Source organism: Ovis canadensis, chromosome 1, assembly GCF_042477335.2.
Source record: "Ovis canadensis isolate MfBH-ARS-UI-01 breed Bighorn chromosome 1, ARS-UI_OviCan_v2, whole genome shotgun sequence".
Classification (NCBI taxonomy): domain Eukaryota; kingdom Metazoa; phylum Chordata; class Mammalia; order Artiodactyla; family Bovidae; genus Ovis; species Ovis canadensis.
The window spans coordinates 61,966,655-62,255,012 of NC_091245.1; the positions used below are offsets into that span (position 1 = coordinate 61,966,655).

Here is a 288,358-nt window from a genome sequence, read left to right on the forward strand (position 1 = left end):
ACGCAAAGAGAGGCTCCGAACCACGATCGGAATTAGGGACGAGGCTGTTCCCGTGGCTTGATACTGATCAGTCCACAAAGCCCGGAGGCGAGAACCAAGGGGTTTCCCCTCCTGTGCCATCTCCTCCCAGACCATGCGATCCTCTCGGACCGGTGGGGCTGTGGGGCCACGGAAGCTTCTGAGCGAGGAGCCGCCGCGATGCGAGGCACAAAGAATGCAACCCAAACCGCGTTAAGGCCTCCTGCGGCCCCGCTCCAGGGCATGACCAACGCCACTCTTAAGAAACGACAGGTTCCTGAAAGCTAACGGTCCCTACGCTGCCTCCCATATCTCTGGGATGGGCATCCGAGAGTAAGCCCGGGCCACCACATCCCAGCCCCATGGGCCGCTGAGGTGCCAGCCCGGGTTACCCGGGGCCGAGGCTCCCCTCAGCCCGTCGCCCGCGTCCCAGGCCGGCACGTCACTTCCGGCGCGCGCGCCCGCTGGCGAAGAGGGACAGGGTCCCGGGCCCGGGTGCGCGACTGCCCGGGGGCGCGCAGGGGGGGCGGGGCGGGGGAAGGGGGAGTGTCTGCCCGCTGCCGCCGCCACCGCCGTTGCCGCCGGGGCTGAGTTCGCTGAAGCCTTGGCTTCAGAACCTGCCCAGTCTTCCCGCCCGCATTCTGGGCGCCAGTCCCGGGGGCACTGACTGTTGTGACCGGTGTAGAAGCGGGAGCTGCCGTTGCCTGTGGAGCAGCGGGGACGGTGCCAGCCCCGCTTCCCTTCCCTCAACCCTTCCTCCCATCGCCCCAGTCATGGGGAACGCGGCGACCGCCAAGAAAGGCAGCGAGGTGGAGAGCGGTGAGTCAAGGGCCGGGTCTGGGGGCCCGCTGGGCGGGCTGGCGCGGGGTCGGAGCCCGGAGGCCGCAGGCATGGTCCAGGCCTCAGCGGCCGCCGGGAACCACTCAAGGGGGCCCTGGGGACCAGCTGCCTTCCTCCTCCACTCCCTCCCCCCAGCTCCGGCGAGAGAGCTGAGCGTCGAGGGCCGGATGGAGAGGGCGAGGGAGGAGAGAGGTCCCCGTGACTCCCTTTTACACTAGAGTGGGGGGACTCCCAAGCTTAGACGCTTCCCCAAATATGGTCGGGATAAAGAAGTCTCTTGGACCATCCCAAGCTCTCTCCCTCCCCGCCCCCCGCCCCCGTCCCCCGCTTTGGGAGCCACAGGTAGTGTTGTCTCTTTTCTCTCCATCACTTGGGTCTAACCCAATTTTATCATCAGGTCAGGGACTGCTGCTCTGCTTCTCCGCAGGTGAGGTTAATCCTAAATGGGTAACTGTTTTAGAGATCCTCCATCTCTTCAGGTTAGGAGTTGAAAATATAGTTAGAGTGAGCAGCAACTTTTCCCATTAGAGAAAAAAAGCAGGACAGATTTGCCTTTTCTTAAGACATTCGAAAATTTGCTACAATGTCTGTAAAACATTTCAGACAACTCGGACTGTTACTCCGAGTTGAAGTGCTTCCAGAATACCGTGGATTTCTTCTGAGTGCTGCAAGTGCAGGCACTCTGCACTTTACTGTATGGCCATATGATTTTGTTTATTTATCTGTCAGTCCGTCTATTAGTCAATCAGTAAATCTGGATGGTTTTTGCCTTTGCCCGGTACAACTCAGATCTTATAATTCAGAATGAACAGATAACAAGTATTTGTTTTGTTACTAGGAGTAAATGACATGTAAGCACTTGAGGCAATGCCAGATGAATAGGGGATACCTGATGATTTATTCCAATTTGTGTAAACAGTATCTTTTAATGTTTCTGTGTTTGTAATGTGTTTTAAGTTAATTTCTAATTTAGTCTCCCTCCCACCCCAATATCAGGGCTTCCCTTATGGCTCAGCTGGTAAAGAATCCGCCTGCAATGCGGGAGACCTGGGTTCGATTCCTGGGTTAGGAAGATCCCCTGGAGAAGGGAAAGGCTACCCACTCCAGTATTCTGGCCTGGAGAATTCCATGGACCCTAAAGTCCATGGTGTTGCAGAGTCAGACACAACTGATAGACTTTCACTTCACTTCACTTCCCCCATGTCAGTAAAGCAGGATCAATTTGGAAAGATCTAGTCATTCATTTTGTTTAGTATGAATAGTTAGGTCAAATTATGTGGTTTGTGTTTCACCAATAAGGTTTTGGTGTTAATTTTCAGGAGCTCCAGAAAAGTTCAATGTCTTCAATATGTGAGATGGACATTTAAAAAAAAAACAATGTAGAGGTGGAACTTCAGTGGTCTTTTTTCTTATAATTGCACAAATGTAGTAACTGTATAGAAAGTATTAAAAATGAGGGAAGTGTAAAGAATTGTTTCTGCCTTTTGTCATTTTGCTAATTTGAAGTTCTGTTAACATAAAGATGGAGAAGGCAATGGCACCCCACTCCAGTACTCTTGCCTGGAAAATCCCGTGGATGGAGGAGTCTGGTAGGATCCAGTCCATGGGGTCGCTGGGAGTCGGGCACGACTGAGAGACTTCACTTTTACTTTTCACTTTCATGCATTGGGGAAGGAAATGGCAACCCACTCCAGTATTCTTGCCTGGAGAATCCCAGGGACAGAGGAGCCTAGTGGGCTGCCGTCTGTGGGGTCTCACAGAGTCAGACATGATTGAAGCGACTTAGCAGCAGCAGCAACATAAAGATAAAATATGTACTAATGTATTACAAAGTGTGCTTGGTAATTGAATCATATCAGTGATTTTTTTATTAACAAGTACTGGCCTGTACAGTGTTTATATTTTTAATAGTAATAGTAGACTCTTTTGTGATCTATATATTTCCATTATTAAGGTTATCAAACAAATTCTCCCCTAGACATTTGAAGCTTCTAGCTATGAGATAATCTTAGAATATTTACTGGAAACAGAATGGAAACTTTAAAAATGCTTGAGTAAATTATTTCATAAGCTTTAACTGTTAGTGACAGCCTAGTTCTTATGTTAGCCAGCTTTTTATAGAAGTTTATTTATGGAAACTGAAGGTCATTATAGTAGTTTGAATACATATTTTGAAGTGATAAGAGAAAATAACTGTCTCACTGGACAATCATTTGAAATGTCACATGTTGATTAGTTTGTAATTTCATTTGGAGCAATGTTATCATGTTGCTGCTGGTCTACCATGGTGAACAAAGACATTTTTATCTATATATCTTAATATTTAATGAAAGAATAACTTATACCATTATATAGCTAACTGATTTGTATAGTTTTTAAAAATTACTTTTGAAAATATATGGCTTTCAAAATTTGAATGTAGTTATTTAAACTTCAACATATGCCTTTCAGACTTTGAATGTAGTTATTTAAACCTGGCAGGCTGTCGTCCACAGGGCAGAGGGTAGGACACGACTGAGCTACTGAACTGAATTTAAACTTCAACCAATACATAAAAGTGTAAGCTTTTAGACATGTAAGTGGTCCTAGAGATCAGCCTATGTAATCATTCCTTTTCAAAGAGAACTTGACCTCTGAAGAAGCAGGAGCTGAGATCATACTGTTAGTTATATCAGAGTAAGGAATTGAATCTGGTCCCCTGACTCTATTCTGCATCACTAACTAATCAAGTAACACATATTTTCAAAGTGTCTACCAGGTGTATTAGTTTCATATGGAGACCCTGTAAGTAAAAGCTCAAGAAGTTTTACTATCTAATGTGAAAGAGAAAATGTACATATAAAAGTTAACTGAAAAGCAAAATGTGACAAATGCTAACATTATGGAATATGAGATTAAAACTCAGAAAACTACCAATAGGAAAATGTTTGATTTGAAATGATTTAAAAATATCAGGTCAGATAGGATTTGAGGTTTGGCTCATGCCTTATACAGGTGACTCTGGACCTTAGTTCTAAAAATATTCCAGAACAATGAAGTTGGGCATAAAAATCTTTGAGCAGGGTCTTAGTTAGCTTGGACCATCTGGTGCTTATGTTGTACTGTACTGAAGTCTGTACCCCAATGCTTGCTGTTCTGCACTCAGTCATGTCCAACTCTTTGTGACCCCATGGGCTGTAGGCCACCAGACTCCTCTGTCCATGGAATTTTCCAGGCAAGAATACTGGAGTGGGTTGCTGTTTCCTTCTCCAGGTGATCTTCTCGACCCGGGGATTGAATGCATGTCTCTTTTGTGTCTTCCCCATTAGCAGGCAGATTCTTTACCACCGTGCTAGCTGGGAAGCCCAACATTAAGTTGGGTACCTATTCTACTGTGATAAACTGGGAAATTGTATTGAGATGTCTTAAAACTTAATGAAAGAGCAACTCTTACATACCTGCTTGTTTTATATATTAAAAAAAAATTACTCATAAATATCAGTCAGCTCAGTCACTCAGTTGCATCCAGCTCTTTGTGACCCAATGGACTGTAGCACACCAGGCTTCCCTGTCCATCACCAACTCCTGGAGCTTGGTCAAACACATGTCCATCGAATCGGTGATGCCATCCAACTGTTTCATCCTGTCATCCCCTTCTCCTAAATATAGTAAATAAATATAGGAGTCTTCTCATAAATATAGGGGTCTCAAAATTTGAATGTAATTATTTAAACTTCAGCTAATAGGCAGAAGTATAAATTTTAGAAAAATAAGTGAACATATAATTCTCTGAGAAATTTTAAACTTGTCATTCAAAATTGTTTCACTTATCCTGTCTTTCACTTTATTCACAGTCCCCAACATAAAAATCATGTCACCTATTTTAACCTGAAAGTTTTTTTTTTTAATTTCATGAAAAAAAAAAACAAAAAACCACACACACACAGTGGATTTCCGTTCCCCTTGCATGTTCCCTGTGGGCTCTATGTGTAACATTGTCAGAACCATGGTGCTGAGGCCTGTGGTTACAGTGTTGGTAGAGGTTTGGATGCACATTCTTCTGTGACTGCAAGTGGTAGAGCCACCAGTGTTCATACAATGATTTTTATTTTTATGTTTTCCAGAATGTTTCTCTGTCTTAAGAACTTCTGAAGATGAATGGAAGCTAAAGAAAGTCACCCATTAGTAGACTAGGTTCAACCAAAATGCAGGTTTCATAAAAACTAGCATTTTTTAAGGGTTTACTATGTGCCAGATTCTCTTAAGTTTGCATGCATAATTTTCTTAATCTTTTCAGCTATGTAACATAGTTCAGTTATGCTCCATTTTATATTATAGATGAGAAAAAGGAGGCTCAGAGAGCCCAAATGACTTGCCTAAGGTTGCACAGCTAGTTCAGTGAAAGGGTAACATTTGAACTAGGCAGATTAACCTTAGAACCTGAAGTCCTAACCACTGTGCAAACACCCTCTGTATGCAACAGAAAAGCTTATTCTGAGACACACAGAATAGTTTAGACTTCACTTTAATCAGTATTATTATAGGAAATTTTGGTTGTTTTCAATAGTGACTATTTGGATATCTTAAATGAAAGTTGTTTTTTTTTTTTTTTTCTTGTGCTGTCTTCTAGATTCAATTTCTATAAAATGAGGATGAAGGATTAAATTACCTTGAAAGTCTTTTCAGATTTAATATGGTATAATTTCAGAGTCAGCCATAGAAAATTGATTTTATATATTTAAACCTTCATTAATATTTGTATTTAATTTTTTGTTCTCATTCATATATGTATAGTTTCCCTTTCTGTGAAATAGCCAATTGAAAAATTACTTTTTGAACTTGTACTGCCATTTTAAAAGTATTTGGAAATTTGCATTTTATACCATGGTTTGCATAGTTTGGCACTATCCGATCAGACTTTCTGCTGTGATAGAAATGTTCCTATCTACATTGTCTTCTGTGGTTGCCACTAGCTGCCTGCAGCTATTGAGCACTTGAAATGTAACCAGGGAAACTGAGAAACTGAATTTTTAACTTACATGCAGCAGTTAGTGTTTGATATATTGGACAGCACAGGTTTAGAGCATAGCATAGTTTAGAGCATGGTGGTGGTGGTGATTTAGTCACTAAGTTGTGTCCGACTCTTGCGACCCCATGGGCTATAGCCTGCCAGGCTCCTCTATCCATGGGATTCTCCAGGCAAGAATACTGGAGTAGATTGCATTTCCTTCTCCAAGTTTAGAGCATAGCATGTAATAAAAACACCAACCTATCTTTCCATCATCTTTGTAATTTGTAGATCCTCACAAGTGTTCATAGATGACAAAATGCTGTATTTATCTTTTCTTGTACTAGAAATTGACTTATTTTTTCAGTTTTTCATCTGAATAAGCATTTACAAACCTAGTGAACATATTATTATAGTTTAGTAATTTGTATATAATCTGTAGAGTTAGGTACAAAGTTAATTTCCTTATTGGACTCTACTAGAATTAGAATTGTTTTTAGTTTTTAATACTGGAACTCAGTGAATATATTTCAATGAAAATTTTTATAGCTTTGAATAAGAACAAATTTAGTGATCTCATATCTTATTCATGTCTTTAAACTTTCAGTTATTTTTTAAAGGAAAATTAGTAACATTCCATTTTGATATATTCGCAGAAGAATTTTGAAATAGTCTTCATTAGTTTAAAAAATAAAAAAATCAAAACAGCCACACTATTTGGATGATAAATACATTTTATTAATATCACATTCAGTTTCATGATTCTGTGATTCAATTTTGTGCAGGTTATTTACTGTATAAAATTACCTCCTGTTCAGGAGCCATTTTTCCCATTCTCCTGGTCAGCGTCCTGCACTTAGGATATTGTTGCTTTTCATTGCCAGCAACAGGATAATTAGAGCCATGAAAGCTAGTTTAGAAAAGTAAGCCGTGGCTGAGTGGCAGAAGCAGCACATGAAAAGATCCTAGGTAATTCAGCATATAGGTATTAAGATTCTTTCAGATAGTGTATGCTAAGTTACTTCAGTCCTGTCCCACTCTTTGTGACCCTGTGGACTGTAGCCTACCAGGCTCCTCTGACCAGGGGATTCTCTAGGCAAGAACACTGGAATGGGTTGCCGTGCCCTCCTCCGGGGGTTGGAAAGGGATTGAACCTGCGTCTTTTACCTCTCCTGCATTGGCAGATGGGTTCTTTCCCACTAGCCCCAGCTGGGAAGCCCAGATAGTCAGGAGTTGACCATAAATCATTCTGATATTCCATTAAATTAATAAAATAAGTAATTAGTATAGTTTATAAAATTGTCTGTATATTTATGTGATAATAAATGCTAGTACACATATATGTCCAAATTTCCTCAAAGGAATAAATCTTAGGTTTTTAATGGGGAAAGAAAAAAAAACACAACTACGTTAAATAGAAAAATGTGGTATTTATGGGAGGTAAATATACCTAGGTCAGTACCATATTATATTGAGTATTTTTCCTAATTTAAAAAATACTCCTTCAAGAGTATCTTCTATTGTTTTTTTCTTTGTTCATTCAGTCATGCTTTCATTTATTCATTCTAACATATTGAACGCCTAAAACGTGACAGATTTTATGCAAGTCTGTGGGAAAAAAGATTGAATAGGACCCAGTACCTGCTCCAGCATGCCCGTATTTTGGACGAGGGAGACAGACATGTCAACAACTTAATAGTAATATAAAAAACCTGTTAAAAATGGCTTCTTGAGTTCACTGAGGGAACCAGTAGAAAGTATAGTCATTTCCACTGATGTGGGCGGGGGATGAAGTCCAAAAAGGACTTCAAAGAAGAGGTGAGCCCTGGGTTGAGCATTGAAAACGGTAAATGTTCAACAGTAGAATTACATGAAGAAGTGTGTTCTGAGAAGACGGAACACACAGAGTGAGCAAAGATCCAGAGGGTTGAAACAGCATGACATATTCCAGGAGGAAAGTAAGTTGTTCATTGTGACTAAAAAGGAGGGGTTTGGTGGTAGGGAAGAGGGGAGATTGTACAATGAAAGATGAGACTCAAGAAATGGACAGAGTCTGAATTTCATCCTATGGGATAAAACTATCAAAGCTATTGTGGACTCTGAAATAAGAGAAAGATATGATAAAATTTGGATTTTAGAGAGATTACTTAGATGGTGATGTGAAGATGGCATATGGAACAAGTGAAGTGGAGGCAGGAAATCTATTAGAAGACTCTGTCTCTCAGGTGAGGGACTTTGAGGGTCTGGATCAAGATGGTAAAGGTAGGGATACAGGAAGGACCTAAAATGTAAGAAATTTGGAAACTAAAAATGAGCAGACTATGCTTTACTGATTGCATTTGGGAAATGAGGTAAAGGAGGGATTGGGAATAACTCCCAAGTTTTTAGCTTCTTTGCCTTGGTAGGTGGGTTGTGATGCCATTAATGGAGTCAGGAAATGAACATAAGGGAAGGAACAGATTTGGGGGGGGCATGTTGAACTTAGGGTACCTATGGAATTTCTGAGAAATGATATCTGATTGGTTATTTCATATGTGGATTGTCTATAATTCTCTCAGCTATGGGGGGAAAATGACCTTGGATGATCGGACGCTCTTTTCCACATTGCATCTCAGTTTGCTCCCCTTCTAAGGTTAGCTGTTTAGAATCTATAGAACTATGTATGACATCTGATGTAGCTTCTATAAATTAAGAACTGTAGCCACTAAAAGTTTAGCTTTTTTTGTTTGTTTTGAAAAAAGTAAAAGCCAGAGCACTGATGAGAACAGTGTAACTTTTAAAGAAACAAAATTAAAGTCAGATAAAATGTGTTACTTTCATTATTAAAGTATGCATCCTGTAAGCTGTTGAGCTTTGTAGAGTCATGTGGAGTAGCAGGAAAACATGTAAAATATTGTACCAACATATATTGTACTAAGTATCAATATTCTTCTCCTAGAGATCTTTAAAATAGATATTAAAAACTTAAAGTGTGATTTAATAGTAAGAGTGTGAACTCAGAATAAGAAAAATCTAAATTCTATTTTCTAATTCTTTCAATTAGTTCACTTTAGATAAGTGTTTTAATACCTCCAAGCTGTACTATAAAATTAAGAAGGACAAATTTGTTAGAAAGGTTATGGTCTTTTCTGGCCTTATAGTTCAGTGATTTCCATACATGTTTATTAAAAGAAAGAAGGTTTATTTTTAAAGTAGCAAGACTTGAGAATTAAAGACTATCACAAAATTATGTGGGTAAATTGGCAAATGAGCCTTAGTGTAAGCAAATATACAGTAATATATTTAGGAGAAATTTTTTGATCCATACTTAAAGAATTATAGTTTCTGAATTTGGCCTAAGAAACAAATTTTAAATCACTGTATGATCTTTGAAGATATTCTCATGTTCTACTGTAGGTAAAGAGACCATCTAAATATTGGTCATCAGGGGAGTAGATTCAAAACAAGACATAAGACATTCTATTCTTAGTGAAAAACCCTTAGCATGTTATGTGTAGTATTGATGTTTTGTGTATAGCAGAAGCTATACACAAAAGTTAAAATCAGGGACAGCTAATAGGAGCAAGAGAATTGAACGTCTATTGTTTGAGAATAAACTAAAAAACAAAACAAAACAAGCCTGGAACTCTTTATTCTGTAATAGGTCTACATGATTGAAGTATATAAACCAAAGGTATAGGTAGAGAAAATTGTTCACCTGAATTTAAAACACTAGAACTTACAAGCTATTCCTCAAAACTTACAAAAGCTAGTTGTACACCAATAAAAGAAGTATAGTGAAACCTTCATAAACTTGGCTTAGAGAATAAATATATTTAACTGATTATTTGTGTTTAAAGGTAAAAGCATTTGTTTTGATAAATTCAGCTAGTATCTTTAGTAACTTAAAAATTGCTGGAAAACATTGATGCTTTTTTAATTTTTTTCTTTTTTTGTAGATTCTGTAACCCTTTCAGTCCCTTACAGCTTCAAAAATGCTCATTAATAGTAGCAAATAGCCCTCTTTCTTGTTAATATTGCGGTTTGCAAATAATAAATTATTTCCCCTGATATGAAGATGTAACTTAAATTGCTTAAATAGAAATGAGATCTAGATTAAATTTTCATATTTTAATGTATTATAATTCATCTCTTCATTTATATATTTTTTTATTTTGGAGGAGGGTCATGAAGGAGATAAACAGTTGCCTTCTTGTTGCTCATAGTATAGTGAAAGCTTTAAATAAGTAAATGTACAAACACGAGAATTTTGTTGGAAGTACAGTATAGGGTATTTCCTGTGGTAATAATTTGGTTTTTCAGTTTTTGATTATAATATAAATAGATTCAGTAATGTTCTGTATCTGTGTGGATAGTTTTCTGAACTAAATTTGGGACTCCTTTAGAGAAATGAACTAATTGACAGTTCACAGTGAGGGCTGATTCTGTGGCACATTTGCCATTAGGACTGCCTCTCAAAATCCAGTGTAAATTCCCTATCTTTAGCTGACTTGCTATTAAAAGGTATAAAGTCCCAGGCTTTATGGCCATTGTTTTAAGGTTGTATTCCCTGTTGCCTACTGTTCGTATAATGTTAACTTTTCAATGACTTCAAACTTTTGTTTTCTAGTAAAACAACTGTTGAATCTAAACCTGTAAGTCCTTGCCAAATCTGTATTATCCATCTGGACCTTGACTCAAAAAATTAAAGATATTGTGTTGAGATCTCTTTATTTTGGGGTCCTACTTAATAAGTATTCAATTTCTGTACCACTTATTCAATTAGAAGACTATAGAGCATCAGCAGACCACTGTGGTATGTTAGCCACAAAATTGAGAGAACATGTTTGTACAGATGTTACTTAGCTTCTTTTGTAAGAGTCGGTTCTGTTTCTAATTTAGCTCCTCCTATCCTAGCTCAGCTTGCTAGATGTATCATGGATAGTAAGTAGTCAAGCTGGAATTTGAACCTAGGCAGTGTGGCTCTAGAATCTGTTTCTTAACCACCATGTCATATTAGGTACTTCATTAAAAATTTATAAATGCTTTAGTTATCTCTTTCATAATAATCTTACCAGTGCTAGAAAACTCAGTCCTATATCAGCAACGGTTCTGCCAGAGAAAAATTGTTAATAGGCTATATGCTAAGTCACTTCAGTCGTGTCCGAATCTGTGCGACACCATAGACAGCAGCCCACCAGGCTCCCCCGTCCCTGGGATTCTCCAAGCAAGAACACTGGAGTGGGCTGCCATTTCCTTCTCCAGTGTATGAAAGTGAAAAGTGAAAGTGAAGTTGCTCAGTCGTGTCCGACTCTTGGCGACCCCATGGACTGCAGCCTACCAGGCTCCTCTGTCCATGGGATTTTCCAGGCAAGAGTACTGGAGTGGGGTGCCATTGCCTTCTCCAGTGTATGAAAGTGAAAAGTGAAAGTGAAGTTGCTCAGTCGTGTCCGACTCTTGGCGACCCCATGGACTGCAGCCTACCAGGCTCCTCTGTCCATGGGATTTTCCAGGCAAGAGTACTGGAGTGGGCTGCCATTTCCTTCTCCAGTGTATGAAAGTGAAAAGTGAAAGTGAAGTTGCTCAGTCGTGTCTGACTCTTGGCGACCCCATGGACTGCAGCCTACCAGGCTCCTCTGTCCATGGGATTTTCCAGGCAAGAGTACTGGAGTGGGGTGCCATTGCCTTCTCCAATAGGCTATATATTAAGAGCTATATTGCAAGTTGGTGGCTGGCTGGGCAAGTCTGAAATCCATGGGGTAGATTGTCAGGAAGAGCATGCTGGAACTTTCAGATATAGGCTGAAGCTGCAGTCCACAGGCTGACTTCAGGGAGGCTTCAGTTCTGCTCTTCGAAGACCTTTCAGTTGATTGAATCAGACCCACTCAGTTTACGTATGATAATCTTTACTTCAAGTGACCTGATTATGGACTTCTCATCACATCTACAAAATACCTTCACAGCAACACATTGATTAGTGTTTGACTGAGTATCTGAAGACTGTACCCTAGCCAGATTTATCTCAGACATCTTTTTCTTTTTTAACCCTGAGCTAGAGGGTGGGGGAAGCTTTTCATTTTCCTAAGCCAGAAATGGAACTTTCCATTTTATTGTCAATCTTCATTTATTTATTAATCACTCTTGGACCTCCTCAACATCAGTGTCCCCAGTCCCCCTTAATTACCACAGCTAAAGATTTCAAGTGTTTTGCTAGAGAAGGCATTTATCTTTAAAGTAAAATTTAAAAAAATAAACAGGAGTCTCAAAATAAAAGGCAGAGAAAGATTGAACCAGAAAACTGATAGTGAGATTAGTTACTATATTTGAGCATAAAATTTAGCACTTTTTACATGGCAAGGGAGTTACACAGTATAGAACCTCTTTTGAAATCACTGAAATTCTAACAGGAACTCAGTGTTGAATTCTAACAGAAATTTAATCTATCAAAAAACAAGGAGCTTTGGTCTACATAATTCAAAAATTAACTATTGTTTAATAAAAGAAATCTCTCTAGAATCCTAGATGCAAGAAGGAGGGTTTCAGAAAGTTGCCTGCAGTTATTACTACTTTAGGGGGAGTAATTCTTTTTGGGGGATAATAATAATAGTGTAGTACTTTTATAATGTGCCAGACACTATCATAAGTGCTTTAATCCCATTTATTTTATTTGATCCACCTCACAGCCCAAGGTGGTCTGTAATTTCATTAACACCATTTGCAGGTGAAGAAACTGAAGCAGTTAAGTAATTTGCCCAATAGCATATAAACTGGGATTCAAATTCAAGTAGTCTTTGCCTGCTCAGTCACTTCAGTTGTGTCTGACTCTTAATAATCCTATGTAGCCTGCCAGGTTCCTCTGTCCATGGGATTCTCCAGGCAAGAATATTGAAGTGGGTTGCCGTGCCCTCCTCCAGGGGATCTTCCTGACTCAGGGACTGAACCCATATCTCTTATGTCTCCTGCATTGGCAGGTGGGTTCTTTACTATTAGTGCTACTTGGGAAGCCCAAGTAGTCTTTAGAACCTGCAATTTTAACCATTACCTAATCTGCCATCTGTAGTATACATTGCACTTTTTTCATTTTTATGTCATGAATTTTCCCATACAGTCAGATGTTATTCTGTAGGGAATTTTTAACATTCAGTGTGTTAAATTTATTAAAATAATAACATTTATAGAACTAATTTTTTAACTCTTCAATAGTAACCATTCTCCCTACTTCCAATGGCATTGATTAGTTTTGGTTACTTTATAAATGTGATCATACAGTGAGTGATCTTTTGTGTCTGATTCATCCCTACTGTTGAGTATAATTAGAAACTGTCCATTCTCTTGGCTGTATTGTATTCTATTGTTTGAGTCTATCACAATTTACTCATTCTGTTGTTGCTATATGTTAAGTTTCTATTTGAAGGCTATTGTAATGGTGCTCCTCTAAACATTCTGGTACATGTATACAGGTGAACATATGTATGAATTTCTATTGAGTATATACTTAGTGGTAGAATTCAGTTTTAATAAATATGGTTAATAGTTTTCTGAAGTTGTGGTGCCAGTTTGCATTTCTATCAGCATTGTATGAGCCTTCTCATGTTCTACAATCTCAACAGCTTTTGGGTTTTCTTTCCTTTTTTACTTTAGCAAAATACTTGTGTTCATTGTATGATTATGTACTATCTTTTTAAAAAGGCAACTCCTGTCGTTGGGCATTTAAGTTGTTTTCATCTTTTTTGAAAAGTGTTGAGACTAATATTATTGTAGATTTATTTTTTAAGACTTTTTATTTTTTTTGATACTTGTTTTCTATGCATATAAACGTACAAAACCATGAGAATTTGTTCCATTGAAATATAAGAATGTTACTATAACTTTTAGATTTTTAGTTACTCAGCATGAAATAGCATCTCATACTTTTAAGTTGATTTTATTGCTAACAAAAGTTGAACTTTATGTTTTTTTTAGTAATTTTTGTATTTTTAATGAGTAACCGACTCGATGGACGCACGTGAGTCTGAGTGAACTCCGGGAGATGGTGATGAACAGGGAGGCCTGGCGTGCTGCGATTCATGGGGTTGCAAAGAGTCGGACACGACTGAGTGACTGAACTGAACTGAACTGAACTGAATGAGTAACCTGTGGTTATATTTCAGTTGAAATATTTGAGTGTCTTTATTATTATTATTAACCTTTTTCTGGCTCTGTGTTATAAACTTTTCCTATTTATCTTTCAGCTTTACAAAAATTTAAATTTTTATGTAATCAAAAGTATGTTTTACAGTTTTTAACTTTGGTATCATGCTTTAAAAGACCTACTCATATTTTCGACTATTCCACTCTCTTCTTCCCCTTTATGTATGTATATGTGTACACATATACATGTATTTGTACTGTAAACATATATATGTATATTCAAGTTTTACCATTTGAAAAATAATATGAAAATGTAAACTTTCTTCCTCTATGCTGTGTTCTCTCGTTTTTATCAAATCTCCTTCAAAACCAAACTTTTTAGTAGGCTGATTTCACAGTTTCTACCTTCTTTCCTTTTATACTTCAAATCCTAAGGCTGCTCTCTATTCCTGCCTGCTTTGGCAAGTATCATCAGTAATCCTCTTTTTGACCTTTTTCCTTTAGTTTCTCTGTTCTGCAGTGTTTCCCCAGTGAGTCATCCACTCAAGTTACTTCAGGTACTGCCACTTCCTATTGCTGTCTTTGTGCTAATAGATATCTTTCTTCAGTTCTCCAGTCATGTTTAATTTTTACTTGGCTATGTTACCTGGAAAGTCAAGTTGAGGAAATTATCTTTTCCCTAAATCTGTATCCCCTATTTTGGTGAAAATGGAGAAATAAGTCATGTAAGCCAGAAATCTGGGAGTCATTTTAGATTGTTTCATTTTCCTTTTCCCCTACCTCTCATTGGTGACTGGGTCTTGTCAGTAATTTGTCCTCTTATTTCTCCTTACAGTGCTCCTATCTTAGTTCAGTTCTTTATCATCCCTTTCCAGGATATCTAAAAAAATATTTGCTTCATCAATCTCCTTACCTTTGGTTTTCTTATGTGTACGTGTGCATTTATGCTCAGTTGTGTCTGATTCTTTGTGACCCTATGTACTGAAGGCCGCCACACTTCTATGTCCGTGGAATTTTCCAGGCAAGAATACTGGAATGAGTCACCATTTCCTCCTCCAAGGGATCTTCCCGACCCAGGGATCGAGCCCTCATCTTTTGTTGCATCTCCTGCATTGACAGGTGGATTCTTTACCACTATGCCACCTGGGGAGCCCTCAGTTTTCTTAGCTATCTCCCAAATCTGTTCTGGTTGCTCCCTACTTAAATCATTTTTATTTTACTCCATTGAATGTACAATAGAATCTATTCTTAGCATGGCATATAATGCCTGTCATAATTTGACCCGTGTATCTTATTTGACTTCCTTCCTATCACTTCTTATAGCGCATTTTAAGATACAATAAGACATTGTTATTACTATGATTACCTTGGCATTGTCACTGACTTTAACACCCAGAGCTGTAGTATTTAGAAACATACCCCAAATGCAAAATGATTGTTTTGCTAGCTAATGTTTATTAATATATTACAAATAATTAGTTTGAGCAAATCAAATCAGTCTACTATGGGAAAAATGTATTGGGTTAATTCAAAACTAAATCAAAATAATTTTGTCTGCTATTTCTTGCTTAAGATTACCTATATTAATATCTCCCATTAGTATGGATTATGAAAATTTACTGTGCCAAATATCTTCTTCCATTTTCTGATTTTATATAAACCTCTCAAAAGAGAGTTGTGCATGTCTCAGATAGTAAAGAATCTGCCTGCAATGCAGGAGACCTGGGTTCGATCCCTGAGTTGGGAAGATCCCCCGGAGAAGGGAATGACAGCCCACTCCAGTATTCTTGCCTGGAGAATTCTGTGGAGAGAGGAGCCTCTCAAAGGAATTAACCAAAGATATAAATAGTACCTATCCATAGTTACTGATTTCCTGAAAATTAAAAATGCCATTTTTAAGTTATAATTTCTGAAATTCACCCTGATATTTTTCTTTTATAAGACCTTTACCCATACTGTTTCTTGTCTGAAAGTCTTTTTTTCTCTTTTCCTTTCACCTTATTAACCCTTTATCACATCCTTCATATTTTATTTCAATTATTATGCTTTCAGGGAGATGTTCTCTGATTTTCCCACACTAGATTAAGGTCTCCTGTTATATATTTTCATGGAATCATGCCCTTTTTTTTAATAGTACAATTTTCCCCACTAAATTATAATGTCAGTTTTTGCTGTTGACTGAAATCTATCACATGGTGGTATGCTCAGCACACAGTAGAGACTCAAGAAATACTTGGTGAATAGATGAATACAGTTTCTTGATAGACAGAAGATGATAAACTGACAGTGTTTTTTTCTGAGAGATGCTTATTTTAAATATAGTCATAACAATCGGTATATCTAGAAATTACTATAAAAATATATACTGATCGTATAGAATGATGTGCCAACTGATGCTTTTGGTTTTTATTTTATATTTATTTCCAATATAAGATTGGAGAGATAGCCATCAAAATACTTCTGCTGGGTGGTAGAGAAGACTAATTATGTTCCTTGAAATAATTATATCTTTGTAGTTGAATCTGCCTGCAATGCAGGAGACCCTGGTTTGGTTCCTGGGTTGGGAAGATCCCCTGCAGAAGGGAAAGGCCACTCACTCCAGTATTATGGCCTGGAGAATTCCATGGAGTGTATAATCCATGGCTGCAAAGAGTCAGACATGACTGAGCCACTTTCACTTTTACTTGAACTTCAGGCCTGGTTTACTTGTCATATTAGAAGCAATGTCTTAACAAGAAACTAATATTGCAAGTGAGTCTTGTGAGCTTGACTCAAAAACAGAAGATCAAATGGAGATTTATTTTGCAGAATTGAGAATATAGTGGTGTAGCAATGAATATCCATTGATGGCATTGCCATCAGATTGGAGGTTGAGTATCTGTTTCATAATAGACAGTATATTCAGTGCTTCTTGTTGTTCAGTCACAAAGTTGTGTCTGACTCTTTGCTACCTCAGGGACTGTAACACACCAGGCTCCTTTGTCTTCCGCTGTTACCTGGACTTTGCTCAGATTCATGTCCATTGAGTCTGTGATGCCATCTAACCATCTCATTCTCTGCTGTCCCCTTCTCCTTTGGCCTTCAGTCTTTTCTGCCATCAGGGTCTTTTCCAGTGAGTCAGCTCTTTGCATCAGGTGGCCAAAGTGTTGGAGCTTCAGCTTCAGCAACAGTCCTTCCAATGAATATTCAGGGTTGACTTCCTTTAGGATTGAGTGGTTTGATTTCCTTGCAGTCCAAGGGACTCTCAAGAGTACTCTCCAATACCAAAGTTTGAAAGCATCAGTTCTTTGGTGCTCAGCCTTCTTCTTCACATCTGTATATGACTACTGGAAAAACCATAGCTTTGAATATACAGACCTTTGTCAGCAAAGTGATGTCTCTGGTTTTTAATATGCTGTCTTAGGTTTGTCATAGCTTTCCTTCCAAGGAGCAAGAGTCTTTTAATTTCATCAGCCACCACCCACAAGGATTTTGGAGCCCAAGAAAATAAAATCTGTCACTGCTTCCACTTTTTCTCCTTTTATTTTCCATGAAGTGATGGGGCTAGATACCATAAGCATAGGTTTTTTTGGATGTTGAGTTTCAAGCCAGCATTTTCACTCTCCTCTTTCACCCTCGTCAAAAGGCTCTTTAGTTCCTCTGTATTTTCTGTCTTTAAAGTGGTATCTGCATATTTGTGGTTGTTAATATTTCTCCTGGCAATCTTGATTCTAACTTGTGTTTTATCCAGCCTGGCATTTTGTATCCATATACTCTGCTTGTATGTTAAATAAGTACGGTGACAATATACAGGCTTGCCAAACACCTTTCCCAGTTTTGAGCCTGTCAATTCTGTGTCCGATTCTAACCGTTGCTTCTTGACCTGCATGCAGGTTTCTCAGGAAACCAGTTAAAGTGGTCTGGTTTGCCCATCTCTTTAAGAATTTTCCATAGTTTGTTGTGATCCATACAGTCAAAGTCTCTAGCATAGTCCATGAAGTAGAAGTAGTTATTTTTCTGGAACTCCCTTGCTTTCTCCATAATCCAGCAAATGTTGGCAATTTGATCTTTGGTCCTTCTGCCTTTTCGAAACCCAGCTTGTACATCTGGAAGTTCTCACTTCATATACTGCTGAAGTCTAGCTTGAAGGATTTTAAATATAACCTTGCTAGCATGTGAAATGAGTGCAATTGTACAGTAGTTTGGCATTGTCCTTCTTTGGGATTGGAATGAAAACTGGACCTTTTCCAGTTCTGTGGCCACTGTTGAGTTTTCCAAATTTTCTGACATATTGAGTACAGCACATCTTTTAGGATTTTAAATAGCTCAGCTGGAATTCCATCATTTTTGCGATTGTACCTAAATATTGCATTTTGGACCCTTTTGTTGACTATGAGGGCTACTCTTCTTCTAAGGGATCCTTGCCCACAGTAGTAGATACAGTGGTCATCTGAATTAAATTCACCCATTCCTGTTTATTTTAGTTCACTGATTCCTAAGATGTTGATGTTCAATTGTGCACTCTCCTGCTTGACCACATCCAGTTTACCTTGATTCATGGACCTAACATTCCAGGTTCCTATGGAATGTTGTTCTTTATAGCATCAGACTTTGACCAGATGCATCCACTGTTGAGCATCATTTCTGCTTTGGCCCAGCCACTTCATTCTTTCTGGAGCTATTAGTAATTGCCCTCTGCTCTTCCCCAGTAGCATATTGGACACCTTCTGACCTGGGGTGGGGGGCAATCTTCCAGTGTCATATCTTTCTGCCTTTTCATACTGTCCATGGGGTTCTCCAGGCAAGAATATTGGAGTGGGTTGCCTTTTCCTCCTTCAGTGGACTGCATTTTGTCAGAACTCTTCACTAGGACGCATCTTAGGTGGCCTTGCGTGGTATGGCTCATAGCTTCATTGAGTTATGCAAGCCCCTTTGCCATGACGCAGCTGTGATCCATGAAGGGGGTCTTAAATGCATTGCTTCTCAATTGTGACTTACCTCCTTTGGTGCCTGCCTTAATCTGATGTTGTTTCCCTAACCATTCTATACTCTACCCATTTAATGAATTCCTTTTTTTTTTTTCTTAAAATACTAATATCAGTTTTTATGTTGTTGTTTGCTTTTGTTTTTTTTTAACAACCTGACTGGTACATGTCCAAAAGTAGCCTTATTCATTTGTCCTCCCAGGAAAGGAGTTAGAGGTCTTATTTGTATGCATATCTCATAGGACTCCCGGGGAAACAATGAAATGTACTCTTAGAATAGATAGTTAAGTTCTTAGTCACAGGAATCAAGGAGCATAAGACTGTAATTGATAGTAGTTGGGAGAAATGTTTTGCATAGAACTCTGAAAGATGTTACTCCAAATTTCTTAAGAAATTGAGAGGAAATATTTTTAATGCATAAAACTGACAGGATTAATATCCAGAATAAAAATCATTTTATAAGTCAACAAAAAGATATATAAATGAAAGAAAAATACAGTAAAGGATATGAATAGATACATTACTGAAGATGAAATCAGGTGATCAATTGACATATGAAAGGTTTTTGACTTCAGTAATAATCAGTGAAGTGTGATTTAAAATGAGATGTCTTTTTTTCATTCATCAGGTTAGCAGAGATGAACAGGTCACACAGTATTATGTACGGCAAGCATGTTGAGCGTAAACTGAGCTAGCCCCTCCTGAGATGATATGGTTCTAACTATTACAACTGAAAATGAGTATAAACAATAATCCAGGAATTCCTCTTTTCAGTATCTTCTTGATGGAAACACTTACACATGTACAAAAATAAATTTGTATTTTTAATAAAGACAAGTATTGGCAAAAGTGTGAAGAAATTGGATCCTCATCCACTTCCAGTGGAAATGTAAGATGGTGCAGCCACTTTGGAAACTGTTTATCAGTTTCTCAAAATGTTAAGCACCAAATTACCATACCTAGCAGTTTTTACTCTTAGAAATTTATCCAGGAGATTTAAAAACATATGTCTACCCAACAACTTGTACATGAATGCTCATAGCAGCGTTATTTATAATAGCCATGAAGTGGAAACAACTGGTGACGCAGAATGTGGTGTATCTGTACAATGGAATACTATTCAGCAAGAAAACTTAGCAAAGTATATCACATGCTACTACATGGATGAACCTCAAAAACATTATGCTAGGTGGAAGAAGTGAGACACAAAAGACTGTGTATTGTGTAATTTCGTTTATATGAAAGTGAAAAAAATCTATAGAGATAGAAAGTAGGATAGTGGTTGCTCAGGGCATGTGGTGGAAATGGAGAATGACTGCAAATGGGCATGAGGTTCCTTTTGGGGTGATGGATATCTAAAATTTAGTAGTGGAGTTGGTTATACAACTATAAATTTACTTTAAAAACCCCACTGAATGTACACTTCAGTTCAGTTCAGTCGCTCAGTTGTGTCTGACTCTTTGCGACCCTATGGATTGCAGCACGCCAGACCTCCCTGTCCATCACCAACTCCTGGAGTTCACTCAGACTCGCTTCCATCGAGTCAGTGATGCCATCCAGCCATCTCATCCTCTGTCATCCCCTTCCTCTCCTGCCCCCAATCCCTCCCAGCATCAAAGTCTTTTCCAGTGAGTCAACTCTTCGCATGAGGTGGCCAAAGTACTGGAGTTTCAGCTTTAGCATCATTCCTTCCAAAGAAATCCCAGGGTTGATCTCCTTCAGAATGGACTGGTTGGATCTCCTTGCAGTCCAAGGGACTCTCAAGAGTCTTCTCCAGCACCACAGTTCACTGGTTAATTTATGGTATGTAAATTATATCTCATTAAAACTGTTAAAAATTATTACTAGCTGAGGACTTTATAAACGTTATAACCTAAGATGATAGGCAAACACTTGCATGAAGGATTGTGGAAAAAATCAAGACCAGAGGTATAGCATGTCTTTTATTAGGAGAAATAAAATGAGAAACAGAGGGAAGAGATGAGGAGGAGAGGAAGATAGAGAGAGGAGAGGGAAGAGCAGAGGGAAGAGGGAAGAATACAAATGTTCCGCACACTTTGTTTGTAACAGTGGAAACTGAATAACCTGAAGGCATCAATAGAGAAACAGCTAAGTAAAATATGATGCATTTGAAATAAGTAACTTGCAAAAAGGTATGCAGATCATGATACCATTCAGGTGTATTAAAAATTAGTATATATGATATTTGTGGAAATTACATATGTAAAAATATAAAAAAAGAAACTTTAAGGCTACAAAAAAATTTAGAATAGCAGTTGCTTCTAAGGAGCAGAGCAGGAGAATTAGGATAGGGTGGAAATCAAGAGGGCCTTTAGTACTGTATATAATCTAATTTCTAAATAAATACTACAATCAAAATAGTATTTTTTACAGTATAAACAGAAAAAATTGACTTTAAGCGAATATTCTAAAATATAAATAGCAGTGTTTCTGGATAGTCAAAACTGTGGTTTTTGCAGTAGTCATGTAGAGATGTGAAAGTTGGACCATAACGAAGGCTGAGTACTGAAGAACTGATGCTTTGTAATTATGCTGGAGAAGACTCTTGAGAATTCCTTGGACTGCAGGGAGATCAAACCAGTCAACACTAAAGGAAATCAACCCTGAATATTCATTGGAAGAACTGATGCTGAAGCTCCAGTACTTTGGCCATTTGATGTGAAGAGCTGACTCATTGGAAAAGACCCTGATTCTCAGAAACATTGAGGAGAGGAGAAGAAGGTGGCAGAGGATGAGATGGTTGGATAGTATCATCAAGTCAAAGCACATGAATTTGAGCGAATTCCTGGAGATAGTGGAGGACAGAGGAGCCTGCTTTGCCACAGTCCATGAGATCACAAAGAGTTGGGCACAACAACTGAACAACAACATTTCTGGATGCTGGAAATAAGGATGAGGTGAGAACTAAATCTAAGAAACAAATATAAAAGAGCATCCTTCTTTTTAATTAGCTATTGTAGAGCTGTAGAAAAATACTGAAAATGTAAAAGTGGAAAAAAAGTCTGAGAAGTGGCACTCATAACCCCGCAAGCCCAAACACAGGCAACCTGAGGAGGAGGAGGAGGAGCAGAGCAACAGCTTACCGTCAAGGTCAATGAGTCTTGGGACAGAACATCATTTCAGTCAATCACTCAGTCGTGTCTGACTCTTTGTGACCTCATGAACCGCAGCACTCCAGGCCTCCCTGTCCATCACCAACTCCTGGAGTCTACCCAAACCCATTTCCGTTGAGTCACTGATGCCATCCAACCATCTCATCCTCTGTTGTCCCCTTCTCCTCCTGCCCTCAATCTTTCCCAGCATTAGGGTCTTTTCAAATGAGTCAGCTCTTCGCATCAGGTGGCCAAAGTATTGGAGTTTCAGCTTCAACATCAGTCCTTCCAGTGAACACCCAGGACTGATCTTTAGGATGAACTGGTTGGATCTCCTTGCAGTCCAAGGGACTCTCAAGAGTCTTCTCCAACACCACAGTTCCAAAGCATCAATTCTTCAGTGCTCAGCTTTCTTTATAGTCCAACTCTAACATCCATACATGACCACTGGAAAAACCATAACCTTGACTAGACGGACCTTTGTTGACAAAGTAATGTCTCTGCTTTTTAATATAATGTCTAGGTTGGTCATAACTTTCCTTACAAGGAGTAAGCATCTTTTAATTTCATGGCTGCAATCACCATCTGCAGTGATTTTGGAGCCCCCCAAAATAAAGTCTCTCACTGTTTCCCCATCTATTTGCCATGAAGAGATGGGACCAGATGCCATGATCTTAGATTTCTGAATGTTGAGCTTTAAGCCAACTTTTTCACCCTCCTCTTTCACTTTCATCAAGAGGCTCTTTAGTTCTTCTTCACTTTCTGCCATAAGGGTGGTGACATCTGCATATCTGAGGTTATTGATATTTCTCCCATCAATCTTGATTCCAACTTGTGCTTCCTTCAGCCCAGCGTTTTTCATGATGTACTCTGCATATAAGTTAAATAAGCAGGGTGGCAATATACAGCCTTGACGCACTCCTTTTCCTATTTGGAACCAGTCTGTTGTTTCATGTCCAGTTCTAACTGTTGCTTCTTGACTTGCATACAGGTTTCTCAAGAGGCAGGTCAGGTGGTCTGATATTCCCATCTCTTTCAGAATTTTCCACAGTATATTGTGATACACACAGTCAAAGGCTTTAGCATAGTCAATAAACCAGAAGTATATGTTTTTCTGGAAGTCTCTTCCTTTTTCCATGATCCAGCGGATGCTGGCAATTTGATCTCTGGTTCCTCTGCCTTTTCTAAAACCAGGTTGAACAGTTGGAAGTTCACGGTTCACGTATTGCTGAAGCCTGGCTTGGAGAATTTTAAGCATCACTTTATTAGCGTGTGAGATGAGTGCAATTGTGTGGTAGTTTAAGTATTCTTTGGTGTTTCCTTTCTTTGGGATTGGAATGAAAACTGACCCTTTCCATTTACCACAGCAGGAGAACCTAGGATTCTTTCTGGAAACAGGGAATTTAGGATCATGGTATTTTATTGGCAAGGGCCATTATAATCCATAGTATAATACTTTGAACATTTATAGCCACATGTGACACACTCGCCATTCTCCTGTATTTTTTATTCAGCAATAATCTTGCTTATAAAATTTGACAGTCTTTTTCAAATCACTGTAACATTATTCACTTTTTCAGTTCAGGAAGTTGGGAACTTGCTTCTCATTACCTAGCTGCTCTTAAAATGAGTTTATATATAGAAAATTGTTGATTTTTGTTAAGAAGTGGGATAATCAAAAAATTATACTTATTTTCATAATATGTATTAAATGAGTGTCTTTCAATTGCAAGAAGCAGAAACCAGTTCAAACTGATTGAAACAAAGAATATTCTAAAGTAATTTGAAAGTTCAGAAGATAATCTGGCTTTAGGTATTGCAGAATATAGGACCTCAAATGATTCTATTAGATTTATCTGTCTCCCTGACTTTTTATGTGTTATAATGTTGATAGAATTTTGTTCATGGGCAGAAGCTGGATGTCATGGAATCACTGCTTCTGGGAAACCTTATTTTCATGACCATGATTGCCATCAGAAAAATACAAAAAAGGGTTCCATTTCTACCTTCCAAATATCTTAGAAGGACATCTAGTGGGAAAAATATTATTTGCTTCCCAAACTTTAGGAATAGGAAGTCCAGGAGGTATATTTTATAGCCTTTCAACCTCTCCTACTACTATCAATGGAAGATAGAAAAAAGCTTATCCATTTTATAGCTTTTCAGCCTTGTCTGAATGGAAAGGATGTTACATGAGCCAGTTTGCGACATGTAATAAAGTCCACTTTGCTGTTTATCACCTTACATATGCCCTTCTACTGACATTCCCATGCATAGTGGCAATTGCAATATGCTACATCTAACTTAATGTTACTTTGCCAATGAAAGTCCATCTGGTCAAAGCTATGGTTTTTTTCTTAGGAGGGAGAGAGTTAAAATTCCATCAATCCTTGTGTCAATCTCTGGATGATACTCATCTCAGTTAGCCATGATATCACTGTAATTTTCTCCTGCCCTGTGCTACATTGTAAAGTCCACCACCTCTATCATAACTTACATAAAATTACTAAGGAAAGGGGAGAAGGATATTAATGTGTTAGATATATGCACATACACATATACATGCACATAGCAGAGCAAGGTGGTATTTATAAGTAGCTGTTACTGTCCTTGTTATTCTGTCTAGAAATTGGGATGGGTGTGTGTGTGTGTAAATATATATATATATATATATGTAACATCTTCACAGCACCTTCATTGTTATTCCCTCTGCCAGCATATAAAGTAGAAGGGGTTCTGTTTCAGGATAGTTGTTCAAAATTGTAGTTCAGACCATCATTCTTGAGTTATTGAGACCTTGATAGTATTTCCTATAGTGGATTGTGAAGTATCCTAGCCTTTTCGCCACTCAGTATAGAAATTATAAGAATGTACTCCCACAAGATCTCCTGGGTTCCAGTCTTGTTCTTCCCTGCATACCTTTTGTAGCAGGAATGTATATCTTACAGATAACCAAAATTAAACACCTAAACAAAAATAATAACTCCCTTTTTTTGTCTCTTCTCTTTAAGAAATACAAAAATTGTAACAAAGCATAATGTTATAATTTAATTGTTCCACTTTCTTTCTTGGTGGCGCATAAAATAATGGTGAGTCTTACAATGGTAGTCTTAGATTCAGTGAAATAAATGTGAGGTCTGCCGCTCTCAGCTCTATTCCAGTGGTTCCCACATCTGTGTCTTCTGGTTGAAGAAGCACCACCACCATATACTGGTGACTGACATTTCTTTTGTATATGAGTTGTAAGATTTCAGGAAACTTCAGGTTTTCTTGGCAGTAATTTTAAGTTTGAACTAACAGTGTTTATTTATCATTTTTTTCTTTGGTGTCCTTATGGTACTGGCTATTGGGGGTTTTTTGTATCTCCATCAGTGTTAGAATTCTGTGTCAAATCAGCAAGAAACTTAAAAATATTTCATTCTGTTTGTTAATTTGATTATGAAATAATCCAGGTGCCTAATCATTATTTTACTTAGAATTAAAAAAATAATTTAATTCTTTTGTTTGATCTAGAAAATTTTTATGATTTACTTTTCTAAATAAGAATAATTTTTATTTATTCAAAGGTCTTTTTCATCTTCTATTATGTGTGTATATTCCATTATGTTTTATCTAAGTTTTATCTTTTTTATGGAGAAGGCAGTGGCACCCCACTCCAGTAGCAGTATCTTTTTTAAAAAAATACATTAATTTAAGGATTAAAAAAGCCAAGGTACTTTTCAAATATGTTCAAATCATGAGTCTGTAATTTCTTTTTTTATTGAAAAATTCTCAAATTTCTTCCCAATTGCAGCTAGAATGACATATTCCTATCTCAGTTTTACTTTAGCAAAGTCTCTAAAATGCTTTCAGCCATTCCTGACATAATAGGAAGTATAAAAGAGGGATGGTTGGAATGAAAAGAACAGTTTGAACAGATTGTAGTTAAGATATCTTTGCAAATTTTACAAAATCATATATCTTTGTGAACACAATACTAGTCTCTCTCCTAGGGTGTTAGAATTTCCTCTGCACCTGAGGGTTTCTGAATTTTAAGCTTCTTTAGCTTCACAGTATACCTGCTGTGGATCTTAGGTTTTAGCTCTGTTGCAGGAAGGGGGACCCCTTCCAGGGCCAAGCAGTGGGCTCTTGTCTAACACTCAGAAATGAATTGTCCAAGGAGACACATGTACTGACTATGCAAAAGACTTTGTTGGGAAGGGGAGCCAGGCAGACAGCAGTAGGGTAAGGGAACCCAGGAGAACTGCAGAGACTGTCTCAGGTTCCATGGTGATGGGATTAGCTTCCGAGTTGTCTTTGGCCAATCATTCTGACTCAGAGTCCTTCCTGGTAGCACACACATTGCTCCACCAAGATAGATCCCAGCGAGAAGGATTCTGGGAGGTGGTTGGACATGTGGTGTCCCCTTTTGACCTTTCCTGAACCCTTCTGGTTGGTCGTGGCTTATTAGTTCCATGTTCCTTACCAGGACCTCGTGTCATGAAACAACTTATGCAAATGGTTACTATGATGTCTGGCCAGGGTGGGTGGTTTCAGTCAGTGTACTTCCCCTAACAGTTCCCTTTATGAGGGAATGCCTCTCCTCTGCTTGACCACTTATGACTGCCTTCCTCACCCTCCTTTTTCTGAGATCCAAAAGACAGAGATGCATTTTCCCTGCCATTGCAAAGGGAGTTCTGACAAGTCGTTAGTCGCCACTGGGCTTAGGTGGCTTCATCCACCATTAAGTATCTACATTTAATACATTTGGTGAGTCCCTGTAACAGCCCCTAACTACTGTCAACTCTTGAGAATGTCAAATCTTTGAGTGGTTCCCTCGAAGCACCTCATTTGATTTGAGGTGAAGGTGAAACACCTTTTCTCCTAAATGATGTTGCCTGTCTCACAACTTAATCAACTACAGTTGTCTCCCAGACTCTTCAGCATCTATCTCTGATGTAAATTGGCTAATGTTAACATATCTGGTTTTATGATCTGTTAGTTTGTAAGTAGCCTAGTCCTTAATTGAGAGGAATTAGTACCTATTGTTTTGTGTTCTGTTTGAGGGCTGGTCACCTGATGGAAAAATAAAGAAAACAGATTGATATCTCAGGTATCTGCTTCACTGCTTTTAGCCTTCTGTTTTCTCCTTGAGACCCTGCTTATGTGTTCTAGGTCCTACGATAAGTACCATGACAACGGTAAACAGTCTAGTGTGTGTGTGTTTAGTTGCTCAGTTGTATCCGACTCTCTGCAGCCCCATGAACTGTAGGCTGCCAGGCTCCTCTGTCCATGGGATTTCCAAGGCAAGAATACTGGAGCAAGTTTCCATTTCCTACTCCAGGGCTCTTCCCAACCCAGGGATTGAACCCATATCTTTTGTGTCTCCTGCAGTAGCAGGTGGATTGTTTACCACTGGCCCCACCTAGGAAACCCTTTGTGAACATTCAAATGCAATATAAAGAATAATGTGGTTAACCTGCCGTATGTTAAACCATAGTGCTTAAACCCCATTTAAAAAACCCAGTGTAAAAACTGTTTTATTTGAAGTTTTATGAGATTTTACAGAAGATTTCACTTTTCCACATTGACTTAAAAATAGTCATAACCTAAAAAGTTGAAAGTTACGTCTTATTTGGTGGGAATTTTTAGGACTTCAAGCCTGGGAGAAAGAATCTCAAGTAACCCTGAGAGAACTGCTCCCAGGAGGCAGGGGGAGGAGCCCGATTATATAAAAGTTTTACAACAAAGGGCAGGTAGTCTAAGCATCAAAAGATTATTGTTAATTAAAAACAACAGATATCCCTAAAAGGAATTTAGCGCTTTTCTATGTATGGGAAGATTCAAGAGTCTGGGCTCGCAGAAATCATTCCTTTTATATGTTTCTCAGTTATCCTGGGGCCAATGTCCTGTCTTTTTCACATCCTGAGCTTCCTTGGGGCTCACCATAGGGAGTGGCTGAAGTCTGAAGGCTGCAAGATCACAGGTATTATTCTCCTTCCTGAGTGCCCCAGGGCCCACCAGGCCACGCTGGAGGCCTGTAAGCATTGATAACTATGACACCCTTGCTTACTGATGCAGGAAATATTCCATTTCTTAGCAGGTATTAGTAACTATGATTGAACTTATGAAATTAAATATATTACATAATAAAACATTTAGTAGTTCTTCATCAGATTGTTAGTGAATTCAGATGTGATATTGAAATAATATGGGTGATTTTGAAAGTCAAAGTCCCTCAGTTGTGTCTGACTCTTTGCGACCCCATGGACTGTACAGTCCATGGAATTCTCCAGGTCAGAATGCTGGAGTGGGTAGCCTTTCCCTTCTCCAGGGGATCTTCCCAACCCAGGGACTGAACCCAGGTTTCCCACATTGCAGGCAGATTCTTTACCAGCTGAGCCACATGGAAAGCATGGGTTACTTCGGAGGGCTTCATTTTTCCATAGTGTGAAAATAAGGAAAACCTATCAAGGGGGGAGAATGAGGATTCATTTCTAATATGGTTGTCTAAGTGGGAGATTTATAGTTTGCTTTCTATACATGAAATAATGCTTTTGCATATATCTAGTACATAAAATTCTTACTTATATAAGGATCTAAAATTGTGATTTTTGTGTACTGTTAAAACCTAAGATAATGACAACAAAAGATTTTTCTGGATTTGTGTGTGAAGCGTAAGTGGCCTCATTCTGCCACCTTCTGGCTAACTCCATATCTTATAGTGCTATGAATTTAGTGTCATCTAACTAACTGTTTCTGTTATGGCTGGCATCAGATCATCTATTTGGGGACCCCGAGATTTCAATTATAGTCTAGTTAAGCTGTAACGTGGTTCTTGTGCTTTAGGCACATGTTTATTTCTTAATTCTAAAACATCAGAGATTATTGAAATAGGGTACCACATGATGTGTTGGGTTATTTCCTCTAACATTATATATTTACAACTACTATTGCTTTTCCATCGATATTAAAACTACATCAAGTTTGTTAGATGTTTCTCATGGTCAAAATAAGAAAAATATTTGGAGAATGAGAGAGAAATCAAAGTTGCTGAAATTGCTGCAAAGTTCTTATAGAGAAACTAATGTCACATTCAGTAATCACTTATCAAAGTTCTAAAAGGAAAAATGTGTGTGTTAATGAAATCTTGGTATTTTATACACTAGGTTTTATGACTCTAAAGTCTACTTTCATTTATTCCAAAAGATTTTGGTAAAGGCTTAAAACTTAAAAATGTAATTCATTTTTTTAAAGTATGATATTCTTCCTGGGGGAAGGTAGGAAGTAAGAATTAATATAGAAGATTGCAGTCTTGTCACTTTTTACAACATGCTTTACCTCTCTGTACCTCTGGGAAATTAAATAATAAGACTCAGTTAGAGGTGAGTTGTGAGGAATAAATGTTATTTCGTATAAAGTGCTTAAGAACAATACCTAACATACTAAAAGTTAACATAATCAACAATTTTACAACATTCAGAATATATTACATATTTTATATGATTTATAAGTAAATAGATTCCAAAATATCCTAGACAGTAAATTTTGTATATTCTTATAGTTTTATAGCCAATATTTTTTAAAAATAGAGAAATTGAAGATAGTGGAAATAGCGTAGAAATATATGTGATGTACTGTAGCCTAATGCAGGCCCTCTGTTTCCATGTACAGGGCTTCTCAAGGTAAAGAACCTTCCTGCCAATGCAGGAGACAAAAGCAACTCACATTTGATCCCTGGGTCAGAAAGATCCCCTGGAGGAGGGCATGGCAACCCACTCCAGTATTCTTGCCTGGAGAATCCCATAGGCAGAGGAGCCTGGTTGGCCACAGTCCATAGGGCTGCAAAGAGTCAGACATAACTGAAGCGAATTAGCACGCACACATGCATTTCCAAGTACAGCTCATCTTTGACTTGAGAAACCTAAAATTGTCCCCAAAAGAGCTATGGTGCTCTAAAATTTTAATCAATTCAAAAACATTTATTAAATGTTTTTTATGTGGTTACCATTGTATTCGATTCTAGAAGTAGAAAATTATGGAAGAAGCTCATAAAGGAGATGTATAAGCATATAATTATTGTACAATGTGTGAGTACAATAATGTGGGTGTTAATACATTTTAGGAGGAGCTAGAATAGAGGAAGTAACATTTAAATAGACTTTAAGTAACAGCTGAGAATTTGGTGGGAAAAAATCATCTTACATAAATAAAACTTTTAGGTTGATTTTTTTTGGACTACAGTTTTTTCTGTACATTCTAAAATTTCAAAATAGTGCTACTTTACTTGGGGCTTCCAGGTGGCTCACTGGTAAAGCATCTGCATGCTAATGCAGAAGACACAGGTTCGGTCCCAGGGTTGGGAAAATCCCCTGGAGAAGGAAATGACAATCCATTCCAGAACCTTGCCTTGGAAATCCTATGGACAGAAGAGCCTGGCAGGCTATAGTCCATGAGATCTCAAAAGAGTCAAGCAGATCCTAGTGACTTAAAAACTATACTAAAATGGCTTTTCATATCCACATTCCCTCAAGAGTGAGGTTTTCAAGTATTTGTATTTTAATAGGGAAGACTGGACTTCCATCATAGTAATTCTAGGTAAAGGTGAACTGTATTTTTCTGGGCGGACATTTGCGGTGTTGCTCTCTGAGCCAGTAGCTCCCTCCATTCACTCCCTGTTCTGTGGAGCCAGACCTACCATGCTGGCAGTCAGGTGCTTAAGGCCTAGAACTTGCCCTTGTCTACACTGATGAGGACACTCATGTGGGTGAAAAGAGTGACTCCATTTGAATAGTGGTGGTGGGAGTTGAAAGGATAATTTTCATCTTCTTTGTTTCTGTTCCAGGTATTTAGAAAGTCCTTAAGTGGAAATTTAGATATGGGGCTGCCTGTACATTATCTTGGGTAATGTGTCAGTAGTGGTCAATGGTAAAGTGCTAATCACCATGAAGAACTAAAGGGCTAGAGGGAGAGAGTACCTGTCAACCATGATTAGAAGTTTTATATTTTCATACTTCATATAGTTTGGTACTCTGGAAATAGAATCCCACTTTTGCCATCCTTGTCACCTCATTACATTTAGATCTGGTATTTTCTATTGCTGCCATAACAAATTACCATAAATTTAAAAGTTAAAAGCAATACCCATTTTATTATCTCACAAGTCTATAAGTCAGAATTCTGACAGGCTCTTATCTGGGGTTTCTGGGGAAGAATCCACTTCCAAGCTCATTCATATTTTGGCATAATTCAGTTTCTAGTGATTATAGGATCAAGGTCTCTGTTTCTTTGCTCTGTGTCACCTTGGGACTGCCCTTATCTCCTAGAGGCCTCTCTCTGGTCTTTACATATGGACCCTAATATTTTAGAACCAGGAGTGGTGCAGTGAATCATTTTCATCCATGGAATCTGGCAATTTCTTGCCTAGGCTCTTTTCTGCTTCAAGCTGGAGAAAGTTCTCCATTTTTAAGAGCATATGTGATTAGGTTGGGCCCACCTAGATAATCCACCAGGATCTATTTTAAAGTGATTCATTAGTAACCTTAACTGTACCTGCAGTATTTCTTAAGCCATGTATTGCAGCATATTTACAGGTTCCAGGCAATAGATAGGACAAGTTGGGGGAGAGGAGGGGATTTTTGCGTATCATAAGTCTGTTAGCTTTCAAGTATGGGTTTTGAACCAAATTGGAGATTGTTTATGTAAATGCACAGAGTTAAGGAAAGGGTAAGAAATGTTCTCAAGAAATGGATGTTAATTTGGTACTATTGTTGTTGAGATATAAACTGGTAAAATGGAGCTAAATGGAGATCTGTTGAAGATTCCCAAAGTTCCTGGATTAATATGCTAGGAGTTGGGATTTTTTAGGCCATGGGAAGTCAATTTGAGTTTGTTTTCCTTGGGAATGACATGGAATCATGTATGACAAATATGATGAGAATCAGATCTAAGATGTTGGGAGTTTGGAGAGAAGAGGAAGTACAGAGAGACTGACCTTTGGAATGCATATCAGACTCACAGTCACCTTGAAAGGAGGATCTATTTAGTAGTTAAAAGTAAAATTATTTCCCTGAATAACCAGAAATGTAGAGCGGTTGATAACAGATATGCTGTCAGTTCAGTTCAGTTCAGTTCAGTTCAGTCGCTCAGTCGTGTCTGACTCTTTGCGACCCCATGAATCGCAGCACGCCAGACCTCCCTGTCTATCACCAACTCCAAGAGTTCACTCAGACTCGCGTCCATCGAGTCAGTGATGCTGTAGGTATAATAAAACTTAGAAAACAATGATCTTTTTGGAATCTCCAATTTGATGTCTAATAAATGTGTTTAACAAAATCTTTCTTTATTAGAACATCCTTCCAACCTCTTCCTTCTTCACCCTTCCTCCTCTTAGTAATTGGCATCACTGTTTACCCAGACACTCAAGCCAAAAATATAGGTAATATTTTTGATAACGTCCTTTTATTCATTCCATCTATCAGCAAATCCCTCCATTACTCCAAAATATATATAAAATGTGTCCATTTTTCTCTCTCCCACCAGTATCTCAGTTCAAGTGGCTATCTCTTATTTGGACTGTTAACAGTACTCTCAGTGGTTTTCTCTGCATCTATTCTTCCTCTCAACTTAGACTGTTTCACAGTCCATTCTCAGCCCAGTAGCTATACTGTTTCTGCCTCATTTTTCTTTAAAAATATTTAATTCATTGTTCCTTCTGCCTGATGTACTCTTTTTCCATCTTCCCTCAACTTTCTCCTTTTAATAATACTTCAGATCTTACAATGCAAAAATGTCATGTTATTCTGACATTTCTTCTCTTATTTTCTTTTTTATGTTTCTTAATGTGAAAAAGAGTGAATGGGGAGAATATAGTGTATCATTCTTGCCTTTATTCATATATTTTTATCTTCTTGAATTACACTTTTTACTTTCTCTGGCCTATCTAAATTCTACCTGTTCTCCGAGACCCTTCTCAAATTTCATGTATTCCATTGCATTTTCCTCAATACCTAGTATATACGGAACTTACCTTTCTAAAGAAAGCTCCTTTCTTTGTGGAGCTTTAAAGTTTCCTTAGTCCTTTAAAGCCCGTTAAATTGAACATACTAATGGTCAGGGGTGTTAGAGTTCTAAAATTGTCAAACTTTATATTTGCTATAATGTCTTCCATACAGATCGAGTGGCTGGAGTTCCTTGATATGTCAGAAGTTATTTCACAAATTTGTTTGTTCTAGTGTATCATTAGAGTTACTCTGTTAAAAATTATTCAAGAACAAGTGTTTAATTATCCCTAGTACATTACTAGTGTACTGTATCTGACTGTGATGTAAGTGAAAATTTTGTGTTTTTTTCTTTTTTCTTATATTTGATAGCCATATGCAGCAAATTTAGTCCCTGTTGGACTCTGACTCTTGAAGATATTTTAATAACACATTGAGTTGTCTGTATTGGCTCTTTTTATCTGGAGATTTATTAGTTTTCAAAGTACTTGCAGTGAAAGCATTTTGTGTTTTGAATAAAACATAAAATTTGCTATTTTTATATCATAGAATTATATTAAAGATAAATATATATCACTGAGAGTTTTTATTTTAAGAAAACTGATTTGCAAAGTTTTTCATTATGCAAGCAAAAGGCTTTGCCCAGAACTGTTCAGAATCTAATCTGTTTTTCATTAAGATTATTTTCATAACATAGGTGCCTTCTGAAAAGCATGATTTTAAAAAGGATGTCTTGATATATAAGGATGTATTAGACAGTATGGGACACAGAAAATTGACACCTCTCATATTTTAAGAGCAATTCGTTTGCCAACAAATGTCTGTCTAGTCAAGGCTATGGTTTTTCCAGTAGTCATGTAGGGATGTGAGAGTTGGACCATAAAGAAAGCTGAAGAATTGATGTTTAACTCTGGTGTTGGAGAAGACTCTTGAGAGTCCCTTGGACTGCAAGGAGATCCAATCAGTTCATCCTAAAGGAAATCAGTCCTGAATGTTCATTGGAAGGACTGATGTTGAAGCTGAAACTCCAATACTTTGGCCACCTGATGCGAAGAGCTGACTCATTTGAAAAGACCCTAATGCTGGGAAAGATTGAGGGCAGGAAGAGAAGGGGAAAACAGAGGATGAGATGGTTGGATGGCATCACCAACTCAATGGAAATGAGTTTGAGTAAATTCTGGGAGTTGGTGATGGACAGGGAGGCCTGGTGTGCTGCGGTCCATGGCGTCACAAAGAGTCGGACACGACTGAGTGACTGAACTGAACTGAACCGATTATCTTGATGTCATTGGACAGTGTTCTGTCCAGGCTGCCTAAATTGACTGCTGTGGCACACCAACCGCTTTCTTATTTGTTGTTGTTGTTCAGTTGATAAATCATGTCTGAATCTTTGCGAGCCCCATAGATTGCATGCAGCATGCCAGGCTTCCCTGTACTCCACTATGTCCTGGAGTTTGTTCAAACTTATGTCTACTGAATCAGTAATGCTATCCAACCATCTCATCTTTTGCCACCATCTTGTCTTTTTGCCTTCAAATCTTTCCCAGCATCAGGGTCGTTTCCAATAAGCTGGCCAAGCATTGGAGCTTCAACTGCAGCATTAGTCCCTCCAATGAGTATTCAGGGTTGATTATTTTTAGAATTGACTGGTTTGATCTCCTTGCTGTCCAAGGGACTCTCAAGAGTCTTCTCTAGCACCACATTTCGAAAGCATCAGTTCTTCGGCACTCTGCCAACTCTCACATCTCTGCATGACTACTGGAAAAACCATAGCTTTGACTAGACAGACCTTTATTGGCAAAGTAATATCTCTGCTTTTTTATATGCTGTCTAGGTTTGTTATATTTTTGCTTCCAAGAAGCAAGCATCTTCTAATTTCATGGCTGCAGACCATCCTCAGTGATTTTGGAGCCCAAGAAAATAGTCTGTCACTGTTTCCATTGTTTCCCCATCTATTTGCCTTGAAGTGGTGGAACTGGATTCCATGATCTTAGTTTTTTGAATGATGAGTTTTAGGCTGACTTTTTCACTCTCCTTTTTCTCTCTCATCAAGAGGTTCTTTATTTTTTTTTATTTTTTTTATTTATAATCTATTCTTTATTGCTATAATTTTGTCATTTTGAAAACATTGTATAAATAGAATCATATAATATATAACCTTTTTTTTTCAATTTTAAAATCTTTAATTCTTACATGCGTTCCCAAACATGAACCCCCCTCCCACCTCCCTCCCCATAACATCTCTCTGGGTCATCCCCATGCACCAGCCCCAAGCATGCGGTATCCTGTGTCAGACATAGACTGGCAATTTGATTCTTACGTGATACTATACATGTTAGAATGCCATTCTCCCAAATCATCCCACCCTCTCCCTCTCCCTCTGAGTCCGAAAGTCCGTTATACACATCTGTGTCTTTTTTGCTGTCTTGCATACAGGGTCGTCATTGCCATCTTTCTAAATTCCATATATATGTGTTAGTATACTGTATTGGTGTTTTTCTTTCTGGCTTACTTCACTCTGTATAATCGGCTCCAGTTTCATCCATCTCATCAGAACTGATTCAAATGAATTCTTTTTAACGGCTGAGTAGTACTCCATTGTGTATATGTACCACAGCTTGCTTATCCATTCATCTGCTGATGGACATCTAGGTTGTTTCCATGTCCTGGCTATTATAAACAGTGCTGCGATGAACATTGGGATACATGTGTCTCTTTCAATTCTGGTTTCCTCGGTGTGTATGCCCAGAAGTGGGATTGCTGGGTCATAAGGCAGAGGTTCTTTAATTCCTCTTTATTTTCATTACAATATTACAACACAATAGTTTCAAAAAAACCTTACTTGTACATTTTGGTGTTTGAATGCTTCCAGCATCTAGACATTAAAAGATGATACTAACATATACTTTGACCTTCCTTAATCAGGTATAAGTAAATAATTGCCATATATTATTAACCAAATATGTTAATGTAATACCAGTCTGTATTTTTATAATATTACAAAACCATTTCACTTACATCATCTTATTTGAGTCACACATAAAACCAATGATATAGTCAGGTAAGGTATTAATGATCTTGTTTTGCTGAAGAGGAAACCAAGAATTGTAGAAAAAACTGACTAGTTTAAAATGTCATAAACCCATCTCTCAGCAAACATAACAAATCCTAGGTTCTTTAAAATACTCAACGTGAAAGGAGCCAGTTAATTCATAGAAATAACTAATTCTGGTCTCCATAGTTCTTCCCATCTATAGTATTCTCTTCAAATATTCTATTCAGAATACTTACAAAAAGTAATATCTATCGGCGGTTTGAAAAAATATTATCAAGATGTTTATGGTTATTCAGTGATTAAGTGGATAATCAGTGCAGATAATAAGATTTTCAACATCTTTTTTCCTGTATCCTTTGATCCTGGGTATTTAATCAAATATGTTTTGTTATTATGTTTGTTTTTATTTCTAGTACAGATGGACCCCTGACTTATGATAGTTTGACTTATTAATTTTTCAGCTTTGTGATGGTGTAAAAGCATTCACTAGAAACTGTACTTCCAAGTTTTCATATTTTCCCAGCATGGTAATATGCAAATACATATGCAAATACAATACTCTGTCATCATGCTGGCCACCAGCAAGCTGCAGCTCCCAATCAGCCACACTATTGTGAGGGAAAACAACTGATGCACTTACATCTATTTTGTGCCCATATAACCATTCTGTTTTTTACTTTCAATACCGTATTCAAGAAGTTACCTGAGATAGTCAATACTTTACTATACAGCAGGCTTTGTGTTAGATGGTTTTGCTTAACTCTAAGTCAATGTAAGTATTCTGAGCACCTTTAAGGTAGGCTAGACTAAGCTATGATGGTTGGTAGGATAAGTGTATTGAATGCATTTTCAGCTTACAGTGGGTTTATTGCGGTGTAACCCTAGTTAGTTGAGGAAGATCTATTATAAAATTCTATTATAAAATTTAAGTGATTTTAATGTCATTTAATAGTTTATTTAATTATTTAATGTCAAGCCTTGACTCAAACATATGGCTTGATGAAATCACAGGTTTAAATAAATCATAATGTGCAGTAAGTCCTGAAAATAATTCCAATGGGAAATTCAAAAATAAGTTTGTATTTAAAACATAATAGTTTAAAATTCTTTTCACCAGAAGCATAAACTAGTAACAGCTCACAGAGTTCTGGCCTATGGATATCTCAGGAACTGTGCCTCCATAAAATTCTGAATGTTTCTATTGCCCAGTTCTGTCTAATAAAACTTTCTCAGATGATGAAAACGTTCTATATCTACATTATTTAAAAGGCAACCACTAACCAAATATGGCTATTCAGCATTTGATGTATAACTAGTGTAACTGAAAACTAGAGTTCAATTTTGTTGAATTTTGGTGAATTTTAATTTAGACAGCCACTTGTTGTGACTACCGTATTGGACAGTGTATTCTAGACTCAAACGTCTGAATAAAGTAGTTTAAAATCTTGAAAAAGAAATTATAGAATATTTCTCTTTTAATGTAAAAAATATGCTTTTTGAGCAATTATATGTTCTTACATTAATATTTCAGGATTCATATAATGTGGATTATGGATTCAAATATGGAATCAAATCCTCATTTGATGTGGATTAGTAAAATACTATCTTTGTGTCCTATACTAATTTTTCTTATTGCTTACCATTTAGCAAGATTATAAACTTCTTTAGATTGTTACACACTGAGATTTATGTGTTATCTTTAGGTGTTATGGGTAGCTTAAGAATGAAAATATGGAGTATGACCATGAAATTTTGTTTATTTTTTTAAATTTGTTAATTTTAATTGGAGGCTAATTACTTTACAATATTGTAGTGGTTTTTGCCATACATTGACATGAATCAGCCATGGGTGTACATGTGTTCCGCATCCTGAACCCCCCTCCCACCTCCCTCCCCATCCCATCCCTCTGGGTCATCCTAGTGCACCAGCCCTGAGCACCCTGTCTCATGCATCTAACCTAGACTGATGATCCATTTCACATATGATAATATACATGTTTCAATGCTATTCACTCAGATCATCCCACCCTCGCCCTCTCCCACAGAATCCAAAGGACTGTTGTATATATCTGTGTCTCCTTCGCTGTCCTTCCTATAGGGTTATCATTACCATCTTTCTAAATTCCATATATATGTGTTAGTATACTGCATTAGTGTTTTTCTTTCTGGCTTACTTCACTCTGTATAATAGGCTCCAGTTTCATCCACCTCATTAGAACTGATTCAAATGTATTCTTTTTAATGGCTGAGTAATATTCCATTGTGTATATGTACCACAGCTTTCTTATCCATTTGTCTGCTGATGGACATCTAGGTTGCTTCCATGTCCTGGCTGTTGTAAACAGTGCTGCGATGAACATTGGGGTACACGTGTCTCTTTTGATTCTGGTTTCCTCGATGTGTATGCCCAGCAGTAGGATTGCTGGGTCATATGGCAGTTCTGTTTCCAGTTTTTTAAGGAATCTCCACACTGTTCTCCATAGTGGCTGTACTAGTTTGCATTCCCACCAACTGTGTAAGAGGGTTCCCTTTTCTCCACACCCTCTCCAGCATTTTAATTGCTTGTAGATTTTTGGATAGCAGCCATTCTGACCAGCGTGAAATGGTACCTCATTGTGGTTTTGATTTGCATTTCTCTGATAATGAGGGATGTTGAGCATCTTTTCATGTGTTTGTTAGCCATGTGCGTGTCTTCCTTGGAGAAATGTCTGTTTAGTTCTTTGGCCCATATTTTGATTGGGTCATTTATTTTTCTGGAATTGAGCTGCAGGAGTTGCTTGTATATTTTTGTGATTAATTCTTTGCCAGTTGCTTCATTTGCTATTATTTTCTCCCATTCCGAAGGCTGTATTTTCACCTTGCTTATAGTTTCCTTCATTGTGCAAAAGCTTTTAAGTTTAATTAAGTCCCATTTGTTTATTTTTGCTTTTATTTCCATTACTCTTGGAGGTGGGTCATAGAGGATCCTGCTGTGATTTATGTCAGAGAGTGTTTTGCCTGTTTTCCTCTAGGAGTTTTATAGTTTCTGGTCTTTTGTTTAGATCTTTAATCCATTTTGAGTTTATTTTTGTGTATGGTGTTAGAAAGTGTTCTAGTTTCATTCTTTTACAAGTGGTTGACCAGTTTTCCCAGCACCACTTGTTAAAGAGATTGTCTTTTCTCCAGAGATTTTGTTCATATATTTGAAATGTATCAATTTTCCAGGCATGTAAGTTAATTCCATATTAATGATGGTACCATCTTTGTTATTAGTAAATTTTATATGCTATATTTTTCAAAGAAATGTGTGCATTTAACTTTTTTGTCACATGAAGTACAGTAGCAAAATACTACAGTGTTATTGTGGGTTTATTTAGAGAATATATTTGTTAATTTTACACTGATCAAGATGGAGCATATTGAAAGTTCAATTGTATCCTTTACCTTTTTTATTTATAAGTTACTATTAAAATGAAAAGTGGTGAAATTGCTTGCTAGTTCCAATTAAAGTGGTATTAAGCATATGTAACCCTGTCTATCCTACTGATTACACCTAAAATCATTGAACATAACATGTTGTGTAGTTATGGGAAGATGAAAATAGTAGTAAGCAGATGGGAATGGAAATCCAAATTTGAAGAAAGTTACAGTAGTGAATTTCCTTGTTTTTCTGTTTCCTCTCACATATTGCTGTTTAGATTAAAGGTAGTCTGCATCTCAGAACTGAAGCTTTTTCAGGAAGTAACATGTGAGGAAAAATGTTTTTTCCATATCCTGTCTCTAAGTAACACTGCACTCCTATGGCAGTGGTGGGAACAACAGCCACTGTATAGCTGCCTAAAGCTCTGAGAGAGAATGAGATGACAGAGAATTAGTATAGAAGGTCCGAAGAATTTTTTTAATGTAAATAACAGAAAATCAATAATTTTAAAAGAGCAGAGCTTTAGAAACTGTGGGACAATAGAAAAGTATTTAATATACATGTTATTTGGTGACTGAAAGATATGCACAACCTGTTAAGTTTAGAATTATGTCTTATTTGGCAGACAAAACTGAAGACTTAAATCTGGGACAAGCCTCTCAGATAGCTCTGAGAGACTGCTCTGAAGAGGTAAGGGAGGAGCCAGGACATATAAGAATTTTTGCAACAAAGACCAGGCAGTAGGAACATCAAAAGATTACTGTTAATTAAAGAAAACCAGGCATCTCTAGTTAATCATCTAGTGCTTTTATATGTATGTGAAGATGAAAAGTCTGGGCTTATTGAATCATCCCTTTGATATACACCTCAGCTATCTGGGGCCTGTGCTGTCTTCTCAGGGTTCACCACTGGAGGGTGGTTATAATGGCTCATGGCTTGGTGGCAGGCATCTTGTTTCTATCCGAGTTTCCTCAGGGCTCACTGGAGGGGCAGCTATATGTGATGGCTTGATGGCTGCAATATCCTTTGTGTACTGAGGTGGCAGGCAAAATTTTTTCATTGACACATTAAAATTATAGTAGGAGAGGAGAAAGATTAATGCAGAAAAAAATGAAGAAATATGTCTTAAAATTCCCCAAATTTGGCAAAACATAATTTACAAATTTAAGAAGCTCAATAAAATCACACCCAAATACATCGTAATTAAGTTACTAAAACCGAGAATACTTTTTCACCAGAAGCTTTGCTCTAAAAGAAATGGTAGAGGAAGTTATTCAGGCAGAAGAGAAATGATACCAGAGAAAAATTTGGAACTTCGTGAAAGGACAAGGAGCAACAGAAATGGTAAATATCTGGATAAATGTAGCAGACCGTTTTTCTCTTGGGTTGATTAAAATATGATGGTTGAAATAAAAAATTGTACTGTCTTATGGGATTTGATTTAGGTCATACCTAAATGGTCTAGTGGTTTTCCCTACTTTCTTCAATTTAAGTCTGAATTTGGCAATGAGGAGCTCCTGATCTGAGCCACACTCAGCTCCTGGTCTTGTTTTTGCTGACTGTATAGAGCTTCTCCATCTTTAGCTGCAAAGAATATAATTGATCTGATTTTGGGGTAGACCATCTGGTGATGTCCATGTGTAGAGTCTTCTCTTGTGTTGTTGGAAGAGGGTGTTTGCTATGACCAGTGCATTCTCTTGGCAAAACTCTATTAGCCTTTGCCCTGCTTCATTCCGTATTCCAAGGCAAAATTTGCCTGTTACTCCAGGTGTTTCTTGACTTCCTACTTTTGCATTCCAGTCCCCTATAATGAAAAGGACCTCTTTTTGGGGTGTTAGTTCTAAAAGGTCTTATAGGTCTTCATAGAACTGTTCAACTTCAGCTTCTTCAGCATTACTGGTTGGGGCATAGACTTGGACTACTGTGATATTGAATGGTTTGCCTTGGAATTGAACAGAGATCATTCTGTCATTTTTGAGATTGCATCCAAGTACTGCATTTCAGACTCTTTTGTTGACCATGATGGCTACTCCATTTCTTCTAAGGGATTCCTGCCCACAGTAGTAGATATAATTGTGAAAGTGCTGCACTCAATATGCCAGCAAATTTGGAAAACTCAGCAGTGGCCACAGGACTGGAAAAGGTCAGTTTTCATTCCAATCCCAAAGAAAGGCAATGCCAAAGAATGTTCAAACTACTGGACAGTTGGCACTCATCTCACACACTAGTAAAGTAATGCTCAAAATTCTCTAAGCCAGGCTTCAGCAATACATGAACCATGAACTTCCAGATGTTCAAGCTAGTTTTAGAAAAGGCAGAGGAACCAGAGATCAAATTGCCAACATCCGCAAAACAAGCAAGAGAGTTTTTTACTTTTTTGCTATCATCAAAAAAGCAAGAGAGTTCCAGAAAAACATCTATTTCTGCTTTATTGACTATGCCAAAGTCTTTGACTGTGTGGATCACAATAAACTGTGGAAAATTTCTGAGAGATGGGAATACCAGGCCACCTGACCTGCCTCTTGAGAAACCTATATGCAGGTCAGGGAGCAACAGTTAGAAGTGGACATGGAACAATAGACTGGTTCCAAATAGGAAAAAGGAGTACGTCAAGGCTGTATACTGTCACCCTGCTTATTTAACTTGTATGCAGAGTACATCATGAGAAATGCTGGGCTGGAAGAAGCACAAGCTAGAGTCAAGATTGCCGGGAGAAATATCAATAACCTCAGATATACAGATGACACCACCCTAATGGCAGAAAGTGAAGAGGAACTAAAAAGCATCTTGATGAAAGTGAAAGAGAAGAGTGAAAAAGTTGGCTTAAAGCTCAACACTCAGAAAATGAAGATCATGGCATCTGGTCCCATCACTTCATGGCAAATAGATGGGGAAACAGTGTCAGACTTCATTTTTGGGGGCTCCAAAATCACTGCAGATGGTGACTGCAGCCATGAAATTAAAAGACACTTACTCCTTGGAAGGAAAGTTATGACCAACCTAGGTAGCATATTAAAAATCAGAGACATTACTTTGCCAACAAAGGTCCGTCTAGTCAAGGCTGTGGTTTTTCCTGTGGTCATGTATAGATGTGAGAGTTGGACTATGAAGAAAGCTGAGCACCAAAGAATTGATGCTTTTGAAGTGTGGTGCTGGAGAAGACTCTTGAGAGTCCCTTGGACTGCAAGGAAATCCAACCAGTCCATTCTAAAGGAGATCAGCCCTGGGTGTTCATTGGAAGGAATGATGCTAAAGCTGAAACTCCAGTACTTTGGCCACCTCATACAAAGAGCTGACTCATTAGAAAAGACTCTGATGCTGGGAGGGATTGGGGGCAGGAGGAAAAGGGGACAACAGAGGATGAGATGGCTGGATGGCATCACCGACTCAATGGACATGAGTTTGAGTGAACTCCGGGAGTTGGTGATGGACAGGGAGGCCTGGCGTGCTGCAATTCATGGGGTCACAAAGAGTCGGACATGACTGAACAACTGAACTGAACTGAATGTCTTATGGGATCTCCAATGTATGTTGATGTATAAGCATGACAACTGTAATATAAAGGAAGCATTTAAAGGAAACCAAATGTTTATAAGGCTCATGAATTTCACTTGAAGTAAAATTTTAATCTAAGTAGACTATGAGAAGTGAAGTGTGTATATTGTAATCTCTAGAAAAACACCAAAAAACCCCCAACTATATAAATGTGCAGTATTCAAGTAAGAAGAATGTAGGAACAAGGAAACAGGAATAAATGAGGAAGGAAAGAGACTTCTAGTTTCAGCTCTGATGGTGTAACAAAACTAGAAGTCATCACTCCTTTTTTTTTTTTTTTAAATTTTTAAAGAGCTTTTATTTATTTATTTTTGGTTAGGCCACATGACGTGTGAGATCTTAGTTCCTCAACCAGGGATCAAACCTGTGCCCCCTGCAGTGGAAGCTCAGAGTCTTAACCAGTGAACCATCACTCCTGATCTCACAAGAGCTGCCACCAACCTGAAATCTGGAGTGAGGAAGAGACAAGATCCAAGAGAGATAAATATAACAACCTGACACTTTTTACCTGACTCCTTGTATTTAAAGTGAATTTCTTACAAGCAACACATAGCTGGGTCTTCTTTTTTTATACAGAGACTTTTATACAGAGTCTTTGCTGCAGAGACTTGCAGCAAAGATGCGCTTACAAAGTTGAGAGCAGAAGCCACTGGAGCCATACATCATTAGGACATTTAAATGATAATATTGTTAAGTTTCTGGAGGCTGAGTATGGACTTGCATGAGAGTGTAAAACTCGTGAGAGCAAGTCTTAGGAATCAGAAGAAAATGGTAAAAGTAAAAAAAAAAAAATACTGTAACAGAAATAAATATTTTGATGGGTTCATCAACAGATTGGACAGAACAGAGGGAAGTATCAATGAGGCTGAAGATAGGTTGATAGGAACTGTCTAAATTGAAATACAATGAGAGAAAAGAATGGAAAAAAACCCAGAATAGAACATGCAAGGATTATGGGACAGTTTTGAAGAGTGTAACATACAGCACAATTGGAATACCAGAAGGAGAAGTAAAAGGAGCAAAAGAAATTTTTGAAGTGATAATGGCAGCGAAAGTGTTACAAAATTAATGATAGACATCAAAATTCAGGCCTAGGAAGCCTAGTTTGAAGGTATCAAGCAAAATAAATACCAAAATAACTATACTTGGGCACATCATTAAATATTGCAGAAAACCAAAGACTAAAAGAGTCTTGAAGTCAGAGGAGATAGAAAAAAACTTACTTGAAGAATCACAGAATAAGAATTATGGCAGGTTTCTCATCACTATGCAGGCAAGAAGAGAGTACAGTAAAATATTTAAGAGGAGAAAGAAAAAAAACCCACTAACCTATAATTAATTTTGTATCCAGTGAAATTATCCTTCAAAAGTGAAAGACAGAGACCCTCTCAGACAAACAATAATGAAGGCTATTCATTGCCAGCAGATCTGTCCTGCAAAAATTGTAGAAGTTCTTCATGGAGAACGAAAATTACATAGGTTAGAAATTTGGATGTACATAAAGAAAGGAAAAGTATTGGATAAAAAGTAAAGGTAAAATAAACATCTTCTCTTATTCATCATTGCTCTAAAAGGTAACTGTTTAATAATGGTAACAATATTCAGGGTGTTTATAGCATATGGCTAAGGGAGATGAATGACAGCAGTGTCATAAGGGATAAGAGAAAGGACTTGGGAATACACTGTTATAAGGTAGCAGCACTACAAATGAAGCAATATACTGTTATTTAAAGATGGACTTGATTCAGTTAAAAATGTGTATTGCAAACACTAGGACAACCACTAAAAAATTCTGAAAAGAAGTGTAATTGATGTGTTGAGAGGAGATTAAAATTGTATAAAATGTCAAATAAAATCAGAGGAAGCAGAAAAATAGGGGGAAAAAGTGCTACAAGAAGTAGGAAACAGTTACAAACAACAGTGAATATTAATCTATTTCAAGTCACTTTAAATATGAATGGTATAAATACATCAAGAGATTGTCAGTGGATTAAAAAAACAAGACCCTCATGTATAAAAAAAGAAGACCCAGCTATGTGTTGCTTGTAAGAAATTCACTTTAAATACAAGGAATCAGGTAAAAAGTGTCAGGTTGTTATATTTATCTCTCTTGGATCTTGTCTCCTCCTAACAAAGATTTTTAAGGCTGGACCACTTGTAGCTCAAAGAGGCAGGAATTTATTAAGCGGGCAGTAGGCTGTGTTCATAGGACAAGCTAGTTACAGCTTAGTTACAGGTCAAATGGGCAGCATGCTACCAAGAGGCAAGGGCACAGGGGCCCAGGAGGCAGCTCTGTGTCTTCTTGGCTCCCCCTTTTCTACTTTTTGTCTCCTCCCCATGGTTATAAGGGGAGGTTATACTGTATGGTTATACTGTATGCAAAATAGGGGATGGCTACCAGTGTTCACCTGATTGACTACAGCCACGACCAGTCACGGGAGAGGGTGTGTTTTCCCAGTTTAGGTCCTATGCAGATAGGGGTTGGTACCAGCATTCACCTGACTGGTTATACCCATAACCAGAGGTTCTCATTTAGGTTCTTGATTTCCCCCTTTATAGGCTTGTTCTCCATTTGTGTGACTCCACTATTTTGGACTCCCTTTTTTTTCTAACTACCTGACAAAAGAAAATGAAAGGAGAAAAGATATGCCATGTTATCGCTAACCAAAAGTTATTTGGATTACCTATATTAATTTTAGACAAAGCATATTTTAGAACAATGAAAATTATGAGGAATACAAAGGGACTTTATATAATGATTTGGTGGTCAGTTCTCCAAGTTTTAACAATTCTAAAAATTAGCTTTTAACAACAGAGTGTCAAAATACATGAAGCAAAAGCAGCTAGAATTGAAAGGAAAAATAGACAGATCCACTATTACAGTTGGAGACTTCAAGATCCCTGTTTTGATACTTGATATGCCAACCAGGCATAAAATCAGTAAGTATGTTGATGACCTGAACAACACTATCAATTAGTCAACTTGATCTACTAACACGTATAGAATATGCCAACAGCATATTTAACAAAATGTAGATTTTGTTGTTTCAAAAGAATCTACATTCTTCTCCAACTTGCATGGAAAATTCACCAAGATAGAGCACATTATGGGCTGTATACTACACCTTGAAAGTTTAAAAAATAGTACTCATGCACAGTATATTTGTAGATCACAATGGAACTAAATGAAAAACTAATTATAAATAGTAAGCTAGAAAAATTTCCAAATACTTGGAAGTTAATAACAGACCATACTTCTAAATAACACATGGGTCAAAAGACGAGGTCTTGAGAAATTTTAAAAAAACTTTTGAACTAATTTTTTATTATGAAAATACAACTTAACAAAATGTGGGGGATTTAGAAAAAGCAGTACTTAGAAGGCAATTTATAACTTTGAATACATGCACTGGAAAAAATAATCATCTGCATTCACTCATCTGCATTCACTAAAGATGGCATATAAGCATATGAAAAGATGCTTAACTTTATTGGTTACTAAGGATTTGAAAATTAAAACAACAATGAGATACCACTGTACATCTTTTAGAATTAGAATGATTAAACACACAAACACACACAAAACTGCAAATTCCTGACAAGGATGCAGAGCAATGGGAACTTTTTAGTGCTTCGGTTCAGTTCAGTCGCTCAGTCGTGTCCGACTCTTTGCGACCCCATGGATCGGAGCACACCAGGCCTCCCTGTGCATCACCAACTCCCGGAGTTTACCCAAACTCATGTCTATTGAGTCGATGATGCCATCCAACCATCTCATCCTCTGTCGTCCCTTTCTCCTCCTGCCCTCAATCTTTCCCAGCATCAGGGTCTTTTCCAGTGAGTCAGTTCTTCACATCAGGTAACCAAAGTATTGGAGTTTCAGCTTCAACATCAGTGCTTGCAATGAACACCCAGGACTGATCTCCTTTAGGATGGACTGGTTGGATTTCCTTGCAGTCCAAGGGACTCTCAAGAGTCTTCTCCAACACCACAGTTCAAAAACATCAATTCTTCAGCACTCAGCTTTCTTTACAGTTCAATACTCACATCCTTATATGACTGCTAGAGAAACCATAGCCTTGACTAGATGGACCTTTGTTTGCAAAGTAATGTCTCTGCTTTTTAATATGCTGTCTAGATTGGTCATAACTTTCCTTACAAGGAGCAAGCCTCTTTTAATTTCATGGCTGTAGTCACCATCTGCAGTGATTTTGGAGCCCAAGAAATTGAAGTCAGCCACTGTTTCCCCATCTGTTTGCCATGAAGAGATGGGGCCAGATGCCATGATCTCAGTTTTCTGAATGTTGAGCTTTAAGCCAACTTTTTCACTCTCCTCTTTCACTTTCATCAAGAGGCTCTTTAGTTCTTCACTTTCTGCCAGAAGGGTGGTGTCATTTGCATATCTGAGGTTATTGATGTTTCTCCCGGCAATCTTGATTCCAGCTTGTGCTTCTTCCAGCCCAGCGTTTCTCATGATGTACTCTGCATATAAATTAAATAAGCAGGATGACAGTATACAGCCTGAAGTACTCCTTTTCCTATTTGGAACCATTCTGTTGTTCCATGTCCACTTGTAACTGTTGCTTCCTGACCTGCATACTGATTTCTCAAGAGGCAGGTCAGGTGGTCTGGTATACCCATCTCTCAGAAATTTTCCACAGTTTATTGTGATCCACACAGTCAAAGGCTTTGGCATAGTCAATAAACCAGAAGTAGATGTTTTTCTGGATGCTTCTTGCTTTTTTGATGATCCAGTGGATTTTGGCAATTTGATCTCTGGCTCCTCTGCCTTTTGTAAAATCAGCTTGATCATCTGGAAGTTCATTTTCATTGCTAATAGTAAATGAAAAGTGATATAGCCATTTTGGCAATTTCTTGCAAAGCTAAACATAGTTGTTCTACAGTCTAGCAGTCACACTCCTGGGAATTTATTACAGAGATTTAGATACTATGTTCACGCAACAACCTGCACATGAAAGATGGTGGCAGTGTTATTGATGATTGCTGAAAACTAGAAGCAACCGAAATATCCTTCAGTGGGTAAATGTATAAACAAGATGTGGTATATCCATATAATGGAAAATTATTCAATGATTATTAACAAATGAACTATAAAGAAACAAAAAGGTATGCACAAATTTTAAATGCATATTGCTATGTGATAGCAGAATTCTGACAGAATGTGGTCCACTGGAGAAGGGAATGGCAAACCACTTCAGTATTCTTGCCTTGAGAACCCCATGAACAGTACAAAAAGGCAAAATGATAGGATACTGAAAGAGGAACTCCCCAGGTCAGTAGGTACCCTATATGCTACTGGAGGTCAGTGGAGAAATAACTCCAGAAAGAATGAAGGGATGGAGCCAAAGCAAAAACAATACCCATTTGTGGATGTGACAGGTGATAGAAGCAAGGTCTGATGCTGTAAAGAGCAATATTGCATAGGAACCTGGAATGTCAGGTACATGAATCAAGGCAAATTGGAAGTGGTCAAACAAGAGATGGCAAGAGTGAACGTTGACATTCTAGGAATCAGAGAACTAAAATTAGGACTGAAATGGGTGAATTTAACTTAGATGACCATTATATCTACTACTGCGGGCAGGAATCCCTTAGAAGAAATGGAGATCATGGCATCCGGTCCCATCACTTCATGGCAGATAGATGGGGAAACAGTGGCTGACTTTATTTTTCTGGGCTCCAAAATCACTGCAGATGGTGATTGCAGCCATGTAATTAAAAGACACTTACTCCTTGGAAGGAAAGTTATGACCAATCTAGACAGCATATTAAAAAGCAGAGACATTACTTTGCCAACAAAGGTCCGTCTAGTCAAGGCTATAGTTTTTCCAGTGGTCATGTAAGGATGTGAGTATTGGACTATAAAAAAAACTGAGAGCCAAAGAATTGATGCTTTTGAACTGTGGTGTTGGAGAAGACTCTTGAGAATCCCTTGGACTGCAAAGAGATCCAACCAGTCCATCCTAAGGGAGATCAGTCCTGGGTGTTCATTGGAAGCACTGATATTGAAGCTGAAACTCTAATACTTTGGCCACCTGATGTGAAGAACTGACTCATTGGAAAAGACCCTGATGCTGGGAAAGATTGAAGGCAGGAGGAGAAGGGGACGACAGAGGATGAGATGGTTGGATGGCATCATCGACTCAAAGGACATGGGTTTGGGTGGACTCCTGGAGTTGGTGATGGACAGGGAGGCCTGGTGTGCTGCATTTCATGCGGTTGCAAAGAGTCGGACATGACTGAGCAACTGAACTGAACTGAACTGAATTAGTTAGCAACAATAGAAGACGTTTTTCAATTATACTTGGACATTCACTATCAGAGACCATATCCTGGACCGTAAGACAAACCTTAATCATTTAAAACAATTAAAAATGATACAAAATATGTTGTCTGACCATAATGAGACTAACTAGATATCAGTAACAAAGATATCAGGAAAATTCTCAGATACTAGTTTATTTAAACAACACTTCTAAATAATTCATGGTCCAAATAAAGTCTTAAGGGAAATTAGAAAATATTTTTGGAGTGAATGAAAATGAAAATACAGTGTGTCAGAATTTGTTGCTGCTGCTGCTGCTTAGTTGCTTCAGTCTTGTCTGACTCTGTGCGACCCCATTTGTTAGATGTACCTAAATCCTTGTTCACAGGGAAATGATCTAAACTTACACAGTATGAAACTAGATAAAGAACAAAATTAAGCCAAAGAAAGTAGAGAGCAGGGGAAAAAATAAGAGCAGGAGTTAACGACACTGGAAAAAATCATAGAGAAAAATGAATGAAAACAAAAGGTGATTCTTTGGAAAAATTAAAACTTAGAATCCTTTAGCCAAACTAGCGAAAAGAAAGAAGGCAAATTACCAATGTCATGAATAAAAGGGGGAAATAACTACAGATGCAACAGACATTTAAAGGCTAATAAGGGGATATTGGAAACAACTTTATTCATGTGAGTTTGACAACTTAGTGACATAGACCATTCATTGAAAGACACAAGCTACCAGTATTCACTAAAGATGAAATAGAAAACAGAATAGTATGCTATCCATTCAATATGACAGTAATCCAAGTCTGTGCCCCAGCAAGTAATGCTGAAGAAGCTGAACGATTCTATGAAGACCTACAAGACCTTCTAGAACTAACACCCCAAAAAAGATGTCCTTTTCATTATAGGGGACTGGAATGCAAAAGTCGAAGTCAAGAGATACCTGGAGTACAGGCACCTGGAGTAACAGGCAAGTTTGTCTTGGAGTACAAAAGGAAGCAGGGCAAAGGCTAACAGTTTTGCACGACAATGCACTGGTCATAGCAAACACCCTCTTCCAATAACACAAGAGAAGACTCTACACATGGACATCACCAGATGGCCAACACTGAAATCAGACTGATTATATTCTTTGCAGCCAAAGATGGAAAAGCTCCAGTCAGTCAGCAAAAGCAAGACCTAGAGCTGACTGTGGCTCAGATCATGAACTCCTTATTGCAAAATTCAGACATAAATTGAAGAAAGTAAAGAAAACCACTAGACCAAGCAGATATGACCTAAATCTAATCCTTTATGATTATACAGTTGAAGTGACAAATAGATTCAAGGGACTAGATCGGATAGACAGAGAGCCTGAAGAACTATGGAAACAGAGGTCCGTGACATGGTACAGGAGGCAGTGATCAAGATCATCCCCAAGAAAAAGAAATGCAAAAAAGGCAAAATGGTTGTCTGAAAAGGCCTTACAAATAGCTGAGGAGAAGTGAAAGGCAAAGGAGGAAAGGAAAGATATATATCCATTTGAATGCAGAGTTCCAAAGAAGAACAAGGAGAGATAAGAAGGCCTTCCTCCGTGATCAGTGCAAAGAAATAGAGGAAAATAATAGAATGGGAAAGACTACAGATCCCTTCAAGAAAATTAGAGATACCAAGAGAGCATTTCATGCAAAGATGGGCACAATAAAGGGCAGACATGGTATGGACCTAACAAAAGCAGAAGATATTAAGAAGAGGTGGCAAAAGAACTATACAAAAAAGATCTTCATGACCCAGATAACCACACAACTAGGTGTGATCATTCACCTAGAGCCAGACATCCTGGAATGTGAAGTCAAGTGGGCCTTAGGAAGCATCACTATGAACAAAGCTAGTGGAGGAATGGATGGATGGAATTCCAGTTAAGCTATGATGCTATGAAAGTGCTGCACCCAATATGCCAGCAAATTTGGAAAACTCAGCAGTGGCCACAGGACTGGAAAAGGTCAGTTTTCATTCCAATCCCAAAAAAGGCAATGCCAAAGAATGCTCAAACTACCATATAATTGCACTCATCTCACATGCTAGGAAAGTAATGCTCAAAATTCTCCAAGCCAGGTTTCAACAGTCCATGAACCATGAACTTCCAGATGTCAAACTGGATTTAGAAAAGACAGAGGAACCAGAGATCAAATTGTCAACATCTGTTGGATCGTTGAAATAGCAAGAGAATTCCAGAAAAACATCTACTTTATTGATTATGCAAAGGCTTTTGACTGTGTAGGTCACAACAAACTGTGGAAAATTCTTAAAGAGATGTTAGTACTAGACCACCTGACCAGCCTCCTGAAAAATCTGTGTGCAGGTCGAGAAGCAACAGTTAGAACTGGACATGTAACAACATACTGGTTCCAAATTCACAAAGGAATACGTCAAGGCTGTATATTGTCACTCTGCTTACATTATGTGAAATGCCAGGCTGCATGAAGCACAAGCTGGAATCAAGATTGCTGGGAAAATATCAATATCCTCAGATATGCAGATGACACTACCCTTAATGTTTGAAAGTGAAGACGAACTGAAGAGCCTCTTGATAAAAGTGAAAGAGGAGATTGAAAAAGCTCGCTTAAAACTCAACAGACAGTAAACTAAGACCATGGCATTCAGTCCCATCTTTTCATGGCATATGGATGGGGGAAACAGTGTAAACCAGGTAAACTGTGACAGACTTTATTTTCTTGAGCTCCCAAATCACTGCAGATGGTAACTGCAGCCATGAAATTAAAAGAGGCTTGCTCCTTGGGAGAAAAGCTATGACCAAGCTAGACAGCATATTAAAAAACAGAGACGTTACTTTGCCAACAAAAGTCCATCTAGTCAAAGCTATTGTTTTTCCCATAGTCATGTACAGATATGAGAGTTGGACTATAAAGAAAGCTGAACACCAAAGAACTGTTGCTTTTGAACTGTGGTGTTGGAGAAGACACTTGAGAGTCCCTTGGACTGCAAGGAAATCAAACCAGTCCATCCTAAAGGAAATCAGTCTTGATTATTCATTGGAAGGACTGATGCTGAAGCTGAAACTCCAGTATTTTGGCCACCTGATGGGAAGAACTGACTCATTGGAAAAGACCCTGATGCTGGGAAAGATTGAAGGCGTGAGGAAAAGGGGACGACAGATCATGAGATGGTGGGATGGCTTCTCCGACTCAGTGGACATGAGTTTGAACAAGCTTCAGAAGTTGGTGATGGACTGGGAAGACTGGCGTGCTACAGTCTATGGGGTTGCAAAGAGTCAGACACAACTGAATGACTTTTTTAAAATCAAACTACTGGCCCAGATAGTTTTCCTGATAAATGCTCCCAAAAATTTTAGGAGGAGATGATTTCAGTTCCCTCCAGTCATCTCCAGAAAGTTAAAGAATACTTCTCTTATAATGAGTGATGTTGAGCAGCACTATTTACAGTAGGTAGAATATGGAAACATCGTAGATGTCCACTGACAGATGAATGGATAAAGAAACCATGGTACATATTCAGTTCAGTTCAGTCGTTCAGTTGTGTCCGACTGTTTGCGACCCCATGAATTGCAGCACGCCAGGCTTCCCTGTCCATCACCAATTCCCGGAGTTCACTCAAACTCACATCCATCGAGTTGGTGATGCCATCCAGCCATCTCATCCTCTGTCATCCCCTTTTCCTCCTCCTGCCCCCAATCCCTCCCAGCATCAGAGTCTTTTCCAGTGAGTCAACTCTTTGCATGAGGTGGCCAAAGTACTGGAGTTTCAGCTTTAGCATCATTCCTTCCAAAGAACACCCAGGACTGATTTCCTTTAAAATGGACTGGCTGGATCTCCTTGCAGTCCAGGGGACTCTCAAGAGTCTTCTCCATTACCACACTTCAAAAGCATCAATTCTTTGGCACTCAGCTTTCTTCACAGTCCGACTCTCACATCCATACATGACTACTGGAAAAACTATAGCCTTGACTAGATGGACCTTTGTTGGCAAAGTAATGTCTCTGCTTTTTAATATGCTATCTAGGTTGGTCATAACTTTCCTTCCGAGGAGTAAGCGCCTTTTAATTTCATCGCTGCAATCACCATCTGCAGTGATTTTGGAGCCCCCCAAAATAAAGTCTGACACTGTTTCCACTGTTTCCCCATCTATTTGCCATGAAGTGATGGGACCAGATGCCATGATCTTCGTTTTCTGAATGTTGAGCTTTAAGCCAACTTTTTCACTCTCCTCTTTCACTTTCATCAAGAGGCTTTTTAGTTCCTCTTCACTTTCTGCCATAAGGGTGGTGTCATCTGCATATCTGAGGTTATTGATATTTCTGCTGGCACTCTTGATTCCAGCTTGTGCTTCTTCCAGCCCAGCATTTCTCATGATGTACTCTGCATATAAGTTAAATAAGCAGAGTGACAATATACAGCCTTGATGTACTCCTTTTCCTATTTGGAACCAGTTTCCATGGAACTGTTGTTCCATGTCCAGTTCTAACTGTTGCTTCCTGACCTGCATACAGGTTTCTCAAGAGGCAGGTCAGGTGGTCTGGTATTCCCATCTCTGTCTGAATTTTCCACAGTTTATTGTGATCCACACAAAGGCTTTGGAATAGTCAATATAGCAGAAATAGATGTTTTTCTGGAACTCTCTTGCTTTTTCAATGATCCAGCAGATGTTGGCAATTTAATCTCTGGTTCCTCTGCCTTTTCTAAAACCAGCTTGAACATCTGGAAGTTCATGGTTCACGTATTGCTGAAGCCTGGCTTGGAGAATTTTGAGCATTACTCTGCTAGCATGTGAGATGAGTGCAATTGTGTGGTAGTTTGAGCATTCTTTGGCATTTCCTTTTTTTGGGATTGGAATGAAAACTGACCTTTTCCAGTCCTGTGGCCACTGCTGAGTTTTCCAAATTTGCTGCCTTATTGAGTACAGCACTTTCACAACATCATCTTTCAGGATTTGAAATAGCTGAACTGGAATTCCATCACCTCCACTAGCTTTGTTCATAGTGATGCTTTCTAAGGCCCACTTGACTTCACATTCCAGGATATCTGGCTCTAGGTGAGTGATCACACCAATGTGATTATCTTACTCAGCCATGAAAAGGAACATATTTGAGTCAGTTCTAATGAGATGGACGAACTTATAGCCTCTTATACAGAGGTGAAGTAAGTCAGAAAGAGAAAGATAAATATAGTATACTACTGCATATATATGGAATCTTATAAGATGGAATTGATGAATTTATTTGTAGCACAGCAATGGAGAAACAGACATAGAGAACAGACTTATGGACATGGGGAAGAGGGGAGGAAGAAGAGGGTGAAATATATGGAGAGAGTAACATGGAAAGTTACAGTACCATAAATAAAATAGATATCTAATGGGACTTTGCTGTATGACTCAGGGAGCTCAAACAGGAACTCTGTAACAGTCTAGGGGGGTGTGATGGGGGAGGAGATGGGAAGGAAATTCAAAAGGGAGGGGACATATGTTAATATATGGCTGATTCATGTTGATATTTGGCAGAAAACAATTAAGTTCTCTAAATGAATTATCCTCCTAATAAAATAAGATCATAAAAATTAAATAAAAGAATCCTCTATTTTATGCAGCCTTCCTTAATCTGATGTCAAAATCATGCAACGACTGTACATAAAAATAAAAATGGATATATAAAACAATATAGCTTATAAACATATACCAATCTTTAATAAAATATTAGTAAATCGAATTCAGCAGTTTAGAAAAAGAATAGTACATCAAGACCAAAAGGTGTTTATGTTGGGAATTCAAGTCTGGTTTAATATTTGAAAATTAGTAACTGTGATCTACCATATTAGCAGACTAAAGAAGACTAAAGCCATATGATCAAACCAAGAAATGTGAAAAAGCATTTGATAAAATTCATCCTTTTTATATAAAAGCATTCAGCTTCTAGGAATAAAAGTGAAGTTCTTTATCTCAGTACGGAGTATCTACAAAAATTTCTGCAGCTGACATCAAAATTAATGATGAGAAACTGAACCCTTTGTTCCTAAGATTGGGAATAAGGCAAGAATGTTCAGTCTTACCACTTGTTTAATGTGTTCCTGGAAGTCCTAGCCAGTGCAGTATCACAAGAAAAGTAAATAACAAAGGAATTAAAAAGGAAAAATAAACCAAACTGCATCTGTTCAAAGGTAACAATTTTCTACAAAGAAAATCTCAAGCAATCTACAAAAAGGAAAGATTCCTAAAGCTTAAGTGAGTTTAGCCAAGTTCCAGTACACAAGGTTAGCATACAAAAATAAGTCATATTTCTATATACTAGCAATGAACAGTTTCAAACATCTTTCAAAGTACCACTTATAATAGCTCCAATTAAAGAGCAGTAAGTACTTAGGTATAAGACTGACAAAGTATGTACAGGATCTGTATGCTGAAAAGTATAAAACATTGATGAAGGAAATCAAAGGCCCTGAAAAATGAGATACGATATGATCATGGATTGAAAGACTCAAGCTATTGTTATCATTTCTCTCAATAATCAGTCTCAATTAAGTTCTAGAAACATTATTTTTGTAGACATGGACAAACTTTTAAAATTTATATAGAGAAGTTAAGAAACTATAATAGCCAAAACAATTTATAAAACAATGTTGAAAGATTCATACAACCAGTTTGAAGACTTAAAAGATACGTACGGTACTCAACACAGTATGCCAGTGATGAAAGAACTGGCACAGAGATCAGTAGAACAATGTAGAAAATCTAGAATAGACCTACACAGTTAATGGTTAACTGATTTTTGACAAAGGTGCCAAGGCAATTTGATTGTAAATGGATATATAAATTGTGGTAAATCCATACAGTGGAGTACTAGTCAATAAAAAATTAGTAAGCTATTGAAAAACACTACGTGGATGAACCTCAGTTGCACGCTGTGCTAAATGCACTCAGCCAGTCTTAAATAGTTGAATTCACTTATAAAAGGTATGAATCCATTTTGGGAAAGGCAAAACTATTACTCTAAAACCTTTATTTGTATAGCAGGGGTCATGGTCATATCATTTGCCCTCTGCCTGCAGTAGGTGTATTATTTACATGTCAAATATGCTTCCATGTTTGTTTGTTTGTTTAAATTTAACCTTCAAACTCTAAAGTATATAGTTCTATTTGGTCCCAATATGATTATAAACATAAATGTGGACAGTGAAATTGCGTGGCTATAAGGTAACCATCTGAATGAACATTTTCTCGTGGCAGAATCTCAGACTCTGGAAACTATTTCCATCTCCTCCTAGCCGTTAATCTTTACTTCCCTACCCTTGTTTGAAGTGGGAATCATTATTGTCAGTACAAATAGCCTTGATCTAGGAGGCGGAAGACATAGGTGACTTTTGGCAAGTCACTTAGTATTTATGTTTGTTTTCTAATCTTAAAATAAGGATAATAATACCTGTCCTGTTTGCTTCTTTTGAAATCAGTGGAAACATTTTATATGTTGTAAAATGTTTTTGTAAATGTAAGGTATCATCATTGCTATTATTAAACATCAGAAATAAAGCAATATTTTGTGATATGGCAATCAAAGGAGGTTCAACTCTGAAAATTATTATGAATTTTAGAATTAATGCAGAATGAATAATAAAGATTTTATAACTTCTAGGTTGATTACTCTCTAGTTTTATTATCATAGTGAAAGTGAAAGTGTTAGTCGCTTAGTCATGTCAGACTCTTTGTGACCCCATGATCTGTCCATGGGATTCTCCAGGCGAGAATGCTGGGGTGGTTTGCCTTCTCTTCTCCAGGAGATCTTCCCGACCCAGGGATCAAACCCAGGTCTCCAGCAATGCAGGCAGATTCTTTACCATCTGAGCTACCAGGGAAGCCCTGGTATAATTTATTATCGTACATTATTTAAACTATTAATACAATATAAGATATGTTGTTACAGCAAGTTTTGGGTAAATGGCTAGACATCTTAGCACAAATTCAGGTTATGAAGATGCTATCAGGGTAACAAGCAAAATACTTCTTAAGATTAATTTGAATTATGAAGAAATTCAGTTTTAGTTAAAGCTGTAGTTATTTCTTTCTAGCAGTAGATGACAGTAGAGTTCTTTGTAGTAAAAATCAAATTGCCTAAGTACTTATATAACAACAGCTTCCTGGTCACATTACCATATATAGAAATACTGCTGTAGGGACTAAAGATTTTACTTTCTGTAAGGACTTTGTAACAGATAAAAAAGAGTTTTATTGAAGAAAAAGGACAAATTTTAAATGTTGAAGATTACTCCCTTCTCTGCTTCTTCCACCTCCTCCCCCTCCTTCCTATGGTAATTTTGTTATAAAGTATATACATTGCTTTAAATAAATTAATCTGAGTGTTATAATTAGAAATCTGGAATATTTGTACAAAACTCCAGCAATGTTGGATATGTCTAGCTAGACATGTGTTAAAAACAAATATTTTGGGCTGAAATATTAGAATTAGCTTGTACTTTTGGCAAGGGAATACTGTGAGTGTAATATTTTGGGGAGGTTCATATGTCAGAGATGAGTGATTGCAAGGAGTGGCTAGAAGAAGGGAAAAGAAGTTATTTTAGAAATCCACATTTGCACTAATAAAAATGAAACCCAAAGAATGAATAAAGTTTTGTAACAGATTAAATAGAGAAGTTAAATGACATTACTTCCTTTTCTGTTGTCTCTATATATGAACAGCTAGGTGGTTGTTGGATAATTTACAAATATGATCCTATCATAAGTAAAATATTTTCAAGTGTTTGATTCTACTTAGACCTTTAACTTATTACAAATGAATGAATACTTTTATATGTATATTTATTATGGAATATGTGCATTGCACAATTTGAGACATAAATTTATAAACAAATTTTAACATAAAATTCCAAGATTATTGGAAACAGTGGAGAGAGCAGTTTATTTTTCCAGGAAATGTTTGGGAAACATTCCATGAAGAGGTGACATTTTTGCTGAGCCTTGAGGATGAATAGAATTTATCCCAAGAAAGCAAGTGAAAGATTCAGGAATTTTATCCACTTTACACCCTTAAAGAGACAACTCATACTCTATAGATGTTTATTAAAGACTGTAGACACCTGTTGATGGTGTGTTTTGTATAGTCGGTTGTTAATAAAGAAATTATCTATTATATACACACATTTCTCAGAAAGATACAATTTAAGAAATTTGGTCTTGTAGATACTGTTGCCTGTTTGTTTAGATTGATACTAATTTTATTGCACAAAATAAAATGTACACAAATGAGCTCTTATTTGTCAAAATGCATTAGTCAATGTTTTCTTTGTATGGGTGTGTGTGTGTGTGTGTGTGTGTGTGTGTGTGTGTGGTATCCTAATTTGATTACATTATTATTCCTTTTTATTCTGCTTGTCATTGTTTCTATTTATTTTGTTCGTTAAGCAGTAGGCAGGAAATCATAAGATTTTTTTGATAGATTACTTTTTTATAACTTATTTTTTAATTGAAGGATAATTGCTTTACAGAATTTTGTTGTTTTCTGTCAAACCTCAACATCAATCAGCCATAAGTATACACATATTCCCTCCCTCTTGAATCTCCCTCCCATCTTCCATTAGATTTTTTTTTAAAGATCTTTCTTTCCTTTCCCTCCTTCCTCCCCCCCTTATCATCCTTTAATAAAAGTGTCACAGGCAAGTACCCACAATCAGTTTTAAATGTCACAGGTCACATTTTTGTGTAAATGGACAGTTTACTTTTAACTGAAGGAGCTGTTTCAAAGTGAGATCCCTAAATGAAGAGATCAGGTAAGCAGCAATCCTCAGTGTCAAGTCTAGAAATTAACATATCTCAGTCAACTAGAAGGATTTTTTTCCTCTCAATTGAAATTTCTTGCTGTGACTGATTTTATATACTTTAAATCTTAATATTTTTTCAAATTATAGAATGTTTTAAAATGTACTGCTGATGTCCACTTGTCAGCAAATTATGTTTGGTAAGCAATACTACCATACTAAGTTTTTGTAGTTTCTGTAATATTAAATTTAAGTCAGTGAGTTTCCAATGTTGAGTTTTTTTTAATTACAGTTCACATTTTTTTCATTAAAAGTTATGTTTGTTTTTTAGTGTTTTGTAATATCTGTTCCATACCAGTTTTCAATGAAAAGTTAACTGTTTATAAGGATCTATAAAGTCTATACTAGTCTGTATTAGCTGATTTGCTGGGGGAAAAACACACAGCCTTTTAAACTTACTACATTTGGAGAGTAGTTTGACCTTCAGTATTTGTATAGGGTTGTAATGCATGTTTAAATAGTTTTTCTTTTAAAAATTTTTTTCAGCTTATTATATTTAAAGCTTTATATTTAATGTTCTCATTAACCTGTGTATTAGTATTAAAACACTCAAACATAGACCCTTTTAGGATGATATTGCATCTTCATCTCTAGTTGGACAGTTTTAAGACTCAGTAATGTGCTGTTTTATATTAACAGGAAACAGAACAGCAGTAGTGGTTTGAATACCCTGCAAACAGGAAGTTTGACACATGCATAGCTCTTAGCTTCTGTGTAAGTAGTTGTTGAGCTCCTTCTGGAAATATTTTCAGTTACGATAAGTTAAGTGTAAATACACATGAATGGCAGCTTATAGAGAAGTACCCTGTAACCAATATACAGGTACTACTGCTCTTCAGAAATTGGAAGGTTTTGCTAGCCGATTATTTCATAGACACTCCAAAGGTACTGCACATGATCAGAAAACAACTCTGGAAAATGACAGCCTTCATTTCTCTGAACATACTGCCTTATGGGACAAATCAAGTAAGTTTTGTTTTTGTTTTTTGGTGATACATTGTAACTAGAAGCTAAAATACTAATTGGGGTTTTAGAATCACTCAGAGAACTGTGGGGGTGTTTTTTAGTTGTTGTCTTTTTTGTAATTTGCACAAATATATTTTGCAAGGTAAAGTTGAAAAAAATCCACAAAAACTTGATTATAAATTGAGCTGAATTACATAGCTCATGGTTTTAAATACAATCAGTTAAATTATCAGTGGGAAAATTTTCTGCAAGATTCTTAATTTCTGGTATGTATTACAGTTTTGTTTGTATGTTTTTGTTTTTATGTAAAAGTGAAATGCCTACATTTAAGAGAGATAATCAGTTTATTTTATTAAATGTCATACTTTATAAGCCTTAAAATTCAAAAGGGGGTAAAAGAACTCTTGAATTTATAATTAAATTTTTATTATGTTTGCCATATTTTATTTTTAAATGCATGTGTAAAAGTTACTTTAGTTTAACAAGCAGGATTTATAATATGGAAGCATACTATGATTATTCTATGTGTTCTATGTGAAATCTTACATTTATAATATTAAAAATATCAGAAGATTTCTTATAGTGGAGGGTACTTGTTTATGCATGCATCACATTCTTTCCAGACATGGTAAAATGTTTGGACTTACTGCTTGGCTGGAATGGTGATACGTAATGATTTTTTTGTGACATGCAATTTTTAAAGGATACATTTCAATTATAAACAATATCAGTGCCTGCCATTCCACATCTCACCTTGAACCTTCCTCAAAGTATTTTTGTCACTCTGATTAAAGGAACAATAGAATTACTCTTGGTACTTTTTAGTGTGTTTGATCACCAAATAGCACTAGGTTTGGCTTCTTTCTGTTTATATACTCCATAGCAGTTAAGGAGAAAAACTCAGCAAAAAAGGCAACAACAGAACAAGAATGGCTTGCAGAATCGATACCTTTGTTTATATAGTAGCTTCATAGTTGCTCGGAAGCTTATTTGAATTTCTTTTAATCACATCAGAATTTTTTTTACCTTTAAGTTATATTAGGGAGAAAGTAAAAAACATGTATTTGTACTTTTTTTTTCTTTCTAGAGATTTTGATTATTTATAATTAATCCTTACTATGTAACAAGTTGATAGATGAGAAATCGCAAATATCTTCAAGGTAATGAACTGTTGAATATTGACATAGGAGTACATTATTAACATTTACCAAGCAACAAAAGTTTGCTGTTCATTCTCCTTGCCCTATTCTGTTAAATTTCAGTCTTCTAAGGCCTTTTGGGAATCATTTTTATGTATTTCAGGAATCTTTTAATTAAACATTCAATAAGGAATGAGGATAGCACTGGATTAGTACATTAGCCCCTATTTCTACAAATAGAGAGTATCACATAGTAAATGTATCACAAATAATGAATGTCATGGGCTTTTAATAATGAAAAGTTGTGTTTGAGCTGTACCCTCAACATTTAAAAAAAGTGTGGGGCTTATAACATTTTCTGAGATGCATTTTAAAATCTAGCAACTAAAGGTAATATCAGGAACTATGATTTCTTTTGGAGAAACAAATAAAATGCTGTTAACATATTTCTTTATTGTGATGTCACAAAATAAGTTAATAGGATCATAGTGCACAGTGAAATTAAGTACAAACTTTGTAGCCATTCAAATAATAGATGTGATATAAGACATAGTTAAAGAGTGACTGAATGTTCATTAATCAAGCATTCTTTCACTTTCTATTTCATATCCCAGAATATCACAGACAAAATAATTGTATATATGTAGTGATGAGTATGGAGTTCTGGTTTCCTATTATGAAATGTTTTGATATAGAGGAGAAAGTAAGGATACAACAGAAACAGAGGAATCCGTTTGTTTCAAAATTCCAAGGTTTATTTTTTGTGGTGGAAACACAAATTTTTATTCATTTATAGTGTGAGTTATGGAAGGCACTTTGACAGTATGAAGTTTTCATGCAAACTACATTCTTCATGCTACTTAGGACAATTTACTTGCATGATTTGTTTGATAAGAAAGAATGTAATATCTCCTGCTGATAAGCTCTCTGAGTATGCTTGTTTCAAAAGTTCTATTTAGGAAATAAAATAAGCACAGAAACTACATTTAATTTTATTGAAAATTAGGTTTCTGAACTATTGAGTAAAGATTATAATGATCAGTTTAGGCATATATGAAATGTAACAAGTTTAATACAAGTTTCTTTATTCTTCAGTGACATTAAATTTAAGAAGAAACAAAAAATAAAGGCCGTGTAGTGGTTTCCAGGTGTCTTAAATGTGTTTTATCTTTTACTACTAAAGTAACAGGAATTCCTGTTTGATAACATAAATATTTAACAGCTGATTCCATGAACATATAAGTACATGAAGTTCAAAACAAAAACATGAAGGAATTCTTTTTATTATGACTCAGAATGAAAGGGAATATTGACATTCCACTGAGTTTTCTTTCTAGCAAATTTGTTATGGTTAGCTTCTAAATCTTTCTTTGATCATAAACACTACGTTGAGTTATACAGTGCTGAACTTGATGGAAGTTTTGCACGTTTTAAATGTTGGACTTTATATATTTTATGTCTAATTGCAACAGTTTAAGCGCTGAATAGATGAATACCATCAAATACTTTACCTATTCTTTCCTGTGAATATATATATTCCTGTATATATACAATATACATATCCATATTAGTGAAGTTTAGATAAAAATACTGTATTGAACAAATGAGAAATTTTGTATATGGATGTTTTTCAGATAGAATCAGAGCTCAGTTCAGTTCAGTTGCTCAGTCATGTCCAACTCTTTGTGACCCCATGAACCATAGCATGCCAGGCCTCCCTGTCCACCAACTCCCAGAGTTTACCCAAATTCATGTCCATAGAGTTGGTGATAACCATCCAGCCATCTCATCCTCTGTCATCCCCATCTCCTCCTGCCCGCAATCTTTCCCAGCATCAGGGTCTTTTCAAATGAGTCAGCTCTTTGCATCAGGTGGCCAAAGTATTGGAGTTTCAGCTTCAACATCAGTCCTTCCAGTGAACATTCAGGACTGATCTCCTTTAGGATGGACTGGTTGGATTTCCTTGCAGTCCAAGGGACTCTCAAGAGTCTTCTCCAACTTCAAAAGCATCAATTCTTCAGTGCTCAGCCTTCTTCACAGTCCAACTCTCACATCCATACATGACTACTGGAAAAGCCATAGCCTTGACTAGACAGACCTTTGTTGGCAAAGTAATGTCTCTGCTTCATAATATGCTGTCTAGGTTGTCTAACTCTCCTTCCAAGGAGTAAGTGTCTTTTCATTTCATGGCTGCTGTCACCTTTTCCTCCTCTGAGTCTCAAAATTCATTCTTCCATATACTTGAAGCCTCCATCTTCTTCTTAATGCTAATTTCTTCTTTAGTGCTAAACTCCCACAGAAAGTTACTTATACATTTTTAAGCTGCTATTTCCTTGTTCCTTGACTACTATGTTGTCTCTATGTTTGCTCTTTCTTGTCTTGTTTTTGAGGGTAATAATTCAATATTAGTTTTCCCACAGCCTAGTTTTCAGGCTATAATATTGTAAATCCTCAAAAAATTAATTACTACCAAGAAGTAGTGGAATATTGCAGATGAAAAAAGTAGATAAAGAGATAATGTGGGAGGTCTTTTAGCCTAGAAGTTACAAAGATACAGATATAGTACACTAAAGCAGCTGTCTCCAACCTTTTAGGCACCAGGGAAGACAGTTTTTCCACAGACTGGGGGAAGGATGATTGAAGTCCATTACACTGACTGTGTACTTTAGTTCTATTATTATTACATCAGCTCTACCTCAAATCATCATGCATTAGATCCTGGAGGTTGGAGACCTCTGCACTAAAGCGTGGGAGTAAACTGCCTTAAAGACTGTATAAACTTTGGAAAGTTAAAACTGCCTAAACTGGTCTATTATAACTGCTTTAGCTTTTTGCAGATTCTATTCCATTATCAAGATAATGGGGATAATTCCCTGTGCTGTACATTAAATCCTTGTTGCTTCTGTACTTTATATGTAGTAATTTGCATATGTTAATCTCATACCATTAATTTGTGCCCCACCCTTTCCCTCTCTACTTTGGTAACCACAAGTTTATTTTCAATGTCTGTGAGTTGGTTTTCTATGTCTGTGAGTCTGTTTCTGTCTGTGAGTCATATTTGTCTTTCTCTAACTTATTTCACTAAGCATAATATTATCTAGGGCCATCCACGTTACTGAAAATGGCAGTATTTCATTATTTTTAGTAGCTGAATATTATGTATGTGTATATATATATATTTATATACATATCTACACCTACATATATATACACACACATACACACACATATATACACACATCTATATACCATACCTTCCAGTTGTCTATTGATGGACATTTGGGTTGCTTCCATGTCTTGGCGATTGTAAATAGTGCTGCTATGAAGGTTAGGGTGCATGTATCTTTTTGAATTATTGTTTTCTTTTTTTTTTTTTGGATACATGTATCCTAGAGTGGAATTGCTGGATCATATGGTAATTACTGTTCCCCCTAGTGGCTGCACCAATTTACATGCCCATCAACAGTTTATGAGACTTTCCTTTTCTCCATATCTTCTCCAACATTTGTTATTTGTACATTTTGGTTGATAGCCATTCTGTGAGGCATGAGGTGATAGCTTTGTGTGGTTTTGATTTTTGCATTTCTCTTAGTAATTAGCTATGCAGAACTAACACTTTTGGCCACTATGTGAACATGATAATGAGTAGTCAGACAATGAAATCCATTATAACAACAATGTAAGGTGTTTCTTCTACTTGGAATTTCCTACTACTGCCAGTGGTGGGGATATATCCTACTTTAAGCCTCTGCTCACATACTATCTCTGTAACAAAATCACTGAAGCATTCTGTTCCTCTGACTTTTATCCTTTTTAGAATTCATGATCTCTTCCTGTGTTCTATAACATCTATACTCACTTCTGTTATGCTTTATTATATAGTATTAAAATTATATTACATTAGTCCTCAAGTTACCTCTCTCCCCTATTTGATTTTTGTATTGCCAGCATATTTCTCAGTTAATGTTGAATTGTTTATTAGACCAACATTTAATATCACTATAGTCTTACAGTAACAAGCTTTCTCTAAAAGTTTGTTCTATTGTGAACTTTGTAATCTACATGGTTAGAGAAAGAAGACTGAGTATATAATATTATATAGTGTCTTTCTCAAGTTTCATCCCAGTTTAGTAGCATTAGCATCACCCAGGAGCCTGTTAAAAATCAGGCCCAGATCTAGATCTAGTGAGTCAGAATCTGAACTTTAACAAGATTATCCAGCTGATTGATATGCACATTAAAGTTTGAGAAACACTTTTCCCCTAATAACATTGTAATCTGATTACAAATATTATGCCTTCATTGGAGAAAATTAGCAAACTGTAGAAAAGAACAAAGTAAAAAAATCACATGCAATCCCACCAAAAGATAATCTTGTTCTATGTATATCTGTTTTATGCATAGGTACACAAATTTCCACTGTAAATTAGAATCTCTCGATATAATATGTCATAACATTTTGCCTTATCATAGAGATTGTTCTACAGCACAAATGGCTTTTTTGTATTCAGTCTTAAGGATATACCACAATTTAAACCATCACTAGCCATCTAGACTTTTTAATTTTTTGCTGTTTTATAAAAAACTGTTGTGATAAACATCTTTGTAGCTAAATCTTTGTGCATATCATTATATTTATATTTTATAGAACAAATGTAGAGAACTGTTATAATCATTTTAAGACTTTTGTATTAAATTCTGTCCCAGATACACATGTACTGTATTCTTTCAGAATTAAATTTGTTTCAAATTGGTTGCATCCCAATACAAAATAAAAAGTTTGAAGTTTATTGAAAAAAAGTGCTAAATGCAAAGAGAGATTATTAAAAGCAGCAAAGGAAAAGCAACAGAAAACCCATACAATTAACAGTGGACCTTTCAGCAGAAACTCTGCAGGCCAGAAGGGAATGGCAAGATATATTTAAAGTACTGAAAGAGAAAAATCTACCACCAAGATTACTATACCTGGCAAAGATCTCATTCAAAATTGATGGAGAAATCAAAAGCTTTACAGATAAGCAAAAGTTAAGAAAACTCAGTACCACCAAACCAGCCTTGCAGCCTATACTAAAGGGACTTACATAGCCAGTAAACACAAGAGAAAGGAAAGAACTGCAAAAGCAAACCCAAAACAATTGAGAAAATGCCAATAGTAACATATATATCAATAATTATCTTAAATGTAAACCAATTAAATGCACCAACCAAAGATACAGACTGACTGAATGGATACAAAAATAAGACCCATATGTGTATATATATACACACACACACACACATATACCTATATACTGCCCACTGGAGACGCACTTCAGAACTAGAGACACATACAGACTGAAAGTAAAAGGTTGGAAAAGATATTATATGCAAATGGAAAGCAAAAGAAAGCTGGAGTGACAATCCTTATTTCAGACAAATAGACTTTAAAATAAAGAATATTATAAGAGACAAAGAAGGACAGTACATAATGATCAGTCCAAGAAGAAGACATAACGATTGTAAATATTTATGCACCTAATATAGCACCTCAATACATAAGGGAAACACTAACAGGCATAAGAGGGGAAATTGACAGTAACACAATAGTAGTGGACTTTAACACCCCACTTACACCATTGGACAGACCATCAAAACAAAGAATCAATAAGGAAACAGAAACCTTAAATGAAACATTAGACCATATGGACCTAATGGATATCTTCAAGACTTTCCATCCAAATGCAGAAGAATACACTTTCTTCTGAAGTGCACATGGAATATTCTCCAGGAGAGACTGCATCTTGGGCCACAAATCAAGCCTCAATAAATTTAAGAAAATTGAAATTGTATCATATATCTTCTCTGACCACAATGCTGTGAGACTAGATATCAACTGCATGAAAAAAAAAAAAAAAAGAAAACTGCAAAAAATACAAACTCATGGAGATTAAACAGTACATTACTAAAGGTTACTGAAGAAATAAGAAAGGAAATCAAAAGATTCCTAGAAACAAATGACAATGAAAACACGATGACCCAAAACTTATGGGATTCAGGAAAAGCAGTTCTAAGAGGGAAGTTTATAACAATACAGTAATTCATTAAGAAACAAGAAAAGCATTGAATAGACAACCTAACTCTACATCTAAAGCAGCTGGAAAAAGAAGAACAAAAAAATCCCAAAGTCCGCAGAAGGAAAGAAATCATAAAGATTAGAGCAGAAATAAATGAAAAAAAATGAATACCTAAAATTAACAGATAGAAAAGATTAATAAAACTAAAAGCTGTTTCTTGAAAAGATAAACAAAATTGACAAACCACTAGTCAGACTTATCAAGAAAAAAAAGGAGAAAGATCAACAAAATTAGAAATAAAAAAGGAGAGGTTACAAAAGAAAACACAGAAGTACAACGGACCATAAGAAAATATGAGACAACCTAGAGGACAATCTAGAGGAAACGGACAGATTCTTAAAATAGGTCAGCCTCCCAAGACTGAACTGGGAAGGAAATAGAAATTATGAACAACCCAGTTACAAACACTGAAATCGAAACAGTGATCAAAAATCTCCCCAAAACAAAAGCCCAGGGCCAGATGGCTTCCCAGGGGAATTCTATCAAACATTGAGAGAAGAGTTAATGCCTATTTTTCTGAAACTGTTCCAAAAAATTGCAGAGGAAGGAACATCTCCAGACTCATTCTATGAGGCCACTATCACCCTGATACCAAACCAGACAAAGACAACACAAAAAAAGAAAACTACAGGCCAGTATCACTGATGAACATAGATGCAAAAATCCTCAACAAAATTCTAGCAAGCAGAATTCAGCGACACATTAAAAAGCTCATACACCATGATCAAGTCAGGTTTATTCCAGGGATGCAAGGATTCTTCAATGTATGCAAATCAATCAATGTGATACACCATATTAGCAAATTCAAAGATAAAAAACATATGATCATCTCAATAGATGCAGGAAAGGCCTTCAACAAAATTCAGCATCCATTTATGATAAAAACGCTTCAAAAAATGGGCGTAGAAGGAACCTACTTCAACATAGTAAGGCCATATATGAAAAGCCCACAGCACATTGTTCTCAATGGTGAAAAACAAAGCATTCCCTCTGAGATCAGGAACAAGACAAGGGTGTCCAGTCTCACCACTATTATTCAACATAGTTTTGGAAGTCCTAGCTATGGCAATTAGAGAAGAAAAGGAAATAAAAGGAGTCCATATCAGAAAAGAAGAAGTAAAACTCTCACTGTTTGCAGATGACATGATACTGTAAATAGAAACCCAACAGAAACTATCAGAAAATTACTAGAGCTAATCAGTGAATTCAGCAAAGTTGCAGGATACAAGCTTAATACACAGAAATCACTTGCATTCCTATATACTAACAATGAAAAATCAGAAAGAGAAATTAAGGAATCAATCCCATTCACCATTGCAACAAAAAGAATAAAATACCTAGGCATAAATCTACCTAAGGAGACAAAAGACCTGTATACAGAAAAATTATAAGATACTGATGAAAGAAATCAAAGATGACATGAACAGATGGAGAGATATTCCATGTTCCTGTGTAGGAAGAGTCAACATTGTGAAGATGACTACACTACCAAATGCAGTCTACAGACTCAATGTGATCCCTATCAAATTACCAATGGCATTTTTCACAGAACTAGAACAAAAAATTTCACAGTTCACAGGGAAACACAAAAGACCCTGAATAGCCAAAGCAGTCTTGAGAAAGAAGAATGGAGCTGGAGGAATCAACTTTCCTGACTTCAGACTATACTACAAAGCTCTAGTCATTAAGACGGTATGGTACTGGCACAAAAACAGAAATATAGACCAATGGAACAAGATAGAGAACCCAGAGATAAACCCATGCACTTATGGATATCTTATTTTTGACAAAGGAGACAAGAATATGCAATGAGGCAAAGACAGTATCTTCAGTAAGGGTGCTGGGAAAACTGGACAGCTATGTACAAAAGAATGAAATTAGAACACTACCTAACATCACATACAAAGATAAACTCAAAATGGATTAAAGACCTACATGTTCGACCAGAAACTATAAAACTCTTAGAGGAAAACATAGGTAGAACACTCGATGACATAAAGCAAGATCTTCTATGACCCACCTCCTAGAGTAATGGAAATAAAAACAAAAATAAACAAGTGGGACCTAATTAAACTTAAAAGCTTTTGCAAAGCAAAGGAAACTACAAACAAGGTGAAAAGACAGCCCTCATTGAGATGGGAGAAAGTAATAGCAAAGGAAACAACTGACAAAGAATTAATTTCCAAAATATACAAGCAGCTCATACAACTCAATATCAGAAAAGCAAACAACCCAATCAAACAGTGGGAAAGGGACCTGAAGAGACATTTCTCCAAAGACGACCTGTAGATGGCCAACAAGCACATGAAAAGATGCTCAGCATCACTCATTATTACAGAAATGCAAATCAAAACTACAATGAGATACCATCTCTCACCAGTCAGAATGGCCATCATCAAAAAATCTATAAACAATAAATGCTAGAGAGGATGCAAAGAAAAGGGAACATTCTTGCATTTCTGGTGTGAATGTAAACTGAAACAGCCACTATGGAAGAAGGTATAGAGATTCCGTTAAAAGCTAGGAGTAAAACCGCCATATGACCCAGCAATCCCACTTCTAGGCTTATAACCTGAGGAAGCCAAAATTGAAAAAGACACAGGTACCCCCGTGTTCACTGAAGCACTATTTACAACAGCTAGAACAGGGAAGCAACCTAGATGTCTGTTGACAGATGAATGGATAAAAAAGCTGTGGTACATATACACAATGAAGTGCTGCTGCTGCTGCTGTTAAGTCGCTTCAGTCATGTCCGACTCTGTGCGACCCCATAGACGGCAGCCCACCAGGCTTCCCCATCCCTGGAATTCTCCAGGCAAGAACACTGGAGTGGGTTGCCATTTCCTTCTCCAATGCATGAAAGTGAAAAATGAAAGTGAAGTCACTCAGACGTGTCCAACTCCCAGCAACCCCATGGACTGCAGCCTACTAGGCTCCTCTGTCCATGGGATTTTCCAGGCAAGAGTACTGGAATGGGGTGCCATTGCCTTCTCCGCAGTGAAGTACTACTCAGCCGTAAAAAGGAATACATCTGAGTCAGTTCTAACGAGGTGGATGAACCTAGAGCCTATTACACAGAGTGAAGTTTACTGACATATATATGGACTCTAGAAAGATGGTACTAATGAACTTATTTTCAGGGCAACAGTGGAGAAACATAGAGAACAGACCATGGACATAAGGGTAGGGGAGGAGGGAGAACAGGAGATATGTGGAGAGAGTAACATGGAAATTTACAATACTATATGTAAAATAGATAGCCCGTGGGAATTTGCTGTATGACTTAGGGAACTCAAACAGGGACTCTGTGACAGGCTGAAGGTTGGGATGAAGAGGGAGATGGGAGAGAGGTTCAGGAGGGAGGGGACATGAGTGTACCTATGGCTCATTCTTGTTGATGTATGACAGAAAACCACAAAATTCTGTAAAACAATAATCTTTCAATTGAAAATTTTAATGCTAAATGACAAAAAAATTTTTTTCAGTATTCAGAGACATGTTTAAATTCTGTAGTATAATTTTCTGGTACATGGTGTGCTTTATTTTCTTTTTTATGTTAGTGTTTATCAAAAATTTTCCCCCTTTTCAAAATTGGTCAATTATTAGTAGCAAATGGTCTGAGAGACATGTTTTAGTTGTTGCATAGGGCATTATCTTTGGTAGTCAACATATGATAATCTGCTTGGGTTGGAGATTCATTCGTATTATACAGTTTATTTTCTGGTTCTGATTGTGCAAAATAGCAGTGATTTATACCACTCCACTCCCACATTTCCAGGGTAGAATACTGTCATATACATTATCACATGCAACATTTATTTACTGTCAGGCATCATTCTAAGCACATTGCATATATTAGTTTATGTAATGCTTTTTAAAAACCCAATAAAATAGATTCTATTATTATTAACATCTTACAGATGAAGAGACTGAAACACATTGAGGTAAAGTAGTTTTCTCAAGGTAACATAACTAACAAGATAAAATCTGAACCCAGACAGTCTGAATCCAGGGCCCATATTCTTGATAACTGTTCTGTAAAATCTTTCTGTAAGTTTATAAGAAAAATGGTGTTTGGGTCCTATAGCAAAGATTTCTGTCTGAGTTTTTCTTTTAGTTGCAGAGACATAATGCATATTATGAAGACCAGAATACTAACAGGCTGGTCAGAGAACTTTGAAAATAAAATGTCATCCAGAAAGAGCTAATTATTTGAAACTAGAAGAATAATGCATTTTCTCAGGGAGTGGGTATTACTTGCAAGTCCTAAAAAATGGCTGCTTTTAGCACTGGGGTCTGGTTATGGTTGTATAATGAGTGTAGCCTACTTAGGATACAAATTAGGTCTCATCTTTGAAATATGCAAATTAATCACTGTACTCATCCCCTCACATTAGCAGAACTTCTAAATGGCTCTTTTTAGGATCTTCTTCCAGCCCCCTTCAAGTATGGCTAAACTTCTGAGAGTTTACTCATTCCAGAGAGACTAATCTTTCCAAAGGTTGGATGAAGAAAGAGATGGGTATTTTGATTACTATATAAGCTAGTAATCTCATTTTTGGCTGCTATTGATTTTGCCACTGCTGCATATTTCATGGTTTAAACTGGTCCCAAGAATTTGACATATCCTTGCTTTTGATGCGATGCCCTGATACTTATAGAGAGAATTCTCAATGGGATGATGTCTCTTTATGGAGACACTGATTCTTTTTTTAATATTTTAAGTTTTATTGTTATTTTACTATAATCATTAAGAAATCCTTATACTCATTCCTTTTAAATTTTTTAAATTTTATTGGAGTATAGTTAATGAGACACTGATTTTTCTGTTTTTTTACTGTATGCATTTTTCATTGAAGGATAATTGCTTTACAATATTATGTTGGTTTCTGCCATACATCAACATGAATCACCCATAGGTATACATATGTCCCCTTCCTCTTGAACCTCCTTCCCACTTCCCATTCCATCCCACCCCTCTAGGCTGTCATAGAGCCCCAGTTTGATTTCCCTGAGTCATACAGAAAGGTAGTGTGTATGTTTCCATGCCACTTTCTCCATTTATCTCTTCTTCCCCACCCCACCCCCTGGTTCCAGAAGTCTGTTCTCTATGTTTGTATCTCCATAGCTGCCCTGCAAATAGGTTCATCAATACCATCTTTCTGGATTCCATATATATGTGTTAATATACAATATTTGTTTTTCTCTTTCTGACTTACTTCACTCTGTATAATAGGCTCTAGATTCATCTACCTCATTAGCACTGACTCAAATGCATTCCTTTCTATGAGTGAGTAATATTCCATTGTATGTATGTATCACGGCTTCTTTATCCATTCATCTGTTGATGGACATCTAGGTTGCTTCCATGACCTAGATATTGTAAATAGTGCTGCAATGAACATTGGAGGACATGTGTCTTTTTCAATTATGGTTTTCTCAGAATATGTGCCCAGTAGTGGGATTATTGGGTCATGTGGTAATTTTATTCCTATTTTGTAAAAGAATCTCCATACTGTCTTCCATAGTGGCTATATCAATTTAAATTCCCAAGAACAGTGCAAGAGGGTTCCTTTTCTTTGCATCCTCTCCAGCATTTATTGTTTGTAGATATGTTGATGATGGCCATTCTGACTGGTGTGAATTAGTATCTTATTGTAGTTTTGATTTGCATTTCTCTAATAATGAGCGATATGAGGATCTTTTCATGTGTTTATTAGCCATCCATTTGAGACACTGATTCTTAATGGGAGGATCAACTCCCGCCCCCCCCCCGCCCCCCTTACAGTGTTATACTCATTCAAGGCTTATACCCAGATTTAGTTTCTGGGTATACTTTATACTTATTTAATTTTATATACTTTAATTTATACTTACATGCTTAGTCATCCTGGCTTCGTGCCAGGTTGAATGTGTGAGAAGGTGCTTTTGACTCATCCCTACATGTACTAAAGTCGGCCTTCCTTTCTTGAACATCTTTCCAGGGATACCAAACTGGTTGTCTGACCCAGATGTAGCTCACAGATTTGTTTGTTTAGTCCTCATGGCATTTTAAAATAATTGAATATGACACCATTTTTTATATAAATATAAAATGCTGATTTTAAAATAAGATATTTTAGATTAATACCTGGACTTTCATATTCTTGAATCATTTGAAAAACTGATTTCAGTGCCTCTCGTTCCCATATGAGAACAAATGGGCAGTGCTGAAAACTGTTCTCTTGAGTCAGGATATATGCTGTCTTACTTGCTCTAGCCTTCACTGTTTCACTACTTGTGTTGTTTTACCTTCCTGTCCTCCATAGGCACTTGAATGTGGCCTACAGGGCCCATAATGTCACCGTAAATCACCAGATACTCCTTTCTTCTTTGATAAAGCTTTTTTAGTGTGCCTTCTTACTCATGGGCCACAGATACTATCACTAAAGTTGATGGAAGAATTTCTGGTAATTCTGAACCTTAGGAAAAATGGGGTCTGGGTTTTAAACCCTCCTTTTCAAATTCCTGTTCTGTTTTTAATGCAGATCTATTTAGCTTCCTTCCCTTTCCTTAGCTATCTTTACCATAGTGTATTGAGAGGAATAGCCTTTACAAAGCTCCAAAGGTCATTCTCCCAAGGTAATGGATGCCAACCAGCCTTAAATTTATATAAATAAATTCTCCACTGAAGAGATTCTTCCCACAGCAAAGTAGATCTGCTTCAGGCTGTCTCTACTTAGGTACAGAAGCACTTGACAACTTTAAAAAAAAAAAAAAAGAAATATAATTTACATGCCGTAAGACTCACTCATTATAAGAGTTTATGAGTAAACTTACACAGTTGTGCAGCCATCATTACAATAGCTTTAGAACATTTTCAGAACTGCCAACAGTTCTTTTGTACTCTGTTGCAATCAGTTGCACTTTCACCTCAGCCTCAGACAAACGCTGATCATGGGCTTCCCTCATAACTCAGTTGGTAAAGAATCCACCTGCAATGCAGGAGACCCCAGTTCAGTTCCTGGGAAGATCTGCTGGAGAAGGGATAGGCTACCCGCTCCAGTATTCTTGGGCTTTCCTTGTGGCTCAGCTGGCAAGGAATCTGCCTGCAATGCGAGAGACGAGGGTTTGACCCCTGGTTTGGAAGATCCCCTGGAGAAGGGAAAGGCTATCCACTCCAGTATTCTGGCCTGGAGAATTCCATGGGCTATATAGTCCATAGGGTCCCAAAGAGTCAGACACAACTGTGCGACTTTCACTTTCATGGATTTCCTTTTCTGACTTTTATAAAAATGGAATTAGACAGTATATATAATCTATTGTTTCTGGTTTCTTGAACTTATAATGCTTTTGAGGTTTGTCCATGTTATGGAATATATCAATAGTTGGTTCCTTTTTATTTATGATACTGTGTTGTGTGGATAAAACATTTCTGTTTATCTGTTCAGCAACTGATGAACATTAGGATTGTTTTTAGTTTAGGGTTTATTTGGATAGTGTTGCTGTATCTATCTGCATGCAAGACTGGGTGGACATATGCTTTCATTCCTCTTGTGTTGATATCTAGAAGCATTACTGGGTTATATGGTAAGTTTATGTTTATCTTTTTAAGAAAATTCTGAATTATTTTTCTAAGAAGCTTAATATTTTATATTCCCATCAATAATGTTAGGAGGGTTACAGTTTCTTCACATTATTATTTAAAACACTTGGTATTATCAGTCATTTTTATTTCAGCCATTCTGTTGTGTGTGAATTAGCAGTTAATTATGGTTTCAGTTTGTATTTTTCTAATGACTCATGATAATGAGCATTTTTTCATGTTCTTATAAATGATTGGTGTATCTACTTTGGAAATTCATTTTTCAAATCTGTTGCCCAATTGAGGGTGTTTTTCCCTATTTCAACTCTTTAAAGTTCTTTATAAATTCTGAACACAAGTTGTTTGCCAAATAGATAATTTGCAATTATTTTCTCCTCACTTGTGGCATGTCTTAACTTCTTTTTTTTAAAAGAATATTTGCTTATCTATTTGGCTGCTGGATTCTTAGTTGTGGCACACAGGATCTTCTGTTGTGGTATATAGACTCTAGTTGTGGTGTACATGCTTAGCTGCTCTGAGGCATGTGGGGCGCAGTTCCCTGACCAGGGATTGAATCCACATCCCCTGCATTGCAAGGCAGATTCTTTTTTTTTTTTTATCTTCAAATATTTTTATTAATTTTTAAACTTTCTGCCACCATATTTTAATTTCCTGTCTATTTTTTTATTTTATTTTTATATTTTATTTTTTTAAATTTTTATTTTTACTTTATTTTACTTTACAATACTGTATTGGTTTTGCCATACATTGACATGAATCCACCACGGGTGTACATGCGTTCCCAAACATGAACCCCCCTCCCACCTCCCTCCCCATAACATCCCTCTGGGTCATCCCGTGCACCATCCCCAAGCATGCTGTATCCTGCATCGGACATAGACTGGCAATTCGATTCTTACATGATAGTATACATGTTTCAATGGCAAGGCAGATTCTTAACCACTGGCCCATCAGGGAAATCCCCTTGTCTTATCTTCTTAAAAGATATCTTTCAAGAGCAAAAGTTTGTAATTTTAATGAAGTCCAGCTTATAATTTTTCTCTTGATGGTACTGTTGGTACCAAATATTAAGAAATCTTTATCTAGCCCAAGGTAATAGAGATATTTTTTCTATGTTTTCATTTGGAAATTCATTTTTTGAGTTGTTTTGTTTATGATGTGAGCTATGGAGTGGAGTTTGGGGTTTTGTTTTATTTTTCTTTTTTTTTTACTCATATAGATATCCAATTTTTACTGCACCATTTGTTGAAAAGACTTTTTTCTCCATTAGTCTTCTTGGTACCTTTTATCAAAAGTCAATTGACCATAAATGGAGGGATTCACTTTTGAATTTTCAATGTTTTCCAAGTGATCAATATATATCTGTGCTATGCTGATATCACTGTCTTGGTTACTGTAACTTTAAAGAATGTTTTGGAATCAAGTGTAGGTCCTCAAGCTTTGTTTTTCCAAAATTTTTTGGCTGTTCTGGGTCCTTTACGTTTGCATATAAATTTTAATGGCAGCCTGTCAGTTTCTAAAGACCTGCTAGGATTTTCATAGACATTTCATTCAATCTGTGGATTAATTTGTGGAGAATCCGCTCTTAAAAATACTGAATCTTACAACCCATGAAAATGAAATAGCTCTCTATTTATTTAGAAGTTCTTTAATTTCTGTGAAATGTTTTCTTTTTAATTTTTTTTTTTTTAGTGAACAAGTCATGTTAAAGTGGATTCCTGAATAGTTTTTTTCTGTTAATACCATTGTGAATGGAGCTGTTCTTTTAATTTCATTTTTGGATTATTTGTTCCTAGTATATTAAAATGCTATTGATTTTTATATATTATATCCTGTGATATTGATTACCTTATTTATTAGTTCTTTATAGACTCTAAAGAATTTTATACATATAGAATCATGTTATCCACAGAAAAGACAGTTTTCTTTCTTGTCTATTTGTATACCTTTAGTATCTTTTTTTTTCTTTTTGGAGAAGGCAATAGCACCCCATTCCAGTACTCTTGCCTGGAAAATCCCATGGGCAGAGGACCCTGGTGGGCTGCAGTCCATGGGGTCGCGAAGAGTCGGACACGACTGAGCGACTTCACTTTCACTTTTCACTTTCATGCACTGGAGAAAGAAATGGCAACCCACTTCAGTGTTCTTGCCTGGAGAATCCCAGGGACGGGGGAGCCTGGTAGGCTGCCGTCTCTGGGGTTGCACAGATTCGGACACGACTGAAGCGGCTTAGCAGTAGCAGTACCTTTTTTCTTTAATAACTTTTTAAAATATCTTTTTCTTACCTTGTTGTACTGGCTAGAACCTTTAGTACAAAGTTGCATAGAAGTGGTGAGTTCAGACATCTTTGCTTTATTCCCGTTCTTAGGAAAAACAGTCCATCTTTCACATTTATCTTTCTTTATATATAATCTAAGCCATAGGGTTCCCCTCCCCACCTCACCCCCACACTCACCCTTTATCAGCTTGAGGAAATTCCCTTCTAGTCACAGTTTGTTGAGAGGTTTTATCACAGATATTGGATTTTGTGGAATGATTCTGCTATATACATTGAGATGTTATGTAGTTTTGTCTTTTATTCTATTCCATTAATTAATTTTCAGTATTGAAACAACTTTGTCTTCCTGGGATAAATCCTATATGGTCCTGGTGTATAGTCTTGTTTATATACTGCTGAATTAGGTTTGCTAAGTTTATGATAAAGATTTTTGTACTGTAATGGATATTGATTTGTAATTTTCTTTTGATCTTTGTCTAGTTTGGCATCAGGTCTCATAGAATAAGTTGGGAAGAGTTAGATTCTCCTTTATATTCTAAAAAAGTTTGTGTCAGGTTGATATAGCTCTGAATGTTTCATAGAATTCCCCAGTAAAGCCATCTAGACCCGAGCTTTTCTTTGTGGGAAAAATTTTAATTACTGGTTTTTATTTGTTTCTGAGTATTTTTACATTTTCTATTTCTTCTTGAGTTAATTTTGGTAATTTGTTTCTTTCTGTGAATTTTTTCAGTTTGTCTAAATTATATAGTTTGCATGAAGTTGTTTATAGTATCCTCTTATAATCCTTTTGATTTCTCTGGCATCAGTGATGTCATCTTTTCATTCCTGACTTTGGAAATTAAGTATTTGTCTTGTTTTGTTTTATCTTTATTTTGGTCAGTCTAGGTAAAAGTTTATCAGTAAGACATATGGTCTCTTCATTTTCTCTATTGTTTTCATGTTCCATTTCATTGAATTTTACTGTGATCTTTTTGGTTTTAGTTTAATTTGCTCACTCTTAAGTTTCTTAAAGTGGAAGCTTAAATTAAATTGATTTGAGACCTTTCTTTTTTTTTAATACTTTTTTAAAGTTGTAAATTTCCTATTAAGCTATGCTTTATATCCTAAGCATGTTGATTTCTTGTAGGTTTTTTCCATTCAGTTCAAAATATTTTCTAATTCCAAACATACATATATGTGTGTGTGTGTGTATGTGTGTGTGTGTGTATGTGTATATGTGTGTATTTCTGATTTCCTTTCAGATTTCTTTGTTATTTAAATCCAGTGTTGGTATTTGCAAAATTACTCTCTGTCGTTGATTCCTAATTTAATTCTGCTATAATGAAAGATCATATTATCTTGAGATTTGTTATATTGCTTAGCATATGATTAAATGGAGAATTTTCATGTCTACCTGAAAAGAATGTATTCTGCTGATGTTAGATGCTGTGTTTTATAAATGTCATTTTAATTATATAATTCATTTTCTATATTCCATTGATTCTTTTTTTTCCATGAATTATTGAGAGGAATATTTAAATTTTCAGCTGTAATTGTTGAGTTACTCAGTTCTTTCAGTTCTGTCATTTTTGTTTTAGCAGTTTGGAGACTCTTGTTCAATGCATATACATTTTTAATTGTTAAATCTCCCAGAATTATTGGCCCTTTATTATGAAATTTCCTTTTCTTTTTTTTTCCTTAGTAATATTTCTTGTCTTGAAGTCTATTTTGTCTGATACTGATACAGGTATTCCATCTGTCTTATGATTACTCTTTATATGGTATATCTTTTTCTCTCCTACCTTCATCCTGTTTTTATATTAAAATCTAAAGTGTGACCATTGTAGACAGCATATATATGTTTTTTATACAATCTGATAATTTCTGCCTTTGATCTCTTTATTCCATTCACATTTAATGTAGTTATTGATATGGTTGTGTTTACATCTTCCATTGTGCTGTTTGTTTTCTATATGTCTTAGGACTTTTTGTATTATTGTTCCTCTCTTCCTTCTTTTGTGTAAAACAGATACTTGTAGGAGGCCATTTTAATTCCTCTTTGATTTTTAAACTATAGTTTTAAAAGATATTTTCTTAATAGTTGATTTAGGGGTTAAATTACATATTTTGTCTTATCAGAATCTACTTAATTGGCTTAATTCTAGGAAAATGTAGCTACTTTGATGCAATATAGCTCCATTTCTTCTCCAATATTGTATTAATGACTAATTCTAGTAAAATATTGCTGTGTGCTGTGCTTAGTCGCTCAGTCATGTCCAATTCTTATGACCCCATAGACTGTCGCCTGCCAGGCACCTCTGTCCATGGGATTCTCCCGGCAAGAATATTAGAATGGGTTACCATTTCCTTCTCCAAGTAAAATATAGCTACTTTGATGCAGTATAACTCCATTTTGTGGAGCTATAGTATTGACTTATTCTAGTAAAATATAGTTACTTTGATCCAGTATAGCTCCATTTCTTCTCCAACTTTTTGTTATTATTTTCACATGTTGCATTTATACTTTTATGAACCTAGAAATGCAGTGTTACAATGATTGCTTCATACAATTGTAAGATCTTTAAAGAAATTAAGACAAGAAAGATAAATGTGTTTATATAGTTTTTTACCTATATATTTACCATTTCTAGTACTCTATTTCTTCCTGTCAATTTGAGTATTGTCCAGTGTCTTCTCCCTTCATCTGGGACAACTTCCGTTAACTATTTCTGCTAATAACACATATCCTCAATTGTTGTTTATCTGGAAATATCTTTATTTCACCTTTGTTTTTGTAAGATAGTGTTACTGAATAAAGAATTGTAAAAAGGTTTTTTTCTTTTAGCACCTTGAATATGTTATTCCACTGCCTTCCGGCCTCTCTCATTTTTGTGAAGAAGTCAGCATTAATCATGTTGCTTTCCCTTGTATATGATTAGTCATTTTATCTTGCTGCTTTCAAGGTGTTTTCTTTGTCTTTGTCTTTTAACAACCTGAATATGAGGTGTCTCTGTATGAATTTCTTTGTGCTTACCATACTTGGCAGTGTTTGAACTTCTTGAATTAAAGATTAATGTTTTTCATCAGATTGGGACATTGTCAACCATTATTTCTGCAAATATGTTTTCTTTGCCCTTTGTCTCTCTCCTTCTAAGCTTCTTATTACATGTATGCTGATACTCTTTATATCCTACAGGATTCTGAGGCTCTGTTCATTTTTTTTTTCATATTTTTTGTTCTCTGTATTCTTCAGACTGGATGATTTCTATAGATTTATCTTCAAGTTCTGACTTAGTCTGAGTCTTTTGACCTCAGCCTACTCTTGGGCTTAAGGAGTGAGTTTTAAAGTCTGAGTTATTGTACTTTCCAAGTCTATAATTTTTATATTTTAAATAGTTTCTCTTTCTATATTGAAATTCTCTTTGTTGTGTCATTGCCATCATATTTTCCTTTAATTCTTTAAATATAATTTCCTTTTATTCTTTTGACATATTTATAATAGCTGTTTTGAAGTCTTGTCTGCTAAATCTTATATCTGGGCCCATTCAGAGGCATTTTCTATCTTTTTCCTTCATTATGGATTACATAATGTTTTTGTCAAAATTTTGACTTTTTAAAATAATATTTCATAGCAACTCTGCACTCTGATTATTTTTTCTTACTTGAGGATTGTTTTTATTTATATTGTTTTGTTTTCTTTTTTGGTTTTAATCTATGGACTGTTTCTGCCATATTGTCCGGCTGCTGATTTCTGTGCTAAGGATTACACTGTGTCTGCATAGCTTAGTATTCAATGATTAATCAGAGGTTGTGCACAAACACTGTGATCCAGTCTATGCTGATGGGACTGTTTGTGTGTTGAAGAGCGTATTCAATATTCCAGCAGTCTTCAAGTCTTCTGCAGTGAGTTTTAAAGCTTGGGTTATTGTACTTTCAAGTCTGTATCTGCTTAAACTTCCCTTTGGGCCCTCTTGGATCTCTCCTATGGAATAGTTTCCTTGCCAACCTGTGATATATGAAGAGCTTATCTGGGCCTTCTTTGCCTCTCTCGTTTACGTTTTTTATATTCACTTTTTTGCTAGACCATCTGTCTACTCATCACCCCTACTAAGGCCACAATTTCAGACTAGCAAAGCTGGATACTTTCCCTGTTCATTCCCTACAGTTTGCTTTTTTTTTTTTTTTTAATAGACAGTATCACTTATATGGGTTTTTTTGGCTGCTTCTTCAAATCATGTCAACCCTCTCTGGCAATAAAGCTCCTGCTTGTCATGGAGCCACACCCTGCACTGACTGAGCTGTGGGGGAACAGGAGCAGCACTAAACAAGAACACCACAGACTCCCACTGTGCTCATGCAGCACTTAGCAGTTTCTCGGGAATACATGCTTCTCAGATTGTTGTTTGTGATTATTAGATGTCCAGGACCATGAAGTTGTTGTTTTTGATAATTTTGTCCAACTTCATAATTATTTCTTAGAAGATTTGCTGACTTACCTATTCTGTCATCACTGGAAGTCCTGTCTCCCTGGCAACTTTTAAAATGGCATGTTCACCTAAAAAGGAACCATTCTATAGATCCTTTGTACCATTTTGGTACAAATTTTCAGTCTCTGGAAATCAGAACAGTTGTTAACCATACCATCCACCTTGCTGTACAATCTGTTATCTTAATCCTGTTTAAGGGATTTTATACTTCAGCAATAATTTTTAGTAACTTTTTTGTGTACTCCCCTCTTTTGAAAACCACATAAGCTGCGTCTAACTCTGATGCTGAATTTAATGGAAGTTTATAAATAAGTTGCTTTACAATTTTCCTTTAATAGTGAAGATATATATATATTATATTTGTCTTTTCCATAATACAGAATGTTTAAATGGTTAACATTTGTGCTGCAGTATAGCTTTCTGGCTCATGAAAAATGAAAGCTATCAGCGATCTGGGCAATAAGATTCATCGCCAATAGTCACTAGCAACAGCACACAGCATTTTAATATCAGTGAGGTCCACAGCTAGCAGTAAGAGCTGGTGTAATTGAAAGACGTTTAGGTGCAATCATTCTGCTGTTTGTTCCTTGCCAGGTTCAACATGGGATTGTGTGAGTATTTGAAGAAAACAGCAATTTAAAAAAATCTTTGAAATGTAAAAAGGGTGGATGAGTGCTTAAATTTAAGATACGTTGTAATTTTTAAATCATGTGGCTCTAAAATAAAAGGGATTTTATTTGTCTTGGTTGATTAAAGCTTTAGAAAAGCTACTCCTTGGTTACAAGTGAACCGATAATTCTGGTCTAATGTTGCCGTGGTAACAACTCATGCTGATATAATTGAGAACATCTTATACATCCTGGTTCGAACATTTTCTCCCTGCCATTTTGAGTTGTTCTAGTGGTATATGAAGGAGGCTAGAATAGCTTGAAAGAAATCAAATCTAGTTATACACATCTTTGGCATTAATCTGATGTTTACTAGTGATCTCTCGCACTGAACAGTTAAGCTTTGCTTCTAGAGGCTTTTCTTTTTAAAACAAAAGAAAGCCCTTTTCATTTTCTCTGTGCTGCATGCTCTAGTGTACGTGTTTACACCATCGGTTCTTCTACCTCTAGAGACTAGCATAACTCCCTTTGCTGTTGGATTGTTGTTTTGAGCAATATGTTTTGGAAAGGTTGATTTTCATCATGAGTGGTAAGTATGCTCTCTGAGACTCTGTAACTTTGTATTTTTTAAAAATATTTAACTGTAAGAGGGAAAAAAATGTTTTTTAGAGGGGTAATTGTAAAGCCAGAGCTACAATGAGTTACATTTTCTCTTGATGCTTTTTCATTTAGAGCTTACAGTAATTTGCCTTTTAAATCCATTAAGAACTGTGAACAATTAATACCACTATTAATAGTCAATACCAGGCATCAGTTTCTAGTCTATCTTATGGTTTAATTTATTATATTCACTAATATGTTGTTATTAATTGTGTTATAAATTAGTGAGTGAAAGATCCACTATGGTAAAAGGAATTTTTTTTTAGTATCTAATCCTGAAAATAATTAAACTTCCCATTTATTGGCTTTGTCATTCTAATATTAATTTTTATCAATTTCTTTTTGGTTATATAAAAAATACTCAATCTTGAATAAGATGTTGCCAAAATTTTATTGATTTATTGGTTGTTTTTAACTGTAGTTCATTGAGAAATAGGGATTTAATGATGAAATAAATATATGCCTTTTGGTTTTGGAGGCTTGGTTAAAATTTTTAGGATAATTTTTGGGGAAATAATTTGTTAGAAAAAGTACTTTTGGGATAATTTCTTTTTTGTTTTATAACATTTATTTTTTTCTAAACATTTCTAAAAAATGTTTTTGGAGAAAATATACTACAGTATATACTGCAGTTTATCAGAGGGTAAAAGCTGTTCACTTTAAGCCAAACCTGCAGCTAAAAATAGATACCCTGTTGTTAGAGTGAGTAATATTTGCTTAGAGCATAATTCATTAGCATCTTTTTGCTTAGCTAAAAAAAAGAGGATGTTTATTAGGTTAACCTTTGAATCGGATGCATGTTTAGGAAAGGTATTATATGGTTATTCATAATCGTCTATAATTTATACTTTAAAGATTTGGATTGGAATTCAGAACCTGAGAGAGATGGAATTTTGCTGTATAGCGGTAGAATTCAAAATAAGTGAACCTTTTCTTCCATAATTGGAGACCACCTTATTGTTGCAAATAAACATTTTTTTATCTTGCTGCTGTATAATATATACATCTTCAATGCTATTAGGTATTTATTTATAAAGTTATATTAGACATTAAAAGAACATATTTACATGCAACATATTAAGAATTGTTATTATTATCCTGTTATTTTTCTGTTAGATGTAGATGTTTCTGTTCTAGTGTGTTAAATTTGGGCTAATACTACAAAAGCAACATGTTAACATTTCTTAGGACTTCTTAGATATCAATCAAAACAGAATATACCTGGTTATCATACTTAAAATAATGGATTTCTTTGAATCCAGGCAGTGTGTTTTTCTCTTTGACAGTGTTTTAGAAGTTTTACAGTTGAATGTGTTGGTTTTAGCTGAAGAAAATTGTTACTGCTTCTCTATTGCTTGACTTTTCTTTCAAGAAAGCTATGGATTTTTCAGATCAAGTTTGATATACTTGATCATATTGGTCTGCCTTTATAGCCTTTTATACCTCAGGAATTATAGTAGTGACAGCTAAACATTCTGACTTTTTCAGAGTTGTCCAATTTCAACTAATTTTGTTCATAAGTGGTTAAATGCCATTTCAAAATATGGAAAATTTCAAGTGAAGTGTGGTTTTATTTGTAAAAGTAAGCAAGTGCCAGACCCTATTACCTCAGTCTTTAGCAATATATATATGTGATATTTATGTGTATGTAGTACTTTTCTAGTTAAAAAGAGATTTATTTTCTCCTTCCTTGCCTATTAAATATCAGCTTTGGGGGGAGGAATAGTTTTCTCTGGGAATCTATCTTTGGCCCTCTTTTAATGCTGCGTTCCCTCTGAAAGCTCTCATCCATGCCAGCATCTTCAGTAGTTACCTGAATGTTCAGTGCAAAGTGCATTTTCTCTTTGCATCCCATGGATCTGCTCCTTTTTCAGTCAGTCTGATTTTTGTTAATGATCCCACTCCCCATGTAGGAACTTAAACAGAAACCTTGTAGTAACTCTGAACATGTGTCTTACTCCCCAGACCTGCACTCAGCCGTTAATTTCTATTGGTTCTACATTAGAAATGTCTCAAAAATCACTCAATTTCTGTATTATCACTGACACTAAGAATGCCTTTAGATCAGGAACTCTGTATATTTTCAATCTTATTGCAGTAACAACTTCACTGGTCTCAGCTTCCAATTTTATATTTCTCTAGACCATTTTCCATGCTGCCATTTTAAAATTGCAGATATGTCCATTTCTTAATCCAACATTTTCAGTTACTCCTTATTGTCTCTCAGATAAAGGCTAAACTCCTTAGTGGAGCATACAAGATCAGTGGCCTGCCTTTCTAACTTTATCTGCATCATTCTCATAAAATTCAGATCTAATTATATTATACTATGTATTATTCCTTGCTACCCTTCCATATTTATATCTTTTATCATAAAAATTCTGAAAACAAGCTATGCTTTTCAGTGCCTCCCTTATTGATTCTCTAGAATTAGATGATTCCTCTGTACTCTCAAAGCAAACTTATAAACTATAACAATTACTTGTATTATACTGAATTTATGTACTTGAATATCAATTTCCAATATCCATCCTTTGAACTTCTTAAGTCAGGGACAGTTCAGTGTTCATCCATGTGTTTACAGCTGTTACCTTGGTACCCCAAACATAGCAATGAATTTTTAAATTCATGTGCAATAAATGGATGATTAAAACTTATCCATTTTTTACATATTTGAACACTTTTATTACATTATTGGTGAAGAATAAGAGTCACGTGTTTTGATTTTTTTGGTTCATGTGCTTATTGGAACATAACTAGCATCATGATACCAAAATCTCAAATAAAAACTGTTTGCCCTGCTGTAGTTGAGGGCAAATTTCTGAAAAAAAATTTTTTGCTATGTTTTGAATTACAGGAAAGTTACAGATTTGAGCAAAAGCATTTGATTAATTCCCCTTTTTAGATATATACTTTCTAGATTGAAAATTTAATAACACAGTACTGGGGAAGCAGTATGTCATTGGAGTTAAAGAAGGGTACTTGCCTGGAAATAAACAGTATTAGATTGAAGATTAGACACCAAAGGTAACAGTTTTATTCTGAGTGGCTTGCCTTCATGGAAAAGAAATAAAAATAGTTTCACTCTTATTAACTTGGATGGATAAGGCTTTTAAAAAGAAAGACTGTGGGAGAGAGGAGTGAAAGATCAACACTGCTGATTTCTTTCATTCTAAAACAGTTAATAGTGGGGCAACTAGAAATTTGTTAGTCTACTCAAGTTGAGAAAAATGACTTTTCTTCTTCCAGGTATAACAGAGCTCTCACCTGATGTAGTGGGCATCACAACCAGTAAACCATATAGTCCTGGCTCCATTTGCATTTTTGAAAGTTACTGGATTTAAATGATAATATAAATATGTATATGTATCAACTAAAAGATCTGAAAAATTGATTTTAACATACCCAAATAGGAGACGGGAAGATCCAACTTTTTTTTGGGGGGGGAGCATTTGTAAAGTTCTGAAAGGCTTCTCATTGTTCATGAATGAATAAACAAGAAATGCAACAGTGTGTAGCCTATAAAAGAGATAATGCTCAAGGATAAGTTCATAGCCTTCGAGAGGAAGAGAATGACCTTATGTTTAGAAAATGTTTGTGGGGAGGATTTAAAATAAGAACTTATAATAGCATCTATGTGGAGTTCTTAAAAATTTCAAGTGAACATGGATGTGAAAGAAAGATGAAACAGGAAACGGGGATGAGAGGAGAGCTGGGTGAGAGGCAGGAATAGGAAAGGAACAATAATGATATGGTAAGAGCAGATTATAAGAAAATGAACCTGGTATTTGTAGACTATAAAACTACATTAGAAGCAGTAAAGAGTAAAATAATCACTGCACAAAGGTGAATTAATGACGTAGAGAACTAACTTGATAAAACTTACCAGAATGCAGGGAAAATGGATAGGATAAAAATTTCGAAGTGAAAAGTATGTTAGATAAAGTAGGAAACTCTACAAGTCGGATGATGGCATTCCCTCAGAACAGATAATGATGAATAGAACAGAAACAATAATAAAAATTAGGATTTAGGAAAACTTAGTTGAAAAAAAACTTAAATGTATAACTTGAAGCTCATTATTTGTTGACAAAGTTTAACAAAAACACCAGCACCTAAATATATCCTGATGGGAGTTTTGAATTACATGGATAAAAATAATGAATTCCACAAACATCCAGGTCTCTTTGCATCTTACAATGTAACACATAGTTTGTCTTATAAAGAAAAAATTTCATAAATTGGAGACTGGATAATTTGAAAATTCTTCTAGACCAAAAATTGACAAAGATATAAGAGCACATAGAAGAAAGTACTAAATAAAATGTAACAGCATCCCTTTCAATGAATACTTGAACTTACAGGACTATAATAGAAATCGCCAGTGTGCAGAAAGTCAAATGGTGAGTGAAAAATCAGAGCTGTAATGGAGAGAATACTTTGACTACCCTGAGGAAATTTTTATACCTTGGTCACCAAGGGCTTTTGTTTTAAATAGCCTCACAGAGACAGAAGATGAGTTCCTTGATCCATTCAACTTGTGATATCTTAGATTCCTATATAAAGCCAGGATCCACAAAGGATCATAACCTCAGTGAAAGCATAGAGTAAAAAATAAAATGTCTTCTCTGACACAGGGTGAGAATATGGAAGCTTGCATTTCCTGGCTTGGGTTCCTGGGAAACTGGGAGGGCCGTGTGTGCATGTGTATGGGATCCTTCTCCTGAGAAACTGCTTCTCCTCCTGTAGATTTCATGTTTTAATCTGTATTAATTGTGTGGTTTAATAATTTTAAATAAAATACCTTATAGTAACAGTGTCAGGCTGGTAACATCTATCAGATGCCAGGCAGAAGCTAATATGAAACATATCCTCAAATCAAACCCTGTGATTTTCTCATAGATAAAGGCCAACTAAACTTTGAACTCACAGTCTAAAATCAAAGTAGATACACAACACATACACACGCAACCTACAGCAAAAGATAGTCAGCAGGTACTATAGCATTAGATCCTACCAAGAATGTCAGAGAATAGAATTTTCACGTTGAGACTACTGTTCAAAATTAATAATCACATAAAAAGGAAATATGAGGAAAAAATTATATATGCCTCCCGCAGAGCTTCAAAATACATAAAATTGACCCATTTAGAAGGAAAAATTATAACCGTGTAATATTTATAGATATATATAAAGAATTGTCACCCAGTAATTGGAGAGTACACAGAAATATTTAGAACACTTACAAAATTTGACTACATATATTTGAAAAACTTTAAAGAACTGAGATATTCTTTGGTTTCCGGGCTTCCCTGTTGGTTCAGATGGTAAAGAATATGCCTGCAATGCAGGAGACCTGGGTGCAATCCCTGGGTCAGGAAGATCCCCTGGAGAAGGGAATAGCAACCCACTGTAGCCATTTATTATTATTATTATTATTGCCTGGAGAATTCCATAGGCAGAGGAGCCTGGAGGACTACAGTTCATAGGGTCTCAGTGGGTTGGACAATCCGAAGTGACTAACACTTTCACTTTTTCTTTCACTGTGGTCTCTGACTGCAAAGCAGTAGAGTTTAATCAATAATAAAAGACTAACTAAATAAGTAAACACAAATATTGTATTTGGGGATTTAAAAAATTCCAGTAACACACAGGTCAAGAAATAACTAATAAAATTCAGTTAGGTATCAGAACTTGTAGAGTACAGCTAAAGTGGATTTAGAGACAAATTTTTAAATGTGTGTATTAGGAAAAGGGAAAGATATTTATGATAGAAGTGTGCAAGTAAAGTTAGGGAAAACATAGCATGGTTAATCAAAAGAAGAAAACTAATAGGGACATGACCAAAATCAGTGGAATAGAAAATAAAGATTCATCAGAGCCAAAGGTTAGTTCATGGAGAAGACTTTTTAAAAATTTGATTACAACCTATTTAAAAATTAATCATAGTTAAAATAAAAACTTAAAATTAGGACTGGACAGTTTTATAGTCAAGTTCAAAAAGAACAAAAATTTTGATCTTGTACAAAACTTTTCAAAGAATTAAAGAGGATATATTCTTAATTTCTTAAATCTGTGTATTCTAGTATAACTTTACAAGTAAAGTATGGGAAAGAAATCAATTAGAAACATGTTCTCTGAAGTTAGTAACAGGAATAGGATTCTCATTGTCTGTACAGTATTACACTGTGACTCAAATCTTGAACAGTAAGACAAAATGTTGGAGGAAACCAAAGTATCATTATTCATAGATATGTGATTATCTACATAGAAAATTCAAGAAACTCTACAAATGTTACTTTAGAATTGATGAGAGTCTGCCATGTAATAAGACCAGTATATAAACATCAATTGTGTGTTATACATCAGCAACAAACAAATGGTAATTTTTTTAAAAAATCTCCTTTTTACGATAACCACCAGAGCTCTAAAGACCCTAGGAATAAATCTAATAAGAGAATAATAAGACCTTTAAGAGAAAAATTATAAAATTCTACTGAGATACTTATAATCTTTAACAAGCAGTTATAATTTCATACCCACTAGATTATCAAAAATTAGAAAAAACAGTAACGCATTTTGTTGAGGTATGGATCATCAAGAATATGGTGGTAATATAAACTGGTACAACCATTTATTGAGCCATTTGTTATTATCTAGTTTAGTTGAAAACGTGCATACCGTATCAGCTAGGGATCCACTCCTAGCTCTATACTGTCCAGCAACAAAAGTATTTGAATTCAGAACCAAACGTAAAATCTTTAGCATATATTGTGGTAGGTATGATATCCTCTGAGAAAAAGCGTCAGTGAACAATTAAGCAAGTAAAGTGCATTTCAAAGAGCATTTCAAAAATTTTCTGGGTCATTTGTTTTATGACTATAAATTTAGTAATATTTATTATTACAAAATCCTATCGGGAACATCTTCAGTCAAACATAGTTTGGATGGTTAGAAAAAATCCACAGCATTCCAAGATAGAAAGTTGGGAGAGAAGGCATATGTGTGTGATTAGTAGTGAATTAGTACACTGTGTGGATTCCTAGTGTATCCATCTGCCCATGATTGATAGATAGATACTAGTCAAGTAAGTTAGTGTGTTTGTCTATAGTTTGATCATTTATATATGTCTCACCGAAAGTTTTAAATTTTTTTAGCCATGTAGTGAAAGTGAGTCAATTATAATGTTCACTTGTAACCAAGACTTGATAAAGAATTAACTAATAAAAATCATAAGGAGAGGACAGAACAGTAAAAATTAGTATTGCAACACAAAGTATAGCCTTTATTGCCTATTAAATTTCCAACCACTCATCCATGTGTGACTTTGTGCAAGACTAATTAATATCTTAGAAAACAAAAGTAGGCATGGTCTCATCCACTGAACTGCACAAATACAGTTGTAGTAGTTAGAGTTGTTTTTTATATCCATGCTCATTTTAAGGTTACAGTGAATTTGCTTTGAATAAACATGTTTGAATATGGTGAAGTAACGTGTCTCTTCAGCAAAGTGAACACAGTTGCTTTTCAGATTAAAAGGATAGAAATATGGTATTTCATTAATATATTTGCAGAGTAGGGTTTTAACTGGTTTTAAAAAATATGTATCCAAAGAATTAATTGTAATCATTGTATAAAACATTTTTGAATATGTGTTTTTCATTCTGTTCCTATTTGTGAATATCTAATGAACATACATGGATTGATAACTTCTTGTGTATATGTTATTTTGTGTTATTTAATCTGTTCAATTTATTCTTTTTGATCAAGCACGCAAATCATCAGAAGCATCTGGTAGGAATCCAATTTTTACAGAATAATTCTGTTGGTTTATTGCTCTAAGTTAGATTTTTATGAGGTATTTTGTGACTAGAATATTTTATATATTAGCTTACTGAAATTTTTTGTACAGCATGTATGTGTGTGGGGGGTATACTTAAAAATAACAGATACAGAGCTCTAAAGAGGTGGGTGTTTGAAGTAGTGATGGCAAAAGACAAACTATTGCAGTTTACTTGATTTATATTTCCTCGAGGTTTTGAAAGGGATTGTACTGTTATTTGTTGATAGAACTTGGTATTTTCATAGGTAATTTACTTCATCCCCATCCTATTTTGTGCTTTCTGACATACACTGAATAACTCAAATAGAATAATGCTTTTATTTAGGTAAAGAATGAAAATGAAAATAATTTAATTATGAAGAGATTAGGGAGGGAGGTCCATGAATTATAATTTGCTCAGTAAAAAAATTTTTAACTTATTACAAGAAAAGATACCGGTAAGAAACAATTGCTTATAGTACCAAATACTTAGTCTTTCCCTAATAGAAAATTTTAGAGGGACAGCTCCTTCCCTTATTCCCTAAATGTATGCCATCAAGATTTAAAATATTCAGACCTGCAATCTCCACTGTTATTCCTGCTTACTCTCTCTGGTTCCCCTCATTCTTTAGCAAGATATGTTGCCTCCTGTTTCCCAGAAGTAGAGTATAGCAATTGTGAATAACAGTTTATTCCTGTTCCTTCCCACACATTGTAAAGTATTGCTGTGGTGAACCTGCCTGATGGGGCACTTTCTTGCTTTGCATTCACCTGCCACTGCTGCTGTACACCTTTACCCTGTCCTCAAGTCTGTTGCCGTTTCCTGAGTAAACCATGCTCTTTCCTCCATGCCTTTTATTCAAGATCATCCCAGCCTGTCCTTCTCAGCTTTATCTGCCAGGGGAACTGTTTATCCTTCAAGATTCAGCACAAATGGCACATCATCTTTTATGACTTAACTTACTACCCAAGAATTTCCTCTTTTGCACTAGACTAGCACCTATCGATTTCTTAGTTGTGATCCTTGTCACATTCCAGTACAGTGGTTCATCTATCTCCCCTTTAGCTTCTCATCTGCTTAATAGTAGCGATATGTTTATGCTTTATTGTGTTTCCCAATTGTAACTCAGTTTCTGGTACCATTGAACAATGGTCTACAAATGTTAACAAGATGGTTAAAACAGCACCAGTGAAGACACTGTTTGTCTGGAAGACATTATTTGTCTCTCAGAAGGGACTTAATGAAGTATTACAATTCAGTGTCTTTTCCTAAAGTTTTGAATAAAGAACAAAAGTCCAGAGATAGCACTGCAGTGGTTATAGGATGTATATTTAAACTTTTAGTTGTGATCTTAAGGAAAATTAGAAAATTAGTATTGATGCTGGCACTAAACAGTAATTATTGATTTTATTTCCTTACCATTTAATCCTAAAATATTCTATTTGAATATATTCAGTCAAATAATTGTTTCTACATTAATGCTTTATTCTGTACAAAATATTCTATATAGGTGATTGTGTATAGGTGATTTGTATTGTATTGTGTATAGGTCATTTCATGCTAATATGCTGTCCTGTAAGTGTCATTTAATCATTGTTTATTTTTCGGATACAAGCTTGCTTATCTTCAGAAGTATCTGGTAGGCAACTACTTTTAATAAAACAAATCTTACCTTTCAAGACTTTTTATTTGGTTGTTTGCAAATTGCTATGCTATTAGTAAAGTTATATTTTTATAAAATATTCTGAGTTAATAAAATATTTTAGTTGATGAAAGAAATGGCTTATTTAGTTTTGTGTTGAGTTTTATCTACAGAAATGATTTATATTATAGTTTCTTATATGATATTTTAGAAACAACATATAGTACTGTGAAATACTGTACATGGTACACTTTATATAGAGGGTAGCACAAAACTGACAAGCACATACCACTTAAATAACCCAGGTTAATGAAAGGTTTTTAGAAGATAATTATGCTATTGTAAATTTTGAAAAAAAAAACCAGCTAATATTTTAAAAATTGGGTATGTACCCTAGGAAGTTTATATTCTATTTTGTCCTATTTTCTGTTTCTCTTCTATTTTCTGACAGCCATTAAAAGAAGTTAAATAAAATTGTCTTTTTACTGTAAAAGAGGGAGGTGACATTTATCTCATTACAAAGAAAACTGGAGAATTCACTATCTGGAGTAGTTGTAATTTGTACCATAATAGATTTCTAAACCTTTCTTATAAAATGTGAATGATAACCTCCTTTAAATGTTGCATAACAGCATACTGTAACTAACAACATGCTCTTTTTATAATAGGTAGCAATCTAGAATCTAGCAGCAACACAGAACCAAAAACTGCCTAATAGATAAATATACTACCTATAATTAGTGAAACATTGCAGAATTATCTGAACAACATAAAATATTTCATACTTGATTTTAACAACAGAGTATTCCATACTTAAATTTTTAATAAATTTTCCTAATGTTTAAAATGAACTCAAATTTTTAACAACATCCTATGTGTAAATATATTCAAAAATACTTTGAGGGTGGTAAGAATTAAGTTTTTTTAAATGTACTTGTGGATGTTCATAAAAATTATCACTTTCTTCATCTCATGAATAGGGGTAAATATTTCTTGAAATCAACCCTAGGTGAACATATATATTCATTTGGTATGCTCACTTCTTAAACTGAAGAGAAAAACTTTATCTGGAAAATAAATATAATTGAAGTATATACTTCTGGGAAGAAATTGAGTTAATTTTTGGTGTCTTCATTTTTTTCACACCTAGCTTGCTCCATTATTGACCATTCCCAGGTAGGTCAGGTGGTAAAAAAATCCACCTGCAATGCAGGAAGCCCCAGTTCCATTCCTGGCTCAGGAAGTTCCCCTAGAGAAGGGATAGGCTACCTACTCCAGTATTCTTGGGCTTCTCGGGTGGCTCAGACCATAAAGAATCCGCCTGCAATGCGAGAGGATTGGATTCAATCTCTCCATTGGGAAGATCCTCTGGAGGAGGGCCTGGCAACCCATTCCAGTATTCTTGCCTAGAGAATGCCCATGGATAGAGGAGCCTTGCTGGCTACTGTCCATGGGGTTGCAAAGAGTTGGACACGACTAAGCACAGCACACAGACAAAATACGTTTGCAGAAAAATCCTTTGTTGAGATGATTTTTCCTAAGAGCTAGGAATCACTGTGTTTTTAAATAGGTACTTATGATTACTGAGAAGTATTAGAACCAATTTTACAGAGCATATGTATGTCGTGTTAAGTCACTTCAGTTGTGTCTGACTCTTTGTGACCCTGTGGACCTTCGCCCTCAAGGCTTCTCTGTCCATGGCATTCTCTAGGTAAGAATACTGAAGTAGGTTGCCATGCCCACCTCCAAGGGATCTTTCCAACCCAGGGATTGAACCCACGTCTCTTGTGTCTCCTGTATTGGCAGGCAGATTCTTTTCTACTGCACCACCTGGGAAGCCCATAAGCCGTATCTACATTTAAACTTAATTAAATCATTGTGATATCCTGCTATAGCCACAGGCTTTGGAGCTCAACACATATGAGAGCTTCCCAGGTGGAGCTAATGGTAAAGAATCCGCCTACCAATACCAGGAGACACAAGAGATGTAGGTTTGATCCTAAGGGTTGAGAAAATCCTTTGGGGTAAGAAATGGCAACCTACTCCAGTATCCCCCGGAGAAGGGATACGCTACCCACTCCAGTATTCTTGGTCTTCCCTCGTGGCTCAGCTGGTGAAGAATCTGCCTGCAATGCAGGAGTCCAGGGTTCAATCGCTGGATTGGAAGATCCCCTGGAGAAGGGAAAGGCTACCCACTCCAGTATTCTGGCCTGGAGAATTCCATGGACTGTATAGTCCACGGGTTCGCAAAGAGTCAGACACGACTGAGTGACTTTCACTTTTCATTATTCGTGCCTGTAAAGTCTCATGGACAGTGGCAGGCTGCAGTCCCTAGGGTCGCAAACAGTCCGAACGACTGAAGTGACTTAGCACACACACACCATCAGTGGATATAAGCTTTAAAAATAACTGGAGAAAAACATTTAGAAAGTTAAGTTTACCACTGTGTAAAAATAATAAAATACAAAGCAAATACATGTGGCTCTAGATTACCTATTGTTTTAGAATTATTCTTAATCTAGCATGTTGTAAAATATTTTTTGCTTATAAAATATATATTTTGGTTAACTAATACTTTTACAAAGAGTTAACTATGTCATCTTTGCATCTAAATAGTGCACATATAAACTAGAGATTTGTGTATGTGTATATATATATACTTATGTGACAAAAAGTGTTTCAGGAATAAGATTTTCTTTGTGGAACTATCTAATGACATTGTAATTAAGGCTTATCCTTACTCTAAAAGGGAATCTTGTTATATGTTGAAATAATTTGTAAAATTCAACATCTTTAATTCACATAGTTTCTGATAATTTAAGGCTTGTATGAGAATTGTTATTTACCTTCTACAATATTACTTGACAGTAAACTCAGAACACTGATGAATACAGAGTATTTCAAAGATTTTCCTGAATATCCTATTAGTGCATGAAATTAAGCAGTACTTAAACTTTCTCCTTTAGTTTGTTCACCAAGCAGGAAAAAGGAAATTTTCCTTCAACTTACCATCTTTGGCAAAAACTGCCAGTCCTTCCTTTGACCAGTTACTTTTTTTAACTCAAGATCCAATTAGCAAAAAGTGACAGGAGAAGCTGAAACAGGATGTTAGGGATTCTTTTTTCTGATTTTCTTCCATGTCTCCAAATTATCTATACTCATGCAGGCATCTGGAGAGTTTATACTGCAATTTGATATGCAAAAAGTTCTATAGATAGATGATAACTAAAAATATTTTTCAAAAGAAATCAGGGGTATATTTTGGGAATCACAAGTTGTTTCTTAAAAGCCACAGTTGCATTTAGCAATAAATTATGTTTTTAACTTATTTTGTAGCTGTCATTTCCAAGTCAATGCCATGTGCAGATATATCTGTTTTATGCAAAAAAGAAAAAAAAGAAAAATTTTCAAAACCATTCTTCTTCCATTGTAACTAGTACATTAAGTTTTAGAAGTAGGATGATTTGAACCTTCCTAAAGTCAAAGAAAATGCAATAATTTTCCACACCCCAAATCCACCCTTGGGAGAAATTAGATCATATTTGCATAATTAGGTACAGTTATTTGATTCATTGTTTTGGTGAATGAGATTTTTATACAATGGATAGATTCTAATTTTAAAAATTAGTTTTCTCATTTCCTAAAATAGGCATTTTAGAGTATTTTACAGCAAAATACAGGTGACAGTTTATATAAAGTAGTAAAATACTATCTTCAGAAATGCACACTAGTGTTTTACAAAAACTAATGTCTGCTTTTGGTGCCTCTGAGCACCATTTTGAAATCTCAAAGCAAATGTCAACAGGCCTCTTGATTAACAGTGTTTTGCCAAAGGTACTTCATCAGGGGAATGTATATCTTAAATATCTTACTTAAATAGTAGTTTAACACTACTATATCAGTAGATGATCTTATTAAATTATTTGTGAACCCCTCACTTGAACTTTTAATTTTGTCTTTTTATCATCCCCTTCATCATTCTTATAACTTCTGAAATAAATGCCGATGTGCCACTTTTTTGCCCTTTACTGTTTAAACACTGTTTAAATACTATTTTCTTGTTTCTTTATAGATTCAGATATCAGAGGAATATTGGGAACTCTCCCTTCCCAAAAAAAGAAAGACTGAAAGATTTGCTTCTTTTGTAGTTATGTTTTTATCTCAAACTTAACTATGGGAACAATAATAAATTTTGTTAATGCCATTTTATATCTCTGGAATTTTTTCCCTATTTGTTTCTAAAACCCTAAAGTTCTTTTGTAAACAGAAGTCACTGTTAATAGCTTTGTGGGAAGACTATGAAGAAGAATTAAGTGTTTCATCATTTAGCAAATCTAAAACTTCAAACCACAGCTCAATATAATAATGTGACTATTCTTGATCACTATATAACCATCTGATTTTGAATTTATTTTAGTTTACATTATGAATTAAACATTCAGGCATTTAGTTTTGCTCCCAATTTAGAATGAGATTTTTAAGCTGTTTGGGGTTTTGGTTGTTTTATTTTTAAGTCTTTGTGGCTATTCTTGTGTTAGTCTGTGGTTTTCCCTCTTTCTCTCTACCTTTCATAGAGAGGATACAAATCTAATAATGTAAATCCTTACGCCTGAAAACAGCCCTTTATCAAAGTCAATTATTTTTGAAATTCCATAAATCAATAAATTCACATTCTATAGAATTTTCACTTCTTATGTTTAAAGGCTCTGTTAATATCTGGTGGCTTTTTTTTACAATAAGTATTTTGCCCTGTATTCATTTCTAACATTTTTCATTATTTTTAGGTATTTTTTCAGGAACCATATTTTTATTATTAGATTATTATCAAAGTGACCTTCATATAGAACAGAATTAGATATTCTTAGAAACTTGAGAAAATGTTTGCTTCTTCTTTAAAGAAACTAAATGGCTCTCTAGTATACCATGGTTGTGAATATATGTTTCATGACAACCATAGTTGACCTAAGTCTATGTTTTTTAAGCAAGTATACTTATGTGTAATATATTTATATATGTAATATGAATATTCTTACAAGTCAAATTTTTTTAATATATTTTCAGTGAAAGAGTTTCTAGCCAAAGCCAAAGAAGACTTTTTAAAAAAATGGGAAAATCCTGCTCCGGTAAGGAACATTTAAAATTTTCTGTGACTTAAAATCTCACTTTAAGTAAAATCATGATACTTGCCTAAATAACTTACTACTTTGGAAAGTTTAATTTCCAAGTAGCATCAATAAATATAAGCTGAATGTAAGAATTTTGTTATAACATTAGGTTTTGACTCATTACTAATTTTATGTATACCTAAATTGGAAAAGGAACTAATTTCCAATATAATACTCGATGGTACATTTTGATACTAGTTCCAAGTTCCTACAAACTGTTTATAGTGTCTGATAGTAATTTTGATTTATGGTTTTGATAGAATATTTATTATTTTTATTAATTATGATAGTAGGGATCATATTGTATAGTTTCGAATTCTTAATCACAAATACTTAGCTATTGACAACATACCAAGTACACAAAGATTCTTTATAAATGTTTTGATGGGTTAAGTTCAATATAATTTAAGTACTTTAGATCTTAATTAAGATCTAAAAACTATATATAAGAAAACCATCTATACTCTCCAAAAACTTTTTTTGAATCTGTTTTTATAAATAATTAATGACCTTTAGTAGCAGTTTAAATTTTAAAAACTTTATTCCTAACATAAAAATCCTTTTCAAATATTTTTTCACTAAAAAATATTTAATTCTAGATAAAATGTTATGTTTTAAGAAGATGCTATCATTACCAAGATGTAGAGCATGAGCCATAATTTAAAACACAGTCACTCTGATGATTAAAAGAAGTTAGATATTGTCTAATTTGAGACATTAAGGGAGGTGAGGAAGATGTCATATTTGTATGAAATGCAATGACTGGCAGAAAGAGATAGTCTGTTGTCTATTAATAATGTTTATTTTCATTATTAATTTGGGAATTTTATTAAACATTTCAATCCATTGTTGATAAGACCAAAAATTAAATATTAATCCATAAAATTAATTAATTCAAACAGAATTATAAGGACTTTTTCTTTCTGTATTGATACAGAATCTCATAGCAATTTAAAATTGAGAAATAGGAATGAATACAAGTTTTATTTTTTTTTACAAGTTTTATAAATAAAAACTTTGAATCACTTGCTTTCTCCTTAGTGATTTACTAAGAAGCTCTGAGCAAAGGCAAGGTTTGATTTGCAAAAGATTAAGTTCAACTACAGTGTATTCCAGTAGCAATTCAGATTCCTTACTTATAAAAGAACCATATTGCATCATATATTTCTCAAGCTTAATGCTATACAGTCTGGTCCTTGGAATTATTCTTTCCAAGATTTTCATGAAGATGTTTATAATGAAAACCTATTAAACAAATGGGTCAGCAATTACTATTTGATGCTATTAAGCACATAATTTGTTCCCTGTAATCTTCATTCTGTTGTGGCAGCAACAAATTCAGTAGATTGATGCCTCCAATTTTTTGCTTCTGTGCTATAGTTAAAGCCAAACAAAGACATTTTGCTTGTAACAAAGCATCTATTCAAGGAGAAAAAGAGACTGATTATTGTTCTGGGATTCTAACTTTTGGTTATCTTTGTGGGAGTGAGGAATTCTTTTTACCTTATTGTTACTTGTTAAGGTAATACAGGGTTATTATCACATCAGAGAGAGAAAATTATTTGGATCTCTCATCGGTTATTATCTAGTTTATATAAGGATAGAAAGACATAGAAAGGATAGTAAGGCAGTGCTTTCTTCAGAGGTAACTGGTGAAATGACTGATGCTCAGCTTATCTATTCATTACAGTTTTTTTGCAAATGCCCTGTGTGGCTTCCATGATTGCATACTTCTGGTCACTTTGTAATTGTCAAAATATGTATCTAATTTATTATAAATCCAGTACTATGAATTCATATCAGAATGTGACCTTTTATATTTCAACTCAGGATCTTATTTCCTCACATTGCTATTACTCTTTGTTTACGATATAAGTCTCTCCTCAAATGTAAGATCCTTTCTTATTCAAAGGGAAAAACAGAATCAATAAACTGGAATTTCTGTAGTCTTTTTATATTGTTTTTAAATGGATAGTTATAAATTATCAATTCTGATAATATATTATTAAGTCTATTATAGTTATCATATTCTTCTTATGAATATTTCTAATTATAAATTTTATTTTTTCCTGTATATTTAGAATAATGCTGGGCTGGAAGATTTTGAAAGGAAAAAAACCCTTGGAACAGGTTCATTTGGAAGAGTCATGTTGGTGAAACACAAAGCCACTGAACAGTATTATGCCATGAAGATCTTAGATAAGCAGAAGGTTAGTGTATTCATTAGTCTGGTTTGCTTTTGGAATTTTTAAAAACTTTTTTAAATTTTGAATTGAAATACAGTGCTGTTACAATGTTGTGTTAACTTCAGGTATACAGCATAGTGATTCAGTTTTATATGTTATATATATTTTTTTGTTTTTTAGATTCTTTTCCATTACAGGTTATTATAAGATATTGAGTATAGTTTCTTGTACTATACAGGTTCGTGTTGGTAATCTATTTTATGTTTATTAGTGTGTATTTTTTAATCTCAAACTCTCAGTTTATCCCCCAGCTTTCCCCGTTGGTAACCATAAGTTTGTTTCCTATTTGCTATGTCTGTGAGCCTATTTCTGCTTTGTAAATAAATTCATTTGTATTATATTTCTAGATTTCACAAGTAAGTGGTATAATGTGATATTTGTCTTTCTCTACCTTGCCTACTTCACTTAGTATGGTAACCTCTAGCCAGAACATAGGCAGAACACTCTTTAACATAAATTACATTAATATTTTTTGGCTACATCTCTTGGAGTATTGGAAATAAAGGCAAAAATAAACAAATGGGACTTATTTAAAGCATTTGTACAGCAAAGGAAACCATAAACAAAATAAAAAGACAACCTACAGGTGGTAGAAAATATTTGCAAATGATGTTTGACTGCCAAAAGATTAATTTCCAAAATATACAAGTAGCTTGTATAGCTCTCTCTCTCTCTCTCTCTCTCTCTCTATATATATATATATATATATATGTATATATATATATATATATAAATCCTATCAAAAATGGGTAGAAATGTAAATAGATATTTCTCAAAAGAAGACATACAGATAGCCAATAGGCATGTGAAAGGATACTCAATATTTATAATTACATATTAGAGAAATGCAAATAAAAACTGCATTGAGGTATCACCTCACACTGGTCAGAATGACCATAATCAAAAGTCTAAAAATAATAAATGCTAGAGAAGATGTGGAGAAAAAGAATCCTGCTACATTGTTGATGCAGCCATTATGTGTAGAACAGTATTAAGGTTCCTTAAAAAACTAAAAATGGAGATTCCATATGATCCTGCAATCCTACTTCTGGGTATATATCCAGAGGAAACCATAATTTGAAAAGACAGATGCACCCCAATGTTCTTTGCAGCACTATTTACAGTAGCCAAGAAATGGAAGCAACCTAAATGTCCATCAGTAGATGAATAGATAAAGATGTGGTGTATATGTACATGATGGGATATTTACTGAGCCATGAAAGTAATGAAATAATGCCATTTGCAGCATCTAAGTCTAGGATGGACCTAGAGATTATCATACTAGTGAAATAAGTCAAACAGAGAAAGAAATATTATGTGATATTATTTATATATGGAATACAAAGCAATGATATTAGTGCATTCATTGTTATTTACTTGAAGAGTAAATTTCAGTTTTATCAGTTGAATTATTAAACACATGCAATAGAATGACTTACACTGACACCAGGTTTCAACAGTACATGAACTGTGAACTTCCAGAAATTCAAACTGGATTTAGAAAAGGCAGAGAAACCAGAGATCAAATTGCCAACATCCGCTGGATCATCGAAAAAGCAAGAGAGTTCCAGAAAAATAACTACTTCTGCTTTAGTGACTAAAGCCAAAGCCTTTGACTGTGTGGATCACAACAAACTGTGGAAAATTCTTAAAGAGATGGGAATGCCAGACCACCTTACATGCCTCCTGAGAAACCTGTATGCAGGTCAAGAAGCAACAGTTAGAACTGGACATGAAACAACAGTCTATTTGCAAATTGGGAATGGAGTACGTCAAAGCTGTATATTGCCACCCTGCTTATTTAACTTATATGCAGAGCACATCATGAGAAACGCTGGACTGGATAAAGCACAAGCTGGAATCATGATTGCCAGGAGAAATATCAATAACCTCAGATATGCAGATGACACCACCCTTATGGCAAAAAGTGAAGAACTAAAGAGCCTCTTGATGAAAGTGAAAGAGGAGAGTGAAAACGGCTTAAAACTCAACATTCAGAAAATGAAAATCATGACATCTGGTCCCATCACTTCATGGCAACTAGATGGGGAAACAGTAGAAACAGTGACAAGCTTTATTTTGGGGGCTCCAAAATCACTGGAGATGGTGACTGCGGCCATGAAATTAAAAGACACTTGCTCCTTGGAAGAAAAGTTATGACCAACCTAGACAGCATATTAAAAAGCAGACATTACTTTGCCGACAAAGGTCCGTCTAGTCAAAGCTATGGCTTTTCCAGTAGTTGTGTATGGATGTGAGAGTTGGGCTGTAAAGAAAGCTGAGCACCAAAAAATTGTTGCTTTTGAACTGTGGTGTTGGAGAAGCCTCTTGAGAGTCCCTTGGACTGCAAGGAGATCCAACCAGTCCATCCTAAAGGAAATCAGTCTGAATGTTCATTGGAAGGATTGATGCTGAAGCTGAAACTCCGATACTCTGGCCACCCGATGCAAAGAACTGGCTCATTTGAAAGGACCCTGATGCTGGGAAGGATTGAAGGCAGGAGGAGAAGGGGTCGACAGAGGATGAGATGTTTGGATGGCATCACCGACTCAATGGACATGAGTTTGAGTAAGCTCTGGGAGTTGGTGATGGACAGGGAGGCCTGGCATGCTACAGTCCATGGGGTCACAAAGAGTTGGACACAACTGAGCAACTGAACTGAACTACACCTTCAGATGATTTTATTGTCACTTTTAATTTGCATTCCTATTACCACACAAAGGTAATAGTTTTAGTGTATGTGGATTGTATTGCTGATCCTGTTCACACTGTTCACTGAACTCAGGGTAGGCAAGGCTTTAGCTAAGAGGCTGGAAGAAGACACGAGGAGCTGTAAGAATTGCAGACACATTTATTCTCTCCTGGCTCACACAGTGGCCATAACAAAGCCTCTCCTCTGGCTGACACAGCAGCCATAGCAATAGCCACAACATAACCATAATGTATCCATAATGTAGCCAGAACATAATCTCACATAACATAATCATGATGCTGCCCCGGAGTAGCCCCAAAGCAGCAGCAGCCAGCACTTTCATGTGAAGCTCATACAGACACACCACACAAAACTGCTGGTGACCATCAGGTATCTTATAACATGTGTGAGCAGTGCTATAAGTGATCTCAGCTGTTATTTAGTGGTGCAGAGTCATTGTTTACAGATCATAGGGCGAGAGAGCTAGAGAGCATGGGGTGAGAGAGCCTGACTGGTGCCATCTTGTTAATTTCCCCACAGGGATACATCATTATTTCAGTAATAATTTATACATAATAGGTTTGTATATATTTTCTAACAAAATACTGAATTCTATATGTAAAGAACAAGCATCTCTATTATATTTTGTCTTATGGAGAAATTCAAGGATGAATTACTTGATTTTTAGATTGAAATTTAACAGAAATTTAGTGATTTATTTTATGACTTATTTTAATTGACAGTTGAAGCCTTGTTGTTTAACATGATTGAGTTGTTTAATTTAAAATGTTAATTAAGCAGGGAAAAATTTGAAAACCTGTATGCTGTAGCAAATATCAAGTCTTTATATTGTACACGTCAAACTAATAATGTTATATATCAGTTATAGCTAAAAAAATAATTAAAAATTAAATTTGAATATTTATAATATATTGCTGCTACCTAATGAATTCAAAGGGCTTCCCAGGTGGCTAAGTAATAAAGAATCTTCCTGAGATGCAGGAGATGTTGGTTCAATCCCTAGTATAGGAATATCCCCTGGAGTAGGAAATAGCAATCCTCTGCAGTATTATTGCCTGGAAAATTCCGTGGACAGAGGATCCTGGTGGGCCACAGTCCATGGGATTGCAAAGAGTTGGACATGACTGAGCACGCACAAATGAATCAGAATGTCTGAATTATTCATGCTTTAAATATTAAGCTTCTGTTTTTCTGGTAATCATGATTGAAGGAAGTAAAAGAAAAATGGCAAATCTTGATTTGTTATCTTACAGACATTATGTACCCAAGAATGACATTTTGGCTTATTGGAGTATAGATAGGAATATGTGGAGGAAACAGTACTTAGCTAGTAATCAGCATTTTAGATGGTGGCTAAAACTAGTAGTATTCAATAGAAATACAATGTGAGGCACATATGTCATTTTAAGGTTTTTAGTAGCTCCATTTTTTAAAAAGTAAAAATTAATCTTAATTAATAGAACTTTATTTAGCCCAAGGTATCTAAAATATTATCATTGCCATATGTAATTAACATAAAAATTACTAAGGTGTTTCATATTCTTTTTTTCATATCAAGTTCCCAAATCTGATGTTTATTTTACACTAACAGTACATTTCCCTTCAACTTGGCACCTTTCAAGCGTTAAATAACCTCATGTGGCTAGCGGCTACCATGTTGGACAGCACAACATTAGACTGGTTTGAGGTTTCAGTCCAACCTCTACTTTAAAACAAAAACAAAACTAACTTCTAACATGAAAAGGAGTAATGACTTAAGTCTCTAAAATTAAATCACTCATACACACATTTGTGCATCTTTGTCTACTGCCCTCTTTCACATCTCTTTTCTAGCTATGCTTCTTGAAAAAATAGTTCAATCACCCTGCCCACTAACCCACTTCCTTTTAATCTTTAACCCCCAACAATTTAGCTGCCTCCTTTTTTATCTCCTACTTCTTGCTACTCTACTGAAATAACATTACCATGGGTCACCAATCCAGTGACTTAATCACCAAGTCCAGTGGACTCTTTTTGCTCATCTTATGTGACTTTTTTAGAGCCTATGACTATACAGACTGCTCTCTTAAAACTGTCTTGTCCCTGGACTTCTGGAACCCTATGCTCCTGATTATACTGTTTTCTCTCTGGGCTCTTCTTTTTCATGCGCTTTTTCATATTTTGTTTTATTTTTTTCTTCTGCCTTATCTGTAAAGATTGCTAATCTCAACCTCTAGACTATCCACTCTTTCTGTTTCATGTTCTGTATGCTTTCCCTGTATGCTGTTGTCCAAGCTTCAACTCATCCTTGAACTTTCTGCTCCTGATTTGTACAGTCTGAGCATGGAACTCTTAAGAGATCTATCTCAACTAGTTCTTAAACTAATTATCTAGATGAGATAATTGGATCTGAGAAAGGATAAGTGACTAGTATACTTGCATTGCTAGCACAACAATAAAATGTTTCAAATCTGTTTGTTTGAAGCATAATAGACCTAAAATACTATATTAGTTACAGGTGTACAACATAATGATTTGATATTTGTATACATTATAAAATGATGACTACAATAAATCTAATTACCATCTGTCACTGCACAAAGTTATCATAATATTACTGATTATAGGTGGCTCAGTGGTAAACAATCCACCTGCCAATGCAGGAGATACAGGTTCAATCCCTGGCTCAGAAAGATCCCCTAAGGAGGAAATGATAACCCGCTCCAGTATTATTGCCTGGAAAATCCCATAGACAGAGGAGCCTGGTGGGCTACAGTCCATGGGGTCGCAAAGATCTGGACACAATTGACGAACCAAGCACAGCACAATGAGCACATTTTCCCTATGGTGTACTTTATACTGTGACTCATTTATTTTGTAACTCTTTCTTTTGTAAGCTCTTAAAGTTTGTGTCTCTTAATCTCCCTTACCTGTATCACTCATCCACCAAACCCCCTCCACTCTGAGTTCTCTGTATCTATGAGTCTGTTTCTGTTTTGTTCATTTGTTTTTTAGATTCAACATATAAGAGACATCATAATGGTACTTTTCTTTGTCTGTCTGACTTATTTTACTAAGTATAATACCCTCATACCCTCTAAGTCCACCTATGTTGTCACCAGTGGCAAGATTTCCTTCTTTTTTTATGGCTGAGTCAATGCCATTTTATTCCATCTTCTTTAATAATCCATCTATTAATGGACACTTCGGTTACTTCCATATTTTGGCTATTATAAATAACACCGCAGTTAGCATAGAGGTACATATATCTTTTTGAATTAGTGTTTTTGTGTTCTTTAGAAAAATACTCTGAAGTGGAATTGCTGGATCATGTAATAGTTCTAATTTTTTGCAGAACCCCATTACTGTTATCCATAGTGACTTTACCAATTTATCTTCCCATCAGCAGTACAGGAGGGTTCCATTTTCTCCACGTCCTTGCCAACAGTTGTTATTTGTGTCTTTTTGATAATAGACATTCTAATAGGTATATGGTGTTAGCTCATTGTGATTGTGATTTGCATTTCCCTTTTTGGGCTCCAAAATCACTGCAGATGGTGATTGCAGCCATGAAGTCAGAAGACACTTGCTCCTTGGAAGGAAAGTTATGACCAACCTAGATAGTATATTGAAAAGCAGTGATATTACTTTGCCAACAAAGGTCCATCTAGTCAAGGCTATGGTTTTTCCAGTGGTCATGTATGGATGTGAGAGTTGGACTGTGAAGAAAGCTGAGCACCGAAGAATAGAACTGTGGTGTTGGAGAACACTCTTGAGAGTCCCTTGGACTGCAAGGAGATCCAACCAGTTCATTCTAAAGGAGATTAGTCCTGAGTATTCATTGGAAGGACTGATGCTGAAGCTGAACTCCAGTACTTTGGCCACCTCATGCAAAGAATTGACTCATTGGAAAAGACCCTGATGCTGGGAGGGATTGAGGGCAGGAGGAGAAGGGGACGACAGAGGATGAGATGGCTGGATGGCGTCACTGACTCGATGCACATGAATTTGAGTGAACTCCGGGAGTTGGTGATGGACAGGGACAGGTGGATGGACAGGTGATGGACAGCCTGGCGTGCTGTGATTCATGGGTTGCAAAGGGTCAGACACAACTGAGCAACTGAACTGTATTGAACTGATAATGACTGATACTGAACATTTTTTCATGTGCCTGTTGACCTTCTGTATGTCATCTTTGGAAAAATGTGTTTTTGAGTCCTCTGCCCATTTTTCAATCTGGTTGTTTTTTGATATTCAGTTGTATGTTTTTTGTATATTTTGGATATTAACCCTTTACTAGATAATTGTTTGCAGATATTTTCCTCATCTAGTTGGCTGTCTTCTTGTTTCATTCATAGCTTCCTTTACTGTGCAGCAGCTTTTCAGTTTGGTGTAGTGCCATATGTTTATTTTTGTTTTTGCTTCCCTTGCTTGAGGAGACATATCCAAAAAAATTATTTCTAAGACAAGTATCAAGAGCATACTTTCTGTGTTTTCTTCTACATGTTTTATAGTTTCAGGTCTTACAATAGTCTTTAATCTATTTTGAGTTTATTTTTTTATATGGTATGAGAAAATAATCCAGTTTGATTCTTTTGCTTATAGCTGTTCAATTTTCCCAACAGTATTTATTGAAGAGACTGTCTTTTTCCCCATTGTAGATTCTTGCCTTGTTCATTGTTAGATTAATTGACCATATAAGTATGGGTTTATTTCTGAGCTTTCTATTCTGTTTCATTGGTCTGTCTTTCTTTATACCAGTACCATACTGCTTTGTTTACTATAGCTTTGTAGTATACTTTGAAATCAGGAAACATACCTGCAGCTTTATTCTTCTTTTGCAAGATTGTTTTGGCTATTCAGGGCTGTGTTTACAAATAAATTTTAGAATTATTTATTCTAGTTCTGTGAAAAACACCACTGGTATTTTGAAAAGAAATTGCAGTGAATCTGTAAATTACTGTGGGTAGTATGGCCATTTTAACAATATTAAGTTTCCAATCCATGAGCACAGTGTGTCTTCCCATTTGTTTGTGTCATTTGTAATTTATTTCATCAATGTGTTTTCATTTTCCAAGTCCAGGTTTTTATCTCCTTGGTTAGATTTATCTGGATGTTTTGCTTTTTTTTTTGATACAATTGTAAGTGGGACTGTTTTGATTTTTCTTTGTGATAGTTTATTTTTAGTGTATTAAAACACAAAATATTCTTATATATTTTATATTGTGAAACCTTACTGAAATAATTTATTAGTTTTAATAGGTCTTTTGTGGCATCTAAAAACATTAAATGTTTAGCAGGGGGAAGTAAAAATGTAGGATTGTTAGAATGTGTTAAAATTTAAGAGATGATCGATTTAAATAACCATATATATATAGATTGCTATATATAAACTACTTGTATCCACAAACCAAAAATCTATAATACATACACACAAAAAAGAGGAAAGAATCCAAATGTAACATTAAAGATAGACATCAAATCACAAGGGAACTTAGCAAAAGAAGAAAGGAACAAAATAAAACCTGAAAACAGTTACCCAAATGGCAATAAGTACATACCTATCAATAATTACTTTAAGTGTAAATGGACTAAAAGCTGAATGGATTAAAAGAGAAAACAAAGCCTACGTATATGTTGCCTACAAGAGACTCACTACAAATCTTAAAGACACACAGAGACTGTAAGTGAAGGGACGGTAAAAAAAAATGTGCCATGCAAATGGAAATGAAAAGAAAGCTGGAATAGGAATATTGATATTAAGACAAAATAGATTATAAAACAATGACTACAGTAAGAGGCAAAGAGGGAATTACATAATGAAAAAGGGGGCTAATCCAACAAGAAGTAATGATAATTATAAATGTATATGTACCTGCCATCGGAGTGGAGAAGGAAATGGCACCCCACTCCAGTACTTTTGCCTGGGAAATCCCTTGGACAGAGGAGCCTGGCGGGCTGCAGTCCATGGGGCTGCAAAGAGTCAGACACAACTGAGTGACTGCAAAACCATAGGAGCAGCTGAATACACATAGCAAGTATTAACAAACATAAAGGAAGAAATTGATTGTAACATATTAATAGTAGGGGACTCTAATATCTCACTTATATCACTCAATTGGAGTGAGACAAAATCAATAAAGAAACACTGGTGTGAACTGATACGTTATACTAGATGAATTTAATACCTATATATCAAAAATTCTACCCCAAAGTAACAGAATACACATTCTTTTCAAGCGCACATGGAAATTCTCCAGGATAGATTAATACTGTTGCTGCTAAGTCGCTTCAGTCATGTCCGACTCTGTGCGACCCCATAGACAGCAGCCCACCAGGCTCCCCCATCCCTGGGATTCTCCAGGCAAGAACACTGGAGTGGGTTGCCATTTCCTTCTCCAATGCATGAAAGTGAAAAGTGAAAGTGAAGTCGCTCAGTCGTGTCTGCCTCCCAGCGACCCCATGGACTGCAGCCCACCAGGCTCCTCCGCCATGGGATTTTCCAGGCAAGAGTACTGGAGTGGGTTGCCATTGCCTTCTTCAAGGATAGATTAATGCTAGGCTACAGAACAAATCTTAATAAATATAAGAATGTTGAAATCGTATCAGGCACCTTTTTTGATTACAATTATATGAAATGAGAAATCAACTACAAGAGAAAGTGCAAAAAAACACAAACAACATGGAAGCTAAACAGTGTACTACTAAACAACCACTGGGTTACTGAAGAAATCAAAGTGGAGAGAAAATACCTGGAAACAATGAAAATGAAACACAATGATCCAGAATCTGTGGGACACAGCAGAAGCATTTCTAAGAAGGAAGTTTATAGTGATACAAGCCTGCCTCAGGAAACAAGAAAAAAATTTCAGACAACCTAATCTTATACCTAAAGGAACTAGAAAAAGAAAAATAAACAAATCCCAAACTTAGTATAAGGAAAAGAAATCATAAAGATCAGAACAGAAATAAATGAAATAGAGACTAAAAAAAAACACGGTAGAAAAGATTACTGAAACCAAGAGCTGATTCTTTAAAAGATAAACAAAATTAATAAGAACCTTTAACCAGACTCATCAAGTAAAAAAGAGAGGACTCAAATAAAATCAGAAATGAAAAAGAAGTTACAACTGTCACCACAGAAATACAGAGTATCGCAAGAGATTACTATGCTAATAAAATGGACAAACTATAAGAAATGGATATTTCCTAGAAAAGTACACTCTCTCAAGCTTGAAATAGGAAGAAATAGAAAATATGAACATACCAATTACCAGTAATGAATCAGGAAAAAAAAAAAAAAAACCTTCCAACAAACAAAAGTTCAGGACCAAATGTCCTCACAGATGAATTCTACCAAATATTCAAGTAAGAGTTTTCATCCATCCTTCTCACACTATTCCAAAAATTCGCAGAGGAGGGAATGCTTGTGACTTCTTTGAATGAGGCCAGCATCACCCTGATATCAAAACCAGTGAAACTACTCTGTATATTATAATGGTGGGTACATGTCATACATTTGTTCAAACCCATAGAATGTACAACACCAAGAGTGAACCTTGATCAATGGGGATAATAATGGGTCAGTATAGGTTCATTGGTTGTAACAAATGTCCACTCTGGTGAAGAACGTTGATAATAGGGGCGGCTAGGCATGTGTGGGGGCAAAAGATACATGGGAAATCTTGTACTTTATGTTTGATTCTGCTGTGAACCTGAAGCTGCTTTAAAAAAAAAAATAAAATCAGTCTATGAATAAAAAGTAAACACAAAGCAACAATAATTCTCCAGCTAATGTTATATAATTTATTGTAATAAGTATGGACTAATAATGATTCAGCCACTTCATATTTTCAGGTAGGAAAAAACAGCAAGTTGCAATATCGCCAGTGTCACAAAGCTGGTTGAATAGAAAGTCTAGATTAAAACACAGGTCTTCTGACTCTCATTCAATTATTCTTTACTTAGCATTATTTTTATACTGTAATTTTATATCCTAATAATGGACAGTGTCTTTGATTACCTTTTTTTGTACAAAGATTTTAAAGAATGTTTTATTTTTGGCTGTGCTAGGTCTTTGTTGCTGCACTCAGGTTTTCTCTAGTTGTAGTATTTGGGGCCTGTTGTCTAGTTGTGGTGCATGGGCTTCCCGTTGCCGTGACTTCTCATTTCGGAACACAGGCTCTAGAGTTGTGGCGCATGTGATTAGTTGCTCCAAGGCATGTGCAGTCTTCCTGGACCAGGGATCATAGCGTGTCTTCTGCATTGCAAGGCAGATTCTTAACCACTGGGCCACCAGGGAAGCCCTTTAATTACCTTTCTTATTAATGTTCAACTTTTTGAGTTCTGTGACTAACCGACACTGAAAATAAGCCTCTATCAAGAAAAGATGCCACTGCCTAAGGACTTATGCAAGACAATCTATGTTTCCCTAAAGTCACCTTGTCTTAAACTCAGAATAGAACCTCTTTTGATATAAAATGACAGGCTTCATGAGGTCAAGATAAGTTGCTTTCCCTGCTATGGACTTGATTAATTAGACTATCCAAAGGAATTGATCAATTGATCAATTCTAAATGACCAATTTGTTATAAAGACCGTCATTTTTGTTAATAGTTTGTGGCTGTACAAATTGAAGTTTTAGAATTTGTTCTTGTATTTATTCAGATATAATGATATTAACAGATTGTTCATTTTTACCCACTTTTTAAAAATCATTGACTTTTCCTTAATCTTTAACTTTCTTGCTCATCTTCTCAAGATTTAAAATCAATACCTACTTATTACAGTTATTTGTGCCAGTTCTTTTAGTGGCCAATAAGTCATTAAGACCCAAGTATTGTCATATATTAACTTTTTAGGTAATTTATTATGAACCTCTTTCTTCATAGCTCTTGCTTCTTAACTGAAAATTATATTTGACATTCTGAAGACTAAATTTTAAACCTCTGTTAGATATTTCATTTGAGTCTGATAATTCTCTTTGGTAGTTATTATTATTATTTGTATTTAAGTTGGCAGTCCTGCTTATGCAAGTTCATTATTATATGGAAAACTTTCTTCTTTTAAAATTATAGCAACTTTTTCTGAAACCCCCTCCCACCTCCCTCCCCACCCCATCCTTCTGAGTTGTCCCAGACCTGTATTCATGTCAATGTATGGCAAAACCACCACAATATTGTAATTAGTTTCCAATTAAATAAAAAATTATAGCAACTTTTAAATTTTGTTTAAATACATTAAATATATCTTTTCCTCTCAATTACAGGTTGTTAAACTGAAGCAAATAGAGCATACTTTGAATGAGAAAAGAATATTACAGGCAGTGAATTTTCCTTTTCTTGTTCGACTGGAATATGCTTTTAAGGTAAATTTTACTTCTATCCAAATAAAATATTTTCAACTTCACATTTTTTAAAATATGAAACTATAATAGGATTTTAATCTATATGATAAAGCTGGAAAATATGGATAAACAAAAAAGTAATGTATTTAGATTTTATGTAATTCCTGTTGTGCTTAAAAACTTAGCTGACATTTGAAAAGGTTTTGATTGTTCTTGAGGAACTTGTTAAAGATAATATGTAATTTTTCATGAAATGGTATTATAAGATCAAGTATTTCAGTTTATTAAAATACATAGTGACACCTTATGAAGCATATCTTACACTCATACAAGTGGGTACACCCACATAACTTCTCCTCTTGAACCTTTTCTACTGCAGTCTCACCATCTTTTACTTGTAATTTGTGTTCTAGCCTCTTCATTTATTTGAAGCAAAATAGTCTTTGGCCCGCTACTCAAGCACCTTATAAAGTTGCAAAAGATTTATTCTTTAGTTGGCAGCTTTTCAGCTATTTGGGGTGATACTTGGCATCTCTCTACCAGTAGATTAATATGGAACATTTTAACCTTTCTCCTTTGTCCTCTTTTATTCGTTAAATCAAGTTGAAGACCTGTGTATTTAGAATGATGTTCAAAATTATTAATCTCTCTGACCTTATTTAGTGCATAAAATATAAATATTCTTTTTCAAATATTTTTAAACTTTTGCTTACACTATAGCATTAAGTCATTACCACAGTGTTTAATTGTTCAAGAGTTAAATGTTTCCTGTAAGAGCAGGAACAGCAAAAATCCCAGACCAATCTGTGGCAAGAGTACCAGGAAGAAAAATAAGTGCTCCAATGTCAAAAGTTAGAGCATGTTCCATTTGAGATTCTCTATTTGCTGATGTTAATAATCTATCAGATTTTTAATTTGTCTTTTTCTAATTGTACATGGTATCATCTTAAAATATTTTCATGAGAAATAATCTAGGTTTCATAGTTTTGATTTATTTATTCTTTTTACTTGTTCATAGGATAATTCTAATTTATACATGGTTATGGAATATGTTCCTGGTGGTGAAATGTTTTCACATCTAAGAAGAATTGGAAGGTTCAGGTAACTAATACTTTATGCTTCTCAAATATTCATATGCTGTGTGTTTGTTTTAAACCAAGTAAGTTTTTGTCAATGCTAAAAATTTATTTCATTTAAATTAGTAATATTTTAGCTATACAAACATTACTGAGTTTTAAGAGTTAGCTAAAAACACCGTCATAGCAGTATAAATATTCTAGCATTAGTAGGTATCATGAGGGCCCATTATTTGAAGAATTTCCAGATACTATAAAAATTAATTGAATTTAAACTAATATTTAGTGAATAAATATTAGTAATATATCTCTGAGGAAGAGGCTTATGTAAGTATGAAAACAAGTAAGAAATATATTAATAAATATATAGAAAAGATAATCAGAGTATCATGGTGGTAAAATTATGAAAGTTCGTTTTGCACAAATTTATTCTCCTAATGTTGCCATGTTGAGTTTTAAACATATGTATGTAACTTACACATATCTATATGTATAAATATGTAACAAACATGTATGTACATAAACATATGTATGTTTTAAACATGTATCAGTTTTAAACATATGTATGTAATTTTTTTTAAAGCAGTAACTTATCATTAAGTTATTGCTAATAAGGTCACACAGCTATTAAAATAGTTTTTAGATTCTGTTAGCTTTACCTGTGCATAATACTTTGTAAGCTCCTACTATTCATTAATAATCACTTTTAGAATTAGGCTAAAACCAAGAGCAAGTTCAACTTTATTCAATATACTATATATTGATATAATTAAAACATCATTATGAATTCAGATGACTGAAGATGAAACTTCATATTATAAAAATATGAATTGAGATTACCATGAAATTATATTCATAATAGGCCAATATGAGTGTTATTTTAGTTTCCTGAGGCCTAAACCACAATTCATTTATTAACCTAATATATAGGGCATCCAATATGTGTCAAGCACTGAGCTAATGCAGAGTAACTTCTATTTAATGATTTTTGTTTTAACTCCCTGTTGTCCTGTTGTACACTCCTTGTCCAGGCAGTCCAGAATTGCCCTATGATAATTTAAAGTTTAACACTGAATTACCATACCTAACCCTATCTTCAAAGAATATTTTATCCATTTTCTGTGACTACTTCCTTTCTTTGCAACTCCCCACACTCTTCTTTCTTTAACACTTGATAAAGAGGAAAGCAAGTGGTTGGCATAATTCACGCAGAGACACTATCTTTCTAACCTTTCACACATTATTTATACACTTGAAAGGTTGTTAACTCCAGCCTTAGAAACTTTGAGACAACAAGAAGACTGAATTGTTGTTGAGCATAGCACTAATCAGAATCAATGGAATCATTACAATTCTCTACTTAGATAGTAGCTGTCTAGACTTAAAGCTCCTACAGCATTAAACTATCCTTACAGAATATTTTGCTCTTACCTTTCAACAATGTGATTAAAGGTCTATTTAATGTTTATGTACCTCCAATCAAACATTAATATGGACATAAACATAAAATGCTGAGTGCATCATATGTTTAGGATGATAAACATAAGATAAAAGTACATCTTATACAAACAGGCATATAAAGAAAATAGGAAGGGACTTCCTAGGTCAAACATTTCCAGAATTGGGGATAAATGTTTCAGTGACCAGGGTGATTCTTCCAGTGTCCTTTAGAGTATTCTCATTTCTTGTCATAAGACATGTGTTGTAGCTTGTTGCAGTGTTGTGATAGGGCTAGAGATGGAAGGATATTATAAAATATTGCCACAGAAAAGTTTTTCTTCTCATATTCATTCATTAATTTAACGAATATTTGCTGAACACTTGTTATGTATCAGGCTAGGACCTTGGAAATGTAGTACATGACAAGCAAAAGGAACAGCATATACAATCTTTTTTTTAGAATTCCTATTTCTGGTGCTACCAAATCAAACTCATATGAACCATCTTGAGGGAAATTCTATTCATAGTTAAGGTTGTTCATTGAGGACACGAATCTGAAAGTCATTGCAGTATACTAGGAAGATTAGCAAAATTCAAATGAAGACAAACCAGAAACTCAAACTGGAAAATCAGTACATCCTTTTGGAATAATACTTAGAATGTGGCATCAAGATTACCCTAATCTGTCAGTTAATCTGGGCTTCCCTGGCAGCTCAGTGGTTAAGAATTCACCTGCCAATGCAGGAGACTTCCCTGATAGCTCAGTTGGTAAAGAATCCACCTGCAATTCAGGAGACCCCGATTTGATCCCTGGTTTGGGAAGATCCCCTAGAGAAGGGAAAGGCTACCCACTCCAGTATTCTGGCCTGGAGTATAGTCCATGGGGTTGCAAAGAGTTGGACATGACTGAGCAACTTTCACACACACACATCAGTTCGATCCCTGGGTCAGGAAGATCCCCTGGAGAAAGAAATGGCAACCCACACCAGTATTCATGCCTGGAAAACCTCGTGGACAGAGAAGCCTGGTGGGCTGTTGTCCATGGAGTTGCAAAAGAGCTGGACATGACTGAGTGACTAAACAACAGAAGCAGCAACAAATCAGTTAATCTAATCTATGCATCCAGAATTGTATGTATTTATGTAAATATACAGATTATACCTATGTTTAGATATTTGTAGACACATGCACAGTGAAAGATTTGGAAATTCAAACACCAGGATTGAATCTGGTTTCTGAATGAGATTATTAGTATCTTTATTCTTCATTAATATTTTATGGCTTTTTTTCTATAATGAGCATATGTCCCTTTTGTAATAATAACAGCATGGGTAAAATGGCTTAAATCTGCAGATAAAAGCAGAAATTCTTTAAGTACTAGAAATTTATGGGAAAGGTATATGGAGCTTATTAACAACAGCAATGGCCCTGATAAAACAATCTAACTGGTGCTTTTCAGTCATTCTTAGTACCTTCTAATATGGCCAACAATAATTTGAATTACAATGGCAATCTGAGAGTTATTGTTTTCTTCAACATATGCTGCTCACTAAGCATATAAAAGCATTATTTGAAGATTGATTTATAGATTTAAAAATATTTGGAAACTAACAAGATTCTTTACATATGTTTAAAAGAAACAGTATTTTTTTGCTCCCAAAATGCCTCTACCTCATGTTATTTTTTGTGTAATCTACTAGTTACTATATGTTAACCCATTTTACCAAAAATCAATGTTTTGTTTCTTCGTAGTGAACCCCATGCACGGTTCTATGCAGCTCAGATAGTGCTAACATTCGAGTACCTCCATTCACTAGACCTCATCTACAGAGATCTAAAACCTGAAAATCTCTTAATTGACCACCAAGGTTATATCCAGGTATGACTTGAACACATTATGTATAATTTATTTGAGAACATACTAGGTAAGAAGTTATATATATTTAACCACAACTACCAAGATTGGATTTTTTTTCCTTTGAGGGAGACAGTTCTTCCTAATAGCTTAAATTGAGTTAACAGTTCTATTGCTATTACAGAGGACCAAAAGTTCCATCAAAGATAGCACCTGTTTATATCTCCTTTAGCTGTGAACTGTGCACAGGTTGTGCACAGGCTCCTGCCTAAAGAAAGAATAGCCAAATTTGTGAGTATTCACTTAGTGCCAGGCAGTGTTCTAAGTGTTTACATGTGTCACCTCTTTTGATTTTGATAACAGTATGAAATGTAAATACTATTGTTGTTCTCATTTTAAGGTTAATGAAACTAAGATACTGCAAGGTCACGCAGGTAGAGCATAATTTAAATCCCATCAGCTTGTCCTGAGACTATGCTTTTTAACTCTACAGTGCAGTTAGCAGAGGAGCCCCAGCTACCCATACTGGACTGGTGGCAGTGTTTCCTTTCCGTTTCTACTCTCCTTTTTACACAGTTATTAAGATCCTCCCAATGATGCTTTTGCACCTTCTGATGGTTATAATTAAGGGCAGAAGACAGTGTTGGACTTCAGGAACACTTCTGGCACTGCTTCATATTTATTGAAACTTCTTTTTGGTTTATTTGTTTTGTTGAGTCAGGGAACGGTTTTCCACATTGGTATTGCTTTAATCTGTATTCACTAAATAGTGGCCTTAATGGATTAGTCTCAGTTACACTGACTTAATTTTTTTTTCAAGGTGTTAATTTTAACCCTGATTTTTAACTTTCAACTTAGGTACAGTAAATACATTTATTATGAAATAACAAATGTTTATAGGCTTTTTGTCTTTTATAGGTCACGGACTTTGGGTTTGCCAAAAGAGTTAAAGGCAGAACTTGGACATTATGTGGCACTCCAGAATATTTGGCTCCAGAAATAATTCTCAGCAAGGTATATTTATAGTATCATTATGTAAGAAGTAAAAATATAAGGCATGCATCACTGTGGACTTTTATTTTTTTTTAAAGTTATGATCTAATTTTACATGTTTATTTAATCTAAATATGAATTTAAATCTTTGTGTATAATTACTAAAAATCAATTATTTAGAGTCTCCCACTAATCTCATAAGCTGTTGATTTTAACTCTAGAGCTGAGAGAATTAGTTTAAATAAATATGGTCTTTAGATCCATGCTTTGAAACCAGAAGCATAGCCTTTTCATAATTATTCCCAGTAACAGGAGGGCAGAGAGTCTTTGCTCTGGGTTACACCAAGAGGCAAATTAAAAATGATATATATGTACTAGTTGTCTGTTCTTCCTTTTGTTAGGTAGTTAGAATGAGCGCTTTAATGTCCATTGCTTCAAATTTTTATTAAGAAGAGACAGAACAGAGGAGATTACACTCCCCTAATACATTGTTTCAATTTTACCGCATAAGTGGAAAAAAAGTATGTGAATTACTCTTTAAATTTTTAGTTTAAAAATAGAAACATTACAGCAGTTAAATAGTTATAATCTTATTGAAGACAGTTCTACTTTTTCTAAACAGTGAAAATGTGGTGAGAGAAATTTTTAATCATTTCTAAAAGGGTAGTTTAACTTTCATTTTCCTTTCTACTTCCATCCCTTGGTGGTAAAAGCTAGAAAGGAGAAACTGATAGTAATGGCTCAGACAGGAGCCAGGAAAGAGAAAAGGATAAGATATATGCATTGATATTTATACACTGATTAACTACCCTCTGAATAATTGAAATTTGGCTAGCTGCTGAAGTGTTAGAATAAGAGAATTCTTTCAGCTTTCCTTTTATTATCTTTCATAATTTAAATCATCTATAACTTTTAATCTTTTATAATTAAATGTCATTGCCACTAACATTTCTTTAAGTACATTTAACAGATAATGTAATGCCACTGTAAACACGAAAACTTGAAAAAATGTGTGTGTGTGTGTGTATAGAAATAGATATTCATTGTCTGAAATTTGGGAAATATGGAAAACTATAAAGAAAGAATGAAAAAACTTTCAATCTCACTACCCAGAGGTAGCCTTTTTAAAAAACATTTCAATATATTTTTCTATGCATGTTTCAGTGAATGTACAATTTTGTATTCAGCTTTTCTCACTTGAGTAATAATTATCCTGCAAATGTGATTTAATTGCTTATTTTAAAATGCACCATTTTGTATTTTGTCATTCTCCTGTTGTTGAGTAGTCAACTTGTTTCCCTTTTTTTCTTTTGTAAATGACTGTGATAAATGTCTTTGTCCATAAAGCTTTTTTCTGTATTTTAAATTATTTTTAGGATAGATTCCTAAAAGTGAAATTACAGGGTCAGAGAATATGAACATTTTTAAGGTTTTCAATACATATTGCCAAAGGACTTTCCAAAAAGATTGTAACATTTTTACACTTCTCAGCAATGTTTGAGGAGTATCTGTTTCACCACTTTCTCCAGCACTGGGTATTCTTGTTTTAAAAGATCATTATTAATTTGATAGATAGTAACTGATATCTAATTATTTTAAGTCTCATGACTTTGATGATTACATTTTTTAATGCTTAATAACCATTTGGTATTGCTTTGTGTGTATGTCTGAGTCATTAGTTCATGTCCTTTGCCCATTTATCTATTATAATTTAGTTTTTCTTATTGATTTAATTTTCTTTAGGGTCTTAAAAGCACCTGGCATACTTATTATAAACATAGCATACATCTAAAACATAGAAATCAGAACTTCGCAAAAGGATCTATTTTAACATTATATGCTTTCGTTATAGCAAAAAACATTGTAATTACATTATGAGTGAGTTGCATTTAAAGAAAAGCATAGTTAATGCCCATTTCTATTAGCAAAACAGTGTTATCCCTATTTTGCTAGTCTCTCTCTCTTTAAAAACATATAGAAGCAAGAAATAAAAAGAAAAATAGAATCTCTATATCATTATATTTTAACCAGTAATTTGAAAATAAAATTATTTGTAAAGCTAAAATTTTAATGAAAAGTTGGAATAGTGGGAGTGGTGAAGGTAATTAAGTGGGTAGACCAAAAGATCTGGCAAGAACTCAGCTCATTTCTCTCCATGATAAAGTTGTATTTTTCCCCTCATAATCTTTTATGCCAATTGACACTGATTATAGTTTATCAAACTTTATATAAATGTATTAATTTTTTTCTTATCTTCTTATCAGTACTTCTAGATCTTCATTTTAGTAAGTTTAACATGAAAAGAAGAACCCAATTAAGAATAACCTTAGAATTGTACATTTGGTTTATAACACACTTTTATATTCATTATTTCCTTTCACTTGTAGTCCCCATAAAACTCCATGAATTAGTTATCTTTCCTGTATACCTTTTAGAGGTGAGAAACAAAACCAGTGGGTGGATAAAGTTTACTTAAACATTTACATTCATTAGGTTCCACATTAAGCTTTTAGTTTTAATAAGATCTGATGGGATTATCCCTAATATATTCACCCTCCTAAACCCACCAATATATTTTGATAAATACTTTAGCATTTATCATGAAGTACAATATCTACTCTCATTTCAAAACTTTTGACCTTTCTTAAGTATTCCCTAGAAAATCTGATTCATAATATTACACAGTAGATTAGGCTTTAAGAGGTAATTTCATCCAATTCCCTTCCTAATGTTGAACAAAAACTAAATTATCCCAATTAAATAGGGCATGTTTTATTGTCTCTAATATTCTTAATGATTTTAGGAAGAAGATTTAATAGTATTTCTTAATATTCACTTTCAATATCTGGAATATATTTTCTTTTTTATTTTATCCTTAATAACTGCTCAGCAACTGCGTTTTTAAAAATTTCATATGCTTGAAGATCATTTTGAAATAATTTGACTTCATTCTCCTCTGAGTGAATTAAGTAATGATTGCCATTTGGTGTTGGTTTATCTTAGGGCTACAATAAGGCAGTGGATTGGTGGGCATTAGGAGTGTTAATCTATGAAATGGCGGCTGGCTACCCCCCATTCTTTGCAGACCAACCAATTCAAATTTATGAAAAAATTGTTTCTGGAAAGGTAAGTAATACATTTTATTATTCCTTAATTATTTATTATCTCTCTACATGAGTTTTAAGCATTATAGATTGAAACTATTTGATACCATCTGGATATTACCCTAAATTGGGAAAAATATAGAAATATCCATAGAGTCTGCCCTTATATCTAGCACTCATTTAAGATACAGTAAATATTGAATCATTGAAGTCTTTTAGGTAAAAAAGGGCAATTTTACAAATAATAACAAAATAATAAAGCAATTTCCATCATTATTATTATTGTCAGTTATAAAATATAGGATCATAGCCATAGTTCTTCTATCTCTCTTCAGATAAATAAAAATTGTTAGTTACTTCATGTTGATATCTGCTTGGAGAGAAGTTTTAGGGGCTGTTTTTATATACCCTTGCTTTTTTAGAAGAGACTTGTTTAAATTATGTGAAACAACACAAAATTGAAAATAATTATAAAATGTGTGTGCTACATCATTTCAGTCGTGTCCGACTCTGCAACCCCATGGACTGTAGCCCTCCAGGCTCCTTTTGTCCGTGGAATTCTCCAGGCAAGAATACTGAAGTAGGTCGCCATGCCCTTTTCCAGGGGATCTTCTGGGCCCAGACATCAAACCTATGTCTCCTGCAGTGGCAGGCGGGTTCTTTACCACTCGCTCCACCTGGGAAGCCCCAATTTTAAAATAGATAAGCCTTTTAAGATGAGAATTCAAAGAAATGATGTTAATGGTTTTTCACATTAATATGATTATAATTACCATTGATCTTTAGCAAATGAGGAAATAACATTAGTTTTTCTTGAATATGAGTAGATATACTATAAGTTGGAGTATCTTACATTTTGAAGTACTATACTAACCTTTTTTCTTTTGCATTTATAATTCCTAATTTTGTTTTCCAAAAATATTTTGTTTAAAGTCAGCCATAGACTCTTGTCTTAACTCATACCTCTGGTCCTTTTTAAAAATACTGCTGTCAGTTTAAGTAGAGATGAGCCTGATTCTTCCCACCACGACGAAAAGAAACTAAGCTTTCAAAAATTCCTGGAAGACCTATACATTTTTTACAGAATTCGTGGGAAGGAAGTTTCCTCCTTTTTCTTATTCCTCCATGTGGTATGCTCTATTAGTTTTTGTTCGTTTGCTTGCTTGCTTTTGATCATATAACATCAATCTTGACCTGACATTACCTTGAGATGTGATTCAATTGGCTGTTTTGTATGTTGTGACTTTCTAAACTTCCCTGGTGGCTCAGATGGTAAAGAATCTGCCTGCAATGCTGGAGACCCAGGTTCTAATCCCTGGGCTTGGAAGATCCTCTGGAGAAGGGGATGGCTACCCACTCCAGTATTCTTGCCTGGGAAATCCCATGGACAGAGGAGCCTGGTGGGCCCAAGTCCATGGGGTTGCAAAGAGTTAGATATATCTAAGTGACTAAACAACAACAATATCAAGGCGGAAATTAATCTGATCAAACTTTTAAAGAATCTGGAAAGGGATAGAAAAAAAATCTCTATTTCTTTGTATCTCAACCAGATTCATCCTCTATATTTAGTATGAAAGTTAGCATTCATGAACTTAAAATTTATAATGTCAGCTATTCAAAAGGTACCCTGATTATTCATAATGTAGTTATTTTTTTTTTTACCAAGACTCAGATTTAAATTATGGATGCTGCATAGCTAGAGCTTTAGGGATAAGACACAAATAGGATGAGTCTCTCCAGCCACCTAGAACCCACATCTCAACACAGTATTGTTCCATATGTCATAGTGTATATGCAGTCTACAGAGATCACAAGATTTTCAGTTCTATTTTACTGCATTTTAAGGGGGAAAGTTCTATGTTGTGGCAGTGTTCACAAACTAGGGGACTTACTAAAGAGCACATACTTAAACTATGTCGAAGGTAAAAAAATGAATACCTCTTACAGATAATTAAGCTAGGTATTGAAAGATTTACACTAAAGTGATATAGAAGGCAGAATGAAATATTTAGGCAATTAAGTATTACTCCTGTCCTTGCTACACTTGTAGATCTCTAGGCTTCCAATTTTTTATCTTTGTAATTGCTTTCACCCAAAAGAATATTAAAAGTCAAAAGAACTTTTGAGATTAACAAACAAAAATATCAAGAAATATTAATAGACAAAGCAGTGATTTATTTTTTTAAGAATTTGAGAAGTAATTATGTAACATCTCAAGAGAAAATAAAGACCAAAGGCTATATACTAAAATACTTTTAAATAACTAAATGGGAAAAGTGTATTTTACTAATACAAAGACTGAGTGCAGAAATTATAGTAATATTTCCAAATAATTTATTTACAGTTAATTACAAAGTTCCTGCTTAAACATCTTTAACTTCATAGTGAAAGTGGCTCAGTTGTGTCTAACTCTTTGCAACCCCATGGACTGTAGCCTGTCAGGCTCCTCTGTCCATGGAATTCTCTAGGCAAGAATATTGGAGTGGGTAGCCATTCCCTTCTCCAGGGGATCTTCCCAACGCAGAGATCAAACCCAGGTCTCCTGCATTGCAGGCAGATTCTTTACCATCTGAGCCTCCAGGGAGACTTCATAGGAGAAGTCAAATTTTCTGACAAGGATGCTATTGTCATAACTAAATTTTATTCACTTAGGAAAACTACTTTCATTAAAACAAGTGTATCTTCATCTGTGTGAATAGGCCTCTTTTTGTCAATCATTGTACACTGTAAAATTTTTTTGGCTATTTATGAATATGTTCATATCAAACTTTAACATTTAGGATCCAATGTTAGCATAAAATTTATTTTTTTTTTAGCATAAAATTTAAATCTGCATATATTCTAAAATTAAATCCTGGTCATCTTAGAAGAGTAGGAACATAAAATTTTAAATCACAATATATGACTTTTTTTCTTTTTTATTAAATATGATAAGGTGTTTGGTGTACTGCTGTTTTTAACTGAAGGTACCAGATTATCTCTCCCCATAATGGATATACAGTTGTTTTCATTTCTTATTATCTTTTCTCATCTAAAGTAGAATTCATGAAAATAAAATATTATTATTGAGTGATCTCTAGGATCTGTATTTAAATATGAAATCATGTTCACATTTTCCACTAAAACCATCTGTTTCAGCACTTAGATTCAAACTAGAAGTTGTCCCTATCCACATTATAAAGCATTATTGTCTCTCTGTTTAGCAGCTTAAAGTCAAATTGGAGATTAACTTGTTTTCAAATTTTTTAATTGTTCAGGTCATTGATAATCCAGTTTTGGTCTTACAGATCCTATATTTGTATTTAAATTTTCTTAATGGTTTTAGTGATGTCAAATATTTAAAAACATACTTTTCATTCATAATTTTTCTGATTTTTTTTAAAAAGCATGTTATTTTATGCAACAGTATTTTATGATGAGTATATTTTTGAAACCATGTTATTAATATAAAGATTATAGGAATCATTGACTTATAAAAATTCAAATAAGTTTAATAAAATGATTAGTTCACTAACATATGTATATTTGAACATTAGATTGTTACATTCTTTCTCTATTTACAGTATTTTAGCTCAAACTGATATTTTTCAATGCACAGAAAGATGATCAATCAGCTTGTTAGATTCTCTCCTACGCATATTTTGCCTTTAATAAAAACAGAGTAGGTGGTATTTAAATGTCAAATTATTCATACAGTATTAAGATTCAGGTTTAGAAATGCCTAGTTAACAGAAAACTCTTATAATTCCCACATTGACTATGCCTCATCCTAGCAATACATATGCTGAGTTTCTGTATATAGTCTTTAAATTTAATACTTCAGTGCCATATACTCTATAACAAGAATCAGTGATGGTTTGCACAGCAACTCTATCTGGCTTCACTACTCTTAGAAATGCAAAAGTTAACGCTGTACTGAAAAATGATATTTGCAAATAAGGTGGCAAGCGAGTAATAGCTGTGTGAAAACCAAGAATTTTTTATTTATGTAATTTAAAAAAATTTCTTAGCTCCTAAAGTATTATTCCATTTTTAATGACCACCAAATATGTACAAGAAGACACTATACAAGATATCAAGTTAGAAACTTAGATATACACAGAATAACCAAAAAGAATTGGTTAATTTTTTTTCCTGAAGGGCCATCCACATTCACATGAAGTGAAGTATGGTTGATTAGCAGCCAAATGACTATTCCCTTTTGTGTCTAGGGTCCCCAAGATGACCCCCAGGTTAAGTGATTCACTAGGAAAATTCACAAAGTTCATCATATAGGGGTAGTCAGGGAATGAATATCTTACATTGTAATAAGTACCTTCATTGTAAGCTATCTTACAAGAAAGTTTATAAAGTGAAATCAACAAAGGGAAAAGACGTTTATGGTAATGTCCAGAGGAAACCAGCACAAACTTTCGGGTCCTTGCCCAAAGGGGTCAGAAGGCAAACTTTTATTTCTCCAGCAATGAATTTTGGCAACATGGATAAAATGTTGTCTACCAGGGAAGTACAATAAAGCCTCAAGGCCCAAGGATTTTATTGGAATCACATATACATCTTCTATTTGGCACATACCAGAATCTGAGATTCCCGCAACAAAAGCAAATGTTCAGCATAACCCATATCGTTTGTAGTACATCTAGGTGCAGTGCGCCACTTGTGTCACTTAGGGAAATTTCTTTTCAGTTTCTGGGACTGTGACCATTCCAATTCACAGATACCTGCCAAGGGCCAAATTTGCTGACAGGCCTTCCTCAAGGGTAGCATTCTCAAGCCTGCTATATTATCTCTTTTCTGTATATTCCTAAATAACATACACATATGCAGATAAACCACTATGCTTTTTTTGGAGGCTCCACTGCTAATACTTTTTTGAGAAATTAAAATGCCATATTTTATTTGACCATGGCTACAGTCAAAGACACTTACGGTACTCAGTAGTTATTTTCATAAAATACAAAAGCAGTTACACTATATGCATAAAATCCAGGGCAGTTTTTTAACACCTTGCTGTGAACATTTAAAATTCTTAATACCTGCTGTGAGACAGTCCTTACCTTAGGAGTCCTATGGGCGAATGATTGCATTTCTGCAACCATCTGAATTCATTATATCTATGCACTGTTTCTGCATAGGTGAGAACAGATCAGAGAGCCCATAATCATGGTACTAATATAAGTATTTTGTTAATGTCCTAGATGTTTCTTTTTATGTATATAGGATCTAGTCCTGTGAGACTGAGTCCTATGAGATAGTGTGGAACTTAGCACCATATCTGCTAGAAAGTATGTATGAAAAGTTATGTGTTCTGAAAAGTTAACTAATGTATATGCTCAGTTTTGCTAGATAATTTTTTAACTAGGATCATAGGTTTCTTAGAGCTATACTAATTTAGAGAATTTCTTAAAATTTATCCCAGTATGGAATGTGGGCAGAAGTTGACAGATTATTGACTGTGTACAAACTCTTTTGAGTTATTTAAGCCCAGTAAATTTTGTCCTGATGCAAGATAAAATGTTACTAGTTGAATAGTCTTTTCCTCCATAACTGCAGAAGAATAGCAGTAAAAATTTTCTCCTCTTCAATCAGAGATAAACTTTGTAATTTCTGTGATTAAGCCAAAAGTAGACAAATTTGACTTTTGTCTCACTTTGTTTCTAAAATTAAAAAAGAGTGAATTTAAATCATCCTGTTGGATACTATAATAACATGCACTGATTTTCTTCTTGGATATAACTTCCTCTTAAATTTTTAAAAGGTAATAGTTATTCCTAAAACCAAAATGCACAAGACTTTAGAATTGATATTATGGCTGAACAAATATTCGGTTGTTTGCTCAGTTCAAAATTAATTTCATAGTTATTTTAACACATTGTGTAATATAATTTTACAAAGTTAAGAAGGTATCAGCTATATTCACAATTTTGTCCTTATAACACAATGCTTTAGTTGTCTATTTGCTCCCTCACTCTATCAAATTTAAGTGCCTTAAGAGAATTTGTTTGTTGTACAAATTTAAAAGGTGGAGCATGAGAAAAGAAAAGAGGAACGTATTATACTCTGCAGTGACTTTTCTAGTACACTGTGTCCTTGAGTAGACTGGAAACATAATAATAAATATTGCTGACTTCTAGGTTCCTTTTTTGAATCGGAAATTCAGCTTCAGATCATTAAGATATTACTCTAAAATGAAACATGTATTGAATTAGTGCCTATAAGATACTAGGCCAGTTTCATAGGGAATTCCCTGGCAGTCCACTGGGTAGGACTTGGTGATTTCACTGCCGTAGTACTCAATCGCTCAGTCATGTCTGACTGTGTGATCACATGGACTGCAGTCCACCAGGCTCCTCTGCCCATGGGATTTTCTAGGCCAGAATACTGGAGTGGGTTGCCGTTTCCTTCTCTGTCACTGCCATAGACCCAGGTTCAATTCCTAGTCAGGGAACTAAGATCTCACAAGACATACAGCATGGCCGGAAAAAGAAAAGGCAGTTTCATAAAAGTTACCTAATTTCTTTTCATACCTGCCAGGTGAAATATACTTTTATCATTTTATGGATGAGATAAGTGAGGTTATCTCACTTATCAGAAAGGTAAAAGTTTGCCTAAAGTATAAAGAACTAGAGTTGGGATTGGAACCCAGGTATTCTTTCTACCAAAGAAATAGCTTAGTAGAATTCTTGAGATGACAAGAATGTTCCATTTGATTTAGTTTAACTCCCTTATTCTATATGTAGGTAAATCAGGGCTCTGAATAGCCCACAGATAAAAGCTGCTGCTGCTGCTAAGTTGCTTCAGTCGTGTATGACTCTGTGCAACCCTATGGAGAGCAGCCCACCAGGCTCCTCCATCCACAGGATTCTCTAGGCAAGAATACCGGAGTGGGTTGCCATTTCCTTCTCCAAGATAAAAGCCAGTTAGTGGCAAAGCAAGAAATAGAATCTAGTTCAGTGGTTTTTTCATTACTCCTTCATTTGGCTTCAGTGACTCTTCATGATCTTAGCTTTATTCCTGAATTACTCATGTTTCCTTTTTTAAAAAATTGGCTTAAAAAAACATAATTCTCATGAAACTCTTTAAAAAGGGGATGCTAGTATGCTTGGATTTATATCCTCATTCTTTTTCTTTTAATTTTTAAAATTTATTTTAATGGGAGTATAATTGCTTTGGCCACCTCATTCGAAGAGTTGACTCATTGGAAAAGACCCTGATGCTGGGAGGGATTGAGGGCAGGAGGAGAAGGGGATGATATACGATGAGATGGCTGAATGGCATCACCAACTCTATGGACATGAATTTGAGTGAACTCTGGGAGTTGGTGATGGACAGGGAGGCCAGGCGTGCTGCGATTCATGGGGTCACAAAGAGTCAGACACGAATGAGTGACTGAACTGAACTGACTGAATTGCTTTACAATGTTGTATTAGTTTCTGCTGTACAGCAATGTGAATCAGCTATATATGTACATATATCACTACCCTCTACTCATCTTTCCTTCTAAATCTCTTTGGCTTGATCTTTTTTTGCACATCTTTCATTGGTGGTCACATCCTCTGTATAACTTTTAATACTAGCTATAAAGAAAGAAAGTGAAGTCACTCAGTTGTATCTGACTCTTTGTGACCCCATGAACTGTAGCCTACCAGGCTCCTCCATCCATGGAATTTTCCAGACAAGAGTACTGGAGTGGGTTGCCATTTCCTTCTTCAGGGGATCTTCCCAATGCAGGGATCGAACCCAGGGCTCCCGCATTGCAGACAGACCATCTGAGCCACCAGGGAAGCTTAATACTAGCTATATGTGACTCGTAAGTTACATAATTTTGTATCCAACTTCCTGAGATCTCCACTCAGAGGTCTAATAAATATCTCAAATTCAACCTGTCTAAAACTGACAGATTTTTGTTTTCCTTAGCAAATCTCTTCCTCCCACCATCTTTCCCATCTCATTTGATGGCAGCATCATCCTTTCAGTTACTTTCAGCTACTCAGGCCAAAACACCCCAACGTTCTGAATCCATGTTTGATGCATAGGAAAACCATATTGCCTCTATCTTTAGAATATGCACAGAATTCAGCTACTTTTACCACCTCCACTGATACTGCTCTCTTTTGAGTCACTAGAGTGGTTCTTTAAAAAACATTGTCAGATCTTGTTACTCCTTTCAGAACCTTGCAATGACCCCCATTTTCTTCAGAGTAAAAATTTAAAGACCTTACAAAGAAAGGTTTTGCCAGGAATGATGGATGACAACATTTTTAGAAGGTCACGTTTGTTGCTAAGTTTCTTTCTCACTAGAATGTGAACACTGTAGAGGCAGGAATCTTTGCCTTACTTTGGTTTTTCTACTATACCCCAAGCACATCTGTGCCTAGCATATAGATGATATTGAATCAGTGTTTGTCCATGCATTTGTTGGATATTTATTAAGCTCATAGTATATGAGCAGTGCTAGATACAGCAAATCAGTTGCGGCCTCTGCCTTCATGAAGCTTTCATGAAATAGATGCCCACTCTCAGAGGTACCAGTTCAGTTGGTCTTCTGTGTATTCCAATTATATGTATATTTTTTAAATTATTTCAGATGATTTTCATACACATCATATATTGAAAGCTTATGTGTGTGTACCTCACTACAGAAGTAGATTTATTCTTAAGAATATATCATTAGGAAGCTCAGAACTAACTTGGTCTTTAAAGGTTGAAAAAGAATCCTAAACAGGAAATATTAGAGGATAAACATCCAGTAAACACTTTAAGGGGCACATACTGCACAAAGCCCTCTTTCATGTTAAATGATCCTAGTTTCCAATAACTTCACCACTTAGATCCACCAGTTTAATGGGGTTAGACTGTCTCTTTTCCAAATCTATCTCTTTACAGCTGCTTTCACATTTTTTGCCCTATCACATATTTTGTGCTGGCCTGGCCTGAAGAAAGATGTAGGAGTCAAGAGAATCAAGTTATTTTCCCAACAATGAAACTGAGTTGATAGTCTCACTGGAGCTCAGGTTCCTTATTTTTATTTCTTCTAAAAAAGTTCCTTATCTTTAAAATGAAGCTTTAGACTAAATTAAACTCAGAGAAGGCAATGGCACCCCACTCCAGTACTCTTGCCTGGAAAATCCCATGGACGGAGGAGCCTGGTGGGCTGCAGTCCGTGGGGTCGCTGAGAGTCGGACGCGACTGAGCGACTTCACTTTCACTTTTCACTTTCATGCATTGGAGAAGGAAATGGCAACCCACTCCAGTGTTCTTGCCCGGAGAATCCCAGGGATGGGGGAGCCTGCTAGGCTGCCGTCTATGGGGTCGCACAGAGTCGGACACGACTGAAGTGACTTAGCAGTACCAGCATCATTAATATGGCTTACCGTGGGAGTGTGGACTACCTATCATAATCTCTGAGGGAAAAGAAGGTGTGATGTGGAAGTGAGGAGAACACATATAGAATTTCAGTTTCCCAAATGATTCTGATATCTACCATCACAACCCTCTACCACTACTTCCCACTTGAGAAACACTGGTCTGAGGATTAAACAAATAAACATACTCATTAACTAATTCAGGACTATCACTGTATTTGCATTCCAAGTAAGGAACTGTTTTATTTAGGTGTCTGTATTCTTTTTCCACTTCATTGCAAATTACCTGAATTCAAAAGATTTATTTGTAGTATATCACTATCTACCATTCTGAACATCATGAAGGGGAGAATAACTGACATATTTCATTGAACAATTCATGAAACCTCTATTCTAAATGAAGACAAGTCTACTTCAAATAAGCTATTTCTTAAGAATCTAAACAAAATAAGAATATAATCATTATAAATAATTGTGGTATTTTTCAAGTGGATGGGGTGCCTTGGAATACCTTGTATTCTCTAGCTTTTACTCCAAGTAGGATAAAGAAATGTGCAGATATTTTTAAGATAAAATTTCAGTCTTTTATAAGGTTCCTGACAGTAACCTGAAGTTAAAGAATATACCCTAAAGTCAGAGTCCTGGTTCGCTATTATAGCTCTGCCACTTACTAGCTCTGTAATCTTGAGCAAATTGCTTAATCCCTATAGGTCTTAGTTGCATCAGGTATAAAACTGGGGCAGTCGTACTTACTTAGCTGTTATATTTTGGATTTTATGAGCCAGTGCATGTAAAGTGTTTGGCACAGTGCCTAACTTCTAATAAGCCATTGTGTCAAAAGCAGGAACTAGAGAGAGTGGTAGTTCACATGTCTTTTTTTTTTTAACATATAACCTCATAATCTGTACTCATACAAGCTTTGCAAAAATGACATTTTTAGTCGCTAATATGAGTTGACGCCAAACTTTCAACTTTCAAATAGTCTTTGGTTACTTGACACAAGTACTAGTTTTCCTCTGTTATGATGGTGATTTTAGTTTATTATTTATACTAAAATTGTTTTTCTGTTTTGAGAACATGAGAATCTATGTCAAGTACGTTGAACTTTTTCAAAGTCAGAATATAATAAATTAAGTTCTATATGTTTGAAGTGTAATAAAGAGTAAAATTCATGGGCCTGAAAACTGTAAGACTATGTTTCTAGTCTAGTTCTGCTGCTTTCTGGTGTGATGATTGGGTAAGGTGTATAATGTCTCTGAATCTTAGTTTCTCTGTATTTATTAATAGAATATAAGTAATACTGTATTCATCAAGAATGTCATATTGGACTGGGATGTAAGTGCCAGGAAATCAGAGACTTGTTTTCGTTCACTGTTGTGCATCCGGCACCTAGAATACTACCTGGCACATAGTAGGTTATCAATACACTATTGTCAGATGGGTGAACGGTCTTATTTGAAGTGATCTAATAAATCCTGGAACTACAAACACAAAAATGACACAGTGTCTTCCCTCCGGAAGTTCACAGTCTGGGTGAGACGTACATGCGCGAATGCTGCGGCATAGTTAGATGAGTGAGTGCATGGTGAAGACCACCTGCAGTAGTGTCTGACACACAGTGCACGCTCTAGGTGCCGATGGCACTGGCAGAGAACCAAAGAAAGAATGCAGGTTCAGAAATGCATCTATTACCCCTTTAAAGCACTTCTTCAAGATTCATGGTCAGTTTGAAGTTAAGGCCATGATAGTCCAGAGAATGGTGTTTGTGTTTAGCGAAGGTGGGAGCATGAAATTGGGCACACAACAGGAAAATGGGGTTAAAATGAAAGTGCACGTGTTCACACACATGTAGCTATATGCATACATACGTGTGTGTTTGATGGGGAAGAGAGCAGTGGAAATGAGTGAACACAGTTGCATAGGACAATGCAGAAAAGGTAATAATGAAAGAAAATAGTAAGGAGGCATAGATATAGCTATTCATTCTAAAATCATCCCTTAATAGTGCCCATTTTAATTTTTCAGTACTCATATTAATAATAGGGTGAGAACTGAGAGTTAGGTTGGAATAGAGAGTTAGAGGAGAAGAGTGTTTAAACAAAACAAAGTTGACCTAGGTCTCCAATGACTGGTAGTTTATTTTATTGATTACCTGATATATAACATCTTCACTTATTTGGAGTTTTTTTCCCTTTGTTTTTAAGGCTGGAGGCCAATCAACTAATTTTAAAATCTTCACAATATAGAAAGTGGAAACTGCTTTTAAACCAACCTAAATCATTTTTGTACTATTGCATAATAGCAGAATTATGCTTAAAAGTCACCCACTAGTGAAAGAAAAGTGGTTTCCTATGCTATGAAAGGCAGTGTGGGTTTTTATCATCATTTTTAGACTGCTTTTTTGATCATCTCTTTAAAAAATGTGCATACTGATATCTTTCATATGCTGCTTTTTCTATTTAAATTACAAGTTTAAATTTGTTTCTAAGACAAAAGTTTATAATATGGGATTCAAGGGGTCTCTCTTGAAGATGGGTAAACCTTCTTACATTGCTGGAAAAGTTCCATAATTATAAACATTTTTCTGGAGAGGGGTCCATTTTTCTGGAGTGAAAGTGAAAGTGTTAGTCACTCAGTCATGTCCCATTCTTTGCCACGTAAACAGTAGCTCCAAAGTTTATGACCAAAGCAAGATCTTAAGAGAACAGTTTTAATTCATTCACTTAAATCATTATCTTTTTTAAGGACTACTATGAAGACTGAAGTATGTAGTTAAGAGTATTTGAAAGTCATCACTACATATTTTTGTTTATATAATGATCTAACACATTTTAAAAATACTTTTCAGAAATATCTTGAATCTTAGAATGTGTGTCTTACCACATGGTCTGTCTTGCAGGTTCGATTCCCTTCTCACTTCAGTTCAGATCTCAAGGACCTTCTAAGGAACCTACTGCAGGTAGACTTAACAAAGCGGTTTGGAAATCTAAAGAATGGTGTGAGTGATATAAAAACTCACAAGTGGTTTGCTACAACAGATTGGATTGCTATTTACCAGAGAAAGGTGAGCGTGTTCTTTCTTTAATTTGAAAGCTTTTTAAGTTACTATTTAAATTATATGTAGTAGAGGTATCTTCAACTTAGCACAAAGTTTTAATATTTTTTACCTTTTGAATTAATCTTGTGTAGAACTTAAAGAACCTGTATAGGGCTTCCTTGGTGTCTCAGTGGTAAAGAATATGCCTGCTAATGCAGGAGACGTGGGTTTGATCCCTGGGTCAGGAAGATCCCTGGAGAAGGAAATGGCAGTCCATTCCAATGTTCTTGCCTGGGAAATCCCATGGATAAAGGAGATTGGCCAAGTACAGTCCATTGGGGTTGCAAAAGAGTCAGATATGACTTAGCGACTAAACAACAAAGAACCTTATAGCTCACAACTTAAATGAGTTTTCTCCTTGATAGAAGGGAAAGCGTATAGTCTGTATAGATCATCAACTGGAAATATTTTCCTTGTCAAATTTTCCCTACCAATACCTTTTACTTTTCATATGCCATGGCAAGTACATATTAGTGTCCTAATAATCTGCACTTCAAAGCTGATGTAAAGTCACGTTAGTAAGACAATATGTAAACAAATATACCCACCTACCCAGAAGCACACAGCCAGATTTAGTAACATTTAATTGTTGGATTCATTAAGATATTTTTCAGTCATCATTACTTTACCTTTGGGATAAATTGAGACATTTAAGAAAAACTTTTGCTATGCTGAATTACCTTTATCTCTCCTTTTCCTTCTTAAATGCCCAGTTAGAGATAATTGATATGAATGAAGTATTTTCATCTTGAATATGTTATTTTTTTCTTTTTCTTTTCCTATAAAACCAAAACATCTAATGTCTCCAAAATTTACCATATCTAATAACGCCATGAAGCCATATGAGTGAATTTCCTTGGGAAAAAAATGTAAATGTTCTAATTGTAAATAGTTGTTTTTCTAATTTATATTCTTATAAAATATTTTTTAACACTTAAAAAAAAATGTAATTCAGTAAATAGGAAACATAGCAAGACCAAAGCAATGTGAGTCCAGTATAGCCTTTGTATCTCAAAGAGGGCTTCAGATACTCTCTAACCATTAAATTCATGAAACATTGCTGTTAGCATTGTTATCTCAACTGAATGTGTTATGTAGTCAAGAACAAAGTCCAGAGCAACTCAAAATAGATTTTAGATGTAGTGAATAAATAATGTGCTTTCATGCTGTCACGTCTGGCTCTTTACCACCTCATGGACTCCAGTCTCCTCTGTCCATGGGGTTTTCCAGGCAAGGATACTGGAGTGGGTTGCCATTTCCTCCTCCAGGAATAAATAAACATATTATATTTTCCCTAAATTTGCCAGCACCCATGTAGTGCTTTTAAATTTATAAAAGCAACACTGTAATGTCTCATTTTAATCTTTGAAGTAATTCTATGGGATAGGTGATGCCATTTTCCTCAATTAACTGATAAGAAAATCAGCTTAGAAAGGTTAAATGTTTTAAATTGTTTGAGCTGTTAAATAACATCTATATTAGCTTCCCTGGTGGCTCAGTGGTAAAAGAATCCACCTGTCAATACAGAGGACACAGGTTTAATCCCTGGGTCGAGAGTATCCCCTGGAGAGGAAAATGGCAGCCCACTTCAGTATTCTTGCCTGGGAAATCCCATGGACTAAGGACCTTAGGGGGCCACATTCCTCGGGATGCAAAGACTTGGGCTGGACTTAGCGACTAAATAAGAACAACATATTTAATTCTGGGTTCTTCAAATTCCCAGTTCCCGGACCACATTAGCCCTTTCAGTTCAGTTCAGTTCAGTCACTCAGTTGAGTCCGACTCTTTGCGACCCCATGAACCGCAGCATGCCAGGCCTCCCTGTCCATCACCAACTCCCAGAGGTTACCCAAACTCATGGCCATCGAGTCAGTGATGCCATCCAGGAATCTCATCCTCTGTCGTCCCTTTCTCCTCGTGCTCCCAATCCCTCCCAGGATCAGGGTCTTTTCAAATGAGTCAGCTCTTCGCATCAAGTGGCCAAAGTATTGGAGTTTCAGCTTCACCATCAGTCCATCCAGTGAACACCCAGGACTGATTTCCTTTAGGTTGAACTGGTTGCACTCCTTGCGGTCCAAGGGACATGCAAGAGTCTCCTCAACACCACAGTTCAAAAGCATCAATTCTTCGGTGCTCAGCTTTCTTTACAGTCCAACTCTCACATCCATACATGACTACTGGAAAAACCATAGCCTTGACTAAATGGACCTTTGTTGGTAAAGTAATGTCTATGCTTTTTAATATGCTGTCTAGGTTGCTCATAACTTTTCTTCCAAGGAGTAAGCATCTTTTTAATTTTATGGCTGTAGTCACCATCTGCAGTGATTTTGGAGCTCAAAAAAATAAAGTAAGCCACTGTTACCACATCTATTTGTCATGAAGCGATGGGACCGGAAGTGATGGGATCTTAGTTTTCTGAATGTTGAGCTTTAAGCCAACTTTTTCACTCTCCTCTTTCACTTTCATCATGAGGTTCTTTAGTTCCTCTTCACTTTCTGCCATAAGGGTGGTGTCATCTGCATATCTGAAATTATTGATATTTCTGGCAATCTTGGTTCCACCTCATGCATCATCCAGCCCAGCGTTTCTCATGATGTACTTTGCATATAAATAAGCAGGGTGACAATATACAGCCTTGACATGCTCCTTTTCCTATTTGAAACCAGTCTGTTGTTCCATGTCCACTTCTAACTGTTGCTTCCTGACTTGCATACAGATTTTTCAAGAGGCAGGTCAGGTGGTCTGGTATTCCCATCTCTTTCAGAATTTTCCACTGTTTATTGTGATCCACACAGTCAAAGGCTTTGGCATAGTTAATAAAGCAGAAATAGGTGCTTTTCTGGAACTCTATTGCTTTTTCAGTGATCCAGCGGATGTTGGCCATTTGATCTCTGGTTCCTCTGCCTTTTCTAAAACCATCTTGAACATCTGGAAGTTCACGGTTCACATATTGCTAAAGCCTGGCTTGGAGAATTTTGAGCATGACTTTACTAGCATGTGAGATGAGTGCAATTGTGCAGTAGTTTGAGCATTCTTTGGCATTGCCTTTCTTTGGAATTGGAATGAAAACTGACCTTTTCCAGTCCTGTGGCCACTGCTGAGTTTTTCAAATTTGCTGGCATATTAAGTGCAGCACTTTCACATCACCATCTTTCAGGATTTGAAATAGCTCAACTGGAATTCCATCACCTCCACTAGCTTTGTTCGTAGTGATGCTTTCTAAGGCCCACTTGACTTCACATTCCAGGATGTCTGACTCTAGAATTGGTGATCACACCATCATGATTATCTTGGTCGTGAAGATCTTTTTTATACAGTTCTTGTGTGTATTCTTGCCACCTCTTCTTAATATCTGTCTTCTGCTTCTGTTAGGTCCATACCATTTCTGTCCTTTATTGAGCCCATCTTTGCATGAAATGTTCCCTTGGTATCCCTAATTTTCTTGAAGAGATCTCTAGTCTTTCCCATTCTGTTGCTCTCCTCTATTTCTTTGCATTGATCGCTGAGGAAGGCTTTCTGATCTCTTCTTGCTATTCTTTGAAACTCTGCATTCAGATGCTTATACCTTTCCTTTTCTCCTTTGCTTTTCGCTTCTCTTCTTTTCACAGCTATTTGTAAGGCCTGCCCAGACAGCCATTTTGCTTTTTTGCATTTCTTTTCCATGGGGATGGTCTTGATTCCTGTCTCCTGTACAGTGTCGCAAACCTCCGTCCATAGTTCATCAGGCACTCTATCTATCAGATCTGGTCCCTTAAATCTATTTCTCACTTCCACTGTATAATCATAAAGGATTTGATTTAGGTCATACCTGAATGGTCTAGTGGTTTTCCCTACTTTCTTCAATTTAAGTCTGAATTTAGCAATAAGGAGTTCATGATCTGAGCCACAGTCAGCTCCTGGTCTTGATTTTGCTGACTGTATAGAGCTTCTCCATCTTTGGCTGCAAAGAATATAATCAGTCTGATTTCGGTGTTGACCATCTGGTGATATCCATGTGTAGAGTCTTCTCTTGTGTTGTTGGAAGAGGGTGTTTGCTATGACCAGTGTGTTCTCTTGGCAAAACTCTATTAGTCTTTTCCCTGCTTCATTCCGTATTCCAAGGCCAAATTTCCCTGTTACCCCAGGTGCTTCTTAACTTCCTACTTTTGCATTCCAGTCCCCTATAATGAAAAGGACATCTTTTTTGGGTGTTAGTTCCAAAAAGTCTTGTAGGTCTTCATAAAACCGTTCAACTTCAGTTTCTTCAGCATTACCGGTTGGGGCATAGACTTGGATTACTGTGATATTGATTGATTTGCCTTGAAATCGAACAGAGATCATTCTGTCATTTTTGAGATTGCATCCAAGTACTGCATTTCAGACTCTTTTGTTGACCATGATGGCTACTCCATTTCTTCTAAGGGATTCCTGCGCGCAGTAGTAGATATAATGGTCATCTAAGTTAAATTCACCCATTCCAGTCCATTTTAGTTTGCTGATTCCTAGAATATGACGTTTACTCTTGCCATCTCCTGTTTGACCACTTCCAATTTGCCTTGATTCATGGACCTGACATTCCAGGTTCCTATGCAATATTGCTCTTTACAGCATCGGACCTTGCTTCTATCACCAGTCACATCCACAACTGGGTATTGTTTTTGCTTTGGCTCCATCCCTTCATTCTTTCTGGAGTCATTTCTCCACTGATCTCCAGCAGCATATTGGGCACCTACTGACCTGGGGAGTTCCTCTTTCAGTATCCTCTCATTTTGCCTTTTCAGACTGCCTCAGAAGGTAGTAAAGTGTGAGCATGAACTCTGGGCTTAGGTAGACATTGATTTGCATCCCAGATCAGCCAACCATTAGGAGTGAGAGCTCAAGCAAATTACTTAACTACTTTAAAGCATCAGATTTCTCATCCTCAACATTTAGGTTAAAGTAGAGAATGCAAAAGAAAGTAGTTTGGAGAGAAAAATAGATTGGCTCTATTTTTCTTGCCGGTTGAGGTGTGTTTCATACAGTTGTCATGAGGTAATTTGTTAAGTAAATAAATTTTAAATCATCATAATCCCATCATTCAGACAGTACCTCTATTAACAGTTGGCATATTTCTTCCTTTTATTTCTGTTCTCTTCCTCACTACAGTCCAACCACCTTCAATAGTAAATCTGCTTCCTCCAGGCTTTCACTTTCCCCTCAACTTCAGACTGCATGCATACTTAGTCACGCTCAACTCTTTGCAACCCCATGAACTATGTAGTCTGCTAGGCTCCTCTGTCCATGGGACTATTTAGGCACACTGGAGTGCGTTGCCATTCCCTCCTCCACGGGATCTTCCCCACCCAGAGATCAAACCCCAGTCTCCTGCAACTCCTGCAGTCTCCTGAGCCGTCAGGGAACCACCACATCATTTTATGTAGGTTTATAATGTGATTTTTTTCAATTTTCAAGGTACTTATATATTTAATGTGTGGAATTCTTATAAATATTTATGAAAAATACATGTTTCAGTTTTCTCCAGTTTTATTGTAGTAAAGTACATATAACATAAAATTTAATATGTTAACCAAATGTAAGTGTTCTGTTCAGGGACATTAAGTACATGCATACTGTTGTGCCACCATCACTGCCATCCATCTCCAGAACTTCCTCCTGCAGAACTGAAACTCTCTACCCAATAAGCAGTAATTCCTCTGTTTTGTTGGTCTTCCCAAATACTTATGTTGTATTGGGGGATCTTAATTGGGATTACATGTATTAATTAGAAGAAAACCAAAATTATTGAAAATTCTTCATAATGAACATGTTATATTTGTGCAGTTATTCAAACATTTTGTTATTTGGTAAGGTTTTAGAAACTCCTTACTTCATACAAGTCCAATTTCTTTCTCAAAGTTTTTCCTTAAATTTATATTTTGGTTGCTACTGTGAGTATAAGAGTATGGGGGAGAAAACATTTCTATGTTTATTATGATTGGCCACCTTACTAAGTAAATTCTGTTACTGATTTCCTTAGATTTCACTGGAAGAGCATCACAGTGGGTAGAGGTGTCATTGGTCTTCTTTTTAATATCTTTTATTTCCATTTTATTTGTATATGCTAGAATGTCTAGAACAATATTTTAAAATAGTGGGCCTGTTGAACAGTCTTATCATGTTCTCTTTTGAATGCAAATGCTTTTTATGCTTTACCACCAGATATGATATTAGCCGTTTGTCTTGGATAAGTATTCTTGATCAGGTTAAGGAAATATCCTTGACTGCCAGTATATTGTATTTTATATTCTTTGACATGTTAGTATAAAGAGTTATATTGGTGAGATATCCTAACATTCCTGAAATGAATATCCTTTAATCATGGGTATTATTATTTTAATATCTGCCTGTAATTAATTTGCTAAAGATTTATTTAGGGTTTTTACTTCTATAGTCTTAAATTTTATCAACCTATAGTTTTGGTTTTTCTGGAGTTGAAATTATATAGATTCATAAAATTAGGTTGGAAATTTTCCAAGTTTCTTTGGGAAATTTAAGAAAGATAGAAATTATATTTATACCTTGGAAATGAAAACAAATTAATTCTGTAGATATTGGCCTCTTCAAATTTTTGCCTATTATTAATTTTAGAATTTTATATTTTCCTATAAAATCATTTATATACCTTTGTAATTATCACTATACTATATTGTTATAGTACTGTTAATTAATGCTGTATTTAGATGGATCAATTAGATTTCCTTGAGGTTTGTCCTTATTAATATTCTAAAAATGTATGATGTGTTTTAACTATTTAAAAACTTATATTTAGAAATAAACATTTCTGTTACTTAGCCAATATTTACTATTCTATGCATACCATGTATTTTAAACAATTACTCTTAAAAGGTGTAGAACTGCTACTGCTTATCCAAATGATGAATCTAGGTTAAACAGCCTATCTGCTGAGAAGTAGCACAGTATAACAGGTTATTGTATTGGGCAAATTGATAGTAAATCTTGATGATTAACAGAAGTGAACTTGGGAATCTCTGAATAATTTACAAATAGAAATAATTCAGTACTTTAAAATAGCCATTTGTTTTAGTATCATATCAGTGATAAGTATGTAGATAAGTACAAAAATGATAGAAAGTTTGAATAGTTTTCATAGTCTTTGTTCTTTGACCAAGTGCTCATGAACAAAAAATAGTCAAAGTCATCTGGCAGAAAGATAGAAAGGGAAGAAAATGGCCTGGACAGCTCACACTGTACAGTCATTTTCTAGAGATGATTGTCTCAATAGGTGTGATCCTAAATTACTGCCTGGCTAGACATGAAGCGACTGTCTGCTTAGTTCATTCTTCTGTGTCGTGCAGACCTGCAGGCCCCCATACAGGGCACACAAGGCAACCAGTTAGACTTCCCATTCCTCCTTATTTTTTACCTTATTTTCTTAGATGTTTGTTTGTATCTTGTAATAATTTAGCCATGTATATAAATTATTTATAAATTTAAAACTGTATATTTATTGGTGATATATACTCAAAGATGTAAAGGCATATTAATCAAAACTCATTGAAAATCACTGGTATAAATATTAGAAACAGCTCTGGACTAAAAGTGAAGACTTATAAATTTGAAACCTACTGTAGCTACTTACTAGTCATATGAATCTGATCAACTTTCTGTTTTATAATCTGTAAAATGGGAATAAGGCTACCTGCCCCGCCTCTCTCACAGTGTTATTTTGAGAAAGGAATGAAGCAAATAATTGTTTATAAACATTATAGATGCTGTGTAAATTGTGATGTTATTTTTTCAGCTTTTAAAATCTTTTCCTCAGACATATTCCATACACAACATAATCTTCATAAAGACTTATTTTAAATAATGGAAAGACATTTTATTTTTAGGATCTACAGAGAAAAATGTTCAGAATTTAACAATTTTGTAATTCTAAAAGACTTTTCAAATTTCCTAGAAAGTTTTGATAGCCAGATATTTTAAACAAAATAATCTTGGGAATAAAAAAAATAACCTAAAGAGGAAGGAATTAAGGAAAGGAGGATAGAAACATAGACTTCAGAAATAAGAAACTGATGAAGGAAATCTAGAGTTCTGTAATTTTCAGTCCAGTTCAGTCGCTCAGTCATGTCTGACTCTTTACGACCCCATGAACTGCAACATTCCAGGTCTCCCTGTCCATCACCAACTCCCAGAGCTTGCTCAAACTCACATCCATCAAGTCGGTGATGCCATCCAACCATCTCATCTTCTGTAACCTTAAGTACCAGTATTTTGATGGCAGCAGTGAATTATCCTAGAAATTTCAAGTTTGTTGGCCTGTACCATATTTTGAATGAAAATGTTGAGATTAATAGCAAACCTATAATTAGTTTCTTATTTTAATGTTGTATCATTTAGGGACTTAAAGGCATTTAAAGATTGCCACTGCGTTAGTAATAATAAGAATTTATTTTCCTTAGTGTTTGGAAATTCTCAGGCATTTCTTTTTCCTCTTTTTCCATGCAACCAAGCAACTAACTCACTCCTGATACTTCCTGTCTAGAGATACCAACTGCAAGTCCAGTTTGTGCTTCTGACTAACAAGCTATAGATGAAGATTCCCCCAAAACCTTGGGGTTCAATTAATTTGCTAAACTGGCTCACAGAACTGAGAAAAGTTGCTTACTGGGTGACCAGTTTATTATAAACGGTGTAACTCAAGAATAGCCAGATGGAAGAGAGGCCTAGGACAGGGTATGTAGAAAGGGGATCCTAGTTTCCTGCTCTCTCTAGGAATGCCGTTCTCCCCAAGTCCCCACTGGTTCACCACCTCAGAAGCTCTCCAGAATCCAAACTCTTTCCTTTTGGGGTTTCATAAAGGCCTCATTATATAGGCATAATTGACTCAATTACTGCCCTTTGGTGTGAGTGTTCAGTTGCTCAATCATGTCTGACTCTTTGCGACCCCAAGCACTATAGTCCTCCAGACTCCTCTGTCCCTAGGATTTCCCAGGCAAGAACACTGGAATGGGTTGCCATTTCCTCCTCCAGTGGATCCAGTGGATCTCTGAAGTTTTCAGAGATCGAACCGTTTTCTCCTGTCTCATGTATTGGCAGACAAATTGTTTACCACTGAGCCACCAGGGGAGTCTAATTGAACTCAATCTCCAGCCCCTCTTCCCTCTCAGATCAGGTTGTGGTTTTAGTTGCTCAGTCGTGTCCAACTCTTTACAACCCCAAGGACTGCAACACCCTGTCCTTCACTATCTCCCGGAGTTTGCTCAAACTCCTGTCCATTGAGTTGGGAAAGCCATCCAACCATTTGGTCCTCTGTCATCCCCTTCACCTTCTGCCTTCAATTTTTCCCATCATCAAGGTCTTTTCCAATGAGTTGGCTCTTCACAGCAGGTAGCCAAAGTACTAGAGCTTCAGCTTCAGCATCAGTCCTTCCAGTGAATATTCAGGATTGATTTCCTCTAGGATTAACTGGTTTGATCTCCTTGCTGTCCAAGGAACTCTCAAGAGGCTTCTGCAGCACCACAGTTTGAAAGAATCAGTTCTTCAGCACTCAGCCTTCTTTATGGTCCAGCTCTCACATCAATACATGACTGCTGGAAAAACCATAGCTTTGACGAGATGGACCTATGTCATCAAAGTAATGTCTCTGCTTTTTCATACGCTATCCAGGTTTGTCATAGCTTTTCTTCCAAGGAGCAAGCGTCTTTTAATTTCATGGCTGCAGTCGCCGTCCACAGTGGTTTTGGAGCCCGAGAAAATAAAGTCTGTCGCTGTTTCCGTTGTTTCCCCATCTACTTGCCATGAAGTGACCAGATGCCATGATCTTAGTTTTCTGAATGTTGAGTTTTAAACCAGCTTTTTCACTCTCCTCTTTCATCTTCATCAAGAGGCTCTTTAGTTCCTCTTCACTTTCTGCCATAAGGGTCATGTCATCTGCATATCTGAGGTTGTTATAGTTCTCCCAGCAATCTTGATTCCAGCTTCTGCTTCATCTAGCATGGCATTTTGCATGATGTACTCTGCATAAAAGTTAAATAAGTAGGGTGACAGTATACAACCTTGATGTACTCCTTCCCCAGGTCAGGTAGTGAACTGAAAGTTCCAACCTTCTAATCACAAGGCTGGTACCCTGGCAACCAGCCACCCTACTTAAGTTACCTATGGGCTTTCCCAAAGACACCTCATTAACATAAAAAAGACACCTTTGCCATGCTCAACTCAGGAGATCCAAAGGCTTTAGGAGCTTGTGCCAGGAACTGACACTAAGACCAAATATATATATTTCTTATAATAAATCATAATATCACTCTTGTTTTCTGTTTCTCAATTACAGGTTGAAGCTCCATTCATACCAAAGTTCAGAGGCTCTGGAGATACCAGCAACTTTGATGACTATGAAGAAGAAGATATCCGTGTCTCTATAACAGAAAAATGTGGGAAAGAATTTTGTGAATTTTAGAGCAACAAGATGACATCGGAGCTCACACTCAGTCTTTGCACTCTGTTAAGAGATAAGGTAGAGCTGAGACCGTCCTTGTCAAAGCAGTTACCGAGTTCCTTCATTCCAGCGACTGAGTGAGGTCTCTATTCCCGTCATCCGTGTGTGCACTCTGCATCCACCTCTGTAACGAGGCACCGCTAAGCAAGCATTGTCTGTGCCGTAACACAGAACTAGACACTCTCCCGCTTCCCTTTGGTTCGTCATTCTTCTCTTCTACATCCATTCCGTCCTGTTTCATTTCCATTAATTTTTCTGCAAATAGTGCTCATTTTATTTTCTTGGTGTTTCAAATGGGCAGTGTTATGGCTATGTGACTTTGGAAGGGAAGGATAAATGTTGCTTTTAGTAACTCTTAACCAATATTTGTGTTGGTCAGTTGCTTGAGGATATGCTTTCTAATTATTTTTACTTTGAATAGCTCATACTCAGTTTTTGCCAAAACGCTGGACAGTTTTTAAAGATAGAATGTCTTTTCATCAAGGGTATGTACACAAATAAAACATTAACTTTCCTAGAACTCACTAATGCAGAGTAGCTAGACCCAGCAGTTTGGATTCACACAGATCAGAAGCTCTGTGTCACTTCACTGCCTTTTCTGTCATCCTCCCCTTGAGTAAATACGTGGCCAACCTGTGCAGTGTGACAATTGTGTCTCATTTGCAGGAAAAGCTAATAACATGGATCATAATCATCCAGATTCTCTCAGTTGGTACCAGCACTTATATAGGTATCAAGAGCAGAGTTCTAAGATTTATAAACTTTAACTTTCCATAAGGATTTTAGACAGTATTTTAATAGAACATGACTAATGAAAGTGACAAATTTGTAAGTTTCTCAAAGAGTCCCCATTGTAAACTTTTTAAAGGAAGAGAAATGAACTAAAAGAACATTGGTGTGAACAAACACTCATCTAAGCCGAACAAATACTCATCTAAGCCAAACAAATGGCTGGATTCTTGTAAATGATATAGAGGCACTTTTGTTTAGAGGTATTTTGTTTGTTTTGCTTTGCTTTGTTGCCAGGTGATTATGCTGGTGTACTGTATGTGTCAGCCTGAGATAGAGGCACTGCTGCAACTTCAGCTTTCGTCCTGTGCCTCGGCAATGAGGAAAGGGGACAAAACTGCCACAGTTGCATTTTAATTTTGAGGTGTGGTATTTTTAGATATGTCATAATTTCTAGCTTCTTTCAGTAAATGGAATTATGATCATGCAAATACAATTTTAGTATTTGTTTTTTTAATATACTTTTTTTTGCCAGCTGACTTAATAACATTGCTATCATGTGGAAATTTCAAGCATTTTTGCCCATTTCGTTCACTGTTGAGAATCCATGGCTTAACTCAATTTTTTAATATTTTTTTCTTTGCTCTTAAATTTCCTGTCTGGTTTTATCTCTGTGTGTCAGTGACCTATCTTAAAACAACACACCAAAATAGTTGAAAATAAACTGTGTTCATTTTTATGATCAATTTACATGCATATAAGATGAGCTGTATTTAATCAAACTGATCTTAATGTATATAAACACTCTGCTTCATTATCGGTGCAGGTAGGTCACTGATTCTGCTTCTTCTCATGTGTACCACACCTTTGTAAAACCTTTGAAGATGCTGGAGAAATCTGCCTGAGATGTTCTCTGCATCAGTCTGTACATCTTTTGGTTGTCAAGTGTTTCTGCATGGTCATGTCACTTAAAGCTGATACTGATTTGTTGGTCCACTTATATTTAAAATGTGCAAGGAAAATATGAAATACTTTGCTGTAACAAATTTTATGTAATAATATATCATGTTAATAAATCTAAAACATCATTTGTATAAAATAATTTAGGTTTTTTGTATTTCATTTAGACCCAAGAACATGCTGATCATGTATTCAATATGTATGCTATAAATGCTATGGTACCTATGTTGTATATTATTGTAAAATTATTACATAATAATTTTAGTAAATCATGGGGTGACAATTTGATTATTACATTTTTAGTTTTCAGTAATTAAAAAGATTTCTATGAATTCTTAAAAAACAAAAAAGAAAATCATGAAATTACTGCCTGGCACAAATTTGCTATAAAATCTGCCTGGGTGGATGACCTGTAGGCACGCATTGGCTTTGAAGGCTATTTAGCCATTCCATTTAACTTCCCATTTGAAGGATAACAGCAAGCTTTGTCCCACTCCATCAAGGGAGTCTGTTTCCAACCACTCAAATACACTGAATTAGAATATCTTACAATTATATAAAACTCCCAGTTTCAGCCACAGTTTAGCCAAAAGTAAGATAAAAACTTGAATAAGAAATAAGTGGAATGAATCAGTATTTAATCTCAGATTACGTTATTTGAAACAGAAGAAATAATGAGGAGATGACATTGTCAGGAAAGGAGCCATGGACTGAAAGTCAAGGCATCTGAGTATCAAGACTTGTCTGTCACTATCATCAGTGATCTTGGCCTCAGTTCTCTTATCTGTGAAATGGACGAGTTCCATTAGGCAGTTTCCAAGGTCCCTTCTAACTTCCCCATGTTTGATGATTTTTGACATTCTGAGGGGATAACATGCTTTGAAGTAAGTCTCAGTAAGGTGATATTCTAGGGCATCTTTCTTCTCCTTAATTCTTGCAATGTTCTTACAGTTCTTTGAATATCATGAGAACCTCGTGTCTGTTCTGATTCCTTCCTCCTTCACTGATGCTAAATATCCAATTGATATCAAACTGTCAACCTACCAAAATGATATTGTGGCTTGTGGGCATTGCTGTCTTGTTCTGATATGTTCCTGTGGTGAGTGCCCATTGGCCTGAAAATACTCATTGTAAACCTAAAAAAAAATCATTTTTCTTTCCTACTGTTTTTTCTGCTTGTTGAAGAATCAAATGAAATAATGTATGTGAAAGCACCTTGTAAACTGTAACCTATCAATGTAAAATGTTAAGGTGTGTTGTTATTTCATTAATTACTTCTTTATTTAGAATGGAATTTCCTATGCACTCCTGTAGCTAGGAAATGCTAAAAACAACTGTGTTTTTTAATTAATAACTGCAAAATTAAAGTATCTTGAAAGGATAGAACAATTTGAGTCTTGGATTCTATTTAGTGCCCTTATTTCCTGATTTATTTTCTGTGTATACTTCAGATGCTTATGGATTCCTAGTTCTTATGTATTTGGGTAAGAATGGAGCAATAGAGGGTCAAATGGCCACTAGCCTATTCTAACTGGGTGTTTACTGAGAAACTACTAGATTTATTCCATAGTCTCTAAAGTGTTTCTACATTTTCCTAATACTGTTAGTCTAAATTACTCGTAAAATAATATTGAAAATATTCATATTTTAAAGATTAACACTAGAAGAGCCCTCACCCTTACTTTGTAATAGTGAACTATGAATTTATATATATTTTTTTTCTTTAGAGGTGTTTTTGAGCTTCACCATTACCTCTTCTGGTTTTAGCCAGGTTGACTAATGTGTATTACTATAGTTGTCATTTACCTCAAGAAATACCTTTTTAGGTAATTAATAACTTACCATTTTTAGCTTTGTTACTACAAACATTTATAAACATTGATGCATTGTATAACCAGTGACTGCTTCATTTTATCATTGTTAAGCTTGTGTAAATTCTAGTTTCTTCATTTCTGTATGTAACTGGTTCTAAAGATCTGGGCATATCTTCACTCCAGAACTATCATCATTTGAAATTCCCTCAACTTTTTCTCTTACAAATATTGGATATGATGTTAAATACCTTCAGTTTAGCTTTGCTGAACATTTTCTATATGCCTTCTGATGAGGGCTGAATTGTGTCCTACCAGAATTCCTATGTTGAAGTCCTAACCCACAGTACTTCGGAATATCGTATTTTAAGGTAGGCCCTTTAAAAGGATAATTAAGGTAAAATGAGGTCATATGGTTGGGCCCTAATCCAGTAAGACTGTGTCTTTATGAGAGGAGATTAGGACAGAGACCATACAAACTGAGGGAAGACCATGTGAGACCCTCAGAGGAAGAGGACCATCTGCAAGCCAAAGAGAAAGCCTCAAAAGTAGCCAACCCTGCTGACACCTTGGTCTTGGACTTCTGGCCTCCAAGAATGTGAGGCAATAAATTTCTGTTGTTGAACCACCCAGTCTGTGGTCCTTTGTAAAAGCAGTCCTAACAAACAAGTACACCCAATGAGTATACTCCCATGGTGAATGGCTTCCAGTCATCTCCCCTCAAATGCTTTATACTTGGCTAATACTGTCTTCCCCCGTGGCTCAGTGGTAAAGAAGCCATCTCCAATGCAGGAGACGCCAAGAAGCAAGTTCGATTTCTGGGTTGGGAAGATCATGTGGAGGAAATGACAACTCACTCCAGTATTCTAGCCTGGAGAATCCCATGGACAGAGGGGCCTGGCAGGCTATAGTCCGGGGGGTCACAAGGAGTCAGACACAACTGAGTGACTAAATAACATCAAGATTCACCATAAACAAAAAAAAGAAAACAAAACTGTGGTCACAGACCTCACTTCACCTGCTGCTTGTTTCTATTCTTCCCTGGGGTATTAGCAGGAAACAGTAGCTAATGAGAGTGAGGGTGATAACTGAAACTATGATTAACTCCTGGTCTGACTTACCCTTGGCATCAAACTGTCCTCTTGATAATACAACATAAAACTGAACACACCAGACTCGTTGAGTTTAGAGTCTTTCAGTTCAGTTGCTCAGTAACCTGCAACCCCATGGACTGCAGCACGCCAGGCCTCCCCGTCCATCACCAACTCCCTGAGTTTACTCAAACTTATGTTCATTGAGTTCATGGTGCCATCCAACGCTCTCATCCTTTGTCGACCCCTTCTCCTTCTGCCTTCAATCTTACCCAGCATCAGGGTATTTTCTAATGAGTCAGTTCTTCACATCAGGTGGCCCAAGTATTGGAGTTTCAGCTTCAGCATCAGTCCTTCCAATGAATATTCAGGACTGATTTCCTTTAGGATGAACTGGTTGGATCTCCTTGCAGTCCAAGGGACTCCAAAGAGTCTTCTCCAACACCACAGTTCAAAAGCATCAATTGTTCAGTGCTAAGCTTTCTGTATAGTCCAACTATCACATCCATACATGACTACTGAAAAAACCATAGCTTTGACCAGATGGACCTATGTCATCAAAGTAATGTCTACTTTTTCATACACTATCCAGGTTTGTCATAGCTTTCTTCCAAGGAGCAAGCATCTTTTAATTTCATGGCTGTAGTCACTGTCCACAGTGATTTTGGAGCCCAAGAAAATAAAGTCTGTCACTGTTTCCATTGTTTCCCCATCTCATGAAGTGATAGGACCAGACGCCATGATCTTAGTTTTCTGAATGTTGAGTTTTAAGTCAACTTTTTCACTCTCCTCTTTGCTTAGCTCTTAATGCTGATGTTAATGCAACAGCCAAAAGGAAAGTGGGATGGGGATAAAGGGCTGGTGAGAGAAACCCAGTTGGTTCATTGTCTGATTATTGATGGGGTAGTAATACTCACAGCCAGTGATTACTTTAATGTGCCATCCTTTAGTTTTTCCTTGGCTCCTGTAAAAAATTACCGCAAAATTCATGATTTAAAACAACACAAATTTATTATCTTAGAGCTGACATACGAAGTGAGTCTCTCTAGATTAAAAATCAAAGCATTAGCAGGCTTGTATTTCTTTCTAGAGGCTCTAGGTTTCCTTGCCTTTTCCAGCTTCTAGAGGCTGCTTACTTTCCACATAGAAATGATAGAATATATTTTCAAATATCTGTAAGGATTCATTAATAGATTGCACTCAAGACAAACATCTCCACAGACAGAAAAGATGAAAATACACAGTGGTAAGTGGGGGCTAAAGCCACAGACATACTAATAGGTGAGATTTTTATTACAGTGAGATAATGATACTAAATGAAAATGATATTAAAATTCAGAGGTGGTCATGGACACTGTGAACAAAGATAATTCACAACTGGCATCCTTGAATTAAGAAACTATAGATGAAATAGTGTGTGAAAAAAATATCTTTTCAGGAAAAATTGACACACAGGTTTCAACACCAAATCATAGTCCAGTAAAGGTTTTGAACTACAAAGAGTAAAATTTTTTATGCATAAAATTAAGACCCTCAAGGTGATGGCAGAATCTGGTATTTCAGATGTCTCCTTAGTATTACTTGGTGCCAAGCGACAGTGATGGTATGAAGTTCTAAGTGAAAGACAACGTGAGCCAAGAGTAGTATACCCAATCAAGGTGCATTTAATTTAAAGGCACAAGGTAAGTCTCCTTGAGTAATTAAAAGAAAACCTATGGCCTCTTCACATCCAACTGGATCTTTGAAAAAGAACTCAGTAATGAGGAAGCAGAGATACAAAACCCATGGTGAACACTGAACCTATTTGTCATACTAACCACACACACAAGAGTGGGAATTAAAGTTACAGAACCAGATGTAAATGTTTTAAACCTTAGCAAAATTAGAAAAAGATAGCTAACAAAATTGGAAGGTAGGAAAAGGAAGTAGGACTGGTCATTCCCTTATCTTTTATGGCAGGAAGTCAACTAATAGAATCTAAAACTAGTGCCTGTGGTAATATAAGATAATGACTCTAACTTCTCAATGATTCTTTTTATAATTTCGTAATTATTTTGTGGGGAAAGAACATTTATCAGCAGCTTTCATTTTTACTTCGACTTCTTGTGTTGAATCCAGTTACATTTATTTTCATTTCAGTTTCTTCTACTAAATTGGATTTTATAAGTAAAATTAAGTTGGAGATGTTCTATTAAAAAGTATGATATAATTTTTATTAATTAACTGCTATCTAGCTAGTACCTCTCTGTGTCTCTAGCCTTCTATTTCTGTTTTCACATAGAGGAAAGCCCAGCATGGTACTGCTGCTGCTGCTGCTAAGTCACTTCAGTCATGTCCAACTCTGTGTGACCCCATAGATGGCAGCCCACCAGGCTCCCCTGTCCCTGGGATTCTCCACGCAAGAACACTGGAGTGGGTCAGCATGGTACTAATGGTGTGGAATTTGGAGTGATTTTATAACTTCTCCTTTGCACTTCACTGAATTGCTTGCATTCTTTATAATGATAGAGTAATTCTTCAAAAATAAACATGCCCCATGTCAGAGCATTAATATCTTCATCCATTTTAAAAATTCAAATATTATGATACTTACTCTTAGTAATTAAGCCAGTTCCATCAGAGTTCAGCTTTCTAAAGAAATCCTGATCCATTCCTTTTAGGATTGAAAATAATACTTTTGAGCAAGCCATCTGATGTCACTGAAACGGCATTACCAGCAGTATCATTGCCATGAAGAAATATTTTCATCTCATTCCTCATTTCCCAAGCTCAGGAGCAACCTTCCTTTTAACAGCCAACATCATTGTCATGTGGAGAAAAAGCTCTTGTCTTTGCTGCCCATTTCTTCATACATTATGCTAAAAACTCATACTCAGTGACCACAAGCTCCCTGTTATTAAATTTTTCACTATTTTCTGTAATAACTGTCGAAGTCAAGAAACACATAGTTAAGTGCAGAACATTCTCCATGAATAAATATGGTTACTAGCATCCAGAAAAAAAGCCTTTTTCATTCAAGTAGCAATGTTCTTCTTTGTCACTTACTGATCTGCAGAAAACCTCATTTCTATCTATACTGTGGCTAAGAAAACAATCACTAACCAAATAAAAGTTTTCTTCCCTGGGAAAAACAAATGAAAAAGTTGCTGAACCTTTTTCCTTCACATACAATTTAACACCAAAAGCCCAATGTAGAATCTCTCGTCAGTGGCTTTACCTACATTGTTCCAGATAGTATGCCACCAATTTTTTTTTTCACTGTGCTTTCCCTCTGTACATACTTGTCATTTATTTGGGGCTGATTTTGCACAATTCTTAATTTAGTATGCTTACTACAATTTTTGCTATAAGGGGGAAGACTGAATCTTGCTTTTATACTTTGGGAACTGATACTAGTCAAGGCTCTCTCAGCAAGTGACAGACCACTCAATGCAAAGTAGCTTTAAAAAAAAAAGGGAAATACTGGACTCACAGAACCAGGAAGTCCAAGGGTGGGTTTCTGTCAAGATCAAACTGTTCACGGTTCACGTATTGCTGAAGTCGGGCTTGGAGAATTTTGAGCATTACTTTACTAGCATGTGAGATGAGGGCAATTGTGCGGTAGTTTGAGCATTCTTTGGCATTGCCTTTCTTTGGGATTGGAATGAAAACTGACCTTTTCCAGTCCTGTGGCCACTGCTGAGTTTTCCAAATGTGCTGGCATATTGAGTGCAGCACTTTCACAGCATCATCTTTCAGGATTTGAAACAGCTCAACTGGAATTCCATCACCTCCACTAGCTTTGTTCATAGCGATGCTTTCCAAGGCCCACTTGACTTCACATTCCAGGATGTCTGGCACTAGATTAGTGATCACACCATCATGATTATCTGGGTCGTGAAGATCCTTTTTGTACAGTTCTTCTGTGTATTCTTGCTACCTCTTCTTAATATCTTCTGCTTCTGTTAGGTCCATCTCATTTCTGTCCTTTATCGAGCCCATCCTTGCATGAAATGTTCCCTTGGTATCTCTAATTTTCTTGAAGAGATCTCTAGTCTTTCCCATTGTGTTGATCTCCTCTATTTCTTTTCATTGATCGCTGAAGAAGTCTTTCTTATCTCTTCTTGCTATTCTCTGGAACTCTGCATTCAGATGCTTATATGTTTCCTTTTCTCCTTTGCTTTTCACTTCTCTTCTTTTCACAGCTATTTGTAAGGCCTGCCCAGACAGCCATTTTGCTTTTTTGCATTTCTTTTCCATGGGGATGGTCTTGATTCCTGTCTCCTGTATAATGTCATGAACCTCATTCCATGGTTCATCAGGCACTCTATCTACCAGATCTAGGCCCTTAAATCTATTTCTCACTTCCACTGTATAATCAGAAGGGATTTGATTTAGGTCATACCTGAATGGTCTAGCGGTTTTTCCTACTTTCTTCAATTTGAGTCTGAATTTGGCAATAAGGAGTCCATGATCTGAGCCACAGTCAGCTCCTGGTCTTGTTTTTGTTGACTTTATAGAGCTTCTCCATCTTTGGCTGCAAAGAATATAATCAGTCTGATTTCAGTGTTGACCATCTGGTGATGTCCATGTGTAGAGTCTTCTCTTGTGCTGTTGGAAGAGGGTGTTTGTTATGACCAATGCATTTTCTTGGCAAAACTCTATTAGTCTTTGGCCTGCTTCATTCTGCATTCCAAGGCCAAATTTGCCTGTTACTCCAGGTGTTTCTTGACTTCCTACTTTTGCATTCCAGTCCCCTATAATGAAAAGGACATCTTTTTTTGGCTGTTAGTTCTAAAAGGTCTTGTAGGTCTTCATAAAACCGTTCCGTTCAACTTCAGTTTCTTCAGCGTTACTGGTTGGGTCACAGACTTGAATAACTGTGATAGTGAATGGGTTGCCTTGGAGACGAACAGAGATCATTCTGTCATTTTTGAGATTGCATCCAAGTACTGCATTTCAGACTCTTTTGTTGACCATGATGGCTACTCCATTTCTTCTAAGGGATTCCTGCCCACAGTAGTAGATATAATGGTCATCTGAGTTAAATTCACCCATTCCAGTCCATTTAGTTCACTGATTCCTAGAATGTTGATGTTCACTCTTGCTGTCTCTTGTTTGACCACTTCCAATTTGCCTTGATTCATGGACCTGACATTCCAGGTTCCTATGTAATATTGCTCTTTACAGCATCGGACCTTGCTTCTATCGCCAGTCACATCCACAGCTGGGTATCGTTTTTGCTTTGGCTTCATCCCTTCATTCTTTCTGGAGTTATTTCTCCACTGACCTCCAGTAGCATATTGGGCACCTACTGACCTGGGGAGTTCCTCTTTCAGTATCCTATCATTTTGCCTTTTTGTGCTGTTCATGGGGTTCTCAAGGCAAGAATACTGAAGTGGCTTGCCATTCCCTTCTCCAGTGGACCACATTCTGTCAGACCTCTCCACCATGACCTGCCCATCTTGGGTTGCCCCACGGGCATGGCTTGGTTTCATTGAGTTAGACAAGGCTGTGGTCCTAGTGTGACTAGATTGACTAGTTTTCTGTGAGTATGATTTCAGTGTGTCTGCCCTCAGATGCCCTCTTGCAACACCTACCATCTTACTTGGGTTTCTCTTACCTTGGCCTAGGGGGTATCTCCTTACCACTGCCCTTCCTGACCATCAACGTGGGATAGCTCCTCTAGGCCCTCCTACGCCCTTGCAGCCACCGCTCCTTGGGTTGCTCCTCCCGGCCGCCGCCTCTGGCCTCCAGCATGGGGTGGCTCCTCAGGGCCACCGCCCCTGGCCCCGGATGCAGGGTAGCTCCTCTCGCCACCCCTGAACTTGGACACAGGGTGTCTCGTCCTGCTGCCACTGACCTTGGACAGGGGGTAGCTCCTCTTGGCCGCCGCCCCTGGCCTCCTGCGGGGTAGCTCCTCTCGGCCGTTCTTGCACACCGCTGAAGCCTGGCACTCTCGGCCGCTGCCCCTGACCTCGACATGGGTAACTCCTCTTGGCCGCGCTTAGTGCGCCGGTTTGCAGCCGCCCAATCGCACTCATCTCATACGCTAGTAAAGTAATGCTCAAAATTCTCCAAGCCAGGCTTCAGCAATACATGAACCGTGAACTTCCTGATGTTCAAGCTGGTTTTAGGAAAGGCAGAGGAACCAGAGATCAAATTGCCAACATCTGCTGGATCATCGAAAAAGCAAGAAAGTTCCAGAAAAACATCTATTTCTGCTTTGACTATGCCAAAGCCTTTGACTGTGTGGATCACAATAAACTGTGGAAAATTCTGAAAGAGATGGGAATACCAGACCACCTGACCTGCCTCTTGAGAAACCTGTATGCAGGTCAGGAAGCACCAGTTAGAACTGGACATGGAACAACAGACTGGTTCCAAATCGGAAAAGGAGTATGTCAAGGCTGTATGTTGTCACTCTGCTTATTTAACTTACATGCAGAGTACATCATGAGAAACGCTGGGCTGGAAGAAACACAAGCTGGAATCAAGATTGCCAGGAGAAATATCAATAACCTCAGATATGCGGATGACACCACCCTTATGGCAGAAAGTGAAGAGGCACTAAAAAGCCTCTTGATGAAGGTGAAAGTAGAGAGTGAAAAAGTTGGCTTAAAGCTCAACATTCAGAAAATGAAGATCATGGCATCCAGTCTCATCACTTCATGGGAAATAGATGGGGAAACAGTGGAAAGAGTGTCAGACTTTATTTTTGGGGCTCCAAAATCACTGCAGATTTTGACTGCAGCCATGAAATTAAAAGAGGCTTACTCCTTGGAAGAAAAGTTATGACCAACCTAGATAGTATATTCAAAAGCAGAGACATTACTTTGCCCACTAAGGTCCATCTAGTCAAGGCTATGGTTTTTCCTCTGGTCATGTATGGATGTGAGAGTTGGACTGTGAAGAAGGCTGAGCGCCGAAGAATTGATTCTTTTGAACTGTAGTGTTGGAGAAGACTCTTGAGAGTCCCTTGGACTGCAAGGAGATCCAGCCAATCCATTCTGAAGGAGATCAGCCCTGGGATTTCTTTCGAAGGAATGATGCTAAAGCGGAAACTCCAGTACTTTGGCCACCTCATGCAAAGAGTTGACTCATTGGAAAAGAATTTGATGCTGGGAGGGATTGTGGGCAGGAGGAGAAGGGGACTACAGTGGATGAGATGGCTGGATGGCATCACGGACTTGATGGACGTGAGTCTGAGTGAAATCCGGGAGATGGTGATGGACAGGGAGGCCTGGCGTGCTGTGATTCATTGGGTCGCAAAGAGTCGGACACAACTGAGCGACTGAACTGAACTGAACTGAAGATCAAACTATATATCATTGGAACTCTGCCTCTCTCTCACTCCACCTCTTAACCCTGCTTTCCTCAGAATTGACTTCAGTTTCAGGAGACACTCTCCATGGGGCAGAAAATAAAACCACTAGCACTCTAGGCTTGCACTTTCAGAAGAGTTCATAGTCCTTCATGAAGGAGAAGTTCTCTTGTGAATTATGTCAATACCTGAATGAGACTAGTGGTCCTGCCTGGGTCAGAACCAACCTCTGCCCAAGTAAGGGGATATACATGACAACAGCCTCACTAGAATTACATGGGTTGTGGGAGGTGCAGTTCTCAGAAGAAAGATGTGTCAGAAAGGGGAAAAAAAGGCTGATATTCACTAAAATCTGTTCTACATCTTCACCAACAAAAACAAAAAAATCTGTATGGAAAATAATTATTTTGTACATTGTGGAAAAACTTTATAGGTCTACCAGAATGAGAGGCATAAAAACACTGGTACCATACCACTTAGTAAGAAATTATCCTAGTAAACAACATCACCGGCTAGGGGCAAAGAACTGACCAATCCCATAAAATTCTATTCTCAGAGATATCTGTGTCTTCCCTCTCATCATTTTCATTGTCTACAGCTTTGCCACAATTATAATTTAGGAAACCATCAAACTCAGAGATTTACTTGTTCCAATACACGGATTCCCAATTAATATTCTCACTGAAAACTACTTCACTACTTAAGATATTAAAAGTATTAGGAAGTACTTCTTGTGTTATTTTCTCACTATTTTTATCCTTCAATAAACTTTTTGGAAACATTTAATATCTTTCTATAACAACATGAAATTTAACTATAACATGTAAAATGTTATTTAAAATAAACTACACCCTGTTAACTGAATGTTATTTTAGAGAAAATGACTGAACAGTACCTGTGAGGGGTGACAGCCGTTCTAAACATGGTCACAAACTCTTTGATGTTCTTCCCATTGAGAAGCAAGGTCTGTGTCCCTTCCCAGTAAAGATGCTTTTAGATGGCACCAGCCCCCTCCGTGGAGATGCTTCCAGCTGCATAATATTCCCAGTTAATGCCCCAGACATCTTAATGGCAAGACAAACCATTTCTGCTCCTATCTGTTTGAATTTGTGACCCATGAAACATCTGTACTTAATAAATGGGTTGCTTTAAGAGGCTAACTTTTGGGGTAATTTGTTATGCAGGAAAAGATACGTGTAGCAGGCATACCGTCATAAAGTGTTAAGAATGTAATGGCTAAAACCACAGCAAGACTATCACATGCATGTCAGTTGGGCAAAAACTAGAAAGCTTAACATATAATTGTAGCAAAAATGTGGAGCAATCAAAATTCTCTTACACTGCCATTGGAGATATGAACTAGTCAACCATTTTGGGAAGCAAACCCAGAAAAATCTAGTAAAATTGCCCATATACGTACTCTGTGAGCCCCAGTTTCACTCATACAATAGAGCCTAGAGAAACTCATTTGTCCTATAGGAGATATGTATTTAAAAAATCATTGCAACATTACTTGTAACAGCAAAAATTTGAAAATAATCTAAGCATCCATCGAAATGAGAATGAACAAATAAATAAAGGTAACTCCACATGGTTGAGCTCTATATAGGAGATAAAATTAATAAACTAGAGCTACAAACCTTAATGTGGATGAAGCTCAGAAGTGTGAAGCTACTGACAATTTAAAAAAAATAATAAAGGAAACAGCACAGTGCTAGAAAACAAGAGGAAGCTCAAAACCTGGCATGAGAAGGAGCTAATGTCAGGGTGGCTCATGGAATGTTAGACTAGCTTGAAGCTCTAGGACAGCCGAAGGGGTTTTATTGTCTACTAGGGTCAGCAGAGAATATGCAGCCTTAGGCCACATTAAAAAAACAAACAACCCAATCAAAAAATGGGCAGAGGACCTAAACACACATTTTTCCAAAGAAGGCATACAGATACAGGCACAAGAAAAGATGCTCAATATCACTAATTATTAGAGAAATGCAAATCAGAACCACAGTGAAGTATCACCTCATACCAGTCAGAATGGCTAACTTCAAAAAGTCTACAAACAACAAATGCTGGAGAGGGTGCGGAGAAAAGGGAACACTCATACACAGTTGGTGGGAATGTGAACTGGTGCAGCCACCATAAAAAACAGTATGGGCGTTCCTTAAAAAACTAAAAGCAAAGCTGCCATATGGTCTGGCAATTCTACTCCTGGGTGTGTACCCAGAAGGAAAACAAAAACAACAACCACCCTGTAATACAAAAGGGCTTCTTCAATGGCTCAGCAGGTAAAGAATCTGCCTGCAATGCACGAGACACAGGAGACATGGGTCAGATCCCTGGGTCGGGAAGATCCCCTGGAGGAGAGCATGGCAACCCACTCCAGTATTCTTGCCTGGAGAATCCCCATGGACAGAGGAGCCTGGTGGGCTACAGTCTGTAGGGCCACACAAAGTAGAACAGCCCTGAAGTGACTTAACACAGCATGCATACATGGAATCTAAAACAACATAGTGAATATAACAAAAAAAGAAACAGATTCATGGTTATAGAGAACAAACGTAGTGTTTACCAGTGGGAAGAGGGAAGGAGAAAACGTAGGGGATTAAGAGGTACAAACTATTATGTACAAATAAATGCCTTAAGGACATATTTTACAACACACAATATTTTATAATAAATAATGAAGTATTACCTTTAAAAATTGGGAATCACTATGTTGGACATCTATAACTTATAAAATATTGTGCAACAAATATACCTAAATTTAAAAAATCTTTCATTAAAAAAAATATATATATCCATTGAGGAGAGGGAACAGATCATTGCGTAGCAATCTACACACTGCTGAAGAAAGAATTTGAAAACTGGAAAGTAAAACAGAATGAATAACTCAGAATGTGACACAGAGAGATAAAAGTATGTAAAAGTTTAAAGGAATTATAGGATAAAATGAGAAGACCCAAAATACATCAAAGGGAAAGTAATAAAGACTCAACTGTCATAGCAACAGTGACCGAGAATTTTCTACAATTGAAGAAACATGAGTTTTTAGATTGATAAGTACATCAAGAAAGGTAAATAAAAGCAAATTCACACTAAGCATCAGAGAAAACTGTAGAGCATCAAAGCATAGGAGAAAATCTTCAGAGTAAATAGAAAGAAAAAACAACCTACAAAAAAGGCAATTAGACAGACTTTTTTCTATTAGCAAGTATACATGCTGGAAGATCACAGAGTAATATTTTAAGAGCTGAGAATAAGTATCTGTCAGCCTAGACTCCCATTTCAAGCTAAGCTATCCTTAAAAAGAAGGAGAAACAGGGAAGACATTTTCAAAGTCAGAGCTAATCACTCAGTCCCTCACTGACAGAAATATTTTTTTAGTACTTCAGGAAGAAAGAAAGTAAATCCAGGAGGAGGAGTGGATGAATATAAGAAGCAATAGTGAGCAAAGAAATTAGCAAATATCTTAGTAAGTATTAACAGATAAAAGGAAAATTTGTGAAATGAATATGAATCAGATTACATCATAGATCTTTCCTTTTAAGCCACTAGCGATTTCTAAGTACACTTTGAAAAACACTCAAATAGGTTTTTCCCCAATAATTCAAAGGAAGTTCAATCTTAATAAATCAATTATTCTATCATTATAATTCACTACATTAGCACTCACACCTAATTTTAAAATTTTTTAAAAAATCTTAGTAAATTATGAATAGAAGGAAGCTATAGTAACATGATAGTGGTAACTACAAAAAACCTATCACAAAACATTTAATTCACAGTGAAATAGTGGAAGCACTTACATTTAAGTGAAGAACAAGACACCATTTATAATTCAACCTTTTCCTGAGACCTTAACAAAACAATTCCAAAAAAATAAACAGAGGTTTAAATATTGACACTAAAGTGGAAATTCATGACCCAGATAATCACGATGGTGTGATCACTCATCTAGACCCAGACATTCTGGAATGGGAAGTCAAGTGGACCTTAGGAAGCATCACTATGAACAAAGCTAGTGGAGGTGATGGAATTCCAGTCGAGCTATTTCAAATCCTAAAAGATGATGCTGTCAAAGTGTTGCACTCAATATATCAGCAAATCTGAAAAACAGCAGTGGCCACAGGAATGGGAAAGGTCAGTTTCCATTCCAATCCCAAAGAAAGGCAATGCCAAAGAATGCTCAGACTACTGCAAAATTGCACTCATCACACACACTAGCAAAGTAATGCTCAAAATTCTCCAAGCCAGGCTTCAACATTACATGAACCATGAACCTCCAGATGTTCAAGCTGGATTTAGAAAAGGCAGAGGAACCAGAGATCAAATTGCCAATATCTGTTGGATCATCAAAAAAGCAAGAGAGTTCCATAAAACAATCTACTTCTGCTTTATTGACAATGCCAAATCCTTTGACCGTGTGGATCACAACAAACTGTGGAAAATTCTTAAAGAGATGGGAATACCATACCACCTTACCTGCCTCCTGAGAAATATGTATGCAGGTCAAAAAGCAACAGTTAGAACTGGACATGGAATAACAGACTGGTTCCAAATAGGAAAAGGAGTGCGTCAAGGCTGTATATTGTCACCCTGCTTATTTAACTTATATGCAGAGTACATCATGAGAAACGCTGGGCTGGAAGGAGCACAAGCTGAAATCAAGATTACCAGGAGAAATATCAATAACCTCAGATATGCGGATGACACCACCCTTATGGCAGAAAGCTAAGAAGAACTAAAGAGCCTCTTGGTGAAAGTGAAAGAGGAGAGTGAAAAAGTCAGCTTAAAACTCAACATTCAGAAAACTAAGATCATGGCATCTAGTCCCATCACTTCATGACAAACAGATGGGAAAACAATGGAAACAGTGAGAGACTTTATTTTGGGGGGCTCCAAAATCACTGCAGATGGTAACTGCAGCCATGAAATTAAAAGACGCTTGCTCCTTGGAAGAAAAACCATGACCAATCTAGGTAGCATATTAAAAAGCAGACATTACTTTGCCAACAAAGGTCCGTCTATGGTCAAAGCTATGGTTTTTCCAGCAGTCATGTTTGGACGTGAGAGTTGGACTATAAAGAAAACTGAGCACCAAAGAATTGATGAATTTGAATTGTGGTGTTGGAGAAGCCCCTTGAGAGTCCCTTGGAATGCAAGGAGATCAAACCAGTCTATCCTAAAAGAAATCAATGAAGATCTTTTTTGTATAGTTCTTCTGTGTATTCTTGCCACCGCTTCTTATCTTCTGCTTCTGTTAGGTCCATACCATTTCTATCCTTTTTCCTTTTTTTAATTTAAATTTATTTATTTTAATTGGAGGCTAATTACTTTACAATATTGTATTGGTTTTGCCATACATCAACAAGAATCTGCCAAGGGTGTACACATGTTCACCATCTAAACCCCCCTCCCACCTCCCTCCCCGTACCATTCCTCTGGGTCATCCCAGTGCACCAGCCCCAAGCATCCTGTATCCTGCATCGAACCTGGACTGGCGATTAGTTTTTTATATGATATTATACATGATTTTCTTTATTTCTGACCTGATGCTGGGAAAAATTGATGGCAGGAGGAGAAGGGGACGACAGAGGATAAGATGGTTGGATGGCATCACTGACTCAATGGACAGGAGTTTGAATAGGCTCCGGGAGTTGGTGATGGACGGGGAAGCTTGGCATGCTGCTGTCCATGGGGTCGCAAAGAGTCGGACATGACTGAGTTGGAATGAACTGAACTGAACTGAAAGTGGAAAAACATGCTTAAAATTTAAGACAATGAATTGAAAAATGACTAAACTTAATAAGAGAGAAGTATAAAATGGCTAAACACAGAATCAACCTACAGAAATAAGGTTTCCCCATATGACTCAAATAAAAAATAGGAAATGTAATTTTTAAAGCCTCACTCACAATATTAACAAAAACTGTATCACACTGAAGAATAAATATAACAAAAAAGGAGTGAGTTCTGATTAAAGAAAACTGAATCTTTTTAGAAGTACATAGTGCTTTATGCTACCCAGAACCATTGTGCTTCTGGATATAAAGAGTGACAAAAACTCCCTCTCTAACCAAATTTTGGACCTTCTCTTCGGTGCCCTTTTTCACTCAGCCTTATCATTGGTACCTGACTTTAGCCTGCTTTGCCCTGCGTTAAAAGAAACGTGCAAAGTCAGTTTAGTGAGAATCCCCCCAACCAATTCTTGATATCTTATTACTATTACCTTCTTGCAGCAAGAATCCTGTTAAGCCAGTTTACAAGAACCCCTTCTCCCTCAGTGTCTCTTAATAATTTTTCATCCACTGACACCCCGCTCTGCTCATTGGCTATAATCTTCGCTTGTCTTGGTTGTATTGAGAATTGAACCTGATCTGTCTCCCATTATGTGATAGTCTTGACACCTATTGCAGTAGTCCTGAATAAAGTCTTCATTACCATTTTAACAAGTGTCAGAACAATTTTTTCTTTAACAGGAGTCAATACTGTGTTTTACATGTGGTAGTGTGTATTTGTCAGTGTTACTTTGTCCGTTCACTCCGTTCACTCGTTCCTTCCCCCGCTGTGTCCACTCGTCCGTTCTCTATATCTGCATCTCCCTGCAAATAGGTTCCTCAATACTGCTGCCGAAACCAACACAACGCTGTAAAGCAATTTTCCTCCAATTAAAAAAAGAGTTTAAAGTCAATATTGTGAGGTTTCTTCAAGTTAATCTATAAATTCAATGTTGTCCAATCAAAATCCTAGATAATTTTTATGGAGTTTATCAACCTTATTCTCAAGATTTTATAAGAATACACATATACAATTCATTAAGATGATTCAGTAAAATAACAAGGAGAGGTTAAGCTGTCCTGAGTATCTAGAGTTTAAAACTATTGTAATTAAAACAACACAGTACAGCTGAGGGACCAGATCAACACAAAACAATAGTTCAGAAATAGTCCCAAGAACACACAAGCTAATAATCTAATGCAGATTGTATTTCAAACAGTGGGGGGGAAAAGATAAACTGAATATCTAAATAGTGTTGATTTGTTTGAAATTTTTAACAAATTATAATAACAGAATCAAATTCAAGATGGATTAAAAATAAACAATAAAGGTACATATTTATTAGAAAAAAATTGGAATATTTGTATAACTTGGAATACATAAGTCTTCCTAAACAAAATCACAAAAGCTGAAGTCATAAGAGATTGAACACTACAAATTTAAAAGATAAATTCTAAATATGCAAAATAAAAATGCACAAAAATATTTTTTAATAACTGTTATTCTGGATGAAAATTTTGCAGTATTTATTACAAAGGATTAATCTTCACTGCATATAAATATAGCTCTAGTAAAAGATAATCCAACTAAAATTTTGAAGAAAAAACACAAATAATTCACAGAAAAATATAAATGATAAATTTCTTTTTAGAAAGCCAAGTTATATCAGAAATCAGAATCAAGGGAATATAAGTGAATACAACAAAGCAATGCAAAAGATTCAGAGAGGTCACTTTTCACATATAAGAACTCAGAGATGTTCTCTTCCACTCATTGTTCCATGAGAAGTTTCTTGGGAATTAGAGCGAAAAACGACAAATATGAAGATGTAGAGTATAAGTAGTGGGCTTTACCAAGAATTCAAGGACAAGAAACCCAAGGTGAAGACAGAACAGTAGGCCTAGAGAACAACTAGTCCAAACTAGAACAAGAATCAGGTGAGCTCAAAAAATAACTGGTTTTTTTTTTTTAAGAAAAAAAAAAAAGACTCAATCACACTTCAATCTTTAAAAAAAATTAAAGACGTAGATGATTAACAATACAGAAAAAAGTAGAAAGGTATTATTAAGGATTTGGTAAAACCTAAGTAAGAACATTGCAATCCACAAATGAAGCACATTAAAAATGTGGTGTGAATTTTGAACAACTGATGAGGCCTAAAAGGTAGAATCCAATTTTTCTCAACATCAGGAACATTTATTTTGGGTGGTAGGCAGGACAGTAACTCCTCAATGATGTCCATGCTCTAACCTCTGGAACCTGTACTCATCTTACCTTACAGAGCAGAAGGGATTTTGCACATGTGATTAAAATTATGGAATTTGAGATGGGCAGATTATCCTGGATTATCCAGGTAAACCCAATCAAATCATATAAGTTTTTAGTAAGGGAGGACTTTTATGGGCTATGGTCAGAGAGAAATGTGGTGAGTGAAGAAGGACCAGAGAAATACTGCTTTGAAAATGGAGGAAGATGCCAGCAGCCAAGGAATTTCGGTGACCTTTAGTAGATGGAAAAGGCAGGGAAACAAATTTTCTCCCTTAGAGCCTCTAGAAGAAACCAGCATTGCTGACACCTTGATTTTAGCCCAAGGAGACTCACGAAGGACTTCTGACTCCGGAAACTATAAATCTGCGTTGTTTAGCAAGCCATTATGCAACCATAGTGTGTAGTAGGTGCTAAGCTAAATTTGTTACAATGGCAGCTGTGACCCAGAAGGTGCTGGCATCGTGATATTGACATGGCCCTGGAGTGAAAAGTATTTCATACTCAAAATAACAACTTTATTTTTGATTCTTGACTATTTTGATCAACCTATATATAGTGTATAATAAGACTCAAATATAGTTACAGAAGATAAACATTAATTATCCAAATGATAGAATTAGAAGGTGGAAGATGTGAAGTGCCCTTATCTTACATGATAGAAACTTGGGGTATCACTGAAAGTAGATGGGACAAGAAAGAGAGGTTTAAGAATGTAATCTGAAGTTGCATAAAGGTACCAATAGAAAAACTAAAGACAGCGTTATTAACGCTCAGAAATTACGATGAAAAAGGAGAAAACACCATGGAGTGGTATAAGAGAATATCTAAAATTGAAAAACCAGCAAAAAGCAATAATAGTGTTACAAAGTGCACAAAATTAATTTCACACTCCACTCGGGGCAGAGAATATATAGCTCCTTTACATTATCCCTTTTTAATCTGACCTCCCGCCACTCCACCCTGCCTCTGGCCCCTATTCTCTGGCCAAGGGAGAAATGAGTTTTCATGTTATTCAATTTAAAACATAGTCCAGTTTGATAAGTCATGCAGTTCCTTTAGAAAATTCAGTCTGCCTGATTCACTTAGACAATGAAGCTGCAGGGAGGGAGGCGGGGCGGGGGGTGGGGGCGGTTACCTGTCTGTCTGCATTGAAGGAAGGAGGTCCTGCCTTGTGCTGGACCTTGGATGCGACTGGCCAGAATTTGCAGGTCTTTGGCATTGTTGCCCTGCATTTTTCAGTTCAGCTCATTTGTGAGTCTCCACGTGTCAGGAACAATGCTAGACTTGAGTCTATGCTGCTGCTGCTAAGTCACTTCAGTTGTGTCTGATTCTGTGCAACCCCATAGACGGCAGCCCACCAGGCTCCCCCATCCCTGGGATTCTCCAGGCAAGAGCACTGGAATGGGTTACCATTTCTTTCTCCAATGCACAAAAGTGAAAAGTGAAAGTGAAGTTGCTCAGTCCTGTCCGACCCTCAATGACCCCATTGACTGCAGCCTTCCAGGCTCCTCCTTCCATGGGATTTCCCAGGCAAGAGTAGTGGAGTGGGGTGCCATTGCCTTCTCAGACTTGAATCTATAGCATCTGTGATTTCCTACAAGACACCCTAGTGTGCTTCAGCCCCATCAAGGTCCCCCTCCTCTCATCTCACAGTGTGTTTGGTCCACACGAGACCATTGGCAGTCCCCTGCAGTGATTCTTGGGCTCAGTAGCTTCACACACAAGGATATCCTGTCATTCGTTGTGAGATTGCAACTGATATTTAGTTACTAATAATTAAAATGCCAAAGGTCCTTTCTGATTGGAGTGATCTCTTTGATAAAATCCTCGCAATTATTTGCAGTCTAACACACTTTATATTACATTGAATTTAACATTCAAAAAACTAAGACTATGGCATCTGCTCCGAACACTTCCTGCCAAATAGATGGGGAAACAATGGAAACAGTGACAGACTTTATTTTCTTGGCCTCCAAAATCACTGCAGATGGTGACTGCAACCATGAAATTAAAAGACACTTGCTCCTTGGAGGAAAACCTATGACCAACCTAGACAGCATATTAAAAAGCAGAGACGTTACTTTGCTGACAAAGATCCATCTAGTCAAAGCTGTGGTTTTTCCAGTAGTCATGTTTAGATGTGAGAGTTGGACCATAAAGAAAGTTGAGTGCCAAAGAATTGATGCTTTTGAACTGTGGTGTTGGAGAAGTCTTGTCAGAGTCCCTTGGACTACAAGGAGATTAAACCAGTCAATCCTTAAGGAAATCAGTCCTGAATATTCATTGAAAGGACTGATACTGAAGCTCCAATAGTTTGGCCACCTGATGCAAAGAACTGACTCATTGGAAAAGACCCTGATGCTAGGAAAGATTGAGAGCAGGAGGAGAAGGGGACAACAGAGGATGAGATGGTTGGATGGCATCGCTAACCTGATGGACATGAGTTTGAGCAAGCCCCAGGGCTTGGTGATGGACAGGAAAGCCTGAGGTGCTGCAGTCCTTGGGGTCCCAAAGAGTCAGACACGACTGAGAAACTGAACTGAACTGAACTGAACACACTTTAAGTGTGCAAAAGAGGAGATGTGACAGCTACGACCCCAGAAACACCCAGGAGAGTGTATCACACATTGTGAGTGTCACAGTAGAAAGATCCAGAGTTGCTGACATGCTTACTTGCCACAATACCTAGGCTATGACAGTGCTCTTGGGTTACTCTTCACTTTCTTCATCTCTTCAGACAGCCTGTAAGTACTGGCAAGTTAGGGTTGAGTCTTACGCCTCTTTGGATCAATCTAGTAACCTCTCTACAGGATGTGTGTCGATTGATTGCCCGAATATTGGCCTGAGAATACTTTGGACATATTAGTCCAATAAGACCATAAACTGGATGACATAACACAAGCTGAAGTTTCGGGAAACACAAAAATTAGATTTTACAACTATTTTCCTGTATCGGCAGTATCATATGTGGAATGAGCATGGGCTTTAAAATAACACCTACCGGGAATAAACCTCAGCCCTACCATCTCCTGGTTGTGTAAAATTAAGCAAGTTACTAGGCCTCACCCATCCTGCCTCCTCACTTGTAAAATGGAGATTTAAGAATGCAAATAAAATTAAAATACGTTAAGAAAGCCTCTAAAGCATCTAATACACTTCCTAGTTTGCATTAGGTGTGCAGTGGGTGTTAATTCTTTTTCCTCTTGTGCCTTTCCCTCAAGGAGCAGGAGGGCCTGATATACCAGGGAGACAGGAGAAGAGGAAAACCTCAAACAACAAAACAATGACTGCTGTCTGGCTCAGTTCAGTTGCTCAGTCGTGTCTGATTCTTTGCGACCCCAAGGACTGCAACATGCCAGGCTTCCCTATCCATCACTGAGCCCCAGAGCTTGCTCAAACTCATGTCCATCAAGTCGGTGATGCCATCCAACCATCTCATCATCGGTTGACCCCTTCTCCTCCTGCCTTCAATCTTTCCCAGCATCAGGGTCTTTTCAAATGAGTCAGTTCTTTGCATCAGGCGGCCAAAATATTGGATTGTATTCCCATCTACTTGCCATGAAGTGATGGGACCAGATGCCATGATCTTCGTTTTCTGAATGTTGAGTTTTAAGCCAACTTTTTCACTCTCCTGTTTCACTTTCATCAAGAGGCTCTTCAGTTTCTCTTCACTTTCTGTCATAAGGGTGGTGTCATCTGCATAGCTGACGTTATTGATATTTCTCCCTACAATCTTTATCAGGCGATCTGTCTGGTAACTAACTGAAAAGTGGTGTGGGTCCAGGAGCTGAATGTTCACTTTTGCCCCTGGAGTCTGCCCTGCTACACTTGAGCCAATGGTAAGTGACTGTGAGACTGCCCTTAAGGCTGATCTTCAGCCCACCTCTTCCAGTCAGTCTACAAGGTTTGCTGGCCAGGCTCCCCAGGATGACAAGTGCCACTTTGTGCCTGTCCTTCCATTTTTAGAAAACTAATCTGCTCCCTGTCTGGGAGAGAAACGTCTTGTAAATTGTCATTCTTGCCCAGATCTGTGACTATATTGCAGGAGGCTGCAAGGTTCACAGGTCCCTGGCACTTCCTGAGGTGGCGTCACTGCAGGATTAAATACCTGACCTGGTGTGGCTTTCCCCTGCACATTTAGACAGGAAAGAGTCTTCACACCTGGACAGGAACACCTACGGAAGACCAAGGAAATGAGAAAAACTAAAATTCACTCCCCTTAACCCTCCTTTTACCAAAAAAATCCCCTTTATATGAAACATTAGCCAAGGGTTGTTGTTTCGTCTGGGTCATGGGGGAAAATCGTGTTATTTTAGAAAGGAAATGAAGTGGCATTTCTTGGCAGCCAATTTTGAATTCTGCATTTTAAATCATTCAAAGAGCTTCTGCAGCTGGCGGAAGATAGAAACTTATTTGAAGGGAAAAATGAGAAACTCATCAAAGAATTACAACTCCTTGGGGTAATTTTGATTATAAATAGGACAGATGCCATCTGTCTAGCATGGTTCCTTCATTCATTTGTTCATTCAGAAATATTATTAGGCACCTCTGTTGTGAGGCCCGGGGTTAAGTACTCGTGACAAAAAGATGATACAACACAAAGATGGGAGACGTATGTGTGAACAAATTCTTGAAGTCACATGAGACAAGTTCAATAAAAAAATGCATAAGCAAAGCAGTGAAAGCTGCAAGAAAGGGCTGTGAAAAGGCAGAGGGGAAAGAGGGAACATCTCACAGAGCAAGACCTGAGCTTGGGCTTAAGGGTCAGTAGGTCTCCAGGTATATGAGTGGGGAAGGGCACTTCAGGCCAAGGGATGAGCAGGCGTTATACCACATCAAGTTCAGAGGGGCTACAGTGACCGTTCTGTAATAACAGGAATCCCAGCCAGCAGTGAGAAAGCAGTAAGAGAGGAGGTTGGAGACGTAATGCAGGCTGTTATCACAACAGGCATGGAAGACCATACTGAGGACTCTGGACTACATCCTGTGGGATACTGGAGAGCACTGCGGGTGTTCAGTAGATGTGAAAGTTCAGGTGTCCTGTTGCCTTTTAGAGCTTAGGCTGCAATCAGGCCAGGATGAAGAACAAAACCTACAGAATGAGTATAAGGAGTGTGACAATAATCCAGCAAAGGGACAATCAAGGACCCCTGTAAAGTGCAAAAGTGGAATGAATTATGGCGCCTTTGAATCAGAAAGTAAGGGACCCCCCAGGTTTCAAGCTTGAGAAGCAGATTTTTCCAGGGAGCTCATGAGTGGGTATGGCCCTGGGGAATATAGTCATAGATGCTGTTCTCAGCTTATCAGAGAGGTCTAGATGGACTCAGAGGTTTGGGAGTCATCCTGCATAGTGTTGGGGGTGGTTGAATGCTTGGGCTTAGTGAGATTTTTTCCGGTGATAACATACAGGGCAGAGGTTACAGATGGACAGCTCGAGGCTACATACATCAGTAGATGTGTTTGGTTTGGCTAGTATGATACCTTTAAATATTTAAACTCTTAGCCAACATTTAAAAGTTGGAGGATATAACAAAGAAAGGAAATCTAAAATTCCAGATTAAAAAAAAAAATCAGAAGATCTGGTGAATCTGGGACCACATTCTCATATAGCAACAAATGGCCGGAGCGGATTAGCTGCTGCCCATTTAAAAGGGACATCCAGTTCACTCTGTCTCTCCATCCTGCCTCACTCACTCACGTGGCCTGTTTAGCCTCTGAAAATGGCAAAGAGGATAAACAACAACGAAGGGCCCTGCAGCCGCAGAGTGATGCCCTCCCCCAAAGACATCCACATCCAAACCCTCAGGAGGCTGCACACCAGCAGACCTTAAAACAGAGTACTGTAGATTAGCCATGTGGGCCCAACATAATAACAGAAATCTTTCAAAGTGGAAGCAGGAAACAGAAGAGGAGGTCAGAGTGACACAGTGTGGGAAGTGGCCGGCTTTGAAGATGGAGGAAGGGAGGAGCCCCTGAAAGTGGAGTAGGAAGGAAGGAGGAGACCCAGAAACACAGATGTGACTATAGATGCATGGTCAGAACATGACGTGAGAAAGACTCCACCGGCCATCACAGACTTTGAAGATGGAGAAGGGCCACCAGCCGCTAGAAGCTCAAAAGGCAAGGAAGTGGATCCTCTCCTAGCATCTCCAGAAAGAAATGCAGCCCTGCTGATATTTTGGTCTTAGCACAGAGACCCACATTGGACGTCTAACCTACAGAACTGTAAAATAATGAATCTGTTTTATTTCAGAATACTAAGTTCGAGGTTTTGACAGCCATAGAAAGCTAATGTGTGGCTTGAAGAAAAGAATTAGCAGGGGGAAAGGCTGAGAAAAGGGGACAGGAGGGAACCAAAGGAAGAATGGTTAGAGAGTCGAGCAAACGAGCGAGTGTGAGCGTGCGTGCTTAATCGTGTCCAACCCCTTTGTGACCCCATGGTCTGTAGCCCACCAGGCTCCTTGTCCATGGGATTTTTCCAGGCAAGAATACTGGAGTGAGTTGCTATTTCCTACTCCAGGGGATCTTCCCAACCCAAGAATCAAACCCCCATCTCTTACGTCTCCTGCATTGGGAAGCAGATTCTTTACCACCACACCACCTGGGAAGCCCAGAGAATCAAGAAATGACCCATTTTCAAGAAGGAGATACCATTAAACGATCCCTAGAAATCAAGTCCAGTTCTGAAGGGTGAAATGGATCCATGATAAACTTAGGGGCACATCAGAATCACTCAGGGACATTGTTAAAAATTCCAGGGTCCACCCCAAATGATGGTGCTAGACTCTGATATGGAACCAAATTTAGTCATCATGGAATGAGATGACCTAGTTTACCTGATTAAATGAGTGCTTCACACTTGTTGACTTAACTCTTAACGCTCCATGTGGCCTTTAACAGAAGGAAACCTATTTAAAATTTAATAGCACATTTTATTAAAGCTATTTATCTGCATGAGTTTTGTTTTTATATGGATAATAACCCCCTCGCAGGTGGTAGACACTTGCCAAATGTTTGCTGAATAGATAAATGAAAGAGATGGAGCCACGGGAGGATGTGGCGGTTTTCCAAAGCCATTAGGATGAACAGAGATCATTTACCTCTTAAGCCTTATAAATTATTCATTTGTGCACATTTACTTGTTGTATAGACGAAGTCACGCTTTTTGACTTAGATGCCTGGAATCCTCCACTACCTGCTAGGTCATCAGAACCAGCCAGGATTAACCTTCAGAGGGATTCCTGGATCAGGGAGACAAGGCACTTCCTTTCATAGTCTCCCTCCGGAAATGGCCTTTGGTGGTTGTTATTCCAGCTATTGCCTTAGGTGATAGTACAATAACCTGAATAAAATGAAACTTCACTCTAACCTAATCCGAGAGGTGGCAGAGAACACTCCCAGTTCAATACCTGAAGGGCTGACCTAGAAGACTGGCCCCTGAAAATGACTGAGCTGAGAGTGCCAGCTGTGGTATGAGACTCGGCATAAGTCTGAAGGTCAGTGTGTGACATGAGTGTGGGCCGTGAACACCCTGGACAACTGAGGCCTGGCCTACTTTGCCACCTGGGGAAAAATACAAAGGCCAAGGAGAAAGCTTGTGCCACGGCTATTCCAAGGCAGGAAGGAAATTTCAGATGCTCTAACGGAAGGCCAGACTTCAAGCAGAGCTTTCAGGCAAAAGGAAGAGCCGTGAGCTGAGATTCAGTAGGAAGAGTCCGGGATTCTGAGGGATATCCTGCCTCCTAGAAAGAAGGGGGATCAGCCGGCTATGCAGATATAATGAGGGGTTGCAAAGTCTTGACTACATTCTCTCATGTCGGCGATAAGTGTGACATTGTTGAAAGAGTTGGGACAGAAGCCAGGTTGCTGTGAGTTAAGAATATGTTTCTGAAGAGCTCAGAAGAGATGGAAAAGTAGGTCAGGGTGCTAGAAAGAAATGCCATAAGGAAGGAAGATTTTTTTTTATTTTGTTGTTATGTGCTTGGTTTTATTTTTAGGATTAAGGGCACATGAACATTTACAATGTCTGAGGAAGGGAGAGGCTCCAAAGACGGGAAGGGAAATGATAAAGAAAGACAGGGGTGAGGTGAAGAAAACGGATCATCGGCCCTAGTTACAGGCAGTGTTAGTTAATATTATTTAATGAAATATTTACTGAGTACTGACTTACGTGCCAGGCACTACCCTGAGGTGCTGGAATGAGCAACACAGACAGAGATATAATCCTTTTCTAGTGACATTAGGGTTTAAAAGGGAGGGTGTTTTCTTCCAGGCCTCTTTAGTTGAAAGTTCCAGTGACCCAACCCACTTAAGAGAAAAAGAGAACTGACTCATTCATGTAACTGAAAAAAAATCCAGGCATGGCTGCCTCCAAAGACTCAACAAAATGCTGCCAGGCATCTCCCTCTCCCTCCGTCTCCCCTTCCCAGTTCCACTTTTCTCAAGCAGTCTGCACCCATGTGGTAGCAAATATGGTGCCCCATCTCCATCATTATACGACCCATAAGCCTGATGGGCTCAGTAAAATAAACTACATCTCAGTGGCTCTGGACTGATTCTGAGGGGCCCAGGTTTCATTTATGTGCTCACTCTGACCTATTTCTGTGGCCAAAAAGTTGGAGTGTTTTGTTTGGCTCTAAATTGGTTACATGTCCTCTTTGGAATTGGGGTGGGGTCAATGCCAACTCAACCACGTGGACAAAGAAAGAAAGAGGATGGTTTCAAAAGGGCAACTGGGCTCCTTTGCCAGAAGAAGGGACACAGAGGAGAAAAAAGAACACAAATTCACTACAGAAGGAGTGCCCTTGAGTAGAAGGCAAGGCCTCCCATCTCTTCAGGCTGGAGAGGAGGAGGGAGGGCCTGCGGCCAGATGGACAGCTTTGAAGGCGCAGGCTGGGAATGGAAGGCAGCACCTCGCACACTGGTTTTCCTGGAATAGTGGAGGCCAGTGCATGTGCGAAGAGGGCGAGGGCAGAGGCAAGTCAGGAGACTTCTGGGCAAGGGTTAAGGTTTGGAAGAGCAGCTGAGGGAACACAGGAAAAGGAGCTGGCCTGTGACAAAAGGATTGTTGAGGGTGGATTCTGGAAACCATGAAATTTGTCATGGCCCTAATCTGCAGTTACACGATTTTCTCCACTGGCTCAGCCCTGCATAATGACAGCTGTGGTCATTTGTACAGAAGCACACAGCGAGGAGCCCAATCTTCCTACTCATTCTGGGACAATCTGGCCATCAGGCAGACCCCCAGGAACTGTGATCGTACCAGGGCTCCTAAGCCTCCCAGAAGTGGTGAAGAAGGACAGAGGATGGGCCTATAGGACACCGACTCTAGCTACTACAGCTCTCCCGCACCCCAGGAAAACACCATAGACAGGAGACTTGCTGGGTGGCAGGAGGTGCCCAGTCCTTGGACCCCAGCTCCATGGAGATGAAGAATGGACAGGCTGCTCCTCAGGCATGTGCCTGGAAAATGTCTCTCAGCCCTGTCCCTGGTACTTTTCTCCACCTCTAACTGGGAGAACTAACTTTTTAAAGCTTACCCCGAATACCAGGCATTTTAAGTTTGCTGTCTCTTTTAGCCCTCTCATCATATTGAATAGATAGATATTACCATTCTAACTTTATAGAAGGGGACACTGAAGCTCAAGATGCTAATGAACTTGCCCAAGGTAACCCAGAGAGCAGGTCTGCCCTAGCACCTCTTGGAAGCAGGGAGTGTCTGGGGATGGAAAGGCCATGCCTCCATCACTGGGTCTCCAAGAACACTGCTCTCTCCACCAAGACCCAAAGATTCCTGGAGGTCCTCAAGTGTATTCTCAGGATCTGTGAGAAGGCTTTCTGTCTTTAGAGACTTTGACCTGGACAACTGTGCTCACTTGTGGGGAAGCACCTCTGAGCCCTGAGCAGGGGTGGGAAGGAGTTTTAAGAGCAAGTACTGGGCTTGTCCTGGGGTGGGTCGCTGATGACCGGGGCCACCCTGGCTGCCCCCAGCAGTGCCTTTGCCAGGGTGTGATAGAGAGGGATGACTATAGCTTCCCAGCAGGTCAGGAGGATGCACGCAAGCTGCCAAGTGGAAAATGTCAAGGACAATAATGATAACAGCAGAAAAAACTCTGATTGACCTTCAAGAGGCAAGGTCCAGGGCGCTTGGTACTCAGTGTTAACACTCAAGGAGGCTCAGACCATATTTCAGGTCAAGCATTCCCGACTCCCAAGCTTGTTCCCAGGACTAGGAGGATGTGGAAAAAGGACAGTTTGCATAGAACATTACATCTAAAGAGCACTTCCACTTAAAAAACCTTTCATACTGTCCACAAACCTCTCCAAGGAGGGGTTATTAAGCCCTGTTTATCCGGGAAGAAATAGAAGTCCATGAGGCAGGTCAGACAGCGAGACAGTAGTGGGGAGAGAAATCAGTCCTAGGACCTTCCAGTCCAGGTCAGTTCCTCTGAGCCCACTTACAGCACGTTTCCCAGCAGTACTGGAAGAGATCTGTGTTGGTCATTTGCTGTCTCCTTGAGTTATCTCATTTAATATACTTTTATATAAATGTGCCATTTTCTCTTCCTGTAAACAGTCAGTGAATCAATACATGTTTTATAAAGGAATATTCTTTGGTGGAAAGTTGTACAATTAAACAAAAGTCTTTAATACTTAACATTCAAATGAGAAGCTTTCTCGGACTCCTCACCAGGTAAAGCCCTTTACTAAACAAAGTTAAATACATCATTTGCTTTCATTGCCATGGTGAGCACAGGTGAGGCATATGGATTTTGGCTTTGGTAATAAAAAGGAAGAAATGGGGCTTTCGGAAACACTGTGCTATGCTGAGTTGCTCAGTTGTGTCCAACTCTTTACAACCGCCCCCCAGGTTGTAGCCCGCCAGTTTCCTCTGTCCATGGGGATTCTCCAGGCAAGAATACTGAAGTAGGTTGCCATGCCTTTGTCCAGGGGAATCTTCCCAACCTAGGGGGTGCTTCCTGGATGGCTCAGATGAAAACCACGACGTGTTATAAACAGTGAATGCTCTCCATTTAGTCCTTCCCACCAGGCTTTGCTTTCTGGACAATGCCCCTCAGAGCCATCCGCACGTAAGGCCAAGGCAGTGACCAAGCAGTACCTGGGCAAGAGCCACCTGGCTAATGGAATTTGGCCTCCGTAGTTTTTTCACAGTATTTTTAAAAATATTTATTTTGTAACTACTATTTAACATTTGGCTCAGACGGTAAAGCATCTGCCTACAATGCGGGAGACCTGGGTTCAATCCCTGGGTCAGGAAGATTCCCCTGGCAAAGGAAATGGCAATCCACTCCAGTACTCTTGCCTGGAAAATCCCATGGATGGAGAAGCCTGGTGGGCTAGAGTCCATGGGGTTGCAGAGTCGGACACGACTGAGCGACTTCCCTTTCTTTTATTTTGTAAAGACCATTAAAAAAAATCATATTTCTAACCCAACTCAAAAACCAACAAACTCATTAGAAAATGGACAAAAGACTTGAATAGACATTTCTCCAAAGATATACAAATGATCAATAAACACATGAAATGATGCAGAATATAACTAACCATGAGGAAAATGCAAACCAAAACCACAGTGAGATACCACTCTGCACCCATTAGGAGGGCTATTACCATTAAGGAATGGAGGGAAGAAGAGAGAGTGAGAAAGACAGGGAGGAAGAGAGAGAAAGAAAGTATTGGTAGGAATGTGGAAAAATTGCTGTGGGGTACAATGTAAAATGGGATAGCCATTGAGGGAAATAGCATAACAATTCCTCAGAAAAAACAAAAGTTACCATAGAGTCCAGCAGTTCCAATTCTGGGTATATACAGAAAATAACTGAAATCATGAATGTAAATATATTTGTGCATCCATGTTAAAAAAGATTTATTTATAATAGCCAAAAGGTGGAAGCAACCTAAATGTTCAGTGAGGGATGAATTGTTTAACAAAATGTGGTAGGAAAGAAATTCTGACACATGCTATAACTTGAATGAACCTTGAGAACATTATGCTAAGAGGAATAGGTCAGTCACAAAATGGCAAATGCAGTATGATTCCACCCATATGAGTTACCTATAGCAGTGAATTCACAGAGACAGAAATCAGAATGGTGGTTGCCAGGAGCTGGGGGTGGGAGGAATGAGGAGTTAGTTACGGAGCTTCCATTTGGGAAAAGGAAAAACTCCTGAAGATGGATGGTGGTGAAGATTACACACTAGTGAGAATTAATGTTCTTAATGCCATTAGATGGTTACAATGATACCTTTTATGTTATACATATTTTACCACAGTAAATAAGTAACCATTTTCCCATTTTTTTTCCTGGAAAAAAATAGAATAAGAGTAGGTGGTGAAATTGGGCCCACATCCTGTTGGTCAGCATATTCATGACAACAAAGGAAGCATCTGAACAGAGTGGGTAACGTGAGCCCACACACCCAAGCAGCAGATTACTCTGTCAGCCAAGAAACCTACAGTGAAGTTTCAAAAGGACTAGAGGGACCTACGCAGTCAACGTGGATATAAATGACAAAGCCTGGGGACTCTAGGTGTTATTTCTGGGCATTTGAGTTTAATTCTCAAGGCTCACAGGATTAATGACTGGCCATGGGAACATTCACTGTCTGGCCTACATTGTACAATCAGCTCTCTCTATCCACAGGTTCCACATCCACAAATTCAACCAGGACAAAAGAAAATTTTTTAATTAAATTCTAGAAAGTTTCAGAAAGCAAACCTTGAATTTTCCACACTCTAGCAATGATTTATATGTAGCATTTACAGAGGTGCTTGTGGTATAATGGTTAGCATAGCTGCCTTCCACAGCATTTATGTTGTATTTACAACTATTTACAATAGCATTTACACTGTATCAGGAATAAGTAATCTAGAGATGATTTAATGTATTCAAGACGTGTGGGCTATACGCCATTTTATATAAGGAACTTGTGTATCCTCAGATTTTTCACATCTGCAGGGAGTCCCAGAACCAGTCCCTCACAGATCCCAAGGGACTGCTGTATAGCCACAGATTTTATCTCAGGCAGGATCCCATCTTATTTTCTGAGCAGGAAGACTCTCTTGCATGCAAATGTTTCTCCTGGGCCTGAATGGAAAAGCTTATAACACACAGTATGTCTCAGGTGGGACCGAGGTAGCCTGGAGATTCATAAGTCCCTCCAGCTGGGGCCAGAAACCCACAAATACCATTTTCAGTCCTGAATATAAGGACCTTACAATCACCACTAAGGGCTTACAAGTAGAAAGCTAAGTGGGACTTCCCCGGCGGTCCAGCTTTAAGACTCCATGCTTCTACTACAGGAGGCCGCAGTTCAATCCCCGGTGGGAAAAGTTCCACAGGCCACACAGCACGGCCAAAAATCAACAGCAACCAAAAGACTGAATGGACTGAAAACTAAGCAACTCTCTCAGATTCATAAGAGAGGGAGAGCACAGAACAAATCACTGCTCCCAATAATGGGGAGACAGACAGGCAAATAAAGCTTACCTGGGCAGAGATTCTTGAGCAGAAGCTATGGTGGGAACCAGTGACAGGATAGGAAACCTGAAATGCACTCAATGAATTTAAGAAGGCTCAATGTGGACAAATCTGAAAGTTAAAAACTACAGGGGACCCAGTCTTAGGGGGAGCCCCAAACTTTTGAGAGTTTTACCTTCTAGAACATGAGCAGGTTCTCACAGCAAACCTTGGAGGAAAAACTCCTTCAGCAGGGGAGAGCCAAAAAGGAACCATTCTGAACTACCTCAGCACACAGCTGTTCTTAATAAGGCGGATCAGGAGATTGGATACAGGGGAAACTCGTTAACCAGAGGAAGCAAGATGAGGCCTTATCATGAGCCTAAGTGGACTTGGGGAAGGGGTATACTCAACTGCATCCCATCCTGTCCCACCAAAGTGTGGAGAAAAATACTTGTAAAGTTCAAAGTCCAGACACACAGGCTCAGCAAGAGAGTGAGTCCTAAAGAGAAGACAAGACTATAGAACTCTCCATCTCTTCCCACACCTCACTGCCGTACTCCCAGAGGCCCATTTACAGAAGCTTCTTTTAACTGGTACATCAGGCCCAGTTATCAAGAAAAAACTGCAAGGCATACTAAAAAGGAAAACACACACACACACACACACACACACACACACTTTCTTTGAAGAGACAGATCAAACGTGTAAAACACAAAACTATGAAACTCCCAGAAGATAACATAGGAGAAAATCTAGATGACTTGGGGTAAAGTGATGACTTTCCACATACAAATCATGCTCCGTGAAAGAAATAGTTGATAAGCTGGACTTCATTAAAATGAAAAACTTCCATTCTGCCAAAGGAAATGTCAAGAGAATGAGAAGATGACCAAAAGACAGGGAATATATCATGCAAAACATATATCTGATAAGGAACTGTTGTCCAAAATATACAAAGAACCCTTAAAACCCAACAATAAGGAAGTAAACTAACTAGTGGAAAATGGGCCAAAGACCTAACAGGACTCACCAAATAAGATACACACATGGCAATTAACCCTATGAAGCCTTTGCCACGTCTACTGCAGGAATGAAGACTATTCTCAGCAGACTGTCCACATTTCAGAAAATGTTGACATCACGTTGAAGTGACACAGTTACTATGAAGGCCCCCAGAGGAGCCCTGGAGAAGGACGTCCATCATATCAGTGTAGAACTGTTTCCTTGGAAAGAAGCAGCTCCAGGCTGACAAATGGTAGGGAAATAGAAAGGCACTGGCTACTGTTCACACTGTTGGTAGTCATGACCAAGAGTGTCCCCCTGGGTTTCCATCACAAGATGAGGTCTATGCGTGCTCACTTCCTGTCAATGCCATTGTTCAGGAGAACAGGTCTATCATTGGAATACAAAATTTCTTAGGTGAGAAACAGATCCACAGGATCTGGATGAGGCTGGGAGTTTCTTGCTCTGTATCTCAAGCCTTGAGTTAATTTTTGCAGGAAATATCACATGTCATCAGGGAAACGCAAATTAAAAACACAATGAGATTCCACTATACATGCAGAAAAATGACCAAAATCCACAACACTGGCAACAAATGCTGGTGGAGCAGCAGTAACTCTCACACATTGCTGGTGGGAATGTAAAATGCATAGCCGTTTGGAACACAGATCGGGAGTTTCTTACAAACCTAGTGATAGTCATTCAGTCATGTCTGACTCTTTGCAACCCCATGGACTGTAGTCTGTCAAGCTCCTCTGTCCATGGAATTCTCCAGGCAAGAATACTGGAGTGGGTAGCTGTTCCCTTCTCCAGGAGATCTTCCTGACCCAGGGATCAAACCCGGGTCTCCTGCGTTTCAGGCAGATCCTCTACCGTCTGAGCCCACCAGGGAAGCCCACTCGTACCACATGATCCAGCGGTTGTGCTCCTCCGTGTTTACCCAGGGGAACTGAAAACTTATCTACACAAAACCCTGCGTATGGGGGTTTACGGCAGCTTTTCTCATAATTGCCCAAACTTGGAAATAACCAAGATGTTGTTTCAGTAGATGAATGGATAAATAAACTGAAGTACATCCAGACAATGGACTATTATTCAGCACTGAAAAGAAATTAGTTATTAAGTCATGAAAAAACACAGAGGAAACTTGAATGTATATCATCAAGTGAAAAAAGTCAATCTGAGAAGGATACACACTATTTGATTCCAACTATCTGACATACTAGAATAGCAAAACTATGGATAACCCCTAACCAGGGGTAAGAGAGAGATGAATGGAAAGAGAGGGATGAATAGGTGAATCACAGCAAATTTTTAAGGCAATGAAAACGCTATATGAAACATGTCCTTATACATTTTTCTGAACTGGGAGACTGTACAACCCCAAGAGTTAACCTTAATGGAATCCATGGACTTTGAGTGATTATGACGTGTCAGGGCAGATATACCAGTTATAGCAAAAGTACCTTCTGGCAGGGGATGTTGATGTTGGGGGAGGCTATGCATGTGTGGGGTCAGGAATGTATACAAAAAATCTCTGTGCCTCCCTCTCAGTTTTTCTATGAACCCAAACTAACCTGAAAAAGAAAAGTCTTGAAAGAAACCCAGGAGCTGGTTGAGGTCTCCCTGATACACTGAAATGGACCTCGCAGAGCAGGGGCCGGGAGCCCCCTGCAGCGGCACCCAGGGGTGTATTGTGAAAGTGATCCTGGACTGAGCAGGAGAAGTCAGTTACAAAGACAGTATTTGACACAAGCACCAGATCAAAGAATAGATCTGAGAAAACAGATAAAGGATACGGAAGAAGGAACAAGAAGGAAGCCCATCAGCTGGAATAGTCACTATTGAACAAACGAACAAGATGACAACTGGAGGCCAAGGTAAGACGTAAACTGCAGTCAGAGTTAGGTGCTGGAGCTACTAAGCTGGTTCCATCTGTACCTCAGAGGCACCTAGCCCCAATCTGAGTACTCCTGTCACATATGGTCTGGGGCACTTCCTCTCCCTATAGACAGCTGCACGTGTCCCTGAAAAGCAGGAGAACATCAAACACGTCAGAGGCCAGCCAAAAATACATTTACAAAATTTTAGTTCTCTGGAAACCTCTCAGACAATGTCTATTTCAGTAATATTACTTCTTCAACAGGCATAGTTTATAACAGTAAAATTAGAAAGACAATTATAGGGACCAGTCATGCCCCTTAGGAACAGAATATTGTTCCTAAGGTCTCACACAGTCAACACTGACTAATATCCTGATCTTACGTCCAGCAGGCACTGACTCTACAGTGCCTGAAAGGTTTCTGTGATTGTGGCAGATGGAAACGCTTCAACCCAAAGGCTGAATTTGTTCATAGACTGACTTCCTTCTGGCCCTGAACCAATTTCCCATGACTGACTTAGTAATATAATTTGTGGTAATAATCTGTTAACATGTCATATAAATCTTCATATATTCAGCACTGACTTCATTACCGTGGGCCTCCTGGGGTGTGGCTTCATTTCCTGTTAAGCAGTCTTTCCATGGTTTTTACTTTTCTTAGCCCATTTGTGTGAAATTGTGCATTTTTACAACGTTCGTGCAAAGAAATGTGTGGACAGGCACGTAAACAGCATATTAATTCTTTACTCGGATCAGAGAAGTTACATAGTTTTACTTTTTTATTTAATATACATTTCATTGCCCAGAAAAATAAAAATGAGAAGGAAAAAATCATTATGTGTTAAATTAGTTAGAAAACTCAGTGATGTTTTAGGTTGGTTTTTAAACACTTTTTTTGGATGTGGACCATTTTTAACATCTTTATGGAATTTGTTACACTACTGCTACTGTTTTATGTTTTGATTTTATGACTATGAGGCATGTGGGATCTTAGTTCCCTGACCAGAGTTCGAACCCCTGCACTGGAAGGTGAGTCAACCACTGGATCATCACAGAGGTCCCTGTTTTAGGTTTTAATTAAATCAATTTTACTTAAGGGCCAATATTTTGAAACCAAAACTAGAACTAGAAATTCTGTTAAGGCGTATGGGCTAAACACAACTGGGAGAGCTGTGTTCTGGAATTTGAATAATAACTTAGGGCTCCCCCAGATTCTGAGTTGCTTTACTTACCTAACTAACAAATATCAAAAGAAATTAGGATAGAACCCATATTCCTACTAACCCTGATGCCTGCTAGATAAACACAGAAAGTCTGATGTATGGTCAGGTATCAATAAAGGCAAAGGCCTGAGTCCTAACTGAACAGCTACTGTGTGCTGGTTTCACCAGGTTCTGGGTATACTATGCGGGGGGTGGGGTAGGGGGTGCGTCATGTCAGGGAGACAGGAAAAGCAGTTCTCTGATGTCCAGAGTCGTCTGGGCATTTCTATGGCTGAGTTCTCTGAACTCATTGCTCACTTCCCTACTTTTCTAGTTTCAATAAGCTTGTTGCTTGGAAACTCACAGAAAATGTGAAGTGGGAGCATGGCAAAGGAACCTGTCATAACCCACCATGCCCGGTTTTATTACCTTTACGGCATTTCAAGGTGAAAGTCTATATTTAGCCTTGTCTTCTGCTTTCTCGGGGGAAATTCCAGACGGCTGCAGAGAAGCTGTGACACTTTCCCTGCCAGTCAGTGAGATCCTGCGCTCTCACACCCTGATCTGTGAGAAGCAGCTCTGGGGTCAGCTCTTCTCTAGGACAGGGAAGAGTCTAGGAGCCATTTGCAAAGCTGGGCACGACCACCAGTCCCTTTATCTCTTCTTAAATGTCACAGTACAATCTTAGATGGGAGAACATTTTTTTTTCTTTTTTAATCTGAGTTTTACATAAAGAAATGGCTCGGAAGCTATTTCCAGACCAATTTATCTGCTGTTATGGGAACCTTCTTTAAGGAAAAGACATAATCTGTCTGACATCCTTCATCCACCCACTCCCCTATCTCTTTTCTAATGAAAAATGTGCTGTGGTTAGACTCCCTCTGCATCCAAAGGCCATCTGGCTAACGCAGGCTGCTATACTTTCCAGAGAATGAACAATTTTTAAAAAAATGAATGAAAGCAATTCCTCACATTTTTTCAGATATAGCAAAAAACAAAAACAAAAAAAATTGGAAGAGAGTCCCAAGAAAGAGCTAGCAAACATTGTCAATAAGCCAAAATCTCTCCATGTTGAACAGGAAGAGGGTGTCTGACCTTTCCTCCACAGCACTGCTATGTGGATTTCTGACTTTGCCCCTGCTTTCCTTATTTGCTATCTCTTGTATGGCAGGTGGTAAATCATCACTCCCTAACCCCACCCTGCTTGAAAGTGTCTCTGACTCTAGAAAGCACCGTTTAGGTGACTGTTCAGTTAAAGGCACAAGGTCTGCAATCAAAAGATCTCAGTTTGAGACCTGTGTCCATCAGTACTCACTACATAACCTTAAGCCAATGTTACATATTCACAACGAATTGTATATTGTACAATGTATATTCTGTATCTAAAAAAATGGGAATAGTTGTACCTGTTTCCTCATCTATTAAAAGGAAGCAATAACATTGTTGTTGTTTAGTTGCTAAGCTGTGTCTGACTCCTTTGTGACCCCATGGACTGTAGCCTACCAGTCCATTGGGATTTCCCAGGCAAGAATACTGGAGTGGGTTGCCATTTCCTTCTCCAGGGGATCTTCACAACCCAGGGATTGAACCCGTGTCTCCTGCATTGACAGGCAGATCTCTACTGCTGAGCCAACAGGGAAGCCCATGATAACATTATGTATCTCCATAACATTCATCTTAGTGTGAAGATGAAATAAAGAACACAGGGTATATAGCACAGAGTGTGATATACAGCAGGCAGCACAAAACCGGTAGTCATAGGATGATGACCTTATGAGGATGGCATCTAAAAAGTGACCTTCAGTTTAGTTTAAGATGTGATACCAGCTCAGAGTGAGAAGAGGGCTCCTCTGGCCAGATACAGTTTCTCTTGGAAAATGCCCAGAAGGGCTTACTGTAGTTAGTCTAAACAAGGTTTATTCCTAACTAGCCACCATTTGTCTTTACACCTGTAAGTCCTATAGGCAGCTCAGATTCAATACATTCAAATATAGGCATCTCAACTCTTTTTGGCTCTCATGTCAACCATATCCTTCCTTCTGTGGTATTTTAATGTTACCTATACATCTTGAAAACCAGCAGCCTGAGAGTCACCCTGAGGCCTTCCCTGACCCTCTGCCTCCCTAATATTTCACTTCCTGGTGTGCCTTGAATCCATCATCCTTGGCTCTTCCATATTTTTGCCTTATATGAAGCCTCCTCCCCTCTCCCCTGCACTATTGCAATAACTTCTTAGCCACTCCTACTCTCTAATCTATTTGCTCTCCGCTTCGCCCTCCATACACACTTACCACACACATGATCATTCTAAAATGCAATTCGATCACGTCACTTCTCTAAGCCCCTGCAATAATTCCCTATCAATAAAAGGATTATCTCCAAACCCTTGGCCAAGGGTATAGGTCCGCCATGCTCTAGCCCTCCCTTCCTGCATCAACCTCATCCCCACAAATCCTTCATGCTTGTTGAACATTCAAGCAATGAGAAACTCTTATCATCTCAAGAATATTGCAGGATCCAGACTTCAAGATGGTCCTCATGAACCCCACCTCCTGGTGTTCATGACCTTGTGTAGTCTTCTCCCACATTGTACCAGAGTTGGTCTGGGTGATCAATAGAATGGTAGAATGATGATAATCTAACCACTCCTGAAATTCAGTTATAATGACTAAGGCTTCTATCTTGAACTGTCTTTCTCTTGGATTACTTGCCCTCCGGGAAGACAGCTGCTGCGTCATGTGAGTAACCCTATGGAGCTGCCTCAGCCTCCTGAGGAACTGAAACCGCCTGCTGACAGTCACGTGAGTGACCTTGAAGACCGCTTCTCCAGCCCCTTCAGATGACCACAGTCCCTGCCAACACTTAAGAGCAACCTCAGGACATACCATAGGGCAGGAGCGTCCAGATTCATGACCCTCAGAAGCTATGTCAGATCCCAGACATCTACTACTGTAAGCTGCCAGGTTTCAGAGTGATTTGTTATTTAGTGATAGATAATTATTGCATAAATTATCTTCATTTAAACCTCCTTTCCCTTGTGCATTCCGTATACATCATACATACCACCCAGCCATTGCCACCATGCAAGCCTCAATTAAAACGTCACTTACTCTATAAAGCCATCCCACTTCTCCTCCACATCCTGTCTGCAGTGTCATTTGTATTTACACAGAATCTGGTACTTAACTCCACTGTGACCCTTGTTACATTGTCCTCTGTGGTATGCACTGAATAATGTTACCTCCAAAATGTCAAGGTCTTAATCCCAAGGGCCTATAAATGTTACCTTATACAGCAAATGCGACTTTGCACATGTGATTAAGTTAAGGATCTTGAGATGAGGAGTTTTCCTGAGTTATCTAGAGTTCCTGGGTTACCTGGTTATCATCATAGAGACCATATAAGAGGGACCTAGGAGGAGTCAGAGTGAAGGGAGAAGGCGATGTGATCACGGAAGCAGACACTGGAGCGATGTGCTCTGGTGATAGAGGAAGGGACCACAAGCCAGGAAGACAAGCAGCCATTAAAACCTAAAAAATAAGGCAAGAAAACAGATACTTCCCTAGACCCTCCAGAAGGATGTGGCCTCCTGGCACCTTGATTTTAGCCAAACAAGATTCATTTTGGATTTCTGATCTCCAGAACTGTAAGAGAACAAATGGGTATTATTTTAAGCCTCTAAATTTGTTACAGCAGCTATAAAAACTAACACATCCTGTATTTGTTCATTTATCTTGCCCTCTGCCTCCCCCCTACCCACCTCCATATACAATAGACTGTTAACTCCTTGAAGATCATGTCACATTTATCTGTAGCCAGGGCCTAAAATGATGCCTGGCACATATCCATAAATATGTACTGGTTAGTCAAATAAATCAACCAGTCTAAACTCTTCAGGTTATAACAAGTATTTCATTATAGAATTGCCCCTCAGTATCCACAGGGGGATTGGTTGCAGGATGCGTGCATATACCTAAATTTCCTCAGATGCTCAAGTTCCTTATGTAAAATAGTGCAGTACAGCCACCCTCTATATCCACAGGTTCCTCATCTGCAAATTCAGAAAGCTGACTATGCAAAGGTAATGACTTCCTTCTAGCAATTTTTTTCCTGGTAAAATGTCACTAGTTTTCACAGATCCAGATAGAAATATAATTCTTGTCTAGAAAAAAAAAAAAAAACCCTCAAAGTTTTATCCTTGAAGTAAAAGAGAATGTCAGGGGTTATCTCCTGGATTTAGTAACTGAGGTAGAATATTTTTTCTGGAGTACATCCTTCTCTCAAGCACAAGTCCTAAAAGTGGCATGAAATTGTGGGCATAGTCCAGTGAAGTAACACAAATGCAAGTAAAGGGCTGGGATCCAGGTGGTGGCACCCCACTTCTGGTCATCAGCATTTGATCTACAGAGGGTGCTCCCACTCTGCCCTTAACTCTCCATGAGACCCTGAAAAAAGCCACTTGTCCTCAGTTCTTGACCTGTATAATTAAGTGGTTGATTAAAACTCATTCAGCCTTTCATTTACCAAATATTTGTTGAGTGCCTACTATGTTCACCAAATATTTGTTGAGTGCCTACTATGTTCTAAGCATAGTTCTCAATGCTAGGAGCACAGCTTTAACAAGATTCCCCACCTGCATGGATTCTAGAGACTCAATTAGTTAATAAACAAAATAAGTGCAAAAATATATATACTGTGTTGGGCTGCGTGCTTGCTAAGTCACTTCAGGCATGTCTGACTCTGTGTGACCTCATGGACTGTAGCCTGCCAGGCTCCTCTGTCCTTGGGATTCTCCAAGCAAGAATACTGGAGTGGGTTACATGGTGACAAATGCTATGGAAAAGAATAAATCAGGGAAGGGGCTCAGTGAATACAAGAGTGGAAGTGGATGAGGAATTTAATTTCAGCAGGGTGGTCAGATAAGGCTTCTTTGGAAAGGTGAAGTTTGAATAAAATCCAGAGAAGGTTAAAGAACAAATCATCCAAATAATCCGAGGGAACATTTTCCAAGAGTGGAACTAGCAAGAGCAAAGGCCCTGAGGCAGGAGGATGCCTGATAGATTCCTATGTTTGAAGAATAGCAAGGAAGCCAGCTCAGTTGGATTGGACGGGAGTGAACGAGCACTGAAATGAGCAGTCGACAGGATGAGAAAAGGTTTTGGGGAGGGACCAGACCGTGTAGACTAGTGCTGTCTGATAGAAACTGTAAATATAATTCAAGCCAGAAATGTGAGCTACCTGTGTCGTTTTGTTTTCTCTTAGCCATACTAAAAAAGTAAAAAGAAACTGGTAAAATTATTTTAATAATAAATTTTGTTTATCAAATGTATTAAAAATACTATAATTTCAATGCATAATAGATGCATCCCAATGTTTATAGAGGATTACTTATAGTTCCCAAGATATGGAGCAACCTGTTTCTATCAACAGATGAGTGGATTAAGGAGATGCATAACATATATGGAATGTGACTATGGAACACTGCTTAGCCATAAAAAGAATGAAATTCATTTGCAACAACATGGATGGACCTACAAGGTATCAATGCTTTAGTGAAATAAGTCAGATAGAGAAAGATGTGAGATATCACTTAGGTGTCAGATCTAAAAAAAGAAACAAATAAACGATATAACAATAGAAACAGATTCACAGGTACAGAGAACCAACTAGTGGTTACCAGTGGGGAGAGAGAAGTGGAAGGACAATATAGGGATAGGTATAAAGTATTGTGTATAAAATAAATAACTACAAGGATATATTGTACAGCACAGGAACACAGCCAATATTTTATAATACCTTTAAATCAAGTGCAATCTATAAAAATGTTGAATCACTAATTTGTACACCTGAAACTAATATTTGTAAACACTCGTACAACTAATAGTTGTAAGTCAACTATTAGTTCAGTCGCTCAGTCGTGGCCAACTCTTTGCAACCCCATGAACTGCAGCACGTCAGGCCTCCCTGTCCATCACCAACTCCCAGAGTCAAAAGAAGAAAAGAAGAGAAGTGAAAAGCAAAGGAGAAAAGGAAAGATATAAGCATCTGAATGCAGAGTTCCAAAGAATAGCAAAGAGAGATAAGAAAGTTTTCCTCAGCGATCAGTGCAAAGAAATAGAGGAAAACAACAGAATGGGAAAGACTAGAGATCTCTTGAAGAAAATTAGAGATACCAAGGGAACATTTCATGCAAAGATGGGCTCAATAAAGGACAGAAATGGTATGGACCTAACAGAAGCAGAAGATATTAAGAAGAAGTGGCAAGAATACACGGAAGAACTGTACAAAAAAGATCTTCATGACCTAGACAATGACAATGGTGTGATCACTCACCTAGAGCCAGACATCCTGGAATGTGAAGTCAAGTGGGTCTTAGAAAGCATCACTATGAACAAAGCTAGGGGAGGTGATAGAATTCCAGTTGAGCTATTTCAAATCCTGAAAGATGATGCTGTGAAAGTGCTGCACTCAGTATGCCAGCAAATTTGGAATACTCAGCAGTGGCCACAGGACTGGAAAAGGTCCGTTTTCATTCCAATCCCAAAGAAAGGCAATGCCAAAGAATGCTCAAACTACTGCACAATTGCACTCATCTCACATGCTAGTAAAGTACTGCTTAAAATTCTCCAAGCCAGGCTTCAGCAATACATGAACCATGAATTTCCAGATGTTCAAGATGGTTTTAGAAAAGGCAGAGGAACCAGAGATCAAATTGCCAACATCTGCTGGATCATGGAAAAAGCGAGAGAGTTCCAGAAAAACATCTATTTCTGCTTTATTGACTATGCCAAAGCCTTTGACTGTATGGATCACAATAAACTGTGGAAAAAATCAACTATACTTCAATAAAAAAAAAAAAAGAATGAGACTCTTGGAAAAACTTTATGGATGTTTTCATGGGCTTTAATCACTTGGTCAAAGTGCTGAGCTTTTCTGAACCCATGTGTCTTTCTGTAACATGGAGACACCATATCAGGAAGAGGAACCTCAAATGCAGAGGCCCCAAGGCAAGAGTGAGCCGGATTTACTCACGGATGACCAGCGTGGCTGAAAAGGAGAAGCAAGGACGAAAGTGGTAGATGGTCAAAAAGTAATGGGAGGTGGATGGTAAGGAGCCATGTTACTGCTACTGTTTCTCCAATTTCAAAGAAAATCCAATTCATGAAGGTGAAAAGTGAGAGTGAAGTCGCTCAGTCGTGTCCAACCCTCAGCAACCCCGTGGACTGCAGCCCACCAGGCTCCTCCGTCCATGGGATTTTCCAGGCAAGAGGACTGGAGTGGGGTGCCATTGCCTTCTCCAAGAAACAGAATAACAACACGTAAACACCAACTAAGCCTAGGCCACTGTGCTGTGGTTAAAAACTCAGTTCCAGACTCTTCTGGGCCAAAACTATCTATTTCTGGAGGTTCCCCCCTTTACATTTCCACAGATTCATCTAGTAACATATATGGAACTCACAGACGATTCAAGTAACAGTGTTCTTTTGATTTGCTCCAGAAGGAGAAAGCTGCTCAGAGGCATGGCTGCTGTACCGGTGATAAAGTTTAAACTTTCATTTTTTTCACAAGCAGAAGGCTCTTCCAAGGCTATCTTGAATGTTGTATTCATACTCTAATCTTTCTTTCCTTCTAAGAGTATCTCTAAATTATAAGCTTCAGGACCAACAAAACCTAGATCTCTCGTACTTAGGAAGAACGTTCCATCATAGACCTGTGTAAGAAATAAAATTAACTGACTTGGGCAAAAGTTAGGGAGGGACTTGGACACACCTATCTGCTAAGCGTACCTGGGGAAGGCTGGTCATTTATGCTGAAGAAAAGGAGCTGCCCAGCGACCGCCCTTCAGAAAGGAAAAGTTAAACAAAGAGAATTATGCAGGAAGAGCTCTGTTTGTCCTTCCCAAATCTGTTTGATCATAAAATCAGGTGTGTCGCTTTTAAAATGTATAGACTTCTAGGCCTTACTCCAGATCTACTGATCCAGACTTAGTGGTAGAGCCCAGGAATCTTTAAGAAAACTCCACCAGTGGGCCCCAGTGTGTTAGGGTTTCTGAAGAATAATTTTGAAATAATGAGGCATAACCCTGAATATTTCTGAAAAGAAGAGCAGCCTCAGTCCCAGAAATGGGGTGGGAGAGTTCCTGCTTGTTGTGGAGAGAGACACTCGATCAATGATTTACAATCTGGGTAGCTCTTCCCCTACACTCCAAAGTACATCCGGTTAAATGAAGGCCCAGCATCAGCCCCCTAAACCAGGCTCAGGTAAGAGGAGACAGACTCCAAGAGGCTGCCTTCAGGTGGCCTCCAAAAACATGGTCATGCATATCTCCAGGAGGAGTACTGCCCTCTATACCTCCGGGGACTTGCATCAGAGCAGTGGGAATCATTGCCTCCTGGACATGTTCCCGCACCTGTCATGAGTCTGGGGGCGACAGGGAGATGCTGAGGAGAGCAAACTCAAGGGCGTCCACATACAGGACAGAGCTGCAGTTTAGAAAGGCAAAGTGATGCACGCAGGGTTGCCCAACCAGTAGATGGTGGTAGATCTGGGATCACGTAAACCTGAAAGTGTCGGGAGAAACAGACCAACTTAGTTACATACAATGAAGAGAGTTTGCATCACAGAGAATTAAACGTACAGAGTCTAACCAGTTGATGAAAATACAAAATGAGCTGAAAGCAGTCATCTCTGCTTAAATCAAAGCAGTCATCTCTGCTTAAATCTCACAGTTTGATGGAGAGGAAAGTGGGTGGGAGATGGGGAAGCAGAAGCCTACTCATGGCTTCTCTCTAGAGGTGCAGAATGGAGAAGAGGCTAGAACACATCAGGGGCTGGTGCAGGTGCTGAGAACTTGCAGCCTTACCACTTCCGATCAGATAGGCTTGGAGAAGTCCTCGTTAACAGTTGCTTAAAGGGAAGACATTAAAGGAGAGAGGGTAGAGAGGAGCCTTTAAGAGGGCTCAGCAAGTCACAGAGAGCTGAGAAGGCTAATCCAGAGGCAGACCCTCACTCCCCGCTAACTGAGGTGGGATGGACCCCAAGGCAGTGGCTTTAACAAATGCCGTTACTTTATTCAAAAGATGCACCATGAAGAATGCCCCATGACCTTGTATATCATTAGTGAGGTAACATAAAAAAGATCCATGTTTCCTTTGATTCACAAGACGCCCAACTTCCAGGGATGAATTAAAGACAGTTTAAATCTCTCTGTAATAACTCTCAAAGTTTGCAAATCTGACACATAGCAAGGAATCAGATGGGTCGATACTTCTAGGACAAATGAACCAGAAAGAACATGAGGTGAAAGAGACCGAGTCAGAGGCAGTGTCAGCTTCTATTTTCAGACAACAGCAGCCTTGGACACAAACCAAAAGGCAGGCGATGTGCAAGCTCCAGCCCTGAGACCAAGCCCACATCAATCTCTGGTCGCAGCTGCAGGCAGAGATAGCAAATCACTATTTCCCCATCTGAGGAACCAAGATAAAGACTGCATGACATCACAATTCTTCTGCAAAGAAAACTAGCACTAATGGCACTCTGCCTCTGGGTTAAGACTCTTTCTGGCCTCCCCATTGATCTGCAGCCTCTAGCGCGAAGTTCTTTCCCAGCCAAAGAAGCCTGCTTGCCATACTAATAGCCCGCGGACATGCTCAGCATTTGGGAACTCGCCTATCTTAGCATCTACGAAGAGGCAGAGGCAGAAACTAAGCAAGAGCCTTCACACTCTGACTTCAAATTTGGCTTTTTCTTTCTTCTAAGGCTTCCACTGTGGCTCAGCTGGTAAAGAACCTGCCTGCAATGCGGGAGACCTGGGTTCAATCCCTGGATTGGGAGGATCCCCTGGAGAAGGGAAAGGCTGCCCACTCTGGTATTCTGGCCTGGAGAATTCCATGGACTGTGTAGTCCATAGGGTTACAAAGAATCGGACACGACTGAGCAACTTTCACTCACTCACTTCTTTCTTCTAAACCTGCATCTATGGCAACCCAGGCCACGCATCCATTCACCTTCATCTAACCAGGAAGGTGTCAGCACTTATGCCTAGTGCTGGGGCATTGCAGAACCAGGTGTGAGTGTGATACTGCCATGATCATGATCTGACTACCGATTTGTTACCTTACTCTCTAAGCTTCAGTTCCTCAACCTTCAAATGCAGCCCTAAATTGAGTCGGATCAAGAATGAGAACTAATATGTGAATTGCCTATAACTGTTCCATAAGTGACATTTATTACTATTATCACAGACTTAAAGGAGGAAATATCTGAGTACACTGAAGTTTACAATGTAGTGCCATTACCACCATGAAATATTTATAGGATATTTCAGAAACCATGGAGTATTATGGTAGAGCAGAGGGGAGGCTTCTAAACCGATAATTGGGCAAAGGTATAAAATGAAGTTTCAGAAACTGGAAGGATGCGTAGGAGTTAGCTGGGTCAAGAGGTTGGAAGAGGGTTTCTGGGCAGACAAAGCAGCATGCCTGAGGAACAGACACAGGAAATACCATATGCAGTTTCGCAAGAGGGTCTGTGGAACTAAAGAAAGGGTTAAGGGAATGGTTTTGACCCAGAAAGGACGGTCAGGGGCCAGAGAATGAAGGGCCTGTATGCTAAGCCAGGAGGGTTGAACTGGAGTCCTGATGCCAGGGAGAAACACACAAGAATTTTAAGTACAGAAGTATGATCATGTTTGTGGGAGGGGATATTGGACAGAAGTCAAACTAGTGGTAAATGCTTAAGTGCCACCTGACAATGCAAATTCCAGTGCTCATTTCAAGACCTACTTCAGAGCAACTATGTCATAAGAACTGGTATTTTAATTTAGTGCATGGTGTGTGTGTGCTAAATCATTTTGGTCATGTCCAACTCTTTGAGATCCCATGGACTGTAGCCCACCAGGCTCCTCTGTCCATGGAATTCTCCAGGCAAGAATACTGGAGTGGGTTGCCATGCCCTCCTCCAGGGGATCTTGCCTCAGTGTAAATCTTATGACAATAAAGTTGAGGAACTGAGATGCAGTATACAGTAGTGAATAACAGTATAGGCTCTGAACTCAAACTGTCTGTGTTTGAAACAAGTTTCTGCCACTTGCTAGCTGGCTAGTCTTGAGCAGGGTATCCGTGGGTCTCATTTTGACCATCTGTAAAATAGAAATAATAATAGTACCTGCTTCAAAGAGTAGCTTTGTGAATTATACATGATTAGAACAGTGCCTGGACAGAGCAAGCACGCATTAGTGTTGACCAGTAATTAGGGGTGGAGTTGGCACTAGGAAGATTGTTTGGTCTCCAAGTTCTCTCCGTGAACTGGTCACCTTCACTTAACTTCTTGGCTGTGATGCTATGGACAGAAATCAGCTGCCAGTTAAGCCACATGAGCCACAAAACTCCCACTTACTCAGTGTATGTAAAAGTAGTATTTCTAATACTCACTTGAGTATCAAGCAAATTGTAATGCCTCAAACACCTCAGTTAATTATTTCAAGCAGCAAAGGACAAAATCTACATTCTATCATACTTAGGAATTTTTTATTCCCATCTATTTCTTAATATAGTAAATACTCAGTGCTTACAAACCAACACATAGAAAACATGTGTTACAAGGCATCATGACAAACCCAGTGAAATCAGTATTCAAAAACACTGCCATGCCACTGAAGCTCCCCATGTGCCTGCTATGGTCTGAATGTTTGTGTACCTTCTGCAAAAGTCATATGTTGAAATCCTAACTCCCAAAGTGATGGTATATGGAAGGTAGGCCCCTCAGAAGGTGATTAGGTCATGATGGTAAACCCTCTTGGAAGCGATTAGAGTACTTGTAAAGAGGCTTCCTGTCTCTTCTGTCATGTGAGAACACCGCGAAAAGACGGCTGCCTGTACACAAGATACAAAATTTGCCAGCACATTGAACTTGAACTTCCAGCCTCCAGAACTGTGAAAAATAAATGTGTGTTGCTTATAAGCTATCCAATTTATGGTATTTTGTTACAGAAGCCTGAATGATGAAGTGTATGCTCTTCACCAACCTGCAAGCCCCACCTTCACCACCAGAGGCAACCATTAACGCTGAATTGTATTTATGATTCCTTTGCTTTTATTTAGACAGTATGTATTTTACTATGTATATTTAAGCAACATATTGGGCTTTTAATTCTTTTAATTTTATATAAATGACATTCTAACTTATGTATCTGTCTGTCACGTGCTTTTTCACTCAATATCATGTTGATATATGCCTGTGGTTTACTCATTTCACTGATATGTACTAGTCCACAATATTTATGGATCTACTCACCATGAAGATCTGGATTATTTTCAGTTGTTCATGACTTTGAACAATGCTACTATATAAAGTTTGCCATCTATCTCCTGCTGCCATTGTGCAAAAGTTACTCTAGACTACTGTACCAGTTTCCTATTGCCTTAGTAACAAATTGTCTCAAATTTAGATGTTCAGTGGCTTTGAACAACAGAAATGTATTACCCCAATGATCTGGAGGTCAGAAATCTGAAATGGGTCTCTCTAGGATAAAAGCAGGGCTGCATTACTTTCTGGAAGTTCTAGACTTTTCTAGCCCCTAGAGACTGTTCGCGGAGAAGGCAATGGCAACCCACTCCAGTACTCTTGCCTGGAGAATCCCGTGGACGGCAGAGCCTAGTGGGCTGCAGTCCATGGGGTCGTGCAGAGTCGGACAAAACTGAAGCAACTTAGCAGCAGCAGCAGCAGCAGCAGAGACTCTTCACATTCCTTGGCTTATAGACCCTTCAAAGTCCACAAGAAGTCCAGAAGAAGATCACTTTCTTCTGGTTTGACTCTTCTGCTTCATCTTCCACTGTTAAGTTTCCTTGTGATTATTGAGCTCACCTGGATAATCTAGGATAATCTCCTTATTTTAATATCAACTGATTGGCAACTTTAACTGTATCTGCACACTTAATTCTCCTTTGCCATGTGACCTAACATATTCACAGGTTCTGGGGATGAGGATGTGGACAGATATCCTGAGGTGGAAGATGTTAAATTCTGCCTACCACAGTATGAGTCTAGATGTTGAATTGCTGAATACTAGTTTATGGATCTTTCATTTTATATGATAATGTCAAATTATTTTCCAAAATAATCAGACTAATTTATGCTCCAGCAAAATAAGAGTTCTGACTGTTCCATACCTCACAACACACTTCTTCAAACTATTAAAATTTTGCCAAACCATTGGGGATGAAACTGCATCTCAGGATTTGAATTTCTATTTTTCTAATATTGATGTTGAATATTTTAATATTTTTGGCCATATGGGTTTCCTCTTCTGTGAAATGCCTGTTTTTATCCATTTGATTGTGAGCTTTTTTCTTGAGATTTGTATATTCTTTCTTCTTCTGGATATTACTACTTTGTCAGTTAAATCTGCTGCAAGTATCTTCTCATTTGTAGTATGTTCTGAAGCAGCTACGTTTCTAATTAGTAAAATTAATTAAAATTTCTTCAATATTTTAATTTTATTTTTTAAAATTTTTATATTGGAGTATAGCTAATTAACAATGTTGTGATAGTTTCCGATGGACAGCAAAGGAACTCAGCCATACATATATAAATATCCATTGTCCCCCAAACTCCCCTCCCATCCAGGCAATATTTTTCTTTATAAATTATATTTTTGTGTCTTTCTAAGAAAATATTTTATCCTGCTGGCATAAAGTCTCCTACATGATCAATTTAAAATGTTAAGGTTTTTTTTTTCTTTCATATTTATGTCTTCAATCCCCCTGAAGCAGATATTTTTTAATATGATGTGAGGCAAAGTTCCAAGTGCATTGCATTTTCCCCCAAGTGGATAACCAATTGCTGCACCATCAGTTACACTTCTCTGCAAGGCCACTTCCATCCTATGTTGTCTCTCATACCCCAGGCCTGTTTCAGGGCTCTCTAATATACTTTGGGTCCATCATCTCTCCCTATGCTTCTATCACTGTGTCTTCAGTGTAATACCCTTGTAATACATCTCATCATCTGATAAGACAAATGTCTATTACCCTTGATCTTCTTCCAGAGTACCTTAAATTTTATTTAACCTTTATATTTACCCAACAATTTGGTTTTTTCCTTTACTAACTTCAGTTTTTTCGCTCAGACTTTCTCAGATTGTTTTCCTTCTTGAAGATGTCCTAAGAGGTTCCTTTATTAAGAGTTCAGTAATGTTAAATTTTCTCAGTGTTTGTTTTCCTAAACTACCTCTATTTCATCCCCATTTTGAAAAATAGCTGTGGTAGAGAAAATTAGTATTTATCAAGTATCCACACAATTCTCTTCATTTACCAATCTCTCGCAGTTACTTAGGGACTTTGAGACTCATTCTGACCAAAGGACTGTGACCAGAAGTGACGTGTTTCACTTCCAGACGAAAGCAGATAGAACCTGTGCTCCTCCATGTCCCTCTTTCCCTCTTGAAATGAATGATCTTAAATGTCATGTAGTTCTGAGTGATGCCACTACAGAAAGCAGAGCTTATGCCAGCCTGAGGCCCTGAGTGAGTATGTGGAGCAGAAAGTCCTCTGACCTATACTGGGTGCATAATATGAGCCAGAAACTTCTGTGTTAAGCCACAGAGGTTTCAGAGTTAATTTGTTACCATAGCATAATAATCTGGCCTATAGTTTTAAGGGGTGAAAGTCAAAGTGTTAGTTGCTCAGTCATGTCTGACTCTTTGCAACCCCATGGACTGTAGCCTACCAGGCTCCTCTATCCATAGAATTCTCCAGGCAAGAATACTGGAATGGGTTACCATTCCCTTGTCCAGGGGATCTTCCCAAGCCAAGGATTGAACTCAGGTCTCCTTCATTATGGGTACATTCTTTACCATCTGAACCACCAGGGAAATAATTCTATATGAGTGATGCTATCCCTCAGGACATTTAAAAATATTTTCCTACAATCTTATCTTTTCCACCTCTGTTGCTGAGATTTCAGCTGTCTTATTTTCATTTCTTTACTGGTAATCTGTATTTTTTCTTTGACTAATTTTAATATCTTCACTTTGTCTTAGACATTCTGAAGTTTGACAACAGTGTGTTTAGGTGTGTGTATGTCTGCTTAAATTTATCTCACTGGGGATCCTTTGGGTGTTAGAATCTGTGGTTACTATCTTTCATCAATTGTAAAAATGTCTCATTGATGTGTCTTCACATATTGCCTTGTCTTTTCCTCTATTATCTCCTCTTGAAATTCTGGTTAGAGGTATACTGAACCTTCTTGCTCTATTCTCCATAATTCTTAACATCTCTGTCTAGCAATTATCCGGCAATTATCTCTCTGTGCTGCATTCTGTGACATGTCCTCCAATCTATATTACCACTCACCTCCCATTGTCTCTTCAGTTGCAGGATCCTCTGCTGTTAATTCTTCCATTAGCCTTTTAATTTTAATCATTTCATTTTTCATTTCTAGAACTTTTATTTTGTTCTTTTAAAAATGTGATAGATACTTTGATATAGTCTCTTTCTCCATCTTCACATTTTAATTTCCTTTATAATTTATTTTAATATATTAAGCACACTCACTTACTTTAAAATTTATCCATGCATTTAAACAATGATGTATATTTCATCACTCATGTTCAGCACTTCAGAGTAAGAGAACTCCTCCACATATTTTAACTTAATATTATTATTATTTGTAATTGCAGATACTTTCAAATATAAGAAACTTACCCCTGGATCCTTCCCTGCCCCTAGCTATCTCATCCACTATGGACCCAGATGTCACTATACAATGTTCATTATTGTAGGTAAGTCACTATCACCCTGTGTCTGCTGTTTAGTGTGTCTTTCCCCTGTTGCCCAGTCTGTCCCCAGTTAACCATGGTTCTGCTGCAAATATCACAATTTTAATTCAGGGATCTGAAATTATTTCTCAGAGACCTACCTCCTCCTTTTCATGTTTCTAGACAGCTGCTGGATTTCGGAGAATGTCCAGAACTTTGACCTTTGGTTAAGGGGCTGAAATTGTACAAACTTTGGTTTCTTAATACCATCTGCCTGGGAATAAAATTCTCTGGATGGGAAGAAATAAAGGAAGGAAGACAATTTTTGGAAAATCTGTATATATGTCCTTCCTACTATAGAGAATGTGAGACTGTATGCCAATGATGAGTTTCAGTGATCATGGGTAGTTTCAACAGATAGCAGAGCTGCTATCTATCCATTGTTATAAATCCTGGCTTATCAACTGTACTAAAATTAACCTGAATTTTTAAAAAACTGATTTATGGCTTGTAATCATGGGTCAGTCTGATTCTTGCAGTGAGGGACAGTTATCACCTCTTTTGTAAACTTTCTAGACAAAATCATAGCAATGTTCTTTGATTTCATGTGACAAAACAGATCACACACTGTTAAAAAATCCTGGACTTGTTTTCATGTATACACCGGGTATTTCCTACAGGTGTGATGGCCAGCATTACAGATGTAAATCTTAGGTATGACAATGTTCACAAGGAATATTTAGCTGACACATATTTAGGGGTTTTTCACTTAAAGTATACGGATCCATTCTCAGTATTAGCACATAAAAACTACATTAGTCCCTTACCAAACCTTCTACTGTCCAACTGCTGGGTTGTACCCTGCAGGCTTGCAATTCTTGTACTTGCCCAGCTTCAAGACCAAACAAAGAGCCTGGAGTCAGCAACAGAGACATCGCTGGTTTCATGGATAGCAGATCTTACATGTCTGAAGTGGCAGGGGAGAGGTTACCAATTATAGGCTGGCTCACTGGTTACCAGGGAAACCTGCAGAGGAACACACCCTCCACTGCCCTTTGATGAACTATCAATGTGGAGATAGTTCTAATCTAAAGATTAGAACATTTACCATCTGGGGCCAGGAGCAAGTGTATAAGCATTTACTGATTAGGCTCCATGACTGAGAAGGAAGGTCAGTCTTGTGAGTAGGGCGTAGGTGAAGTAGGAACCTGTCGATCAGGGTATACAAGAGCAAGAGAACAGCTATCCTGAGTGGTCTGGCCACACAGCAACGTGTACCGAAACTTGATTGAGAGAATTAGCATTTATAAAGCATTGTTGAACTTATCTACAAAACAAGCTTCCTTGATGGTTCAGTTGGTAGAGTCTGCCTGCAATGTGGGAGACCCAGGTTTGATCCCTGGATGGGGAAGGTCCCTGGAGAAGGAAATGGCAACCCACTCCAGTATTCTTACCTAGAGAATTCCATGGACAGAGGAGCTCATTGGGCTGCAGTCCATGGGGTTGCAAAGAGTCGGAAGCAACTGAATAACTAACAGTTTCACTTTCACAAAACAGTCAGATTCACAGATAGAGAGAACAGATTTGTAGTTGTCAAGGGTGGGAGTGTGGGTGAGGGAGGAAAAGACTGGGAGTTCGGGATTAGCAGATGCAAACTATTATATACAGGATGGATAAACAACAAGATCCTACTTCATAGTGCATGGAACTATATTCAGTATCCTATAATAAGCTATCATCAGCTCCTTATAGCAAAATTCAGGCTAAAAGTAAACAAAGTAGGGAAAACCAGTAGGCCATTCAATGACCTCAATCAAATCCCTCATGTTATACAGTGGAGATGATGAATAGAGTCAAGGGATTAGATCTGGTAGACAGAGTGTCTGAAGAACTATGGACAGAGGTAACATTGTACAAGAGTCAGTGAACAAACCATCCCAAAGAAAAAGAAATGCAAGAAGGCAAAGTTGTTGTCTGAGGAGTCTTTACAAACAGCTGAGAAAAGAAGAGAAGTAAAAAGCAAAGGACAAAGGGAAAGATATACCCAATCAATGCAAAGATCCAGAGAAAAGCAGGGAGAGATAAGAAGGCCTTCTTCCATGAACAATGCAAAGAAATAGAGAAAAACAATAGAATGGGAAAGACTAGAGATCTCTTCAAGAAAACTGGATATATCAAAGGAACATTTCATGCAAGGATGGGCATGATAAAGGACAGAAACAGTAAAGACTTAACAGAGGCAGAAGAAGATGTACCAAGAATACATAGAAGAGCTGTACAAAAAAAGGTGTTGATGACCTGGATAACAACAATGGTATGGTCACTCACCTAGAGCCAGACATCCTGGAAGTGAAGTCAAGTGGGCCTCAGGAAGCATTACTATCAGTAAAGCTAGTGGAAGTGATAGAATTCCAGCTGAACAATTTAAAATACTAAAAGATAATGGTGTTAAAATGCTTCACTCAATATGTCAGGAATTTGGAAAACCCAGTGGTGGCCACAGGTCTGGGAAAGATAGTTTTCATCCCAGTTCTAAAGAAGGGCAGTGCTAAAGAATGTTCAAACTACTGGACAGATGGGCTTACTTCCCATGCTAGTAAGGTTATGTTTGAAATTCTTCAAGCTAGGTTTCAGCAGTACATGAATTGAGAATTTTCAGATATACAAGCTAGGCTTAGAAAAAGCAGAGGAACCAGATCTGTTTGCAATCAAATTGCAAACATCAGCTGGATCATAGAAAAAGCAAGGGGATTCCAGAAAAATACTCATGTCTGTTTCATTGACTATGCTAAAGCCTTTGACTGTGCTGATCACAAAAAAAAAAAAAAAAAAGCCATGAAAAATTATTAAAGAGATGGGAATACCAGATCATCTTACCTGTCTCCTGAGATCCCATATTCGTGTTAAGAAGCAACAGTTAGCACCTTACATGGAACAAATGACTGGTTCAAAATTGGGAAAGGAGTATGACAAGGCTGTATATTGTCACCCTGTTTATTTAACTTACATGCAGAGTACATCACGTGAAATGCCAGACTAGATGAGTTACAAACTGGAATCAAGATTGTTGGGAGAAATATCAACAACCTCAGATATGCAGATGATACCACTCTAATGGCAGAAAGTGAAGAGGAACTAAAGAGCCTCTTGATGAAAGTGAAAGAGGAGAGTGAAAAAGCTAGCTTAAAACTCAACATTCAAAAAACTAAGATCATGGCATCTGGTCCCATCACTTCATGGCAAATAGAAAGGGAAAAAGTGGAAGCAGTGACAGATTTTCTCTTCTTGGGCTCCAAAATCACTGCAGATGGTGACTGCAGCCATAAAATTAGAAGACACTTGCTTCTTGGAAGGAAGGCTATGACAAACCTAGACTGCATTATTAAAAAGCAAAGGTATCACTTTGCTGAAAAATGTCTGTATAGTCAAAGCAATTGTCTTTCCAGTAGTCATGAATGGATGTGAGAGTTGGACCATAAAGAAGGCTGAGCACCGAAGAATTAATGCTTTTAAATTGCAGTGCTGGAGAAGACTCTGGAGAGTCCCTTGGACAGCAAGAATATCAAACCAGTCAGTCCTAAGGGAAGTCAACCCTGAATATTCATTGGTAAGACTGATGTTGAAAATGAAGGTCCAATACTTTGGCCACCTGATACGAATAGCCAACTCACTGGAAAAGACCTTGATGCGGGTAAAAGGAGAAGAGTGGGACACAGGATGAGACGGTTGGATAGTATCACTGATTCAATGGACATGAACTTGGGAAAACTCTGGGAGATTGTGAGGGACAGGGAAGCCTGACATGCTGCAGTCCATGGGGTCACAAAGAGTCAGACATGACTTAGAGACTAAACAACAACAACAACAACAACAATAAACCATAATGGAAAGGAATATGAAAAAGAACATATATACACATGTATAACAATGACTTTGCTGTACAGAAAAAATTAACACAACATAAATCAATTATACCTTAATAAAATAAATTAAATAAAACACTGTTGAAAGAAATACAGTTTATTTGTATTCGTTTCTTAAGGTTGTCATAATAAAGGATCACAAACTTTATGAAAGCAAGAGAAATATATTCTCTCATAATCTGGAGGCCAGGACTCTGACATCAAGCTGTGACAGAGTCAAGTTCCCTCTGGAGTGTCTAGCGGAGTTCCCTGCCTTGCCCCTCCTGCTTCTTGTCGCCCTAGTTGGTCCTTGGCTTGAGAAGCACCGCCCCCATCTTCAACAGCCGCTTCCCCTCTGTGTCTCTGTGTCTTCACATAGTCTCTCCTTCTCTGTGTCTTGCTTTGGGTGCTCAGCGGCTCAGTTGTGTCTGACTCTTTGTGACCCCATGGACTGTAGCCCACCAGGCTCCTCTGTCGTGGGATTCTCCAGAGAAGAAGACTGGAGTAGGTTGCCATGACCTCCTCCAGGCGATCTTTCTGACCGAGAGATCAAGCCCAAGTCTCCTGCATTGACAGACAGATTCTCTACCAATGAGCCACTCTGGAAGGCCTTTCTCTGTGTCTTACTTCTTCTTATGAGAACACGTCTTACAGAAGTAGGGCCCTCCTCCTACTCCAGGATGACTTCATCTTAACTAATTATACCTGAGATTACTCTGTTTCCAAATAAGTCACAATCTATGATGCTGGGGATTAGGACTTCAACATACCTTTCATAAGGACACAATTCAGTCCAGGAAGACCATTTATTCCTCCAAAGAGGAATATCTTTCAACAAGCTTGGGTTATGTTGTCTTAGAGCCACTGGGATTTGTTTTCTCTGGAGTATTTTAGATGCCAGGGTTTCAGTTTTCTTTAAGCAATGCTATAAGAAATGGCTTTAAGAGTGACACAGTTGTATTCACTAATCAAAGTCATTAGGAATACTGCCCCATTTGACTTTTTTTTTTTTGGAACTCAGTGTGACAAAATATTTCCATTTCACTGACTTATTGGTTTTCTTTTAGAGTCAATGGGAATCATATATTTAATTATGTGGATTATTTTTTTCTTGCTTTGGTTGCCAGGAAACTTAAAGATTCGGTCATAACTTAATTTCAGTAACTTTGTAGGATGCTGCATCTACCTATGTGTATGTTTATTTCTCCTCTGGTGTTGATATTTTATTTACATTTGGATGTTAAATAATTTTTAAATTTACTTTTTATATTAATACAAGTTACTTGAATACTTTGTTTAAAAATGTAGGTAATAGGTAGAAAAAAAAGTAAATTCCCCTTTGTCTCTTTCTGCCTCTCTTTCTTTGTCATCCACAGTAGATTCCCCTGTTGTTCAGCTGATCCATCACTGAATGGCTAATCAAAGATTATAAGCCATCAACATTCTATATTCCAGTTTACTTTTTAAGTGGATGATTCACAGGTAAATAGGGAGAGGGGGCAAGACAATGACTCACTTTAGTTTTGAGTAATAATTTAGATCTCACTGACCTCGTTCAAAGATTTTTTTGAAAGCCCCCCAAAATAGCATCAGACGTATCACTGAAAATCACACTAAAAACACCAAGAAGTAAACTTAAACTGAAGAAAATTGAACTTGGAGGATAAGTTATTGAAAAAAAAATCACACAGAGAATTTAGCAGAATATGATTTAGAAAGAAAGTAATCACCAATAAGATGAAAGATGTGGACGACAATGGGGAACTGACATATGAGTGACTCTTGTCTGTGAATGAATAAATGGAACTGTGAAAATTTACATAATAGAAGAATTTTCTGAAATAAAGATCTTGAAATTACACTTTGAAAGGGCTCACCACATTCCAAGAAAATTTAATAAAAGCTTTTTTCTAAAACTTCAAGGATTGAAGAAAAAAATCCTACAGTAATCTACGCAGAGGGAAAAAGGTCACCTTCAGAAAAAAGAGAAATCATATGCTTAGAAGAAAAAATGTAGAAAACATATACAAAACATTTAATATAAATTACTCTAGAAATGGATTTATTGGGAATTTTTACTTTTTATTATTAATTTCTGATTGTTTTAATTTTCACCACATAGTTTGTTTTCATAATGAATAAAAATTTTAAACACTTCTTTCTTTTGAATCTTCCTGATTAATTCCATTGTCTTTCTTACCTTTCTTAGGGGAAGAACTGTTCCACCTTCCTTCCAAGAATAAACATCTCATAGTTCCATCTTCTGTGGAATATTAGTCTGTTGATTATCCCCTGTTCTGAATTTCCATGTTTCTGGTTCTAGCAGCTTCTTCACTTCACTCTATAAACACAGTTGTCTCCTGTCCCTAAGCCTAGAGCAGACTCCCAGTTCCCACCTGAAGTCTCATTACGACAAAGCTCCAAACATCCCCTAATCTGTCTCCATCTTCCAGCTTCCCCAATCCCTGAGACTCTTCTACAGTGTCCTGGAATGCATTAGTCCTCACTCACATCACTTTTGATTGCTACCACTCTGGTTCAAGCCACTAGTATTTCTTGCCTCCATTACTGCAATAGCTTCTGTCCTATTCACCATTGTTCTGTGATTTATCCTAGAGAGAGGAGCCAGAGTAACCCTTTAAAAATTTGCCTGATCATATTATTGTTCCACCCAAAAGTCTACAGTAGCTTCCCATTCCATTCAGCACGGAAAACAAAGGGCTTGTGAAGTCCTCGACCCTACATCCTCTGTTCCAACTCAGTGGTCATCCTCAGTTCTCCTGCTTCTCACCCACAACTCTCTCTAACCCAGCCACACTGGCATCCTTGCTATGTCTTGAAAACTCCAGACACATACTCACCCTGCTGTTCAGTCACTCAGTCCTGTCTGACTCTGCAACCCCATGGACTGCAGATCGCCAGGCCTCCCTATCCCTCACAATCTCCTGGAGTTTGCTCAAGCTCATGTCCATTGAGCCGGTGATGCCATCCAACCATCTCATCCTTTGTTGTTGCCCCTTCTCCTCCTGCCTTCAATCTTTCCCAGCATCAGGGTCTTTTCAAATGAGTTGGCTCTTCGCATCAGGTTGCCAAAGTATGGGAGTTTCAGCTTCAGCATCAGTCCTTCCAATGAATATTTAGGACTGATTTCCTTTAGGACGGACTGGTTTGAGCTCCTTGTAGTCCAACGGACCCTCAAGAGCCTTCTCCAGCATCACAGTTCAAAAGTATCAGTTATTCGGTGCTCAGCTTTCTTTATGATCAAACTCTCACATCCACACATGACTACTGGGAAAACCATAGCTTTGACTAGATGGACATTTCTTGGCAAAGTAATGTCTCTGCTTTTTAATATGCTGTCTAGGTTTGTCATAGTTTTTCTTCCAAGGAGCAAGTGTCTTTTAATTTCATGGTTTCAGTCATCATCTACAGTTATTTTGGAGCCCAAGAAAATTAAGTCTGTCACTATCTCCATTGTTTCCCCATTTATTTGTGTGAAGTAATAGGACCAGATGCCATGATCTTAGTTTTTTTAATGTTTTCTAAAGATTTTTAGTTTTTTAAACCAGTTTTTTCACTCTCCTCTTTCACCTTCATCAAGAGACTCTTTAGTTCCTCTTCTCTTTCTGCCATAAGACTGGTATCATCTGCATATCTGAAGTTATTGACAGTTCTCTCAGCAATCTTGATTCCAGCTTGTGCTTCATCCAGCCCTGCATTTCACATGATGTACTCTACATAAAAATTAAGCAAGCAGGGTGACAGTATACAGCCTGATGTACTCCTTTCCAATGCTGAACCAGTCTGTTGTTCCATGTCCAGTTCTAGCTGTTGCTTCTTGACCTGCATAAGGTTTCGCAGGAGGCAACAAAGATGGTCTGGTATTCCTATCTTTATGCCTAACTCTTCTCTCTCCCTGAAATGTTTTTCCCTCAAAAATCCACAAGGCTTATCTTTTACCAATGCCCATTCTTCCTTTGAAAGTCACCTTCTCAATAAAATTTACTATACTTAACATTTCAACCCACATTCTCTCCTGTATTCTCAGTCTCCTTTGTGTGTGTGCATGCTAGGTCACTTCAGTCATGTCTGACTCTGCGACTCTATGAACTGTAGCCTGCAGGGCTCCTCTGTCCATAGGATTCTCCAGGCAAGAATCCTGGAGTGGGTTACCATGCCCTCCTCCTGCGGATCTTCCAGACCCAGGGATTGAGCCCAAGTCTCTTATGTCTCCTGCATTGGCAGGTGGATTCTTTACCACTAGAGCCACCTGGGAAGCCCCAAGCTCCTTTATCCTGCCTATTTTTAAATAACATTTGTCACTTTCTAATATATAGAATTTACTTATTTAGTTTATATTTATCCATTTTTGTCTGTCTCTCCCACACACACATTAGAATGTAAGCTCCACAAGGCAGTAGACTTTTTATTTTTATTTATTGATGTATCTCAAGTATCTATTAATAGGATGATGCCTAGTACATAGCAGTCACTCAAAAGAAATCTGTTGACTGAAAAAATGGTTCACAGCCTTGTAAAACCTAATGCACCCTTCAACAAGAAATATGGGTTAATATACTCTAACATTGTGAAGGGGAAGTCATAAGCTACCTACACATGTAGTTTTTTAAAAAATTCAAATACTGAAGTTAGTTCAATCGCTCAGTCGTGTCTGACTCTTTGCGACCCCATGAATCGCCATCACCTGTCCATCACCAGCTCCCAGAGTTCACTCAGACTCACGTCCATTGAGTCCGTGATGTCATCCAGCCATCTCATCCTCGGTCAACCCCTTCTCCTCCTGCCCCCAATCCCTCCCAGCATCAAAGTCTTTTCCAATGAGTCAACTCTTTGCATGAGGCGGCCAAAGTACTGGAGCTTCAGCTTTAGCATCATTCCTTCCAAAGAAATCCCAGGGTTGATCTCCTTCAGAATGGACTGGTTGGATCTCCTTGCAGTCCAAGGGACTCTCAAGAGTCTTCTCCAACACCACAGTTCAAAAGCATCAATTCTTCAGCGCTCAGCCTTCTTCACAGTCCAACTCTCACATCCATACATGACCACAGGAAAAACCATAGCCTTGACAAGACGGACCTTAGTGGGCAAAGTAATGTCTCTGCTTTTGAATATACTATCTAGGTTGGTCATAACTTTTCTTCCAAGAAGTAAGCGTCTTTTAATTTCATGGCTGCAGTCACCATCTGCAGTGATGTTGGAGCCCCCCAAAATAAAGTCTACATGGTTTCTGTTTCCCAATCTATTTCCCATGAAGTGATGGGAGCAGATGCCATGATCTTCATTTTCTGAATGTTGAGCTTTAAGCCAACTTTTTCGCTCTCCTCTTTCACTTTCATCAAGAGGCTTTTTAGCTCCTCTTCACTTTCTGCCATAAGGGTGGTGTCATCTGCATATCTGAGGTTATTGATATTTCTCCTGGCAATCTTGATTCCAGCTTGTGTTTCTTCCAGCCCAGCGTTTCTCATGATGTACTCTGCATAGAAGTTAAATAAGCAGGGTGACAATATACAGCCTTGACATACTCCTTTTCCGATTTGGAACCAGTCTGTTGTTCCATGTCCAGTTCTAACTGGTGCTTCCTGACCTGCATACAGGTTTCTCAAGAGGCAGGTCAGGTGGTCTGGTATTCCCATCTCTTTCAGAAATTTCCACAGTTTATTGTGATCCACACAGTCAAAGGCTTTGGCATAGTCAATAAAGCAGAAATAGATGTTTTTCTGGAACTTTCTTGCTTTTTCCATGATCCAGCGGATGTTAGCAATTTGATCTCTGGTTCCTCTGCCTTTTCTAAAACCAGCTTGAACATCAGGGAGTTCCCGGTTCACGTATTGCTGAAGCCTGGCTTGGAGAATTTTGAGCATTACTTTACTAGCATGTGAGATGAGTGCAATTGTGCAGTAGTTTGAGCATTCTTTGGCATTGCCTTTCTTTGGGATTGGAATGAAAACTGACTTTTTCTAGTCCTGTGGCCACTGCTGAGTTTTCCAAATTGGCTGGCATATTGAGTGCAGCACTTTTGCAGCATCATCTTTCAGGATTTGAAACAGCTCCACTGGAATTCCATCACCTCCACTAGCTTTGTTCGTAGTGATGCTTTCTAAGGCCCACTTGACTTCACATTCCACATTCTGGCTCTAGATTAGTGATCACATCATCATGATTATCTGGGTCGTGAAGATCTTTTTTGTACAGTTCTTTTGTGTATTCTTGCCACCTCTTCTTAATATCTTCTGCTTCTGTTAGGTCCATACCATTTCTGTCCTTTATTGAGCCCATCTTTGCATGAAATGTTCCCTTGGTATCTCTAATTTTCTTGAAGAGATCTCTAGTCTTTCCTAGTCTGTTCTTTTCCTCTATTTCTTTGCATTGATCGCTGAGGAAGGCTTTCTGATCTCTTCTTGCTATTCTTTGGAACTCTGCATTCAGATGCTTATATCTTTCCTTTTCTCCTTTGCTTTTCACCTCTCTTCTTTTCATAGCTATTTGTAAGGCCTCTCCAGACAGCCATTTTGCTTTTTTGCATTTCTTTTCCATGGGGATGGTCTTGATCCCTGTCTACTGTACAATGTCACGAACCTCATTCCATAGTTCATCAGGCATTCTATCTACCAGATCTAGGCCCTTAAATCTATTTCTCACTTCCACTGTATAATCAGAAGGGATTTGATTTAGGTCATACCTGAATGGTCTAGTGGTTTTCCCTGCTTTTTCAATTTGAGTCTGAATTTGGCAATGAGGAGTCCATGATCTGAGCCACAGTCAGCTCCTGGTCTTGTTTTTGTTGACTGTATAGAGCTTCTCCATCTTTGGCTGCAAAGAATATAACCAATCTGATTTCAGTGTCAACCATCTGGTGATGTCCATGTGTAGAGTCTTCTCTTGTGTTGTTGGAAGAGGGTGTTTGCTATGACCAGTGCATTTTCTTGGCAAAACTCTATTAGTCTTTGGCCTGCTTCATTCTGCATTCCAAGGCCAAATTTGCCTGTTACTCCAGGTGTTTCTTGACTTCATACTTTTACATTCCAGTCCCCTATAATGAAAAGGACATCTTTTTTAGGTGTTAGTTCTAAAAGGTCTTGTAGGTCTTCATAAAACCGTTCAACTTCAGTTTCTTCAGTGTTACTGGTTGGGGCATAGACTTGGATAACTGCGATATTGAATGGTTTGCCTTGGAGATGAACAGAGATCATTCTGTCGTTTTTGAGATTGCATCCAAGTACTGCATTTCAGACTCTTTTGTTGACCATGATGGCTACTCCATTTCTTCTGAGGGATTCCTGCCAGCAGTAGTAGATATAATCTGAGTTAAATTTACCCATTCCAGTCCATTTTAGTTGGCTGATTCCTAGAATGTCGACGTTCACCCTTGCCATCTCGTTTGACCACTTCCAATTTGCCTTGATTCATGGACCTGACATTCCAGGTTCCTATGCAATATTGCTCTTTACAGCATCGGACCTTGCTTCTATCACCAGTCACATCCACAGCTGGGTATTGTTTTTGCTTTGGCTTCATCCCTTCATTCTTTCTAAGTTATTTCTCCACTGATCTCCAGTAGCATATTGGGCACCTACTGACCTGGGGAGTTCCTCTTTCTGTATCCTATCATTTTGCCCTTTCATACCATTCATGGGGTTCTCAAGGCAAGAATACTGAAGTGGCTTGCCATTCCCTTCTCCAGTGGACCACATTCTGTCAGACCTCTCCACCATGACCCACCCATCTTGGGTTGCCCTGCAGGCATGGCTAGGTTTCATGGAGTTAGACAAGAGGCTGTGGTCCTAGTTGATTAGATTGACTAAAATATAAACATGTGATTCAATGTGGAACTGCTCAGGTAGCCCTAAACTAAAAGAACCTATAAAGCAGTCAGCTGCTTGCATCCATCTGTAGAATCATCATGAAATGGATAGCACAAAATGAACTGTATTGCTGATTCTAAGTCCAGGAATGGCATTATCATTTCACTATGTGAAAAACAGTTTATGTTTATATATAAAATAGATTCTAGACTCACATAAATATAAACAGCTTTTTCATCTACACGAATGAGCAGCAGGACAATCAATTCACACAGGATGTGGGACAGTTCTTTGCTGAGCAGGACTGTCTTGGGCATTGCAAGATATACAGTGCCATTGTCCCAAACAAATACGTTCCAGTAATTCCCTACCTACAATCACTGGAACAAGCAAAATCACTCTGGTGAATTTCCAAACCAACTCCTGGAGGTACTTTCATCCCAAGAGATCTTGATCTGTAAGTCCAGTGGCCTTTGACAAGCTCCTCCTCACTTCTCTTTCCTTCACCTTTCCCTTTCCACTCCCCCAGTTCCTGCCTGGTGTCATAGTCTCACTCCTCCCCTCTCCCTGCCCTCCTCTGCTGACCTTTTTCCTCTCCACATGATCTTCAACTAAGTCTCAGAGTTCTGTTTCTACTCATGGTATCCAAAGTCATACTTCCAACTGCCACTTTGTCACTGAGACACAGAAAGCCTCCAGTTATACATGTCCAAAATCAGTCATCTTCTTCCAAAACCTGTTATTCCATCAGTTGTACCTATTTATGTGAATGACATCATCCACTTAGTCTAGAAAGGACAACCATGACATCATCCACTTAATCTAGAAAGGACAACCATCTTTGTCTCCTACTCCTCACTCCTGAATCCAGTTGATTGTACCATTCTGTCCATTTGCCCCCTGAGGTGACTCATATTTGCTTCCTTTTTTATCACTAATTCAAGCTCTCATCACCTATAACTTAGAATATCGTCACAGCCTCCTAACTAGTACTTCTACGCTAATTTATCTTTTGATACATCCACAAAAGGAGTTTCTCCAGACACTATTAATATCTATTAATAATATTATTTATACTTAGCTTTAGGAACTTCCCTGGCAGCTCAGTGGTAAAGAATTAGCCTGCAATGCAGGAAATGTGGGTCAGGAAGATTCCGTGGAGTAGGAAATGGCAACCCACTCCAGTATTCTTGGCTGGAAAGTCCCATGGACAGAGGAGACTGACCAGCTACAGTTTATGGGGACACAAAGAGTTGGACATGGCTGAGCAACTAAGCACGTGCACACACACACACACACAGAGTACTTGGCATATTATAAGCATTCAATTATAATGTTTAATTGGGTGTTCATTATATGCCAGGCATTATACTAAATGCTTCTCACTTTTACTCTGCACAGCCACATGACAAGATAGGAATGATTCATTATTCATAGTAGAATTATTATTATTTAAATTTTAAAGATGAAAAAGAAGTTTGGGGAGGTTAAACAACTTACCTAAGGTCACAGAACTAGCTCCAAAAGGACAACAGCAAGATTCTAGGTCTATCTGGCTTCTAAAAAATCCCTGATTTTGCTTTTTTTTTCTTTTCATTTTAATTTTTTGGATACAACTTTCTCATATTGTCTCTAGCCTAATCACTACCTCCTATTCAGTCTCTGTATCTGTGCCACCTGCCTTTTCCTTCCCCCTTCATTCTTCCAATCCATAGGTTCTTCTTTTGGTTTCACTTATTTCCATATTTAGTAAAGATTTATTATCAGCTCTTTCAAGGAAGTCCTTCACAGCAGGCTCCCCTCTTTCACTGCGCCCACCACATCCGACACAGCCCTCCTCCCTACGCTCTCTTCCCAGCTGCTAAGAAAAGGGGTGGAGGATAAAAAGAATTGTGCTGGGGGGTCGGGGTGGGGGGCGGTGAGGGCGAAGGGTGGGAGGGGGAGGACGAAGGGTGGGGGGACCCCCAACCTCCGGAAGTGCGAATACAAAAGACTCCTTGCATTTTTTAGCTTTCCTCCGCGTATCTGTGTTGCTTTCTGGTTCTAATAAAATGAACTAAGTCAGTAAAAAGTGCTTTGTAAAGTGCTCTCCAAATGTGATGGGCAATTATTCACTCTCCTTTTGCATGACCAGGGCTTCAACTGAGTGAGCCACACAATAGGTGTTCCAAGCAGAGGATGCCGCTTGTTATGTTTGGGTGAAAGGAGTAACACTCTAATGTGGACTTGGCCTGAGGAAATCTCTGCTTGTCATAACTGCCAAACCCCAGCTCAAAACTTCATCAGAATTGCCACGTGCGAATAAGACAGGAAGAAAATGGTATTAGCCTGAAAACTCCCTGTTTAAAAACCTCTCTCGGAGTGTTTCACACCTCCAGCTCCCAGGAAGTTTCAAGTTTTTGCAAATGTCCTTCCTTTACCTTCTTAGCTCCCCGGCCCTATCCCTTCCCTCCCGGGCCTCCCAGCTTCCTCGCCGACCCACCCCTCGGACCCTGGCCCCCGAGGGCGGAGACTACAAGTCCCGGCGTGCCCCGCGCGCCCGGCCGGGTGCACTGGGGCTGGGCGCGTGGCGGCCGGCGATCTCTGCACCGGGGAAAGCCTCCCGGCGCTGGCCATGCGGGGAGGTAAGTGATCGCTCGTGCTACCAGGGCACTGGGAACGCGCCCGTCCTACCCCCCCCTGTCCAGGATGGAAGGAAACGAAGAAAGCCACGAGAAAAACTGCCCTGCCCTCCCTCGTCTCTGCTGTGTGTCCGGTGCTCCTGCAGCTTGTTGTACCCCCCAGTGTGTTATCTGTCACCCCGGAGTAGAAGTGGGGGCAGAAGCGTGCCCGGCCCCGTGGAGCGCTGCGGCTCCCCGGGGGCTGCAGGGCGGAGCTAGCAGGAGGGGAGCAGGAGGTGGCAAGGCTCGGCTGGGCGCTTACCGAGCGCCACACCTCCCTACTCCCTTTCCAAAGATGAGTTCCCCTGGGGAGCCCCCAGTCCCAAAGACAAATGATTTCTTCTTGAAAATCTTAGCCAGAAACTTTCCCCTCTGTCACCAGTGCCACAAGCGAGTCGTTTGGCTGTCGGACGTGACCGCTGATTCAAGAGTTTCTCCGGCATCCCCTCTCCTGCCCTATGTTCTGCCCCCACCGCCCCCTCCCCAGGCCCTCCTCAGTTTCCCCTAGAGACCCTCTAGGGCCCTGCTGAGCTCGGCCCTGCCCTTCGGCGACTTCTTGAGATGACTTCTGCAGCGCTGTGTACCCAGGGCTGCGCTCAGAGATCCGGGCTGGAGACGCCTGCGGGCGGATACCTGGAGGCAAGGCAGGGCGGATGGTTCCCCCGGGAGGGTGCTTGCTCACTGGGGGATGAGAGATCAATAAAAGAAGCTGATTGAGGCACCAGTTTCCCATTCTTCCTGACCCATCTCCCTTCCTATCTGAGCCCATTTCCAAGTGTCCCTGAAAGTACTGCTCCGGAATCTCAGCACGAGGACCTCTGAAGTTACTTTAGCACATCCCATGATGTCCTGGATTAGAGGGTCTTGTTGGTTTGTATCTCTCTCTCTCACTCCTCTTACACACACAGCCAAACACAATGCATACTGCTCATTCTGCAAATACAAGAATACCACGACACTACGCACACCACAAACACACACATATACCACAGGTACAACACCCACACATATTACACAGCATACGCTTATCACACATACTGCATTTATGCTGTGCCCTACACACACACCAGGCACCACACTACACACAAATACACTTAATTTTTATTAGCAGAGAAGAGGGTTAATATCACTTTGTTGGAAGGAGTGAGGAGGAAGTGGTTGAGTACTAGTATAGATGCTTATACCCACAAATGTCAGTTTGCTCCAAAATTAGAAATTAGCTGATGAATGAAACCTCCTGTTGTCAGGATATGTGGCTCATTTTTTATAAAATGGTATTGATTTTTCACAACACCTTCCGAAACCCACACCCTTGTCTAACAAGCAAATTTTTATCACAACAAGAAAGACAGTAAGGGATGCCCTATTCTATACGTAGGAAGAAATTCTTGGAGAAATAAAATCCTTTCTCCTGTGAGGGTATCTGATGAGAGTCAGTATAACTACACTTGCTTTGCCTCTCTTCTTTCAAGAGTGGTGGGCTGAACCTAATATTGTTCTAAGCAATGCCATGACGGTGCTGTCAGGGTATTCTCTTCTCTATCCCTTGCCCCCAGGACTCACAGCCCAGCCCCCTTCCATTTGAATTTAGTTGGAAAACAGTTTAGACACCTCAGATCAAGTTCAAAAGCATTATGGAATCTGTTGGTGAAAGAGTCCTCTGTCTCCAGAAGAGTTCATCATTTTGATCATTGGTGATAAAACAAACCAAGAAAAAAAAAAACACTTGTTTGAGCTGTGCTCAAAAAATAGTACTCAAAAATAAAAAAATATTTAGAAGTCTTCCCTAAATTATTATTATTTGCTCTTTCAAGGGGGCAATGGCAAAGATGTGCAGAGAGAGCATTTGAAATTTTTCTCAGCGATGATCTTCCAAGAAGTTGAAAATTTCTAATATCATTTCTGCAGTAAGTAAGGGGAAGAAAATTGACTTTGAAATTCAGATTGCAAATTTAGATTATATTTGCTGATTTTCTAGTGCCCTTAAAAATTGCTAAAGAAAAGAGAGACCAGCAGCTTTCTCCTCAATTCTGCCCAGTCTATACAGTATTACAGCAGGAAATGACTTTTTCTAGGATCCTTCTGCCCTACCTTGAGAGGTTTTGTTGACATCTTGACCTAAAAGTGTGCAAATATTGATTGTTTATTTCAGTGACAATCATTTGTGTTTCTAGTTATATACAGTATGTTTGTGGAATGGGAATGTTTCCCTTGAGCAGTAGTTCCCAGTCAAGCAAGAGAACTGTAAGATTGATCAGGGTAACTTAATCAAAAGATCATGCCTGGCCTTTATTCCACCTTCCCCTTTCCTGCACTGGGACTTAGGATGGTAGAAGATACTATGAATTTGGGGGTTGGCACAAATCTTCTTTTTCATATGTAATTAATATAGTAGCAGGTGCCCATAGAAAAGAAATGTTGAATTTGTTGAATTATGCTCTTTACGCAACTGGGGAAATCTGGTAAAATGAAACCTCCCAGACTAATTGTTTTTGTTTCGTAGAATAAAGTTTGTTTTATTTTGAGTTTTTGGCTGACTTCATCTGGTAGGATGAATGCCAAAATTAAAGAATGTGGGAGTTCTCAGGCGATCTGGTCATCTCCTTTGCATCCTCTCTGAAATATGTTACTTCCTGCATAATGAAGTAAAAGGATTTTCTGCTGGGCAGTGCTTTCCTTATTCTCACAAAGAGCTTGAAAGCCAGCCCTGGGAACTTTGTCAGCAAATGAGTAACACAGGACTGCAGCTTCTGGGTGTTCACTGAATATAGCCCTTAGGCACTGGACTTTCTCTTATTTTTTCTCCCACAGGGAAGAAAAAAGATAGTTTGACACATGGCATTCATGCTCAAAACAGCTAAGACATATGATGCAGAAACAAGGAAGGGGAGGGAGAAAATAATAGCCTCTGGATACAGTTTGTTTTCCTTTGATCAAGACAGGTGCAGGGAGAATTCTGTAGCGTGGGGACTTGTGATTCATTCACTTCCACTAATTGTGTTGAAGGTAGTTAGCAAAAGTGAACAGGCACACTGTAGCTTTAAAAAGTCAGCCATGAACCAGAAGGCAGTTGGTGCAGCTTGTGTGTGATTCCTAACGTCATGTTGGCTGAGAGCCAGCCTGGTTTTATTTCACTGTGTCAAATTGTACCTCCTTATTGAATTCCTTTGCCAGCCTACTTTGTGAAAGAAAACATTGGGGTTTCTTTGGCTGTTCTTGATAAGCCTATAAAAAATGACATGTTTTAGTTGCTTCTAGGTAGGTTTTCTTTTTACTCTTCCACAAGAAAAGAAAATAATAATAATAAGACTATGTAGTGTGGTGTTGCAGAGTATCATTGTGTGTTTTGTTTTGTTTTGTTTCTGAGATGCTTAGAAAATGGTGAATGTGTAACAGTTTCCAACTGAAGTGAAATCATTCTTTTGGCATGGAGCAATCAGCACTATCTTCTGTCTACTCTGTAACGGTGTGTGGATGTATGTTAATATCTAGATGTATATTAAATGTTGGATTTCTCTATGAATGATCTAAGTGGTGTAGTGCCTGGAAGTTTGTGTGTGTGTGTGTGTGTGTGTGTGTGTGTGTATGTCAGCAGTGAAGATTATCCCACACTTACAGTATTATTTGTTAATCATCTACTTCTGTAACAGTGATAAAATCTTGTGAATATACTAAATGGTGCACTTGTCATGTCAGAGTAATCCCTAGGGAAGAAGTGCCGAAGTATAAAGTGATTTGAGAGGAAATGTATTTAATTTATGGCTTCAGCTGTAGAAGAACAAGCACGTTTCAGAACTAGTTTTTTTTTTTTCCAGCAGTTTTGTTCGTAGCTTTTTCATCTTGCTAATTGCATATTAATTGTAGAGGGATTTTATTTTTTCTGTGTTCTACTAAACAAAAAGATGAAGTGATGGATGCTACTATATCTCCTTGAATGTTTTGATGATTTTTACATAAATCTAATGAGCTGCCTACCCTCTCTTACACACTCTCACACATACACACACACACACACACACACACACACATACACACCAGCAGCACCTTTCTGTGTTAAGGGCTATCTGACATTTTCCTGAGCTTCCAGCTTTACCAGAGCATGGCCATCTCACAGACAGGTTTTTAAGGTTTTCATTGAGAATATATGAGGTAGGGGAATATTTGCTGACAAAAGCTTTAAGTGCTCTTTTGCATCGCAGTGAAAAAATAGGGGAGAAGTGGGAGTGGATAGAAAAAAAAAATACAGTAAGAAAAAAAGAAATCACAGCCCGAGATGGAAAGGGGAGGAAAAGGGGGATTGTTTTTGTCGACTTTGACTCATTTATGAGTTGCAGTGTCTTAAGTGAGAGCTTGGCACTGGGAGAAGCTGTGCCAGTTCACACAGCACTTGTTTTGAACAAGGATTCAATTTCATTTGCAAATGCTTATTGTCGAGGCAGGGAGTGCCAGCACAGATGAAAGCACCCCAATCTGTCTCCTCCAATTCTTTAGGTTTAATCACATCTCTCCAATCGCTGAGGGAACTGGAGATTTAAGCAAACATATACGTGAATTGGTGTGAGGCTGTAAAAAGGACCATTATGTTTCCGATTCAGAATATATATTCTTCTCTCACTTTCAAAGAATTAAACACGAGCTTTTCTCCCTTATTGATTAGTTGCTGAAGTAAAGGAACCCTGCAGCCTCCCCATGCTATCTGTTGACATGGAAAACAAGGAAAATGGCTCTGCCGGTGTAAAAAAGTAAGTGAAACTGGCTTGTGAGTTCTGCTTCTGCGAACAACAGAGGGACTTGGGTTCTATTTTTATACTCCTTGCTTATCTGCTGCAATACGCTGTGGGGGCTGTCTTGGTTGATTGGTCTACACTAGCAACCAGCTTCCCCTCTCCCCCCAGCCTCAATTCCATTTTTCTGTATTCCATTTCTAAGAGATGACTCAGACATCAAAGTGCATAACGGGCTAGTGTATCAGGCTTTAAAACAGGGAAGGTTGAAGATTCCAGCCCTGAATTCTGAATATTGAAACAAAAACACAGAGCAAACATAGACTCTGCCTCCCAAGTCCGTAGGCTACAAGGGGTATGGGGGTGGGGGTGCAGTGTGTGTGTGTGTGTGTGCGCGTGCTTGCGTGAGGGGGAACAGAAAAGAGAGATTGAGTCTTTTTTGGATAAAACCACCCATCTCAAAAATGAAAGCTATAGGAAGGGAAGGAAAAGTGTCAGTAAGAATACTAAGTTTAACAACTTCTCTGTCCTCATTTTATAAACTGTTTCTTGAATGTGAAACATTTCTGTATATACCAAAGTCTCTTTTTTACATCTGCTCTTACAGTTGAAACATCTGATTATATTTATTGTGAGTTATATGCTTGATACTTTTAAATAGGAAAATTTAGTTGCATTATGTGGTGTATTCTGAAACATGCTACATATTTTAGACATAAAATATCTGTAAGTATATGAAAAAATATTTATTCTAGGAGTTATATTTTGGCTCTAACCACATTGCTTATAAGGAAGAAGTATGTTCCAAGACAGTATTGTCTGTTTCATTTTTTCCCTGTCATTTTAGTTTAAAATCTCCTTCAACCTGAGCTTTGGAAGAAGCTAATGTAATCTGTAGAAGCTGTGATAACTAAATGAAAAAATAGTATGCTGTATATGTTTATGAATAGAAGGTTTCTTTTATATTAAGGTTACATTAAACTTAATAAAATCTGCTTTAAAATTTTCTCCTGTAATTTATGTATCAATGCCATGCTTCCATGCTTGAGCCCATGTTTGAAGTTTGGGGAAAGTAGATGGAGGAAGAATGAAAGAAAGAGATGCTTTTTTTAATGTGTCGGTTAGACCAACTGCTTCCAACAGTACCCTGAGCAGTGTTGAAAATGTCCTACACAGATACTGTCCACCATGGTAGCCATGAGCTGCATGTGGCAATTAAAAACTTGAAATGTGACTAATATAACTGATGAACTGAACTTTTAATTTTATTCAATTTAAATCAATTTTAAAAGTTAACAGCTTCATTGAAATATGATTGCCATATAATAAACTGCATGTGTTTAAAGTATAAAATATGATAAGCTCTGACATTTGTATACACCCATGAAACCATTACCAAAATTAAGATAACAGACATATCCATCATCCCCATAGGTTCCTCATAAACCTTCATAATCTCTCCTTCCTGCCCTTCTCTGCCCTCATATTCCCCAGGCAACACTGGTAGTCTCTCACTGAAGATTAGTTTATTTTTCCTAGATTTTAATATAAATGGAATTATTCAGAATATACTTTTTTAGGGAGAGGGAAGGGGTCTGGTTTCTTTCCCCCAGAATAATTAATTTAGGATTTGTTTATGTTATAATATGTCTCAATAGTTCATTGATTTTTATTACTAAGTAATGTTTTATTGTATGGATATACAACGCTTTGTTCATTGTTTGTCCACCCACTTGTTCATAGACTTTTGGGTTGTTTCCGTTTATTAGGGTTACAACTGAACTGCCTTGGGCACTTGTGTACAGGTGTGTGTGTGAACATATACATTTTTCTTGGATAAGTATCTAGGAGTGAAGTGACTGGGCCATGTGGTAAGTAAGTAAGTGAAGTCGCTCAGTCGTGTCCGACTCTTTGCGACCCCATAGACTGCAGCCTACCAGGCTCCTCTGTCCATGGGATTTTCCAGGCAATAGTACTGGAGTGGATTGCCGTCTCCTTCTCCAGCAGGATCTTCCCGAACCAGGGATCAAACCTGGGTATCCCGCGTGGTAGACTGACGCATTACTGGCTGAGCCGCCAGGGAAGGCCGTGTGGTAGGTGCATGCTAAACTTTGTAAGAAATTGCCAAACTGGCTTCCAAACAAGTTGTGCCATTTTGCATTCCCACCAGCAGTGTGTGAGCACTCCAATTGTTCTGTATCCTCAGGAACTTGGTGTGATCAGTCTTCTTCACTTCATTGGGTGGGCTTTGTTTTGTTTTTTAATCTGAAGATTGCTTTGTGTAGTATGACCATTTTAACAACATTAATTCTTCCAATCCAAGAGCATGGTATATCTTTCCATTACGTTGAATTATTTTCAATTTCCTTTATCAGTGTTTTACAGTTCTCTCCTTGGTTATTAGGTATGGTTTTAATTTTCATTTCTGTAACGACTGAGGATGTTGAGATTTTTTTTTTTATGTGCTTGTTTTATCTATAGATCCTCTTAAGTATTGTTCAGATCTTTTGTCCATCTTTTTATTAGGCTGGTTTTTTAATATATTATTATGTAGAATTTTTACATATTCAGGATACAAGTCCTTTGTTATATACAGGATTTGAAAATATTTTCTTGCTGTATGTAACTTGTTTTTTCATTCTCTCTACAGTGCCTTTCAAAGTGCAGACATTTTTTTTTTTTTTGCAGAAGTTTTAAATTTTGATGAAGTCCAATTTATAAATTTTTTATTTTATGGATAGTGCTTTTAGTGTCACTCCTCTAAGAAACATTTGCCTCGCTCAAGGTCACAAAGATTTTCTCTTATGTTTTCTTAGATTTGGGACTATAATTTTTGAGTTAATTTTTGTATATAATGTGGAATAAGGATTAAAGTCTTACTGTTGATAGTGGTTTCGGTGGTTGGTTTTTTTGCCTTTGGAGATCCAGTTGTTCCAGCACCATTTGTTGAACTATTTCTGCAACTTTGTTGAAAAAATAACTGATCGTATATCTGTAGATCTAGTTCTGGACTCTGTTTTATTCCAGTGATATTTTGTATATATTTATGCCAATGCAACACTGTTTGAATAACTATACCTTTATGATAAATCTTGAAATCAGGTAGTATTATCCATTCAACTTTGATCTTTCTGGAACTTGTTTTGACACTCTTAGGTCCTTTGATTTTCCATATAAATCAGCTTGTAAATTTCTACCAAAAAAGAATGCCTGCAGGTCATTTGACTGGCATTGCATTGAATTATAGATCAATTTAGGGAGAATTGACATCTTAACAATATTGTGTCTTCCAATTCATTAACACAGCATTTTGACCCATTACTCAGGTCCTCCTTAATTTCTCTCAGCAGTGTCTCATGGTTTTCAGTGTTCAGGTCTTACATATTTTGTCAGATATATCCCTCCATATTTCATATTTTTATACTATTATTAGTGGTTGTTGTTGTTTAGTTGTTAAGTCATGTCTGACTCTTCTGTGATCCCGTGGACTGTGGCCCACCGGGCTTCTCTGTCCATGGGATTTCCCAATCAAGAATACTGGAGGGAAAAAAAGAAAAAATACTGGAGGAGGTTGCCATTTCCTTCTCTATGAGATCTTCCCGACCCAGGGATTGAACTTGCATCTCCTGCATTAGCAGAGGATTCTCTAACACTGAGTCACCAGAGAAGCCCCGTTATTGATAATGCTTTTTAAATTTAAATTTCTAATTGTTTATTGCTAGTATAAAGAAATATGGTAGGTTTTTTTTAATATTGATCTTGTATCCTACAACCTTGCTAAACTCACTTATTACTTCTAATGGCTTTTTCATAGATTCTATCAGATATTTAACATAGACAGCTATGTCTTGTAAATAAAGACAGTTTTACTTTTTCTTTCCCGCTATGGATACCTTTCTTTTTCTTACTTTATTGCACTGAATAAGACCTCCAGTAAAAAGTTGAATAGCAGTGGTGAGATTAGACATCCTAATTTTGTTCCCAATCTTAAGACAAGAAAAACATTTTTACTTTTTTTCTTGTCTTTCTTTTCAGCCTGCTTTAAAATTTTTCTCTGTGTCATTGATTTGTGAGCAATTTGATTATGAGACTCAGTGTAGTTTTATTCATCTTTCTTGTGTTTAAAGTTTGTTTTTTGGGAGGGGGAATCTATGGGTTTAGTTTTCATCAAGTTTGGAAATTTCTTTTTTTTAATTTTATTTTTTTCTTTTTATTTTAATTGGAGGCTAATTACTTTACAATATTGTGGTGATTTTGCTATACATTCACATGAATCAGCCATGGGTGTACATGTGTTCCCCATCCTGACGCTCCCTCCCACCTCCCTCCCCATCCCATTTCTCAGGGTCATCCCAGTGGACCAGCCCTGAGCTCCCTGTCTCATGCATTGAACCTGGTCTGGCAGTCTATTTCACATATGATAATATACATGTTTCAATGCTATTCTCTCAAATCATCCCACTCTTACTTTCTCCCACACAGTCCAACAGTCTGTTCTTTACATCTGTGTCTCTTTTGCTGTCTTGCATATAAGGTCATCGTTACCATCTTTCTAAATTCCATCAGTTCAGTTCAGTTCAGTCACTCAGTTGTGTCCGACTCTTTGCGACCCCATCAATATATATGTGTTAATATACTGTATTGGTGTTTTTCTTTCTGACTTACTTCGTTCTGTATAATAGGCTCCAGTTTCATCCACCTCATTAGAACTGATTCAAATGCATTCTTTTTAATAGCTGAGTAATATTTCATCGTGTATATCTACCACAGCTTTCTTATCCATTTATCTGCCGATCAACATCTAGGTTGCTTCCATGTCCTGGCTATTGTAAACAGTGCTGCGATGAACATTGGGGTACGCGTGTCTCTTTCAATTCTGGTTTCCTCAGTGTGTGCCCAGCAGTGGGATTGCTGGGGAAAATTTTCAACTGTTATTTTTTAAATTTTCTTTGGTCCCTCTCCACTTCTCCTTTGGGGACTCCAGTTATAGCTCTAGGTTTATTTGATCACTTGATATTGCCCCACAATTCACTGATACCCTGTTAACTTTTTTCCAGTCTTCTTTCTGTGTTTCATTTTTGGATAGTTTCTATTGCTTTTCCTTCAAGTTCACTAATCTTTTCTTCTGGAATGTGTAATCTCTTGTTAATCCCACCCAATGCATTTTTTATTTCAAACAAGTTTTCATCTCTAGAAGTTCAGCTTGGTCTTTTAAAATCTTTCATGTCTTCATTTACATATCCTTCCCTCTACTTCTGAACATATGAAATAGAGTCATAAAATTGTTTCAATGTCCTTGTCTACTAATTCTGTCAGTTCTCAGTCAGTTTCAGTTGATTGGTTTTTCTTTTCACTGTGGGTCATATTTTTCTCCTTCTTTGCATGCTTGGTAATTCTCTATTGAAAGTTAGGTGTTTTGAATTTGGCCTTGTTGAATGTTGGATAATTTTGTATTCCTGTAAATATTCCAGATCTTCGTCCTGGGATGTGCTTAAATTAGTTGGAAACAAGCAATTGATCCTTTTAAGCCTTATTTTATTAACAAGTATTGTTAGTCAGGACTAGAGCTGTATTTACCCTTTTTATTCCCCATTTTATTGATGTAAGACCCACATTTCTACTCTAACCAGTACTCCTGAGTGATGCGATATTCCTCTCTGGAAGACAGAAACAAGCACTGTTCCCAACTCTGTGTGATCTCTAAGGATTTTTGTCTCTAATTCTTTTTCATGATTCTTTCCCCAGCTTATTTCCTTGTGTGTATGTGATAATCAGTACTCCGCTGAGCACTTGAAGGGAAACCTCTACACATCTCCAGAGTTCTCTCTCTGTAGCTCTCTCCTCTCTGGAACTCTGCACCCGGGCACAGCCTAAAATCTCTCTTCAGGCAGTAAGTGGCTAGGGCTACCATGCTTGTTTCCCATCCTTCAGGGACCACTATTCTTTACTGCCTGTGTCCAATACCTTGAGTGCCAGTTTTATACATCTTGTCTATTTTTTTAGTTGTTTTAGGCAGAAGGGTAGTTCTGGGCCCCATTACTCCACCTTGATCAGAAGTAGCAGTCTCAGTTTATATAACAAGTGGCTATTGGCTAACCTGTTGGCCAAGATAGAGTTAGATTATAATACTGAATCCCTAAAATACAGAGTCTTAAGGCTCTTTCTGAGATCTGCTCAAATTGGGGTCACAGTTGCTTCCATTTTGTTTTCCAGGCATGGAAAATATAGTTGCTTTATTAGACAATGTACTTCCCAAAGGATCATTTCCAAAGAAGCCTAGGATAATGACCTTATTCACTGGCCATGTGCTACTGCTCAGAGCTTTAGTTTTACAAGGCTATTATTTATGGAGTCCTTTCTCTGTGTCTAGCACTTTGTGTGAGGCTTGTTAATCCTAACAACCATATTTTGAGGTATGTGCTATAATTCCTGTTTTATAGTGGAGAAAACCAAAGCTCTAGGAGGTAAAAGACCTTCTAAGAGTTCACTGCTTGTAAGTCCTGATGTTGGTATTTAGGTGTACAGTCTGGCTTTGAAGCCTGAGCCCTTTCTTCTGCGCTGGGGTGACTAGGCTGTCAAAGGTAGCTTTCAGTCTCTTTCACCAGAGGCACAGCTCTCACTCCCAGGGGGCTATAGAAGCCTAAGTACCCAAGAGTTGTAAATGATGGAAACATTCAATACTATGACCATAACTTAACAAAGACAGGACTTCCCTTTTCAAAATGGCATATTTCTTCCAAGTATAAGATATAAGTCTGTGCTAAGTCACGCTAGGCAGTGTTTCTCAGAGTGAATTTGTATCACTTAGAGGGCATGTTAAAATACAGGCATCTGGGCCACACCTCCAGAGTTTCTGTTCGGTACATCCCAAGGGCCTGAGAGCTCGTGTTTTAACATGTTCACTGGTAATGTTGATGCTGATGTCCAGTGGCTTTGGAAAACAATTTGGCATTATTTTCCAGTGTTGAACCATAAAATATCTTATAACTCAACAATTCCGTTTCTGGATATATGCTGCTGCTGCTAAGTCACTTCAGTCATGTCTGACTCTGTGCGACCCCATAGACGGAAGCCCAGGGATCCTCCAGGCAAGAACACTGGAGTGGGTTGCCATTTCCTTCTCCAATACATGAAAATGAAAAGTGAAAGTGAAGTCACTCAGTAGTGTCTGACTCTTAGTGACCCCATGGACGGCAGCCTACCAGACTCCTCCGTCCATGGGATTTTCCAGGCAAAAGTACTGGAGTGGGGTGCCATTGCCCTCTCCGTGGATATATGCTAGTGCCAGATATATACTAGAAATGACATTTGAGCCATAGAGGTAATTTAACATTTTCTGGTGGTTATATTTTAACAGATGAAATTAATTTTAATATAGCTTATATTTGACTAAAAATACCCAGGATATTATCACTTTTAAATGTAATCAATATAGCACATTATTAATGAGATAGTTTATATTTTTGTGTTACATTATATCAGCCTACTGTATATTTTACACTTATAGTATGTCTCAGTTTGGATGCAAACATTTTATTATAAATATTTGATCTCTATTAGATTTCATAAAATTTGTGATTGAAAAAGTAGAATCACATACCCAAATACTTCTTAAAAGTTTTTATAAATGAATCAAGTACCAAAAATTATTTTCCTTTAATACATTCACATACATTGATACAACTGGTTCTTCTTTTTTTATATATTTACTTTTTGTTCATTTACTTGGCTGCACCAGGTCTTAGTTGTGGCATGTGGGATCTAGTTCCCTGACGAGGGATCAAACCTGGGCCCCCTGCATTAGGGGCAGGGAGTCTTAGCCACCGGACCACCAGGGAAGTTCCTGGTTCTTCTTTGGTAGATTTGATTTGACTTGGAAGCAATAGCATATCAGTTTCAAAACTGTCTAGGTTAAATAAATTTGCTGATACTCAAAAAAATCATATTGTTAGCATTAAATTCAAAAGTGTATTACATAAATTTACAAGACATATAAATTTATCCAATAAATCATCCTTCAAATTTCTCTTAAAATTGATTTATGTTAGAAAAATGTGTGAAATTATTTTTATGGTACTCTGAAAAGTTTCAATTTCAACACAAAATTTTGTGCCTCTTTACCTAGGTTACAAATCAGCATTTCCTTTTTTTGTTTTTCAGGAGCTTCAAATTAATCTCATTTACATGTAGTCTGATATATCGATGAGAAAATATAAATTTCTCTGCCTTTTTTGTCTTTAATTATTGAATATTGGGAAAGCATTTTTTGTTTTAATGAAATCTTGAATTGGACTTAACAATACAATAAGTCTTTTATACTTCTTCTATGACTTAACAAGTATTGGCAAAGAACAGAGATCTTTAAATGTGCTCTATTTCTTTTAAGAGTTCCATTGTTTGGCATTGATCTGTGGCATTTACAAATATTTATGGAATGATTTAACAATGGCATTCTTGACACTTTTCAGGAGTCTGCTTCAAAAAACTGAACACGTGTATCATACAGTAGAATGAAGCAATGAAATATGCCTCCTGTTTTAAAAGTATATTAAAACCAGATTTTTTTAAACTTAGTGTGGCTGAAGTACCATCTACCAGGATAGGATTTAATTTTTTCAAATCTAGCTGAAGTTATTCTTCAACAAATATAAAGCATTTAAAAATATTTAAATAGAAATTCAGTTTTTCAGGCCACAAATTGGTAACATTTCTTCTTAAATTTGGAAGTCTTCTGAGATAAAGCAGACTCCAAGTATGAACTTGGCAGTGTCTTTGATGTTATGGGCTTCCCTTGTGACTCAGATGGTAGAGTCTGCCTGCAACGCAGGAAACCTGGGTTTGATCCCTGGGTCAGGAAAATCCCCTGGAGAAGTGAATGGCTACCCACTCCAGTATTCTTGCCTAGAGAAGTCTATGGACAGAGGAGCCTGGCATGTTGCGGTCGGTGGGGTCACAAAGAGTCAGACATGACTGAATGACTAACACTTTTCACTTTTGATGTTGCACTACTCATCTAAAGCTAAAGAAAAGTAGTTGTGTTTTTCCAAATTTGAACCAATCGATCTTGCTGCTACTGCTGCTAAGTCGCTTCAGTTGTGTCCGACTCTGTGCGACCCCATAGACGGCAGCCCACCAGGCTCCCCCGTCCCTGGGATTCTTCAGGCAGTAACACTGGAGTGGGTTGCCATTTCCTTCTCCAATGTAGGAAAGTGAAAAGTGAAAGTGAAGTCGCTCAGTCGTGTCCACTCTTCGCGATCCCATGGACTGCAGCCTACCAGACTCCTCCATCCATGGGATTTTCCAGGCAAGAGTACTGGAGTGGGGTGCCATTGCCTTTGATCTTAGATACTGTTAAAAAGATCTTACATTCTTTGGGCAATTGTTTGATGGCTTGATTGAAAAATGTCTCACTTTTGATGAACTGCCTTTTTAGTATCTTATCATAATATCCTTAAAACTGAATATAACAACATAGCTATTGAAAAAACTGTATTCTTTTTCTGTGCTAGAATCCAAGTTGTTTATAGCTGGACAAATTTATGAGCTCAGATTCTGTTTAAAATCACTTCAAAATGTTTTGTTGGACGTTGAATTTTGATTGCAGGTAACTAATGTTATTAGTTCTTTTTGACTGTTGAGAAGCAAGTTACCAAATTCGCCACGTCTTTGCTAAAAATGTCTCTTAATATTATCCATTTTCAAACAGCTTTTCCCCTTTTGCTCTGCTCCAATGAATTGCAGTTGCTGTTCATCATGAAATTTCCAACATACTTTGAGTCAGGCTCCTTTTTTCTTTACTGTTCTGACTCTGGTGCTAGTTTCTGCATCTCCTTTTGATTCTGCGTCAGTGGTATGCCTCCTTTTTACATTTTAAAATGTATCCATACTTATTTTTAACTAAAATATTTTATTATGATTGAAATTGTAAGATTATTAATTATCAATTACAACATACAAAGAGAGTCTTATAACCTGTGCTGTCTGCATCAAACACATTACAATATCACATGGGTGCATAGAAAAGATCATTTATCCTGAATCAATGTATAGATGCCAACTAGATTGCCATGTGTTTCTGTGTAAAACTAGAGAAAGAGAGCTGCAGCTGATTGAACTTCAAAGTAGTATCTAGGCAATGCAGTGATTAAAGGGAAATGTTATCACACTGAAACAATGAAGTTGTGTTGATCAGAAACATAATTTACATTAATTCGAGGTTTTTAATTTAAACTAGTTAAAATGAAAAACCCAATTTCTTAGTTGGATTTTTAATGCTCAACAGCCACCTGTGTTTAGAAGCTACAATATTGCACAGGTTAAAGCCAAAACAAGCTCTTGCACACATGCATGAGGAGAAAGCTTAAATGAATATGAGGTTGGGAGGATGATTCCCTCAGGTCAGGGATGCAGGGGTGGGATGGATATAAGCATTGTCAAGATTATAGTTTTTTTAAAAAAGATTATAGCTTTTATTTTGCATGTTGGATTCATGGTGATTCAGTTCAGTTCAGTTCAGTCGCTCAGTCGTGTCTGACTCTTTGTGACCCCATGAATCGCAGCACGCCAGGCCTCCCTGTCCATCACCATCTCCCAGAGTTCACTCAAACGCACATCCATTGACTCGGTGATGCCATCCAGCCATCTCATCCTCTGTTGTCCCCTTCTTCTCCTGCCCCCAATCCCTCCCAGCATCAAAGTCTTCTCCAATGAGTCAACTCTTCGCATGAGGTGGCCAAAGTACTGGAGTTTCAGCTTTAGCATCATTCCTTCCAAAGAAATCCCAGGGCTGATCTCCTTCAGAATGGACTGCTTGGATCTCCTTGCAGTCCAAGGGACTCTCAAGAGTCTTCTCCAACACCACACTTCAAAAGCATCAATTCTTTGGCACTCAGCTTTCTCCACAGTCCAGCTCTCACATCCATACATGACTACTGGAAAAACCATAGCCTTGACTAGATGGACCTTAGTTGGCAAAGTAATGTCTCTGCTTTTGAATATGCTATCTAGGTTGCTCATAACTTTTGTTCCAAGGAGTAAGCATCTTTTAATTTCATGGCTGCAATCACCATCTGCAGTGATTTTGGAGCCCAAAAAAATAAAGTCTGACACTGTTTCTACTGCTTCCCCATCTATTTCCCATGAAATGATGGGACCGGCTGCCACGATCTTGGTTTTCTGAATGTTGAGCTTTAAGCCAACTTTTTCGCTCTCCTCTTTCACTTTCATCAAGAGGCTTTTTAGTTCCTCTTCACTTTCTGCCATAAGGGTGGTGTCTTCTGCATGTCTGAGGTTATTGATATTTCTAGTAAGTTTTAAAATAACTAAATAACTAAGAGGGAGCCATCTTAATAGTTTGGAGTATGTTCTTCTAGACAGTTTCTGTATAGAGCGCTCTGTATCCATATATATGTGTGCTGTGCTGTGCTTAGTCACTCCGTCTTATCCGATGCTTTGTGACCCCATGGACTGCAGCCCGCCAAGCTCCTCTGTCCATGAGGGCTCTCCAGGATACCACTCCAAGAATACTGGAGTGGGTAGCCATTCGCTTCTCCAGGGAATCCTCCTGACCCAGGAATCGAACTCAGGTCTCTTGCATTGCAGGCAGATTCTTTACTGTCTGAGCCACCAAGGAAGCCCAATGTATATGAAGGAGACAAACTTTTATTGAACAAATGGGATCATAATGTTCTCTTTTTATGGATTTCAGAATCACAGATTTTGAATTAATCAAAACTTTGGTACATGACACTCTATTGATCTATGTTTAATCATGTAGAATTTTCAATAAATTATAAAAAATTCTCAGTGTTTCACATATATGTGTATATCTATACAACTTACAAGTATACAATGTGAATATTTTTCCCCATTCATTTAGTCTTATTACTCCATTTTTCATCAGTTAGTCTTTTTTCCCTTTTCTCCTTTTCTCCTAGGAGGGAGGAGGAACTAATATTCCCACACACAATAGATGCTTTTAGTAAGTTAGCAACTTTTCAAGTGGTTTATCTCCCCACCACCACCAACCGCTTACCCCACAGTGGAGAAGCTCTACTGCAATAGAATGCTCACAGCAACAAAGTTTAGCAACCTTTGAAAGAAGCTATTTTTTATTAAAATCATGCATTTTCTTGCTCATGTATCTCCCCATCTTCTTCTGCCTTTGTGTTCAGTTGGTTGTTTCATTATGAAGCAAAGACTAAATTTTGGAACTAACATTTCTTTTATAATTAGTAGTATAATTAATACTTTTCTTAGTAATGAATGTTGGAAAGTTTTAAATTCACTTTAATATTGAAATACTAACTTTTGAACATTGAGATATAGTTTTCATATAACCTATTAGTTTCAGATATACCACATAATAATTCATTATTCACCATGATAATTCAAATGTTCACCACGATAACTGTAGTTAACATGAATCATATACAGAGTTAGATTTCTTCTTCTGATAAGAATTTTTAAGATCTACTATCTTTAACAACTTTCAAATATACAGTGCAGTATTATTAGTTATAGTCACCATGCTAAATGTTACATCCCCATGAATTACTTATTTTATAACTGGAAGTTTGTACATTTTGACCACTTTTAACCATTTAGTGCTTTGCAACCCCTCCCCCCACTCTGGCAGCCACCAATCTGTTCTCTTTATCTATGGTTTTGGATTTACATTTTAAAAATATTTTATTTTTAGATTCCACATATAAGTGAGATTATGTATTTTTCTTTGTCTGACTTACTTTACTTGTAGAGGGCATTTAAAATGCCCTCACATTCAGTTTATATTGTCAAAAATGACAAGACTTCCTTTTTATGGCTGAATACTATTCTATTATATATATATACACCACATTTTATTTTCCAGTGATGGACACTCAGATTGCTTTCATGTCTTGGCTATTGTAAATAGTGAGGTCATAAGTGTGAGGGAGCTATATCTTTTTGATTCAGTGTTTTTCTTTCTTTTAGTTAGATACCCAGAAGCAAAATTGCTGAATTTTTTGGTAGTTCTGTTTTTAATTTTTTTCAGGAACCTCCCTACTATTTTCCATACTACAGTTCTACCAACAATGCATAAGGGTTCCCTTGTCTACATCTTTGCCAACATTTGTTATCTCTTGTTTTTTTTCAATAATAGCCATTCTAAAGGGCATAAGATATTTCCTTATTGTTTGGTTTGCACTTCCCTGATGATTAATGGTGTAGAACATCTTTTCATATACCTGTTGGCCATCTACATATCTTCTTTTGAAAAAATGTCTATTCAAATCCTCTGCCCATTTTTAAATTTGATTGTTTATTAATATTTATTTTTGCTGTGGAGTTATATGTATTCTTTATGTACTTTGGATTTGCAAATATTTTCTCCTGTTCCGTAGGTTGCCTTTTCACTTTGTTGGTTCTGTTTGCTCTGCAGAAGATTTTTAGTCTAATTTAGTCCCACTTGTTTATTTTTGCTTTTGTTGCCACTGTTTTTGGAGTCAGATCCAAAAAGAAAAAATCATCGCCAAGACTGATGTCAAAGAGCTTACCACTTATGCTTTTCCTACAGGCTTTATGGTTTCAGGCCTTACATTCAAATCTTTGATCCATTTTGAATTAATTTTTCTATGTGGTATAAGGTAGTGTTCCAGTTTCATTCTTTTGCACATCATTCCCTTGTTTTTCCATCACCATTTATTGAAGAGACTATCTTTTCCCCTTTGTATATTCTTGGCTCATTTGTCATTAATTAATTGGCCATATGTGCATTAATACTAACTTTTGAAATAGCCCTCTCTGAGGACTGTTAACTATTAAATATTAAGCTAATTATTAAATTTAAAGAAGTTGTCATTCTTAATGTGAATTAGAAGATTAGGAAGTAAATGATAGAAGTAAGATATTAGGATAAAGTTAGAAATTATTATTGGTATTACTAGAATTCCTATTGGTGTTGCTAGAATTTTTAGGTAGGGCTTCCCTGGTGGCTCAGATGGTACAGAATCTGTCTGCAATACATGAGACCTGGGTTCGATCCCTGGGTTGGAAAGATCCCGTGGAGAAGGGCATGGCAACCCACTCCAGTATGCTTGCCTGAAGAATTCCACGGACAGAGGAATTCAGATGGGCTACAGTCCGTGTGGTTGCAAAGAGTTGGACACAACTGAGTGACTAACATGCCAAATTTCAAAACTCTGACTTCATTGTAGAATTATTAAAGAGACCTTTCATATAACAAAAATAACAATAGCTACCATTACTTACCTCATAAAAAAAATCCAGCAATGTTTATGTGTATAGCAACGCACACATCAGTCAGGCATCTAATTCTAAGGGAATCAGTCTCATCTAGGGTTAAATAAATAACTTCACAGGATATTTATTTATTTGCCTGGAAGTCCTGCCAAGTTCCTTAGGGAAGGAGGAAGAGGAAGCTGTTAGAAGTAATTGTGCATCTGATCACTGGCTTCAGCTTTTGTTCATTTGCTCATATTCCTGTCCTTTTGTGTTGTCAAGTAAATAATCAACAGTCCTTAGATGTGTGTTCTTTGAAAGCAAGGAGGAGATTGCAGCCAGCTCCCTAGGTAGTTCCTGGATGTTCAGTTTCATCCACCTTTCCCAGACCCCACAACCATACTGCTTGAGTCTACCTGAACACACTGAGTGAGGGTTCCTGGCACACTGTTCTTTCCAGGGAACAGCAGTCTGGAACAGGGAGTGATCACAATGTAAGATTCCATTCTACTAAACACAAGGGAGAATAAAATAAAGCTCCCAAGGCATTTAAGTGGCTAAATACCAAATACCTCTTAACAGATAGTTAGAAAGAAAGGAAGAAAGGGAGGGTGGGAAAGAGTGAAGGAGGAAAAAAGAAGGAAGAAGAAAAGAGAAAGAGGGGGGCAGTGGAGAGGAGAGGGGGAAAGTGAGCCACTAATTCAGACATGCAACATGACCTTTCTAATCAGAATCTGATGTCATAACCCTTCTGTGGATATATTTGGTAGGATAAGTCAGAGTGCTATATGTATGGATTCTTGAATCAGAGAATATGTGGTAGTTGATAGTGATACTTGTAATTGGTAGTTTTATTTTTCTTAATGATGCTAAAATTAATTCCTTAGTATTTTATGGCTGGCTGCTCATTCTAATGTATGATTATCAGTCCACTCGATACCCTAACAAAATACCATAGACTGGATAGCTTAAACATCAGAAACGTACTCCTCACAGTTCTGGAGGCTGGGAAGCCCAAGTTCAGGATGCTGGCTGATTCAGTCCTGAAGAAAGCGATCTTCCTGGCTTGTAGGTGGTGCCTTTCTCAGTACGTCCTCAGGTGGACTTTCCTCACTGCATGCGTGCAGATCTGACAAGGCCACCAATCCTGTTGGATTAGGACCCCACCCTCATGACCACATTTAACCTTAATTGCCCTGTTTCCGAAAAGCCCTAGCCCACACTGAGGGTTAGGACTTCAGCATAGGAATTTAGGGGGGCTGCTGCTGCTGCTGCTATGTCACTTCAGTCGTGTCTGACTCTGTGCGACCCCACAGACAGCAGCCCACCAGGCTCCCCTGTCCCTGGGATTCTCCAGGCAAGAATACTGGAGTGGGTTGCCATTTCCTTCTCCAATGCATGAAAATGAAAGTGAAAGTGAAGTCGCTCAGTTGTGTCCGACTCTTAGCACACTGAAGGTTAGGACTTCAGCATAGGAATTTTGGGGGTCGGGGGACACAATTCAGTCTTAACATATTGTCTTATGATAAAAGTTTGGTTATGTTTGGTTATTCCCTTAAATTAAATGACAACTTGGGTTAAGGATTGAGTCTGTTCAGTTATACCATTTGTCCATTGTAAATAGCTACCTTAAGGAAATATACATTTCAAAAGAGTAAGATGAGCAAAACTATAGAGTCAGCTAATCATATCATCATATTTTGAGTGTGATAACAACAAGGAGTTCCTATCAAAGTCAGCAGAATTCACAAACATGCATTATATATCTTCTATACATCAGCAGCTCGAAGGGTTGCTGCTTTCTACATAGATTCTGGTGTGCTACTGATATTCCTATGAAGGAAAACCGAGTTTGTTAAAGTATTAAAGCCACATTCAGTCCTTTGGAATAGTGACCACTGTGCCTGGCTCAGAGCAGGGAGGGGGAGTTCTGCAGGCTGTCTGTATGCAGCTGTCTTTAATATTATTTACTGCGGTATGAAACATTCCTATGTTTATGTGTAGTGTGAATGTGGGTGTGAATTGTATCTGATAGCAAATAAAAACAAAAATGCAAGGAGTCCTCTTGAGAGGAATGTCTTTATTTCCACCAGGTCAGAGGTCTTTATTTGTGCTAGGAAGTTGAGAACAGGTTGGGGAAAAGGCAGCTTTGTTTTAAGAAACATGGAGTGGGGTGTTTGGGAGTCATTCCTAGCAGAGGAATGCCAAGGACAGAGTGCCATGTGATTTCAGAGGAAATGCGTGAGCCTGAAGGAAGATGTCTCTCAGGAAAGAAATGATGCAGGAAGACTGACCTCTCTCTTCCTGGGACCTGATCCTGGTGTTGCTCTGGATTCTGGACTCCACACACCTAACACAGCCTGACTCACACTGCCCTCCTCCCTCCGTCGAGCCATTCCCCTTCTTCCTTAACTGCTCTTTGTAATAAGGCAGGGAACATGTTAAACATGTTCGTCATGTTCGTTAACATTCTTCGTCATGCAGCTGACCTGAGATTTTCCTTTTCACTAGACTGCAAGTTCCCAAGCCTTATTAAGTGCCAGACTCGTCGTGAGCAGGTGAAAAGTAATTGATGGGAATGAAAGATTGATTGGGTTTATTAGGAAGGAGATATTTAACCAGTATCTATTTTAAATAAGTAGACTTCTAACCCTTAAAACCTGAACAAACAGGGCTTTGAGTAGCATAACCAAAGCTGTGGATATGGAAAGGTCCAGGATGTTGACTGGTTGGATTTCAGTACAAACCTGAAACTGGAAAGAAGCCTAGAAAATTATGTTTGAATTAAATCCCTGAGTGCCAAGCTAAAGAATTTGAAATATACAGAAGAGCTATTTGCTCTTTCAGTACTTTTGTTGCTTGGGTATGTGGCAGTGAAATGCAGTCAACTCTTACGTAGCTGGATATTAAAAAATGAAAAATGTCCTGTCAGGAAACTTTGAATCATCCTTTCTCTTTTTCTGGCTATCTTTAAGCCAGATCCCTACTTGCTAGGATGAAGGGAGAGGGAGAAAAAAAAAAGAGAGATAAAATTAAAGCTCATTTGGTTGCTTCATCCTTAGCTATGTCCATGGGCCAAGAGATCAATGTTGATTTATTATGATCAGAATTATATTGCTTTTAGCCAAAGGCTGTTTTAAGATATGACCAAAGAGTAGGTTAATTTAATTTGAAAAGTAAGTTATAAAGATCAAAATAGTACAAAGTTCAAGTGTGTTTCTGAGTGGAAACACAAGTAACATTGAGAATTAGCTTTATAAAAGGAGTAGCGTGATAAATAAATGTCACCATAATATACTAACTAGTAGAAAGTAACTTTTGCTCTGAACTTTAAAGTTGAAATGCAATTAATAAGTATAACGGGGTTTTAAAATCCCATATGGGCTGTATTTATCCAGAGTTTCCTTCTGGTCTTATCAACCTTCAGAATCTATACAAGCATAACTACTGTAAAATATATAGACACTAAATTCCAACAAAGAGTTTCAAATATTTTTCACCTGTTTCCACTAATAAAATTAAAGGGAAATGGACACTTTTGCTGCCAGCACTTCAAATTATCATGTGCCAACATGAAAACATTCACCATAAGGTCATAATCTGCATGTATCTGCCAAATTTGTTATTTATTGCATTTCTGTCCTCACGGTTGTATCTCTTTAGCTCTCTCTAAAAGTGAGGTGATTGTTTGATTAAGGGATAATCAGTTCCCAGTGTGAAGTATTCATGCACGATATCATTTTTATCCATACATGATGTTCCCAATCATATGCACAGGGATTGAAAGGTGACAGTGTTAAATGGGAACATTGATTTGAATAAGTGACGGGACTGGAGACAAATTCTGCTGTTCATTTCTTGCTAGTCTTTTTTATAATAAGGCAAAAATGCATATATATTTTTTTCAAAGTCTCCATGCCTGGAAATATATTCATGAACTTATCATCTTTATATTTATATTATATTCTAGGAAATATTTTGCTGTGACAATAATAACAAATACCAAATGATAATGGAACTTTTGTATCTGCCATCTCATTTCATTAGTGAAAAATTAGCAGCCACAAAGGGAGCCACCGTCTGGGAGGTGTTTCAAACAGCACCATTTAAATTCCTCCTGGAGTTTGACATGGACATGTTTGTTATAAGAAAAGATGTGAAGAGAATGGCCCATTTAAAAGGGAACAAAGCATCTCAGTTTGGCCACAAATAACAGTCCTTGAGGAAACATATGGCTTTCCCAGTGGGGAAAGGTGACGCTTAAATCCATCCTCTGAAATGTTCTCATCATTTTATCTGGCCTTGGCACTCTGGTCTCCTGAACCCCCACCATGATGTGGCCTTGGACTACCTCAAGGTTTCTTCTTAATACTGTTGCTGAAACCACTGGACAGGTCCAGCAAAGTCATTTATCTTATTCAACATAAACAACCTAGAAGTGACAATGCGTGCCTGCATGTTTCTGCTTCTGCCCACAGTTCCCCTCTCAGGGAGGAACTGAGTGTATGTTTGAAGCAAGTGATGCCTTTCAGAATTGCATTAAAAATTTTCAAGTATCCTAGTCAAGCAGCATTATCCAAGCCCTCTGGTGCATGCATCCTCAGAAGCACCAGTTCATTTCCCCAGTTCTAACACTTAGAGTACACTATTTACATGTCTGCTTCCCCTTACCAGAGTGCCGGCTCCCCAGTTCTAACACTTAGAGTACACTATTTACATGTCTGCTTCCCCTTACCAGAGTGCCGGCTCCTTGAAGGGTATGCATGCCTATCCTCGTAACCTGTCTCTAAGCACAGCACTGAGAGGACAGTAGGCTTTTAGTGAACATTTATTGTATCAGTAAGTATGGGCTGGAAAATAATCTATGTGGAGACAAACATGTATGAAATTCAATCCTGGTTTTATGTACTATGTGATTTGGGGTGAGTTCTTAACTTTTCTGAGCCTTAGTTTCCTAAAAATCAGGTCACAGTAGCCAGTTTACAAGGAGCTAGAAGGCTGACAATAGGCAATAAGTGAAAAGCATATTGTAGACTGTAAGTACCCTCTGGTTGTTAGTCCATTAATGTAACAGATCTTTGCTGTGGATCAATTGTACACTCCAGTCCAGCCAGTGCTGGGTGCTGAAGAGATGCAGAGATGGAGACAGTTTCTCCTTTCAGGATGTATGTGGTCTAACACTGTGATTTTTATGTTACTTTGTCTTTTGAGCTAATCAGCTGTAACTTAGGTGGTTCAGACGTTAAATGCATCATTTGACTGCTCTTCCCCCAGATTCTTCTGTGTGGATCCCCTCGCCCTAAGTAGGAGACTTTCCTCATTACTCTTGCTCTTCATGGTACGCTGCGAGCACTTTTGCAAAGCCTTTGTTCTCTGCTGTGATGCTAGTACTCAAGAATATTTCAGAGCTGAGGAAATGATAATGTCATATCCCAGCAGAATAAGAATCAGGAAAGGCTCCCATCCTAAAATTACAATGTAGCATACTTTGTATGTATGTATATATATACACATAATATTTTTATGTATAGATGTAGAAGCTCTATACAGTCAGCAAAAACAAGACCGGGAGCTGACTGTGGCTCAGATCATGAACTCCTTATTGACAAATTCAGACTTAAATTGAAGAAAGTAGGGAAAACCACTAGACCATTCAGATATGACCTAAATCAAATCCCTTACAATGATACAGTGGAAATGACAAATAGATTCAAGGCATTAGATCTGAAGAACTATGGACGGAGGTTCATGGCATTGTACAGGAGGCAGTGATCAAGACCATCCTCAAGAAAAAGAAATGCAAAAAGGCAGAATGGTTGTCTGAGGAGGCCTTACAAATAGCTGAGAAAAGAAGAGAAGGTAAAGGCAAAGGAGAAAAGGAAAGATATACCCATTTGAATGCAGAGTTCCAAAGAATAGCAAGGAGAGATAAGAAAGCCTTCCTCAGTGATCAATGCAAAGAAATAGAGGAAAACAATAGAACGGGAAAGACTAGAGATCTCTTCAAGAAAATTAGAGATACAAAGGGAACATTTCATGCACAGGTGAGCACACTAAATGACAAAAATGGTATGGACCTAACAGAAGCAGACGATATTAAGAAGAGGTGGCAAGAATACACAGAAGAACTATGCAAAAAAAGTCTTCATGACCCAGATAGCTACGATGGTGTGATCACTCACCTAGAGCCAACATCCTGGAATGCGAAGTCAAGTGGGCCTTAGGAAGCATCACTATGAACAAAGCTAGTGGAGGTGATGGAATTCCAGTTGAGCTCTTTCAAATCCTGAAAGATGATGCTGTGAAAGTGCTGCACTCGATATGCCAGCAAATCTGGAAAACTCAGCAGTAGCCATAGGACTGGAAAAGGTCAGTTTTCATTCCAGTCCCCAAAAAAGGCAATGCCAAAGAATGCTCAAACTACCACACAATTGAACTCATCTCACACACTAGAAAAGTAATGTTTAAAAATCTCCAAGCCAGGCTTCAACAGTCGGTGAACCATGAACTTGCAGATATTCAAGCTAGACTTAGAAAAGGCAGAGGAACCAGAGATCAAATTGGCAACATCTATTGGATCATCGCAAAAGCAAGAGAGTTCCAGAAAACCATCTACTTCTGCCTTTATTGACTATGCCAAAGACTTTGATGTGTGGATCACAAAAAACTGTGGATAATTCTTTAAGAAATGGAAATATCAGACCACCTGACCTGCTTCCTGAGGAATCTGTATGCAGGTCAAGAAGCAATAGCTAGAACTGGATATGGAACAACAGACTGGTTCCAAATCAGGAAAGGAGTACATCAAGGCTGTATATTGTCACCCTGCTTATTTAACTTATATGCAGAGTACATCATTTGAAATTCCAGGCTGGATGAAGCACAAGCTGGAATCAAGATTGCTGGGAGAAATATCAATAACCTCAGATACGCAGATGACACCACCCTTCTGGCAGAAAGCGAAGAAGAACTAAAGGGCCTCTTGATGAAAGTGAAAGAGGACAGTGAAAAAGTTGGCTTAAAACTCAACATTCAGAAAACCAAGATCATGGCATCTGGTCCCAACATTTCATGCCAAATAGATAGGGAAACAATGGAAACAGTAACAGACTATTTTCTTGGGCTCCAAAATCACTGCAGATGGTGATTGCAGCCATGAAATTAAAAGACATTTACTCCTTGGAAGAAAAACTATGACCTACCTAGACAGCATATTAAAAAGCAGAGATATTACTTAACTGACAAAGGTCCATCTAGTCAAAGCTGTGGTTTTTCGCTAGTCATGTATGGATATGAGAGTTGGACTATAAAGAAAGCTGAGCTCCAAAGGATTGATGCTTTTGAACTGTGGTGTTGGAGAAGACTCTTGAGAATCCCTTGGACTGCAAGGAGATCCACCAGTCAGTCTTAAAGGAAATCAGTCCTGAATATTCTTTGGAAGGACTGATGCTGAAGCTGAAACTCCAGTACTTTGGCCACCTGATGCGAAGAACTGACTCATTGGAAAAGATGCTGGGAAAGATTGAAGGCAGGAGGGGAAGGAGATGCCAGAGAATGAGATGGTTGGATGGCATCACCAAAGTGATGGACATAAGTTTGAGTAGGCTCCGGGAGTTGGTGATGGACAGGGAAGCCTGTCGTGCTGTAGTCCATGGGGTTGCAAAGAATGGGACATGACTCAGTGACAGAACTGAACTGATATTGTGTTATCACAATTTGATAGCTCTTCTTAATGAAGAAAGGCAGCTAATTGAAGTCAACCACAGGGATAGTGAATTCAGATGTTTTCTGAGGCACTTAAAAGTGTATCAGATGAGTCACTGTGCTCACTGCTAGAAGTGAGCTGATTAGAAAACCTAAAAAAGGTTTTAGAACAATGAACTCCTTTCCAAACATTTTTTCAAGCCTAACTTAAGCAAGAGAGGGAAGGTAAATGGTATCTAGAAAAGAGTCCTCAATGTCAGCTCATGACTGCTTATGCTGATAGGATGATGGAAAATCCCAGCATGGTATTTTTTTTTTAAGCCCATTTAGCTTTAATTTGAAAATACATGTTAACACCCTAACATGTTAAGAATGTTAGGATGAAAAATAGGTTTTCCCCATGTGTTTTGCCTAAATGGTAGGAAAGCGTGGGGGTGGGGGTGGGGAATCAGGGTGAAGTGAGGGACATGGGGCGTGTGTGAGTGAGCAAGTACGTGGGTGTGTGTACACAAGGGCAGTCCTGACAGATTTACAATCTCTGTGCCCGAAAGGGACCGTAGCTCCAATTAGTAAGCATTGACTCTTTCTAAATTAAGTGTTGTGTTAATAAGTAATTGATCACACGTGCCATTGATTACAGAGAAGACAGTGGCACCCGACTCCAGTACCCTTGCCTGGAAAATCCCATGGACGGAGGAGCCTGGTGGGCTGCAGTCCATGGTGTCACGAAGAGTCGGACATGACTGAGCGACTTCCCTTTCACTTTTCACTTTCATGTATTGGAGAAGGAAATGGCAACCCACTCCAGTGGTCTTGCCTGGAGAATCCCAGGGACGGGGGAGCCTGGCGGGCTGCCGTCTGTGGGGTCACACAGAGTCGGACACGGCTGAAGCGACAGCAGCGGCGGCAGCAGCAGCCATTGATTACGGAGAAGGCACTGGCACCCAACTCCAGTACTCTTCCCTGGACAATCCCATGGACAGAGGAGCCTGGTGGGCTGCCGTCTATGGGATGGCACAGAGTCGGCCACAACTAAAGTGTCTTAGCAGCAGTAGCAGCAGCCATTGATTAGTGACTCCTTTTTCTTTAGGAGAGAAGTTTTGTTTTTTTTTTTAATTACTTTTTACTGGAGTATGGTTGCTTTACAATGTGTTAATTTCTACTGTACAGCAAAGTGAATCAGCCATACATATACATGTATCCCCTTTTTTGGATTCCCTTCCCATTTAGATCACCACAGAGCACTAAGTAACATTTGATGAGCTACACAGTAGGTTCTCATTAGTGATCTACTTTATACATAGTATCAGTAGTGTATACATGTCAGTCTTGATCTCCCAAATCTTCCCACACCCCATGTACAGCCTTGGTGTCCATACCTTTGTTTTATATGTGTCTCTATTTCTGCTTTGCAAATAAGATCATTACAACATGTATCTAGATTTTTTTAATCAAATATTTTAAGTTCCTACTATGAGCAAGACATTATTCTGAGGGTGAGGCAGAGGTACAGCTCAACCCTTGACTTCTAGATATTCAAAGACTTTCAGAAATGCACAAACTCTGGGCAATTTTATCTCCATTGAAAGTGATATAAATCTTTTCAACTTGCACTGAATGTTGAATGTTTCCAAGCTTAGTTCTTGGACCCAGTTCTCTCCTTGTCTCCTCCCAAGGTTTCAAATGCCATCTGAACACTTCTGGCCCCCCACTGGGTACCTCTAGCCCACTCGTCTGCTTTGGGCTCCAGACCCATATTCCGCATTAAATCTCAACTTGGATGTAGATGGTACCCCACACTCAGTGTGTCTAGCTAAACCTGGGGGTGTGGTCTAAGTGAAGTTACCACCATCCATCCAGTTACAGGACACTTTCATCTCCTTAGTTCTCATGTCTAGTCCACCACTGGGCTTCTCAGGTGGTGCTCGTGGTAAAGAACCCGCCTGCCAATGCAGGGGACATAACAGACATGGGTTCCGTCCTTAGGCTGGGCAGATCCCCTGGAGGAAGGCATGGCAACTCACTCCAGTATTCTCTCCTGGAGAATCCCATGGACACAGGAGCCTGGAGGGCTACTATTCATATGGCTGCAAAGAGCAGGACACGACTGAAGCAACTGAGCATGCACACACTTTGTTGTTGTTCACTTGCTCATCGTGTCTGACTCTTTGCGGTCTCATGGACTGCAGCATGCCAGGCTTCCCTGTCCTACACCATCTCTCGGAGTCTGCTCGACTCATGTCAGTTGAGTCGATGGTGCATCCAACCATCTTGTCCTCTGTCATCCCCTTCTCCTCCTGCCTTCTCTCTTTCCCAGCAACAGGGTCTTTTCCAGTGAGTCAGCTTTTCAGATCAGGTGGTCAAAGTATTGGATGCTTCAGCTTCAACATCAGTCCTTCCAATGAACACCTAGGACTGATCTCCTATAGGATGGACTGATTTGATCTCCTTGCTGTCCAAGGAACTCTCAAGAGGCTTCTGCAACACCACAGTTTGAAGGTATCAATTCTTCAGCTCTCAGCCTTCTTTATGGTCCAACACTCACATCCATATTTGACTACTGGAAAACCCATAGCTTTGACTAGACAGACCTTTGTAGAGAAAGTAATATGTCTGCTTTTTAACACGTTGTCTAGGTTTGTCATAATTTTTCTTCCAAGGAGTGAGCATCTTTTAATTTCATGGCTGTAGTCACCATCTGCAGTAATTTTGGAGCCCAAGAAAATAAAGTTTGTCACTGTTTCCATCGTTTGCCCATCTTTTGCCATGAAGTAACAGGACCAGATGCCATGATCTTAGTTTCTTGAATGTTGAATTTTAAGCCAGCTTTTTCACTCTCCTCTTTTACCTTCATCTAGAGGTTCTTTAGTTCCTCTTTGCTTTTTGCCATAAGGGTTATATCATCTACATATCTGAGGTTATTGATATTTCTTCCAGCAATCTTGATTCCAGCTTGTGCTTCATCCAGCCCAGCATTTCACATGATGTACTCTGCATATAAGTTAAATAAGCAGGGTGACAATATACAGCCTTGATGTACTCCTCTCCCAATTTGAAAACAGTTGATTGTTCCATATCCAGTTCTAGCTATTGCTTCTTGACCTGCATACAGGTTTCACAGGAGACAGGTAAGGTAGTATGGTATTCCCATCTCTTTTAGGGTTTTCCAGTTTGTTGTGATACACACAGTCAAAGGATTTAACGTAGTCAGTGAAGGAAAAGTAGATGTTTTCTAGAGCTCTCTTGCTTTTTCTATGATCCAACGGATGTTGGCAATTTGATCTCTGGTTCCTCTGCCTTTTCTAAATCCAGCTTGAACATCTGGAAGTTCTATGAAGCAGAAGTGGATGTTTTCTGGAATTCTCTTGATTTTTCTATAATCCAATGGCAATTTGATCTCTGGTTCCTCTGCCTTTTCTAAATCCAGCTTGGACATCTGGAAGTTCTCGGTTCATGTACTGTTGAAGCCTACCTTGGAGGATTTTGAGCATGTCCTTGCTAGCATGTGAAATGAGTACAGTTGTGTAGTAGTTTGAACATTCTTTGCCTTGCCTTTCTTTGGTATTGGAATGTAGACTGACCTTTTCCAGTCCTGTGGCCACTGCTGAGTTTTCCAAATTTGCTGGGATTTTGAGTGTAGTACCTTAACAGCTCATCTTTCAGGATTTGAAATAGCACAGCTGGAATTCCATCACCTCTTCTAGCTTTGTTCCTAGTGATGCTTCCTAAGGCCCACTTGACTTTGCACTGCAGGATGTCTGGCTCTAGGTGAGTAATCACACCATTGTGGTTATCCGGGTCATTAAAAATTCTTTTTTGTGTGGTTCTTCTGTGTATTCTTGCCACCTCTTCTTAATATGATCTGCTTCTGTTAGGTCCATACCGTTTCTGTCCTTTATTGTGCCAATCTTTGCATGAAATGTTCCCTTGCTATTTCTAATTTTCTTGAAGAAATCTCTAGTCTTTCCCATTCAGTTGTTTTCCTCTATTTCTTTGCATTGTTAGCTGAAGAAGGCCTTCTTATCTCTCCTTGCCTTTCCCTGGAACTCTGTACTCATTGTGTATATCTTTCCCTTTCTCCCTTGCTTTTTGCTTCTCTTCTTTTCTCAGCTATTTGTAAGGCCTCCTCAGACAACCATTTCGCCTCTTTGCATTTCTTTTTCTTGGGGATGGTTTTGATCACTGCCTCCTGTACAGTGTCATGAACCTCTGTCCATAGTTCTTGAGGCTCTCTGTCTATCAGATCTAATCCCTTAAATCTATGCATGCACTAGTCCACCACTAGCTCTTGCTGATTCTGTTGGTTAAATGCTTTTTAAATCCACATGTTTCTCTCCTTTTCTACCACAGTCGCAGTCACCATGAGCTCTTGCTTGGTCCTGTCTTCTCCTCTGGCTCCTCTCCAATACTCTTTTTTCTAGAAATGTGAGTCAGATCAGGTCAGGCCCATTACCTCAGACCACTTAACAAATCCCATTGCTCCTAGACAAAAATTCCGAATCCTCAATGTGGCATCCACGACCAGCATGGCTCTCTGTATGTGTTCCTGTCAGAGAGCCTGAAATCATCTTTACCTGACTTCCGTATATGGTTAGCTTTCTGGCTGCTCTCTAGACCTTACCTGAAAAGAAGCTTCCACAAGAAAGCTTCTCGTCAGCCCTCCCACTGCCATAGTACAGGGTACCCATCCTTGGCTACGCTGCATGGCTATACATTTAGTTGTGTGATTGTGAGTCAGTGTCTACTCCTCCTGTGCTGTGTGCTCGCAAAGTAAGGACTATTCTATTTTACTCACCAAATGTATTTCCAGTTGGAGGACTAGGAGGGGGCTTGGTCCTGAAGGACCTCCTGAGCCAGGTGAAGCTATTTGGAATTTATCCAAAGGGCAATGGGAAGCCTTTGAAAGTTTGGAAGCAGGGAACAATGTGATAGGATGTACACCCTAGCAGAATCACCGTGGACATAGCATAGCGAAATCCAAACAAGTACTCTTGAAACACGGAAATAAGCAGAGACACAGGAACTGCAGCTCCACTCTTTCTCTATTCCACCTTTCCTCCTCTCCTCTCTAAATCCAGGGAGGATACCCAGATAGCCTCTCAAACAAATGCTTGATCAGTGTCTAGTTACCTGAACATTGAGTGAATTCCTAACAACTTGGTTGACGCAAGGAAGGATAAAGTGAGAACTGGTCCAGACCCAAATGTACATCTTCAGCCCACATCTCCCACTTTAGTAGAAAGTCTAGAGACTGTCTAATAAGCAGAGTATAATACAATGTGGAGAGTGCTCTGATAGGAGTTAGAATGGAGGTCTGGAACTCAGAGGCGGTTATAACTAATACACTTCCAGGTGGAGCAGAAAATGCCTCACAGGGACTGTGGCATTTGATCCAGTAGGAAGGATAGGATTTTTTCAGAGACAGCTGAGGGGGCCTTCAGTGGCTGGAACAGCATGTGAAGGGCATAGCTGTTGGGGAATGGCTTTAGCCCTGGATGGGAATGGGGGTGGGGAAAGTGGTGATGTGTTGGGGCCTTATTGTAAAAGGTCTGGTATTCTTAGTTCAGGAGTGTGAATATCACATGTGGGCTGCCAGAAGTCACTGGGCCACTCCAAATATCTCTAAATTAAAAAACAGTACATGAGGGAATACCTTATATTAAAGGTTTATAGAGAAAGCAGTGACTGGGCCAGTGAGAGCAATGATCTTCTGAACCCAAGAAACACAAGAATGATTCTGGTCCTGAAGCATGTACTGTGGGGTCTGGGCCCCCGGTTGCAATGAGCTGACCCAGGCCTGCCCCCAGGAGACCGAGTGGGGACCTGGCCACACACGGTCATGAGCACGCTCTGCCCTGACAGCCATCCTGATTGGTATTTTGTTTTGCAGTTCCATGGAGAACGGGAGGCCACCGGACCCTGCAGACTGGGCCGTGATGGATGTCGTCAATTACTTCCGAATGGCAGGATTTGAGGAGCAAGCTAGTGCATTTCAGGAACAGGTAACTCAGTCTAGAGAAATACACAATGAACATGATTGCCTCCCTTCCCCACAACAAGCAGAAGGGATAGAAGGAAAGGCATAGAGAGTGGTAAGGGATCAGTGAGGCTCCAGGTCATCCCAGCCCAGGAAACTGGGAGGGTGGGGAAGGGAAGTACTGAAGTGACAAGCTAATGATTCCTTCCTGCAAGAGGAAAACCCAAGCGCTGAGACAGAGACATGGGCACAGCTACGGAGAGGAGGGCCAAGTCTCATCTACATCTGCATCTTCTGAAAGACTGCCCGTCCCTATCTTCAACACAAGCATACTAGAAAGCAGAACATAGAAAAAAGAGGAAAAGAAGGGGCGAATCTGGCAGAGAGACACGCTCCTGTCTGCTGCTGGCCTCTGCGCCACCTGAGCTGTTAATTAAGCCTCCTCCAATTTGCTTGCTGGGTGCTGAGCAAAGTCGAATGGAAAGAGCACGGGGTTTGGACTTCAATCCTGGTTCTTGTAATTCTGTGTGATCCCAGGAAAGTTGCTATGACTCTCTGAGTCATGTTTTCACATCTGTAACACCAGGCTCTCTGTGCCTAGCTTGGTAGGGTGGTATTGTGAGAATTAAAGAGCAGTGATAAAGGCACGGTGCCTAGGGTAGGTGCTGGCCCAACTTTGATGTCTCCCAAATGTGAATTCCCTCACTCAGATCCAGTGTTGGTACTGGAGAGATGGAGAGAAGAGCAGGGGATCCCTCCCAATTGGGTGATTCCTGATTCCATTTTCCAGGCTGGGCCATCACTGTAGGGATGGTTCTCAAAGGGCTTTGACCATGAGGAAGCAAATCAGGGTACATGTGATCCACACCAGACCAGCTCTGCAGGGAAACCCAGAGTTCCCATTTCCCTGTCAATGAAGTCTGCAGTCTTCTAAGCATTAAGTTCCCTTTTCTAATTTTATAATGTAATTGAGAGAATTATAAACTGAGCAATGCATTTCGCTGCTTCTTGCACATCCCCTGAGCCATTTCTTTCTCTCTCAAGCTAGGTTTGGATAAGTGCAGTTATCTAATATCATGTTTTCTAATGAGATATATATCTTGTATTCCAATAGATACCTAATATCGTATATAGAAAAGTGTACTTCTCTAATATCATAAATAAATCTAATCTCTAGATTTCCTTCAGTCAGTTTTTCTCTTCAACTTTATCCCTGCATATGTGTTTTTTGTTAATTTGGAAAATTTGCCAGAATAACAGCTTAAATCACTTCACACCCACCAGGACAGCTAAAATTAGAAAAACTGATGGCAAATGTTCGTGAGGATATAGAGCAACCACACTCTCCTACATTGTTAGTGGGAGTGTAAAAAAAAAAAAAAACTTCATATATCTACCCCATGATCTAGCAGCTTCATTCCAGAGTGTTTACCCAACGGAAATGAAAGCATATGTCCACCAAAGATTTGCACAACACTGTTTAAGTAGCTTTATTCCTAATAGTCCAAAACTGGAAGCCCAAGTGTCCATCAATAGAGTGAATATACAAACTGTGGTCTAGTCAAACAGTGGAATAAAGAAAAATGAACTGTACTGATACACACAACAGTTTGGATGAGTCTTAAAACATTATGCTGAATGAGAGAAGCTCTGCATAAAAGAGCTTGTTCTGAATGGTTTTTGTCTTATTCCATGTGGGTTGCTATAACAAAAACACCATGAACTATGTAACCTATAAACAATACTTACTTCTCATATTTTGCAGGTAGGGAGTCTAAGATGACGGCATTAGCAGACTGGGTGTCTGGTGAGGGCCCGCTTCCTAGGCAGCCATCATTTTGCTGTGTCCTCACAGAGAGGAAGGGATGAGCAAGCTCTCTGGGCCCGCTTTTATAAAGGCTCAGATACACATGGGGGCTCTGTTCTCATCATCTATTAATAATTGCCTCCCAAAGGGCCCACCTCTTAATATCATTACTAATGCCCTCAAGATCCATTGAGGGGTTGGTTTCAATGTACAAATTTGGGGGAGAACACGTTCAGACCATAGCAGTTCTGTTTAGATAAAGGATGAAAACAGGAAAATACACTAATGATAGAAAAAAAATCAGACAGTGCTTGCCTCTGGGTAGGTAGGAAAGGGGAATCCCTAGGAAGGAGAGTGAGGGAACATTCTGAGGGATGGTAGCATTTTGCATCCTGATAAAGCTTTGGGTTATGGGTATATGCATTAGTCACTGCTTATGCACAAACGTATGCAAATGATTCAGGTTTGTGTATTACACAGCCAGTAAATGTTTCCTCAAAGGTAAAAGACCTGTAAAAAATAATTAATGGTATACAAACTGAAGTATTTAGGGGAGAAGTATACTGATTATGCAACTTACTTTGAAATGCATCGGAATACAGATTCACAGTTGCATAGAGGGATGAGTAGATGGCTAGACATATGATACAGTAAGCATGGAATATATTCATTGTAGAATCTAGGTGGTGGAAATACAGGCGCTCCTTATAATATTCTTACAACTTTATGTTTGAAATTTTTTATAATAAAATTGTGGGGGTAAATAACTGCAGTTGGAGAGTAGAAGGCTGATCAGCTGAAACCTATTTTATTTTGGTCTAATGTTATAATGTCCATTTGTGTCATTGCAGTTGAATAACTCACTTCTAAAATTAAATTTAAATAATATTATGAAAGGTTAACAAAAAAAAAGAACTTAGCTAAAAGGTCTCTTGGCCAGATTCCCAGCTGCCCAAAAGCATTTTTCAGAAGAAGCTTTTGCTCAGACTCCTCTGAAACAGATGGCCCAGACGGGGTGGAGGGTATTCTTTGGGCCTTTCGGACTCTGAAATGGAACTGAGCAGCTCTGAGCTCGGCCCAGGAGCAGGCCCTTTCTCCCAGGGATGATATCAGTCTAGCACCAGTGACATGGGAGTCAAAAGGGGACACAGTTCCCCAAAGCATCTCATTCAGAAGTCCTTCAAGGGAGGAAAGGAACACCGTCTTGTTTATTTAACTCTGGAGCCTGAGAAATGAATTCCTGAGAGAGTGGAATTTTGCAAGCATGGTCTAGATGCTCAAGTTACTTCATTCTTATGGAAAGGTAATTGGAAAGGAAAAGAATCTGCCTTGAATTATTCTCTGGAAGTGATGTGAATCTTCCTCCTACTTTGAACCTCATATCTTTCCTCTTCTCATTAAAGGAAGTAAACTTTGCAAGGAAGCAACCACTGGCCAGACTCAGGCTGACAAGATAAGCAGCTGCTGTGCTTTTCATGAGGACTGAGGATCAGGATCCTCTGCTTTGTTATCCTCTTCCATCATCATGCTTCAGAGGCCTTCAGTGTTTCACCTCCAGTGATCTTCCTGGAAATGAACCCCAAGCAGTCAGCAGTCACTCACCACACTCATCCCTGATGGGAAGACTACAGGCTACCCCCAGCCCAAACACAGGACCCTTTTAGGCACTTCTAGGTCACAGCAGCTGAGAGAGAAAAAGAACGGCCACAGGCTTAAATCTTCATAGGGTAGGCTCTGCTCTTCCATGTGACAAAAGCAGGCCAGGAAAGTGAGCATCCTCTAAACCACCTTAGGAAATGGCAGGTTCAGAAACGGTAGTACAGTTGCCAAATGCAGCACGTCTTAGTTGATGTGAGAGCTTAGTTTCTTGGCTGTTACGGATGGAATGTTTGTCCCCCTCAAATTCATTTTAAAACCCTTACTCGCAATGTGATGGTATTTGGAAGTAGGGCCTTCAGGAGATAGATTTAGATGAGGTTTTGAGGCTGGAACTCTCGTGGTGGGGTAAATGCCCTGGAAAGGGAGCTTGCTCTTTCTCTCTGTGTTATATGTGAGGAAATAGCACAAGGGCAGCCATCTGCAAGGTGGGAAGAGAGCCCTCACCAAGAGCCACATGTTGGCACTGTGATCTTGGACTTCCTGCCTCCAGACTGTGAGTAATAAATCTCTGTTTTTAGGCCACCTGATCCTTGGTGTCTTGTTGCAGCAGCCTAAGCTGACTAAGACACGGATCCTGATAGCAGACATGTCCACCACATGTGCTGACTTTCAGGAGAATGTCCATCTTCTTGGTATGGTCTCACAATATCTGACTGGATATCCTGTTGTTGTACCAACCAGACTCAGAGGTGGGTTTCTAGTAGCGTGTTCCTTTGGAAGAGGTCAGGCCATTGATTTGTCCAAAGTGCAGGGATGTCCCATGTTCCTGTGGTATGGAGGGGCAGCTGGATTAGCCGAGGGATCTTTGTGTAACCTCCTTTTCTCTATGCAAGCACACTGACACCTAATAATTATCTCCCTTAAGTTTCCCACTGGTGCAGTTATCACCATCAGGTTTTCCTCTGATCAAATTCTTTTGAGCTTCTGTGTGAGCCACAAGTACAGACCAAAAGAATTATCAAGAGGGAAGGCCTAGGCACCTGCCCAGTCCCCTCCACACCCCCGCACCAAGGATCTACTGTCAACAGTGTGCGTATTTAGGGTCGTTTCCTGCTCTGGCCGTTCTGTCATGACCAATGACATGGCTCTCTGTCGGCCCACTGACCTCATTAACATTGCTCCGCAGAGGACTCACTGGCCCATAAGAGGAGGAGGCACTGGGATCCCTTCCTAGACAAGGCAGTGATTATAGCTATTGCCAACACCGTCTCTCCTTCCCACCAACACGGTGGTGTGGTGGCTCTTTTCCCAAGTGTCTTCCAGCATTCAGACCTCTTAGGCTGTGGTGTGAAGGACATGAGTGAGAGTCATGACTCCTGGTTTCTTTCCTCCTGATCAACTCATGGTCATTAGAAGACCCTGCAGGGTTGGCCTTTCTGGGACTCAGATTTCTATGATGAATGTTGAGTTAAACAAGATGAATATTGCTCAAGTTCCTGCTTAAAGAGTCAAGTGTTACCTTTCAACCGGCCCTCACGAAGTAAGCTTTCAATGCACAACACAGGTCACAACTAGATGATAAAAAATTGGCACTTGCCCAGAGATGTGAGTCACCTGCTTTTTAAGAGTCAAAGGTAACGTAGGAATTTTACTTTCCTAAGGGTTTCGTTTTTAAGAAAGAACTTCTTGGCTAACTCATTCAGAGGCACCTCCACCTTCCTTACATAGAACATTTAGGATAAAGTCTATTTTGTTAAACTCTGAAGGCTAACTGAGAAGCTTCTGACGGTGCTTTCAGTTGCCAATTAAGTCCATCACAGCAAGTTCATCACTCCAACTGGACCCTACCTGCCTGTTGTAAGGTAGTCACTTCATGTCTTCTCTATCTGACTCGCACACTCAGAATGTATGTGGAGGAGATGGGAATGGAGAGCTGCCTCACTGTCACATAACTCATATCGTTCAGATCCTCAGACTCACAAGTGAGCGACATCAGTGAATCTGTTTCTAGAATATGTATCACTAAGATCATTTTTTTCCCAAGTATCATGACAAAATAATATGCAACTCATGGTGACTAATTTTACTCCATTATCTTCTCACATTCCCCAAACCATGTGACTGGAACAGTATTTTACTGTGAAATGTCCAACTGATTGTTAAAGCTGTTCATCTGAAATGCCAAGACTGATAATTATTTTCAGATGGCTTATTACTAACTTTTGATAATGTTTCTAATGTTTCTGGCTCACTAACTATAAATAAAATAATTTATTGCTACAAATTGCCAAGTAACACTAACCTCCTCAGATGGAGCAGTAAAGTGGACAGGCCAGTCAGAGCAACTCTGAGCCCTACTCTGTGTCCTAAGCTGTGGTCAGATGGACTTCACCTGTAGTGATTCTAGACAGACACTTCTAATCAGACCCAAGACATATCCAGGTTTGTGGAGGTGGGGGGAGAAAGGGGTTAAGATTATACAATTATAAAAGCCCTCTTTTGTAATAAAAGTACAAAATTATGATACAAATTTGCTAAGACAAAATTTAAGCTTCATTAGCTTCATGGTAAATCCAACTCTGAACTAGACCAGTTAAATCCCACAAATTGGAAATAACTTTTATTACCTTGTCAGCATATCATAATACCAAGTACTAGAAGTATTCAAGGTGCTTTGACACATGATATTTCTTAACAGTTGAAGGCTTCTGAAATGCTTAGACTATTTTGTAGCATAATGAACAGGGGAAGTGGCAACTCAAATTCTGCTGATATGTCCTTTAAGCCCACAAAAATTTTGAAGAGTTAAAAAAACAAATGGGTAATGTTAGCAACAAGAAAACATCCAAGAGAATGGAAAGCAAAACTGATAAGAAACTTCTGAATTTTTTGACTGAATGAAATAGACTAGATTTCTATAAACCAAAACCCCAAATGATTTTTAAATCATTTGTTTGAAATGAGAAGTTATAAGATAGCCAGGTACATGGTGCTTCTCTAGCTTATTCACTTGTTCAGTTGTTTCTATAGTAGTTATAGCTTTTTCTCACACTTATGAAAATAAATATAAAACTATTAAAGTAAAATGATGGTAATTATTACAAGTATTATTTTACTTTAATAAGGCCACCTGAAAGCCTTGTAGGTATAAGAATCATTTGAAGGAAGCACAGAAGATTCTGGGCAGAAGAGGGATTAAATACAAATGTATGGGGACATGAAAAAATATAATTTATCTTGAAAATTCCTAGTACCTTGAAGTAAGAGATATGGAGCAGGGAATCCCTGAGGATAAAACTGAAAGATAAATAGGGGTACAGATAACAGACAGTCTGTTTGCCTGAGAGGGACTAGGAGCCACTGGAGGATATTGAGTGGGGAATACCATGATGAAATTTGTGTTTTTCAAAAATCAGTCTATTGTCGATGTTGGAAAGCAAGGAGACAAAACACAGGAAAGCTGTAATTGTTCCACTGGGGATGGAAAGGAAGAAACATTAGAAAGTCTAGGGAAGATGGTCAAAAGAATTTTGGATCCTTGGCAATGGAGGGTAAAGATTTGTCCTGTTTCAGTTCTCTGCCTTAGCACCAGGATTGAGCTCACTGCTCAAAATGGGAGAGGGAAGAGGCTTGGCTGATGACTGCTAGATTTCTAGATTGATTAGTTGCAAAATCATCCCATTAACCAGGACATCTATGAGAGGTCAGTTATTTTTCTTTTTCTTTTTTTTAACTTTTAATTTCTTATTGGGGTAGAGCCGATTAACAATGAATGTTGTGATAGTGTCAGGTGAATAGCAAAGGGGCTCAGCCATACATATACATGTACTCATTCTCCCCAAACTCCCCTCCCATCCAAGCTGCTACATAGCACTGAGCAGAGTTCTATATGCTACACAGTAGGTTCTTGTTGGTATAGCAGTGTATATATCCATCCCGAACACCCTAACTATCCCTTCTTCCTAGCCTTCCCTCTGGGCAATCATAAGTTCATCTCTAAGTCTGTGAGTTTCTTTCTGTTTTGTGTGATTCATTTATATTATTTCTTTTTAGATTCCACATATAAAAGATGTAATATATTTCTCCTTCTCTGTCTGACTTACTTCACTCACTAGGACAATCTCTAGATCCATCCATGTTGCGGCAAATGGCATAATTTCATTCTTTTGTGTGGCTGAGCAATATTCCATTGTGTATAGGTACCACATCTTCCTTATCCATTAGAGAGGTCAGTTTTAAGAGTTTTAAGATGAATAAATGGGTGGATCTAGAGACTGACTCAGCAGGTCAGCTGATGACAGTAGGGTTTCACTGGAGCTGAGGGGAGGCCTGGGAGGTGGAGGACACTTTCCTTCAAGTAGAGGAGTGAATGGGAGGCAAGCGGAGGGAGAACCAGCAGTGGGAGGGTTGTATAGACATGAGGGCTCTTTTCTAAGAGAGGATACTTATTTAGATGCAGAGAAGTAGCCAAAAGAATTGGATAGTTAAAAATAGGATGAATTTAGAACAGTTCAACGAAGCAAAATCCCTGAGGATAGGAAAGGGATGAGATCAAAGAGGGTGGAGGGACAAGGATATGGAGAAATTTGAACCCTCGTGCATCACTGGTGGGAATACAAAACAGTGCAGCTGCTACAGAAAACAGTTCTGGCAGTTCTTCAAAAGGTTAGGCATATAATCACCACGTACCTAGTCCTGTCCAGCTCTTTGTGACCTCATGAACTGTAGCCTGCCTGGCTCCTCTGTCCATGGGATTATTTCCAGGCAAGAATACTGCAGTGGATTGCCATTTCTTCTTCCATGGGACCTTCCTGACCCAGGAATTGAACCCATATCTCCTGCATTGTAGGTGGATTCTTTACCACTGAGCTATCAAGAAAGCCTTGAAAAAAAAGAAATCACCATATGACTCAGCAATTCCACACAAAAGAACTGAAAAGAGGGACTCAAATAGATACTTGTACAGAAATGTTCATTGCAGCATTACTCACAATAACCAAAAGGTAGAAAGAACCCAAGTGTCCATGCACAGATGAATGGATAAATAGAACGTGGTCTAGAACACACGGCTTCCCTTGTGGTTTTAGCAATAAAACAGTGCAGGAGACATGGGTTGGATCCCTGAATTGGGAAGTTCCCCTGGAACAGGAAATGGTAACCCCCACTCGCCCCAGTATTCTTGCCTAGGAAATCCCATGAACAGAGGAACCTGACAGGCTACAGTCCATGGGGTAGCAAAAGAGTCAGACATGACTCAGCAACTAAACCACCACCCTTATGGAACATACAAAGGAATGTAATTCATGCATAAGAAAGAAGTTCTGATCAAGATTAATGAACTTTGAAAATATTATGCTCAGTGAAATAGGCCAGTCAAATATTGTATGATTCCATTTATATGAGATATCTTCAATAGGCAAATTCATAGACACACAAGCAGGTTAGAGATTATCAAGGGCTAGTAGGGGAGGAAGGGGTTATTGATTCATAGGGTTTCTCTTTGGTGATGGAGGAGTTTAAAAATTAGTGGCAATAATTGCATAACATTGTGAATATAATTAATGCCACCACTGAATTGTACACCTAAAAATAGTTAAAATTGTCTCTTTTGTGTTATATATATTTTACTGGGTTTCCCTGGTGGCTCAGACAGGTAATCTGTCTGCAATGCAGGAAATTCAAGTTTGATCTCTGGGTTGGGAAGATCCCCTGAAGAAGGGAATAGCAACCCACTCCAGTATTCTTGCCTGGAGAATTCCATGGACAAAGGAGCCTGGTGGGCTACAGTCCATGGGGTCACAAAGAGTCGGACACAACTGAGTGACTAACACTTTCACTTTTCTTTCATATTTTACTGCAATAAAATGTAATGTCAGGTAATATAGATGATTCAACTTGGTTGATAAAATATTCAACTGTTATATTTTTAAAAAGAAAATGAAGGGATTAATTCTGATCAAGACTGGTACATCTTTCTCTGTCCTTCCCGTCCTCTGGGAGCAAGGAAAGCATGTGTACAGAAACAGCTGAGATGTTCCTTTCCCTCGGGGACATTCAGGGAGTTCCTGACAGTTTCTGTTTGTTTGTTGGTTTTGTTTTGTTTTTGCTAACCAAGAGGCAAGCTCCTCTGCTTAGAGTGGATAAGATGGGTAGAGGAGCTAGAGGAGACAGTAGTAAATTTAAGAATAGCCACCAAGAGGAAAGGGAAAGGGAGCTGAGCAAGGATAAATAAAAGAACTGTTGATATATTCTCCTGACCCAGCCAAGACTGGCATACTGCACATGTTTAGTGTTCATCTTCATGGTTTCTTGATTCCCACCCCCACCCTCATCCCCACTGCACCAGGTATAGGAATCAGAGAACCTGGATTGGTTGCTGAATTGTTCCTGGATGGAGTGTTCATGGCATGGGCACAATGGAGGACTCAACCATAGAGGGTGATTCGAGACAGCATGTAAAAAGAATGGTTGCCAGGGCCACCCAATGGGTGCAGACTTGATACAAAAGAGGAGTCAGCAGGTGACACATTACCCTGGAGAAGGAGAAACAGATGAAAAAAGTGGGTTTAATGGGAGGGACGAGTGAGAGAGAGATGAGGATATTGGACATTCCGTGTTACAGAGGTGGGGCTCTCCTGGCTGATGACGTAGGAGTAGGTGAAGTGATCGACATGGTTGGGGTACTAAGAGCAGATGTCATGAAAATGGGTATAACAGCTTACTGTATGAATAGTCTAAGGAGATTGGCTGGGGGGTGTTCTGCTTCACTGTAATTCAAGGTCCTAGGCTGATGGGAGCTCTGTCATCTTCAGCTGGACACTTTCAAGACCACCTGGGAATTGACATCCAGTTGGTGTAAGGATAAAGAGCAAGAAGGAACACATGTAGATGGTTCTATGGGTCATGCTAAAGAGAGGTCATCCTTTTACTTGTCACTGGCCAGAATGTGGTCACACGGCTACACCCAATTGCAAGAAAGTATGGAAAATGCGTAGTTGTGTGCCCTGGGAAAAAGAGCAGCCTTGCTACACTTGAGCTTTAAAGCACTGACTGTTGCAACACTGATACTCAGTTCTATCTTTAAGTCCAGAGAGGCTAACTTTAAGAGAACAGCTGAAGAGAAGAAGCCATATCTGACTGTACGTGGAAGGCTTCACTTCTAATTCTGTTCCTTCAATCTGTTCTTTCCTATCTGGGCAGAAATCTCTGTAACCTAGTTTCCTCATTTGATGAGTTTCTTTCCTTTCCTTCATCAGAAATGTGTACATGATTTTTTTGTGTAATAGAGCCCCTTTATCACCCACTTTGTACCAGAAGCAGATATCCACAAGGAGATATCCATTACATTACTGAAGGCATTAGCCTGCAGAATGAGCCAACATGGATTTTGTGTTTGATATAAATGATACAGGGCTTCCCTGGTAGCTCAGCTGGTAAAGAATCCACCTTTAATTCAGGAGACCCCAGTTTGATTCCTGGGCCAGGAAGATCACCTAGAGAAGGGGCAGGCTACCCACTCCAGTATTCTTGGGCTTCCCTGGTGGCTCAGTTGGTAAAGAATGCAGGAGACCTGAGTTCCATCCCTGGGTTGGGAAGATTCCCTGGAGAAGGGCATGGCAAACCACTCCAATATTCTTGCCTGACCTACAGTCCACATGGTCACAAATAGGTGGACATGACTGAATGACTAAGCACAGCACAGCACATAGATAATATAAATGCAAGACCTCATTTGTTAAAGTAACAGCTTCCAACTGTTACTTTAATGAATGAGATAGATTTCTTTTTGAGCCACACATTTTCTGTTTACAAGCTGCTCAGTGTTTTTTAACTAGATGAAGTCCCTCCGATATGTATACTGTCCACCCCAAATTTTCCACCAATAGGATTGCAAGACAAGCACAGCATCAGCTGATAGTCATTGGCTGATAGTGTTGAGCTCATAATCACTCCACCCATGCTGAGCTGCAGACGGCAGGGTGGCCATGGGGACAGTGTAGAGGATATCAGCCCCAAAGAGGAATTCCTCCTCAAGAAGAGGTTTTGTCCCAAGAACCATGTAATAAGACTCAAAAGGCCTTAGTGTAGACTTCTGTAGCTCACCATCTTCCTTTCTGAAGTTATATGGAAATTCTTCAGATAATAAACTCTGTCTTGGTGAGGAAGAGTCCTTTAAAGAAACATGGTGAATTACTACAAAGTCCTAGGGGTGCCTCAGAATGCTTCCTCCTCTGATATTAAGAAGGCCTATCACCAGTTAGCTCTTCAGGTCCACCCAGACAAGAACTCAGAAAACCGGGAGGCAGCTGAGGAGAAGTTCAAACAAATAGCAGAGGCCTATGCAGTCTTGTCAGATGCCGAGAAACGAGACAACTATGACAACACCAGGAGGCACTGCATCAAAAGGGAAAACAGAGGAGATGGCAGGGACAAGGATTATTTGAAGGAGGAACTGCGCTTTGCAAGGTCACACTGTGACTTTCAAAGCACCTTTGAAGATCAAGACTTCTTCTCAGGAGGCTGTTTTCCCACTGACAGTGTTGGAGGGGCCAGGAGATTCCGCTCCTCCTTCTTTGATGTGACCCTCATCCCGGACACAGGATTTTCCACTTTTGTATCCCTGGGCTCTGGGCCAAATTCCCCTTCCTCTAGGACATTTGTACCCTTCATAAGCAATGGAATGGGAAACTTCAAACTGGTCACCACTTACAGCCAGATAGTGAATGGCAAGAAAGTGGTTATAAAGAAAGTTCTAGAAAATGTGAGCCGAAAGACTGAAATAAGAAAAGAACATCTGTTTCATCAGATTCCTCCACGCCATGGGTAAGGAGTTGCTGCTGGGTTCTTTCATAGGGAGGCTGCTGTGAGGCTGGTATGTCTGGTGCTGATCCCAGACAGAACTGGAATCTGAGAATGTGTTGAACTGGAATGGACAGGGTCTGAGTGAGTGAGTGAAAGTCACTCAGTTGTGTCTGACTTTTTGAGACCCCCATAGACTATACTCCATGGAATTCTCCAGGCCAGAATACTGGAGTGAGTAGCCTTTCCCTTCTCCAGCAGATCTTCCTGACCCAGGAATCGAACTAGGGTCTCCTGCATTGCAGGGCAGGGTCTGCTTAGTCCAAATTTCTCATTTCACAGAAGAAGGGACTGATGGGCCAAATGCTCCACAAGGAGGAACTAGGAAGCCACAGAGTCTGGCTTACAGCCTAAGTCTTCTGACTCTAAACTGAACCTGTTTCCCCCTGTACTCAATCTGGGACAGTAGAGACCACCACAAATATGGCTTCTGAGAGGTGTACAAGGTCCGACCATCACAAATCCCCCTGACTTCTCTTCCTGACTTATTTCTACCCTACCTTGCTCTTAGCCATTGCCTCTGTCTCGATGGCCCTTCTCTTCCGCCCTCATCTTCTCTCCATACATTTCCAATGGACTATATCACAATTAGGCTTAGTTGAAAGAGTCACCTACATATAGATTAATGTTGTTAGAGTGAAAAGTAAATGGGTGAAGATTGCTTAAATATACTTTAAAAAATAGCCAGCATTTTATCAAATGCTCAGTAGAAGTCAGGAATTCCACTTCACATGTGTTATCTCAATAATCTTTTCAGCAGTGAAGTACTGCTTTCCCCCATCATACAAATAAGGAAATGAGGCTTAGATAGATTAAGTAACTTTCCCCAGGCCCCACCTAATAAGTGTCTCACTCTAAAATACAGGCTTATCTACTGAGCTGTAACATCTATGGATGCTACTCATTTATTTTTAGATCTAGGTTCTTGCCCTCTTTGGAAACTTACACCTGTCATCTCTAAATCTTACTTCCATGCATGGGTATTTCAGGAACTTAAGTAGGCAAGCATTTCAAGTTTTATTGCCCAGCAGGCCTTTGGTTTTTCTAACATGAAAACAGAAGTAATATAAAAAGTTTCACTGAAACTAACAAATGATTACCACTTAACACAGAACCATAAACAAAATCCCAAGGTGTGAATTATATTTTTGTTTTGGATTAAGACAAAGTCACGGGATGTTTTTGTTTGTCTAACTGGATCTGGTCACACTCCAATGCCTTCATTTATACACAACTGCACTCCAGAGGAGCGTTTCCTGGTGGAAAGTTACTGATGGACTCTGCATTAGACACCTGTCTTCTGATTTCCAGTGTCATGCCATTCTAGTATACTGTGCTGACTGGCAAAATTTGGGCTTCCTTTGCCTTGCAAGCTTTCATAGAAGTTATATAACAAATGATTAGCTTTCTTAGTCTAATCTAAAATAGGGAACTTTCCTATGTTTGTGATTTTTATAAAACACATTTTTATGTAGTCTTTGAACTTTTTTAATCCCAATGGATTTTCTGAACTTGAACAAGAATATGCCTGCATCCCATTGGCAAAGGGTAGCTTTCAGGCAGGGAGAACACTTCCAGAAAGGAAGCAGAAGATGGGTTTGGAATGGGAACACATCCCATTTCTATCAAAGCTTATACTTTTCTACTTTATCATTGAGAACATCCTGTATGTCAGACACTGTGGTAGGTGCCTTACATGAATCATTTTTTAACCTCCCAAATCCTTCAGGGGTTTATTTCCATTTTACAAGCTTGGAAACTGAGGCTCAGGGAAGTTAAGTCCCTTACCCAGAGCCATACAATAAGTTGTGGAGACAGAGTTCAGTCTGCAGTTTGTTTGACCTGAAAGATCCCATTTCCATTACGCCATCTCCACTCCCTTTCAGTTGAGCTGCAATAGTTATGGTTTAAGTTTTGTTATACATATGAATTCTGTTCATTTCAAAAATTTTTAAATGAGGAATTCCAGATGGAGTTTTCTTTTACAAACCCTCATCCGAGGTGAACTGCAGTGTGGCTACCAAACAAAGGAAAATCAAATTGGAGCATGAAACATAATTTTCCATTTTGTCTTAAATAAAATCCAAATTTCAGCATTTTTCACAGACGTACTTGGCTTTTGACAGAAATGCTGAGTTGTAGAAGGACTTTTTGCCAACAAAGATATAAAAAATTTCATTTTCAGTTAGTCAAGGAAGTTTTCTTGTATAGAAATGAAAGCACTGTCATCTCTTCCTGGTGCCTGTTTAAAATATGTGGTTAAGTAAAGTACAGGCAAACAGCAATAAAGGAAAAATGGAGAGCAGGGAAGGCTTTGCTGTTGCGTGAAGCATCCCCAGCGAATCCCTACTTATCTCAGGGCATGAGGTAGAGCATGAGCTTTGCTGTAACCTGTGATTCAGATTCCTGTGACCTCACAATGCCCAGAGCTGCTGCTGCGGTTTCCAGGAGTCAGGCTTGTAGGTTTTGCTGATGGACAGTCTTTGGGATTCCTAGCTGCCTAAATAGAAAATAATTAAGATTGGAAAGTCAGTTTCTATGTCCTTAAATAATTGTAAAATGAGGGCCTTGATCTGTCGAGGAATGCTGACAAGTGATTATGTAATTCATAGCTCAGGGAGCACTTGCAAGAATGGTATCTCATGAAATCCTCTCAAAACTCAATATTCCATATTATCAGCTGAGGAGATAGCAGAGGAAAGGACTGCCTAAGGTCGCAAAGTGGGTGTTTCTTCAACGTTGTTTCTCCCAAACTCACACATTCAGAGCACATCTTCCTCACAGCCTGGCGATGTACATCAGAGGCTTTGGAGGAATGGCCCCCTTGGGGACAGTGTGGGAGGGAGTCACAGCTTTACGTAGCTGCAGGTGCACAGCGAGTCTCCGTGTCTGCCCATTGGCGGTGGAGGGGTGGGCGGGTAAAGTCACCTGCCGCTGTGTGCAGTTTACTGAGCATGCGCAGCTGGTCCATCTCACGAACCAAGGTCTCCTTAGAACTAGCTTAGCGTTGCCTCACAATAACAAAGATAAGGTTGTATTCAGCACTCTTCTCAGTGCCCTTTTCCAAAAGTTTCAAACTACTTTCTATATGTGGGGTCCTCATCTCTTTCACAAGAAGCTTGTTTTTATGTCATTTCAAAATTTTGTAGTCTCCACGGTAGAAGTCTTGAGAAGGCTTGAGAAGGCTTGAGAAGGCTTGAGAGAAGGGGGCCCGTGGACTCTAAGGGGAATCCGGAAGGGAATTTCCGGTGGGCACAGCCCTGCCCCTCGCTGCCTCATCTGGATTCTTGAGGCTCCACTAAGACGAAGTAGGTAGCATGAGAGTTGATATTCAAGTTGAAGCAGGATGGTTCTCCTTTTAAAGGGCAGGAAAGGTTCTCAGAGAGTGAGTCATTTTCCAATGCCCGCTGTTCTGATCGAAAAGGTTTCAGAAAACCTGACTCTGGTCCCCATTGGTCCATCGAGACAACACATATTTGCTTCTAAGTGTCAAGAGAAACAGAAGTGAGTTATGAGAAGAGCATGGGCTTTGGCTTTAGGCAGATGAGAATTCAAATTCTGTGCCATTCTTTTGTAACTTCTGGGCAAGCTAACTTTTTGCCTTTATCCTTGGTTTGCCTATAAAATTAAGTTGATAATTCCTACCTGTCCTAATTTATGGAGTGATTTTGGGAATTAAATATACAAAAATTCTTCTTAAACTTCAATAATATTTTATAAATGCAAAGTGTCGTTCTTCCTTTCAGAAGCTTCGTCTTTGATCCTTCAGGATACATACTCCAGGCTTGCTGTTAGTTTTTTAAGATGTGACATTTGTGATGTGATCTTGAAAACAAAATCAGCTATAGATTATATTTAACTCCAAAATAAATGGTGAAGATGGAAGATAAAAATAGAAGATTACATTTGGGGCACTAGTTTAAAAAAAATAGTAATGTTTTTAGTGTGGAGACAAAAACTTCTTCCTTCTGTTTTTCTGCATTATGCTTGAACTTTTGGACTTACATGTTGGATTTACCTTCTGCTTCCATTATAGGAAATTGACGGAAAATCCCTGCTACTGATGACAAGAAATGATGTGTTGACAGGACTTCAGTTAAAACTGGGGCCTGCTCTGAAAATCTACGAGTATCATGTAAAACCTCTTCAGACAAAACATTTAAAGCACAACTCTTCCTAGTAGTCAAATTGGGGTCTTGGACCTCAAAAAATACATAATGAAAGAATTTGGTTTCATGTGATGAAACTTTGTAAACAGAATACATACATGTGTATATGTAAAGAATTTCAATCAAATGAAACGTTATCCTATGGGATAGACTAGGCAATCCATCGGCTAACCTGAACTCAGCCAGGAGGAGTGAGGACATGCAAACAGGATGGTTTACCTTGTTGACCTAGTCAAATAGAGTGGTCTTTGATGAGATTAGATACCCTTCCCTACAAGGAGGGTTTTCTTCATAGATTACTTTCCGAAATTCCTTGAAAATAGAACTGAATGGAATGAACATCTTCCAGTTACAGAGGTAACTGACTGTAACAGGGAAGATCAAAAGCAAGAAAATTTGGGGAGGGGGATAAAAGAGAAAGGGATTGCACCTCCCTTGAAGTCCTCTGCTCCTTAGAGCTTGTGTTATTTGGATGGAATTGCCAACACCCTTTTTTATAGAGGGTCCTCCACTTGACCTTATTAAGGTTTCACTGGGATATGCTGCCATGTTGGAAATGGACGTACATCATGGCCCCTTTAGAAGCAGAACTGTAGCTCTGGAAAGAGAAACTCTGTTGTGTTTTGGGGATATCCATCTATCTTCAGTAAGCTTTCATGGGGGTTAATGGTATTTTCTGCATAGATCTGCTTTTAAATCGATTCTTGGTTTCTGAAGAAGACTTTTTTCCCACATTATGGTTTGTATTTATAATAATTTGTTTCTGAAGAAATTTGCCAAGAGTTATAGATCAAAAAGCCTTGTTACCAGTACAGAATATTTTTCTATATATATATTCCTTCATGATGGTGTACTATTTTTTTAATTCCTCCAATGCTTTGTTTGATTTCTTGTTTGAGTACTTGTTTTTAAGAACTTGAAAAAGTGGGCTTGCTTCATCTCTGTTCAAAGAGACATTTGTTCAGTCTCTGTGTGTTGATGCCATATTGAACTGGTGCTTTGTGGTTACAATAAAGCATTGCTTAAGTTTATTCTCAGTGTGTTCATTTTTTATCTTTTCAGTTTGGTGCCTCTTTGGTTGGGCTTCGAGGTCATTCCTTGAAACCATGGAGAGAAAGTTAAGCCTGCTTTAAGAAATTAATTATATATATAGAAGACGTGTAGATCTATATGTAGATTTATCTTCTTTATAAACTGAATTGTCTAAGTCAGCCTTATTCCTTACCTGTATCCTACAACTAATTTTATTATCATTTAGGGTATCATTTTAGCCACTGTTTGTCTGGTTTTTTTTTCTTTTTTAGCTATAAGCCTGTGGGGGGAGGGGTGTCACGAATATTTTGAAATTCCAATGAAAACTTTGGACCTTCCCTCCAAATGAAAACTCATATTCCCACATACAAAACATTGCAGAGTTGATGGACTCTGCAAAATTCTCTCTTTCCCCTCCTCAAGTTAAAGAGTCCTTATTTCAGAGACTGTTATAATTCAATCTCCTATGGAGATGTTTTCTCTAAAGAAGAGAAAGTCTAAATGAGTGGGATTCAAAACTGTATTCCAAATTAATTCAATTATGGAGTTTATGGCATGTTGTTTTTGTTTTTTCATGGCTGCACCGTGTGGCTTGGCTTATAAAATCATTGTTCCCCAAGCAGGGCTTAAACCTGGGCCCTTGGAAATGAAAGCTCAGAGTCCTAACCACTGGACATCTCGGGAATTCGTGACATCTAATGCTTTGTTTTGCATAAGTGGGAGAAGTGTTTAAGAAAGAGACATTCTCCATCCTGAAGTTTTCACAGTCTACAAAACATATAAGACCAAAAGGCAAAATATAGTTAGGTACTGTGAAGTGTGACAGTGTTCAAAGATGAGGACTACACCTGCTGGAAACCTGCGTTGGAAAGAAGTGACAGCGAATCAAATGGAAGGAAGATAGAAGGAAGAACTTAACCTCTCTGAAGGAGCTTTCCGCAAGAACAGTAGTGATGGTGCTTCAGCTCTCTCTACTTCAAAAGGATAGCATGAGGGTTTCCAAGCCTCTTCTGTGCCTCTGTCTAATTCCTTCTGTATTAGTTTGGAAAAGATTTGACTGTGAATGATAGAAAGTATTGTCTCCCTCAATCCCACCCTTCTTCTAATTCATGTAAACAAAACAGAAGCTTGCTTCTCTTTATAGCAATATCCAGATAGAGGGACTAAGTGGTAAGGTCCTCCATGATTGTTAGGGACATAAGTTTCTCTTTTTGCTCTATCACACAGATATTCATTTCCAGAATCATTTTACAGCCCAAGATGGCTGTTTCAGCTGTCACCATCACCACCTGAATTCCAACTAGTGGGGAGAAGAAAAAAGGAACATACATCCTTCCTTTAAGAACACTTCTAAGAAATTGAGTAGTGTTACTTCCTCATATTTTTCTGTCCAAAACTGCAACCAAGGCTAGAAATATCTCTTTTTCTTAGAGCCAATGGGCCCAACTAAAAGTCCCATTATTCTGTAGACAAGGGGAAAGGAATATTAGGAGACAACTCCCTTTTACCACTGTCAGCGAGTCACTGGGAACAAATGACACTGAAAGTGAATGTTTTTCTCTATGTATTTTCTATATATTGTATTTTCTCTAGATTTGAACTTGGACTCACACTTCCTTCAGTCTCTGGATATTTTTATCACAGTCCCCTTTCATAACTATTAGAAACCTTGTTCACTACCCCTAACCTAACTCAACTAAGCTTTAGACCTGACTACTCTATAAATGCTTGTCAAGGAAATAAATGAATAAGGAAATCTTAATTGAAAAGCAAACTGAAAAAAATAAAATTATTTCTCAGTCTCTGTTGATAGCTTTCAGGCAAAATTAGCAAATTAAAGATAGTCTGCCTTTCCCATACTTAGAATAAAAGCCTATGACAGGCAGGCCTGAGTGCCTTAGCAATATCATTAGGTGCTTTCATCCCTCCTCCTTCCCATACCCCATCAAGGGAAAAAACGGTCTGACCGAAATAGGCCATAGAAACAGTCTGGAAGTACTTGAAATTCAGCAGGTAGACAGCCTTTGCCTCCAGACAGCTGTAAAACTAGAGATGTCTGATTTCTTTTCAGATCACACTGGATTTCTATTAATGTGATCTAGGTCTGCAACTAGCAGCAAATACACACGCTATGTAAGGAAGCGCTTCACGAGTATAAGTGGGAATGAGTTTGCCTTGATGTCAGTACATTCTGTGTGAGAACTGTTTAATGTTGAATTTGACTATTCTCAATCAGAGGGACAGACAAGATATCAGAATCATGGGAGATTTTAAAAAGTAATTGCCACTCCACCTCCCCTCCCCACTTTTGAGCCTTGGATTCATACTCTATGAAGGAAATTGTAATGAATTGATTTAAAGACAAGGTCACAAACTGGTTGCTTTTCAGTAGAGTCTAAGCCGACGTGTTTTCCTTCGGCCATTGCAGTATCTGTATATTTTTACAACCACATTTATGTTCTTATAGGTGAGGCTGAAAACTCCAATTTATTACAAGTTCTTTGATTCCCTAATATCTTCCAACCAGCAGCTGCACGCTTTTACATTAACTGTTTTAGAACCTGATCTAAAGCAAAGAACACAGAGAGAACCTGCTTAGAGTAAGTTAACTCAGGAACTAGAAACTGCATGTAGATTTAGTTTAAAAGAAAACAAGCCAGCATATTACATTGGAATGTGAAGCAGGGTTAAGCATCATTTTTTGATGCTTAGTGGACAGCATGACAATGAAAAAGAAACCAATTGGCAGCTGTCTCTTCATTTTGTCCTTGACAAATATCCCATGTGAGCATGAATTTTGTCCCTCTGAGCTTAGCATATACTAAGGGGCATACTGCTCTTCTACTGCATTAGTGAAATATATCTTTGAAGGAATTTAATTTGGAAAAGTCTAATGACCCAGAGTTGCACAACCGCTCTCATATTTAGAAGCTGAATGAAAAAAAAATACTTGCTGATGGTGATCCATCTGTCTTTGATGGTCATTACAAATGGTATCTGCAGGGGTCAGGTCTGGGCGCGGAGCCATTAAGTGTTTTCTGTAATGATTTGGAAGATGAAGTTAAATGTTCAAAGAGCTGACTGCTATAGGACTGATATGCCTCTTAGAAAAAAACTTGTTAATTCTGCTTCTAAACCAGGAACAGAATCTACAGGAAGGAGAGAGAACTCAATGGGTGCATTAATGAGCAGCTTGTTAGCTTCATGCTGTAGCTCTGTAGGCAATTAAGTATTTTGTGTATCATTCCTGGCCAGTAGTGGCAGTTCTATAAAGAGAGAAAGAGATTAAAATGATCACATCCAGGCTCATTTGGTGACTGGCTGCCGTGTCTTTGTGAACCTCAAAAAAATACTTGTGTCTGTTCTAAACTGGAGGCAGAATAATGGAGGCCCTCTGAGCAAAGCAAGGACAGTCTTCGGGTGCCCACAGTAGGTAGCTAGGTTGATGTTTCTTTACTGTAGTTGGGCTGGGTGTTCCCATTACGGTTATCTTTAGGGAGAAATCACAAAAGCTGGGAATGCCTGGCAATCTCCAAATAAAAAATATGTCCCTCCTCCATAGAATAAATACACGGGAAGGCCTACCACTTTTATCATAGTAGAGGTGGGCAAGAGGTCAGGGAGAAAAGATGTAAATAATACTGAACTTGCTGGGCCATGGTCTGGGCAGCCAGATCTGCAGACAGCCAAGATAAGGGTGCATGTGCCATATTCAGCACACACCATCACCAAGCACCAACCCGCAGGGCACCTTGGGCCACAGAGCTTAGAGACCGTAAGCTTCCAGAAATGTCAAGGGAAGATCTGCCATGGGGGTCTCCAGCTCTGTCACATGTGGAGCATATTTATGGCCAAGTTTTCAAGTTAACTGTCTTCTTTCTGAATTAAAGATAGCAGAATGATTCAGTAAATTGTGTTTCAGTCATTTTTTCAGTGAATTTTACTCTGTTTTTATATACTGGAAAATAAAAAGAATTTGAAATTAGACTATGAAATTTATCAGATTATAAACACATTTTGAGGAAAACTCAGTAAAACTCTTCAAGCAGACAGCAGTTCCTGCCTTTAAAAGTGAATGTCTGAGACAGTACCCTGTCTCCTGTGCCACAACCAGTGACACCAGTTGAGAAGCACTGTGGTGTCGTGGTGGAAGCCCTGGGGCTGCTCCAGGTGTTTCTGAGCTTGAATCCAGCCCTGCCACTGACTTGGCCTGGGAACTTGGGCAAGTTGAATGACTCCTCTTAGCCTCAGGTGTCTCATCTTTTCTTCAATGCAAATACAGAGACAGACAAAGCAGTACTATCCAAATATAAATGTGAGCCACATGTAGTTTAAAGTTTTCTAGTAGTCACATTTTTGAAAGTGGAAGGAAACAGAAGAATATATTTCAGTCCAGTTCAGTCACTCAGTCGTGTCTGACTGTTTGTGACCCCATGAACTGCAGCACACCAGGCCTCCCTGTCCATCACCAACTCCCGGAGTTCACTCAGACTCACGTCCATCGACTTGGTGATGCCATCCAGCCATCTCATCCCCTTCTCCTCTGGCCCCCAATCCCTCCCAGCATCAGAGTCTTTTCCAATGAGTCAACTCTTTGCATGAGGTGGCCAAAGTACTGGAGTTTCAGCTTTAGCATCATTCCTTCCAAAGAACACCCAGGACTGATCTCCTTTAGAATGGACTGGTTGGATTTCCTTGCAGTCAAGAGTCTTCTCCAACACCACAGGTCAAAAGCATCAATTCTTCAGCGCTCAGCTTTCTTCACAGTGCAACTCTCATATCCATACATGACTACTGGAAAAACCATAGCCTTGACTAGACGGACCTTAGGGGGCAAAGTAATGTCTCTGCTTTTGAATGTGCTATCTAGGTTGGTCATAACTTTCTTTCCAAGGAGTAAGCGTCTTTTAATTTCATGGCTGCAATCACCATCTGCAGTGATTTAATATATCCAAAATATTGGGCACTAGTGGTAAAGATCCCACCTACTAATGCAAGAGACATAAAAGACTCAGGTTCGATCCCTCAGTTAGGAAGATCCCCTGGAGAATGGTATAGCAACCCACTCCTGTATCCTTGCCTGGAGAATCCCATGGACAGAGGAGACTGGCAGGCCACAGTCCAGAAGTTCTCACAGAGTCAGACATGACTGAAGTGACTTAGCATAACATGGCATCCAAAATATTACCATTTTCCATATGTAATCAGTATAAAATGATTAATTATGCACTTTACAATCTTTTATCCATGTCTTCAGAATCCACAGCACCCATCTCAGGACAGACAGTTCAAGTGTATCAGTTAGAATTAGCCTCAGCTGAAAATCAAAATAATGATGACTTAAACAAGACAGAATTTCTCTACAGTATAAGTGGGGCTTTCCCTGGTGTTAGCCCCTGCAATATGGGAGACTTAGGTTCAATCCCTGGGTTGGGAAGATCCCCTGGAGAAGGGCATGGCAACCTGCTCCAGTTTTTTGCCTGGAGAATTCCATGGGCAGAGGAGACTGGTAGGCTACAGTCCATGGGGTTGAAAAGAGTCAGACATGACTAGTGACTAACACATATGTAAAGTCTCAGAGTAAAATCACAGTTGGTATGGTCACTGTATAATCACTGGGTCCCAGTCTTCTCCTAGAATTTTGCTGCACCACCCTCACCACACAGCTTCCTGTACAGTCCAAGGTAGCTGCTTAAGCTTCAGTATCACATTTGTATTCTAGCCAAGGAGGAGGAAGAGGAGAGAAGGGTACCTGTTATAAGTTACATATAGCATTTTCACTTACATCTCTTTAACTGAAATTTAGTCATTTGGCCATACCTAGATGCAAGGAATCTAGGCATCTAGACTTGATGGACATGAGTTTGAGCAAGCTCTGGGAGTTGGTGATGGACAGGGAAGCCTGGTGTGCTGCAGTCCGTAGGGTCACAAAGAGTCAGACATGACTGAGCAACTGAACTGAACTGAGATGCAAAGAAAGCTGGGAACTCTAGTCTTTCTTTCCAGCAGCCAAGTATTCAGCTGAACAAGGACAGGAGGATGGATAATGGGGGAAAGCTAGCAATCCTTTCATAATACCAATCTCATAAGTTTGACAGAGGATTGAATGAGAGTACATTGTACAATCATTGGTATTACATGACAAGTGCATTAAAATATTGTTTTATTACTTGCACAATCATTAGTATTACATGACAACTGCATTAAAATATTGTTTTATTACTATGATCTCACTCCCTTTCAAGCTTAGCCCAGCCCCAGAATTTAAAAATGTGTGTGTATGTGTGGGTGTGTGAGTGCGTGTGTGCTCGGTCATGTCTGACTCTTTGTGACCCTGTGCACTGTAGCCTGCCAGGCTCCTCTGTCCATGGATTGTTCCAGGCAAGAATACTGGACTGGGTTGCCATTTCCTACTCCAGGGGACCTTCCTGACATAAGAAGATTGAACCCGCATGTCTTGCATTTCCTGCATTGGCATATGGGTTCTTCACCACTAGCTCCACCTGGGAACAAACATATGCTAAACCCAAATACTGCTCATTTGATGCACGCTGATATTGCTGAAAGTGAAGGAGGAAAGTGAAAAAGTTGGCTTAAAACTCAACATTTAGAAAACCAAGATCACAGCATCCAGTCCCACCACTTCATGGGAAATATATGGGGAAACAGAGTCAGACTTTATTTTGGGGGGCTCCAAAATCACTGCAGATGGTGATTGCAGCCATGAAATTAAAAGATGCTTACTCCTTGGAACAAAAGTTATGACCAACCTAGATAGTATATTCAAAAGCAGAGACATTACTTTGCCAACAAAGGTCCGTCTAGTCAAGGCTATGGTTTTTCCAGTAGTCATGTATGGATGTGAGAGTTGGACCATGAAGAAGGCTGATCACCGAAGAATTGATGCTTTTGAACTGTGGTGTTGGAGAAGACTCTTGAGAGTTCCTTGGACTGTAAGGAGATCCAACCAGCCCATCCTATAGGAGATCAATCCTGGGTGTTCTTTGGAAGGAATGATGCTAAAGCTGAAACTCCAGTACTTTGGCCACCTCATGTGAAGAGTTGACTCATTGGAAAAGACTCTGATGCTGGGAAGGATTGGGGGCAGGAGAAGAAGGGGACAACATAGGATGAGATGGCTGGATGGCATCACTGACTCAGTGGATGTGAGTTTGAGTGAACTCTGGGAGATGGTGATGGACAGGGAGGTCTGGCGTGCTGTAGTTCATGGGGTTGCAAGGAGTCAGACACGACTGAGTGACTGAACTGAACTGAATATTTTTGAAAGATAAAATGATTTACTTCTTAGGTCCTTGGATATTGGGTGGTTCCAGATGCTTTATCTTCATAAGGGCACATAAAAGGAGAAAACTTGCATTATTTAAGCCCCATGAAAAAATTGTTATGCTGAGTTAAGGGAAATATGCTGAGCAAAATGTGTATAAGCTTTTATTGGTCCCCGAAGACCTAGAGAAGTTAGTCTGAGGCATTTAGTGCATTCTAAATATTAATGCATCCAATTCCTAATCCAAAATGAACAGTCAATGACATTCGAAACAGTTTTGTGAGACCAACGAAAGGGAGACCTCTAATACTTTTGTCATTTTTAATGAAGACAAGTGTGGGTCAATAACAAACAGCAAAAAATTCTTTAAATAAAGTTTAAAAATAGATCTGTGTTCATTAATTTAAGCCAATTAGGTTGACATCAGTCTGTTTCATTGTCTATTTGGGCTGATTTTATAATGAATTTTTAATACTAAGGTGACTTCTCCCAGCCACTAGAATGTCTGTAGGTTATTCAACAGCCTTTTGTATTGTGTGCAGGTAGAATGCAGAGTAAGTTCATATTGGCTGAATCTGCACACAATTAGAAAACGGAGAACTGGAGCTATGTGTCCACGGTGGGGGACGGCGGGAACACTGGACTGAGCATCAGGATCTGCTGTTGACTTACCTACAAGATGTTGTACCAGTCGCATAAACTCTCTTGCTTCAACTGCCTCCCATGTAAAATAAACACGTCTAACTAGAACTTTATTTCAGCACTCAGTATCTTTGATTTTCTAAGAATCCAATTATTTGACTTATATGTGTCACTGCCTCTCTCCACCATTCAATTAAACTCACAGTATTGTCACCCTGCACAATGTCATTTCCTCTTCATGAATGTCCTGCGGTTTCAGTCTGATTGTGATTCTCTCTCGGCTGTGCAGTGGGCTGGGAACAGCTGCTTTTCTTGAGAATTGTTGAGTTTGCTTATTGTACAACCCTGTAGTTTTCACTTTAAATTACTCTCACTTTAAACCCCTGGTGGAAGCATCTCCTCTCTATGAATAGAACTGCTAGATAACCAGAGCCTAGGGTTGAGGGGATGGGAAAGCATGAACTACCCAAGTGGGTCTCTAGGAATTATGGTAAGTGGGGCCATTTCCACTTTTCCTTTGTTTACTAGATCCACATGCTCTACTTTTGGGGGACAAAGCACCGAAGAAGAATCAAGTATTTAGGGACTGTACTACATCCTAGAGGAAGATACCCACCCCATCATCACATTGTATTGTCTCCAACCTGGAGCCGCAGTTGTGCCTTTAAAAACCACTCCATCCCTCTGTTAGGCCAGCAGCTTCTGGATGATACGCCATGTGCTAGGACAAGTGGATCGTATAGTCATTTACAGACTGCCACATCTCCTTTAAAGTAGGTATTTTGGTCCTGATGTCTGAGTAATGTTATTTGAGATTGTATAAGCTCTTGGACAGTGATGCTGGCTGAGTCCCCATTGGCATGGAAAGGAAACTCATATCAGTTCTAGTTAAGATGAATCATTGCTCCTTCCAGAGTAAAAGGGGTCCATGTATTCAGTTTGCTGCCAAGCCGCTGATTAGTCTTCTTAAGCATTTGAGCCATTAATGTCTCAGTTGATATTGGTCTCTACTAGTAGGAAGTTGGATATTTGTTAGCAACAGTTATGATCAGTAATGGAGAGCAGGATACAATGCTTTGGGACTCATGCATAGCCTCCACCCCTGCCACCATGACTACGCTATTCATGAGCTCATTGTGTCAGCACTGGATTGCCAATGACAGAGGCTGGTTGATATCAACTGGCCGAGTCATTCTGTCTACTTGATTGGCCAGTGACTCTTCCATGGTTGATACCCTTTTGTAGATATTATATGCAATACAAAAATATTCATATTTAATGACCATTCCCACAGAGACTTGGGTCCCAGTTTTAAATTATAAAGATGACTGAGTGACAACATGGAGAGGTCAATGCCATTGAAAGAAGAATTTTAGTACCCACATTTCCTGAGAAAAGGGGGCATGCCATGCAGGGCCACAGTGGAAACATCATGTTTCAGTCAGGAGACAGAAGCAGAAGGTTGAGAAAAGCCTAGGTTTTGTTGTGGTAAACACTGGAGGTGATGGAATTCCAGCTAAGCTGTTTCAAATCCTAAAAGATGATGCTGTGAAAGTGCTGCACTGAATATGCCAGCAAATCTGGAAAACTCAGCAGTGGCCACAGGACTGGAAAAGGTCAGTTTTCATTCCAATCCCAAAGAAAGGCAATGCCAAAGAATGTTCAAACTACCACACAATTGTGGTAGCATCTCACACACTAGCAAAGTAATGTTCAAAATTCTCCAAGCTAAGCTTCAATAGTACGTGACCTGAGAACTTTCAGATGTGCAAGATGAATTTAGAAAAGGCAGAGGAACCAGAGATCAAATTGCCAACATCTGTTGGATCATTGAAAAAGCAAGAGAGTTCCAGAGAAACATCTACTTCTGCTTTATTGATTAAGCCAAAGCCTTGAACTGTGTGGATGACAATAAACTGTGGAAAATTCTGAAAGAGATGGGAATACCAGATCATCTTACCTGCCTCCTGAGAAATCTGTATGCAGGTCAAGAAGCAACAGTTAGAACTTAAATGGAACAAGAGCTGCTGCTGCTGCTAAGTCGCGTCCAACTTTGAGACCTCATAGACGGCAGCCCACCAGGCTCCTCTGTCCACGGGATTCTCCAGGCAAGGATAATGGAGTGGGTTGCCATTTTCTTCTTCACTGGAAAAATGGACTGGTTCTAGATTGGGAAAGGAGCATGTCAAGGCTGTATATTGTCACCCTGCTTATTTAACTTGTATGCAGAGTACATCATGAGGAATGCTAGGCTGGATGAAGCACAAGCTGGAATCAAGATTGCCGGGAGAAATATCAATAAACTCAGATATGCAGATGACACCACCCTTATGGCAGAAAGCAAAGAAGAACCAAAGAGCCTCTTGATGAAAGTGAAAGAGGAGAATGAAAAAGTTGGCTTAAAGCTCAACATTCAGCAAACTAAGATCATGGCATCCGGTCCCATCATTTCATGGCAAATAGATGGGGAAACAATGGAAACAGGGTCAGCCTTTATTTTGGGGGGCTCCAAAATCACTGCAGATGGTGACTGCAGCCATGAAATTAAAAGATGTTTCCTCCTTGGAAGAAAAGCTATGACCAACCTAGACAGCATATTAAAAAGCAGAGACATTACTTTGTCAACAAAGGTCTGTCTAGTCAAGGCTATGGTCTTTCCAGTAGTCATGTATGGATGTGAGAGTTGAGTCATAAAGAAAGCTGAGCGAGGAAAAATTGATGCTTTTGAACTGAGGTGTTGGAGAAGACTCTTGAGAGTCCCTTGGACTGCAAGGAGATCCAACCAGTCTATCTTAAAGGAGATCAGTCCTGCATGTTCATTGGAAGGACTGATGTTGAAGCTGAAACTCCAATAGTTTGGCCACCTGATTCGAAGAGCTCACTCATTTGAAAAGAGCCTGATGCTGGGAAAGACTGAAGGCGGGATGAGAAGGGGACGATAGAGGATGAGATGGTTGGATGGCATCACCATCTCTATGGACATGAGTTTGAGCAAGCTTCAGGAGTTAGCGATGGACAGGGAAGCCCGGCATGGTGCAGTCCATGGGGTCACAAATAGTTTGACACAACTGAGCTACTGAATTGAACTGAAACACTGGAAAGGCAGGACAGAGTAAGTAGTTAGAGTTGGCTGGTTTGAATAATCCCAGCAGGCTTTGGGACACAGGACCTGTCTGTAGATCTCTGGTTCCTGGCCTTGAAATGATATATATGGCAAGGGGAATATGGGCTGGGTGTTTCGAGTTTCAATAAAGAGGTGATTGACTTGCATATGAGAGGCATGCTGTCAAGTAAGTTATTTGTTTTGTTTTGTTTTTCCCATACTGAATACATTATGGAGAAGGCAATGGCACCCCACTCCAGTACTCTTGCCTGGCAAATCCCATGGACGGAGGAGCCTGGTAGGCTGCAGTCCATGGGGTCGCTGAGGGTCAGACACGACTGAGTGACTTCACTTTCACTTTTCACTTTCATGCACTGGAGAAGGAAATGGCAACCCACTCCAGTGTTCTTGCCTAGAGAATCCCAGGGACGGGGGAGCCTGGTGGGCTGCCATCTATGGGGTCACACAGAGTCAGACATGACTGAAGTGACTTAGCAGCAGCAGCAGCAGAATACATTATTTTTATTCTATCAGTAGGGAAAGTCAAAAGAATTTGGCCCTTTTTCTATCTTCAGGTACTAGCTTTCTGTAGAAGGAGCAATATTTCTCTGGGTCTTTAAGGCCCCCAAGATGTCAAAACATAAAATACAGAAAATTTAAAACATGATTAACATACAGAGATCCATTCATAAGCCTCTTTTTTTCTCCCAAGCCTTCCAACCTCCAATCCAGCCATTTGCCACTGAGGGGCTTCTGAGGAGACACAGGAGACTTGGGTTCAATCCCTGGTTTGAAAAGATCCCTTAGAGGAGGAAATGGCAACCATGTTAAGCATTCTTGCCTGGAAAATTCTATGGATACAGGAGCCTAGTGGGCTACAATCCATGAAGTCGCAAAGAGTCAGACACAAATGAGCATGCAGCACAGGAGTTTATATTACCTAAAGCCACTTTCATGTCCTATCTTTTTGCCTTTTCATACTGTTCATGGGGTTCTCAAGGCAAGAATACTGAAATGGTTTGCCATTCCCTTCTCCAGTGGACCCCTGGACTGAACAGTTCAGTTCAGTTCAGTCGCTCAGTCATGTCTGACTTTTTGCGACCCCATGAATTGTAGCACACCAGGCCTCCCTGTCCATCACCAACTCCCGGAGTTCACTCAAACTCACATCCATCAAGTCAGTGATGCCATCCAGCCATCTCATCCTCTGTCATCCCCTTCTCCTCCTGCCCCCAATCCCTCCCAGCATCAGAGTCTTTTCCAATGAGTCAACTCTTCGCATGAGGTGGCCAAAATACTGGAGTTTCAACTTTAGCATCATTCCTTCCAAAGAACACCTAGGATTGATCTCCTTTTGAATGGACTGGTTGGATCTCTTTGCAGTCCAAGGGACTCTCAAGAGTCTTCTCCAACACCACAGTTCAAAAGCATCAATTCTTTGGCACTCAGCTTTCTTCACAGTCCAACTCTCACATCCATACATGACTACTGGAAAAACAATAGCTTTGACTAGATGGACCTTTGTTGGCAAAGTAATGTCTCTGCTTTTGAATATACTATCTAGGTTGGTCATAACCTTTGTTCCAAGGAGTAAGCGTCTTTTAATTGCATGGCTGCAATTACCATCTGCAGTGATTTTGGAGCCTAGGAAAATAAAGTCTGACACTGTTTCAACTATTTCCCCATCTATTTCCCATGAAGTGATGGGACCGGATGCCATGATCTTCGTTTTCTGAATGTTGAGCTTTAAGCCAACTTTTTTTTTTTTTTTTTGCAAAAGCATAAAGGGCTAGCTCGAGCTAGGGCTCAAGTCTCATCCAGCGCAGTGGAGTCTTGACGAAAGAGCCCTGAGCTCTGAATCACAGCTGCTTTTATACAGGCGGCTCTTAGTACAGCTGGTGGGTAATGATTGGCTGAGCCGTACACGTGCGCGATTTCCAAATCCCGAATCCCTATCCGGATTGGCTCAGGTTTGGCGCCATCAGGGACTTTCCCAGGGTGTGGTTCCCCAGTCATGACTCAGGTTTTAATCCGGTTTGGCGCCAGCGGGAACTCTCCTTGGGTGGGGCTTCCTGGAATTATGACTCATGCTTACAGGAGCCTGAGGCTTGGGCCTGGTGTGGCCTGTTGAGCCTGTCATGGCTCAGGTTAGATCCCAACACACTGTCCCTAAATTGGTGAGTCAACATATTCTCCTAACCCTCATACTGAGGGTCTCTGATCCAAGGGCCCCAAGTAGTAATTGGAGGAAGCTGCAGCAGGCACAGGAATTTGAGCAGCCATTTGCAGCTTAAAAGCCTTCACATGGCTAGAAACAAATCCAGTTACACAGTTAATAGATTCAGGGAGCAAACAGCAAAAACAGAACAATAAGCAAGGTTAAAACTCACATTATGTCCACAGTTAAGGTCCACAAATTGTTGGACCAGTCCATTTTAGGGTTATTAGATGTCATCAGATTAAGAAGAGGCATCACATATGATTGCTGTTGTCAAAGGTATTTGCAGACTTGGAGAAAGTCCTTTCCCTGCTGCAGACCCAGCAGCTAGAGTGATTGTGGAATGCAGCCTAAGAATGAGCCCAGGACAGGAAGGCATTGTCTTGAGGGTCAAATGGCAGACTCAGGATTTTTGGAGTCAACAGAAGTAGGCTAACATAGATTATCAGGCCCATCTGAAAAGTAGAAAGCCAGAGCATAGAAAGTAAAGACATAAAATGATGCCACTTAGTTCTGGTCAGGGTGCCACCTCTTAACTCAAGTGTGATATACCCACGAATCAGTTCCTGGCACTTTGACAGCTGTGGCAGAAGAAAGAATAACCTGGTAAGGGCCTTCCCTTAACTTTTTTACCTCCTCTTTCACTTTCATCAGGAGGCTTTTTAGTTCCTCTTCACTTTCTGCCATAAGAGTGGTGTCATCTGCACATATGAGGTTATTGATATTTCTCCCAGCAATCTTGATTCCAGCTTGTGTTTCTTCCAGCCCAGTGTTTCTCATGATGTACTCTGCATATGAGGTAAGTAAGCAGGGTGACAATATACAGCCTTGACATACTCCTTTTCCGATTTGGAACCAGTCTGTCGTTCCATGTCCAGTTCTAACTGTTGCATCCTGACCTGCATACAGGTTTCTCAAGAGGCAGGTCAGGTGGTCTGGTAGTCCCATCTCTTTCAGAATTCTCCACAGTTTATTGTGATCCACACAGTCAAAGGCTTTGGCATAGTCAATAAAGCAGAAATAGATGTTTTTCTGGAACTCTCTTGCTTTTTTGATGATCCAGCGGATGTTGGCAATTTGATTTCTGGTTCCTCTGCCTTTTCTAAAACCAGCTTGAACATCTGGAAGTTCATGGTTCATGTATTGCTGAGAATTTTGAGCATTACCTTACTAGCGTGTGAGGTGAGGGCAATTGTGCAGAAGTTTGAGCATTTTTGGCATTGCCTTTCTTTGGGAGTGAACAGTATGAAAAGGGAAAACATAGGACACTGAAAGATGAACTCCCCAGGTCAGTAGGTGCCAAATATGTTACTGGTAGAAAAATAACTCCACAAAGAATGAAGGATGGAGCCAAAGCAAAAACAACACACAGTTGTGGATGAGACTGGTGATAGAAGCAAGTTCCAATGCTGTAAAGATCAATATTGAATAAGAACCTGGAATGTTAGGTCCATGAATCAAGGCAAATTGGAAGTGGTCAAGCAGGAGATAGCAAAGTGAACATCGACATTTTAGAAATCAGAGAACTAAGATGGACTGGAATGGGTGAATTTAATTCAGATGACCATTATATCTACTACTGTGGGCAGGAATCCCTTAGAAGAAATGGAGTAGCCATCATAGTCAACAAAGGAGTCCAAAATGTAATACTTGGATGTAATCTCAAAAATGACAGAATGATCTCTGTTTGATTCCAAGGCAAGCCATTCAAAATCACAGCAATCCAAGTTTATGCCCCAACAAGTAAAGCTGAAGAAGCTGAAGCTGAACGGTTCTATGAAAACCTACAAGAACTTTTAGAACTAACACCCAAAAAAGATGTCCTTTTCATTACAGGCGACTGGAATGCAAAAGTAGGAAGTCAAGAAACACCTGGAGTAACAGGCAAATTTGGCCTTGGAGTACAGAATGAAGCAGGGCAGAGACTAATAGAGTTTTGCCAAGAGAACTCACTGGTCACAGCAAACACCCTCTTCCAACAATGCAGGAGAAGACTTTACACATGGACAGCACCAGATGGTCAACACCAAAATCAGACTGATTATATTCTTTGCAGCCAAAGATGGAGAAGTTCTATACAATCAGCAAAAACAAGACTGGGAGCTGACTGTGGCTCAGATCATGGACTCCTTATTGCCAAACTTAGACTGAGATTGAAAAAAGTGGGGAAAACCACTAGACCATTCAGGTATGACCTAAATCAAATCCCTCATGACTGTACAGTGGAAGTGAGAAATAGATTTAAGGGACTAGATCTGATAGACAGAGTGCCTGATGAACTATGGAAGGAGGTTTGTGACATTGTGCAGGAGACAGGAATCAAGATCATCCCCAAGAAAAAGAAATGCAAAAAAGCAAAACGGCTGTCTGAGGAGGCCTTACAAATAGCTGTGAAAAGGAGAGAAGCAAAAAGCAAAGGAGAAAAGGAAAGATATACTCATTTGAATGCAGAGTTCCAAAGAATAGCAAGGAGAAAGACTTCCTCAGCAATCAAAGCAAAAAAATAGAGGAAAACAATAGAACAGGAAAGACTAGAGATCTCTTTAAGAAAATCAGAGATATGAAGGGAACATTTCATGCAAAAATGGGCTCAATAAAGGACAGAAATGATAGGGACCTAACAGAAGCAGAAGATATTAAGAAGAGGTGGCAAGAATACACAGAAGAACTATACAAAAAACATCTTCACGACCCAGATAATCATGATGGTGTGATCACTCACCTAGAGCCAGACATCCTGGAATGCAAAGTCAAGTGGACCTTGGGAAACATCACTATGAACAAAGCTAGTGGAGGTGATGGAATTCCAGTTGAGCTATTTCAAATCCTAAAAGATGATGCTGTGAAAGTGCTGCACTCAATATGTCAGCAAATTTGGAAAACTCAGCAGTGGCCACAGGACGGGAAAAGGTCAGTTTTCATTTCAATCCCAAGGAAAGGCAATGCCAAAGAATGCTCAAACTACCGCACAATTTCACTCATCTCACACGCTAGTAAAGTAATGCTCAAAATTCTCTAAGCCAGGCTTCAGCAATACATGAACCATGAAATTCCAGATATTGAAGCTGGTTTTAGAAAAAGCAGAGGAACCAGAGATCAAATTGCCAACATCTGCTGGATCATCGAAAAAGCAAGAGAGTTCCAGAAAAACATCTAGTTCTGCTTTATTGACTATGCCAAAGCCTTTGACTGTGTGGATCACAATAAGCTGTGGATAATTCTGAAAGAGATGGGAATACCAGACCACCTGACCTGCCTCTTGAGAAACCTGTATGCAGGTCAGGATGCAACAGTTAGAACTGGACATGGAACGACAGACTGGTTCCAAATTGGAAAAGGAGTATGTCAAGGCTGTATATTGTCACCCTGCTTTTTTAACTTATATGCAGAGTACATCCTGAGAAACGCTGGGCTGGAGGAAGCACAAGCTGGAATCAAGATTGCTGGGAGAAATATCAATAACCTCAGATATGCAGATGACACCACCCTTGTGGCAGAAAGTGAAGAACTAAAGAGCCTCTTGATGAAAGTGAAAGAGGAGAGTGAAAAAGTTGGCTTAAAGCTCAACATTCAGAAAACTAAGATCATGGCATCTGGCCCCATCACTTCATGGGAAATAGTTGCAGAAACAGTGGTTGATTTTATTTTTCTAGGTTCCAAAATCACTGCAGATGATGATTGCAGCCATGCAATTAAAAGACGCTTACTCTTTGGAAGGAAAGTTATGACCGACCTAGTCAGCATATTAAAAAGCAGAGACATTACTTTGTCAACAAAGGTCCATCTAGTCAAAGCTATTGTTTTTCCAGTAGTCATGTATGGATGTGAGAGTTGGACTGTGATAAAAACTGAACACCAAAGAATTGATGCTTTTGAACTGTGATGTTGGAGAAGACTCTTGAGAGTCCTTTGGACTGCAAGGGAGATCCAACGTGTCCATCCTAAAGGAGATCAGTTCTGGGTGTTCATTGGAAGGACCGATGTTGAAGCTGAAACTCCAATTTTCTGGCCACCTCGTGCAAAGAGGTATCTCATTTGAAAATACCCTGATGCTGGGAGGGATTGGGGGCAGGAGGAAAAGGGGATGGCAGAGGATGAGATGGTTGGATGGCATCACTGACTCAATGGACATAGGTTTGTGTGAACTCTTGGAGTTGGTGATGGACAGGAAGGCCTGGCGTGCTGCAGTGCATGGGTTCATAAAGAGTAAGACATGACTGAGCGACTGAACTGAACTGAACTGAACTGAACGCCACTTTTCCCGCCTCCTCCTCCCCAAAGTAGATGAAACTTTGGGGCATTTCTTAAAGCTTTATTCATTATGAGAGTTTCCCTTCCCTGTCATGAGAGGGTGGCTCTTATGGCCATGAGAGGTACTGAAGAAGCAGTGGCGTATGACATGGACATTGATGCTATTTGCCTTTCTTGTACTCTTTCGGCCAACTTGTGCCTAATCCTGGGTCCATAATCTCCATCTTACAACAAATTGCTACTGGGCTGCCTGACCCTAATACTTGACAGGTTTGATATAAACCAGCTCATAATGAGCAACTGGCTTCACCAATGTCCCTTGTTGTCTCTTAGTCAGACATTCATCTTCAATAAGACTTAGTAACACACTGGGAGCTATTTTTCAAATGGTGAGTAATTCTCTGCTACAGATAGTATAGACTTTCTCTACAATTCTAGGAGTCTATCTTGTCATTTTCCTACTGGGACTTACCACAAGTCCCATGTCTTCCACAATTAATGACTCCTCTTATATCACAGAGTCTGCTGATTCATATGGCCCAAGTAGCAGGAATATTTGTACAGCCTGAACCTGCTACAGAGCCTTTTACTGCTCTGAACCTCATGCAAAACAGGAAGACTTCCTTATCACTCAGTAAATGGGTTGGATGAATATTCCCAATGGAATATCCCAGTATAATATAGGGCTTTCCTGGTGGCTCAGTGGTAAAGCATCCGCCTGTGATGCAGGAGACCCATCTTACATCTTTGGGTTGGGAAGATTCCCTGAAGAAGGGAATGGCTACCCACTCCAGTATTCTTGCCTGGAAAATCCCACGGACAGAGGAGCCTGCTGGGCTACACTCTATGGGGTCTCGAAGAGTCAGACACAACTGATCAATTAACACTTCCACTTTCAGTGGAATATAATGCCTCTAAAATTACAAGGCACTATTTTCTTCTTAGTGGTAGAAAATTTAAAGTGCAGTAATATGTTCTTTATTTTTGAAGGGATGTCCTGGAATGCCCAAGACTAAAGATCGGAAATAATTGCTGGGCCAGAGTAAATATTTTAAGACTTTGTGGGCCAGATAACCTGTGATAACTACCCAACTCTGCCACTGTAACATGAAAGCAACCACGACCTATATAAGCAAATGGGCCTGACTGTGTCCTAATAAAAATTTACAAAAATAGGTGGTGGGACAGATGTTGCCCTAGACCACTGGGTTCCTAAAAACATCACCAATATGGTAGGCCTGTGATGGGTCTGTCTACCATTCTCCAGAGAACAAATGTCACTTCTTACTCTTCCAGTCCAACTAACATGGTATCGTGGATACAATGAACTAGTGTGACATTCTGAGAAATGTACAGATGGTCCAAGTCATAATACAAATAGCAAGAGAGTTCATTTAATCCTAGGGCAAAGCCAAAAATGCACACAACTGATCTATTTCATGTGAATGGAAACCACTTCTTTTCCTCTTTTACCCCGTAAGCACCTTCAGTATCAAGCCCCATGTACAATCCTCTGGCTCCTGTATGTATTTAGTCTTTGCCACACTTTTGGCCTGTAGTCTCTTTCCTCTCATAGCAGGCCCAGCATGTCTCTGGCTGGTTTATGCTGTGACTTGATCCTATTTATAGGTCTGGTAGCCAGGAGGGGGGGTGGGATAGAACTCAAGCAGGCGTGTGTTTCCTCACCAGGCAGGAATCTCTATGCTATCTTCTAGCAAAGGGCATAGTCCCAGCTTTTAATGTGGAGGAATACGTCACCGCTGCAGGCCCAGAGAATTGCAGGAGATCTAAGGGTTCAAGATTTCAGATGTATCAATCAGAACCCTAATGCTGGTGTGCAGCAGCACTATCAGTGTTGAAAACTTTCTTTCTTTCTTAGAGCTCTGCTTTTCTAAGTCCTGGGCCCAATCCTAATTTTTTCTGCCATCTGGCTGTGTCTCTATATGCTGCCAAGGAGTCCCTCTTGCTTTCACACTTTGCCTTATTGTCTTTCTTAATATGCTAACAGTCTCCAGCAACACCCATCCAGATTCTATTATCCTTATAATTATTTTCTCCAAATCTCTTAAGCACCTGAGATATTGCCCCTACTAGTAAACTCCCTTCCTCTAGTATCTCAACCTAATTCAACTCTGGTAGAAGTTTTAACAGTTGTGTGACTATAACACTCCAGGGGCTCATTGCCAGCTGGCCAACAGGTAGCCCAGTTCCTAAACCCTCATTTTAAAGCCCCCTTCCTATACTCCTGGTATCACAGACAGACATGCCCATGAAGCACATAGTGAGACTGAGATTTTCATGCAGGAGATTGAGTGAGGGGTACTCTCTGGAATAATGCCTGTGACCGTGAGGGAAGCAGGATTGGACAGAGGGAGAATTTGAACTATGATGCAGTTGCAAAGGCCTCTGCCTGTTAGGAGCTATGGAGCTGGAATGCCCCTGATGGGCTGTCCCAGTTCAGCAAGAGGATCAGGATTTTGTATCTCTCACATTGACCAACACTGGATATGAGCTGCTCCCTGGGAGTGGGTATAAACTTGGGTGAACCAGCCTCCTTCAGCCAAGGGCATTCTGGCAGCAGGAACCAGTTATAAGCCATCAGAGGCCAACACTTCTGGCATCTGCGTGCCTTGGTCCCAAGGGAGATCTAGTTGGGTAATACATCACAGAAATCCTTAATAGGGGTTTTACTAAATATCACCCACTTGGTGTCCATGGAGAAAACATTACCACACACTAAAGACAGTAGAGCAAAAGATGGCTTGAACCTGAGTTGCCAAATCAATCCTGGGATAACTTCTCTCTAAACTTAATAAGATAACCTTTCCATTGAAGGGGCTTCCCAGGCGGCACTAGTGGTAAAGAATCTGCCTACCAATGCAGGAGACATAGAGACACAGGTTCGATCCCTGGGTCAGGAAGATCCGCTGGAGAAGGAAATGGCAACCCGTCTCCAGTATTCTTACCTAGAGAAATCCATGTACAGAGGAGCCTCCTGGGCTATAGTTCATGGGGTCGCAAAGAGTTGGTCACAACTGAGCAACTAACACTTTTATTTAAGACACTGTAATTTTTTAATTTTTAAGTTTTAATTTTTAAATTAAAAGTATAGAGGATTAATCTTTAGCTACACAGGCTCCTAATCTTTTCAGATCTGGGGATGCCACGTGCCCCTTTCCAGTTTGATCACATAGATATATACAGGATTAATAAACAATGTTGTGAAAGTTTTGGGTGAAACACTGTATTCGTTTTCTTGCAACCAAAAGCATTTTAACACATGCGTGCCTTGTGTTATTTCAGCTAACACCCAGTTACTCTGAAGTTGATATTAATCCCATTTCAAAATTATACACTTAAAGTTTAGGGTAACTTCCCCAAGGTCACACAGCTTAGAAATTGGTGGGACTTAGCCTAAAATGTCACACCATTGAAATCCAAACTCCATGCTCTTTTCCATTTAAGAAAACATCTATGTGATCAAACTGGGAAGAGGCATGTGGCATCCCCAGATCTGAAAAGAACAGGAGCCTGTGTAGCTAAAGATTCAATATGTACCAGAAGAACTGCTTTTAAGAAGCTCCTTGCTTCCTGAGTGTTGGCTCCCAAATCCTATGTCCACATCCTAGTTGCCAGAACCTGTACGTATGACCTTGTGTAGAAAAAAGGTTTTTTGTAGTGGTCATTAATTCCAGGTTTTGAGATAATGAGAGTCCCTTGGGCTGTCTCTGTGGGCCCTAAATCCAAAGACAAGAGTCCTCATAAGGGACACACAGTGGAGACTGGGCTTGGAGGGAACACAGCCACAGCCAAGGGTCTCTGAAAGAGCAAGGACGATCCCCTCTAGCACAATCCTGCCAACACCTGGATTTTGGACTTCTGGCCTGCAGAACAATAAGGGGATAAATTTCTATTGTTATACACACCACCAAGTTTGTGTTACTTTGTTATGGCAGTCTCAGTAAACTAATACATCTGTGATCTTTCTTTCATTCTAAAGACACTTTTCCTTTCTCACATAAAGGTAATCAGTGTGCTTTTCTCTTATGTTTGGTTGAGTATATTCCTTATGTAGTAAATTCTCTAATGGAATCTTTACACTTTGAAGATAGAATATAAACAATTTCCTTAGCAGAAGTTGAACATCTGTAGAGATAGATGTGAATGAATGCTTTCCCTAGAAGATGGACCATAGCCACTGTATTTACAATACAGTCTCCATAGGATCCAAAGAACTCTAAGGATTTCTGAGAAACAGTTGGGCAAATGACAGAATGAGAGGCACTCAACCTCTAGGGGAAGCAAGAACAAAGACTATAATAAAGAGATGAAATTTCCAGTGTTTGAAAAGTGTTTCTGGTTAGAAGACTGGAAATCTATGTCTTTAGAAATAAGATTTGGTTTCCTTATGCATGAGAATGAGGAAGCCAGAGTTACAGAAGTATTATAAAGGAGGATACAAAACACAAAGTCAGACAGCCCCAAGTCCTTTCTGAATAGAGAGTTAGGAGGTTAGAGGGAAATTCATATTTCTATAGTTGAATCTTGTAGGCAACTGAAAAAGGTATATTCTGTTTCAACGACAAACTGTTAACTCAAGAATTATTTCTATTATATTAGGGGGAGGAAAACTGGGAGAAAATCAGTTTACTAAGAGTAAAGAATGGTATGAACTTAAGTCTGACTGTATAAAGGGAGGGAATGGAATATTTTCAGAGCCTGTCTCTGTGAAAACCTAGCAGATGAGATTTAGAGGATTTGGAATAAGTCATAGCCAGAATCTTGGTTGCCAAAACCTCAAGCCCCAGGTGACAACTACTCCCCCGAAGACCATGCAGACTGCCTCCCAGGTTGCAAATGGGCTAGAATCACCTGTTTTATTCCTGTATAGTACTTGAAGGATTGGGCTAAAAACAGGGAGATAAGAGGGAAAAGTGCTGTGAGAGAAGCTCTGCTTCCAAGAAAATTGGAAGAGTCTATATGACCTCGTTTTGGAGAAAGCAATGGCAACCCACTCCAGTACCCTTGCTTGGAAAATCCCATGGACAGAGGAGCCTGGTAGGCTGCGGTCCACGGGGTCACTAAGAGTCGGACATGACTGAGTGACTTCACTTTCACTATGTGACCTTCTATAACAAAATCACAAAGTGTTTTGACACAAATGACCTCCCAAGTGTTTACAGGCCAGGCTGGCCTGCTCCTCTGCCGGTGCCAAGAGGAGCAGGTGAAATAGGAAGTCTGGTTTTCAGCATATGGTTTACAATTCCAGTCACAAGAAAACACCTCTTGGGCTGCACCCTGTGACCCGCAACCCTTGGAGTTGTGCAGCTTGGAGACTGAAAGAGCCAAGAAACAGCAACAGAGGCATTAACAGCTTATTGGGAATTCAGTTCAGTTCAGTCGTTCTGTAGTGTCCGACTCTTTGCGACCCCATGAACTGCAGCACACCAGGCCCCCCTGTCCATCACCAACTTCCAGAGTTCACCCAAACCCATGTTCATTGAGTCAGTGATGCCATCCATCCAACCATCTCATCCTCTGTCATCCCCTTCTCCTCCTGCCCTCAATCTTTCCCAGCATCAGAGTCTTTTCAAATGAATCAGCTCTTCCCATCAGGTGGCCAAAGTTTGGAGTTTCAGCTTCAGCATCAGTCCTTCCAGTGAACACCCAGGACTGATCTCCTTTAGAAAGGACTGGTTGGATCTCTTTGCAGTCCAAGGGACTCTCAAGAGTCTTCTGCAACACCACAGTCCAAAAGTATCAATACTTCGGTGCTCAGCTTTCTTTACAGTCCAAATCTCACATCCATACATGACTACTGGAAAAACCATAGCCTTGACTAGATATACCTTTGTTGGCAAAGTAATGTCTCTGCTTTTGAATATGCTGTCTAGGTTGGTCATAACTTTCCAAGGAATAAGCATCTTTTAATTTCATGACTGCAATCACCATCTGCAGTGATTTTGGAGCCTAGAAAAATAAAGTGAACCACTGTTTGCCCAGCCATTTGCCATGAAGCAATGGGACCAGATGCCATTAGTTTTCTGACTATTGAGCTTTAAGCCAACTTTTTCACTCTCCTCTTTCACTTTCATCAAGAGGCTCTTTAGTTCTTCACTTTCTAACATAAGGGTGGTGTCATCTGCATATCTGAGGTTATTGATATTTCTCCTGGCAATCTTGATTCCAGCTTGTGCTTCTTCCAGTCCAATGTTTCTCATGATGTACTCTGCATATAAGTTAAAAAAGCAGGGTGACAATATACAGCCTTGACATACTCCTTTTCCTGTTTGGAACTAGTCTGATGTTCCATGTCCAGTTCTAACTGTTGTTTCATGACCTGCATACAGGTTTCTCAAGAGGCAGGTCAGGTGGTCTGGTAGTCCCATCTCTTTCAGAATTTTCCACAGTTTATTGTGATCCACACAGTCAAAGGCTTTGGCATAGTCAATAAAGCAGAACTAGATGTTTTTCTGGAACTCTCTTGCTTTTTTGATGATCCAGAGATGTTGGCAGTTTGATCTCTGGTTCTTCTGCCTTTTCTAAACCCAGCTTGAACACCTGGAAGTTCACAGTTGACATATTGCTGAAGCCTGGCTTCGATAATTTTGAACATTACTTTACTAGCGTGTGAATAAGTGCAATTGTGCGGTAGTTTGAGCATTCTTTGGCATTGCCTTTCTTTGGGATTGGAATGAAAACTGACCTTTTCCAGTCCTGTGGCCACTGCTGAGTTTTCCAAATTTGCTGACACATAGAGTGCAGCACTTACACCCCATCATCTTTCTGAATTTGAAAGACCTCAACTGGAATTCCATCACCTCCTCTAGCTTTGTTCCTAGTGACACTTCCTAAGGTCTCCCTGACTTCACATTCCAGGATGTCTGGCTCTAGGGGAGTGATCACATCATTGTGATTATCTGGGTTGTGAAGATCTTTTTTGTACAGTTCTGTGTATTCTTGCCACCTCTTAATATCTTCTGCTTCTATTAGGTCCATACCATTTCTGTCCTTTATTGAGCCCATCTTTGCATGAAATGTTCCCTTGCTATCTCTAATTTTCTTGAATAGATCCCTAGTCTTTCCCATTCTAATGTTTTCCTCTATTTCTTTGCACTGATCTCTGAAGAAGTCTTTCTTATCTCTTCTTGCTATTCTTTGGAACTCTGCATTCAGATGCTTATATCTTTCCTTTTCTCCTTTGTTTTTCACTTTTCTTTTCACAGCTATTTATAAGGTCTCCTCAGACAACAATTTGTCTTTTTGCATTTGTTTTTCTTGGGTATGGTCTTGAGCCCTGTCTCCTCTACAATATCATGCACCTCCGTCCAGAGTTCATCAGGCACTCTGTTTATCAGATCTAGCCCCTTAAATCTATTTCTCACTTCCACTGTATAGTCATGAGGGATTTGATTTAGGTCATACCTAAATGGTCTAGTGGTTTTCCCTACTTTCTTCAATCTCAGTCTAAGTTTGGCAATAAGGAGTCCATGATCTGAGCCACAGTCAGCTCCCAGTCTTGTTTTTGCTGACTGTATAGAGCTTCTCCATCTTTGGCTGCAAAGAATATAATCAATCTGATTTCGGTGTTGACCATCTGGTGATGTCCATGTGTAGAGTCTTCTCTTGTGTTGTTGGAAGAGGGTGTTTGCTATGACCAGTGCGTTTTCTTGGCAAAACTCTATTAGTCTTTGCCCTGCTTCATTCCGCATTCCAAGGCCAAATTTGCCTGTTACTCCAGGTGTTTCTTGACTTCCTACTTTTGTATTCCAGTTGCCTATAATGAAAAGGACATATTTGTTGGGTATTAGCTCTAAAAGGTCTTGTAGGTCTTCATAGAACCGTTCAACTTCAGCTTCTTCAGCTTTACTTGTGGGGGAATAAACTTGGATTACCATGATACTGAATGGATTGCCTTGGAAACGAACAGAGATCATTGTGTCATTTTGAGATTACATCCAAGTACTGTGTTTTGGAATCTTTTGTTGACAATGATGGCTGCTCCATTTCTTCTAAGGATTCCTGCCCACAGTAGTAGATACAATGGTCATCTGAATTAAATTCACCCATTCCAGTCCATCTTAGTTCGCTGATTCCTAGAATGTCAATGCTCACTCTTGCCATCTCCTGTTTGACCACTTCCAATTTGCCTTGATTCATGGACCTAACGTTCCAGGTTCCTATGCAGTATTGCTCTTTACAGCATTGGACCTTTTTTCTATCACCCATCCACAACTGGGTGTTGTTTTTGCTGTGGCTCCATAGCTTCATTGTTTCTGAAGTTATTTCTCCACTATCTTCAGTAGCATATTGGGCACCTACTGACCTGGGGAGTTCATCTTTCAGTGTCTTATCTTTTGCCTTTTCATACTGTTCAAGGGGTTCTCAAAGCAAGAATATTGAAGTGGTTTGCCATTCCCTTCTCCAGTGGACCACATTCTGTCAGACCTCTCCACCATGACCTGTCTGTCGTGAGTGGCCCCACATGGCGTGGCTTAGTTTCACTGAGTTAGACAAGGCTGTGGTCCATGTGATCAGATTGGCTAGTTGTCTATGATTGTGGTTTCAGTCTGTCTGCTCTCTGATGCCCTCTCTCAGTGCCTACCGCCTTACTTGGGTATCTCTTCATGGCTGTTCCTTACCTTGGATGCAGGGTATCTCCTCTCAGCCACTCCTGCGCTGCACAGCCTGGTGGCTCAGACAGTAAGGCATCTGCCTACAACACAGGAGACCTGCGTTTAATCCCTGAGTCGGGAAGATCCCCTGGAGAATGAAATGGCAACCCACTCCAGTACTCTTGCCTGGAAAATCCCATGGATGGAGGAGCCTGGAGGGTTACAGTCCATGGGGTTGCAAAGTCGGACACGACTGAGTGACTTCACTTATTGGGAATAAGCACATCCAAAACAAAGGTCTTGGAGCCGCACCCTACTATGTCTGACAGATGGCAGGTAGGAAGGACCTGGCAATCTTTATTACTTGGCAGCAAGAGGCTATCATTTATAGGGAGTATTGATGTCAGGCTATCTCATCAGTTACCAGGGAAACCAGCAGCTGGGGCAGGGGGCAAGCATGTAGGCAGTAACTAATTAAGCCCTATGATTCAGAGGATTGGACAATGATGAGTGAAGCAGGAACTGGTCAAGCAGGGGATGAACAGAGAACAAGAAAACAGCCATCTTGAATGGCCTAACCATGCACTCCACTCATCTGTACCCTGCATGTCCCTTGCCATGTTGGTTCACCCCTCTTCTGAGATATCCTTGAAGTGAGGTGTGTAGAGTACACTGCAACCCAGATACCACAAATGCAGTACAGACACAAGCAGCTAAAGAGTATCAAAAGTAAGCCAGGCATTTATGTCGGTTTTCTACACAAGTCCAGAGAGCAACAAGAGCATCTCAGTCGACCCAGCAATCAGACTCATTTAAAGTGTGGCCATCGCTGTGCACAGATTCCCTCTGGCCAGACTAGGGATGAAATCTGAGATGTTTAACAAACACTAGGTCATACCACTCCCACCTGTCCACCCTCAGTGCCCACAGCCAAGGCCAAATCCAGGAGAGATGGCCTAACAACAGACCACAGGCTTAATATTGGGTTGGCCTAAAATACTTCAGGCTTTTCCATAGCATCTTACAGAAAAACCCAAATGAACTCTTTGGCCAACCCAATACAATGGTGCTTGTCTCCAGCAGAGGCCCAGATTAGTCCTTAGGAGTCTTAAGTGGGGCCAGGTAGAAGACAAATGAAACCTGTACATCCTTTTTTAATCCTATTCCCATGATGCAGCAAAACCAAAGCACCGGGGACTTACCTGCCAGTTCCCCTCAGCATA

General features: G+C 38.5%; 2 protein-coding genes and 1 pseudogene across 6 annotated transcripts; all 3 read left to right on the forward strand.

Annotated features, from left to right (window-relative positions):
* Positions 1-477: 477 nt before the first annotated feature.
* PRKACB (protein kinase cAMP-activated catalytic subunit beta) lies at positions 478-146,356 on the forward strand. 3 transcript variants are annotated; one of them, XM_069596241.1, is made up of 11 exons: positions 799-837; positions 59,785-59,859; positions 97,487-97,548; positions 99,672-99,800; positions 111,797-111,895; positions 112,893-112,975; positions 116,143-116,269; positions 117,164-117,259; positions 120,242-120,364; positions 132,604-132,768; positions 143,117-146,356. In XM_069596241.1, exons 4-11 carry the CDS (start codon positions 99,738-99,740, stop codon positions 143,240-143,242), a joined length of 882 nt encoding a protein of 293 aa, XP_069452342.1. In that variant the 5' UTR covers positions 799-837; positions 59,785-59,859; positions 97,487-97,548; positions 99,672-99,737; the 3' UTR covers positions 143,243-146,356. The 3 variants fall into 3 exon arrangements, with proteins under 3 accessions (XP_069452332.1, XP_069452342.1, XP_069452322.1); XM_069596231.1 differs by lacking the exon at positions 59,785-59,859 and having other exon boundaries at positions 478-837; XM_069596221.1 differs by lacking the exon at positions 799-837 and having other exon boundaries at positions 59,798-60,111.
* A 64,427-nt stretch (positions 146,357-210,783) lies between these two features.
* SAMD13 (sterile alpha motif domain containing 13) lies at positions 210,784-261,020 on the forward strand. 3 transcript variants are annotated; one of them, XM_069567599.1, is made up of 4 exons: positions 210,784-210,891; positions 215,585-215,669; positions 243,469-243,580; positions 259,857-261,020. In XM_069567599.1, exons 1-4 carry the CDS (start codon positions 210,882-210,884, stop codon positions 259,998-260,000), a joined length of 351 nt encoding a protein of 116 aa, XP_069423700.1. In that variant the 5' UTR covers positions 210,784-210,881; the 3' UTR covers positions 260,001-261,020. The 3 variants fall into 3 exon arrangements, with proteins under 3 accessions (XP_069423700.1, XP_069423874.1, XP_069423779.1); XM_069567773.1 differs by lacking the exon at positions 210,784-210,891 and adding an exon at positions 212,742-212,834; XM_069567678.1 differs by lacking the exon at positions 210,784-210,891 and adding an exon at positions 214,006-214,185.
* Positions 255,070-255,859, forward strand: LOC138427669 (dnaJ homolog subfamily B member 6 pseudogene; annotated as a pseudogene).
* Positions 261,021-288,358: the final 27,338 nt, after the last annotated feature.

Excerpts from the sequence above, each read along its gene's own strand:
- SAMD13 (XM_069567599.1), top strand. Across the intron at positions 215,670-243,468 it reads GGCTCTGCCGGTGTAAAAAA|TTCCATGGAGAACGGGAGGC; the intron begins GTAAGTGAAACT and ends TTTGTTTTGCAG. Across the intron at positions 243,581-259,856 it reads CTAGTGCATTTCAGGAACAG|GAAATTGACGGAAAATCCCT; the intron begins GTAACTCAGTCT and ends CTTCCATTATAG.
- PRKACB (XM_069596221.1), top strand. The coding sequence starts at position 59,928 with ATGGCAGCTTATAGAGAAGTACCCTGTAACCAATATACAGGTACTACT. Across the intron at positions 112,976-116,142 it reads AGAAGAATTGGAAGGTTCAG|TGAACCCCATGCACGGTTCT; the intron begins GTAACTAATACT and ends GTTTCTTCGTAG. Across the intron at positions 132,769-143,116 it reads TTGCTATTTACCAGAGAAAG|GTTGAAGCTCCATTCATACC; the intron begins GTGAGCGTGTTC and ends TCTCAATTACAG.